Source organism: Acomys minous, assembly GCF_964271855.1.
Source record: "Acomys minous genome assembly, chromosome: 1".
Lineage (NCBI taxonomy): Eukaryota > Metazoa > Chordata > Mammalia > Rodentia > Muridae > Acomys > Acomys minous.
In genome coordinates this window covers 154,929,263-155,213,829 of record NC_140483.1, presented here as the reverse complement: position 1 = coordinate 155,213,829, position 284,567 = coordinate 154,929,263, and the positions used below count along the sequence as shown (strand labels likewise).

Below are 284,567 nucleotides of genomic sequence, written 5' to 3'. Positions count from 1 at the left end.
AGGACAGCTAAGGCTGTGTACAGAGAAACCCTGTCTAAAATAAATAAATAAATAATAAGTATACGTATGCATGTACACATATATGTGTTAGAATGCTTGCTGGAGAGTGTATGTATGTATTTTCTCTGTGTCTACATGTGTATGTGGGAGTCATGGATGTATGCATATGTACATCACTTGCTCAAGTGCATGTCATGTATCTCTATAGGTGTGTGTGTACAAGTGTGTTATGCATGAGTGTTTGTGTGTTAATGTGTCTATAGGTGTATGTGCACATGGGTACCTGTAATACATAGGTGTGTAGATAGCTATGTGTGTACACTGCTCTCTATGCCCTGCCACTCTGCCTTCCTGGTGTCTGTCTCAGGAGCTGTCATTCAAAAACGGGTAGGATACGGCCTAACAGCTGCTCAGCCGGTCCCTGGCATGCTAGTAAGACCTTGATCCTGAGCACTGAGTCTCACTGTGCCCTGAGCAACACACAAGGATAAACACAGAGGAGAAGCCTGGTGGATAGAGGAGAAGCCTGGTATGTGGAGGAGAAGCCTGGTGTGTGGAGGAGAAGCCTGGTGTGTGGAGAAGCCTGGTGTACAGAGGAGTAGCCTGGTGTGCAGAGGAGTAGCCTGGTGTGCAAAGGAGAAGCCTGGTGTGTGGAGGAGAAGCCTGGTGTGCGGAGGAGAAGCCTGGCGTGCAGAGAGCTAAGTTTGCTGCCTATTTTGTGCAGTGACAAGGGGCTTCTAGTGACCTTTGAGCAGGAATAGGAGGAAGGTGAATGTTGGAGGCAGGTGGAGGCAGAGGGATGACCTGGGCCATCCTTGAGACTTATGCTACAACTGTCAAGTCAAATGGAGAAGTAGAGAAAGTGGGGGGAGGGGCGAGCCAGAGTCAGAGAGCCGCCAGGCTGCACCTCTGACTCCTACTCAGTCTTCTTCTGTGCCCACTTCAACCTTACCTCCTCCGAAACCATCCTTCCCCATGGAGCCCACTGCCTCCCAGTCCCTAAGGGCTGATGCCCAAGCCTCTTGCATAGTTTAGAAAGAGGGAACTGGCCAGAATCATATGATGGTTAGCTGTAACTGTCAACCTGGGAGAATCTAGACTGGCCAGAAGAAGGCGCTGTGCATGCCCCTGAGGTGGGAAGACCCACCTACTGCAGGTTGCACCATCCCCCTGGTCCCCTGGGACCACGGACTGTATGTGTGCCAAGGGCACTGAGCAGGATTTACTGCTCTCCGTTCCCGCCTGTGGATGGGATCTGACCATCGGCTTCAAGCTCCTGCAGCCTTGACCTCCCCCATGGTGATGGACTCTTCCCTGGAGCTGTGGTCCAGAGCTAACCCTCCCTCCTTTGAGTTGCTTTTTGCCAGAATGCTTCATCACAGCAACAGGGCAAGGAGCCAGCACAAGTGGCTCTTCTGAGTCTTCCTGCTCGGATGGGAGGAGAGATGGACACTGAGTTTGTGGGCGCCATGCCTGCAGCCGTGAGGCTCCAAGCCTACAGCCTTCCAAATACAGGCCTTGTTGCTGAGCAGTCTTAGAGGAATATGCTAGTCTCCCTGAGTTTGTTTTCTGAGAAGTGTAGGAGCAGTGAAGTTTTTTTTTTGTTTTTTGTTTTGTTTTGTTTTGTTTTTTGTCATGAGGGTAAGAAACAGTGACTGGCTCTGAGTCGGGGCTTATGGAGTCAGTCGTTAGCCTTATTGCCACCAGTTCATCTAAGACAGAGATAACTGACCCACCAAAGCACAAGCTCGTGTCACTCTGGCATCCTATAAGTGTGTGTGTGTGTGTGTGTGTGTGTGTGTGTGTGTGTGTGTGTGTGTGTGTATTACACACAATCTGTTTGTACACTTCCTAGCCAGCCTGAATGTTAGCTCTATGAGTACTGTTTATTAAGAAAGTTCTAGATCCTTGTAAAATGCTTCCAAATCATGGCACTTGCTAGCTATTCACCAAGATCCGTTAACAAATATAAACTTTGTCAAACCGGCCACCATTCTTCACGTTAGGAAGGCAGCTCCATTGCATGTTATTTCATAACTGAACACCAGGGGGCAGCACAGGACCAATTCTGAACTGCTTAAACCCTGCTTTGGCTCCTAACCCCTCACAAGAGAGGGGCCCTCTGCAGCTGCGGGAAGGAGTGTGGTCTGGACACCTTTAAAAGCCCGGTCTACCAGAAGCAGAGAACTGGACTCTCTACAAGACAGATTCACACAGGTCATCCACCTCCCTGCCCTGTCCCTGCCCCCCCCCTTTTTTAAACCAATCCAGCCAAAGTTTCTCACAGCGTTCAGAACCCAGACAGTAAGTAATTGAGGAAGGCATTTGCTCCAAAAAAGGCATACAGTGCATCATTGGACCTGATGATTCTGTATTTAGACTGAGGTGGTGTGGCTGTACAAGAGTCACCAGGTGGAGAGAGAGGGACATGAACAAAGCCCAGCCCAGCTTATGCAAAAGCCCCGAAGGGGTGTGGGGGGGCACAGGGGGGGGCAGGGGGCAATGCAGAGCTCTTCCTCCAAAGCGCACACAAGAAGCAACGCTGAGGCCCACAGTCTCAGCTTTCTGGCTCCTGCCCAGGCCCTGTCCTTCATTCCTGGCTTCTTTTCCAACAGGCTGCTTTTCAGATGTCCCAGCAGCTGGGGCCGGAGGCAGAGGAATGTTGGCTGTGATAAAGCTGGACCTAACTCCCCCAGTATAAGAGCCAATAAGATGGTTTCATTTTTTAACGTCTGGACTAAAACAATGGCTGAGACCCTGGAGCAGAGGAGGCTGGCAAGAATCTCTCTTTGGAGAAATGAGATGGCCTCGCCTTAGCCTTTCAGGCTCCTGAGAAGGAGAAAGCATCCATTGGCTGGAGGCCAGAGACACTTACAAAGTGCTAACCCTCTTGTAAACAAACATTGCAGGGAGATTTCCCCCTGGATAGGGCAACCCTGACGTGAACACTTGCAAACATGCTGGCTCCTGTATCCACAAGGTTGTTGATGGCAGAGGTCAACCTCTCACTTAGTGCAGAGCCCCAGGGGGCTTGAGTGGAACCTATACACAACCCTGCCAACCGAATGGGGAGTGGAAGAAGAAGCAGCCGCTGCAGTTACATACCCACACCCTGCAACCACGGTGAGGTGAGGTGAGCCGCCACCCCACGCCCATGTTCTTGGCCATTGCTTGGTGCGATCCAGGAGGAGGAGACCTGGGAAAAGGAGGCGGCAGTGATGGCCATCTACCACCATGACAGGGCCTCCCAGAGATGTCTCAGCAGCTCCAGTTGGGGCTGGCTCTTGTACAGCTAAGTGTCCCCAAATGACTAAGCCTGGAACAATACGCTCAGTCAGCGTTTATTGAACACGGTACTCTCTGCCCAGAACTTCTCCGTGACATCTAATCCTCAAGACAACGCTGTGAGGAACATGCCATCGCTCCCCCTACTTTACAGACGAGGAAACTGAGGCAGAAAAAGGGTTGAGCAACTTGGCTGTGTAGATACACTACCTAAATGCTAATGAAATGTCATACCTGTACCTAACCCTGCAAACCTGTTTTCTGGATAGCAAACTGGAAGGAAAGAGATTGGCCACTGTCCAATACAGAGAAGCTCAGACAGAGGCGGTAAATCAGGGCTCAGGCAGGATGGGAGGACCGCAGTTCTAGCGGCAGGTACGGGGTCAGGTGGGGGTATCACAATAGTCAAGACTTGGGGATGAAGGCAGGGAGGAGACTCCTGTAAACATTTTTTTCCCTGCCATACAATTAATGTTGATCGTCAATATGACGGAACCTGGACTCCCAGGAGGCAAGCCTCCAGGCACGCCCATGGGGAGGGCTAAAATAGGTTAGCCTCTAAACGGGACCTTGCCAGACCATCTCAATTAGGTTAAGTGAGGTGGGAAGACATCCTAAGGGCGTGTGCCACCATTCCTTGGGCTTGGGTGCTGGACTGGATAAAAAAGAGGCAAGCAAGCCGAGCACCAGCAGCCATCACTCTCCCTGCCTGTGGAGGCAGTGGGACCAGCTGCTCAAGCTTCTGCCGTCTCGCCTTCTACACCATGGTGGGCTGAGCCCTCAGCCCGGACCTTTGAGCTCACATATCCCAGGAGCAGGGATATTCTCCTGCCCAGTCCCACAAGACCGTGCAGCAAACAGAACCAGCGTCCTTCTGTCAGTGTCGGTCCACAGAAGATTCAGGTTCACATTCTCCCATCTGCCCCCCACCCACCCACCCCCCACCCTGCATGCACCTTGTGCCCGTGCATTATTTTTCTTTCCCAACACAGGGTTTGATCAGACATCCTTCGTGTTGTATCTCTCCAACTCTGTTCCTGAGGGATTCAAATCCCTTGAAGAATCCAGGCCTGCAGAATATCCCACGGGACAGGCTCCCAGGTCAACTTCAAGCCCACATTTCCAGCAAGGGACAGCATAGGCGGTCAGCCTGCCCCTCCAGCAACAAGACCAAGCCTGAGGCGTGAGAAGATGCTGGCTGGCCAGACTCTCCAGGACCAGGGTACATTGCCCTTGTAGCGAGTGGAAAATCCTTGGGGTTATTTCCAAGTTAGTAAATACCCAGTTCACCAATACTATCCTCCCCATGGGCCTTACAGATGATTCCTCCTGAATGTAGCAAGCTACAAAAGGTTAGTGTTAGAATTCACCAGGCAGAGCAGGAAGATGTCTGCTTTTGTTGGGTATTCTACTGGACATGCGCTCTGGAAGATTGTCTTAGGTTGCTCACTGCCTTCCAAACCATGGTGGTCACAGGTAGAAGAGAATGATGCTGACCCTGCTCCATCATCACTCAGGGCCTGTGGGACCCAAGTGTGGTCTCAGAATCTACCCAGGACACTGGTCTGCGACATTTGTGACGCAGGCACCGTAAGATTCCCGTTACATCTCTGAAGTCTTCTAGGGCAGACAGAGACCTGGCTGCTGCTGCTGCTGCTGCTGCTGCCGCTGCTGTCCTAGGCTTTAAGGGCAGAGAGGAGCTCTGGTGCAGGATCCCAGGAGGGCTCTGTTCTCCCAGGGCCTCTCCTGGGTGAGATGCTGTGGCTAAGCTCGCTGAAGCTTATGCCAGCCCAGAGGTCCTGAGCAGCACTTGTCACGATTCTGAAGATGACAACCTGAGCCTCAGAGACACAAAGGACTCATCTGAGATACATACCGAGGCTTGGGGAGAAGCTTACTTACTTTTGGTTGCTGCCTTCCAGTCTGAACCAGAAATTTCTTCCCTTCCTGGGTGAGAAGGATGGCCCAGGAGCCTCTGTGGCTCGGCCAGGGTCAGAGAGGAGGGGCTGCCTGCTGCGGGCACTTCACAGCCTCTTGCGGCAGCACACTTGGGCTCTGGCCTCAGGGACCATGTGGGTGTCGGAGTGCGAGAGAGCCCTTCTGGGGTTCACTCTGCTCCTTCAGCTGAAGAGCAGCCTGGCACAAGCTGAGATGTGGAGGGACCGTGACAAGGAGTCAAGTGTGAGCTCAGGGTGAGCACTGACTAGGATGGGTCTTGCTGATGCGGTCAGGGAGGCCTCCAGACGAAGGCTAGCTAGCGGACAGCGATCTCCAGATTTCTGAAGAGGTCACAACTGCGACATTAAGCCCCAATAGCCCTTCTAACAGGAAGCAGAGGCAAACCGCAAAGCTTTGGCCCTTGCCTCTCTTTCCAGCTCTCCCAAGAGGCAACCCAGGGTTGGAGGCCATGCCCACAATCCCCATGCGGCTGGCAGGGGGCAGTGGGTCTCCCAAGGAGGAGCTAAGCAGTGAACTAAGAGTGGGGAAACTCTGCAGTGTTTTATACATAGCACGGCTTTGAGCACACTGTGCATCCCTAAGCAAGTCACTTCACCTCCCGGAGCTGTTCATTCCCTTCAGGCAGAGAAAGCATCATTCTTCCCACCTCAGAGGACTAGCTCTACATGTTGTCCCGAAATAGACGGGTGGAGGAGACACACCAAGGAGATTAACTCGGTAAAGTTTGCATGGATGCAAACACGAGGATCTGAGTTCCACACTCAACACCCACTCAAAAGCCGGGCACAGAGGTGGTGCACACTTGGAATCCCAGTGCGGAGGAGGAGAAGGCAGGGAGTTCCCGGGCTTGCTGGACAGGCAGTCTAAGCAATCGGTTGAACTCCAGATCCAGAGAGAGACTCTGTCTCAAAAAATAATGTGGCGAGAGATTGAAGAAGACACTCATTGTTGACTTCGGGCCTCTGTATACAAGCATATACAGGTGTGCACATACATGTGTGCATACGTGTGTACACAGAGAGAGAGACAGAGACAGAGACAGAGAGACAGAGAGACAGACAGAGAGACAGAGACAGAGAGACAGAGACAGAGAGAAACAGAGAGAGACAGACAGAGAGACAGAGAGACAGAGACAGACAGACAGACAGACAGACAGACAGACAGACAGACAGGCACAGAGGACAACAAAGGTGAACTGAAGAATACATGCTGTGATGTCTGTCCAGCACTTAGAAGGATGTCTTAGGCAGTAGCAAGACTGAAAGATCCCAGGAACACACTAGTGGGACAAAGAGGTTTCCATATGATCAGAAATGAATAGCAGCCATGTTGGATGGCCCTCAGCAGTGCTCTCTAAAACTAAAGCTGTGAGCAAGTTAACGTCAGCTGAGAAACAGTCCAGGCGTCATCCAGCGCACTCTCCTGCCTGTCATATCAACATTTTCTGAAACTTAGAATTTGAGATGTGGTCCTGTGTCACCTGACAAGGAAAATGGTTGGTATGCCCAAGATGGCTGCAGCCATGTCATGTTGAATGCTTCATGTCACCCCACTGGCTGTAGCAGGTCCTCATCCTTGCCTCTCCCTAGGCCTCAGTTTCCCCATGTGAAAACTGTAGACAAGGCTGGATGTTGATCTTTGTCCACTCTTGGCTTAGAACCAGTTTCAGTGTACACAAGAGGGAAAGGAAGCTATTTCTTTCAGAGGCCAAGAGCCCTGAAGCATCGTGGTCTGAGGGAGGGAGCGTGCCAGAGTCCCACCCACCGAGTCCCTCTCACCATCTGAACATCCCCCCATCCAAGCCCCCAGGGCTCCAGATGTGGGGCTCCTCTGGGCCCACAGCCAGACACGCCCGCACATCTGCTTCCACTCAGCACCCTCGGTAGGCCATCTGCCAAGGACTTGGCCCACAGCCTTGAAGGCTCTCAGGGGCCTGGAGGGGGGGCTGCAGGGTGCCAGTTACCAAGGAGATAGAGGCCAGGGTGGGGGTTGGGGGGAGCTCCACTTGGTCCTCCGTGTGGTTTTTGCCTAGCTCTCCAGAAGCCAGCTTTCCTCTTAGCCCAGACCCCAACAGGCCATTTGCTTCTTTGGCCCTATGAACTTTGTGGGTCTTTGTGGAGTGAAGAGGTATGAGGAAGGGCCCAGGAATAGACACAGAAGGTAGGAACCCAGAGGTGAAGGTGCCTACCCTTGAAGTCCAGAGGCAGGGAAGTTATTCAAACGTTACTCTGCCACCTCCTAGTGATATAACCTAGGCACACCCGTCCTGAATCTGGCTCCTCATCTTAACATCATGAGAACTACAAGCCAACCAGCGTGTGCCAAATTCCTTATACGCTGTTACATTCCAGCACACAGTAGGCACTGTTATTATCCCTTCATGGACATCAGAACTACAAGCCAACCAGCGTGTGCCAAATTCCTTATACACTGTTACATTCCAGCACATAGTAGGCACTGTTATTATCCCTCCATGGACATCAGTGTTGGTGAGAATAAAGGCAGTCCCCGCTACTCTCACTCAAAGGCTCCCCCTATAGCCAGCGAGCAGGTTTTGAGGTATCCCTACAGCCCCAAGAGTGAGCTGGAAGTCCTACTGGGGACTGAGCAGGTAGAGGCAAACCTGGAGACAGGTGGGGGAACGTGGGTCTGCTTTGCCAGCTCCAACCAGGAGCCTCAGTCCCTTGATTCCAAGGGCTCAGGACCCCATAGGCTAGAATATGTGTTTTGAGACTCCAGTAGCCATTTCCCTTAAGGGGCCATCTGGAAATCTATTTCAGGAGAGAAGACAGCAAAGGGAGGTCAGGGTGGCCCGGCGTCACTAGCAGGACACCGTGACTATCCAGCTGGCCAACTAGGTTAGCCAATTCTCAGCCATCCTTGTGAGCCTCATTCTAACAGTGAGGATAGCCTGAGGGTGCTGTGCTGTGCTAGTTAATTTGGAGGATTTTTCATTTCGTGGGGGGGAGGTGGTTGGGGGCTTTTTATTTTTTTATTTTTTGACAACTTGACACAATTAGTGTCATCTGGGGAAAAGAAATCTGAGGTATTGCCTCTATCAGATTGGCCTGCAACCCAGTCTGTGGCGGCATCTTCTTGATTTATGTAGATGTAGGAGGACCCAGGTCACCGTGGGTGGTGTCACTTATGCCCAGCTGGTAAAAGAAGGCAAGCTGAGCTAGCCAGTGGGTAGCCCTCCTCTGTAGCTCCTGCCTCTGCTCTTGCTGGTGTTCCTACCCTGGCTTCCCTTGATGACTGAATGTAGATTGGGACCTATAAGCCCAATGATGCCACTCTTCCACAGGTTGCTGTCGCTCAGTGTCTCTCTCACAGCATTTAGTATCAGAGCTGCTGTCTGTACCATAGCAACTCAAAGAGGAGAGACACTGGCCACACATCTCAGCCAGGTCCATCTTTCTCCATGGCTATAACAGACATAGCTGCCTGTTACACACAAACATTGCCTACTGTGTGCCTTGAGCTGGACACGAGGATTCCATGTGCACACAGATCTGGCCCAAGGAAGCAAACAGGACTGTGACAGAGAAAGCCCAGTGGTGACCAGTCCCAGGATGCAAGGAAAGAAGAGAGAGGCGGTCTCTACTTTCTCCTTGCTTTGGTCTGTGACCTTGCAACATTTTTTCCCACCTTGAATTTGTTCTTGGGCTATGGGAGTCTTGATCCTGACAAGAGCCAAAACATGGGGCCTTGCCTCATTGGAGAAGAGAGCAAGGTGTACAGAGAAATGGACTTGACAGTCGGACGGTGTAACTGGATTTTTAAAATTACTTTGTTACTTTGTGGGTTCCTTTTTTTCTCTTCCATGCATCTCCACCATCTTAACCCCCTAACACTAGATTGGGACATGTTTGATCTTCACTGTCAGGATATTTAAGTTCTTCTTGTTACTTCCTTGCATGCCAACTGCTTGACAAACACCGACCAATAGCATTCAACCAGCCAACAACAGCAACCTCTCCTCAAGAGCCCTAGCATTTATAAATCCCCTCAAGAGTCCCCAGAATTCCAAATGTCATACACTTGTAGAAACTATTTGCCGCTGGCAAAACCATGCCCCTGCCAGAGCACAAGGCAAATCATAGTCAGCTGCTCTATGGGGCTTGCTGAAGCAGCCCCATATCCCGTGCCTGAGATTAAAACAAAAACATATTCCCATAACATTTCTGTGTTTTTAAAGAAACCGAAAACTCTCACTTCGAGATGGTCTGGGATTCAGGTGCCAGTTCCAACGTGATTTTGTGATATGGGGCAATCCATTCATTCTCTTGGAACCCCGACTTGATGCTTACTAGCATAAATGTTATAAGAGGATACACCTCAACTAACTGGTGACAATTGACTCTCTTGCCTAGCCAGGCCCTGGCATGGAACCAGGCCTTGGTGAGTGGTTTTTCTATTGATGTTCCCCACATCCCCATGGGCTGTGTCCCTGTGCAAGGGAGGGAGTGATGAGAATTCTCTACCCCATGTGACAGCAGTTTCTGTTCCATGCCCAGGATCCCTATCATGTCCCTAAGGAGATGCTGAGCTCTTGCAGCGTCATGTCTCCTAGTGCAGCTATGAACACCATGGAGACGGTGAAGGCCAGGAACTCCTCCCTAGGAGACAGGAAGCCCAGACTTCCCAGGTTCATGAGTCATGCAGTTAGTATTTTATGGAAACACATATGGTGACCTACTAGTGGCCTGACCCACATCTAGTGAGGATGTGACCTGTTCACTCATCCTGTCTCAAGGCCTCCAAGGGCACCTGCCCAGTTGCCTTTCCATTGAGAGGGGTCATTTTTCTCCATTGGGCTCATGATCCTTGGTGGCTGAAACCTCCTTCTGCCCTCTGCAGAGGAGGTAGATGGCCTGACTAGTGGAGGGTCCTCTTGTAACAGTCTCCTCTACAGGTTGAGCAGCATAGGCAGAGACGCTTCTGCATACAGTTCTGCAGCCTCCAGGATCTCTGAGAGAATAGCTTCCAATGAGTATGCTGATAAAACAGGGGCTTTGGAGCTTCTCAGATAAGTGTCTGGTACCAAATGATACCATGCCTATAATCCAGAACAGCACCTTTTGTCACCCAGAACAGTACCTGTCATCATCCAGAACAGCACCTTCATCATCCAGAATAGCACCTGTCATCATCCAGAAAAGCACCTGTCATCATTCAGAACAGTACCTGCCATCCTGAAAAGCACCTGTTGTCACCCAGAATAGCACCTGTTGTCACCCAGAACAGCACCTGTCATCCTGAGAAGCACCTGTCGTCATCCAGAAAAGCACCTGTTGTCATCCAGAACAGCACCTGTCACCCAGAACAGCACCAGTTGTCACCCAGAACAGCACTTGTCATCATCCAGAAAAGCACCTGTCATCATCCGGAAAAGCACCTGTTGTCACCCAGAACAGCACCTGTCATCATCCAGAAAAGCACCTGTCATCATCCAGAACAGCACTTGTTGTCATCCAGAATAGCACCTGTCACCATCCAGAAAAGCACCTGTTGTCATCCAGAACAGTACCTCTCATGTTTTTTGATTTGAAGGAGAAAAGGGGTAGGGGAAGAGAAGACCTGTAATTGAAGCGTTCAGAGACCAAGGCAGAAAGATCAACAATTCAAGACCAGCCCAGACTTCATAGAAAGAGCCTATCTCAAGAACAAAGGGGCTGGGGAAGTGAGGCACTGCGCATGTAGAATTCCAGTGCTGGGAGGCAGAGATAGGAGAATCCCCTGGAATCTAGATTACCAATGAGCTCTGAGTTCAGTGAGAGATCCTGCCTGAAGACATTAGGTGGAGAACAATTGAGGAAGATTCCTATTATCAACACACACACACACACACACACACACACACACACACACACACACACACACACCAAAACAAAAACAAATACAGCAAAGAAAAAGAATAACAAAACTACCCAAGCCAGGCATGGTAGCACACACCTTTAATCACAGCACTTGGGAGGCAGGGACAGGCGGATCACTGTGAGTTCGAGGCCAGCCTGGTCTACAAAGTAAATTTAGGATGGCTAAGGCTTCACAGAGAAACTCTGTCTCGAAAAACCAAAACCAAAAACCGAAAAACACAGCTACCCAAATTTCAATAGGTTTTTTGTTTTGTTTGTTAGTTAGTTTGTTGTTTGCTTGTTTGTTTGAGACAAGGCCTTTCTGTGTAGCCCTGGCTGTGTTTGTAAATTGGACTGGTCTCAAACTCAAAGAGCTCCATCTGCCTCTGCCTCTGAGTGCTGGAATTAAAGGCGTGAGCCATCACAGTTGGCCCAAATCCCAATAGTTAATAACTTTCTCCCTTCTCAACTATCCTATGCTACCCAGCTCTTCTCATTATCCGTATCACATGCTGGCTGCACAGTGACAATGAAGGTGACAGGGAAAACCAGAAGAAACATGCAAGACTCAAGCCGTGCTACAGCCAACTGAGCTAAAATGACATTCAGAGGAAGCTCCCAGCAGCAGGATGCGCACGTCCCACTCACAGCATCCTCAAAGCATCCACTAAGATAGACCATGTGCTGGGACACAAAAAGACTAAGCAAATTTCAAAAGATGGCCACCACGCTGGGCAAGATTTCAGATGGCAATAGAGTAAAATCAGAAAGCAGTTACCAAGAAAGGATATTCTGAAAACTCTCTAAACATTTGGAAATTACATAAAATAATTCACAATGCATTTTTTAAAAAGAAGGGAGGGAGGAAGGAGATGCAGTATCAGGTCCCTCACATGTAAGCAAAAACCCTGTCTTAGTAAAGAGTACCTGTTAAGGTGTAAAATCCCTCACACGGATCCCAGGATGCAAAATGTGTCCAGAACTCGAAAGTTAATATCATTCACAATATTGAAAGAATATGGAGTAAAGAGGCTATTGTAACTAATTGGCAGGGGTGGGGGGGATTGAAAAATTTGACTTTTGGGCATGTTTAAAACTTCCAGTAAACAAACAAAAAATCAGTAGAAATTAAGCAGGACATGGTGATGCATACCTTTAATCCGAGTACTCAGAGAGGCAGATCTCTGTGAGTTCAAGGCCAGCCTGATCTACAGCCAAGACTATGTATAGACACCCTGTCTTGAAAAAAAGTAAACTAAACTAAAACAAAAAAGAAATTAATTGATCTGTCGAAAAGGGACCTGTAAAAATCCTATGCTTCGTATTTAACAGTGAACACTGCCTGCCTTTTCATTAGGCCGGGGACCAGATTGCTATCCCCTCTGTGATGCAGGAGTGTAAGGAAGGTCAGGCCACAGCAGTTAAGCAGAAAAAGGAAATAAATACGTAGTTATTGCGCTATAAAAAGCAAAATGATTTTAATCTGTTAAAACCTCTCCCAAACCAATAATCATAAACATAGAAAATGCAAGGTATCAATAAAGAGCTATTAGGACTAAGGTCAGCAGGGTCACACAATCAGAAATAAATATTTTTCAATGAATTGTGTTTCAATATATCAACAACAAACAGTTGGGAACTGAATTGATTAAAAATATCTCAATAGCCGGGCGTGGTGGCGCACGCCTTTAATCCCAGTACTTGGGAGGCAGAGGCAGGCGGATCGCTGTGAGTTCGAGGCCAGTCTGGTCTACAAAGTGAGTCCAGGACAGTCAAGGCTACACAGAGAGACCTTGTCTCGGAAAACCAAAAAAAAAAAAAAAAAAAAAAAAAAAAAAAAAAATCTCAATAACATGAGAATATTACAGCATATGTAATACAGATATAAGGAAAGGCTGTAAAGCATGACTAAGGAATGTCAAAGATATTCCGAAGGAATGCAGAGGCATGCCGTGTTCTGTGGCCAAAATCTCAGTATCACTAGTATTTGTCTGCCTGTCCAGTGCTGTCCTAGTCAAATCCAAGCACAATTTAAAAAATAAATGACCTGGTGATTATGAAAAATTTTGAAAAGATTATACTAACTAAAGTTACTTCAAAAATAATAACAAATTTTAAAGATTTAAACTAACTGATTTCTAGACAATAAAGATGTAATAATTCAGACAGGTTTGGGGCAAAAGGTTGCGCACCAGGATCAACAGAACAATCTGGAATCCTGAACTCCACCAAAGCAGATGTGCTAAACTGATGTTGGACCATACAGTCCCTAAAGTACCAAGGGAATTAAGCGGGGAAAGGACAGACTTCCAGCAAACACTTGATGTCTGTGTGACAAATAAGGAGCCTGCCCATTGTTCACATGAGGACACTGAAGACAAGTAGACGGTAGACCTGGACAAAATTGAGCTTACAGAAGGCACATGCCTGTCATCCCTGCAATCAGGAAATAGAGGCAGAAAAATCAGGAGTTCAGGGTCAACCTGGGCTACACAGTGAGTTTGAGGCCAGCCTGAGCTACATGAGACACTGTCTCAAACAAAGAAAAAAAATGCAGAAATTACAAAGGATAGTGAGAATTTTGCAATTTTGGTTTCTTTAAAAAAAAAACACAGAAAGATTATGGGAATATGTTTTTCTTTTAAACCCCAGGTGTGAGATAAGAGGCTGCTTCACAGCAAGTGACTATGATTTGCCTCATGCTCTAGCAGGAGCGTGGCTTTCCCAGCTGCAGATAGTTTTCTGTGAGTTGTGTGACCTTTGGAATTCTGGGAACTTTTCAGAGGATGTATAAATGCTAGCCCTCCCCCAGGGGGTGCTGTTGTTGGCTGGTTAGTGGTTGGAGGTTGTTGGTTGCAGTTTGACAAGTAGCCACGTGCAAAGAAACAGGCAGAAGCAGGTCACTGCCGACTGAGATATGGGTAGAGGTAACTAGCAGGTAAGCACTTTGTCCCAAACTGTAACAAATGTTGGGGACATAACTTACAAAGGTTTGTGTAGACTCATACTTCCAGAAGTTTCCATTTGTGATCAGCTAGCTCAGTAGCTTTAGGGCTTGTAGGGAGGCAGTGCATTAAGGAGGAACCACAGGGTGGATCAGAACCATTCATTTCACAGCTGGGGAGAGAAACAGGGAAAGAAAGAAAACCATCCCTTCAAGGACAGTATTCCAATTCCCCGAAGACCTCCTACTAGCTCCACCTCTTAAAGGGCAAGGATACCAATACCAGCATGCTGGGGACCGGGCTTTGGAAAGGGAATATCCCAGATCCCAACCACAGCAGTGACTCACAAAGGATTCTTGTAGATGACACTTGGTAAAGTGGTCCCATGGGTGACCTGGAGAAGATCTGTGTCTGTGGAAGCTAGGGCTCGTGTCGACACTTATATAGACTACTGGCTGACCTAAAACCATCCTAGAAAATCTTGCCTGATGGGACCCGGTTGAAGGTCACACTTTGTGACATCTTTCATAGCATTCCACATGGCCAGCCTTCCTCTTGCATGGAATTCTTTGGTTTGTCTGCTTGGTTTACACATGTGTCCACACACAAGCATGCTGTTTTAATTGGGAGATTTACACCCAGTCTGGGAAGTTGGTGTGTGAAAATTAACCACCAGGAAGATCCACACTCCCTGGTCCCCACTCCTATGCCAATATCGGGGCATGGACATCAGTCCATCAGACAGAACTCAGAGACAGACCAGGCAGAGAGATCACGGAGAGATGAGATGTGACAGGGGAAAGGACAGTGGTTCCTACAAATGAGGTCAGGTCTATTGGACATCCTTAGGGCAGGGAAAGTGAAACAAACCCCTCCATTGTAAGACATAGATCTAAAGATGAGAAGTAGTGATAAGACTTCAAAAGTTAGCCCGGAGCCAGGTGAGCAATCGTTCCTTAAAAGGCAGTAAGCAGGCTGGGGAGAGATGGTCCGTGATTAAAGAGCTTGTTGAAAAACATGAGGACACAAGTTCAAATCCTCAGCATCCGTGTAAAAAGTCAGGCTGGTCATGTGAACATCTGTAGCCCCCAGCACTGTGGAGTTGAAGACAGGAAGACTGCTGGGGCTTGCTGCTTCTGGCCAAGGTCTAGGTTCAGAAGGAGACTCTGTCTGGTGGCAGTAAGGTAGAACATGATAGACCAGGACACCAGATGTCCTCCTCTGGTTTCCCTGGGCAAGGGAGGGGGTTCTCACCTTCACACATGTGTGCACATACAGAACACAACCACATGTACACACACACATAACACACACACACATTCACACACAAACACACACATGAGCAAGCACTAAGCCTCTAGGAAACTCATGATACATTTTAAAACATGTTAAATGTCTGATTGTCATTTAAGCCATGAATAAACAATGCTTCGAGGTAAGAGATGTTTCCAAAATGCATGAGACAAAGGACTGAGATCCAGAATCCACCCAAAGAACTCGTAAGGGGAGAGGAGACAAATATTTCCCCACAAAAGGACATTCGGATATCCACTGAAGGCTGAAAAGATGCGCACACAGACACCAGACACAGAAATTCCAAGTAAAATTGCAATGCAAGAGATAATACACGGCAAGACCAGCAGAAATAAAGGCTCCAGACAGCGCAGACAGCATGCGATGCATGGAAGGTTGTGTTTTGTTTTGTTGTCTTGTTTTGTTCTGTGGTGTAGGGCAAGGACTGGCTCGGTTTCCCTTTGCCATCAGGACACTGAGAGGGCCATTCTTAGAAAGCATTGTGCTGTCCCTCCGGTGTCACATTTGCCCCAAAGCCAGTGTCTAGTGTTGATGACTATAGAGCAGTGAGAACTTTCCCTGGAATGGGAGGGAGTGAAAGTCAGTACAAACACTTCAGAAAACAGTTTGGCCTTAGTTACTCCAAGTGATGAAATGTGTCCCCCATGACCCCGGGGACATGAAGTAGATGCAGTAGAAGGAGAGTGCCCAAGGGCCCCCCCAGGAGAACAGAGGGCTTCGTGTGTGTGTGTGTGTGTGTGTGTGTGTGTGTGTGTGTGTGTGTGTGTGTGTGTAGTAGGTTAGAAGAGCACGTGACATTGTGTGCCAGGATGACTGACCTGTGAGGAAGGGAGAATGGAAGAGCTGTGTGAGGTGCATCAAGTTTCAGATGCCAAACATGTGGACGCTGTGAGGTGTGACACCCCGAAGAGCGGTCCAAAAATGAGTACAACTCAACCCTGTGTTTTCAGAATGCCACGTGGTCAGTGATACTATATGGTTTAAAAAAAAAAAGGCAGAAATCAAGGTCCTGCCTCGGTATAGGGAGAGGAAGGCATGCTGGGGCTCCAACTGCCGGTGACACTCACTCTAGAGGTTAAGGGCACTTGACTTACATCTGTTAAACAACGGGCATATTGGATATTTTCCTCTCTACATAAAACATCTAAAAAGTCAGCACCTGACAGGTAACACAGAGAAGAAAGATCCTGCTGGGTGGCTCCTGGGTGAGAGAAAGCAGAAAACCCTGGGGAAAGCCAGCGAGAGTGCAGGACAGGCGGGCACTTGCTTTAACAGAGGTGCTTTGGCCCACCGTCCTGCACTCACCAGACTTCTGAGGTCCCTACAGAGTTTACATTCCAGGTCAGGAGACCAGCAGGCGTCCAATAAAAACCAACTAAAGTCTGCAGTCCAGGGCGGGTGTGGGAGAACGGGGAGCTGGGGATAAGGGTGTGGTCTAGGCTCTTCCTCTGTGCAGAGAACTCCTGAGGGAGAGTAGCCTGAGGCAACTCATGGAAAGGGAAGAAAGGGTTATTTGAGCTGGGTGCTGGAGGGTTGATAGGAGTTCACCGGGCACAAATCATAAACTCATTGAGGATTTAGAATCCCACGTCTTGTTCATCTATACTAAAAACACGGTTGTGCCTGATAAATGCAGGCTGATTTGTTCCGGAAAGTTAAAAACAAAGAAGAGAAAAATGCAAACATTGTAAGGTGGAGGCTGTTGGCCTTGACAGTAGAGAAAGCTGAGATGCACAGTCGTGGGAGTGTTTTTGGAAGTCCTGGGGTCCATCACACAGATCCCAGTGGTGTCACCACCAGAGGGGAGAGGCAGCTGCACAAGGAAATTCCAGAAGGTGAGGCTTCTGGTAAAACAGCTGCCAAGGTTAGCCCCCTCCCTTCCACCACACCCCCCAGCCCAGGCCTCAGGGTCCCAGGAGGGTGGCAGCAGCAGGCCAGGGACACTGGAGCCAGGCACAATCACAGTGGGCAGCCGCGGCTGTGCGGCTTCGGAATCTGGTAGTTAGTGGGCGGCCTAAGGAGCCGTGCTGTCTCCCTTGTGTTTATCTGGCTCCGTGGAGTAGCTGGGAATTTGATCTCCATGGGGACCTGGCCTAGGTCACCCTACCCAAGGAAGCCCTGGCCTCCCAGAGGACCCCCGGAATTATCTGGGGAAAACAAGACCAGGAACACAGGGAGAAGGATGTACCCAGGCACGGGGTGGACCATAGCAGCTCCCCTTGCAGACAAGTCTGCTGACCATAGGCCAAATGCTTTGCATGTTACTTCTACGCAAGGAAAGTGGTATCACTCTTCTTGCCCAGCTGGGGAAACTGAGGCTCAGAGAAGGCAAGTAATTTGCTCAAAGTCACAGAAAGACGGAGCTGGATTGGATTCCAGATCCAGTTGGTTGCAAAGCCAGTGTTCCTAACTGTCTTAGTGCCCTGACTCTGAAGGGCCTCCAGCCACTGGGGACCTTCCTGTGGATAGAGCTAGGGACAAGTGTCCTCATTAGTCCGGCCACCTTCCCATAGAGAGCTGTGGCTGTCGTTGTCAGTCAGCCCTTCCTCTAGCCTCGGCAGCACTTATAAGATGCTGAGCTCCTATGGGTGTCTCCTTGGGAAAACAGGGTCTCTCCTCTTGTCTCTTGGCTCAGCCTGGATACCACGAGGATGAAGCCAAGTTGCCCACTGACTGCTTTGTGGCTCTGAGCAAGTGGCATAACCTCTCTGATCCCACAGCCCACTCCACATAGTCCTGTACCGGATCATAGTTCTTTCATGATATCACACACACACACACACACACACACACACACACACACACAGAGTGTTCAGTAGTGATTGCTTGATTTGAACTTTGATTTTTTTTTTTAATACTTTGACTTTTCAAACTCTCTCTCCCAGCATGTACTACATGTTTCCAGAAAACAGAAAGTCCACACCCACTGCCAAGATGCAAGAACAGTCCCAGGAAGGCGGGCAGCTCAGAACTCTGATGTTGATCTGAAACCTCCCCCTCCTCCTTGCTCATAGGCTTCTGGAAGTCTTAAACCTGTTTACAGCACCAGACCAAATTCTCCTGGGTGAGAAGCCTGATGTGGGTGAGCCAGGCACGATGGGTTCCTAACCCTGCTGTCTCCAGCTGTTTTCCCACGCTGGGGCTCCACTTGCGGGGCCTGGCTGCTCTGTCTCTGAGCCACCTCAGAGCCAGGAATGTCGCTGGTACCTTCCACCAGGAAACGCTGGCCAGATTGCTTCCGTCTTCTTTGATGGAATCTGGATTTCTCTGAGCCCAGCTGTCCCTGGCAGGCCTTTTAGGGGAATGCGCAGCCAGCGCCTTCCTGGCTGGGGGAATTCCGAGGAACCCTGGTGGTCAGGCCTCTGACTCCTCATAGAGATGCAAAGGCAGGTGGAGAGAGGAAAGGTTATCTAGAGAGCTGGTGGCCAAGACATTGCTGATTCCCAGTCTGTGGTTCCATGGCCCCTCCCCCAGCAGCTTTCTCATGGAATTTTGCACCTCAGTTCTGTGTCATGCAGTCTGTGACCTCCAGGGCACAGTGCCCCTTGTGGGTGGCCTCACCAGGAGATCCTTGAAGGAAAGAACGCATTGTGAGCTGGGTGCACATGTACGTGCACCTCTGTCCGCAACTGATAAGCCCTGCGCAAGGCCACACACATCTGCTGGTTTCCTTGCCATGGTTTGACTCTTAACTCCATGACCCAAGCCCAGATAGCAAACCAGCAACTCCCACAGCCCGCCCACCACAGGAGCTGACCTAGAGCTGGGACCTCAGGGCAGACGTTCTTTTCCTTGCCTGGTGGAGACCTCACTACCTGTCCGACAGCTCCTGTACTGCTGGAAGGAACCAGAGACTACGGCAGGGCACAGAGAGATGGTCAGAGATCCAATTTTATCTATCCCTTTGGAGCCCACACTGCACTATAACGTAGAAGTCGGCCTTAAGGAACTGGCCTGAGTAGTAAAGAAGAGACTGACACCAGCCCCAGCAAACCCACCATGGGGTCGTGCTCCTCCCCTCCTCCCCTCTGTGCTCCTCCCTATTTATCACCCAGGGACCCCTGCAGCATTGCACCACCCCTGCTCCTTGGTGTGTCTAACTGAGACAAACCTGTTAGCTTGTTCCTGGATCACCAAGAGAGACTGTCCCCTGGGAGATGTGGGGTACCTCAGACTCCAGGTGCTCGAGGAGAAGGGGTGTTTTGTTACCTGATGAGCTCCTGGCCATGTCCCACATGGAGTCACCCTTCAGTCTTACCTCTGCCCTACGAATCTCTGACCCCGTGAATATCCTATCCCACGGAGATCTAGCCCCTTCTCAGAAGATTTCTCTTAGGCATGTATTGACAGGACCACAGGACCTTGCTCGGAAACACGCTGTGTGCTGCAGATGTTGACCCTCCCAGAACTCAGCCAGCATCGAGCACTGGAGCTGAGCCAGCCCCAAGCCCAGGGAACAGAGGCCCCATGAACCTCTCCTCAGGGGGTTTCTCACCGGCCTCCCTCCCCTACTGTGTTTCCTGGTTCTAGGCCCCAAGGCATTCTCTGCTGTTTCCTCTGCCAAGTCTGCACCTCTGACCCAGGAGTCCACGCAAGCACGAGACCCATTGTCCACAGGCTCCATTGTCCAGCCAGGCAGCTGCTTTACCTCACACCCTTCGCCTCCACTGTGGCTAGAGGGGCCCCCATAGGGTCTGCAGAGGGGCCTCATTGGAAGAAAAGCAAAACACAGGTAGCAAGAAACAGGAGTTTAAGTATTTCTTTTGTTTGTTGGTTTGTTTTTGTTTTTGTTTTTGTTTTTGTTTTTCAAGACAGGGTGTCTCTGAGCAGCCTTGGCTGTCCTGGACTTGATTCGTAGACAAGGCCAGCCTCGAATTCACAGCCTGCCTCTGCTCCCCTCTGCCGCCACCATGGCTTAAATGCTATTTTTTTTTAATTTAAAATGTTTAATACAATATTTTGTTATCATGTTTTTCTCCTCCCCCACTCCTCTGAGGCCCTCCCCAGCTCCCTACCCACACCACTGCGTGTTCTCTCTCTATGTCTCACTTTCTGTCTTAGTGTGTGTGTGTGTGTGTGTGTGTGTGTGTGTGTGTGTGACAAAAACAAAAACAAACCAAACAAAAATAAGGCAAAAAAAGTGCCAAATAAATAAAAATAAAAGCCATGGAGTCCTTTGTGTCGGCCAACTACTCCTGAGCGTGGGGCCTGTCCTGGAATGTGGTTTAATATGCTCAAGAGACTCCACTGGAAAAACTGATTTTCCCTTTGCCAGCTGGCATCAATTTGAGATAGCTTCTTTGTTATGGGCAGGACTTGTGCCCACCCCCCCCTTCTCAGTGCTGGGGGCCTTTGTATGGTTTGAACCTGCCGGGGTCTTGTTCTGTCACAGTCTCTTCAAGGTCATATGTGTATCAGTCCCCTTGTATCTGGAAGGCACTGTTTCCCTGGAGCCCTCCCTTCCCTCTGGTCCTTACACTCTTGCTGACTCCTTTCCCACCTAGCTCCCTGAGCCCTGCGGGGAAGGTGTTTGATGAAGTCATCCCATTCAGGACCAGGTGCTCCAAGCCTCCCGCTAGCTGCACATTGTCCAGTGCTAGTTGCCATTTTCTGGCAGAGGAAGAAGTTTCTCTGATAAGTGTTAAGGGAGGAGCTGATCTGCGAGTCCAGCAGAGTGTACTCACAGTATGTAGGAGACATTTTATTGCTACGTTCCTTTAGCAGAATGGTAGTAGGGTTAAATGCTATTTCATTTATTCAATTTATCCAGAAGGCTGGGGATTAACCAAGACCTTTGAGCATGCTGCACACACACTTAGCCACTGAGGTACACCCCCAGCCACTAGATCCTGTTTTGTTCCATTTATTATTGATGAACTGATTGTGCTTTTGAGGCAGAATCTTGCTATCTTGACCTACTAAGACTAGTTCTCCTATGTAACCCAGGCTGGCCTCAAGCTCATGGCAATCCTCCTGTCTCAGCTTTCAGAACGCTGAGATGGCAGGTATACTTACTTCTATTCTTGTCTTCTGTAATGGTTTAAAGGAGAATGCCCCCGCCCCATAAACTCATATATTTGAATGTTTGTTTCACCAGGAGTAGAACTGTTGGGAAGAATTGGGAGGTGTGGCCTTGTTCAAGTGGATGGGGCCTTGTTTGAGTGGGTGGGGCCTTGTTTGAGTGGGTGAGGCCTTGTTGAAGAAGGTACATCTCAAAGGCCAGGCCAGGCCCAGTCTCTGTCTCTCTCTGTTTGTCTCTGTCTCTGTCTCTGTCTCTGTCTCTGTCCCTGTCCCTGTCCCTGTCCCTGTCTCCCTCTCTCTCTCTCTCTCTGTCTCTCTCTCTCTGTCTGTCGTTCTCCCTCCTCCATGTGGATCAGGATGTAAAGCTCTCAGCTACTGCTCCAGGCCACCCTGCCACCCTGTCTGCTTCCTGCCATGATGATCATGGACTCACCCTCTAAAACTGTCCGGCCTCCCCAACTAAGCACTTTCTTTTTAAGAGTTGCCTTGGTCATGGTGTCTCTTCACAGCAATAGAGCAGTAATTAATATACTTTCTAAATCGTATTTTTTATCAATAAAGGAGATGCAGTCATATAAAAAAATCTCAAAATAGAATGAAGGCTAAATAATGAAAATAACATATAATTCCACCTAGAGACAAGTCTGTAAGCATTTACCTTCTTGACATCTGTTACAAGCATGGTTTATAAGGACTGCTTGGCCCCTTCCCCAAGGCAGGATGGAGATGCCATCCCTGAGGCTTGAAAGTCACCCTCTGAAAGAGCACAGTCCAGCAGCTTTTTGTGTGTACATTGTATGTGACATTGTCCCTGCTGCCTGGTCCCAGAACACCACCATTCTCAAAAAAAAAAAAAAAAAAAAAAAAAAACCCAAACCATTATTTATTATCCACTAGTCTCAATATTGGAGCCCTCCCCCAATGTAGTGTTCTAGAAACCAAAGTCCACTTCCTGTCTCTCAGGATTTGTCTTTCTGGATAAGCTAGGTAAGTGGAACGATCACCTCAGCAGCCTGGCTGCCTTCTCAGAGCATACTGCTGTCAGTGCTCATCAAGTTACAATGACTCACCACCCATTCCTCTTTATGGCTGAATAATATTCCATTACACAGATGAGCCACGCTTTGTTCACTCATCACTGGGTCAGCATTGGAGTCATCTGCACATTTCACAAATGGCAAATGTCCCTCTCAGCCACACGGGAGGTTTTGTGTGCTGTTTTTCTTTTCTTCGATGCATACCTAGGAGTGGGATGGCTGGGATGATGGTAATTCTATGTTTAGCTTTCTGAGAGCCAGCTAGGTTCTTTGTCACAGTGGCTGCACGGTGCTACATTCCCACCAGCCTTGTTTAAGGGCTTTGGCTTCTCCACATCCTCACCAACACTGCTTATTTTCTTTCCTCTCTTAAAAAAAAAAATTATAGCCATCCCAGAGAGTGTGAAGAGGCACCTCACTGTGGTTTTGATTTTCACTTCCCTGATGACTAATTTGGCTTCTGAGCTCCAGTGTGCTTTCAGATTGACTTAAGGACCAGGAAACGCCATTGTAGATTACAACCATGTATTTTTAATTGACTGTTGCTAAATATTTAAATTATTCCTATTTTTCTAATCTTCCCTCTCCTTCCTCCCTGACTCTTCTCTTTCCTTCTCTCTCTCTCTCTCTCTCTCTCTCTCTCTCTCTCTCTCTCTTTTGTTTTGTTTGAGACAGGGTTTCTCTGTGTAGCCTTGACTGTCCTGGACTCGCTTTGTAGACTAGACTGGCCTTGAACTCACAGCGATCCATCTGTCTCTGCCTCCCAAGTGCTGGGATTAAAGGTGTGCACCACCACCGCCCAGTGATTCACTCTCTCTCTCTTTTTCCCTATCTCTCAACATAGTCTTGCTATATTACCTGGGCCACCTAGGCTGGAGCAGTCTTCCAGCCTCAGTCAGATGAATAGCTGGGCTCCAGACGTGAGCCACCACTCCTGGCTTACCTCACTGCCCTTGTGTGGTGTGACCAGCTGTGATTCTGGAGCACCACACTGAATACTTTCCAGCCCAGATAGGCACCCCCAGGTGCTCTGCATAGTGCTAAGCAAAAGAAGTGGTCAGGAACCCACCTCAGGAGCATGTGGCCTGCCCCCTGAGTTAGTTAACTTTGCAGTCTGAGGCCTCTGGGTCCTCAGAAAGGCAAGAGTAAGGAAGAGCACAAACTATAGACAAGGGTTTTGTGCAAAGCCCTAATCCATGTCATTTCCTCAGATATATAGATGGACCCTGCCTTGTGTTGGGTGCGGTGCAGACAGCCCCATGGAACTCAGCCATCAACCTGTGGGGTCTGAGCTAACTCCAGGAGGTGGCATCAGCCTTCAGTAGGACTGCAGGGACCCAGCTGTGGTTGGAGAATTAGGATTGAGGATGAGAGCACACTTAACTCAGGTTCTGTTTCGGTGAAGGTCTCCAACCAGCCAAGTCCTATCTTTGAGGAGCATGGAGTGCGTCAACCAGTTGTGACAGTGAGGCTGGGATTCTGGGACGGAAGCAGAGTGGTGGGCTGCAGAAGCTGTGAACTCACAGGAAACACAAGCTGGAGACAGATTGATGGGGGGAGGGGCAGGACACAGCAGCTGAGGACTGGGAGCACCTGCAGGGAGCACAGCGCTGGGCTACGGAGGACATCACCCTCTGGATGGGAGCCCTGGTGAGGTGAGAGGAGGCTTCAGTCCCCTATTCCCCAGTGGCTGAAAGAGACTCTACAGCACCCCTGCTCCTCAGCCATGTAGCAGGCATGTGGCCAGGCCTGACTCAAGGCCCCACTGCCTCACTGCAAAGGGCTGGAGTCTGAAAGTAAGGGGAGGCTTCAGGAACACAACGCTGGGGTCAATACTCAAGTGGAGGGACAAGAAGCCTAGATCCAACTCTGATCTATTTTACTCTGAACCAATGCTAGACTTTCTCTAGGTCTCAGTTTCCCCACTGGCAAAAGTAGGCAATTTACCTATCCTATGCTTAAGCAAATATTAGTATTTAGTGACTCTATCATACAAGAAACAAAAATTGGCTTTAAAAAAAGTTGAGGGCCAGGCAAGTTGGTTCACTGGGAAACACACACACACACACACACACACACACACACACACACACACACACACACACCTATCCAATCCCCAGGACCCACAGAGTAGAAGGAGAGAAACAGCTCCCTGAAGTTGTCCTCTGACCTCCACATAAACAGCATGGACCCTGCACAAATAAACTTTTTTTTTTAATTGAGAGAGAAGTCCCATAGGGCAACAAATATTGTCACCTGAGAGAAATAGCATTCAACAGTAAGCAATGGGATTTTGGTTCTTAAATCCCAAATAAAAACTACTTAAATTCCTGTAGGCAGAGGTGCTGACAAATGCCCACCAAGGGGACACCCGCTACTCTCAGACTCAAGGGCTCGCAAGCTTAAATCCCCCAACACTCCAAAATGTTGAAAGAGTCCAAGATCCCGACTTTACCAGGTTGTAAGATGCCAGGGGCTCTGAAGTTTCCAGGATATCTTGGTTTCTGAAGCTCTGATTTCCTGGATTTTTCTCACCACCAGCTTCTACCTCCCAGATCCCAGCAGCCCCTAGTGAGGCCAGTAAGGACCAGCTGAGCAAAGCAGTAAGGCCACTGGCTGGCCCCTTTTGGAATGGCTGTCCCTAAGAGCCTTGAGGGGCAGTAGTTCCCAAGTGCAACGGTCTCCAAAATGGAGTCCCTGAGAGAGTCAATTATATCTTAACCCTTTTCTGTAGCCCTCTGTGCCCCCTTTACTCTCCATGACCCTGAGGAGAGTCCCCAAGTCTTTTTCTATCTTGATTCATCTACTCCTCTTCCTCAGAGCTCTGTCGTCAGAGAGATTAAGGTCCAATGGACAAATCCTCCAGGAGAGGGACCCTGGTATAGGGCTTAGCAACAAATGGCATAACTGCACTGGCCCCTCTTTGAGATGGTGGTCTTCCCACCTGTCTGTTCACATCTCAATGATGTCAGCCGTTATCCCTTGCCACTAGAGGAAGAACCCAGAAGCTAATGGCTTGAAGTGACCCCAGGGTTTCCCCAGCTGAGTTTCAGCTCTGGATCTGATGCTCTGGGAACTTATCTCCCACTTCCCATCTCTGAAGCAGATGAGAAGAAGAGAGAAAAGACATTAGAGGCTCATCACCTGGCACTCCACTAACCCAGAAGCCATCTCCAGGGCAGGAAGTGAAGGGATGGAATTGATCGCTCCTCCCCCATGGCCTCGAACTCTGCAAACACAGATCTGTTTCCACCATATGGGGGAATTTACTCCATTTATATGATTATCATCACTCCTGCCCTGTCTCCATGAGAAGGCATACAGGCTCTGGACCTATCAAAAGACTGGTACCCCCTGCTGATTCCCAGCATTCCCTTAGCCTCCAAACCCAGGGCAGCTGATCAGATTGGCCCAGGAGGACTGAGCACCCTACCAGGGAGCAGAGAGTAGGTTTATGCCTGAGGCTAATTGTGGGGTCAGGAGAGGCTCCCTGGCTCCATTCATGATTTGGGTATTTTTAGCGCGGGCCTGGCCGCCTGTGGTCAGTGGGGGAGGCCAGGCAGTGCGTCAGGTCTCAGAGCTCATGGACTCACTCTGCCCAGGAAATGAGCCCACAGGGGCCAGCTGCTGGATCTCACGGCTGCGCTGCAGCTGTGGAGAAAACGACTACGTTCAGTGGGACAGGAGGCTCCAGCCACGCACCAGCCCTGGGAAGCTACAGGGCACAGGAACAGCGGGTGGCAGTGCTTAACCCCTCAATGCACCCGGGGCACTATGCCTGCTGTCTTCCTCACAGGATTCCTTAACATTCATGTGGAGACGCAGCTAGAACTGTCTCCACTTCACAGGTGTGGAAAGCAAAGATGGTGTGCAGTTTGTGTGACATGAGCAGAGGTGGGGGTTCTGAAGCAGTGGGTGACAGTCCTCCATTGACAAGAGGGAGGGTCTCCTGCCTCAGACCTGTGAGCCTGGGCCACTTTTAGCCCATAGAGTGCTTAGGGGTCACAGAGACCACCAGACCAACTCTGTGTTAGGAGGTGAGAGAGGGGCAGCCTGGGAAGGGCTTGCTGAGACCACAGTGCCTTTCAGCACTGGTTCCCAGGCCCTTCTCACTGTACGGTCCCTGGAGCAAACATATCTTGGTGCTTATGCTTGCCTCCCTGCTGAGCTTGCTTTTTGTTTTGTTTTGTTATGTTTTTGTTTGTTTGGTTGGTTGGTTTTCGAGACAGTCCTGGACTAGCTTTGTAGACCAGTCTGGCCCTGAACTCACAGCCATCCACCTGCCTCTGCCTCCCGAGTGCTGGGATTAAAGACGTGCACCACTGCACCCGGCTTGCTTCAGAGAAGCTATCCCAGGCTCTGGTGACGGGTTTTGAGGCCTGCTTCTGATTGCGCTGTCACTTGTCTTTCTCTGAGCCCATTGTCGCCTTGTCTAATGGACATGATTAAGCTGGCATCCTAGAGCAGGGTAGTAGTTATAAAGTGCCTGGAGATCCCATAAGTGTGGTTTCCTTGCCTCAGCTTCCTGCATCCATTTGTGAACCCCTGCCATGGTGGCTATACCCCCCAAAAGCTGCCAATATACAGGAGAGCTGGGGTGGAATGGCAGAGGGAGGGGACAGGCCTGTCAGCCTCATATTTGGGACAGCTGCCAAGAAAACAGAATCTGCATGCAGAGTTGAGGCTAGCTTATTCTTGTCCCCAGCATGACCTTGGATCAATCAGTCTCAGTCACACCCCAGGCTGGGCCACTCCCTCTATGAATTCACTGGGGGGGGGGGGGCAGCCCCACCTCTGAACTGCTGTTTCCTCACGAACACGGACTTGTCATGCACTTGGCCTCAGAGGTCACGTGGCCTGACTCCTGGCTAGACAGCCATGGCCCAGGAGGGGCAGCTCCTATGTGGCCTCAGCCTAAGACTCATCTGGCCTGCGCCTCAGCTCCCCGAGGTGCTTCTCCCCAGTTCCAAAATCCCAGTTCCAAGTTTCCTGATCAGAACACCTGAGTGGCCCAGGTGGCCTAAGGGTGACCTGTGGCTAGGTCACAGGTCACATGTCATGGGCTGGAGATGGAGCAGTTTCTCCAAACCGGGATGTGGAGGAAGAGAACACGAAGGCCTCAAACTTCAGAAGGCAAAAAACAAAACAAACAAACAAACAAAAACATTAACAATAAAAACAGTCCTCCCAAAGCATCAGTAAACCACAGGGGGAAAAAAAAAGCGGGTGTCTGTATTAGTTCTTCATTTGCTTGGGAAGCAACCAGGAGGCATCTGGAGTAGAATGAAAATTAAAAAAGAAAAACCTAATGCCAACTGCACAAACAGGCACCCAAGTGTGTGCCTTTGACTCATAGAGGATCTTCTCACTTGTCACGTATTAACTCTTATAATACACACAGTGGTAAAGGGAATGCTTATTGGTTGCTTTCAGGACTCTTGATGGCATCATGAGGATTAACTGTGTGAGAATCCAGGTGTGCTTCCTGTTATACATAAAAATTAAGGCGGATGATAGATAGAAGGTACCAGGTATATAATAAGGTACCAGACAACAGATGTTATGTTACACAAAGTTTATTAAATGAGCATGGGGGGGGGAGAAGGAAAAGGGGGAAGGGGTACCCCAGAGAGAGAGAGAGGAAGAGAGAGAGAGAGAGAGAGAGAGAGAGAGAGAGAGAGAGAGCGCACAAGAGCGAGCCATGCAAAGGTTTGTCCTTTATATGGCCTTGGGCAGGGCCACACCCCCCGTGGCAGATGAGCAGTGATGTCACAGGTAGGCAGACTGAAGCAGAATACTAACACTTCCTGCTACCCTAGCATAGGGAGATGGAGACAGGAGCCTCCCGGGGCCTGGCTGGCCGTCCACCTAGCCAGTTCACCAACCATAAGCAGCAGGAGACCTCTGGCCCCCACAGGCACAGGGACACAGTTGCACCTTTACATCCATGCACCATAAACACACACACACATGAACAGCAGGTATACACATTCGTTGTATGTGTACATATGTAACCGTGGATACACACTGTGAGGGAGAAATGTTTAAAATTAGCAAAACGATAGCAAAGCAAACTTTATAAATAAGCAGGCACAAAGATCTAGCCACTGGAAGGCCACTAGGGGTCCAAACACACTGACCTGCAAAGTTTAAGAACTGCTCATGTCATTAGCATGCACAACAGTTAAAGCTCACAATGATGTACCCTAAAGTCTACTAGGATGAAGAAGGTCAGGGGGAACTCAGAGGTAGAGCATTGGTGTGGTATGTGCAAAGGCCCTGGGTTCCATCCCTAGCAACATGCACATGAGTGCATGTGTGAGCACGCACGTGCACATGCACACACACACACACACACACACACACACACACGGGGGTGGGGGGGCAGAGAAAGAGAGGAAGGAAGGGAGGGAGGGAGAGAGCATAGCTGCATAACTTAAATGCCTTGTCATGAGAGGCCCTCATATTTACACAAGAAAGGCTTTAGGTATTGCAGCAGTGACCTGGAGTTCGCTGGGAAAGGTTTGTAAATAACTCTCTACCCCACGTGGGATTGTGCAAGAGACCACATGCATCTAAGAAGAAGAGTAAGTGACACACCTCTGGCAGCAGCGGTTGCTTTTCTGAGCATGGTAGCATGGTAGCAGCTGGCCTCCTTTTCAGCGGGGACTGCGCTTGATCAACCCACTCCTCCTCCACCAAGAGCCCAACAGGGACGCATGGTGACTCCATTCTCAAAGTCCCAGGGGGAAAAGGTCACTCCGCTGCCCTTTCTGTGCTCTACCCTAGGACTATAACTGCCTCTTCCTATTTTCTGCTTGCAAGGCTTCCCTGAACTACCGAGGGAAGGAGCCCCCACCCCCCGGCCTCTAGTCTCCCAGGCTCCCTCTGTTCATTGGATCTATTTATTTATGTTACATTTACTTATTTAGTACATGGGCACATACACGTGTATATGTGCAGACAACACACACATACACACACACAGGACCACTTGAAGGAGTCAGTTCTCTCCTTCCATTATGTAGCTCCTGGGGACCATCAGGCTAGTGGCAAGGTGCCTGGAGCTGATCTTTATGGTTCGCTCATTCTATGGGTTGGTAAACTGAGATGTTGACATCATGACAGCACCTTTTCACCCCCTCTGCACCCCCACTGAGGCAAGAACCATCATCATGCTGTCTGTTATCACTGCACAGAGTCAAGGAGCTCTCCCCAACTCCAGGACAAGAAGATGCTAGGTGGGTGAGTGGCCCACATGACAAGCCTCCAGGAGCCTGTGTCCAGTGTCCTCTGTGTCAGTCGGGGTGACCCCTTTCCTCTTTTCTCAGTCCCCACCTCCGGTTCTCAGGGCCTGGGGAGCCCACATGCAGACCCACGAGGGTGTTAGGCTGTCCAGTGAGAAAGTCTTCCTCTTGCGGAGTAGGGAGGACCCAAGTTCAGAGGAGATGGTAACTAGCTGAGGCCTGGGGTCTTCCTGAGATTGGTGAGGCTCTAGATATTGGAACCCTGCTGGCAGCCCGGACCTTTTTTTCTCAGCTACTTCCCTGGAGCGATGCTTGGCCCCGCCCCCCTGCAGTTTTGCTGAATGAGGTCATTGGCAGATATAGGTTTTTCCATTCCTGGTTGAGCAGGAGTTAGGATACTACGGTTGGGGGGAGGGACCCAAGCAATTGTTCACCCTTTAGGCACAGGAGCGGGTGGATCTCTCTCTTGTGCACTGCAGTGTCCAGAATGGCCCGCACGCCAGGGGCCCCAGAGACAAGACTCACTCTTAGCAGAGATCGTGGGGAGAGGCTCAGAAATGGAGGGGGTTACTGAAGCTCACACTGAAACATTGTAGAGGCAAAACCTTGATTCACATCTGGATTTGTAACATCCTGGCCAAAATGACCAGAGCTTAACGCTCAGGACATTTGGGGCAGAGAGGTTTTGTGCGAAGCATTGTGGGTCGAAACCACTTATTGGCCTAGCCTCAACTTCAGAAGCTAGAGATAAGGGGGTGACAGAGAAGGGTGCTGTGTCTGAGAATCCATGGCACACACCTTCAAGGTGCTGAGGGGACTCTGAGGCATATGAGGGGGGGGGCGGGGGGCTGAGGCCTCTCAGCACTTTGCTCACATCAGAACTGCTGACTTCGTTCTTGGAAAATAAAAGTAAATGCTCTGTTTGGTAATCCGGTCCCCCATCCTGCTCTGGAAAAAGCAGGCTCATGGAGTTTGGCTGCTTCCAGCATGAAGGCTGTGTGTGGTGAGCAGGGGCCGCTGACACTTCCTTTCCTGTTACACGGGTGCCTTGGAATGCTTGCGGAGGGCAGGCGGAATGCAGCGGGAAGGAAACCCGCCAGCCAGAGGCCAGCTCAGCTGCTGTCTTGCCTGGTGACCTTGAGCCATAGCTCTGCTCCTCTCCAGGCCTGGGTTTCCCCGTCTGTGAAGAGGGGTGGGGGTGGGGTGGGGTACGGGGGGGGGGGTGGAGTAGGGATGGGGTGTAAGGTGAGGAGTGGTATCTGTGAGCTCCAAGTACATCTCAGAGCCATATTCTTGGGTGCTCTCCCAGACCGCTTAAAGTTTCATGTGCCTCTGAGTAATTGTTAATGGGTCTGACTTTGGGGACCTTGAATGTGTTCCCCCATAGTGTCAGGCCGGAGCACTCCACAGCCCTACAGAGAACTCGTTTCCCTGCAGAGCACCCCCCCCCCCAGAAGAGAGTCTCTGCCAAGGAGAGAGGGTGAGGTGATGTTGGATTTGGGACGGGGCACTGCTCCTAAGAATTATCTGCTTTCAAGCTCTTGGCTGAGTCCCCGAGTTCCCCGCTCCAACTGAAGTCACTGCTAAAGCACTTTATTCTTCCACTGATGACATTCTGGCTGCTTGTCCCAGGTGGCCTCGCGGGTGGAGCCCTGAGCTGGCAGCCCCTGAACCAGAGCCTCGTCTTGGCCCAGTTGGTGCTTGTAAGCAGAAAATGTGGTCTTCGTGTTGTTAGTGGGCAACCTGATAAGCCACATCCCGCAGGTGCTCGGCTCAGGTACAGCTGGGTTCCCGACTCAACATCAAAGAAAAGAGTTTCACAAGTCAGGGTGAAGCAAAGTTTGTAGACGGAGCAGGAAGAGCAGACACATTTGAGGAGAATGGCGAGGTCGGGGGTTATCAGGAGTAGAACACACAACAACATAAGCACATAGGCCCATGCCACGTACACACACACACACACACACACACACACACACACACACATTCTATTTAGGGGCTTTGAAGTAACTTAATCTGCAACCAAGTTTAGGTATCAGGAGAAGGATGGGGCCCGGGTACTTCTAATCAACAGAATTCTGTCTTTGAGGAGACTTTTTAGAGATGAGCTGGGCAGGCTTGCTACGGGAGAAGAGGATGCTGGGAGAAGAGGACCACTCATCAGAGGATTCTGACTTAGTTGCAAGATCATGGAGCAGAAGGCATGGTTCATTGGCCATCTCTAATTGTCTTATTTTTTGAGACAAGTTCTCTCGCAAAACCTGGAGCTCGCAGTCGGTCTGTCTGGTCAGTTGTAGCAAATGCTTCAGGTGTTCACCGTTGAGGGGAGGAAGTCAGTCCCTTCTCATGCCCCTTTTATTTCCTACTACACAAACACTGCCCTGCAGAGCTAAGCTGCACTTTCCATTTTTTGATGGGGTGGGGTCAGGGAGATGGCCCCTGGAGGTGGGTAAAGTGCTTATTGTATCAGTTTGAGGGCCTTGGTTAGAATATTCAGCACACAAGTGTCTGCAACCCTGGTGTTGGGGAGACAGAGACAGGAGGCTCTAGCCCAAGTTGGCAAGCTTCAGGTTCAACGAGAGACCTTGTCTCAAAAGACATGTAGAAAAGTGATTGAAGACACCCAATGTCAACATCTGGTCCCCATTAACAAATGCATGCACACACACAAACATGCACACATGCATGCGCGCGCACACGCGCTCCCATACATGTGCCATACACACAAGTGAAATGAGCTATATAGCCATCTCTTGTGAGTTATTCTAGTGTCCCTCTGTGTCCCCAACATTTATTTCTGCCCTCTGCCCTACTGACCTCACCCAGCAGGAGACCAGAGGGCCCTATGTCCTGTACTCTCCCCTTGTTCCTTCAGATCTGAGGCTTTCTGATTCGGAGTCTGCGCTTCACTGAATAAAGGCCTTGAACCTCAAGGCTACACCTAGAAAAAAAAAAAAACTCCCTTCATTTCTCAAAAAAAAAAAAAAAAAAAAAAAGACAAGCATAAGAAAGATGCTAAACAATGCCAATCATTAGAGAGATGTAAATAAAAATCAGAGAGATAGCTCCTCCATCCCCAAAACAGAAAACAGTAAGTGTTGGCAAGGACCTAGAGAAACTGGACTGTGGGTGCGTCTCGAGTGGGACCGTACACGTGCATCCACTAGGGAAAGCAGTAGTCACTTCCTCAGAAAGCTAACAACATCAGTTCCAATGTCCAGCCATTCACTCCTAAGTCTAGACCCAAAAGAACTAAACGCCGGGTCTGGAAGAGAGGCAGTGCTCTGATGGTCATCTGAGCATGCAGTAACCCAGATGGCAGCAGGCAATGCCCACAGACGGGGACATGGGAGTGGGTAGAGAACAGGCGCTCACTCACACAAAGGCTTTATTCAGCTTTTAATGCCGTGACAAACATGATGGCATATGTATGCTGTACCCGTTCCACTTGAAGAAGTACCTGGCATATTCAGTCATGGAAAAAGCACTTGGGAGGCAGAGGCAGACAGATCTCTATGATTTCAAGGCCAGCATAGTCTACGTAAGGAGTTCCAAGCCAGGGAGACCCTGTCTCAAAAAAAAAAAAAAAAAAAGGAAAGAAGGAGAGAAAGAAGGAAGGAAAGGCTAGCTCTGGTAACATCTCAACTGCTCATCTCAACTGCTCAAAAAAAAGGCTAAGGGAATAGAATTGCAAACTCAAGGCCAGCTTGTTATACATAGTAAATTCAATTAAGGCCAACCTATTCAACATAGTGAGATCCTGTTTCAAAAACTAAACGTGGGATTGGGATGTAGTTCCGTAAACTTAATCTCTAGCACCACAAACACAGAAGCAGCCATGGGGAAAAAAAAAGCAATGTTCCCAAGACTCTAAAGGGCCCAGAGTCTCAGTGTTGCAAGATGAGAAAGTTCTAGAAATTGAGTTGCACAACAGCATGGCTATACTTAGAACTACTAAACTCAGTATTAAAATGGTTAGGACAGCTTTTCAGAAATTTATCAAATTTTATCTTTTGAGTGCGTGCAATTTATGGTATGCCAATTAAATCTCAATAAAATCTTTTGTTTGGGTTTTGTGATTCCTTTTATTAAAAAATTCTCCAGAAAAACGGTGGTTCCCAAACTTAAATTTTCTGGGAATCTTGTTTTGAAAATCCCCAAACCCAAGCCACACCCATTAAACCACTAACTGCAGGCAGAACACAGGCCAGGGGAGGTGACCAGGGCACATGTGTGACTCTAGTCCCCCATGAAATGATGGTCTACCTCATCTGGGTCTGCTGTTTCATGTCCAGAGTTGGCGTACATGGTGCTAAACAAAATGTACTGATGGTGCTACCGGCATCATTGCTGTTATTATTTATTTCTTGGGGACCCCAGGCTGTTCTGAGGTCTAGAGAGGTAGCAGAGGGGGGCATTCTGACACAGCCAGGTGAGGTAGGAAAGGTCCAGGGCTGAGGCAAGGGAAAATATAGATCTTGGCCTGGAGAGATGGCTCTGCGGTTAAGAGCACTGACTGTTCTTCCAGAGGTCCTGAGTTCAATTCCCAAAAACCACATGGTGGCTCACAACCATCTATCATGTGATCTGATGCCCTCTTCTGGCCTGCAGGTGCACATGCAGGCAGAGCACTGTACATGTAGTAATAAATAAATAAATCTTTTTAAAAAGAAAGGAAGGAAGGAAATGAAAATATAGAACTTTGTTTGAGGGCTTGAGGGTTGATTCAAGGTTGGAAGCAGACCACGACAATAACAAAGGGCCCTTGCTTCGGGGTCTGCCACCAGGCAGCTGGCATACTCAGAGGTACTGGCAAGCCCTGGGGTGGCACGCAGCAAGGTGAGGGAACCGTGAAGCAACATGGAAGTCAGCAAGCACACATTTCATGTGAGGGCTTAGGGCTGGCTTGATACCGGGATGGGGAACTTTTAGTTTTCCAGGGCTCCTCGATCTCCCCCTGCAAGCCCACCATCTCCTCTGGGCTCCCTGGTCTGAGGCCATGGCTGTCTGTTACCTGCATCTACCTCCAACCTCCAAGTATCACCCTAGTGCTCACTCCTGTGACTGGGGCGCTGGGCCCCCTATGGAGGAAGTCAGGCCAGATAGGAAGACCTATTGACAACACACCAAAGCCTTGCAAGAAGTGTGGCTCCTTTAAGAGATTCATATACCAAGCCAGGTCCTCTACTGCAGCAAGTCCCTTCCTCCAAAGAGTCTGTCTCTGTACAAACCACTCCACTGTTCAAGCGCCTTCCATGGCTCCCCGCCACCTCCCTAATGTACATCTCAGCCCATGTGCAGTCTCACTCTGTCTCCTGCGATGAGCTGTACGTCCCCTGATCTGCCCTCTGTTCTGCTCACCTCACAGTGCTTTCTGTCCCCGTCTCTGGGCCTCCTCCTTAAGGCCCATCTCAATGTCACTGGCTCCAGGAAACCCTCCAGCTCCCCACATCAGAAACAGCCTCCTCCTGGCCACCAAAGGACGCTGCTAAGTGGAGTTCAAGTCGTATCTACCTCATATTCAATGATAAGAATTAAGAGAGGAAGGAATGAGTGATTCCTATGCCCAGTGTCCACACTAGGACAAGCAAACAGGGACAGTTTGGTGTCCCTGGGGAACCACTCCAGGCCAGAGGCACCTCAGCCGAGCCAGCACTGGGACACGCGCCGATCTGCCTTCAGAGCCTGTTTTTGTTTTCCATCTCCCCAGGCGAAGGCTGCGGGGGTGTTTGGAGCCACAGCTGTTTTTTATTGCATGGAGGCTAAAAAAAAAAAAAAAAAGAAAGAAAAAGAAAAAAAAAAAAGCCCTGAGCATATTTTTAGAGAAAAGGGGGTGGGGGAGGAATATTTTCTTTCCTGACCCAAGAGGAGGGCTTGCTCCAATTTCCCGGGTGGAGCTGGCAGGAAAGTCTCCAAAGGGGACTCCTCCAGGAGATGACCAAGCCGATGAGCTCATGGGCAGGCCGTGCCTGCCTCCTCCAACATGCAGAGAGTTACTGTGCATGCACAGTGGAAGCAAAGGGGCCCCCGTGTGCTGGGTTAAAGACAGTGGAGGAGCTGAAAGAGTAGGGAACACAGGCGTCTCAAGCCCCAAGTGCCACCAGAAAAGGTGTCACTGAACAGGAGTGTGCTGGCTTTTTGTTATTTGTTGTTGTTGTTGTTGTTGCTGCTGCTGCTGCTGTGGTAAAAAATACTCTGACAAAAGCAACTTAAGGGAGAAAGGATTTGTTTACTTGTTTATTTTAGCTCACAGCCCACAGCAGGGAAGTCAGGGCAGCGGGAACATAGAGAGCAGGCCACATCCCATCCAGAATCAGAAGACAGAGGGCTACTCAGCTCACTGTCTGCATTTGCCAACCCACTAGGGAATGGGTCTGTCCACCATCAGGGTGAGCCTTTCTTTTTTAAGCCTTTCATTTTTATTATTTTTAAAATTATATCCACGGCCTGTGTGTGCATGTGCGCACAGGTGCCTGCAGAAGCCAGAGGGCACCAGATCCCATGGAGCTGTAGTTACAGACAGCTGTGAACCAGTAGACATGGGTGTGTGCTGTGAACCCAGCTCAGCTCCTCTCCAAGAGCAGTATGCACTCTTAACCACTGAGCCGTCATCTCTCCAGCCCCAAGACAGATCTTTCCACATTATTTAGTACAATCAAGACAATCCCCACAACCACGACCTAAATGGTTCTAGGTTCTGTCAAGTGGCAGTTAACTTCAGCCATTCCAGGAAGCCCCACTCTGTGTCTGCATGCAGGATCCCAGCTATCCCACTGGGTACCTGGATCCATCTGATCCATACAAGTTGGGATGAGAATAAAAGATGCACAGCAGGTTTTCCAACATCCCAAGAGTGCACAGCTCATCCAAAGATGCTACTGGGGCGAATGAAATCCCAGCTCCTTACACGATTCGCTGAACTCTGTGGAGTTTTTTTTGTTGTTGTTGAAACGTGATCACTTATTCAAAAGGAGCTAATTGCGTTGGTGGCCTGCAAGTGTGTGTGTGACGGGGGGGGGGGGGGTGCACACGCGTGCACACCTGCACGTGAGCACATGGTGTATGTGCAGTGGATTGTTTCTGCGGGTCCTGTGTGTGCATGTGGCATGTCTGGTGTTTGTGCATAGTTATGTCGTCCATGTATGTCATGTGGATCTGATGCTCATGCTCAGCATAGATGATGTAACGAGATTCCATTCTCAGTACCAGCCAGGGCTCAACTGTAACTGAGGCTACACTTCTCCCCAATCCATCTTTTCTGGATCTTCCCTAGATGGATAGCATGATGGGTAGAGGCTGCTGAAAGATAAGTCTCATTTCAAAACCCTGCTCCCCACCAGCCCTGAACCAAGTCAGGAGGCTCTGGTCTCTGGTGATAACCCAAAATCCCCCAGCTCAGACAGCAGCTGTCAAGACAGCTGATGCTCAGAGACATGCAGCGTCTCCACAGGAAGAACGTAGAGCCAGTGTCATCTCCTCTCTCCGGTTGGACTGGCCTTCAAAGCACTTCAGAGCCAAAAGGCCAGGCTGCAAGAAGAGCTGTGACAACAGAGATACCATGGCAAGTCCAGCAGCCACCACTGCAGCCCAGCGAAGGCTCCCAGAGCTGCCTCTGGAGGCCTTTATGAACATGGCCTAGTTCCCTCTCCTGCTGGTCCATCAGTGGCTATTACTGGCCTGCTTTGTTGGAGGAGAAAAGAGGCTCGGAGGGAGGAGAGAAAGAAAGCCAGGACCCACGGCAGCCACCAGGACCCAAGAGGGACAGCATGGAACCCAAAGAGACACTTCTGCATTTTGTGATTGAGTCGACGAAGAAGGTGGAGCCTAGGCAGATGTGTGGTGGTGTGGTTCCACCGAAGGGCATGGACTTTCTCTGCAGTGTGGCTGTGAACGGGGTGAGGAGGAGGTGGGCAGCGAGGCTGCCCATGCTGTCCCTTGTCCTTCCAGAGAGTCACCTCCAACCTCTTGGAAACGGATGCAGCTCATCTGGAGACCACCCGCCCTTCTTGGGAGCTGAGCTTTGGAGGTGAAAAGAAAAAGATCCTGATTGAGGCCTCTCCAGCGCTTCTCCCACCCAGAACCTCCATTCCCTCCTCTATAAAGCAGGCGGGGGGGGGGGGGACGTTTCAGCTGCTCCCTCTAGGCATGGGTAGAGGATTTTGTGTGGAGTATCTGGCACATGGGCCTGCACAAGAGAGGCACTTGATTGATGTGTGTTCTGTTCCTGTCCCCAGCTGCCCTGGGTAGCCACGAGTTATAGGCTAGGTTTGGCTAGTCCAAAGGTCAGGATTCTCTGGGTCCCAGCAGTAGCTAAGAGAGACAAACAGTGGTTCTTGGAAACTCTGTATCCAATGTTTCCACGAATAGGAGGCCACAAGGCCAGTGCCACGTGGCATCAGACCTCACTAGGACTATGGCAACCTTCCCTACCCTCTCACTGGCATCCTTGGCACTGTGGTCCAGCCCACGGTGGCATTGTAAACCCTTGCCCGCAGCCATGAGAACTCACCACACACTAGCTTCTTGGTCTCCCTCCCTGGAACCGTGTCACCTGGCCCTTTTTTTCTCACAGCCTCCAGGCTCCTCTCACGGGAGGAAAGCCCCTGATCCTCAGTCGGATATCCCAACCCTCTCTCCACGTGGCCAGCACCACCTTCCTCTATCCACATAGATCTTTACCACCTCACCCCGGACTCCGCATGCCTGCTACAGCCTGAAGAAAGAGATTCTTTAGTGTCTGGCACTGTGGGGGGATGGGGGGGGGTGGAGGTCAGTATAATGTCACCTGAAATCTACAGAAACACCAGAGTCTGTGGAATGCCATCCCACTCCGCTGGCAATGTGTAGTTGGCACCTCCTCCAGGAAGCCTTCCCTATTTCTTGACTCTCCAGGACAGTGTGGATTTCTTCTTCCATGGAAACTGCCCAGGGTTCCCAGTTCTTTCTGCCATTGCTGTCCTATGCAGAGACGATGGCTAGAGTCTCCACTGCCCACTGCCTTGGAACGGTCCCCCCCACCCCACCGCCACCCCAGTTTCTGTGCTCTTGAGTGTTCTGCTTTAGCCCTTCTTGCTCACAGTGTCCACTGCTGTTCTTTGCCCCAGGCCTGCTCTGGAGACACCCCCCGCCATGGCACACCACCCCAAAGGCACAGGCTTCGTTGGGGTGACACTGTTTTCTGAGGTTTGTGAGCTAATGAAATGCACCCCAACCTTGAGCACAAGATAACTGACATCCCAAGATCAGACATGGCCACTCTGAGGCATTTGTCAGCTGTCTCGACACACAGACCATCTCTAAGCAGCTGAGGAAAAGAACCTGGCTTTGAGGAAAGTTCTGGATGCTCTGCCTCGCCTCTCCTGTCTTAAGTGTCCCACAGTGTTCCTTCTGCTAAAACTCCCGGTGCTGTTGAGAGTGTTGGCTGAGGAGTTAAGAAGCCTGGGAGCCCCAGGGCCTGGAGAGATGGCTCAGAGGTTAAGAGCATTGTCTGCTCATCTGGAGGTCCTGAGTTCAATTCCCAGCCCCCACATGGTGGCTCATAACCATCTATAATGCGATCTGGTGCCTTCTTCTGGTCTGCAGGTGAACATGAAGACTCATATACATAAAATAAATAAATAATTTTTTTAAAAAATTTTTTAATTAAAAATAAAAAGAAGCCTGGGAGCGTCCTCTGTGCACCTTGCAGCAGGTGAGGCATGTTCCTGCTGCTGGCCTGCTCAGTGAACTCAAAGGGAAGATGCAGGCAAAAGGAGATGACAGGCACGGTGCTCCTCTGTTGTTGCTGTGCTCCAGCTGGTGACTGGCAACCCACCTCGCCTGTAGCTGCATGTAGCCTAACCAGAAAGCTCTGCCTTTCACAAGGCAGTAAACTGTGGCCAAAGGAAAAACAAGCAACTTGTCTGGGGCCATTCATAGAATCAGAACCATCATGGAGATACTGTGGTCCATGGGATCCCAGGGAAGCCTGGGAGGGAAGGCTCTAGGCTGTTCAGAGGAGTAAGGAAAGCCCGAGTTCAAATCCTGACTCTGCTCTTGTGTAGCACATGTTGCAGGTGTCTCTGTTCTAGGGCCTCAGTGCCACACCTGTGCTAGGTTGAGAGACACCTGAAGACTTGTAGGCTTAGCACAGACCCCAGAAAGGACTCTGGAAATGGTGGTAGGGCCGTAGCCCCTGCTGCAGCTCCGCCTTCTTGTATCACTGGTAGCCAACACCTGGCTCAGCAGGAAGCCTGCAGGAGCTGGGGTAAAGGCTCTTCCTGTGGGCAGGAACTGGGGGGCCTCTGGCCAGCATGTCCAGCCCTAGCCTTGCTCTCACAATTGCTGCCTTCCTCTCAGGCCTCGCTTAGACCCAGATAGGACTCAAAGGCTCATTGTTCTCCTCCCCCCACCCCCACCCCCAGACCCTAAACAGGCCAGGCCTTCCCTGCTGGGAATGAGTGAGCTAAAAATAGCCCAGGAGTGTTTGGGTCCAGCAACTTTATCTGGCTTCTGAGGTCAAGAGGTGCCAGTGCTCTTCCTGTCCGCCACTCTGGTGAAGCCTAGCTTGGCCAGCTTCCAGGTCAGCCTGACCTGGGAGCCCAAATCCACATCACAAATGCTCAACGGAAAATCTGAAGTTGGCTCTGATTGCTGAGGAGTAGAGCCTGGTAGCATGTCTAGAGCCTGGTGGAGTTCAAAGTTCAGAGTTCAGAGGTGACCTAGCTCATCTTGCCAAGGGTTGGGAGGAAGGGCCTGAAAAAAACAAAAAAACAAAAAAACAAAAAAAACAGGATGGTACAGTTGGGAAAGAAGGCATCTCAAGGGACAGGATGGCAGAAGCCATGGACTGAGGGGTAGGGACACATGCCTCAGGTCCATCTACAGCAGGAAGGGATTGGGGGAAATTTCAGGCTCCCTTTAAAGGGTCCTGAATACCAAGCAGGCTCTCCTGGGCACCTTTTCCTCCAGAGTCTTCCCTCTCACTCCTTTCTACCAAGTGCTCTTAGTCTTTGATGTGGAAGCTGAAATCTGGGGCGGATGAAGAAGCTCCACTGTGTGTCACTCCAGGCCTCCGGAGAGGCTAAAGCCCACTTATGGGGTGGGAATACCAAAGGCAGCAGTATAAGGAGAAAAAAAAAATACCCCTCAGAGTAGTATACAGTGTTAGTGAATGAAATTTATTCCTAGGATGTCAGGTTGTTTCCATAGGGAGACTCCATCAGTGGAAATGGTCACACAGGCTGAAGAAGAAAAATCATATGAGTGTATCGATTGTTGTTTAAAAAAAAAAAAAGCTTTCAGAGAGTCTGGAGTGGTTAAGAATGCTTGCTGCTCTTTCCAAAGCCCTGGGTTTGAATCCCAGCACCCAAATGATGGCTCAGAGCCATCTGTGACTCCAGTTCCAGGGGACTCGACACCCTCTCCTGGCCTCTGTTTGCACCAGGCACACATCATGGTGCTCAGACATACATGCAAGCAACACAGCCATACATCTTGTGGTGATTTGAATGAGGCTGGTCCCCATAGGCTCAGATATTTGAATACTTGGTCCCTGGTTTGGTAGAACTGTCTGGGAAGGATTAGAAAGTAGTCTTGTTGGAAGAGGTGTGCCATAGTGGAGAGGGATTTAAGATTTCAAAGGCCCGTGCCTCCCAGCTAGCTCTCCGCTTTGTGCCTCTAGACCAGGATGTCTGAGCTCTCAGCCACTGCTCCCATGCTATGCCTACCTGGTGCTGCCACACTCCTCACTGTGATGACCATGGGCTCTAACTCTTTGAAACCGTGAGCCCTAATCAGGTAGGCATCTCCTTTGATAAGTTACCTTGGTCATGGTGTCTCAACACAACAATAGAAGGTAAGAAAGACACATCTAAAAATAAAGTTAGGGAAAAAATGTAAAGCATGCGGGAGATTTCTTGGAGGGTAGAGTGCCTACCACACGCTGTGAGGACCCAGGTTTGAATCTCCAGAATTCAAGTAAAGGCCAGATACAGTGCTGTCCACCTAACACCCCAATAAAGTGTTATGCTGCTCATCTAGCATCTCAGGACAGTGTTGTGCACCTAGCATCTCCGTGCCTCTGTGCTGAGACACGGGGTGGAGACAGAAGGCTCCACCGAAACTCAAGGACCAGCCTGAAACATACAGTAGCAAACAAGGGACCTCGCCGCAAACAAGGTGGAAAGCGAGGACTGTCCTTTGGCTTCCAGGTGACCCTGTGCTCACACTCTCATACATACCGTCATATCAAACACACACAGGCTTGCACACACACACACACACACACACACACACACACACACACACTTATATACTCATTAACACATAGGTATGCACTCGTGTACTCATGCAGGGATGCACACATACATGTACACACACACACACATGCTTATGTACTCATTAACACATAGGTATGCACTCGTGTACTCATGCAGGGATGCACACATACATGTACACACACACACATGCTTATGTACTCATTAACACATAGGTATGCACTCGTGTACTCATGCAGGGATGCATACATACATGTACTTGTACACACACACACACACACACACACACACAGAAGCATGCACACATACACACTTTGTACGTGACTTTCCTAGCGCAACATACTCTCCAGTATAAATAAAGGTCATCTACAAAAGCTACCGTTGCTTTATTTAGTCGTGAAAGATTAGATAGAGCTTGTGTTAAAAAAAGACAGCCAGATCAGAAAGAAGAAAACTGAATTGTCTCTATTTTCATGACTGTTTAGAAAAACACAAAGCATCTGAATGCTGGAGGGCTTCTAAAATATTTTTGTGGGTTTTTTTTCCCCTTTGGGGTGGGCTGTATCCTAGTTATCTTCAGCTGTGGACTTGACATGGCCCAGAGTTATCTGTGAGATACAACTAGATTGGAGGATTGCCTTGGTCAGATTGGACTGAGGACTTGTCTGGGGGTGGGGAGGGCGTTTTCTTGATTGCTAATTGCTAAGCGGTAGGGCTCAGCCCACTCTGGGCGGTGGCATTCCTAGGCAGGTGGGCCTGGGCTGGATAAGAAAGGTAATTGAACCTGATCTAGAAAGCGCACCAGCGGACAGCCTGCCTCTACGGTCTTTGCTGGTTCCTGCTTCCATGTTCCTACCCTGAGTTCCTGTCCTGACGTCCTCAGATGTTGGACTACGAGCTGTGAGACGAAATAAACTGTTTTCTCCCTAAGTCGTGGTGTTATAGTCACAGAAAGAAAGAAAACCGGGAGAAGTACAAAACGCCACAGAATACACACAGGACTTGCATGTGGAAAAGTCCCAAATGCTGACAGAAATAGAAGGGGTCTGACTTAGTGAAGATACATACTGTGCTCACGGATTGGGAGGTCCACCGCAGCAGACAGAGCAAAACGTTGCAGAGGAAGTTTTGGTTCCTTTAAAAACTCAGTTATGTTGGGTAAACAGGTTTTTGTTTTACTCCTAAGTGTGGGATACGCGACGGCCTTAGTTTGCCCACAGATGATAATTGCCTCATGCGGCTAAAAGGGGCCTGGTCTTTGCCCACTGGAGTTAGTGGAATTCTGAGGACTCTAGGAGAGTATAAATATCAGAGCCCAGAGAGGGGCTTCGAGAGGACACGCTGAGATGCTCTGGGGAGGCTGCTTGTTTGTCGCTTGCTGTTGCTAGACTGCTAGATATCCTGAGAGCAGAAATCGGTATTTTCCCAAAGAACCCAATGACCCTGATCAGCCATATCTAAGTCTCCTTTCCCTTCTAACTTTCTTTCTCTCCTACCTCGGCCCAGGGGTTTAGAAGGAAGGTAGAGGCATAAGGAACCCCAAATAAAGTACAGTTTAAAAAATAGTACCTACAAAATGTAGTTCCCAAGTAGTTTCTATCAAGATCTCAAGAGAGTTTTGTATATTAGACAAAACTATCCGCCAGTTAACAGACTACTAAGGCAACCAGAATAGCTAAAATAATTTTACAAATGAAAATAATTACCTAGCATGCATGAAGGAGCCCTGGGCTTGATCCCCAGCACTGCATAAACACAACATAAGTGCATTCCTGTAGTCCCAGGACTCAGGAGATGGAGGCACAAGGCCAGAAATTCAAGGTTATCCTCAGGTACATAGTGAGTCCTAGGCCAGTCTGGGCTACATGAGACCTGGTCTCAAAATAATATATAAATAAATAAACAAACAAATAAATAGTTAGAAAATGCCTCTATCAGGAAAGGGCTCCATACACAAGCTTGAGGACTTGAATCTGATTGTCAGCTCCCATGTAAAACACTAGGCATAGCACCACGTGCCTGTCATCTCAGCATGGCGGTGGTGGAGACAGGAGGATCCCCGGGACTTGCTGGCTAGTCCGTCTAGCTGAATTAGTGAGCTCGAGGTTTAGTGAACATTTCTGTCTCAGAAAATAAGGTCAAGGCCAACATCAACCTGCGACCTCTGTATGAACTTGTTCACATGAGAGCGTACACACAAGAATACATACACACATACCTTAAATAAAGAGAAAAAAGAATCATTGCGCCTGATTCCTAAGGCTTCGTGGATGTGGCCCATCAGTCGAGGCTGCGTGCCATTGGCGGAAGGTGGAAACCCAGATCCACAGAACAGAGTGCTCAGAAGCAGGCCAATAGAATAGAGCTAGGACTTCCTGCTGGGGTACAAAAACACCCCGGTGGCCTGCTACACAGTCTCAAGGATGGCAGCAGAAAGAGGGTCATTAGGACAAGTGTAGGTGACGATGGGGAGAAACTGAAAAGCCACATGCTGAGGGTGGGAATAGAAGCTGCTGGTGTTTGACAGTGCCTCGGGAGAATAAATACAGAGCTCGCTCAGCCATCCCACAGCTAAGCATGTCCTCAAGAGAGCTGAAAGCACGACCACGCAAGACAATTGTACATGAATATTTATCATGGCATTGTTTTCAACTGGCAAAAAATAAAAGATACAACCGGCCCAGGAATTCCTGGAGGAACACGGGACCCCAGTGTGGTGTGTAAAGTGTGATTACAGACAATGGAGATTATTAGGGGTTGAAAAGAAATGTGGGTCTGACACGTCATAATACACTGAGCCTTTAAGCCATCAGGGTGTGTGGAGGAGGCCACAGAATGGGTGACTCCATCTGCATGAAATGTCCAGCGTAGGCAAATTGCAGAGACAGAGTAGATTAGGGGGTAGACTCAGGGAAGGAAATGGCTCCTAATGGGTAGGAAGGCATTCTTGGGAAATGATGAAACTGTTCTGAAGTTGATTGTACCAGTGCCTGTATGACTCTGAAAATACTAAAACAAAAGCAAACGCCTTCCCCCCAAAATTGTTGAACCATTCGTTGGTGGTGGACATCCCCATACAGCTGGGCTTGTTTCCTTAAGCAAGTCAATGGGATGGAGTCTTTTCAACCAACAGTCCTGGAGAGAGTGCATTAAAAAAAGATAATTAAGCTCAATTCAATATATAGCATCTAAGAGTAGCCCAAAATGGATTGTAGGTTTCAAAACAAACCTGAAACTTTAGCTGGGCAATGGTGGGGCACACCTTTAATCCCAGCACTTGGGAGGCAGAGGCAGGTGAATCTCTATGAGTTCGAGGCCAGCCTGGCCTACAAAGTGAGTTCCAGCACAACCAGGGCTATACACAGAGAAACCCTGTCTCAAACAAAACAAAATCAACAACAGCAACAAACAACTATGAAACTGTTAGATAGCTGGAAAGATGACTCAGTGGTTAAGAGCCTTGATGCTCTTCTGGAGGACCACAGTTTGGTTCCCAGCAATTACACCTTGGCTACAGCCACCTACTGCCTCAGCTCCAGAAGAGATCCAATACCCTCTTACCCTTCTCTGGCCTCTGCAAGCACCTGCATGCATAGGCACATACAGATTCACACACACACACACACACACGCACGCACACACACACACACACGCACGCACACACACACACGTCAAAAGTTTTAAAACATTAGAGAAAAATTTGGAGCTGTGCATCTCAGAGAAAAGTTCTTAGATATAATACGAGGATCACAATCCACTTTTTAAAAGGTGATAAATTGGGCCCCATCAAAATTAACAGCTTTTGCAGAAGAAAGGATTAGAAGAATGAACCAGCAAGCTATAAACTGAAATTATTTGCCCGTGACACATTCAACAAAGAACATGCACAGAATATGCAATGCACTCTCACAGAAAGGGGTACAAGAAAAGAGAGGTTGGAGCATGAACAAAATAGAACGACACATATTTATGACTATGTCATAATGAAAGCCATTATTGTGTGCTCTGCCTTTAAAAAGTAAGATAATAAAGCACAGTGAAAATTCAACAGCCCCAAAGTAAACAATCTAATTAGAAAATGAGCAAAAGGCATCTCACCAATGAGGCTGTGCAAGTGACAGGTGTGTGCGTGTGTGTGTGTGTGTGTGTGTGTGTGTGTGTGTGTGTGTGTGTGTGAAGCAATGCACAGCACTTCTGGTTCGTCCCTAGGAAAATGTGAATTGAGATTATGTCATATTACCACGCGTCTCCCAGAACAGCAAAGACAAAGATAGGATACAAAGGCAACACCATTTGCTGCCGAGGGCAGAGAAATGGTCTCACATGGTATGGGGCTGCCACTCTGGAAAATAGTTTGTCAGTCTTTTACAATTTAAACCTGCACTGACCACAGGATCCAGAAATTACATGTATGGTCAGCTACCCAGAGTAAGAGGAAGTGACAATCACGTATAGCTCCACATGACTTCTTGTCGTGGTTTTGAATGGAACAGCCAAACACCAAGAACAGTCTAAGTGTCCTTCAAAAGGTAACAAACTGTGGTACTTCCGCACTGGGAACTACTAGTGAGCAGTTATAAGACCTAACTCATTGATACATGCAATAACTTGGATACATCTCAAAGATGTTATACTGAGTGGGGGAAAAAAAAGGAACTTTAAATGTCACACACATTTATGTAACCTTAAAATGACAAAATTATAGAGACAGAACACAAATTAGTGGTTGCTAGTGAGATGGGGGGTGGCGGCTATAAAAGGCATTGAGGGAGCTCTTTGTGGTGACAGAATTGTTTTGTCATTGTGTCATTGTATCTTCGCTGTGGTGGTGGTTACACAAATCTACACTTGGGACAAACTGACATCAAACTCTACACACATACTATACAATGTCAGTTTCCATTTTTGATACTGGTCTATAATCATGTAAGATGTAGTTATCAGGGGAAGACTAGGTGAAGGGTACATGTGACTTCTCTGGGCTATTTTTGTAGTTTCCTGTGACTATATAATTATTTCAGAACCTCAAAATTTTAAAATAAAACCTTGCTATCCTTGTAGCCAGAGCTTTCCCAGGGAGATAGATGCTGGGTCTAATGCTGGTGGCCTGGGTCACAGCAACAGGTCTGGGTCCAGCCCTGGTGAGAAGCCAGCCCACCCAGCTCCTCTGGGATCAGCTATCAGCTACATGCAGAGCATGAGGGAGAAGAAATGGTAGCTTTGTAAAGCCCTGAGCTTAGGGCAGCTTGCTTTGCAGCACTGTTGTGTAGGTAGCTGACTGATAAACATCCACTTGCCTTCCACAGCCTGAAGCGAATAGGTGGCTCCCATTGGTGAGTGGCAGATAGCTGCTTGTCCCTCAGTATCTGTTCTACCCTTAGGTTACCTCAGAGTCCCAGAGGAATAAAGCATCTGCTTTTAAAAAAACAAAACAAAACAAAACAAACAAACAAAACCCGGCCATATTGCTATCTAGATGAAGTCCACATTTCTAGCCTCCCTTGTAACTTAAGTGTGGCCATGTGACCAAGGTGAGGAATGTCATGTGACGATCTGGGGCACCTTCTAAGAAATAATTGGCTCTTGCCCTTTGCTCATCTTCCTTAGGCCCCTCCCCTGCTCTGTGACAGGAGGAACTCTAGCAGACATTTTGGCTGCAGGGTGGAATCTGCAAAGCAGCAAACAGAAGGCACTTGGGCACATTGCTACTTACTCATGGAAACACCATGCTTTCGCTGGGCTGTGGGCATTGTCCACTTGCTTTCCGTGTGAGAGCTTCTTTTTGTCTTGCGTTCCCGTAACTCACAGCAGAACTCAAGCTTTATTTGCAGAGTGGTGGGTGTTCACAGTCAACCTCAGGTGCCGTTCCCTAAGTGTTGATCCCCTCTATTGTTTGAGATACTCTCTCTCTCTGATCTGGAACCGGCCAGCAATCCCCAGAGATCTGCCTGCCCCGGCCTCTCTTGTGCTGGGATTAGGGGCATGCACCAGTATACTGGACTTTTTACATGAGCTCTAAACTCAGGTTCCTACTATTTCAAGACAAATTGTCTCTGATGGTGGCTTCTTAGCTTATGTCCATTCTCAACCCACCTACTGGGCCATGCGCCCAACCATTGAATAGGCACCAACTAAGCACTGGGCACATGTCAGACACTGTGATAAGGCTGAGGGTACAGGGAGGCATGAGACAGATAGGGACTCTGTCCCCGAGGATTTTTACTGTTGAAAGGGATAGACAGTGACAAAGTGAACCCATAGGGACAGGCAGTTACAACCTATGACAGGTGAGGAAGGAAAGACACCAGGCGCTCTGTGAGCACACAGCAAGGCTTCCATTGTCATCTGGGAAGGCTTTCTGGGGAGGTGACAACTAAAGCAAGCTTCCAAAGAAGGGGTTGAGGCATAGAACACATACAGCCTTGTCCTCAGGGACATGGGTCCTGAGCCACCACACTTCACTCCTCTTTCTTGTGTCCCTAATGGCAAGGCAGACTCTGGTGTTGTTTGGTTTGGGGGTTTGGGGTTGGCTTTGGTTGGCTGGTTTTGAAAGGTAGTCCACTCTAGTCCTGGGATTGTTACATAGCTGAGGCTGGCCTTGAACTCCTGACACTCCCTGCCTCCACTTCCCAAGTGCCATGTGCACACTATGCCCGGCTTCTGTGCCCCTTTTTCCTACTGAGGAATTAGAGATACCATGAGCTTATAGACACTTGCCAGCACTTCCCTGGTGTGCACTCTTAACTTCAATGGCTGCCTTTTGATGCAGGCTCAGTGTCATGGCTGCTTTTTGATGCAGGCTCAGTGCCATCCCCACAGACTGAGGAGAAACCGAGCCTAGGAAAGGGAAACAACCTGTTCAAGTCTAGAAAACTAAGTGGGTGAGTTGCCAAGGCCTGATCCTGGGTCTGGCTCCATGACACCTTGCGGCAGCAACTACAATGATGGTTCTTGCTGAGCAGAGAAGTTGGGCAGGTTAACCCTCCGTCCGTATTAACTGCGCCATCGTCATTGCCACACTAAGGAGCAGAGGAGGCACATCCAGGCAGGAAAGCCATGGGTGCAAAGGCCCTGAGCGGAGGTTGACCCAAAGCATTCGGGATGGAAGGCAGGCAGCCGATCTGCACCCACTCTCATGTTCAGAGAGACAGATCTATTATCACTCTCTCTTCATAAATGAGGGAACAGGGGCATCTGAAGTGCATGAACACAGCTCAAGCCAGATCCACCAGCCTCCAAAGGGCCCGTTCCTAGCCACCTTGGTCCTCACCTGGGCTAGAAGAAACTCTTTGGATGGAACCAGCTGCTGGCTCAGGAGTTCATGGGAGGAAATGCAAACACACGACTCAGAGCTGGAGTCTTGGTGCCTCTGTGGCCCTGCTTCTCCATCTTCTCTGTGTCTTCTAGGAGGCTGCAGACAGAGCTGCCTCCCTTAGGGTCTTCTCTGCCCGCCTACCGTGCTCCATGTGGGATGGGGTTTGGGGATGGAGGCCTGAGGTCCCAACACCTGCCAGCAACAACATGATCGCCCATATTCGCCAGAACCTTCACTTTTCTTTTTTTGTGTGATAAAAGTAATCCTTAGTCCCTGCCTTGGGCTGCGGTGAGAATGAGTGGAGCCAGGGCAGGGACTGCGTCACATTCAGTGTGTGCCTTGCATAGTGGGAGTTAGTCGTCTCAGCTGCAACCTGGCCTACCACCCCTCACAGGCTACACCGTCTCTTTGAACTGGCCTGAAACAGGACCCACAGCTTTTCCTTGGGAGTTTTCCCACCCCGGGACACTAATATGGCAGGAGATAGGAGCACTTCTTCCTCCTGCCTAGCTCAACCAGGAAGAGGACAGGCAAAGCCAGATGTTGTAAAGATGTTGCCAACTATAAGCAATACAACAGCAAACCAGGTGTGTCCCAGGGTCTGTGGTTTAAGTAAGGGTCCAGAGCTCTAAAGCCGAAACAGGGTTTTGGAGCCTGAAATCTGGATGGGGGTAGGAGACAGAGAGGTACATCAGAGAAGCTTAGAATCACAGGGTCCATGGCTAGTACGTGACCAGAGTCCCTCACAGGCTGCCAGTGGGCTGCTTCGGGATCCAGACTTCAGAAATAGAGAAGTTGAGAGCCCTCAAAAAAGCTCCTAGGTCCTCATGCACACACACTCTCAGGAAATAACGAAGTCCCTGTCAGGGAAGGAATGCATGCAGAAAGCCAGGAAAGGACTAAAGACCGTATGGCAGCTTGAACCAGCTGGTTTCTTGTAGGCTGGAGAGGCTAGGGACCCTGAATTCCCCAGGCCAGGCCAGCCTCAGGAAAATAAGTTGCTTTCATTCCTGTGAGCAAGAGGGCTTTGACTCACCCACATGGAGCCCAACTGAGCTGGCAGAGACACCCAGTAGAGTGGCAACTGCTGTGCCCTCCCTACTCACCCTGCTAGCTGTCCCCAGGGGCTTCTAACCAGGCCAGTGCTGGGCAGCCATGCAAGGACAAGCTGCCTGCGACTTATCCCTGGGAACATATTGACCTTGTCTTGCAGTTAGCTACCCATCGACCAGGGGCCTGAGAAGAAAAGCCTCCCGGCTTCTCAGGTCTAGTTAGAGGCCAGGCACGGGGACCACTCACTTGCGATCCCAATTACTAATTTGTCAATAAAACAGCGTATGTTTAAGGAACCCGTAGCCATGCCAGGACCACCCCCTCTGTGACCATATGCACAGCCTTGCTTAGAGTCACAACTCTTGAATGGCGCAACTGCATACAACACAACCCAAGGCTGTGGGGCTAAGAGCCTGATTCATGGGTTCATAGAATGAAGTAAAACGGCGGGGGGGCGGGCAGAGGCAGGGGCTGACTCTCAACCCTCCCTGAGCCACAGCCTTGGCTTGCCTCAGTCTTCCTGGCTGCGTGAGAGGGTGTGCAGCAATGTCCTTCCCAGCATGAGGCCCACTCTACCCAGCCTAGACTGCTGCACAAGGAGTGGTCCCAAACAACCCTATACAGGTGAGGAGATGAAAGTCTCACAGGGTAGAAAGGTATGCTCAACACATGCAAACACCCACCACCACCACCACTAAGGAGTCCAGGTGAGGGCAGGACAAGAGAACCCAGCTGGGCCTTTCCACTCTGGCCTCCAGCTGTTCCACATGGCCAAAGGCACGCTGCAGCCAAAGGAGCCAGGGCATGCGTGAGTCACGGAAAGCAGGCAACGGGGGCCTTCTGAAATGGGAATTCCATCCGCCTGACTTTGTTCTCTTGGACTTTGGTTTCCACGGCAACTTGGGGTTTGGAAGGTGGAGGGTCTGGCTCGTGGCTCTATCCCTGGAACCCCAAGAAAGAAGACAGTGAGTCTTTGGGTGTAGCCAGGCACTTTTCCCAGCACACGATGCCACAAAGGAGCCAGGCCAGACAGGTCATGGGGTCCTAAGCTCTGATCCAGATCTGCTTTGAACCATCTGCAGAAACAAGTTGTAGCTTTGCAGTCCTCCCTAAACTCAGGTGTTGGGTCGTCCAACTCAGGTCTGGAAGAAGCCTGAGAAATATCCTTGCTCTCAATTAGGAACACAGCTCTGCTTCCCAAAGGTTCAGCCTTAATGAGACTCCATGCTGGGAAAGGCCTTTACTATTTACAAAGCCAAACAGGCTCACTGGCTAGGCCTCCTGCTAGGTTTCCAGAGCCCAGGGAAGGCAGACCCACCACTCCACTGGAGGAACAAAATGGCTTCCAACATATAAGGAGTCCCGCCTCCATGCCTGGCCCAGCACCAGTCCTTTGTGTGCACTGACTCACTGGGCCTTCACCCCAGAGCTAAGTCCATGGCATCTTTTCCTATCTCAAGGCTCAGAGCCCCATAGTTACAGGCCAACATTACAAGAGCGAGTCCATAGCAACACCCAGGACTGTATCATGGCACACCCATACAGTCTTTGGAGACAGAGCAGCACAACTGACTCCGATGGTGCTTGCCAGAGCTTGACTGACAAAGGGGAAACTAGCCTACTGTCCACCCAAGGTGGTGTTTCCAAGACAGGACCACGGTGCAGCATCCACAGAGGACCAGAAGCCAGGCGGTTAGCTCATCCTCTCCTGCCATGCGAAGCCCCAGGTCTGCAATGAGCTTAGGACCAAGGACCCTCCCAAACTCAGGCCCTGCTCAAGCATCCTGCACAGCTTAGGCCCCGAAACCTCCTGATGGAGATTACCAGCTCGGATCCTCTCCCTGTGTAGGGGCCAGACATAGCACGGCAGAGAAGAGAGGCTGCATTGCTGGTGGACAGACCTGTGCCCGGGACTCCAGGCAAGAAAAAAGATCTCGGGCAGTGGTTCCTAAAGCTGCAACTCTTTAACAGTTCCTCATGTTGTGGTGAACCCCCCACCCTGCCCCAACCATAAAATTATTTTTGTTGCTGCTTCATACCTGTAATATTGCTACTATTAAGAATTATAATGAAAAAAGAAAAAAAATTATAATGTAATAACTGTGTTTTCCAATAGACTTAGGCAACCCTTGTAAAAGAGTCATTAGACCCCAAGAGGTTGCGACCCACAGGTTGAGAAATGCTGATCTAGTAGTTTGTGTCTATCTCATGCACCAGCTCTATTAAAACTCATCTGCGTAGCCTAGAAGAGCTAGTCTCGCCCTGGACCATGCATGTGTTACGAGGCTGTATGTAAGGGCATCGCGGCCCTGGATCAACTTGGCTCTGGGTTCTAGTCCATCTTCTGCCCCCTGTAGGCAAGAGGTCCAGGTTCTTCCTTGGTACCAGGCTTTTCCTACATCTGTATCTTTTGCTACAGAGGAGGGGAAACAAAGCCACAAGCGAGAGAGATGGGCCAAGGCCTGAGAGGAGCTCTGTCTCCCTCCTGCTGCTTCTTCAGCTCTTCTTTCCAGCACCAGAGCCTTGTGATCCTGCTGTCACCCTGCCTGTGACTGGGGGAGGGGGGACACTCACCCCTCTTTCATCCACCTGGTGCACCCCTTGAACGACCCATTGGAAGTGCAGGGTGTATCAGGACAAAACAAGGGAACTGACAGGTTACTTAGGCAGCCAGCCACCCCACTGAGCAGCCACCCCACTGAGCTGTCAAGACCACAATGTTAGGGCCAATCAGGCTTCCGTAGTCTCCCGCTCTCTGCTGCTTGCTGCCCCGGGACCTTACCCTAGTCACCTAACTTGCTTCACTGTCCTCTTCTGAAAAATGAGGGCACAGGCCAAGATCCTCAGAAGCATGCAGGCTAGCAGAACCACCCCGCCCACATATAGCACTGTCCATGGCTCCAGGGTGGCCGGCAGGAAAGAAATGTATCCATTGGGATGACAGTACACCTCCCAGCCTAGAGACCAGGAACACTCGAAGACCAAGAATGAGAATAACACCGGCCTTTTTATTTGCTCCAGCGCTTGTTTCTGGGTGGCCGGAGGGCACTATGCTTTCCCAGTTCTCTTGGAGGGACACCCCACCCAGGGGGTGCCAGATTTCTGCAGCATCTCCCTAAGGCCTTGTCAGTACTAGAAGGTCCAGCTGCCACCACTGGTTCCTGGGACCAGTAAATGCCCTGAAACTGTAGGATGGCGGCCACCCCCTACAGGTGGCCTTCGCAAGGCATTGGTTAAGATATTGCACTTGTAAGTTAAGAAAACTGACAGGGTGAGGGTTTCCTATTACAGTTCATGTGCCAAGCGTCCAACTACTGTTTAAATAAATAAAACTCGACAGGGGAGGGTCTGAGCTGTGGGCCCCAACAAGCCCCCAGGACGGCCCCCCGGAGCCCAGGCCTGGGCCTCCTGTCACACTTCCAGCCAGTTCTCTAAGGAACTTGGTCAGCGGGAAGTCTCCGAATCTCCAAAGCAGGGGAGTCACAGCTCCCAATCTGGTTCCTCCAGGACCCTTGACCTGCCAGGGCCCTTGGTCCCCTCGTTCTGGGGCCTTGAGGACCTGATGCGCCCGGTCCTCTTACTCCTGTAGTGGCCTGGGCCTCTCTCAGTCCAGGCCTCGAATCCAAAAGTCCATCTGTCTGTCTGGAGACATAGCCTCTGGGGGCTCACTTGCCCCCTCCGTCACAGGGGAGGGAGGCGGGTGGGCAGGGAGCCCGCTCCGCTTGGTGTGAATGCTGAGCTGGAAACTGGTGGTCCCTAGAGCGGGGGACTCATCTTCTTCTGGTTAATGAGGTCCAGGTAGAGGTCAGAACGGAGGAAGCGAGGGTACGAGTCCTTTTCCATCAGCCCAAAGATACGTTTTTGTGCCAGGTCAAAGCAGCCTCGGGTGATGCTCTGAAGGTTTTCCTTGGTGTGTTCTCGTGTGTAGGAATCCAGGTTTACCTATGGAGTCATAGAAGGGCATGGTCAGGGCTGCCTGGCTGGAGACCAAGTACCAGGGAAACAGTGGGGCCACTCCGGCCTCTTCTGTACCACGTGACATTACAAGGGACCACAGGACCTGGTTTAGCGGAGTGCTATTGGGTGGCAGGATTTATGACATCTGAAAACTCCTAGGGTCAGGCTGCCGAGGGTCACGGGATAGCAGCCTTGAGATAGGTGCTTGGGGACACTGTCCCTCTGGTTTTCTATACACAGGTAAGAAGGTGCTTTCCTCAAAGCTGTAAGAACTATGCCTGAGTGCCCACTCACAGAGGACACCTGATGGGCATGCACTTCTCTGGTCAAGCTAAGACCCTCTTCATTTTGTGTGTGGCCCTGCGTATGCGTGTGCATGCTTGCACGTGGCGGCCAGACTATAAAGCATGGCTATGGTTTCTTCAGATACCATCTACCTTAACCTCAGGATCTCTCACTGACCTGGGGCTCACTGATTAAGATAGACTGGCTAGCCAGTGTGCCTGAGGGAGTGAGTCCTCCTGTCTGCCTCCCCAGAGGGGATTACGAGAATACACCACAAAATTTGGCTTTTTTGTTACATGCGTTCTGGGCCTCCAATTAGGGCCTTTACGCTTGCAAAGTAAGTACTTGGCCCCAACTGAACTAATGCCCCAGCCCAGACTTTTAGAGTGAGGATAATATCTGGAGTTGGTTGAGAGGTCATTGGTAAATTAAACACACGAGTTCATACATAAAGAACTCAACATGTGCCAGGCACATAGTAGGGCCTAGCCAGGCCATTTTTGTTCCGGGCCAGCATGCTGTTCACTGGCTCACCTGGCTGACTAGACATTAGTCCTCCCTTCTCAAGCTGCTGGCTGCCTCCTAGCAACAGAAAGGTTCCTGAGTCAGGGGCCTTACCTCCTTGCAAGCCTGGATGGCGATGAATTCGGCAAAGATCTTCTTGGCTTTTGCTGCCATCTTGGACTGTGATTTGACCTTCTTGAAGTCCTCGCAAGCCAGCCAGAACTCGAGGTTCTCCTCACTGAACTCGGTGCGAAGGAAGGCCTGGAACACTTCTAAGCCATCTGTGAGGGGAAGACCAGGCCAGGGTGAGAGGCGCAGTCAGCCTTGCCTGCCCTTAGAAACCTACAATGTACCTCCCTCCAAGAACCTTGACACGGTGCATGCTGGGAACTTAGCAAGAGTCCCCCTCGCGGACAGCAGTGGGGCACTTAGATGTGGTCCTCCCTGTGAGTGTGTTGCCTGGCTTTCCTCCTACCTATGCCTCAGTGTCCCCCTCTGTAAACTAAGGGTTATCCATCCAATCCCCCAGAATTCTGTGGAAGATCCAGTGTGTAGCAGGCACACTTGGCCCAGTGGGAGCCCTCAGTACGTGGACATGTTTGCCTTTATTCTAAGAATATGGTCTGAACACACAGGTCCCAACGGCTTCTGGCAGGCAAGGCCGGCTCCCATGGGCAGGGAGGGCCTGGCAGGAGCCAAGCCAAAGCCCAACTAAGGGCCCTAGTGTGCCCTGCTGTTTTCTAACAGGAGCGACACCACCCGTGGACCAGGAGAGACAGTAAAGGCACTTCTGGCGGACACTCTGCAGGTTGAGTTATGGAAAGAGGGGTGGAGTGGTGAGAAAGAAGTGGGGGGGGACAAGGTGGCTGGTCCCTACTCACATTTGTGAAGCAGCAGCTTTTCCAGGGACTCGCTCCACTTGAGGGCTTCCTCCGAGGTAGGCCTGAAGGGTGAGGGTAGGAATGCGTAAGGACCTCGGGCTGGGTAGCTAACTCTACCTCCAGCTTCCACCACCCTTGCCTGGCCTTCTCAAAACAACTACTTCTGGAAGGAGATGCTTGCTGGGCACCAGCCTCCCAGAAGCAACAGTTTGCACCGCCTCTGTATAGTAGGATCCAGTGGACAAGGCCCCTTCCCCAACCCCGCTGCCCCATCCTACTTTTCAAAAGTCAGTGGTCACCAGAGTCCTGGAATGGCAGAGGGGTACCTACTTGAAGGACTTGGTTGTCTTGTCTGTCTTGCTGGCTGGCTGGGCCCCCGGAGATTCATTCCGCCGCCTGAAGATAGCCAGCTTATTCTTCATGTCCTTAGCTCTGGGGGGGGGCAGAAGCAGAGAAGAGGGTTGATGAGCTTGTTCCACACAACCCGGCAAACTTGGGGTGCAGGAGGCCCGGTGGGCTGGAGCGAGGGGCACCTACTCCTTCATGGTGTGCCGCCTCTGTAGGTTCCCATTGCGTGTGAGGTACATGCCTCGGAGCATCTCGGGAGAGTCCCCCACCTTGAGACTCAGGATGCTGTGAAGTGAGCACCCTCTGGCTCCTGCCTCCCCACTGGGCTCCTAGGCTTCAGCAAAAAGTGCAGACTGCAGAGGGCTGGAGCTCGCACACTCGCTGTCTCTGGAATCCTGGCCGGGATGACTGGACTCCAGCACCAGCCCGGCTGGGACTCAGACAGGCGGAGCCAGGAAATGGGAGGGACCAGAGGGGGGGCGGGGGAGCAGAGAAAAACAGCCCTGCCGGCCAACCCTGAGAGGCAGCGTGAAAGGGGCATGTGTTTGCAAAGGACAGCCCCTGGGGCCAGCCTCCGGCAGAAAGCCAGACCCAGTTATTTGTGACCCACCTCTCTTGTTGCCATGGCTACGAGGGGGGCAAATTGCTGGGCAGGAAAAAGGGAGGGAAGGAGGCTCTGCCCACCAGGGTGGCAGGACTGGCTATTTTTAGCCAAAAACCATTTTTAGCCAGGCTGCTCCTCCCAGAGGCAGATTTTAGCTTTCAGGAAACTGCTGGTGAGAAAAGGGTTAAAGGCTCCTCAACTTCATAACCCTAGCCTGTGGTCTCCAGCCCCCTACTGCAAGCTTCTCACTGGTATTGGACAGGGCCATCCGTTAATATACAAGAGGCCCCAAAAGAGGCTCAGAATAACCTAAAGTGTAAATACTATAAACTTGGGGTGCCTAGGGGGAGGGCATTTGACTATTTACTTAATTTCTATACATATTTAGTTTTGTGATTGAATATTTTTCTCATTTTAACTTTGGTCTCTATCATTCTGAGATGTAAAAATGCTGGCTGGAATCAAAGATTCAAATTGAGAATTCACCAAAATCGCAAAGCCAAGAGGCTTAAATAATTAAACTTTCTAGATTGTTTGTGGCATTTCTCCAGAAGCTCTGCAAGCCTAAATGCCCCTGGACCCCTGAGACCCTGTGGGGCGCTATAGCTGGCGGAGGCTGGCAGCTCAGCTCTAGAGACCCACAGCCTTGAGGTCAAACCCATGTTCCCCACCCCATTCCTGCCTACTGTGACTAGCCCCCAAACTGCTCTGAGGGTCAAGCTCCCTGTTCATCTAACAAGGATGATACTCCTGCCACCGACTGGGGTGCTCAGGACTTGGGGTGAAGGGTGGGGGTGTAAGGATAAGGCAGCCTGTGTACAGTGACTGGAACAACGGTGTTCGAACCTAAGCAGCTGCAGTCACACCTGTCCTGGGGGTTAGGAACAGTTGGCCAGAGAAGGGCTCTGGCTGCAGTAGGTTCTAACCCAGTGAGAAAAGGCCAAGGAGTCCAGACACCACCCAACAGCAGGCTGGCCCTTCCACCCTGGTTCCCACTCCCTTCCTACAGGGCTTGGGTGAGTAACTAAGCTCTCCATAAGCTCTCCATTTCCTTTTTGTAAAGAGAGGAGCTGGCACATAAAAGGGGCGTGCAAAGTAAGACTAAACGGTAAAGCTTAAGTTGGATCATCTACGTAATGCATACAGGACCCAGCACAGTGAACACCGGCTATTGTGTTCATATCAGATGCTCAGAGTCCTGTCTAAGCCTTGAGGAATGCGAACGCCAGACGTTCAAAAGACCACGCCGACTTTTAAAGGCAGCTACGGTGTGTGGCTGTGGGGCAGTTCCGAAACTCTGGACGCCCCCTCCCCCCCCCCCCCCCCGCCGTCGTCATCTAATGCTCTCTCCTGGGTACCACCGGCAGCAGCTCTGCTATTGTATGGCTACCTCCCCCTTCCCCTCCCATCCGCCTAAACTGCAGCTAAACGGGGAGTGTCCGTGCGGAGGAGAGCTGCTGTTTGTGTGTTTCACTGTCTCTGGCTACAGACTGACAGAAGCCCACGGTTGTTGCTAAAAAAAACAGGAGAGGGCATGGAAGCTGACAACTTGGGGCTCACAGACCAGTGGACTCCTGCCAAGGGCTGTGCTAGGGAAGAGGGTCACTAAACGCATCCTGCCCCGGAAGACTGCTGTCCTCTTAGCTACTGAACAGAGGGGCAGCCTCCTTCTGGGTGAATGTGTTCCCACTGCAGGGGTGAGGGGGGGGGCTGCCTGTAACTCTGCCCTCCAGTCTCCAGGGACTTAAGCCTGAAGGTTTGAGGAAACCTAAGGAAAGTGAACCTCCCCCTCCCCCACCCCTACCCGCAATCCCTCACAACCCAGAGACCTTATTAACTGGCACCAGAAATAAACCTTCACAGGGGTGGGGAGCCTGGATTGGCTTGGCCAGGAAGGCTTGCAGAACATGATATGGTTAGTGTAGCTAGGCCAGCAGAGCCCCCTCCTGGCCATGCAGGAGACTGTTAGCTTTCGGGAACTCCAGAGAACGGTCAGTTTAGTTCAGCTCGTTATGCCAAGGACTTTTCTACATTGCTGCTTGGCTCAGAGGCCAGGCTGGGCCAGGTTTACGTGGTTCTTGCATAGCTCTGAGAAAATAAACGTTCGAGACCCTGATGATTTATCCTGGGTCTTCACTATCTCACTGTTCCTTAGTATCTGTTTGGGGGTGTGGGCGGGGCTGGAGTGTGCAATCCTTGCTTCTCCCCATGGGGTGGGGAGTGGGGGGGGGGAGGCCAGGCTGGGGCAGGAGAGAGGGATGCCAGGAGATCCCCTGAGCAGGGGAATGACAATCAGAGCCCTCCCAACCTACATGTTCTTGCTCTTTCTCTTCCGGGAGGCTTCGTCATCATCGCCGAGGTCAGGCCCACTCATCTGCAGAGAAAACAGAGATACAGCGCTGTCTGGGTATGCAGGGGCTGTGGCCCAAACCCAGGACATGGGCCTCCAGCAGCCCAATGAGCCCAGCGCTCCATGCCTGGTAGAGCTCCCAGATCAAGTGGTCAGGCTCTTTCCTGGTTTGCTGGGGGGCAGAAGCAGAGGGACAGTTGTCAGTAGGAACGGAGCATCACTTCCGATGTCCTGGCTGGCAGGTGGACAGGGGTCCAGACGAGCTTCTGCTGGATGGTTTTGCCAGCCACTGGCCCTTTCTGATCTTCCATTCCTCAGCTTCCACAAGCAAGACCCTGATGGCTATAGCTCAGGACCCAGGGTCTAAGGAACCTGAGAGCGTCCCCTCGCCCTGAAGCATTGCAGGGCTCACTAGTGCTCTTGGGACAGCATCCAAACTCCATCACACGCCAGAGTATTCATCACAGGACCTGGCACAAATTTCATGTTAACACTAGCTGTCACACCGTCAGTTGATCTCCAGGCCAGCGCCTGTTCTAAAAGCCTTCTCCTCTGTCCCAGCCCCATACAGTTTTTGCTCTGTTGTCTTCACTCTTGGGAATTCTCCTGGCTAGCCTTCCTCTGAGATCCAGCTTAAGGTAAGACGTAAATTGAGAGGCCTCAGCCAAGCAGTTTGGATGCCTCTGCACCCCAGGACACCTCCTGTGCCCTCTATATCTCTTTTAAGGTCCCCGCCACACCCGAAGGTCCCCTCTGCTTGACTCTTGAGTTTCCCACCGGAAGGCTCAACTAGCCTGGCCACCTTCGTACTGCCAGTGTAGTAGGAGCACATATTTGTCAGATGAATACATCCTAGGATGGGATGCAGCCTGGGAAAATACATCTAGGAGTCTTCTCTGCTGGATCCAGGACCTCCAATTTCATCCCTAGGTCCCACTGCAGCCTGCAGATCTCGAAGCCTGCAGATCTCACAGCCTCTGCACGGACTGTACCTCCTGCATGAGAGGCGCTCTCTCCGTGTACCCTCCACCTCCTCGTTGCCTCATACCCTTCATCTAGCTTCTGTCCCATTTATCCTCCTAGAAAGTCTATACGTAAACAGAGGCTCTCTGTCACTTGCCCAAAGAACACTAAACATTTAAGTGACAGAATCCGCCTGTGTAAATCAAGGCCCGACCAGCAGAGGGCGCAGCACTCAAGTGCCAAGATGGCACAAGGTGACGGGTTCCAGGGAAAGACTCAGGAAAGGCTGCCTCCTTCCTGGATCAGTTGCCACGCCAGTGCAGGAAACTCGTGTGTGTACGTGCACCCAAGGGTACACACACACACCACATGGTGTGGGGCCAGCCCCGAGCACATGTGCTGCTTCCACCAACTCAGAAGATGATTTGTGGTTGTTTTGGTGACAGCAGATCCCTAGGGTCAGCCACCGGCCAAAACAGGCAGAAGATTCACCAGTATGGAGTCCTCGGTCCCCAACCATGGACAGCCTTGGCACCCAAGGGTGCTCAGTGACCTGATGTCATTGCTGTTGTCCCACAGAGACATGGTCTGCAGCTGTGCTAGCCTAGCTCAGCAGTGCCTGGAGCCCCCACCCGTGGGAAAGGGCCACGGAGCTGGGTTTCCTCCGATTCTAACCTCAGCTTCCGCACTTTATCAGTCCCACACAATGGGCCTGGGGACCGCTCCCGCCAGCCACCACCCCCCAGTCTCTGCACTGCTGGGAAATGGGTTCTTCCTTCCACCGCTGGAAGTGGGGTGGGGTCATCTTCAATGGGGACCCAGCCTAGCCCAGAAGCTCTGAACGTGGGTCTCAGTTTTCAGGCAACTTAAGAAACCTCAGCACTAAAAGGAGCCAGGGGACTGCAATCAAGAAGACCAAAAAAACCAAAAAAACAAAAAAACCCGGAGATAGAAAGGCAGAATCAGGCTGGAGAGATGGCTCAGAGGTTAAGGGCACTGACTGCTGTTCCAGAGGTCCTGAGTTCAATTCCCAGCAACCACGTGGTGGCTCACAACCATCTACAATGTGATCTTCTGGCATGTAGGTGTACATGCATGCAGAACAATAAATAAATAATTCTTAAAAGAAAGGCAGGATTCTCCCGGACCCTAGTGCTTCTCAGATATCCTCATTGGCTGCAGCTTTGTGTTTTTGGAGGTACCAGCATGGTCCCCAAGATCCTCTTTTTCCAGTTGCAACAAAGATGGCCAGGGGCCAGCTTGCAAAGGGGCAGTTCCTCCTACCTGTCCCCTACCCATCCTCCATGACCCTGCCCTGATGAAAAGTGACAGAACTATGAGCCCAGCGTTCCTCCCTGAACTGTGGCGGGGGATCCCCAGGGCCTGCCTGGCCTCACCCTGTCACCTCTGGGACCGAGAGCTCACAGTCTCTTGGAATAATAACTATGATTCCTATTGCCATTACTGCTCTAATTGCTGCCATGATTAAGAGTGTAGCTTCTAAACAGCCTGGATTTGAGTTCTAGCTCAATCACATATTAGCTAATTGACCTTAGACGTGTTCGGTCTGCTTGCCATGTCTGCTTCCTTTATTGGTGAGATGAGGGTCACATCTGGATACACCTCATGGGGCTGCGGTGAGTCAGCAAAGGCATAGAGTGGGCACAGGGCGTGGCTGTCGATACACATCAGCCATTGCCAGTACTATGGACCAGGCACTGTGCTGAAGTCTATAGATCTATATGATCTCTTTGAATCTTCACAATTCCAAGGGCCATTTGCTATTATTTTTTCTCAGCTCCCAGATGAGGAAACTGGGGCTCAAAGCAGTATAGCTTGCCTGGGCTCTTTAAGAAGGCAAGATGCAGAGACGTTGCAGTCTGTCATCAAAGCCTGGTGGAGTCTGAGGGCTACTCTGTGAGCAGGGCCCCAGCTGACTTCCTCTCTTGGTCCTAGGTCTGACTCCTGGGGTCATGTGTGGCTGCCGAGCTGGGTCCTGTGTGACCATGTGGCAGCAGTAGCCTGGGCACTAAACATATTTAGACATAGGGGATTTAGACGTAGGAAATAGCTTTAGGATTTTTGAAAATAGAAGCCTAGAGAGTGTTATCCCACCCTGGAGACAAAGGAAATTTTAGCATCCTTTTGTCTGACCTGTGACCTTGGCCAGAGCTACCATGACAACCCTGAAAGGGGGCAGAAAGGAAGCATAGGCAGAAGAGGGCCATCGCTTCTGTTTTTCTCAGTGTCAAAGAATGGCTGACGTATCTAAGTCAGTGATAGCTCCTGGGCTCACACAGTTTACCTGGCCAGCCTTCCCTGGAAAGCAAGGAACAATACCAGAGGCCAACTGCAGCATCCACTGTGCTGGGCCTCCAGCAGGGGGCGCCATAAGCCAGCTTGGCTCCACACAAGCTAGGCCCAGTGAATGATCCAGTGGAAAGCCTCATGGTCCGCCCCCCCCCCCCCATCCGCCTTCTCTGGACCTCAGTGGGTGCCTGTGAAGTCGCCACAGCGGCCTGTGCTTAGAGTCACATGGCTTGGCCACACAGTAGCACATGTGACGAGCCTAGGACCATGGCAGCTCTGTCTGGCCTTCCTGGTTCTCGCATCATCACAAGCTCACTGTGCTGTGACTTCCAGTCCCATTTGACTGGTGCTCCAAGAAGTGGCTTGCCCTAGGTTTCAGAGCCAGGGGAGGAGACCAAACTGAGACTAGAATGGGTCCACTTGCCTCCACAGCTGACAACTTCACCCTCTTTTCACCTTGAGAGGGAGGCCCAAGCCATGAGGAGAACACGCTGTTGCCTCTCTCTGTCAGCCTCCTATCAGCACGGGATGTGGGGTGGCGGGGAGAGGGGGAGAGGGCAGGGGTAGAGCCATGTGACTCATTGTGTGCCTTGGGACAAAAGAGTTTCAGCCCCGCCCACTAAGAGGAGCACCAGCAGCAGGCATGGTAGCTCAGGCCTATAATCCTTGCACCTGAAAGGCCAAGGCAGGAGAACTGTCATGAGTTCAAGGCCAGCTTGGATCACACAATGAGTTATACGTTATGAAATATCACCTCGGAAAAGGAATTAGCAATCCAGTGGTGTTATGACAGTCAGAAAGGCCAGTGCGCTGCTTTGCACGTTGGGGTAAGACTGTGGTCATGCTTGCACTAGCTGTTTCCCCCTCTTCCACCAGCTCAGCAACATGGCTACCATTCACAGAGGACCCACCAGGAAGTGAGCGCCAGATCCTGCCCTAAGGCCCCGCATCAAGCTACTTGATCCTGCCGGCATGGCATGACGTTATTACCATGACTACCCCAGTGAGGAAACAGGCTCGGGGAAGGCAAGGGCTAGCCAAGGCCCTCGGCTAGCGAGGGATGGTGTGACACCAGGGGCTTGTTCAGTCTGAGCTTCAAGTCCTTCTTGCCCTGGGTGGGTTTCTGACTGACACTGGAGGCTGCAAGCATCAGGGATGAACTGTTCAGAGCCTGGAGAGTGGAAGTCACGGACTCTAGAGTGGCCCCCACAGGCTAGGAACAGCCCCCAACTCTAGCCTGAGAAAGGAAGTGATAAGGAGGAAGTGACGGTGGGGGTTGGGGGATGGGAAGACACCAGTGGGAACCTAAGCTGAGGCAAGAGAGAGCTGGTACAGACCTGCCGGATTCCCAGGTTGGGGGGGGGGGGGGCGGGGGCGTCTGTCCTTGGGAACTGGGGTCCCCTGAACTGAGGGGCAAGGTGGAATGCATTCACGAGTGTGTGTTCACTTCTCTGTAGGTGAATATTTGTGGTGGAGCAAGGATGGTGGAAGAGACAGTACAAAAAAGGAGGCAGTTAATGGTTTAAGGTAGGTGGGTGGGCCCTGGGTCCTCAGCTGCCCTCTAGAGAAGAGTGTGAGCCGGCCCTGTGTGAGCCTGAGCCCTGTATGAGCAGCCTCAGGGACTGGCCGTGGATGGCAATGGTGGCATTCAAGCTTAGGCCAATATCATAATCCCTGGAGCATTCGTCTAAAACGCAGGGTCTGGGTCCTAGGCCTGGAAATTCTGATGCCAGGGAGCTAGGCTAGGCATGAGACCACCTCCTGGAAGCTTACAGATGAGGAGACAGAACCATCCCAAAGCTGGGGGTGTTTATTCCTGGTGTCCGGGGGTGGGGTGGGGCCAAAGTCCACGGTTCTTATGGCCTTGACCACTTTCCTGCTGAAAGAGTCTTTTAAAATGCCAGGTCTGTAACCTTGTCAGTGGTTACAAAGCTGCAAAAGCTTTAAAAGGTCATGACCCAACTTGGCAGCAGAGTAAGCTGGAATCCATTGGTGATGTCTGCCATGGGTTTGGCTAGGGAGTGGCAGTAAGCATGTCGTGTGCCTGTGCTCTATTCCTTGATCTAGCCTTAACCTCAGTTTATCCTAAATGTATTTGACCTTCCAGGTCCTACTGGGGGCATCTTTTTCTAGGTTTTCTGGAAAGTCCCAGGCCCTGGGGTCTCTTCTAAACTTGTGGATCTCTGGGCATCAGCTGGGCTCCTCCCCCCTCCCTCCCCTAAGGCCTCTTACAGTTGTCATAGCAACAGTTTAGCATTACAGATGTACTTCCAATGAAGGAGCAGAAGCGGGGCTCCCTGAGGGCCTCTTCCAAAGTTGATGTCAATCAGGGCCCCAGGCCCCAGGCTCTTCCTGTTCACCCTCACCCACTCGGGGACACAGAGTGCTTTTATGCCCTTCTGTTCAGGGAGGGAAAGCAAGTCTCAGAGGAGCTGGTGACTCACTCAAGGCCACACAATAGGTAAGGAATAGAACTTAGGTTCAAACTGACTGCTGGATTTAAAGGCCGCGGTGTGGTTTGTTCCATTAGGCTAAGTCCCCGGGAGCCCTTTCTTTCCCCTCCTCAGCTGAGATCACTGCTCCTGCAGCCTCTGCCCTGGCATCGAGCACAGGTCCTGGCACAGAGCAGAAAACCATAAACATTGATGTGCTTGTTTATAAACATTTGCATGAGGCAAATAGCAGAGTCCTTAAGAGCGCTGGTCTCGAAGACAGACTCTATCTAATTCTGGTCCAGACACTTGTAAACTGTATGATCTGGATCGAGTTATGTAGAACCTCTCCGGGACTCAGATTTCTCATCTGTGAAATGGGCACAAATACTCTCTAGAGCACAGAGCTGCTGGCAGATGAATGTATCGGTGTGAATTGCTTAGAATAAACACAAAGATGTTGTCTTTGTTGTTAGCTAACAGATGTCTAGTCTGGCTAGGCCTGGACTGTTAGTTCATGAGGTATCCACTAGCCTGCCTCTAGGTTGCCTAGAAACCTCTGACATCATCACTTGCAGCCGCCAGGTGTGTGCCAGACTATAATAAGCCACCTCATATCTCTCTCTGTCTCTCCTCCCTAATACTCTCTCTGTCTGTCCCTCTAACTCTGCCTCTCTCATGACTCACTCTGACTACACCTTCTCTCCCCTGCCCTTCTCACAATAATATTCTTCCTTGTACCACACCTGTCACACAGCATGTAATTTATATATCATAACATGGACCAGATCTAAATTGTAATAATGTGTGCCTGTGTGTGTGTGTGTGTGTGTGTGTGTGTGTGTGTGTGTGTATGTGTGCATGTGTGTGTGCATGTGCCTGTGTGCGTGTGTGTGTGTGTGTATGCGTGTGTGTGTGCATGTGTCTGTGTGTGTGCATGTGTGTGTGTGTGTGTGTGTGTGTGTGTGTGTACACGCGCGTGCTGGGAGGGGGTATGTGTGTGATTAGAGGATAACCCTGGGTGTCAGGCCTCACCTTCTTCTTTGTCTGAGACAGGGTCTCTTTCATTGTTTGCTGCTGCTGCTATTGCTGCTGCTACCTGTGAGTGTCCAGGCACTCTCACACCTCTGCCTCCCATCTTGCCTTAGGAGACTGGGATTATAGGGGTGTATTACCTTATCTAGCTCTATGTGGGTTCTGGGGAATGGGCCTTTACATTTGCATGACAAGTGCTTTACGCCTCAGTCTGGCCAGGCTTTCTCCCCCTCCCAACCCCCCACTGTCTCCAAATGTATTCTGGGCTAAACCACACCTTCTCTGTCTTCAGCAGGGACCATAGGATGATGGAGCTGGGAGAGACAACACATTATCTGAGTGTATGGGTTCTCCTCCTTGGTACCTTGAGGCCTTAGTTTTGTCTTTCGTAAAATGAGCAGAAGGTTCACTGGGAAGGCTCTCAAGGAGCAGGAGTGGAACAGAATGGCGGCTCCTTTCCAAGGCGCTAGAACTGCCCTTCGCATCTCATGTACATGCCCTCCAACTACCCCCACCCCGGTCCCTCTCCTCACCTTCCTGTGTCCAGTGAAGAACAAAGAAAGGTGATGCATAGAGCCTCCATTACGACCCAGTTCCTTTTTGAGGGTGCGGGGTGAAGGGATGGCCCAGGACGATGTGGTGCCCTCGCCATCAGAGCAGTGTAAGGTGGTGTCAGAGGAGAAGCAGGGTCCACGGGCCTCCTGCAGCAGGCTGCCCTCGCTGTGCGTCCGGCGCCGCAGCGAGTTCTGCACACGCAACGAGAGGCCGCCCTCAGCGCCTTGGCCAGTCTCAATCAGGCTGCTGCGCTTGGCCTCACTGTGTTCCGCATAGTTGTCATCGCTGGTGTCATCCTCCTCGTCTTCCTCCCCCTCTTCCCCTTCCTCTCCATCTTCTGCATCCTCATCCTCACAAGAGCTGCCCCCATGGGCCCCATCCTGCTGACTGTAGGCACTATCTAGCCGGACCTCAGGGATCACAAAGTTAGGTCTGGAGGCTGGAGGGACAGCTACAGTGGCTGCTGGTAGCTCCCCAGAGCTGCTGGTCTGCTCAGCACTGGACTTCTCCGGCGGGGAGCCCTGGCTGGGAGGTGACTCCTGAGACGGTGGAAGGTTCTGGACAGTGGCAGATGGTTCTGGGGTGACGGGGAGCTCTTGACTGAGCAGAGGGTCCTGGCTAGGAGTAGCTTCTTGACCAGCAGGAAGGTCCTGACAAGATGGGAGTTCTGTGGTTGGAGGGGGTTCCTGGCCTGGTGGGGAGTCCTTGCCTGTTGAGGTTTCTGGGCTTTGAGGGGGCTCTTGGCAGGATGCTGCGTCTTCATTGGATGGTGACTCTGAGCCAAGAGCAGTTTCTTGCCCCAAATCTTTTTTGGGTGGGAGGTCTTGTCCTGCCGGAAGCTCTTGGGTGGGAGAAGGGTCCTTCCTGGGTGGGAGGTCTTCTCCTGGAGGAAGCTCCTGGCTGGGAGATGGGTCCTTCCTGGGTGGGAGGTCTTCTCCTGGAGGAAGCTCCTGGCTGGGAGAGGGGTCCTTCCTGGGTGGGAGGTCTTGTCCTGGGGGAAGCTCCTGGCTGGGAGAGGGGTCTTTGCTGGGTGTGGGTTCCTCAGCACCTGGCCCCTTCCCCTCGTCCAGGGGCATCTCCTTCTTCTCATCTGCCTCTGTCTCAAACATCTGCAGCACAGAAAGGAAGAAAGGATGCTCAGAGAAGGAGTCTTGGAGATGCCAGCACTACAGAGGCTGATACCAAAACCAGAACCCCATACTCAGTCTGAGAACCAGGCACGAGACTCCCTGGGCTGAGCTGTGAAATCTTCTGGCTTGCTACTTCTACTCTGTGTCCAGCGCACTGGCTACCTGAGGGGAAAGAGCCTCGTCCCTAGCTGTGCTGGTCTGTAGGGACTACGCCAGGCCAGACCCCCGCCCCCTCTCTGCATTAAAAGCATCACTGCCCCCACTTGCCTGTGTGTGAAAAGGGGACACCAGGCAGTCTCTGCCTTCATGAACCAGAAACGGACCCAAGCCACCACGCGGGAACTGTCAACACGTGGACTAATCTTGGATCTCATCAGAGGGTCACTTCACCAGAACCAGCAATTAAAACAAGAATCCAAGTGAATCATTCCAACAAGAATTTGCTCTAAATGCTAAGTATATATTTCAAACCACTCAACTGGATGAAAACCAGAGCTTTCAAACCTTGCCCAACACCTGGAATGACCAGATGTCACAGGCACATGGAACCTCCCTGAAGGGTTATCTACCTAGTGTGGAAGAACCTCAGATTTAAAAAAAATTTTTTTAAATAAATTAAAATATATATATATATATATGGAAAAAAAGCAAGAAAGGCATTACTTCCTGCCTTATACCCAATGGAAGGAGCCCTGGGGGTTCCTACTGGGTTCTGACAGTAGATTACATTTGCAAAGAAAAACACTAGCCATAATAGGAGTGTAAGATGTTGCTGTCTCAGAGGAAGTAATGTCCAGAGAAAATAGGAAATGGCGTGTCTGACTGTCCCCAGTGCTGCAGGCACACGCAGGAGGAAGCAGGCCTCAGGCCTGGGTGAGGTTGGGTTGTACTCAAGGCCTTGGAATGTAGCAGCTAGTCCTACTTTGAGCCCAGATTTCATTCTTCAAACAGCCATATCGGCATAAAACTAATGAAACAGGAAGCCACACACGTACATACCCCAGGAGCTTTAAGACATGGGAGTGGATGCTCTGAGCGCACTGGTGCAGAGCCCTGAACTGAAGGTTCTCAGCAGATGAGTTCTGACCGCTTGCTGTAGAGATCATGATAGCCATTTGATGGACAAGGAAACTAAGGCTCCACAGCAATGACCTAACCACTACTGTCCATTTTCCCAGAGACAAAAAGACCATGTGATGAGCACAGTGAAGCTCCAGCTAGGCCCTTTCTCTTCTCTCTCTCTCTCTCTCTCTCTCTCTCTCTCTCTCTCTCTCTCTCTCAACAATTGGGAGTGAAATGAGCCATGTGTGGTTTCAGACAGCTTCAGGGTGCTACACACGCAGGTCAGAGGTCACACTGACACCTGGAAGCATCAGAGCGGATGTAAAAGCAAACTGGACGAGACCTGTGTAGGTGCATGAAAATGCAAATGTCCCACCAGGTAGAGCAAACGGAAGCCTCAGAGGACTATGAGATGACCAGGCCTCTGGTCAGGGAGGATACCCCAGGCCAAAGACAGGCAGAGACTCCACAGAGCTTCCTGTCCTGGAGAATCCTGGAGCAAGCCAGGAGGTGGGCATTCAGAGACCCCTCAGAACCTAAATAAAGCATCAGTCATCCTAAACCTCCAGGAGCTTAGACTAGGGGGTCGCAACCCGTGAGTCACAACCCCCTTGGGGTCAAAAGAGCCTTTCACAGGGGTCGCGTAAGACCATTGGAAAACACATCTTTCCAGTGTTCTTTGTAACTGAGACACTACCCCTCGATTTGTCTCCTGGCAGGATGCCCGCAGCTGGGACTGCAGCATTAGGAAGCCACTGCCTTCGACAGAAAGGCTAAGTTCAGAGAGGGGCAGAGGTTTTCCTAAAATTATTTAACAGGGCAAGGTAGAGCCAGTCACTAGGCCTCCAAGTGCCCACTTTAGAAATGAAATGACCACTATGCACAAGTCACAAGCCAGGAGAAAATAGGACAGAGAAAGAACTGTATAGGACTGGAGCATGGTGATGGCAGGTGCGGTGTTAATGATGGATCTAGAAGGAAATCCTGAACTCAAAGCGTGTCTTCCCTACAGAAGCAAAAAAACCACCAAACACCCAGGATCAAAGTTTGCTTCTATGATACCAAGCCCTTCCTGCTCCAGTATGCCAAAACTAAGGTGCTGAGCTTCAGCCTCTCCAGGCTGTTCCCAAGCAGAAAGAGAGACCATCCAGGAGTAGACAGGGCTCCGAGGATGCTAAACAGTGTGCCTCAATGACAGCCCACAGCTCCTGTGTACAGTTCAGAGGCTAGGCCAGGGCCAGGGCCAGGGCCTAAATCTGGCTTCATTCTCTGCAGATCTGCTTCTGATCTTAACCTGAGAACCAAACCCATCACCAAGGCTCAGTCTGAGAACCAAACCCATCACCAAAGCTCAGCCTGGTACCAAACCCGTCACCAAAGCTCAGCCTGAGTACCAAACCTATCACCAAGGCTCAGCCTGAGTATCAAACCCATCACCAAAGCTCAGTCTGAGTACCAAACCCATCACCAAGGCTCAGCCTGAGTACCAAACCCATCACCAAGGCTCAGCCTGAGTACCAAACCCATCACCAAGACTCAACCTGAGTACCAAACCCATCACCAAAGCTCAGCCTGAGTCCTAAACTCATTACCAAGGCTCAGCCTGAGTACCAAACCCATCACCAAGGCTCAGCCTGAGTACCAAACCCATCACCAAGGCTCAACCTGAGTACCAAACCCATCACCAAAGCTCAGCTTGAGTCCTAAACTCATTACCAAGGCTCAGCCTGAGTACCAAACCCATCACCATCTTCCACACAGTATCTGCATCAGAAAAAGCAAATTCTCCTGCAGCAAGCTCATGGTACCCTGCATTTTCACAGGCACTCCCTTCTGCCATAAACAGACCTCCACCTGCCTCATAGTCCTGGGGAAGGAAACAGCTGCTGGGTGCCGTCAGGGCCTGGTACGGAATGACACTAACAGAAGAATCAAGTAAAGTTCCCCTGTCCTGGGGGCCTAGGCCTGCCCCACAGGTGCCTGTTGGCAGAGCCCACCCTGTCCTCTTAGGGAATGTGGGGCAACAAACCCCAAACCAGAAATGCAAGTCAGCCCGCCTCCGCCTCAACTCAGCCCTAGTCTGAAGCCAAACCAAACAAAACCAGGAGGGGAAGTGCTGCTAGGGCTGCTGCTGCTGCAGGGTTGCCTGTCCCCAGAGGGCCCTACCCTGAGGGATCAGCCAGGAAATCACCCGGAGCTGAAGGGCTTTTCAGAGAGCCTGGTGGTTATGCGCTCCAGTGCCCCCTCTGACTTTGGTACAATGGGGCCCACTTCATAGCTGTGCTACTCCGCTGAGCATCAACCTCTCCTTTTCTGGAGCTGAGCCTAGGGAGGTCACATGGGTCTCATTGGCTACAGTCAGCTTCTTCACAGAGCTGAGCCCGGGAGACATACTGATACAATGGAACTTATTAGTGGTCTCATTCTAGAGATGGTGAGCAGAGGCCTGAGGCCGGGAGAGAATTGCCTAAGAGAGTGGAGGCTCACTTAGGATTAGAGCTCCTGTCCCCTGTCCCAGGTCTCTCACACACACAGTGAGAGTCTAGAAGAAGAGGAAGCAGCTTGAGAGTGTGCCTGAGGCCCATCTACATAACGCTGATGCTTTGCTTGACAGGGCGCAGAACTCATCATCCTATGCCGAGCTCCCAGGCAGGATCTGTGCGTCCTGTGGCCACTGTGGGCAGGTTTGGTGAGGCCAATGTTCCTGGAAGAGCTAGCTGGGGTGGCAGTGGCTGGAGGGCATACTCCAGAGAAGCTTACAGGAAACCTGAGATCCTCAGAAGTGTGAAATGGCAGGAAGGGGGGGATACAAAAAGGGGGTCTCGGGGATTATGGCAGGTGTGGGTTGCCCTGGGAGAGAATAACATGGGCAGAGCTATCTCTGTAAAACTTGCTCAGGACGGCGCTGGGAGGACATGGAAGTGGGATACATGCACTCATTTATTCACAGGTATTGGAGGGCAACAGGGAGTAAGTCATATAGACTTCAAGGAAGAAATAAAGGCTAGACAAGGGGGCCAGGTGTGCAGTGCTCTAGTAAAGGAAGTACAGATAGCTGGGGACGCCTGATTTGGAAGGAGCTGCAGCAGACTGGGGTGACAAGAATCCAGCCAGGGTGATGGAGGGAAGCTACCCTGCCCTGACAGGGCATTAGATCTCAAGCACCATAGGCTGTTGCTACACCGCCCCACCCCCACCCCAGAGGGTGCGCATCCCTCCCTCCCGGTAGGTCCTGTATCCCTCCATCCATCATTTCTTTGGCAAGGCTGGAGCAGGGTTAATTCTGTCCCCGTCTCGCCTGCAAACAGCTACAGGAAATGAGCCAGGCCCTCTAAATGGAGCCATTGCCCAGGGCCTAATCAAATCCTCTCCCAAATGCGATCCAGAGCTGGGAGCAGGCTGAGGAAGGGTTGGCATCAGTGATGCCCAGAAGCTCCTGCTCATAGCAGCTGTGGCTGCTGACCTCAGACCCCCACCATCTACTAGGCTTACAGGGTAGTGGAGGGCTGCTGGAAGTGACCTGCCTAGTATCATACAGCTAATGTCACACATGGAGCTGTCTCTGTTGACCCCGGGCAACCTGGGGTACTCACGCTAATGATTCATCGGAGCCATCAGATGCCAGGCCTGGCAAATGCCCTCAAAAACCACGTCCCGCTCTGGGAGAGGGGATGCTAGTGTTTGCCTCGGGGTGGCCCTCACATAAGACAAAATGTTTCAGAGAGCACAGGTTGGAAAGCCAGGAGCCGTTTAGGCGTGAGATCTCTGGCTGCCTGTTTTTTCTCTGCCACGGCGCAGAGAGGCCAGGAAAGTGTTTGTGGAGCCGGAAACTTGTCCGAGACTAGGAGAGGTCCACGGAACTCTAGCCAGGCCGTGGGCCTGCAGACTTCACTCTTGCCCTGTGTTGTCTTTTCAAGGGCTTTGGGTCTTTCGGGTCTCCAGCTTCTGGATCTTTGGCTTACCCCGCCTTCTTCCATCTTTAGATACTCGGCCCACATCCAGCTTCTCCCATCCAGCCTCAGCCGGCTCCTCTAGGACCTGGCTTTTAGACCCGACTGCCACCAGTTCAGCCCTCCACATCATTGTCTTCCAGCGCTCCCCCCCACACCCCCACCCCCACCCCCCCACCCCCCCCTCCCCCCGGTTCATCAGCTTCATCTGAGAGGACAGTGACAAGCCAACCCTCACAGTGGTGACGGCTATGGATACTGAACCTGCTTCATTCTTTCTGGCTGGGGTGCCTTAGGCTTAGCCTCACTCTGCCTGTTTCCTCAGCTATAACACCGGGCTGCTGCTAGAAAGATAAATGAGCTCTCATGGATCCAGAGGGCAACACTGTGTGGCCATGTAAGTAGCCCGCGTAGATGGCCAACCCCAACGGGGCTGGGTTTGAAACTTGCCCTGCTCCACCATAGGCTACTCTGCTTGTCCATCAGGATCTGTTCCAGGCCCTTCATCTTAGCCCTGCATCTCCCTAATGTACCACCCTCTGCATCTTCAGCCCCACCCACCCCAAGGCTAGGTTCCATGGGTTGCTATTACCCAAAGCCCCTCAGAGCTCTGTGGACAAACACTGTCCCAGGCTCATTGTGCTTTCAGAGTGGGAGGGAAGGACAGACATTAGCCAGGTTGTCACTCGGAAAAGCCCAAGATCATCACCAGCCACAGCCTTCAGTGTAAAGGAGAGCTAGATCCTGCTGCAAGGAGAAGCAGGGTATTGCGAGGACCTTGTTGGTACCACAAAGGGCACAGCTCACAGGAGGAGTAACACCAAGCGACACGGGTGAAACGCGTCAGGGAAAGCAGGTGGCACACAGCTCACAGCCGGAGTTGGAGACCACTTTCCAGATCTCCATTACAGGGGGAGGAAGTCCCCGTCAATCACAGTCACAGGGGAAAATGGGAGGGAGGGAGGAATGGGAGGATACAAGGGATGAGATAACCATTGAGATGTAATATGAATAAATTAATAATAATAAAAAAGAAATTAAATAAAGAAATAAAAAAAGAATTATGTTAAACAACAACAACAACAAAAAAAAACCAACTCCACCAGCTTCGTGCATCCCAGATCAGACACATTCTGAGTGTATTCCACCTCTGGGCCCCTGTATGACGCCACAGCCAGTTACTCAAACAGACTCCTGTACAGCATTCTCTCATCTGGATCTTTCACTTCCATCCCACCCCAGGGCCAGTCGCCAAGTCCTCAGGGATGGTCCCTCAACAACCCTCAGGCAATCGTTAGGCAAGGGCAGGCTGAACACAGGGGACAGAGGGCAAAGCAGAACGCTCCGTGCTTTCTGCTCAATTCCCAAAACTGTGCTAGGAAACAAAACTTACTGATTTTTTTTTAAAGGATCCTTGCACTCTCTCTGCATCCGTGTAACATTCTTAAGCCCCCCCCCCCAATTCCAAATTGGGGGCGGAGCTCCCAGTGGCAGGCCAGATCCCTCTGGCCATTCTCTGTGCTATGCTGGTCCTTGTACAAGTCTGAGCTTACCACATCTCTGTTTAGAACTCTCACGTGACTCCCCAGTACCTCTTTAAGACCTCCATAGGCCTGGAAGAACCTATGAGCCTCCATTAGCTGCCCACTAGGCTTCCATGCAGGGGGCCTGGCCTATCCTTCCCTAGTGGTCAGGCAGTGCTTCTTTCATTTATCAGGACCAGGCCCTGGCTCACTCCGTGTCCCCAATCCCCTAGAGTAACTTGGAAAATGCTTACAGAGCCCAGCCATGTGCCAAGGCCTCTGCCAGGTACTGGAGCCAGGACTGGAGCAGCAAGATCCATCCCTGCCTTGGAGGTGCCAGCTCTGTGGAGAAGAGACCTGGACCAAGAACCAGGCCAGCCTCTCCCTGCCCTGACCCTGCCCCAGGGGCTGTGGGAGCTGAGGCAGTGAGACAGGTATGTGAGGCTTATGGAGGGGGAATTGGGGGAGGCAAAGGACTGGGGACTCCAAGACCCAGCTGGAGACAGTGTAGCCTCCTGGGGAAAGGTGCTGTGCTTGATGGCCCAGGGGGGTTGAGTGTGCCGAGGTACCCCAAGCTCACTCTGAAAGCAACATTGGGCTAGTGGGACCATATCCTGGCTTATCCACCCTCTTTCCTCAGATTCCTTCTAAGTATTTGCCTTTTAATCTTTTGTAAGTTACTTGACCTCCAGGAGCTGCTTGTTTTCAGAATGAGGCTAATGATCCTGACCTCCTGGGGTTGCTGGGAGCAAGTGAATACAAGCAAAGGTGGGGAGTGGTGGCCAGTGAGCAGCAGAGCTCAATTAACAGTCCCCAGCGCCCCGATCATCATCGAGATCCATTTCCACTATCTACAGACCCTGATCCCCACCCCCACCCCCACCAGACCCCGTCTGCTGCCATCACCACAGCCCCAGTAGATGCTGTTTTCAAGGTAAGGCTCTAGTTCCCGTACATACTCAGGCCCTGCCCTGTAGAGCCACCGCCAGTGCCCTGAGCTGTCTCCAACTGCACCTTGGGTCTCCTGACCCATGCCATGCCTTTATCGCTCCCTACCCTAAGAGCCCTGGCCACCTCTCTCATCTACCTCTGAGCTTCCACGGCTCCTGAGGCAGGGCTGGGTAGGGAGCGACTGACCTGATCCTTCACCTATGTCTCTCCCCCACAGACCTGGCACCTCCAGGGCGGGGATGGATCTTGTTGGTCTTTGGCACTAGTACCTGGCACAGGCCTTGGCATGTGATTGGGCTCTGTAGGCATTAGCTTGCGGAGTAACTCTGAGAAGTGAGGGTAGGAAGTGAGGGGGCTCCCGTGCTCATGATGCCAAAGCAGGGTCTGCCTGGACCACAAAGACAGCAGAGAGGGGAGGCCCCGGGAAGGGAGCCTAGAGCAGCCTAGAGCCCTTCAGCCAGAGGGAACAATCAGCTGGGGTTCATAAGGACACACAGGAGGAGGACCTGAGGCGGTAGAGCTATAAGCAAACACTCACAGATACACATGACACAGACACAGACACAGACACAGACACACAGACACACAGACACACACACACACACACACACACACACACCCTCCAATGCCTTCTCTTTCTGTTACCCCATCACGGTCTTTCCTGCCCTCTTTTGGTTTCTTTCTTCCTCCCAAAAATGCTTCCTGAGTGCAAGTGCCGGGCAATAGTGAGCAGTGTCACAGGCAGGGCCCGTTCCTGCTCCAGGTGACTGACTGGTCACAGAAGGGCAGACTCTGAGCCACGGACCTAGAGACTCTCCTAACCCAGCTCCTTTCCAGGATCCACTTCAAATAAGGTTTGCCTGTACCATCCTATTCCAGGTTCATCAACCAGGATTAAAAACAAAAAAGCTCTGCCATGTCAAGAAGACCCCAGGGAAGGGCACAAATAACACTGTGCTCACGAGGCTGGCAACTCAAGACTAGGTGGGGAAGCTGGGGCTGACGCCTATCACCTAACCATGCGCTGAGGCCAATGTGCTACAATGGGGTATTGTGGAGGTAGGGCCTGGTGCACGCAGTGAATGGTGCCCACTGCTCATAGGCGGGCAGCATGGGCCAACTCTAAACCGCGCTTCACTAAGCAATAGTTTATAGCGAACAGGGAGCACTCCAAATGCCAGGAACTTTGTGATGAAGAAGTGGGACAAAGCAGGGTTCAAATCCTCCCTCCCCCACCGCTAAGATCAGTGCACATGTGCAGCCTATTTGACTTCTTTAAAGGCTGGGGCTACCTTGTATGTCAACCGTAGTGACTCAAATGCCAAGGCCCCACATCCCAGCAGTGCTTGGAGACAATCCACACGAGGCGTGAGGCATAGGCTGGACTCAGTAAGCACCTACAAACCTTGCAATCATATTCTCAGTCCCATCAGCATCACCATCTCTGACACTGTCAGCTCACGCCCCAACACCCGGGACCACTTAGTACATTCTGATCCTTATAACAGCCTAGAATAGGAGGATTTGTAGCTAACTTAGCTGAAGTCAGGAAATCAAAGCCTGTGTGGAAGGTACCAGAATCAAAGGAGGGGGCTGGTCTATGTCCCTAGCCTTCTCCTTGGTGAGCCCAGTCATTCCTCTGCTAGGCTTCACTCTCCCAGGGTGTCTTCCCACTCAGAGGGGTCAGATCTCGGCCTAAGGCATGGCCAGGCCTCTGTGAGGACTAAAAGTAGGAAAAGCAGCTCCATCCTCTTTCCAAGACACCTGCCTTATCTGTCTGCGTTGCTCCTCCACCGTCAGGGCCTGCAGCGCTGGGAGCTCTGGTGAGAAATACTGGAGGCCTGGAGTGCACAACTGGACAGCAGCCTCAGCTGCAGCCTCCCCCCCCACACACACACACTCCACATCCTCCTCCCACCCCACCCCCACCCCCACAGCTGAAGGTCACCTTGACGGGCCCTCAGGCAGGAGCCTGCCTCACACCCTTGAGTCTCTGACAGATGCACCATGTCTGGGAGGGGGTGATGCTGGGCTGGGTTCGGGTTGAGTCTGCTCCAAACTCACTTTCCAGCTGTCTTCATGATGGGACTCCCACCCCTTTAGTCTCACACAAACCTGAACAAGTCATTCTCCCCTTCCAAAGTCTTCAGCCCCTGGAGGCAGCTAAACCCGCTGATGATCGAGTGCTCTGTATGAGATGGTGCATGCCTTGTCCCCTAGACATCACCACTAACACACTGCCCCTTCCCCCAGCACCACGCCCCCCCCCCCCAGTCCCATTTAGTTACAGTATCGCAGACGCACACTCTCTCTGGTACTCTACACCTGCGCTCGAGCTGTCACTCTTGTCACGAACACCCACCTCCTCCCCACCAACCTGAGCAGCCCCTAGCCATCTTTCCAAAGCTCGGTCTACCCGGCCACATGGCTGCATTTGATCCTCTTGACTTCTGACAGGGTGACAAACTCCCACAGTGAGAAAGGCCAGTCTCTTTGATAACTTGAGCATCTCCTCTGGGTAGATGAACCTGGACTTCTGCATCCATGCTGTGCAGAAAAATCTATTCCAGATGGGTTTCGGATTTAAAAAAAAAAAAAGAAACATAAAATGAAGACCCACCATATCGGTGGGGCTCATGTCTGCAGAGTCAGACAACCCACAGGTCAAAAATGCTTTTAAAAATATATATTTCACCTGTAGGGAAAACACATAGACTTTTCTTCTTTGTCATTAGTCCCAGAACAAAATTGCATAACAAGTCTGATAACCAAACCTACGGATGTCCACGCAGATGAGGATAACTTATGGCATCTGACCCTTACAGCAGCCCAGACTTCACGTTGTATTGGGTTTCAGTTATTTATACTTTTAAAATTGTTTTGAATGTGTATGTGTTTGTGGTGTGAGCACACATGAGTTCAGGTGAGCACTCGCGTGTAGATCTATGGAGGTATTGAAGTTGGCTTTGTTATGTCTCCTCAATCACTCTCCACTTTATTTATCAAGACAGGGTCTCTCTCTCTCTGAACTTGGAGCTTATTTTCAAAAGTTAACAGATTAGGTTGTATTACAAACAAAAACCTCTTTCCTTCAAATATTCCCTGACAAGAATAAAAAGATAAGCCCCAGACTTTCAGGGAGTGTTTAGCCAATAAGGAACACACATCCAGAATGTTCTTTTTAAACTCCCACAAACCTGAAGGGTGGGGAGAAAGACATGATCCAATAGGAAAGTGAGGAAAAGGCTTGAACAGGCGGCGCTTTGCCAGAGGGTTATCCAAATGAGCAATTAGCATATGTAAAGTCCCACCGCCTAATGAGTCATCAAGGAAATGTAAATTAAAAGCGCAATTAGATATCACTGTATCTGATACAAATAGTGTTGCTGAGCACAGGGGGCAACAGGCACTGTCATACATGGCAGGAAAGCGGATGCGCTGGCGTCATGCTTTGGGAAATTGTGATGGCATCTCCCCCAGGCTAATTATACACAGCTCTGTGAGTCAGTTATCCAACTGCAGGTGTATGTAAGAAAGATGGATGCACTTCAAAAGACGTGTTCAAAAAGGTCCTTGCCACACTATTGCCTGGAGCCTGGAACTATAAAGACCCAAACCACTGTCAAAGGTGGGATAATGGGTAAACTGAGGTATACGTATAGAGAGGCACACTAAACAGAAACAGTGAACTAAACGGACACTCTGAGGTGGCACGTTGATGAATCAGCATGAAAACACTGAGGGAAAGAAGTCAGCAAAAACGAACATCTATTCAAGGGTCCCATTTATACAAAGTCCAAGGTAGGCAAGCAATCAGGGAGAGAGATCAGGACCACAGTGACTGCAGGGCACACTGGGACATTCCCAGTGTACTGGATGGGATGTTTTCCTTATGGCCCCGAGTGGGTGGGCTCATTTGGTGAAAAGCCATCAGCTGCATTCTTGTCATCTTTCTCTAGTACATTTGGCTTCTATTTAAAAGTTCACTCTTTTTTCTTTTTTTTTTTCTTTTTTTTTTTTCCCCCTCCAAGACAGGGTTTCTCTGTGCAGTCTTGGCTGTCCTGGACTCGCTTTGTAGACCAGGCTGGCCTTGAACTCACAGCGACCCACCTGCCTCTGCCTCCCGTGTGCTGAGATTAAGGCATGTGCCACCACTACCCTGCTAAAAGTTCACTTTAAAGACAGAGGAGAACCCTCAACAGCGTCTTCTCTGCCAGAGACAGCAGGCCTTTCCTCCGTAGGCTTGCCACCTTGTGTGCACGTTTCAAACACAATCCAACTATCAGCCTCCAAACAGCTGTTGCCTGTGTGCCCCATGGCCTTCTGTGTCAGTCTCCTGTCCTAAGCAGCTCGCCTACATGGCTGCACTAGCAACAGCCGCCTATGAGATAAGACACCTGGTCCTCCGTGAGATGACCTGGAATCCGTGGGCATGATTCCTCCTCCTCTGAGAGTTTCACATTTGCAGCTCATTTGACCAGTGACGTTTACCACTGCCAGAGGGACCACAGGCAGGAGAGATACATGCTGTGAAGTGGGGTCACTGCCCTTAAGTCCAGAGTCCACACCCCCTACAGGACACCTTAGATGGCCTCAAGAGAAGAGGAGGAGCAGGTGGCTGGTGCTGGAGGGCAATGTGTACAATCCAGGCGGGAATCACATCTACATCGAAAAGAAGTAGAGAGACTAGGACGGACTGTTGCTCTCTGGACCTCTATGCATGTGCGTCGACAGCCTCCCCACTGTAGGAAGCTCTCCTGAGGCTCCTGAGGCTCCCAGGCTGTGCCAGGCATTGGCAGTGGGCCGCCACCACATTTGTCTCACTCTCCCTTCCTTACCTAGCCTGGGCGTGAGATCGCAGAATGAGCCTTTTTATGTTGACACCTCCGGGACTCAGAAAGGGTGTGTTACACAGAGGCTCTTAACAGGCAGGAGAGGAGAGGAGAGCGAAGGAAGGATTGAAAGAAGAGAGGGAGGTAGAGAAGGGGAGGATGGAAAGAGAGAGACAAAAAGAACAGAACTAAGATGCTACTTGGACCAACTATAAATTATAGTCCCTTCAGGAAGGTTTTCCTGTCCTGACCGGACGATGCACAGTGCCTTCCATTCTACGGCCCCTTCCCTAACCTCTTCCAGCCTTGTCTCAAGGTTCCTGCCAGCCATTTGCCACCACCACTCCCCACCCCCACCAAGAGGCTCCGCATAGCTTTTCCTTTATCCCTCTTCATGTCCCCTCACCATCTACCACCTGTCTCCAGGTGCTGCTGCTATCAGACCAAGGCTAAGCTACCAACAAGTGACAGGGCAGACGACCAATGCTCCACCTAGTCCCCTGTAACTCACCACACAGCCCATTTCCCTAAGATGACGGGCCTGGGTAGTTCTATGGCAGCAGTCTGGACCATTGTGCCCAGAAGGGAGAAACCCTGGGCCATCTGCACTAGAGGGGACAAGCTGGCAGCTCTACACACATCTACTGTTATGACCCGGACCATCAGAGAAAAAAAGGCTACCAGGGAGATTATAGTCCCATCCCTCAGTGCCTTGACCCTCAGATTTCCCAAGTGGCTGATGGTGCATTCTCCTTCCATCCCACTCGGCTCACAAGTGATTGTGTGGAGGGAGGATGGGGGCAGGGACGGGTGTCAGGCATCAGCTCCCTGGGCCTGAGCCCAGCTGGCCTGCTGTGAGTGGCTCCAGCCTCCCTGGGCTTTGAGGGCTGAGCCATAAGCAGTCTTGTTTATCCCTAGGAGGAATGATGGTTTTCCCTGAGCAATGACATCTTGGAAACGGACAGACTCCACAAACAACAACAAACCTCCCTGGGTTGCAGCTTGCATGAGAAGAAGGCTTCTACCCAGAGGCGCCTGAGTAAGAGGAAGGAAGGCCAGAGGCGGCTTCTCAGCTGAGCCTTGCCTTAACCCCCGACTCTTACACCTAGGTCTGTAGAGAACCAGAGAATCCAGTGGCTGGACCGTGCCTAGCATTATCTGATCCAGTTCCTGGTTGCTCCAAAGAGGAAACTGAGCTAGAAAAAAAAAAAAAAAATAGGTGAATCTGCCCAAGATTCACTGACCAGGTACGAAAAGCAATTGGGTCTCTTGGGCTTTCTCTACCACGCACATTGCTTTTCCAGAGATCAGTAAGCTCTATCAGTAATCCTAAGGGTGCAAAAGGAGTGTGCCACTGGGGACTTCAAAAGAGAGAGAGTGCTCCAAGGTGAAGCTCCTATGCCCTGAGATATGCAACGGGGAGAGGCACGGGCTGAGCATCCAGAGGCCTGGGTTCCATGTAACCTCCTGAGACTTTCCTTTCTCCCTCAATCCCAGCTCTATCCAGAAGGTAAACAGACTCCACCAGCTCCAGATGCCCAGAGACCAAATAGGAAGCAACATTTAAGCTCCCCAGGGATCTGACTGGGCATGGGCTCTCCCTCCCAGCTGTGCGTCTTTTGAGAGACCTGGGCAGACCCCTGGTAGAGAAGCAGTGTTCAAGATCTAGCCCAAGCAATGACCATTTCAAAGTGGTCCAAGAAGCTGAGCTCCAAGACCCAAAAGTCCGTGCAGAGGATCAGGAGTGTTACAATGGATCCATCCAGGGCTGTACCTTCCGCCACCCAGCACAATATGACCTGTGAATAGACTCTTTCTATGGATTTAAGTAAGCTAGAGTCAAAACTCCCCCTGCCTCACTTCCCACCAGAGCCAACCTTCAACTCCTTGGCCCTCTTAATATCCCACTGATATGTAGGGACTAGAGATCCTCCCAAGGGGCTTCTGGCCTGGTCCTCTCCTGGAAGCATCCACTCAGTTGCCAGGTACAGATCTAAAATGGACAGTCTGAGTTGACCTGGATATCGGAGCGTGACCTTCGGGGCGGAGGCGAGGTGGGGGAATGACCCCTAGCTCATCAGGGCATCTCAGCATCTCTCTCCAACCACACCCTGGGAGAAAGCTGGGCTTGTGGTGACTAAGGGATGAATAAACCCCACATCCCGCATAAATAGGACACAGGTAGCCACCAGAGAAGCCAGCAGCAGCAGATAGATGCAGTTACTGCAAGTGTGGAAGTTGGGTGAGTTTAAGACCTAGAGAGAACAGAAGAGCGGGGCTTTTTTGCCCGATAGAACAGTGTGCAAGAAAATTGGGGAGGAAGGCAAGCTGGGGAGTACGGTGCTTTCATTGATAACTAGTACTTACAATCAGGAGCCCAATGGACCATCCAAGCTCAGAGCCCTGGACAAGGAATCACTGTCTCAGTAGCCTCCATCCTCACTATGCTCCTGTTTCTCAGATGCTAGCCTGGGCCTGAGTGTGCCCCACTCTCCAGCTTGGCTCCCTAGAGGCTCCCCGCCCTGGGCTAAGCCATGCCACATGCTAGAGCCGAAGAAGAGGGGAGGTGGCCCTTGGCTGGGCACAGAGGACTCGGAGGGACTGAGTGGAAACTTTGACTCTGGCAGAGATCCTGCCGGCGTCGGAGGAGCAAGCCGCGGCAGCTCTCGCACCGGTGGGTGTGCAACCACTCCAGCCACAGCAAAGTGGCCACAGCACAAAGCCAGATAAGCAGCTGGGGTGGGAAGCAGTTCTCCAGACTCGCTAAGGGGCCTGGTGGCCATGCACTAAGTCAGGAGTCTTGAGCAAACAATGGCAGACTCGAAGTGGAAGCCTGTAGCTTGGGGCTGGGTACCGGCTTCCCATGTGTCCTGCCCTGCCCTGTCCTCACTGTTCTGGGAGGCAGAGGTCCTGAGCCCTAGTTTGGCTCAGTCGTAGAACTGCTGCTTCAACTTAGCCAGGGCTGTCCCCCTCTCTGGGCTCAGGGTGCCCTTCTAGCCCAGGACTTAGCGTTCTTCTGGGACAAGAGGAAAGACATGGACCCTCTGAGCTGAGGACAGAATTGATCTCTTCCTGCTTACTTACAGGGGCTACCTCTGCGGCTGAGTGTGTCTCAGCTGGAACCAAGGGAGCAGGTGCAGGCTCTTCCTTTGGCAGGCATTGGGGGGGGGGTGGCTTTGAGCTCATGGGGCACACAGCAAGCCTGCTTGTGTTTCCAGACCTCAGATACTAGTATTAACACCCCAAGGCCAACCAGCTTAGGACTCCAGCTCTTCCTCAGACAGGGGATCTACATAAGAACTGCCATCCCCAGTGCTTGGTGTGTGGTCAGCATCCCTGACACAATAGCTAATCCTGCTGGCTAAGCACTCCCTCCCCGTGTAGTGTCCCAACTGGTCACCAAACATTCCTTGTCTCTCCTAGAAAGAAAAGCTAGCTGGCTGGCTCTCAAATAGAGGACCAGTACACAGTGGAAGCCTGCCCCCTACCCTTGAGGGGCTACTGGCCCGAGACAGGCAGACAGACAGACAGATACACACACACACACACACACACACACACACACACACACACACACACACACTACACAGAACAGAACCGGTTTGGTTGCAAGATGTCTCTCAATGGCTGCCCTGGGGAAGAAACAATAGAAACAGGGACATAGGATGTCTTGAACAAGACAACCCTCCCACTGCCCACCACCACTACCACCACCACACACACACACACACCTTTGTCATCAAGGCACCTACCCAGCACACTCCCGGCAAGGACCCAGGCAACTCCTAGCTGCTGCAGCTTCTGCCGGCCACCCGCCCGGGGCTCCACCCCGCTCCTCCCGAGGGCGGGCGGGCAGCCGGCCGGCAGTGTCAAGCGGCAGCCTTCCCGAGACAGAGCTCCTTTGTGTCAGTAGAGCTATTTATGGACTTACCCAAGTTCCCCAGGGGAGCGGTACCTGCTGGGAAAAGCAGAACCAAATGACCAGGTTCTACCTCCCACATGGAGGTAGTGTGCTTTTTTTTTTTTTTCAAAATCCTTGCATCACCCGTCCCTCCTCCTCTTCCTCCTCCTACTTGTCCTCCTCCTCTTCCTCCTCCTCCTTCTGCAAGTGCCCTTCCCAAACACACAGCCGCTCAGCCGGCCGCCGCCACTCAGAAGAGAGGCTTGACTCTCGCTTCCATGCTTCCATCAGACAGAAAAGTCTGTGATTTTTCCCAAACCACTCCCCCCACTCCCCACCCTCCCCCACCCTCACCCCAAGGATATCACAAGGAAGAGAGCCCTCCTCTAGCCAATCCTTTGGCAGAAAGTATGCACTAGTTGGAGCCTGGCTTGTACTCTCAACTAAAATTGCCTCCCTGTGTCCCTTGCTGCCCATCCTCAGGTCCCCAGCTGATGCCTAAAGTACAAGTCTGGAGGAGGGGGGTCACTAATCCTTCTCAGGAGCACCCCCGACCCTGGGGTCCTCAGTGGACTCCACCCTGAGCCCCCCCCCCCACACACATCCTGGGGTCTCTCAGGGGTGGGGTAGTGCAAAGCTGAGCAATCATCAAGGCTCCCCTGCCGCACCCCCCACCCCTAAACTGCCCTGCCCCAGGGGAAAGCTGCAATTGAACTCAGGGTCTTCCAGGCAGCACAGCTGACCGACAGTACAGTTGCCCTCAGGGTCAGGGAGAGGTGGCTTTGGTCTTTCTAGCATCATTTTCGAGCACGGCTGGAAACACGTATTTTGATTAGGCACCTGATGCACCAAACTACTGGGAGTCTGAGATACACAGAGGCTCTGAGCTTTATCCCCGCAGCACAGTGGCCAAGAAGTGCCTGTTACAGCAGCCAAAAGAGGAGCACAATGGGGCTTCACGAGGAGACAACACTGGTCAATTCTAGCTCTAGCCCAAGCAGGTTAGGTCTCCCTGAGTAAGTCCCTGCCTCTCTCTGAGCCTTGGTTTCCTCATCTGTAAAATGGGACCGAAAGCTGCCCATCTTCAGAATCCAGAGTGTTCTAAGAGCTGACTCTGGGCTCCCCTCTTTTGAACACAGACTATGTGCCCAGGTTCCGTGCTTGTAGCTTTGCCTGCATTAGTTAATTTAATCTTCACCTGCATCTTGAACAGTGGGCTCTCTCTTACTCTCCTCACACAATGAAGAATCCTGGGTTCAGAGCTGCTCAGAGTTGACCAGCTCAGGGTTGAAGAGTCTAAGGTGCCCACTTTTCACCATGGTGCTTCCCCCACTACTACAAGTAGCAGCCTGGCCAGCACCGAGCTAGACCCTGAAGCTTGGCCATGCTGTCTTATGTGGGCAGTGCTCCCACAGTAAGGCTGGCAGCCCACACCATGCTGTCCCTACCTTAGCAGAAAGCTCCTAGGATGGCAGCTCAGAAAGAACTGGACAGAAGGAGCTCTACCCTCCTGTCTTCTCTCTGCCTTACTCCAGCACCTACAAAAGATCATGGTATGCTATCTCGGCCTCTCCCTCTCCCTGAAGGTGTCTCTGATTGTGGCCCTGCCTGTCCCAGCCCCTTTCTATCTCTGCCTGCCCATCTGTCTCTCTCACAGTCACAAGCACACACGAGCACGTGGTTATGAGAAAACCCTTAGCAGAGTCAATGCTGCCGAACATCTTTTGTGGGGACTGGTCACTTAAAAACTGTACACAGTGCTCATCTGATGGGGAGTAGAAGGAGCCAAGGCCATTCTTCCAGACAACATGGGTTGGGCTCTGCACTCACAAAGCCATCAGGTGAGTGAGGCCAGAATTGGACATCGTGCTGTGAGGGGCAGCCCAGCTCTTCCAACCCAGGACACTCAGGCCAGAACACATTCACTCATGGGCTGAACTGTGGCAAACAGAGGTAGGAGTGGAGCCCTGAGGAGCCAGCCAAGCCAGGCTGGGGAACATCTAGGACATGGGGAGCCTGGGGAAGTCGCTGCTCCTTGCCTCTTGCCTCTACATTACCCTGATAGCAACAACAGAGCCAATACCCTTCTCACAGTACAGCTAAACACAGAACTAGGGAGTCACTTCAGCCACGCTAACTTTCTTGGAGAGCCAGCCCTTGGGGATCCTTTGCCATGTCTTTCCCACTTACAGCCAGTGAAAAGTGGGTAGGAAGGAGGTAAGCGACTTTCCTTACAAAACAGAGCGACTTTGTAGCAGGGCTCGGAGAAGGGATTTCTGACTGTCTAGTGTTCCACCCACTGCACTGCACGGTAGGCATGAGGGCTCAGGGAGCAGTGACATCTAAGTGACCCAATGGCACAGGGACCAACGCCTAGACAGTCAGGGCCCAGCCCGGTCCCATTTGCTCAACATATTTTGTGTAATGACTATTCCTTTGACATTCTGTAAGCACCGTCACTGGTATGGGCCCTTCTGATGGATTCATTAAATCCTCAGGACCTTCTGAGATGTGATTCCTAATATCCCCATTTCACAGATGAGCGAGCAGAGATTAAGGAGTCTGTCAAGGGGGCTTGACAGCAGAAAGAGAGCAATGACCAGGCCCAGTTTGCTTTTCTACCATGTCCCACAGGCAAAATCTCTGAGAGCCTGCGAACAGGCCCACTCACAAGTACAACGAGAGGCAAAAGGCAGTGGTGCCCAGGGCTAGAACCATCGAGATTTAGCAAAGACTCACCTCCCATTTAGGAAAGGCAGGGCCCTCAAGCTCCAGAGAGGCCCTTAGGGGTATACAACAGGACCCTGAGGAGACACAGCATGCTGCCAAAGAAACTTCAGTGTGCTGTTTCAATCCTGCAGAGTCTCTCTGTTCCAGAGGCTACACCAGGAGCCTGAGCATACATGTTCTGTCTTCTTCCACCCCTTTGCCTGTGGCGTGTGTCCTCCAAACAAGGCACATGCTACCAGGAAGAGCAGGTAACAGGGCTTTGTAAGCAGTAGGAGAGGATGTGACCTGCTCTGCTGTTAGGGCCCTAGAGGCAAGCACATGGCAGGGCCAGCCCCAGCCTGTAACATCAGGGCCCATATGTGTCACACCCACTGCTCAGGCCTACGTGGAACAGGTTGTTTCTGTACCTACTCCTTGGGAAGGCTGGCGTCAACAGGAAATGCAAGGTGATCGTATCTGTTGAAGAGCAATGGGAGGGGCCTAATGCCGGAACGGCCACCATGCGGCATTTACAGAGAGCAGGCTGCGAACATTTAACGCTTCTGAGGGCTCAGGACAACCAGGCACAGAAAAGTGACATGGTCTGAACTGAAGTTCAATGAAAGAAAAACAAACAAACAAACAAAAACCTTATTTGTTTTAAAGATTCTACAAGGCTGATGACTGATTGGAACTGCCCTGGGTACGGAGATTTGAAACACTGTAGCTCTGGAGCCGAATTATCTTGGGTTCCTTCCCCAAACAGCCATTCATTGTCCGCTTCTATAGGGTCAAAGTTTCTGAACATCAGGTGAAACCTTTCTGAACTACTGCCTCCCACCAACTTAAAGGTTTTGCAGTAAGCTACCTGATATTTTACAAATTTCACAAATTTGAAATGCACTTTGATTTATAACTTTCTTTGGTCTTTTACTGGAGGAAAAAAAACAAAGCAAACAAACAAAAAACTACATGAAACTGTATTGGGGGCACTCTAAATCTGTTTTCCCAGACTCTGGCCATTCATTTTGGCTCCAGGATCAACCATCTCATGCCCCCTTTGAGTTGAAAGCTGGTTTTGTGTTGAGTCCAGACACAGTGGTTCTGAGACGCAGACTGACTGCATACACTGCCTTCTTCCTCTGCTTCCTGAATGCCTGCCTTGCCATCAGCTCTTCCTCAGCGACCTTGAACAGCATACCAGACTCTGCCTTGCTAATGATGCCAATGCTCCCAGCCACAGAAACAAGAAGCCCATGGGCTGCAAGTAGGAAGTCAAAGGTCACCCCTGGAGCATTGCCACCAGCCCCCGGGGCAAGCTTCTGCATCCTGCCTGGGACATGCTTTGCTGTCACATGCACAGTATGGGCCTGACCTTGGGTGGCTGTTATGGCTCAGTGTGACCAGGCACTGTGCCATCTCCCTCCCTGGCTCCACCCAGATTGTCCACATGCTGGCCCAAGCGTTCGGAGTTTTAGGAGCAATCCTTGACGCACTATGCTTCTGCCAGCTCCTGGGCCAGGTTGTGTCCTGATGGCCTGAATTCCTGGGAACCAATCAGCCACAGGCTGAGCAATGGGAAGACCCAGGCCTATGGCTGCCAGGAGCAGTTCATTCCTGCATTCCACCACCACTGGGGGGGTGGGGAGAGCCTGCCCACTATTTGGATGGTTGGGTTTGAGCTCAGGCCATCCAAACAGAAGGTCGGGGGAGGAGGGTCTGCAGTGACAAGATAACTTTTGCTGCTGCCTTCAAAAGTGAAAACCGTGGTCGTCCCCCCCCTGCCCCCCCCCCGCCCCCGTTCTCTGAGCCTCGGTGGTCCTGTCCCCAAGATGAGCATTGGGCTTGATCTAGGTCAGTCCTCACAAAACTTAGGCCGCACAAAGGCATGGCTTCTCACAGGTCTGCAGTGGGGTAAGCAGTAGAACTGAGAGGCTTTGCAGACTCCCAGGAAGACCTTTCATTGCCATGTCTGAGCATGAGCTCAAAGGGCACGTCCCACTGAATGGAGGCCAGGCCGGGCCAGGTGTAACAAATCAACGCTGGGGAAGCATTCTGTCGAAGCAAAGGGCCCTGCCTCAAATGGTCTAAGAAGGTCTGGTTTAAACCAGCCTTGATCTGGGAGAACTCACAAAGTGGCCCCCCACTACCTTTACAGTGGGTCCTGTAAGCTGGTTGGTCATTGGAACTCTTCCTTCCTCACCGCACTCAGGGCTCAGTGTGGCACCAGCATCCAGCTACGTGTCTAAGGCAGCCTAGAGCATTAGCCCTCTCCCAAGCCCCTCCATCCATCCATAAATCACCAAAGCACGTAGCTCTCACCTCATATCAATCTGAGACAGTGCCTCCTCTCTGGACTAAGCCAACATCACCTCTCTTTGGCAAGGTAAAAGGACAATAGCTCCAAAAGGGTGCCTGGTCCTTCATCAGGAGGCCACTGTGGTCTCCCTCCCACATGAACCCAGCCCCAGTAGCTCCCACTGCCCTTGGGACAAAGTTCAAAGTCCTCGTCACAGGGCTGGAAGGGGTGGCACCATTGGCCTCACCCCAAACCCTCCTTCAGCCTTATCTCATGATGCCTTCATCTTCCTCATTCCTGCACCAACAGAGGCCTGTTTTAAGGTCCACATCTAGAACAAGCCTTCCTACAGCCTGTGCCCCTGCCCCCTTTCCCAACATCCTTGACCAGCTGGCCAGATTCTCCTACAGAGCCCTCTGCCCCCAACCAATGCTGAGCCCTGGCATGCTTTTCATAATTGGCTGGAGTCTGTCTCTCCTCCAACTGTCCTTTCACCACACTTGACTAGTAGCTCTCCATGGTGATGAGGACTGTGCTAGCTGGTGGCCGAGAGCCTGCCTGACCAACTTTCATTCACCCTTCTTTGCCATCAAAGACCCTCCACTTTCTTCCTTCATACTCAACTCTGGCGGTTCAGGTGACTCCAGAGATGGGCCTGTGACCAGGCCTCAGCCAGTCTATTCACTCATCCTACGTTCTTCAGTGACTGAGGTGAGCATATGAGCCTACGTAGGCCTGTGGGACTTGGGCCTACCACTGTTGCTGAAGATCGTAACCTGGCTCTCCTAGAATCTTTACTGCTACCACCGAGGCAGTGAGGGAGTGAGCCAACACATAAGTAGGTAGAACCAAGCAGTGGAAAGGGGTGAAACTGGTTCTTGGTGACCCTGGTCAAGGTCCTAATTCCAACCAACCATACACAAAAGCTGCCCTCCAGAATCCAGTGGGTCCCATCTGTGGGCTGTAGCTTATTGGAGTGGCCTTGGATCACTTGCAGCAGGTGAATTCCTGGCTGATGTATCACCAGTCTGTAGCACACCACGCACTCTGAAAGTGTTTGCTCATTCATGCAGTCACTCAACAAACACTTAGCAACAAGAAAGTGACCAGATTCGCTCAACAGAAAGAATCATCTTGGCTGCTGTTTAGAGAGATGTCCAAGGGGGGCAGGAGTACAGAAGGGGAGATTTGCTGTAAGACCACACAGGAGTCCCAGGGACAGGGATGCTGCCTGAGAAGGGAGGCTGAGACAAGAAGAATGAATTTGTGAGCAAAACACATCTCTCCTCCCGGACATTGTTTCTCTCCGTTATCTGAACAGCAATAAGAATCCTAAGCCAGTGGGGATTCTGTGGGATGGGCACTGCCCAGATACTTTAACCTTTGACCCACTGAAGGGCATCTGGGCTGGTCCCAAGTTTGGGTTACTACCAATAAAACTTCTTTGAATTAAAAAAAAAATGTAATAAAGTTGGAATTTAAAAAAAAAAACCAGCATTGGACAGATAACATATTACGGCAGAAGGCAGGCACACTGTGTACTTAGTGTCACTATTATTAATTATTATTTGCAGTAGAGATTGAAGTAGAAATTGAACACAGGGCACAATTCCGAAAACATTTTATGGAAATGACTTTGAGCTGAGGGAGAGAAGTTGGGTGTCTAGACTGAAATGGCTTAAGGAGTTAGCATGAAGAACAAGTTACTGGATTCTGGGGACATTTTTCAGTTCCAAAGATTGGGAAGAGAAATGCTGGTTGTTTTCATGACGGGGATTGAGAAAGTCAAGTCAACAGAGTGCCCTTTGTAGAGTAGTTAAGACCTGGAGAGCAGGGAGCACACTCGGGCCTCTTAGAAGAATGGATTGTTGACCTAGAGTCCTTTTTTCAAGCAAGCTCTGACTCCAGCATAGGGCCGAACATTTCCAGTCTTATGAGAACTAAGAAAGCAACATACTCACTGACCCTGCTGGGAGAATGATTTAAGAAAGTTCTCTGCACAGTGACTGGAAGCCCGGAAGTCAAAGAAAATGGAGTGTCATTAGAAAGTAGTGAGCAAGGACGTCACCTGTGTGTGTAGAGATTTTCTGATCTAAGACATAATCAAGAGTTAAAGGCAGCTTAAAACTCAATGGAACTAAGTGTTTTTAAAACAGTGACAACGAGGAGCAGTGGATGCAAATGAGTTCAACATCACCTAGGGACTACAGAGAAAAACAAAAAGGAAACTGTGGGCCGGTTGACTGGCTTAGGATTGGTTGTAGGAGGGCAATCCTTTCAGCTCTGGTGCAGTGCCTGATACAGAAATATGTAAATGAAAACAGTGGGGCAAAATATTAGCGAACTAAAGTCACGGTATAGAACTTCAAAGAAAAGGCTAGTGTGCAAATATCCTTATTATATAAAGAGCTCTTTGTGAATAAACAGTTCAGCTATAAACAGTTCAATGCGGAAAAAAATGGACAAAAGACTTGAAGAGACTACTAACCAAAGAGGAGATTAAGTGACCAAAGGGCATGTAGATACATGTCCAGGAATGCCAGTAATCAAAGGGAGCCTTTTTTTTTTTTTTAATGGGATATAATAGAGGCTGGAGCGATGGCTCAGAAGGTAAAAGCACTTGTTGCTATTACAGGAGACTTAGGTTTGTTTCCTAGCACCCACATGGCAGCTCACAATAATCATCTGTAACTCTAGTCCCAGAAGGTCAGACACCCTCTTCTGCTCTCTGGGAGCATGAGGCATGCATGTGGGTACACATTCATACACACACACACACACATAAAATCAAATAAAACAAATCTAAAATTTAATATAATATGCAGTGCCACTGAGGGTGCATAAAAGTAGAAATTCTCTTCCTAAGATGTCTGTTTCCTGGGAAGTAGGAGGACTTCCCATATTAAAAATGGGAAATCTCACACTAGGGTGTGCCTAGTATACGCAAGGCCCTGGGTTTAATGCATGAGAGAGAGGGAGAGAGACAGACAGACAGACAGACAGACAGAGACGGAAGCCCAGCAAGATGAGCGGCTCCAATTCGGTGGCATTAGAAACGGGCACAGCCAATCTAAAGAGTGATTCAGCTACCAGAGCAAGGATCCACTTTACAGACGCACACAATTTGACCCAGAAATCCTACTGCCCCAAATTAATTCCAACAAAATCTTTGTCAACAAATCTTTATTTTTAGATTCAGACAATAAACTAGGCGTGAACTGGATGCTCGGAATACTCCTAAGGATTTTTATCTCAGGGCTTTGTAACCAGTACAAACTGGAAATGGCCGGAGCGACCAACTCTTGGAGATGATTCAAATACTGCAGGTTTCACCTACAAAATGAAGCCTCCGAAAAGCAGTGTTGTAGAATATCAGTCATTAGCAGGAAACATGGACACACTACACTGATAAATGGGAAAAGGCAGATTAAAAAACTGCACATCGCCTAACAGTGGCAACAGCAGTGTCTCTGACTCTTCTGCCTGCCTTTGGGACCCTTTTCTTCCTAGTGGGTTGCCTCATCCAGCCTTGATGTGAGAATATGTGCCCGCTCTTATTGTAGCTGGTTATATCATATTTGGTTGATGTCCTGGAAAGCCTGCTTTTTTTTTTTTTTTTTAGGAGAAGTGAATGTGGGGTGGATCTGGGGAAAAGGGAGGGAGGGCAAAACTGGGGGGAGGGGAAGGAGGGGAAACTGCAGTCACAATGTAATATATGAGAGGATAAAGAATTTTTTTTAAAAAACTGCACCCAGAATTAACCCTAACTTTCAAACAAGAAATAGGTGTGGGAAACAAATTTCTGACAGTATACACACCAAATGTTAATAATAGTTAACAGTGAGCATTGCAAAGGGTGAACATTGTCTTTTCCTGGCTCATCGGTAGTAAATGTTTTCTCCATAATAAACATCAATTACAGGAATTATAATTCTTTACAACAGTAACAAAATCAGCTACACTGCATCTATCGAAACCTGGCTATGCCCCTGCAGTAGAGGGTCATGAAGAGTCCGCCATGGATCAATACTGATTTTCTCTACATTTGCTTTCCTTACTGGAAACCTACTCCTTGTTGGGCTTGTTTGGTTGGGGGTTTGTTTGTTTGTTTGTTTGTTTAGTTGGTTTTGGCTTTTCTTTTCTTTTTTCTTTCTTTTCTATGTTTTTTTTTCTTTCTTTTTTTTTTTCTTTTGGTTTTTCGAGACAGGGTTTCTCTGTGTAACAGCCCTGGCCATCCTAGACTTGCTTTGTAGACCAGGCTGGAGTCAAACTCGGAGATCTGCCCATCTCTGCCTCCCGAGTGCTGGGAATTAAAGGCATGCACCCCCACACCCGGCTCGGTTTTGGTTTTTCAAGACAAGTTTTCTCTGTGTAGCCCTGGCTATCCTGGAGCTTACTCTGTAGACCAGGCTGGCCTCAAACTCAGAGATCCATCTGTTTCTGCCTCCTGAGTGCAGGGATTAAAAGCACACGCCGCCACCACCTGGCAGGCAACCTACTTCTTGTCAAGCTTTGTTAGAGATGCCCCTCCACCATCACAGGGCAGGGAAGATGCAGGCTGCATAGGATGTTGTCCCATTTTACCGCCCCTGCCTGTCTCTAGGAAGGGCAGGAAAAGTGCTAGAGCCATGAGGTCCTTTCTCCCTCAGGCTGGCTCTCTGCAGACAGTACAGGAAGTGACAAGAGGACAAGTCAGCAGGGAAGGGACACCAATAAAAGGAAGGTATGGTGCTAAAGGCCAGCTGGCTGAGGTTAGGGAGCAGGGCACACTAGCCAGGGAGCTGCTCCCCGCCTGAGAGGCGGCTCTCAGGAAGGCAGACCACATCCGGTCCCAGGAGTTCCAAGGCCCTGTGCACCCAAGGAAGCAAGAGAAGCCTCGTGAGATCTGAGGTGGCCCTCAGAAGGAACAGGAAGGAAAAGAGGCCACCTTGTGGAACCTCCTCCCCAGGCTTGGTGACTTGCAGAACAGTCTTTTTTCAGCTCTAGGCGTCTGGAGCCTGCTAGTGTGGGCAAGGACAGAGGTGAGGACAGAAGGCTCTGGGACCCTCCCAGATCTGAATTCAGTGAATCTGTGGGACTTCCTCACAAAGGGCCTGACAGGAAGAGGAAGGGGCGAGGCATCCCCCACCCAGCTCCCAAGGAGCCCCCTTCTCTTCCCCTCAGCAATGTTCCCACTGCTATTTTTAGAACAGTCCACAGGAAGCAGAGTGTCTCTGCCAACCACCCCCCCAACCCCCGCCCCACCACACTCCGCACACGGGCAGCCGGGCTCCAGGTAAAACACCCATTCATTCCCTTCCAGCCAGAACGTGCCCAGAATTTGTAGACATTCCTGACGACTAGATAAACGCCCTACATTATCAGCCCATCACCACGGGAGCTACCTGCTCAGTTTCCATTACGGCCCAGGATGGGGGTGGGGGTGGGGTGGGGTGGGGGACTTCCTAATGATAGCATGGTTGATGAGTGAAAAGAGTGCTGTCTTTCTAAGACCAGCCACATCCCCTCTGGCAGACCGTCGAGTCACCAATTATGTGCCCTTGGCCGAGTTCTAGCCTCTATCCTGGTCTCATTCTCCACAAATGAGCTTGCTGTTGATCTCCTTGGGAGACAAGGGAGGTTTTCAGTTCCACATGCAAGGGCTCTACAGTTTGGCCAAAATTCCAGTTACTTAGCATATATGCGCTATATTTTCCACATTAAAAGATAGGATAAATATTGAATCTCATTCGGAAATTTAGACCCAACAAGACAGGAAAAACACTTGCTTCAAACGAGACGAATGCAGATGGCCAAGTCACTATGAATGTAACATGTATAGAACTCATTATTCTCATGATTGTCACATGGTTCTCCCTGCTGTATGTAGTTTGTCTTATACATGTGTAATAAAATAAAAAAAAAATTTAAAAAAGATATATGTGTAGGGTTTATGCTCCCAAAGACTTCTGGGAGTAGAGCGAGAGTTTCCAAATACATTTACCATAGAAGACTGCCATAAGTGGTGGTCTACTGCCTAGGCCTACACAACCCATAATATTTTCCAGCCAGGGTTAAGCTGGACCACTAGAATACTGTTTTCTTGCATCGATAGCACTAAGCTCAAATGGGGAACCACTGATGTGTGAACCCTCTATAGAAAATTTATCTTGAGATGCTTTATCTGAGCAGTGAGTGACAGGTATCAACAACAATGGAAAGATGTCAGCAGCCTCTGAAAGGGTCTGCAGAAGACACTGGAAACTGAAAGAGGGCTGAGTGATCACCAACAGCTCTCTGGAAGATGACCCTGCTGGTTAAAGAATGTGTGTGCACACAAACATGCATGGAGTCAAGCAAGAGTCCAGGGTACACTGGGAACAGTGAAGGGGCAGAGGGTTAGCAAAAAAAACAAAAAACAAAAAAAACCGAGTGGGGAAATGCACGGAGCTGCTCCCCATGGCATGCTGGGAGAGCAGCCTTAGCATGGGGAGGAAGTAAGAAATGGTTTCTCACATAGGTCTCTGCAATTAAGACCCTTCTGGTCTGAGCCCCAAACCCAAGCTGCTTGCCTTCTTCCTTCCTTTAGCCTGTTCCCAGAGTCTGGAGGAGCTGACTCCTGTGCATCCTTCCCTCCAGAATCTCAGTGTCAGGTGTCTGGGTGTGGGTATCCCAGGGGCGGCAACCATGATAAGGAACCAGCGTGCGTCCCTGAAGGGTCTAACTGATCTATGCCAATCATTATGGTCATTTCCTAGTAGTCTGCACCCTGGTGGACCCTGGACACTTCCTATATCAGCTTCCCTTTCTTTTTTTTTCTTTTTGTAAGGAAACAGATGATTAGAGATATGATTTGTAAGTGCTAGAAAAGCCAGTGTTCAAGTCTGAGGCTTCTGAATCCCTGCTTTGGTTTTCTTGAAGGCAGGGAGCTTTTCGAGAGGCTTAGAGAACCAAGAAGTTACAATCAGGCTTTCTTTCCTGGGGGTGGGGGGCAGGGCAGCTGGGGGGGGGATGGCTGTGTGAGCCACAGGCAGAGGGTTTAACCCTGACCAGACTGCATTGTGGATGGAGTTAGGGGTGTGGGCCCTGCTGGTATCTGCAAAGCTGTGAGGCAAGAGCAGAACCTCTGGGTCAAAACCTCAGCTCTGGCCCCAGGGTTCTAACACCAGTTTGCTAATGACCTGGGCAAAAAGGCCACTTCCCTTTTTTTAATCTTGTTTCTCTATCTCCTCTCTGGAGCAGAAGGAAGGGTTCCGCTGACCAGATGGATTCAGTTCTATGCCGTCTATTGAGCATCTATCTCCTAAGGGCCAGCCAACAGCAGAACAGAAGATGAATTAAGCTAGGGCCCCCACTGGCTCTCAAGGAGCTTGCAGGCCTGTGGGTAAGGTAGAGCCTGATGCTCCATGCTATGTATGAACACACTCCTCTGACAAGCACAGTGTGGGAGGTGGGGGGAGGGACAGCAGCCTCAGAGGCACGCCTCAGAAAGAGGTGCTATGCTGTGATGGCCTCCCTGGGGACTGCAGCCATCAGGGACATTGAAGGTGGACAATGCTGTCCAGGAACAGCCCGCCCATGGAAAGTCGCAAGGACTTTTGGGAGGAAGGAACACCCACGTAGCCAGGAGAGCCTGGAGAGTCAAGCTGTGACCCGGGCTTTATGTTCAAGACTACCATGGGATTGTCTTTTTAACAAGACGGTGACAGGCCCAGCCTTTCCAGTCCTTCCCGACTGAAATGGTCTGTGGCTGGAAGAAAAGTGAAAGTCTTTGAACCGAAGACTTAGGAATGGCTGCCAGGGAAACTGGCTGGGTGACTAGCTTGGAGGAAAAAGAACAGGCATAGGGCATAGAAGCAGGTTGCTCCCTGTTCCTTAAGAGTTAAAAAATGAAGAGAAAGATGGCTGTGTCTGAGAGTCAGGCAGTGAAAAAGGCAGTGTGCTGTCAGCCAGGCCAGCAGTGGAGGGAGGAAGGGTAGGAGGTCTGTGGAAAATTGTGGAGCTGGAGAAAAGAATGCACGGCAGAGGAGGGGTGAAGCGGAGGAAGGCTGAAATCTGATCTCTTTGATTCCCAGTTACTTAGGGTTGACATCTTAAACCAGCAGATTAGGGAAAGCCAGGCCCAGGTTCTGGCAGCGGGGGGCCACTCCCTCCAACCCCGCCCTCCACTGGGCTTGGGTTAAAGTCTCAGATCTTCTGCACCCGTGCTCAGACTAACAGGATGCAGGCCTGGGCTACCCCTCCCTGTCTCAGGGCACCATTCCTTTAGTGTCAGGGTTCCCCACGATGGTGACAGTGACCTATGTTGCTGCTGAAAGCCAAGCCTGAGGAGGAAGGGTACATAGCTCGGAGCTCAGCTCTGTCTTTCACATCAGATTTTTGTCAAATCCTGTGGAAATAGATTTTTTTTTTTTAAATTTCCAACCTGGGCCACCACTTAAGGAAACCAATGCTCTACTGAGTGGTAAATAATACAGCTCACCTAATCTGTCCCCAAAGCACTCTGCCTCAGTGGGACGGGCCAAGATGTCTAAGACAGAAATAGCTGCCTCCTATCCTGCTGGAAGCTTATGAACGGCCTTTCCTAGTCTGTCCCTCAAAACACCTTTGCATCCACCTAGGACAGTGGGCTAGGCCTCTTATCAGCTGTGTGACACAGAAGCTCTCGTTTCATTCACAAACTTAGTCTGTTTAGGGGAGACAAAGCTCGGGACTCCACTGCTATCTCCAAAGTATATGCTCACTGTGTGTGTGTTGAGGGGGTGTCTCACTGTGGGGGGGACATGTCTCACTGTAGGTATGTACCCACATAGCAAAACTACCTGTGCTTCTACTCTGAAGATTCCTCTTGGTGCCTTGGAGTTGGTTGTGATTAGTAAAGGCTTGGATGGCAAAACTCAGAGGGGAAATTAATAATAATAATAATAATAATAATAATAATAATAATAATAATGATAAATGTACAAATAAGTATCATCATTCTCAAAAGGTCCATGTAGTTTGTAGTTCCAGCTCCCAAAGGGCTAAAAGACTCAGGCATGACAGCTTATATGAAAGATGAGCATCAAAGGACCCAGAGCCCGAGACAAGGACTGGGATCCAAGAACACATAGGAGACTAAAAGGGGCACTTTGTATTCAGATCTCACAGATGGCCTTTCAACAATAAAGCGGTTGTGCTCCCATCCACCCAGCTCCTGGGCCAAAGACGCCACCCAAGACAATCGGCCCATCAGGAAAGAGGTCATTCATTGTGTGCTTCTTAGCATGATTTATGTGGCAGGGAGGAGCTCGGCCATGTTTCCTGTGATCACGGCTCGCAGAGGCAATGTTGAGAGCTTGTTCGTTCTCTTGGACAGCCGGGACGGACTGAAGAGTGGTGGCCACCGGGTCATATTTCATCTTCTCGGGCCCGTGACACCAAATTAATTGTCACATTGATTCATGAGGCAAGGAGGCCATTGGTGCTGTGGCTCACCACAGTCACTGAGCAAGCTAGCCCAGGACCTGCCAGGAGTGCCTGTTCTCTTTTCCCGTCAGCTGGCAGGCCTGGGGGCTTGATGAAAAAATCTGCTCTCCTCGGGAGCTTATGGGGAGAACAGCCCAAACCCAGCCATGGGTGTTACGTTCAGATCCTCTGTTTTTCTGAGCCAAGAGCGCTTGTCTTCTGTACCTATCTGTTGGAAAGAGGTCAGTCCTCAGACCCAGGAGAGTCAAGATGGCGGATTTCCCAGACAGACGATTGTCCTGAGCCTCCTGGTCCCCTTAAGGTCATGATGTAAGAGAATCAAATGAAATCAAAGTGTAGTTTGCTGTCTGCTCAGCTTTACCCTGTGGGCTGATCACTGGCTGGCAGCGTGGTGCTGCACAGCCCTTGGACCAGGCCAAGCAGGACCTTTCCTCGCTGGGTTGGGCATTACCCCATACCTGCAGATCCACCCCATGCCCCATTAGACTGATGATGCAACATGCCTCATTTTTCCTATGTTGGAAGGAAGATACATGGAAAATAAAGGATGTACTCTCTCCTAAGTCAGCATCTAGGGGTTCAGGTGGCCCCGGCAGTTTAGCAAACTCACAAGAGCACAGGGCTCTCACCTAAGGGAAGGTTGGGCAGGCGAGGGGGCAGGGCTTCTCTGGCCTTGGCTGTCACTGTCACTGTAGCTTTCTGTCTCTGAGCCCCCAGTACCTGGACCTACAAATACTCTCTAGCACATGGCCTTTGTCCCTATAGCCTTGGGGTTATATCTAGCCCTGGCCCCTGGCCCCTGGCCCTTAGAAGCCCCACAGAAAGCAAAAACAGCAGTTCTCAGAATGCAAGGCCCAGGGTTCCTTCCAGACCCCTTGGCAGGAACAGTAACAAACACAGGGGATCTCTATAGAGCCTGGGACTGGGGAACTGTGAACTTTCCCGCCTTGGGGAAACAGCTTCACTGTTCCAGGGCCCACAGATACACCCCCAAAGCTCAGCACTGGCCCTAGCTCTAGCCTCACCAGAAGAGACTTTATGATGGAAGCCTCAAACCTCACACCACGGAGACAGGAAGACCCAGGGAGTATGAGGGCAGATGGAGGTGAGCGAATCACCATTCTTGTGAGAGCCTAGGGTTCCAATACCTACCATCCCAGCCCCTTCTAGAACAAGTCCCCTGACCAGTCTCACAGCCTCTTGGCCCCCTCCTCGCTGCAATCTGGTCCTGTAGACATGCACCCGAGGAGGTCTGTGACACCCTTCCTCAAGCCTTTCCATGCCCCCTCACGAAGCTGCGGCCACACCGGCCTCCCTCTAGTCCTCGGCATACCATGCTCATTCCTTCTCGTTGCTTCCTGTGCTGGTTCCACGGCCAGGGACATTCTCTCCGAAGTCCTTGGTCAGCTAGCTCCTTTCAGGGCCATAGGCCTCAGCTTAAGCTGTGTCTTTTCCTCATCGTGCCTCACACAGAGCAACTAGCTGGAATGCCCTATCTGAACACTTCTGAGATGTTGCTGTACAGACTCCCCCGGGGTGTGGCTGTGTATTGGTGCTGATTTATTTAGTGTTCTCTCCCTTATGAGGACGGGGAGGACTGGGATCTTGATGGGAGCACAGTATCCTCTAGCAGGGATGCTAGCACAAAGGAGATAAGCCCCTCCCCCTCCAGTATCCACTGAGTGAAGTAAATGTGTCCCGAGGAAACAGGAGAGGGAAGGGTGAGATATCTTCCGGCAGGAATGGGTCGCAGGCATTGTCCTCCATTAGAAGGACCTCTCCTTCCTTCCTGCTGTGCCCGGCAGGTGCCCAGGTGCCATTTAGCTTCCTTCTGCTTGAAGAGAGCTTGCTTCAGAGTCTTCTCCATCCAGACTTCCTGGTACCAATCTGCACAAACCCACAGGGTCTCTCACACCCACTGTTCCTCCTGTTGCCAGTCCACACACACACTTGGGACCACTCCCCTCCAGATGACCCTAGGCCCACCATCTTGGTCTTCTGGTTTGGTTTTTTGTTTTGTTTTGTTTTGTTTTGTTTTTGGGTCCAGTTGAGATGAGGTTACTGTGTAGTGGGGGAAGCCCCAAAAGGGTTAAGTTGCCAGAAGCATAGTCCCGCCCTTGGACTTGCTCAGCCAATCAGAGTCTGTCCTGATGAGGTAAAGCTTCTATCCTGGGTGGCAGTGATGGAGGTGACTGGCCCCATCTCCTGCTGGAGAGAGCCGTAAGGGTGAAGTTTCTGTGGAACCAGACAGAACTGGAATTAGCTCTCTGTCCACTCTGACATGACTGCCTGAGTCCACAACCTGTCTGTGTGCTTCTTTCTAAGACACTCAAAACAGTCCCTGGCATCTCGGAGACCCATCTCTAGCTGTCTCAGAAGAGATGACAAGGTGGCACACACCTCAGTGTCCACGTCTGGAAGTCACACCGCCAGAGAAAACCCAGGAGGTTTCAGTTTCCCTGCCAGGGCCCTGGAATCTGGCAGGTGGCTACCGGGAAGCGGCAGGAAACAGTTGTTAATATGAGCTCAAGCACCGGCGGCAACCGTAATAAATAGGGATTCCCAATAAATGCCCTACATAGTCACACTGACACACGGTGATGTCACCCGGGGCCCTCCTGCATGCTGCAGCACCCTGAACAGCCTCAGGCTGAGTCTTGCAGGAACTCTGCTACCACCACATCTATGTTGCCGATAAGAAGCCTTCTCTCAGGAAGGCTAAGTGCTTCTCCCACTACCATATGCCTATGCAGTCATTTTGATCTATCTGTTGCCATCTCTGCCTCCATCACCAGCCTGCAATCGCAAAGGAGAGACAGTGATGGATTCCTCCATAGAGCCCAAGATCCACCTGAGAACAGGGTTGGTTGGTCCACGCACCCTTCTCATCCTCAGGCCCCTGAGGACTGAAATGAGCCTACTCTGTTCAGAAGGTTCTGGAGCCCAGCCCAGAGGCACCTAGGTGGGTGATCAGTGGGAGGTAATGGGTAGTCAGCACCTACGATGGACAACTCTCAAATCTGCAGGCATGGCCTCCAATGCTTGGATCACCGCTCCAGTGCCCTCCCTATCCATCTCCAATTAGATGAGGCGTCAGTCATCTTTGTGACCCCAGAGAATCTAAAGCAGCCTCAGGCACAGAGGACACATCCATCATGTATATTTGACCAAATAACCAAAACCGTATAGATGAGCCAGACGCTGGCAGCTTTAAGCCTCACTGGCCACAGCAGGGACCAGCTCTGAGTGGATCTAATGAGAAGCATCACAGTAGAGCTGAGAGTTTAGCACAGAGGGCATGGACCATGTTCTCAAAGGCAGAAGAAAGGAGGATGCCCTCCAGGGACATGTAATGAAGCGAGAGAGGAGCAGAGTTCTAAAGAAGCACAGGTACTGAGCGGCAGGAGACAGAAGCTGGTGGGACAGGAGGCAGATCATTTATTCCTACAGAAGAAAGCCTCCCGAGGGCTGAGGATGGGACTCATTTGATAAGAGTACTTCCCTGGCCCTGGGTTCGATCCCTAGGACTGTATAAACTGAGTATAGTGGGTCACATTTGGAACTCTAGCACTTGGGAGGTTGAGGCGAGAGTGATTGAAAGTTCAAGGTCATCCTCAGGCACATACAGGGTTTGAGGCCAGCCTAGGCTACATGCAAGCCCTGTCTCAAAAGTATGAAGGTGGAGGCTGGAGAGATGGCCCAGTCAGCAGTGCTGCACAGGCATGAAGATCTGACTATGTGAAAAGCCAAGTATGGCGCTGTACTCCTGTAATCCTAGTGCTAGGCAGGCTGGAACAGGCAGATCCTTGGAGCTCGACAGCTGGCCAGCCCAGCCCAGTTAGAACTCCAGTTCCAATCTCTAAAAGTAAGGTTAAAAGGAACTGAAGCGGGCGCCTGACATAGAGCTCTGACCTGCTCACACAGACACAGACACAGACACAGACACAGACACAGACACAGACACACACACACACACACACACACACACACAGACACACACACACACACACAGTGTTAGGATCCCTACATTGCCAAAGCACAGACCTGTTCCTCCCCTTCCCACATATGTCACAGAAAGTTGGGCAGAACTCTCCAGAGTGTTTTCCTAAGAAAGGTGGCTAGCCCCAGTCCCTGTGCTCTTAGAATCACAAAGCAGAAGGGACCAAGGGGGTGACTGCCAGGAGTGGTTGCCATACGTTTTGCTGTAGGGAGTGCCACACACCTGACTGGTGTTCCTTACAGGCACCTTCTCCCCTGACCCCTCACCCCGACCCCGTGTCCTCCCAGTGAGTATCACCAGTCCTCAGGACAAACTGTCAAGGGTCAGCATTGTGATGGAGAGGAGCACGGGCTGGGGTAAGAAGCAGTTGGGGAGGGAGTGTAACTGCAGCTCAATGACCACCTCTCTCCCTGGAGAGGCCCCTGGAATGGGGCAGGTTGCCTAGGCACCGTGTCCTCAGTTCCATGGGAGGCAGTGTTCACAGAGAGAACAGAGACAGAAAGGCATGGCAGCCAGCATTGGTCCGGCAGAACCTTCCTGCCTAGAAACAGAAGTTGACTTGCTTGCCTTTATTTTTAATTTTTACTTATTTTATTTATTTATTTATTTATTTATTTATTTATTTATTTCGAGACAGGGTTTCCCAGTGTAGCCTTGGCTGTCCTGGACTCGCTTTGTAGACCAGGCTGGCCTCCAACTTACAGTGATCCACCTATATCTGCCTCCCAAGTGCTGGGATTAAAGGCATACACCGCCATGCCCGGCCTGCTTGCCTTTCTTGCTCCTCCCATGACAGACAGTGTCCTTCATGGCCAGGCATGGGGGAGGCCATCCCTCTGAAAGGTCAGAAAGGATGTTTGCAGTCACCCTGGGGCTGAGTACAGGTGGAGGAGAGTCATTAAAGCTGCTGAAGCATGCCTGGACTGATAAAGGACTGGATGGGGTCGGATTTACCAGAACTTCTTTCAAGAAGCATTCTATAAGTGACTCATGAAATTCATTGTTAAAATTCCTTAAGAGGGTATGGAGGAGGTGTGGCTGGGTAGGGTTGAGCAGCGAGCAGCAAGATACACTTCCCCCTCCCAGGAGAGGGATTGCCTCACAAAAGCCAAGTGGTCCAGTAACTGCCTCCTCTGGAGAGTAAAGATGCGTAAGTCTGGGCAGGGCCCAGGTCTCAGCCACATAACACCCTTCCAAAGCTGTTGTAGCTACAAGGCCCTCCTCTTGCTCCCCCGACAGCCACGCCTCTAACAGCACACTCACAGAGCTGGTGTGACAAGATGTCCAGACCGTTGCCTTCTCAGGATGTCCATGTATTAGGGGTGAGTCAGGGGTTGGCACCTTTTCAGGGTCCCAGTCAAATAAACCCAGAGCCTCTCTAAAGCTAAGCCTGCCTTAAGGCATTCCTGCATTCCCCGGGTGAACCTTCCTTGGAAAGTCTCCAAGGCAAGCATTGAGAGGCTGTGGCCAATGCTCTCCAGAGCCAGAAAATTCTGGGGTCAAAGCACAAAGCATTCTTCGCCCCAGAGGAGAGGAATGAAGCCTATGGAAAGGAAACAGAAGCATGGGTGCTGGCCCTGGGTGCCGGGGCTGGGGGTGGGGGGCTGTCCCACTGAAGAGGAAGAGACCCTCGCTGTGACTGCACCCAGGGCAGATCCATGGGTTAAGGTAGCCGATTTATAGTCATTGTGACGATGTGGACCAGGCAGTGTTACCTGAGATGGGGTTGGGGAAACAGCGTACTCCATTTAGTGTTTGTTAAATGAACACCTACTACACAGTTGGTGCTACACCGTGAACTGTACGTGCTCTCCCATTTAATGCTTACAGTAATTCTTAAGGGAGGAACTACTGATGGAGCCATCAAAGCATGGGGCAATACAGGGGGCTCGTCCGCAGTTACACCAACCAGCAGGACACCTTTCAAAGTCTAGGATGGCGCCGTTCTCGGACCCTTGCTTCCCTTGCCAGTTTGCTGGAGGGAGGCTGTCCACCACTGAAGGCGGCTGCCAGCAGCACTTCCATGTGCCCACTGCCTGCCCCCTCTGCAAGGCAGGGGCACATGGCTCGGTAGCCCAAACGTGCCAAATAGCAACAAGGCCCACAGGTTGGCAAACCCCAGGCCCCTCTCATTTCCTCTTCCCCAAGAGCTGGGGAGCTTGGCAGCTTTTGTAGCCTCCACCCCAATTTCCAAATGTCCAGCACTTACAGTAAGAAAAGATACCCGAGTGATTCACAACAGGCAAACCACTGTGCCTTGTGGTGGGCATCTCAGTATCAAAGAAGAAGGCTGTTGTCCGGCTCCCATCTCATCTGCTCCCCTGGTACACAGCTGCATTGGTCCAGCTCAGCCTTCTCTGGACATCTCCAATCCCCCTGATGTTCCAGCTGGCCATCACCAGGCTTCTGCAATCCAAAGTCAGTCCCCCCTGGCTCTGGCAAGCGTCAAACTATAACGTTCTACCGCATACGTCCCCTGGATTATGTTTACCATAGGCTAGCGTTCACATCAGTGTGTTGCCTCTGGATACAGCCTATCCAACAGCAGAGGGGGCAGTTAAACCTTGCCATCAGCAAACCAAAGAGTGAAACTGAAAACTGATGGGCCGTGCTCAGTTTGGCTGCGGCTCCCATGGCACGCAGCACCAAACCCATTCCATAGACCCATAGCAAACTGTGAGGAGAGGCATTCAAACACTGACCTTCCGCCAAGCCCACTGCCCAGGTCCAGGGGCTAAACTTAGCATGGCTCCCAGCTCAGATCCAAGGCTTTTAAGCAGAGAAGGAAAGGTGGCAGCTGGGGCTGCAGCCTCCAGTGGAGTCCTTACCTTCCTCTCTGTGGGCGACGCTGCGGCCAGCTGTTGCTGCTTGGCGATGTTCTCGGACAGGCACCAGCACACTCTCTTCTTCTGCTCCTGCGAGTGAGCCTCCAAAGTGAATAAGCACTCTGCCTTCTGACGTCAGGGAGAACAGAGAAAGGAATGGGTGGTCAGGGCTGCTCCCTGACTCAAGGGGCTCCAGGGCCCCAGCCCATCCCCTAGGCTCCAGAGGGCGAGGCTACAGCAGGGAAGGGAGGATTGCTAAGAACAGCAAAAGCACACCAATCTCCGGTGACACTGAGGTGGTCAGAGGAGCAAGGAAGCGGGGCCCATTTGGGAGCCATGAGGCCACGGTTTGGATAAGGGAGAGAGGTGGGGGCTCTCTACACAGTGGAAGTCTGTGGAAAGCTACAGGCCAGAGGGTGTGAGGTCACCCTTGGAGCGGACAGCACAAGACAGTAGCTGGGGATCACGTGGGGACGCTAAAGGACTAAGCCCTTGAGCCGATGCTCCCCTCCCAGTGGATACAGAACTCTCCCTCAGGACCACAGACTCCCCCACCCCAGCCCCGCCCCTTTCTCACGGCACCCTCTTCAGATCACAGGCCAAGGTTAGCTGGGTCAGATGGGCATAGAAAGAGACCTGGAGTCCCTTCCCAAGGTGGAGGACTGCCAGTCACGGGCCCTGCTACAGCCCTAACACTATCCAGCACCTAGGCGGGGGTGGGGGTGGGGTGTCTCTCATCAACTGCTGGACCATATCAGTCTGTCACTTGAATCTTGCTAATGACAAAGGTCTAGAAGGCCCTCTAGCGCTGGGCCAGGTTAAGTATTAGCCTTGGTGAGCTCTGGCTGCCTAGAACAACTTTCACACTAACAATAGACCCAGGGCAGCTTTGATACAACACCAGACAGTCAGCCCCTGAAGGGTTCAGGACATTCATGGGGTCGGGGGTGGGGGGATAGATCCAAGAGTGCAGGGTCTTCAGAAACCTGTTGTCACTGTCCCCTTCCCACTAGCAGGTACTGGGATCAGAAGACAAGTTCTTCTTCACTCTGCCGGTAAGGATATCAGCTGAGGTGCTAAGAAGCATGAGCTGGGGAGAAAGAGTGTGCATTGGCCCAGTCTCTCCACATTGCAGACCTGATTTGAATGCCAGCTTTGCCACGTCCTAGCTGCCAACCCCTAGAAAGTCAGAAGCTTTCTATAAAATAATGGCGCTGTATCCACACTAGAGCTATGCAGCAACAAGGACTGTCATATGCCCCAGCACACAGTAGGGCTGTTACTCCTCAGCATCCAAACCTCAGAGATGCCACCCTGCATGCACACTAGAGCTATGCAGCAACAAGGACTGGCATGCGCCTCAGCACACAGTAGGGCTGTTACTCCTCAGCATCCGACCCTCAGAGATGCCGCCCTTTAGGGCAGGGACACCGCCCACACTGTGTCCCTAGGGTGCTTGCCAGCCTCCTCATGCTGCAAAAATACTGAGAAGCTTTTTTCCTAAAAGCTGAGAGCATGAGCTGTGGCAAGCCCACGCTTGCACTTAAAAGTCAGCTCGCTCCACTCCTGCCTGATACAGGGCAAACAGAGCCTCAAGATTCCCCAGGGGGAAGCCCAGGGAGCAGTGAGCCCTCAGCTTCCTGTTTTACCCCGTTTCCCTGAGGGGGCAGGGGTCCTTTCCAGCTTGGAAATGCCATTGCTCTACAAACATGGCTGCACCTGAGCCTCCCAGCCCTGCTCTTACCTCCCTGTGTGGGCTTCTGAGTATCCTCCACCTAATTTATTGGCTTTATAATATATTCCATTGTCTATGATCTCATTTTGATCTGGGAAATTTCATGAAGAAGTGGAGAGGGTGTGGATTCTTTGTTCTTATTTTATTTTATTTTTGTGGTGCTGGGGATCCAATCCAAGTTCATGTACGTACATGCTAGGCAAGCTCTCTACAGGATCTCATGACCCTTTAGCCCAGGCTAGCCTGGAACTCACTGTGTAGTCCAGGCTGCCCAGGAAGACGTGATCCTCCTACCACCTCTGGACTATAGACATGTACTACCATGCCTAGTTGGGGTGTGGGTTGTTAGCCCCCTTTATGGAAGGGGAAAACCAAGGTTTAGAGTGGCCAAGGAGTTCTCGGAGTCTGCAATCAACAAATGTGAGAGAGAGAGAGAGAGAGAGAGAGAGAGAGAGAGAGAGACTGAACTAGGAAGAGGCACCTGCTGCGATTTCCTCTCCAAGCTCTGGGAGATGTCATCCTGGTGAGGCTTCTACACCCCGGCGCTGGCAGAACTGCTCTATCTCACGGCCTGGAGGCAGCAGGAATGCCATGCCATAAGGAGGAGCCATACTTAGGTCAGGGGGGCTCTCTGGCTGTGGTGGTCACTAGCAGCTTTTTGTACAACTACTTACTGGGCCAGCATGGCAATTCTGTCCCTGGAAAGGCACAGGAAAGCCTCTCGGGGAAGCCAGCCTCTCTACCCCTAATTCTCAGTTGACCTCCACAGCATCATGTTCTTCATCAGCCATGCTTTGGTATCCCTTCCAACAGCCTTATAAGGGAGCAGCTGTGGTCACTCTAGTTCACTGACACCCTTAAAGGGCCACTCCCTAGGAAGGCCGTGAGGCTCTTCTTACCCGAGAGGACCACCAGGTCATTTGTAACAATGACATAGGATTCATACTGCAGCCAGCAGCTGAGCCCAGAGCCTTCCATGGAATCTCCTTTCAAAGAATGGTGGCCCCAGATCAGGAACAAGTGACCTTATTGTCAGTCTCAGCAGCAGAGGGCAGGACTGGATTTGACAGCTTGAAACTAAAACCTGCTACAATGCCTCCGACCCTAGAAGACGTCCTTGGCACCTGGGACCTAACCCTGGGTGGGGTTCTGTATGTGAGAGAGAGAGAGAGAGAGAGAGAGAGAGAGAGAGAGAGAGAGAGAGAGAGGAAGCCAGCTCCCTGAAGAGAGACTAAATCCTCACCTGCCCAAATCTGTCCAAACTGTGAGCCTCATTGCCTGCCCAGCTGGCCCCACATGTGAACCATCTGTCATAATTCCGTGTGCGCTCCAAATGACCCAGTTAGTCAGTTCCAATTCTGACTTGCTCAGTGGCGTCAAGAGCAGACGCCAGGGTCAAATCTGTAAGCCATCCTAAAGGGACCTTCATGCCGTCCCCTCAGAGGCATGGCCTTCTGACTGTGGGGTGCTTGGCCACACACAGGCTTCTCAGTTACATAAACTTGAGCCCACAACACTAGGTGGGGGACCCCTGGACTTGACCGTGACCTCAAATCCAAGCAGACTCCCCGCTCCTCTTAGCCTCTTTAAAATCCCCATCTTTCCTTAACCTCCTTGCTCCTGAAGTAATGTTATCTTTGTAAAAACCCAAAAAGCTTCAGCAAAAACTGAAGCCTGTTCACTCGCCATGGCAAACATGTTCCATCTCATTCTCTCCCAGTGAACCGAGGAGGCAAGTGGGCAAGGAAGATCCTGCTGCCACTCTGAGCAGTCCCATCGTAAGGAGACCCCAGCTGACTCCAGAACCTGGGATCTGGCTGGGTCTGCATGATCACACAGGTGTGCTACTTGGGAAGAGAGCTAGTCCACCAGGCTGGCCTTTTAAAAGCTCAGCGAGTCAATTGTGAAACCTCTAATGGGAGGTAAATGAATGTGAATGCGAGAAGCCCTTCCTCAGCTCTAATCTAATTACCAGTTAACCGCTCACTGAGCACGCTGGGTGCCAGGGGCTCAGGGCTTGTTTTAGAGGCATTGTCTTATTGAATCTCATTTAAACATTACAACCCTTCAAGTGAGACCTTACTGTCTTGTGTCAGGAATAAATAGCCTGCTCCCAGATCACTCAAGGAATGGCAGAGCCAAGATGCAAATCCAGCTCCTCCGAACTAGCTTCTTCAATGAATGGAGTCAGCCCCACCTCACAAAGGAGAGAGCAGCGTGGCTCCTGAGGACAATCTGGCCTAGGCTCTGAAGCCAGCGGTGGGCTGCATCTGTTCCAGATTTGCAAGGACTTGGGAAATACCTGTCCTTGGGATTAAGCCTGTTTAGAGCAGCCAGGAGTTGTGGTGGTGGTGCACACTTTTAATCCCAGCACTCAGGGAGGCAGAGGTGGGCGGATTTACGAGTTCGAGGCTAGCCTGGTCTACAGAGAGAGTTCCAGGACAGCCAAGCCTACACAGAGAAAACCTATCTCAAAAAAATCAAAATCAAAACCAAAAACCTGCTTAGGGTAACCCTACTCAGGACCGAGCCGCATTGCTCCCCAGGGCAGTTGCGGTTTTCTGAAGGCAAAGGGGGAACCCTTCTCCAAACCTCATATCCTCCCCAGGTTTCTTATGGGGGTGCCATTTGCATATCAGGCAATGAAGACTAAACTATTCCGTAGATATTCTAACTAAGATTTGCTTGGGGTTGCAGGGGACAGGATCTCTATGGGGCCCAGCACCAACTGTGTCAAGAACGCTCAGGGCTATGAACAAGCAAGCAGTGTGGTCCTCCCGGCATCACAGGCTTGCCCCTCATTAATAGCAGCCCATTAAGAGGAGAGGCTCCCAGCTGCCCAAGAGATGCACTCTCCTGGTCTCTCGGGGTCAGATCACCTGGTGCTTTCCGGAAATTCAAGGCCTCAGATCAATAGTCTTTCCACAGTCTTTAGAGAACGAGAAAGGAGGCCTCAGGCGCCACTGGCAGGAAAACAAAACACCAGTCTGGCAGGAAGCTCTCTTGCTGTTAAAGAGAACCTGGAGCTGCATTTCAGAAGCTGGTGGAGCAGACGGGAAGCCAGAGGGACCAGAGGGGCCACAGGGGCCATAGGGGCACAGCTCTGTCACCGTTTCTCCCGTTTCCACTTCACTCACTTGGCTCTGTTAGAACCGAAACCCCTCCAGAGCTGAAAGGGTTTTTACCAGCCACCCCTGAGCCTGAGCTGAGACCCCCACAGCCCTACGGGTCTCCTTTCAGGCATCTGAGTTCCCTAGTTCTACTATGACACCTTCTACTGCCTCTTGGCCACTCTTAGCACCCCTAAAACGAAGTTGTCAGCAAACTTTCTTGTCTCTGGGCTCTGAAAGATATTTACCTCACACCTTAGCCAGGAACTGAAGGATTGCTTTCAATCCCAAACGGCACAGATTCCTTCTCAGAAAGGTGTATTCCCCTAGGCCAGCCCTTTGGGTCGTTCCCCATCTATATAGACAGGCTCCCAGGACAGTTGGCAAGACACAAGACAGCAAAGGGCAGGGATGGGCCTTGTTTGGACAGATGCCACATGTCAGTTGAACAAGGCTAGGGACAGAAAATGACCCTGGAAATTGAAAAGAACTTGGACGGCTTGGTGGCTCGCAAGTTTTTCATCGCCCTACCAAACCGCGCCGCTGAAGCAGAAAAGCTGTTTGCTCAGTGTTGCTCCTGAAAGGTACAGTTGTCTGAGCCTGCGTGAGCTTCTAGTCAGAGATCATCAAGAGCGTCAGTCCCCCTCATGGGCATCGCTCGGAGCCAAGCACAGCCACGTGGTGGTGTGGTGTTTGCATTAGCTTGCATTGTCTGGCCCAGGTGAAGGAACAATTACCGCACGGGGCCTTTGAAACACTGACAAGCCTTGGTAGGAGGGGTGGTGGGTGGTACTTCCTGGAAAAAGAGGGTGAAAGAGGCAGGCGTGGGAGCTGGGTGATCTCCAGAAGATCGGGCTACTAAATAAATAAGTAGGGCAGTGTGCAGCTGTCGGGCCACGCCCTCAGGCCGCCTACAGGTGCAGGGACACCGGAGGTCCCAAGTAGGGCTTCTCAGGGGCCATCCCAGATACCATCTGTTTAGCTGTCCTTTTACAGAGATAAGAGCAGGGCGGGCTGAGTTCTACAGAGCAGGAAACAACCCCTGACTTTGCCTTGGGACACTGCAAGATTATAAGGAGGCCAACCTCAAGCCCGATTTCCTCAAGTACCAGGTCACGCTCTACTCTCCACCAGTTCAGAGAGAGAGAGAGGTGGGGCGGGGGTAGGGGGTGGGAAGAGGGGGACTCACCTCTGCCAAGTACAGCACGCAGAATTTCAAGTCTTCCGAAGAGCCTTTGAAGGGAAAAGAAAAGAAGACCCACATTAGGACTGGCTACAGAATCAAAGCCACTCTGGGCACAGCCAGCTGTCTCACCGAGGAGGCTGCCTGAGGGAGGAGAGGGCAGGCGGCGTGGGGAGCAGAACATTCTCTAGAATGGAGCTCACTGGCTCACCGGTTCAGGTGATGGACAGTTGAAAGGCTTTTGCCTGCAAGTCAGCCTGACCCAGGTAATGCTGGAACCCCATGCCCAGAAAGAGACCCTCTGACCGCTAACGGTCAGGTGCAGGGAGCTGTCTGCACCCCAGGAGGCCTTCTGTGGCCCAGACTTGTTGCAAAAATGGGCATAGAGGCAGCACATTTGAGGGGAGGGGGAGCGGTTCTCTTAAACAATCCACCGCCTTTGCCATTTTGAAATTGAACAGGGAGCTATTTGATTCTTGAGTAGTCCTTGTTTTCATTAAGGAAAGCACTGGTCAGGGAGGTCCAGTCTCCAATCCCATCGTCATGCATGCTGGGAGATGGCTTTTTCAACATGGCCACGCTCTCTAAGGGTTTCACCCTTGGTCTAGGATTGCAAACTCAACCAGTTATAACTGGAAAGAAGAAGGGGGGGACAGTGAGTTGTTCCCTTCCCTTCTTGGGACAACTCTTACCGAGAGAGAACTCAAGGTGGGAAGGAAGGGAACTCTGGGATGTGGAGACAGCGTGGCCAAGCGTGTGGAGACAGAGATGTGCCAGTGGGCCCTGAAAAGCACAAGCTGCCAACTGGGACACCTGCCCTGCTCACTTCTGCCTCTCCTCAGGCCTTGGTCACACTCCATGAAACACTCATCTGGACACAGGCCTAGGAAGGGTGGAAATGCCCTGCACACCCAGCTGTTGGCCTAACCAAGCAGAGTGTCGTTTGTGAGGACGATAGCCATCCAACATATGTAACAGCAAGCACTTGGAGTGTCAGGGACCCTGGAAGTACCACAGTGACTTGAGCCAATTGCTGCACCAAATGCTTCCACCAGTCGGCTCAAGAGCTAAGAGTAGCTCCCTGGGAGAGTGCTTGCCTCTGTATTCCTCCTGACAACCATCAGGTAGGCATGGCTACCAGCATCCATGGCTCACATGAGAGCATAGGACTCAGGGGTGGAGTCACTCAGCGGTAAAGAGGAAGTGTAGCCCAGGCCTCTAGGCCACACTCCATCACTGAACGACTTGCCTCTTGAATGCCAAGCGCCAGCAGGGCCCCCTTCAAAGGCAAATGAACTGTCAAACTAAGCAGGGTCTGTCACAAAGAGAAACCTACAAGGTAAAACCACAGACTGCACATCAAGCCGAGCTCTAAAAGTGCAGGCAGTAGAGATCTAGCCATGGGAAGCCAGACCTCTTCAAGCAAAGGAGACACTTCCTGAGAGGCAAGCACCACCAGGCAGAACCAGAACAAAATGTCCCTTAATAAATGGGGGTCCACTCTGGACTAAATCTTCTCCCCACCTGGAGATGGGTTGAAGAGGGAGAGAGCCCTGCCTCAGAAATCTGCAGTGTTTAAGAAAATGGATCCCCAGGGGCTAGAGAGCTGGCTCAGAGGTTGAGAGCCCTGTCTGCTCTTCCAAAGGTCCTGAGTTCAGTTCCCAGCAACCACATGGTGGCTCACAACCATCTATAATGAGATCTGGTGCCCTCTTCTGTCCTTCAGTATACATAATAATAAATAAGTATACATAATAATAAATAAATATAGGTCTTTTTTAAAAAGGAAGGAAGGAAGGAAGGAAGAAAAGAAAATGGATCCCCAATGTCTCTGTGGATTCCTTGTGTTAGTGAGATGGAGAGACCAGGGAAGGGATTCATTTTGCTTAAGAAAACATACTGAGGGGTTGGAGAGATAGCTCAGCAGTTAAGAGCACCAGCCGCTCTTCCAGAGGATCTGGGTTCAATTCCCAGCACCCACTTGTCAACTCACAACTGTCTCTAACTCCAGTTCCAGAGGATCCAACAGCCTCACACAGACATACACACAGGCCAAACATTAATGCACATGAAATAAAAATAAATAAACCATTTTTAAAAAAAAAAGAAAGGAAAACATACTGAGATATTTCCTAGCAGACCCTAGTCTATGGGAGAGCCACTGCAATCCACATAAGAAAGTAACAGAAACCTGGGTTTGGGGAGCAGGCAATGAGGGGAGCAGAGGTTCCAAATGTATAGAGTAGGACAGAGAGAGGAAAACTTGCAGAGATGGGAACGGGAGCTGAGGTTGGGGAAGCGCACTGTCAGACGGTCCTTGGTCAAGAAGCCATTGATGAATGACAACTCCTCTGTGCTTTGACACCAGCCCTGCCCTTGCGCCTCGCTGCAATGCTGCAAACTCTCTCCTGCATCTGTTCCATGTCCCGGCCTTGTGCTGGCAGCAGTGTGACAGACAGCAGGATGGAATGAGACCTGTGCTAAGTATGATTCAGAGCCTCATAAACAAATGACAACCCGAGGGAGCTGAGGTGCCAGGGAGGACTGTCCACAGCTCTGGAAAACATGGTGGAAAGAACGTCCACCCCGCTGGAAGAGAGGGACACTGAGGCAACAACACCGCGGTTTGCCTGGAACCACACAAACTGCCTCTGCTATTTTGTAATTCATCAGGGAGTTTTCGGTCCCAAAGTGGGCCATACTTCCCGCCATGTAATGCATAGACCATGTAGGAGGCTCCCTAATTGTGGGCTAGGTGGAGTCCAGAAAAGGCTCCCCAGCCCATGTCTGCCCATCTATCCTTTACCCAGAGAGTATCTTGCTGCTGGTTTGAGATTCACCAAACCTCTACTAGTGGAAGCAGGCCAAGAGAACTCTTGTCATCAGTCTCCACATACAAAGGCAGAGCTGGGGGTGGGGGGGGGTAGCGGGGGGCATGGGGGGGACGGACAACAAACTACATGAGCAGTAGTAAGTGGCAGAGCTGAGATTTAAACTCAGGAAGAAAGCTACTCCCAAAACCTGGGTTCCTAATCCTTTATCATACTTCTGCCCTGCCACAGGCTTTCTGCAGTTCCACCCAGTTGGGAGCTCCAGAGTGGAGAGGCCTGTCCCTCAGCACTCACTGCAGTGGCCATCACGGAGACGGACATGGAGGACAGCTTAGAAAATGTCCAGTAAGCATTCCAGCAGCTGGGGCCAAAGCAGCTGAGTTTCCAAGCTGGCAGCCTGGCTCCCCAGTGTGCCTGGAGAGCCCGTGAGTCAGATAGACATTTCCAGGTCATGTCTAAGAACAGGCCAAGCCAGAAAGATACACTGTGGGCGTGATGCTGGCTGCCTAGGAGGCAGAAACACAAAGCGTAGCAAAACCAGCAGGCAGTGGTGGCAGGAAGAGACCACAATGGGCTCTCCCCCCCCTCCCCCCACTGACCGGAGATGTCCCAATTGTTAGCACCAGCTCTCCCGCCTGTCCCCATCGCATCTCCATTCGGTCCTGATGAACACTGGGAGAAGCTGGCAGGACCACTAGTCTGGAGCTTTGGGGGTGTGGGGAGACACCCCAGCTCCAAGCTAAGACAGCACTCCTGGTCTCCTTTTAGCCATTCTGTTTACAAGAACAAGCATCCGCTGGTCCCCTGATATTTGGCATGCTCCCTACTGAATCCTGGGCAGATCTGGGCCCTAGCAAACAGGTCACAAGAGAGTCAGTCCTTGGTCACATAAGTAGGGTAGCTTCTGCCCTGCCAGGGAGCAGCACTTGTCAGCCCCAGCTTGGCCAGGAAGGCTGGATGCCTTCTTTGTCTAGTGCCTTTATGGCCCTCTAAATTGAACTCTGCATATATATGACCTGATATCAAGAAGAAACCTAGGAGCCTTGTGCCATGGTTAATCGAAGACCATTCTGCCACCAGGCACTTTCTCTCTCTCTCTCTCTCTCTCTCTCTCTCTCTCTCTCTCTCTCTCTCTCTCTCTCCAGGGTTTCTCTGTGTAGCCTTGGCTGTCCTGGACTCACTTTGTAGATCAAGCTGGCCTTGAACTCACAAAGATCTGCCTGCTTCTGCCTCACAAGTGCTGGGATTTTTAAAGCATGCGCCACCACGCCCTGCTCCAAATGTATCTCTTAAAGGCCTCCCTTGTAGTAGTGGGCCTCTTTGGAGCATACGAGAGGAGCCAGGAGATGGGTCCCACAGGTGCCTCTGGCTGCTGCTCAAGGGGCACTGGACTTTGGTAGAACATGAAACCTATCTCAGGAAAGCAGGAGTGGTGAGGGTCATGAGGGAGAGTGGCACAAACACTCCATTTGGTGTCTGGAAAGAAATCTAAGCCCTGGACCATGTGGCCAGAGTGCTCCTGTCACTTAGCCATTTCCTTCCAGCTCAGCAGCTCTAGGATCCCCAGAGGTCACTCTCAAACCCTCTTAAGTCTGTGGTCTACAAAGGAAATCCCATACAGGTACATATCTTTCATGGCAACCAAGTCCATAGACTCTCTCACATTCATAGTCACTTTGTCTGGGATGTGCTGCCTGGGCCACCCACCCTTAGCTCTCATGTAGCTGTCCCATTAACTACAGGCAGACACTGTCCCAGCCCCAGGACACCACATCTGCATGCCCCTCGGTCTCCTGGGAGATCCTTTCCACCCTGTCCCTCATACCACCCACCCAGAACATCACCACCTGGTAGAGGAGAGAGGTCTAAACCCTTCAAGCTTCAAATTCAGGCTCTGAGGGACCCATGAGGGGGAAACCCAGCCAGCCCCAGCCCAATCTGGAAGCCGGGTAATACGAATACTAGCCAACTTCTCCTAGGAGCCCCACGGGTTCCCCCTGAGGGGTGTCAGAGATGGGGAGGGAACTCAAAGGGCTAACTGAAGCCTTCCTTCACAGAGAAACTATGAGGGGGAAAAAAGGAAAAGACCCACAGAGGTTACAAACATACTTTTACAGTAGTGAAGCTAAGTCTGGGCTCCCAATCCTGAGACCACTGTTCTCTCTACCCTCCAACCCCAGATCCACCCGAAAGGCAGCCAGCTAGAACAGCCCACACCCCGCCCCCAACCCCACGCCCCAATTCTTTTCCCTCCTCCCATTTAGCAGGAAGCTGAGTCAGTGAGGATCTTGGCTTGTGGCCCTGGACCTTCAGTGAGGGCTCAGGTCCCCGTGGACCTAGTGCGCAGTACTGCACACTGCTCTGCTCTAGATGCACATTTAGTTTAACCAGGTGCCAGGTCAGCTGAGCTGGGGGCATGGCAGGGAAGCCAGGATGAATATGCTCGGCATCCACGTGTGATTATGTGAGCACAGGGGAAGGTGGGAGGGTAGCAGGAAGCCAGGACTTCCCATGGGGAGGCCGGCTCTGAGGAGGGAAGACCAGCATAGCGTGGCCAGGGCGCCAAGCACATGGGATGGCTTTGCAAGCAGTCAGGAAGTTGTCCTGGAGCAAAACCCGCCAAAACAGAATTCTTTCACCGCTAATATTTTCCTCCTGTGCCCCTACTGCCCAGAGCTCACACAGGTCTGTTGTTGTTTGCATAATCTGGGAGAGGAAACCGAGCCCCTTTCGGCTGAGACCTCAGGCGCCAAAGCCCACAAGCTCGACAGATACTCCCAGCTGGCTTTCCGTTCCCTGGTTCCCAGTGGAAAGTTTGGGGTTAGAAATTCCCAACTTGCTGCTGCTGCTGCTGCTGCTGCTGCTGCTCACCAGGCCCAACCAGGCATGCTCCAGCTTCCTGGGGGTTCTGGCCAGGCCCACACAGTCCATAGATAATTGTCAAGAAGCCCCTACTGGGGACCTGTTTGGAACCAGGCACTTCACATAAATTACCTAACTTAACCCCACAGCCTTCACAAGTGCTATTATTTTCCTACTTAAGAGAGAGGAAATGGGCTCAGAAGTTACCTAACTTCCCAAGGCCACACCAGAACTGAGGGGCTTAAACACAGGTCCAAGAGTCCAAAGCTCCCCCTACTCTCCTCCTTGGATGCTCCGGAGGATAAGGCACCGCCCACAGAGATCGAGTTATAGCGATGGCGGCTCACCATCCTAGGGTGCAACACACGACAGCACGTTCTCAGGCGCCCCGCCCCACTGAGCCAGGCAGCCAGCTCTCTAGAAACTCCCTAGCTGGACTTCATGCGGCCCTCGGGGTGGCCAGCATCTTCTTACCCTCCTGTAGCTTCACGCTCTGGAGGTAGAGGGGGTTTCTCAGGACGTCGCAGCGGCCAGGCTCGTCCTCCTTAGTGAAGAGCAGCAGGTCCGAGTAGGCAAACAGTGTCACCTGTTCAGGGAGAGAGCAAACACAACTGTCTGCTTTGCTGTCCCCAAGGATGCAGGGAGCCACAAGGCCCGCTGGAGGTCCAGGAAATACCCATGCCGTGTCAGGCAGACCCAGAAGGGACTCTAAGTGTGACCCTGCTAGTGACAGAGGCCTGCTCTGCTGTGGGGGCAGCTGGCTTTATCCCTTCCTTTTTCTATACTTCCCCTGTTCAAAGTAGAAAAAAAATTACAAATAACCCAAAAGAAACAATGGCTCTTGCCCTCATAGCTCTGTTGGTTTCTCTATGGCCATAGTCACCCCAGGCTCGCCTCACTTGAAGGAGCCCTACTCAGGACCTGGGGTGTCCCCAGACCACACCCCACATCTGGCTCTCTCAAGCTCCTTCTATAAACTCTCCGTAGTGTGAAGGGAAGGATCATGAGGTACTATTACCAAATTTCTTGCAGCTATTTTTGTAGTGCACCAATGAGAAATCAGTTCAAGAAAACGGTGGTTACTAACATTCCGATACAGGCTTGCACATAACTGCTAGTCTCCTTTCTGCTCCAAAAACAAAATAAAGGCTATTTTTAGGCATTATAGGTAAACTGACAGATGTGCTGCACGTATTTTTAGGCTAAAAAACAAATCCACTTGGCTCTGTATATCCACTAAGGTTTACACTGTTCTTTTCTTTGTCCTGCAGTAGCCTTTCCTTAAGGCATAAAATCCTGCTTCAGTTTCAATAAAATAATAATAATAATTATGATTATTATTATTACTATTATTATCATTATTATTAATGATAGTAAATTAGTAAGAGTTCCTCTTCAAGGGGCCAAGTCTGACCATCTCTTCTGAAGCTAGAAGAGCCCACCAGAAGGCCTTGTCTCACCCAGAAGGCCACAGTGAGTGTATGATTTGTTAAGCATGTTTGAAAAGCCAGTGGGCTGATATTTAGCTAGCAAGCTGTCAAAGGAGATCCCACAGCCCCACCTCCGAGGCTCTTCTACAAAAATGCATGACTATATAAATATGAACATAGGATATTCCTAGCAGCACTTCTTTAGTTAAAAAAAATAAAAGCCTCGCATGGTTGTATATATCTAAAACATGCTGATAGGCTGGTAGCCAAGCAAGAAAACTGGGCTATGTGCATATATATATATATACGTGTGTGTGTGTGTGTGTGTGTGTGTGTGTGTGTGTGTGTGTGTGTGTAGATATGTAGCTATAGATATATTCAAAGGCCCACTTGCCATCATGAGTGTCACACAAACAGAGAAGCTGGATCTTAGGGCACACATCCCCTTCCAATAGGTCCCAAGCACAAAAGCTCTAGGATCTTTGCCAGAAGGGATCTTTATAGTGAGCCCTGCCCAGCCCAGCTCCCAGCTGCTGAGCACCTATTCCTGCACTGTTATGTCCCCTCCTAAACACCGTCCATCACTGCCCCTTACTGCTCAGACAGGCTAAGTGACTTCCCCATGGCCACACAGCGAGCGTTCCTTCCCCTGCCTGCTCCTAATGTTCACTTTAGACAGAGAGCTGGTATTGTGAGTACAGCAGAGGAGACAGTACAGTCAGTGAGTGTGGGAAGGAAAATGGTGGAGTGTTTCAGAGACTCAGTGGCAATGTGTTGTCTGAGGAGGGTCTGCAAAGCCCAGCAGCTGCTATTCTAGGCAAACCCTCATGTTCCCACAAAAACATGTCCCCCAGTCAGGGAAGGTCTGGCTGTCACCTCCAGACCCAATGGGAAGCTGCCAGAGGAAAGGTTAAAAGAGGCCTCTGTGAGATGAGAAAATTTTTTTTAAAAAAAGGAAAAAAAAAGAAAGAAAGAAAGAAAAGAAAAGCCTAGGGCTGTGTTAAGACTTGTGGGAGGAGCCACAATAAGGTGAGAAAAGCCACAGGCCTCTGCCCCAGCCTGGTTCCCAGAGCTGAGAATATGGTCTAGACAGGAAGTGATTAAGGCATGAGAGAAAATTTCCCCCACAGGTCGGTCAGGCAGAGGCCAGGCCTGGCACAGGGCTGGCAGCAAGGCAGATGGCGGACATGCCAGGGCAGAGCATGTGGACCCTGCTCTCCAGGAGTCCCACAGTCCGTGAAATAGTGACTCCCTCCCATCTCCACAGTCCAGTTACCTGCTGCCTTCTGCCACACTGAGGCCTTGGCGAGGCTTCCACACACTTCTAGAATACATATAAGTTCCAAGACTTAGTTCCAGAGTCCTTACAACACTTCTCCCAAGTGGGCCTAACTAAAGCCTTCTCCTGGGCACCCGGCCATGGCGCTGGGGCTATAGACAACACCTTGACGCTTTAGTTAATGGTAAACCTGATGAGTCAGTGTGAAAGTGAGGGTGTGGCATGAAGGACTTCATCGTACTCCGGGAACCTAGCAAAGGTCCGGCTGAATCTCCGTGACCAGAACTATTGTCAGGATGTGTGGATAAGAGACTGTCACGACTGACTTTGTGGTGCATGCCTTTAATCCCAAGACTCAGGAGGCAGAGGCAGGCAGTACTCTGAGTTCAAGGCTAGCCTTTATGGAGGCCAGTCTACAAATCAAGTTCCAAGTCAGATATACAGATAAAGCCTGTCTAAAAAAAAGAAAGAAAGAAAGAAAAAAGAAAAAGGCTGCCACAAAAGTTACTTCTGGATGGGAGAGGGCAAGGCAGTTTGTGCTGTGGGACTGCAGCAGCTCCCTAGCCAGAGAGAACATTCAAGAAATACAGAGCTTCCAGCTACTTAGCATGTTCCTGCTCACGGATTTGCTTCATGGAGAGGCCACGCACATCCATTCAGAAACCCCTCTGGGAAAAGCTATTCCCTGGAGAATGACCCAGAACTAACTAGAATCTGTGACTTCCGGGGACCAAAGGGTTCTAAGAGTCTCAGAAGCTGGCCAGATGTACAATGGTAGCTGCTTTCCATTTTCAGTGTGAGGAACAGGAGATGGTACCCGGGCAGCTGCTACCCTACTCGAGGAGAAGGGAGGCAGTTACTTTTCTTGTGATCAAACTATTTCCTTCAGTGGTAAAGGGGGGATTCTCTTGTAGTTCTCAGCTTCCAAGACCCAGGAGGCAAGGGTGTGTGTGTGTGTGTGTGTGTGTGTGTGTGTGTGTATGTGCGTGTGCATGTGTGTGTGTGTGTGTGTGTCTGTGTGTCTGTGTCTGTGTGTATGTGTGTATGTGCGTGTGTGTGTGTGTATGTGTGTATGTGCGTGCATGTGTGTATGCACGCGCGTGCATGTGCTGTGTGTGTGTGTGTGTGTGTGTTGGGAGGGGGTGAGGGGAGGTGGGGTGAACTGTGATGGCAGCTATAGTTTGGTTTAACAAACATACCCAAAGCGTCAGGGATCACAGAACACATTACCCAGCCAGAGAACTAAGTGCTAATCCTGGCTCTGTTCCCTACCAACCTTGGGATTCTTGGGTCCTGGCTCATGGCACAATCCCTCCTCAGTTTCCTCATTGTGCCTGCTTTTCATCTCCTGGTATGAGGATGCTGCAGGGATAATTGGGATTGTGCATGTAGCATGCATGGGCAGCGAGGATATACAGTCAACGCCTAATGTTTGTGTGTTTAATAGTGAGCAAGACAGGAGAGAGTAAGTTAGACATACGAGTATATTCCAGGTGGCTGATGCCTCTGATTGACTTCTTCCAGGCACATTAAGTATACAGTTGCACCTCTCCAGCTCTGACCCTGCACACCCTACCTGCAGCCACACGCTTAGGCACCAAACCCAGCACCAAGAGACTTCTCACTCTTACAACCGAGATCCCGTCTCCCATTGAGATTTCTCTCCATTGAAGCAACTGGGAGGTAGATAAACTGACGTCCAGTAAGAAAGCTCTCCAAAGAGAGGTCCAGAGTGACATGAGCAGTCCCAGAAGTGTAGGAGCTGAGCTCCATGCAGTTGTAAGAGGAAAGGGCCCTGGCAAAGGCCGCAAGGTGCTCACATGTGCTGCAGTGAGAACAGAGCCTGGGGTTGCAAGGAAGGTTACAAGTTAAACTAGCAGTCAGGGCTTATAGTTGGGCATGAGACAGCCAAGATGGTCAGGGAAGAGGAAGGACAGGGCTCTGGGCCACTGACAGCAGGCCAAGGGTCCAGGGACCCCTTAAAGCATGTATAAAATGCCATTGTTTTTCATATACCATTGATTCTAACAGACTAAATTGTAAGCAAAGATGGCTTCTAACAAGAAGCTTCGACACTCTAGGCCACTCCACAGACAAGGAGGTAACCAAAAAAAAAAAAAAAAAAAAGACTCTAACATGGTGGCTGGGGTGGAGTTAACTCCCTCTGCCATGGTAAAGCTGCAAGCTGATCCTGCAAATGAGAGAACAATCTTAGCATAATTAACAGTCCTTGAGACACAGGCAAGGTTGGAGGGTAGGCGGCCAAGTCAAGTGACTAAGAACTAGCAGAGTCAAGGTCAAAGCTAAAGGCGGAGATGAACACAGCAAGGATTCAACCACCCGTAACTGGGTGGGCAGCATATGAGCAGTCTCCCTGGTAGGCGTAAAGAATGGGGCCTCTGGTTGGCTTGTCCCATGACAGCCCAGAGAATTAACCAACCTCAACAGAGACTGTGTTGGCTTCTAATTTCTGCCATTGCTTCATAAAACCTAAACAAAGGAAAGACGATGGAGTTTTTCCTCCATGGGACACATACATACACACACACACACACACACACACACACACTCGGGAGATTAGCTTCTTTTTCCTCAATTTTTCACCATTCTGAGACCTTTCTTAATAAAGCTTACATTCTGCTTTCCACGCTTTTAAGAGGCCTCATCCATTAATCTTCTTTGGCCTAAGATAACAAACACAGAGCTACTGTCCCAGGCTGATCTTTGCTGATTGACTGCTCCAGCATCTCATGCCCCTGAGTCATGCACAAGACTGTGAAAAGTCCCATACCACTAAAACAATCACCAGTCATCAGCATGAGAGGCACGCACACAGGCTCCCCAGGGAGCCCACGTAAAAGGGAAGGTACTCACGTGGAACACAGGTGTTCCGCTCGCTTACAACAAAACAAAAGCAAAGTCAACTTCCTGTGCTAGCGCTTGTCATACTGAGGGCCCAGGATGCTGCTGCTGCTGCGAGGGGCTAGCCTCAGACCCTGCCCTCTGCCTCAGACACGCACAGACCCGGCTGCTCTGACGGAAAGACTGATAAGGAAGACAGAAGTCACCAGAAGCCAGTGACAGAGCTTCCTGTTTCCAAGCTTCCTGATCCTTCCAGGGATCCGAGTGGCCATTCATCCTGGCGGAGCCACTCCACCTGAGCTGCAGCGAGCCCTGTGCCCTCACTCTAGGGCCTTCTGGTTAGCACAGCCAGATGCCAGGGCTCCAACTTCCACTAAACTGTATCCATCTCAGGACAGAGCTGGGACCTGGCCAGTTGTCGGGATTGTGTGGGTGAGAAAAGTTCCCCCCTTGAGATAAGCTGGCTCCCAAGAAGAATGACAGAAGGCCTACCCCTGACCCCTGACAGGGCTAGGGCTGGGGGCAGGGGGAGGTATGGAGGGTGACCACACACGGAGCCCTCAGAGAGGGGTCTAGATAGAGAAAGACTCTAACATTCCTCTAACAATTCTCTTTGGCTAGACTTTCGTCTTTGGGGGAAACTTCTCTCAGCTGGGATAAGCTGTTATTTTCTCTCCTCCTGAGAGGAACTCAGGATAAACAATATGTCTTTTTAGGGACTAGAGGTATGTTTTGACCATACCAATGATCACAGGCAGTGCGAGTGCCATTTTAACTAGTAGGCAAGCAAAAAAGCCAGGTGACCACTCGGTAAGGCTTTTGGAAGAGTTTCCGGTTTCCACCCGCAAGGCTGTCCAGCTCACCATGAATAAGAGAGAAACTGAGGGCAAGAGAATCCAGGAAGAAAGCCAGCCGGGCTGCGCGGGCCTTACCTGGGAAGCCTTGTTCCTCCCCTCATAGAGCAGCAGTTCTTCCGACAACAGGAGGGTCCGGGCAGGGTTACAGAGATCTAGGGGCTGAAAGCCAATCACGCTGAGTGGGAGTGCAAAGGGCAGCTTGCCAAAGCCAGATCAGAGGGAGAAGACAAGGCTGCCCACCGCCCCCCTCCTACCCGGGACCCCACGCACCCCTCACACGTGCTCTGGAAACAGAAAGACTCTACCCCAGCTCTGCACAGCCAGGCCTGCCAAACGCGCTGCTTCTCTCTACAGGAAGTTCAGGCACACACTCAAGGCCTTTGCAGCCCTCTGGTGCCCGCCCCCACACCAAGCTCCTGGGCCCTCCCAGCTTTCCTCTGTCCTGTGTATGCCTCAGAGGAAGGTCTCTGCTGTCAGGCCCAGGAGGCATCTTGAGGGCCTTGGGCCAAGAGATTTATTTGGCCACTCAAGTCTCTTCAAGGCCAGGTGGGTTCTCTGCCTCGCTCAGGTCCCAGGCTGAACAAACTGACTCCTTCCCCTCTTCTGTTTCCCCAGCAACCCAATTCCCACGCAAACGTCTCATCTCACCACTCTGGCCCGTCCAGCTCCCAGAGTACACCCAAACTCTATCTGACCCACCCAGAAGCACCTGTGCTTGGGGAACGTATATTTATCATGTGGCCCCCAAGTCCCCGACCTCAAGCAAAGGGCTGGAGAAAGATAATGAAACAAGCATCAGCTGCACACCACGGAGGGGGTGGAGCTTCAAATGGAGGCAGCCAACCTCTTAGGGAATGTGTAAACAGACTGATGGGAAGCAAAGCATGTTTAGTCATCAAGCCAGGTTGGGTGGTCTCTGGTGGAAAGGGAGGGCCACCACAATGAGGAAGACGTGGGACAGCAGCCATGTGGAGAGTACAGGCCACTGCTTCATCTTGGTGGGTACTGACTCTAATTCTTTGTTCTGTACATTGTTATGTCATTTTTTTATCTTGAGTCTCTCTGTCTCTGTCTCTGTCTCTGTCTCTGTCTCTGTCTCTGTCTCTCTCTCTCTCTCTCTCTCTTTCAAGGCAGGGTTTCTCTGTGTAGCCCCAGCTGTCCTGGAACTCACTCTGTAGACCAGCTGCCCTCACACCCAGAGATCTGCCTGCCTCTGCCTCCCAAGCCATGCACCACCATCTCCTGGCTTGATTATTTCATAATTTAAAATTATTTCATTTTTATACTTTTAAAAACTAATTTAAGCTGGGTGTGGTGGCACACACCTTTAATCCCAGCACTCAGAAGGCAGAGACAAGCAGATCTTTGTGAATTCAAGGCCAGCTTGGTATGCATAGTGAGGTCTAGGACAGCCAGGGTTATATAGAGACTCCTCTCTCCAAAATAAATAAATAAATAAATAAATAAATCACAAAACCTAATTTAAAATATTTTTAAAATTGTGCTATATTTATGTATGCACACAAATACACGTGTGTGTATATATGTGGAATAGGCATGTGCATGGCATGGATATGCAGGTCAGGGGACAACTTGCAGAACCTTATGGGTCCCAGGGATCAGACTCAGGTTGTCACCTTCCCCCCCCTGGGGCCAGCATGCCAGCCTTAATTTGTAATAAAAATTAAAAGACAAGACCAAAATTAACCAGGCAGGGAATATGCATCTATAATCCTGTCCTTAGGATACTGAGGAAGGAGAACGGTGAGTTGGGTCATCCTGAGATGCACAGTGAAAGCCTTGTCTAGAAAGCCAAGGGCTGTGGGGATGGCTTAGTGCTAGTGTGCGCACGGCAGGGGCAAAGCCTTGAGTTGGGTCCCCAGCCCTACATGGAAAGGAAGGTGGGGGGGGCATGGTAGAAAATAAGAGCTTTTTACATATAAAAATGTGTAAACAACCTAAATGTTCATATAAGTGACATCTGAGTAGCAGAAATAATAAAGATTTGGAGGAAAGAAATGTAGAGCCTTTTTACTACCCACTCACCGTCTAATGGCTGTCTAAGCTAAGATCCTTAGTATTGTGACTACAGCAGCAATGGAAATACATGTGCAAGGATCTCTGTCTAGGGTATAGAGTCGTTGGGACACGTGCTCAGAAGCAGTATAGCTGGCTCACGTGATAATTACATACTAATTTTTTAAAACCCTCATATTGAAAATGTGGTACATATATGGAATGGAATTCTATTCAACCATGAAAATTAATTATAGCATTTGCATAAAAATGGGCAGGTCGGTAACCTAAACCGAGAAGTCAAATCAATATAATACGTGCTTTCTCATATGCAGAATCTAACTTTACATGCTTTTGTGTGCGTGTGTGTGTGTGTGCGTGTGCGTGTGCGTGTGCGTGTGTGTGTGTGTGTGTGTGTGTGTATAGGTATAACCAGAAAAGGAACCACAAGGAGAAGAGAGTTGTTGAGGAAAGAAGGGGATAGAACATAGATGACGGGAAGGTAGAAAAGAGGCTTCGGTGGCAGACAACCACGGGAGGCAGGGGTGCAGGAGACGAGGATGGGGAGAAGGATAAAACAATAACAACAAATTATGTTTGAAAATGCTGGACCAGAACCGAAGACTTTGTATGCTGATGCAACTATTGACAGGAACAGGGGAAGAAGTGAAGATCTGAGAGAGCTGAGGGAAGATGTGTGTGACGCCTATGTGGTGATTGCTGGCCAGATGCATTCGCCTGAGTAAACGGTATAGCCACACAAGCTCTCCCTCGGTCAGCTTCAAACATAAACTACCTCTGGATGAGGCAGCCCCCATCACTGTCAGTGCCAGACTTTGAGGTGCACCTGTCCCAGGCCCAGATAATGAGGTGGCTGGGAAGGAAAGCTAAGGACCCTCTCATGGCTCCACATTTTTCTGTACAGCCTTCTGGAAACTTCTGCTTCCCTTCTAATCTTCAGAATATGGAGCCATTTTTCTGCCTCCGAAGGAGGCCCTGGATCCTGGATGAAGGTACACCCCCAAGTCCTGGTACCAAAGCCCCTGACTAGCCTCACTTCCTCCTGGGAAGCCCTTGGGCGTGCCACAGGCTCACCTGCACAAAGACGGGGAACACCAGGACTTTGGGGGCCAGGGTGACATAGGTGCCGTAGCTTGAATGCGGAACGTGAGGTCTCAGAGCTGAGCGATCTTGGTAGCTGCTGTGGCCCTTCATTGTCTGCACTGTCTTCATCAGCCGAGACTTCTTGCCCAGGCCAGTGTACGACTTCCCTTTAGTGGTAGTCTCTGGTTCTGTGGAACAGGCAAGGGACGGTGAGGCACATTCACTATCCCTCAGAGGATGCCCCTCCGTAAGAACAGAGAACAACATCCATTCAGTGAACCCCACTCCAGCCAGGCTCAGCCTCAGCCTGAAGGAATCCCGAGGCAGGAAGGGAGAGAGAAACAAGCAACCCTAGAGCTAGGATGGAGCCACTAGCCCACACCTGGGACAGGGGAAGTTACTCCCACCTCACACACACACACACCCTCCCCCCCCCCCCCACCTCGTGACCCAGGCACCACAACAAGGTTATCTACTTATCAGCCTTGACAACCAAGAAACTGTCTGGGCACGGTGGCACATGCCAAGAATCCCAGACTTCAGAAACCTGACACAGAAGGACCTGAAGCCAGGGTCACCTAGGCTATAGGACATGATCCCATCTCAAAACAACAACAATCACAATGCAACAAAAACTCCTGTCTAAAACTTCAGCTCTGACCTCACTGAGCCAGCAGTCTCACATGGAGCAGAGGTGGCGCCGCAAATGACAGGGCACACGCTCATCCGTCTCTTGCCATAGCACCCCAGATTGCCCACTCGTCGCCTCCTAAGCCTTATGGACAAAGGTCTGTTTCCTGCAGTGGCAGAGACAGTGTGTTTTGCCTGTGTACATCAGGGTCCACAGCTTCCACTAACCAAGGCGGCAGGAGCCACCTGGCCACCACCATCAATTTGTCGAGAATAACAAATGGCACTTGCTGTGGGTGCTCTGGGTGCAAGAAGTGGGAGTGAGCGCTGGTGATGGGGCTCACACACACACACACACACACACACACACACACACACACACGTGGACTCCTTCCTAGGGTTTCTGCTGCCGGGGAAAACCCTAAGGAGCTGAGCCTGGGTCTCAGAACCCAGGCTTCCTCTAGCTTTCTGTAACCAGTGAGCAGGTGGCCTGACCCAGCTACCTCTTGGGGAAGCTCCCCACCAACGCAAGGCCACTGTGCAGAGGAAACAGCCTGGAGGGTTTCACACTTGCTTCCTCTCCTCCCCCCCCCCCGCCCCCCCATCCCACCCACCCCTCATACCCCACAATGCCCCCTCTCACAGAGAGGTGAGAAAAACAAGTCGACTCTCTCATCCCCCAGAAGTGACCAGCATCACAGTCTGGCTGCGGCACTCAAACCACTTCCTGCCTCTTCAAGGGTCCCTTAGATGCTACAAAGGACAAGAACCGAGATGGGGACAGGGGGCACAGATGCAGGAAAGACGTCCCACAGCTTTTCCTGTGATCCGGCCCTGGGCACGGGGGGGGGGGGGGGGGGGGGGGGGGAGGCGGGGGTTTGACGGGTTGTCTGTGCAGCAGCCTGGCCTTCCACTGGGATAAAATCCAACCTGTGTCTCAAGATCGACACGAGATTTAAGTGGGACAAGACACCTTGAACGTGAGCGATGACTTTCTAACTCAGAAGCCGACTGTGGGGCTCCTAAACGCTGTGCAGCTGGGCAACACAGAGCATGACTCTTCCCTATCTGAGGCAATTTGCTCTGCTCAGAAGCAGAAGCCAGAGACCTTGCTGTCTCACTTGGTCCAGGCAAAAGTCAGATAGAAACTCACAAAAAGGTCCCATGAGAAATGGGGACTGGAGGGCCAGGCTGGTATGTGATCGCAGGATGTGTTATCTCAGACACTAAGCCAGCCATCTGTGGTAGCATAACAGAGAAGGCCACTGGGCCTAGAAGCATACTGTGAGTGAGGTCACAGGACAGTCACGGCACAAGCCTGGACCAGAGATGGTAAAACCATGCAGGACTGACAGAGTCTGAGGCTGTTTGGACCAAAATGAAAGAAGGACACGGTCCACAGTGGGAAAAAAAAATCTAGGTGCAGGCTCTAAGTCTAAGGGATTTCTTTTCTTGCCTAGGCCCAGCTGCCCAGCTGCCCAGTGCCATCAGAGAATCCTCACCTCAGACATCAAGAGTCACAAAGCAGCCATCTGACCCATCTCTGTGCTTCCAGAGAGGAGAGGACTGATTGGACCCAATTTCCAGAGAAGCAAACAGAAGCCTACCTAGAGTGCTTGGGCAAGTTGCCCAAGGTCATTCCAGCTGGTAAACGATGCCAGGCAGGACCAGTGCAATCTAGGTGACAGACACTCCCTAAAGCTACACTGCCACACACCCCTGGGGATATGGGGCAAGGGGTGTGGCTCTCCGGAACTGATTTTTCCAAGTTATTCTTTTTTAGAACGACCCAGATTGCAGCCCGGTTGCTGAGCCCCATGAAGGCAAACTTCCACCTGTCACCTCTTGTGATGACGGCTGGCCTAACCCCGTATCAGCCCCATTTCCTCTAGCACCTGCTTCGCTGACCAGACATAGTAATTACATGGTTCCGCTCCGAGCTTCCGAGGCGAGCCCTGGCAGCCCTCTGGCTCTGGCAGTGGTGAGTCTGAGGCTGTTCTGCCTTCACAGGACAGCGGCCCTGGGGCATACATATGCCAGCTACAGCCAGACAGACACTCCAGGCTCTAGAAAGGCCTCAGACCCCTGTTTGGTGCAAGATGGCTAAACTGTCCCTGTTCCTGATATTCAAAGCAGGATGGCTGAGGACTCCATCCTGAAAGGCTGCCTCCTGGCAGACTAGAGGAATCAGACGCCAGCACCCTGGTGGCAGCCCTAGCCTCCGGACAGCCCCGTGTATGTGTGGGAAAGCATGTACCTGGAATTTCACTCTTTCTGAACTCAGAACTTGGGGCTGCAAAGAATTAATCCATGGGAATGGAAAAAGATATCCTTTGATACCAAAAGGATGACCGGGATGAAATATAAGTGATACAGGGACAAGGGAGATGGCTCAGTTGCTGAAGTCCTTGCTGCACTAACCGTGTGGAACCCAATCTAATGCCCAAAACCCAGGTAAAAAGCTAGGCATGGAGGCAAATCCTTGTAATCCTAACACTGAGGAGGCTGAGACCTATAGATCCCTAGGGCTCACTGGCTGGCCAGCCCTGCTTAATCAGCAAGTCTCAGGTCCCATTGAGAGTCTGTCTCAATAAAATAAGGTGAATGGCTCCTGGGTTTTGACCTCTGGTCTCTATATGCATGCGCATACACACACACACACACACACACACACACACACACACACACACCCCACAGATCTGGACAGAAGGAATTCAAAACACTGCCACTGTTATTAACTCCAGCTGTTATTAACCTAGTAAGTCTCTTCCTTACTTGTCCCTTCCCCTGAGGCTTAGGTGACTGTGCCATTCTTGGCACTGCATTTTCAGAGAGGAATAAAAGTACAGACACAGTTTGGAACAGGCCACACAGGCTTTTGGGGAAAAGGATCCCAGCCCACAGGTATATGCCTACACAGGTGACACATCTCTCCAGGTCCCTTCCTCAGTGACTTGGCTTTAAAACCATACCGATAACCGGAGTCATTCTCCTTAGCCACTCTGCCAAAGTTCCACCAAGTGTCTGTTGCCTGACAGGCCCTGGGTCTGATGCTGGGCCTGAAGAAATACTTCAAGCCCAGCCCTGCCCCTAATAAAGTCACCATCTAGCAGTGACATATTTACTCCACCCTAATGTGCCCATTAAAAGCTTTTAGACACTTACTGTTTGATCGCTTTCAGGCTCTTCCCCAGAAGGAGCACAGCTTCTATTCTGGCAGGCTAGGCCTAACTACCCACAGGAGCCAGCAGGGAGTGAAAGGTGGTGCCTTCCATCAGCAATCCTGAGCCTGTTGGGAGGCCCCTCTCCCCAAAGGCCCAAGGACCCACTTGACAAATCATATCACTAATGGAGTGAAAGAGCATAGAAACAAATCTGAGAGAGGATGGGAAAGGCCACTCTCCAGGAAGGAAGCCAAGGGTGTTCTGTAGACACAGAGGGTTCGTCACAGCCAAGGTGGGCCTCACAGGCCACACGGCTTCCAAGACCAGCTGGACTTTTGGGTCAGAGCTCTGTGGCAGGTGTGTGAGGGCCTAAGGGCCGGCCCTGCCAACTCCTGAACCCATCTCCCAGGCTTCCTGGAGAAGTGGTTACTTTATGCCAGCTTCCATTTCTGGCCAGAATGTGCAGGCCAAAGGAGAAGAGTTGGTTAAACAGCAGTGACATCTGTGTGGCTCAGAGACATCTCTCCTGTACCACCTTTCAGCATGCAGGCACCCTCACACAACTCTTTTCCCCTATACTCCTCCAGTCCCCCGGCCACAACCCCCCTGCCCCTACCCCCAAGCAGAAACAACTGATCTTATTTTATATGTTAAGTGAGGAGGTGGTAACTTGCTCCAACCCCAAGGCCTCACAGCTCAACGTTCCACGACTGCATCCCATGCAGCTTCAAGCATGGTGTCTAGAGCCCCTTATGGTTGCTTAGCAACACTGGGTAACAGCCAAAATAAATGCCAAGCACCTGTCTCTTGGATGGGTCTCACCATACCCCTCTACCACCTCGGTTTGGACTTGAAGAACATACGCACTCCTTCAGGGAGCGGGAGAGGGTACCAGGAAGGATAAGGGATCTGTATCAATATGCTAGGAAACCCCAACTCCATCAGAAAAGGCCTCTGAACTCAGACAGGAAGTCAGGTCGACCTCAGCTATCTCTCCAGGCTGAGAAGGCTTAGCCTCATAGACATCTCACCTTCAGGGATGGCATCCTCCTGGTACATAGGCCGCAGCAACTGCAAGGGAAAGACAAGAGACCCAGCTCAGTCCCAGGGATGGGACAGAACGGACCTATAGCTAGCTGCACACAGGCCTGGGGGACAGGAAGTAGAGTGTCTCAGGGCATGAGGGAAGCATGGCAGTTCCCTTAAGGGGAAGAGGTGGAATAGAGCTGAAAGAGGCTTCCTGCTCCATGAAGCTGTGGCTCTTTGAAAGACCTCAACTTCCTCCATGGCAGCTTGTTCCAACATGTAATCCATGATCACAGGACTGTGATCCGTGTGTTAGGTTGGATGCTAGCAGCCATACCATAGAGGGTCTCCTCACAACCCAATTTTCTGCTTTGGAGACGTCCTAGCCTACCACAGGGGCCACAGTGCCCTTCCACATCCAGCTGTTCCTACCTGGCTTCCAGGATTCAGTGGGGCCAAGATAATGTAGTTGGGGTCAGTGGGCGTGGTGGCCCGGGACAGCGCAGGCAGGGTGTGCTGGCCACTGAGTTTGCCGATCTCAGTGTAGCGCTCCCAGCCACCAAGCAGTAGCCCGTCAGAGTTGTCGCACACCAGGTGGCAGCTGTGGCGCTGCTCGGGTCGTGCTGGGGCCCCATGAGTACAGTTCTTCTCCCTCTTGTTAGGGGGTGACAGGAGGTCGTGTGTGGACTTGCAGGAGGCCCGCCGCAAGACTCCACCATCTGGCCCTGGCTTGATCTGGGGGACCACACGCCACACGAGCAGGATGATCTCACTAGGGCAGCTCCTAGAAATTCCACAGAGAAGTTCAGACTTGAGGAGACCAGAGTCAGTCAGGGTAGGAAGCCTGCAGGGCAGAGGACAAGCGGAAGAAGCCAAGGAGGGGCCAAGCGAAATGCAATTCTCATGCCATTCCAGAAGCAGACTCAAATGGACCATTATGGTGTCACCCCACAGAGTCAAGGAGCTCAGACATCTTACAGAATAAACGTGGAATTGCGCAATTGCATCTGCACCATTTATACACCCTTAAGCAAAGGGTTTAGCCATTCAGTAGCAGGGATAATTAGCTGAAGTGGGACCGGATGCCCGGAACCATGGAAGGAACCGAGGGGTCTGTTCAGAGCATCTTTCCTGCTGTTTGCTATGGGATCAAAATTCATCTGAGCCTGAACCTTCCATTTCCAGGCCAAGAAACGGATTCCCCAAGGAGCGATTGTAAATTGCTCACAGCTGGTCAGAGAGCAGAGGAGAGCAAGGCAAGGCGGTGTGCCCAGGCCTGGGTGGGGAAGATAAGCCACCAGCTGAGGTTTCTGCCGCCCACTGCCCCCTGTCACCGGATCTCGTGTGCCAGCTCCACACATTTCCAGTGCTCCACGGGCCTCTCGTTCAGTTGTAGCACTGTGTCCAGCTGCTGCAGCCCTGCCCTCTCCGCTGGGCCCCCTGCAAGGACAAAGAAAAGCCACACAGGGACCACTGAGGTCTAAGACTTCCTCAAAGAACCTGGAGTCCTTTGCTTTCCTGGTGACACTGGACAATCATTGTCCTTTTCCTCTCTATTGCTCCATCTGAGAAAAGAGGTGCTGAACTAGATAGATCCCAAAGGCAGCGCCCTTTGCTTTCTCCTCTCACTGTACTTGCACCCCTACCCCCACCACTGTCCCTCTCCAAGGGTCCCCTGGAACAGTAAGGAAGTAATATCTTTCTTGGCAGGGGAGGTGGCTGGGGAGAGGCCTGGAGGGAGAAGGAACATATATGCATATGAATATAGAAGCCAGAGGACAACCTTTGTACAATTGTCTTTCCTAGGGCACTGTCTTGTCCTGTCCTGTCTTGTTTTGTTTAAACACAAGGCTTCTCACCGGCCTGGGAACTCTTCAAGTGGACTACTCTGGTTAGTGAGTAAGTCCAGTGATCAATGATTCCTCTTTCTCTGCCTCCCCAGTAGTGTAATTACAAACACAAACCACAATGTCCATAATGCCTTTTTTTTTTTTTTTTTTTTTTTTTTGGTATGGAGGACCAAATTCAAGTCCTCGTTCTTATTTTGTTGTTGCTTTTTGTTTTTGTTTGAAGGTTTTTCTTTTGCTTTGATTTGGTTTTTGGTGGTGTGTGTCTTGTCTGTCTATGCGTGCGTGTGTGCGTGCGTGCGTGTGTGTGTGTGTGTGTGTGTGTGTGTGTGTGTGTGTGTGTGTGGTGTTGGGGAGGGACAGAGTCTCATGGGGTAGGCCAGGCTAGCTTTGAACTCCCAGCAATCCTCCTGCCTCTGCCTCCTGAGCACAGGGGTTACAGGTATGAGCCACCACACCCAGCTAGGAATGTTCACTTCTAAGTGTTAAGTGGGCTTGCAGATGGCATGGAAGCTCACGAATGGCTTTCACCTCCCTGGCAGCCATCACAACTCAAGTTTAGTTCCTCATCAGGAACGATCAGGAACCAAAATACAAAACCTATTTTCATTTTGATAAAACAACCCCCCCTAAAGGCTCTGTTTTCATAAACTTCAAATTCATCTGTAGGTCATTTAAAAATATTATTCTTTTCTTTTTGAAAGCCCAGACTCTGATCCAGTGTGAGCCTCCCTGCCCCCTCCTCCCCCCTCCCCCGCCCTCCAGCTTCAAACAGTCTGCAAAGTCCAGCTGCCCAGTGGGAGGGCAGGGCTGGCATCCTGTGCCGTTCACTTACCAGAATCCACAGCCTGCACTCGGACCGGAGAGTCACAGCAGATGGTGAAGCCAAAGCCATCTTTGCCCCTCGGGATGGCGATCTAGGACACAGCCCTGTCCAGTTACTCCAGGGTTTCAAAGACGAGATGCCTATAAACCCCACCCTGAGCCACCTTCCTCTCCGTGAGAACCAGAGCTGAGGAGGAACGGCCAGCCTCTTTCCATTCCTCCTTAAGACCCGGCATCTTAAAAATGACTTACAGGCCAAACAAACACAGCGCCAAGAGCTCAAGCAGAGGGCAGAAGGGACGGAATCTGGGAAAAGGATAAACCTTTCCTGTCTTGCTTCTAACAGCCCCAGCTCTTTAGCCGTCTGGAGTTGTATCTCCCCTCCCCACTGAAGACCAGCTGCCTGCCTCACGCTCCCAGCTTCCTTTCCCACGGAGGTCTTGGGATCTTAGCCCAGGGTTTGCCTTGTTCTACAGATCCAGAAATAAAGCCACGCCGGGTGGCTGCCCTCCCTGAGCACCAGGAAGGGAAAACTAGCACATACTCTCTCAGCCGATGGCCGAGTGTCAACGGAAGAGCACTGGGGTTCGCCGACACATGGAGGTTTGATCAGCGTCTCCAGAAAGCCAGAAAGAGAGTTTGCAGGAGAGGAGGTAGTCACAGGCAGAGCCAAGGCCTCCTGGATTAACCTGCACTAGTCACAGCTTCAATCTGCCACAATGGGCCACTGCCCCAGTCAGAAGTTCCACCGAAGGACCCTGCGGCCTGGGCGCTCTTTGCAGATGAACACTCTACAATCCGGCTCCTGCTGTGTGCCGTGTGCTGCTGAGGTACATGGGACAGGGGCCCCTAGGGGGAGTGGCACTTGGTCTCTGGCTCCTAGAGGCGACAAGCCCACACCAATCTCTTCAAAGAAAAGAAGCCCGTGGCGAGCAACAGAGAAAGTAGGGCTGTACAACAGTCAGGCCTGTGTGACCCAGACCTCATGCCTGTGCGTGACACGAGTTTAGCAAAGGCGTTGTCAGTTACGGCGGTGACGGCATCTCACCTAAAGAACGTTTCCAACTTGGGGCTTTGAAGATGGCTTAGCGCACTGATTCTCAAACCTTCCTAATGCTTCGGCCCTTTAACACAGTTCCTCGTGCTGTGGTGACTCCAACCATAAAATTCCGTTGCTATTTCATAGCTGTAATTTCGCTACTTTTGTGAATCGTAAGTATCTGCTATGCAGGATATCTGATATGTGACCCCTGTGAGAGGGTCCCTGTGCAAGGACCCCCCCCCAAAGGGGTTTGTGACGCACAGGTTGAGAACCACTGGCTTAGCAGTTACGCGCACAACCACTGCTCTTGTCTTGTTAGCACTATTCCCAGTTCTATTCCCAGCATCCACGTCACGTGACTCACAGTCACCTGTCACTCCAGCTCCAGGGGGACCCAACACCTCTGTCCTTCAGGTGCCCATACCCATACACACATAGAAACATAACTTTAAAAAAAAAAAAACAACTTTTGAAACAAAATCTTCAAAGAAACAAGAAGAATGATTCTCTGTGAAGCGCGGCCCATCGGCTCATTCGGATTGCTAGGTCAGAAAGCAGCTTCGGAGAGACATCCCTAGGGGAGAGATAGATCAGGGTGGGTCCCAACCAGGCTCAAAGAAAAGGTGCCCTGGCCAGGGAGAGAAAGAAAACAGCTCAGCAAGCCTGGGATAGGTCAAGGGCACCAGCCAGCCCTGTGCTGAGTCAGCTGTCTCTTAGAACTGAGCACCTATATTCACCTGCTAGCACCCCAAGGCCAGGCAGGGGAGCAGGCAGGAGCCCAGGGTGGACCAAAGGTGCCTGAGGCTCTGGTTCCCACCAGGCCTGGGCCTGGATTCAAAGCAAGTTTGTAAAACAGGAAATCTGACAGACAAGGGGGAGGGAGAGGGGAGGGCAGGAAAATACCCTGTTCCCATAAGAATTCTGGGAAAACACATAGCTAAGACAGGAAGAGAAGGAAAAAAGTGGAAAGAAAGCAAAACAAAGCGAGGAGTGAATGTGGAAAGCTGGAGGGACAAGAGACCACGCACAGCTAGGCTAACAGAGGCCCAGAGAAGACAGCAAGAGCCACCGTGTGGCACTAACGGGGGCAGTGCGGGGGGGGGGGGCAGCTTGCTACCCACCCTCCATGCCACACAGAAACCTTTCTAGCCCTGAGTCAATCCTACACACCACGGGGAGCTGAGGGTGACTCCTGCTGCCTGGAGGGTGAGCCCAGCTCCCAGGTCTGAAGAGGAGTGCTCTGGTCCAGACAGGGCCAGGAGCTTCTTCACCCCCCAACCCTTAGTGCGACCCCAGAGAACAATCCCAGCCTACCGGCAAGCACAGCAGTGGCAGAAGGGATATTAAAAAAAAACAAACCAAAAACAATAACAAGAGCAGTTCCTGCCTTACTCTGGGCATCACGACTTCTGAGCACACAAGAGGGTAATATCCAAACAGTCTGCCCATCACTACACCCCAAGGAATACAGTTTCAGAAAACCCATTTTACAGAGGAGGTAATCAATGTCCAAAGTGAGGGAAGGCTCCCCAGGCCTCCTCTCTGACCTTGGGTTTGAGGAGGGGACAGTCCCCTCCTGGCTCTGGGACTTCAGCCGTCCTGGCAGGGGATCCTTTCACTTGCCTGTCAAGGGCAAGCTCTGCCACTGCTCCTGTGTCTCAGCCATACCAGCCGCTGCCGAGTGGACGCCTGTCCCTAACTGGCAGCGTTTATTGGCCGCTCCCTAGAGGTGGACAGCAGACACAAGCCAAGCACTTCATGGGATCATCCTTTTACTTCCACAGCCTTGTTTCTGTTTCGCTACTCCTGCTTTAGGGACAGAGCACTGTGATTTTTCTCAAGGGGACCAAGATGGACTAGAGCTCTGGTCCCATAGGAGGTTTAGCGCACTCAGCTCTGCCCCAGCTCCTGGTGTAGGAGCCATCTTACTCTAAGCCCAGACCTGCGGGACAGCCCATGTGTGCACCAGGTCCCATTCTGACCACCAGCACATCCCAATCTTCTGGCCTCTTGGCTCAAGGATACCTGGGATTTCGTTACATTCTATCTAGTGCTCACCCTGCCTCACTGCCTACAGGGACTGCTCTGTCCAACTGCAGCAAGGCAAGGAGCACACGTTAGAGCCAGGAGGGCAAGACCTGAGAGCAGGGGATGTTGAAAGGAACATCTGGATACCCGTGCAATTGGGGGGTGGGGTGCAGGGGACCCCCGTGGGCTTCTCCCCGGGACCTACACACTAAAGAGTTAGAACCCAGATTCTAATGAGGGCCTTCTCTGTATTTTAAATGCTCCCTCCAGCTTGGACGCTACCCAAATCTGGGTATCTTTTAGCTTTATCCCTACCCCTGACCCCTATTCCTATTTTATAAGAAAGAAACGCCTAGTTCCAGAAGAGTCTCAGGGACAAACGTGACCATCACTCCCGGCTCTGCCCTGCCTCCCAGCCCAGGAGCTAAGAGACAGACTCAGTGAAGTCGGACTCCAAAGCCACAAGAGTAGGGAGTCACTTCAAGGCGTCATGGCAGCAGGGAAGAAGACATATGCATATTCACATATCATATCTCACACAGTAGCACACGCCAATGCACACAAAGGGCATAATGGCTATGGCTGCCTCCCCCCCCAGAAGTAGGAACATCAGCAGTACACAGTTCGTGGAGTTACTTAGCTCCCCAGCCCCAAACCACCGGCAATCTCAGACCTGATATGCCCTTAAAAAACAAAACAAGCAAATAAAAACCTCCTCCCAGAAGATAAAAGGGGGGAAAAAATCAACTAAATCATTTCATCAAGGATCCTGCAGTGTGTAGGACTACACTCAGAACCGGCCCCAGCTGCCTGTAACACAGTAAGTAGCATACTGGGTCATGGGCGTCTAGCCCCTGCCTCTAACTCCCCACATCATCAAAATGTGCCTACAAGGAACAGGGTGGGAGGCATAGAAGGCCTTGTGGAGAGAGAAAGAAAACAATTCTATATGGACGAGCCCCGCCCCTGACTCCCAACATCACACAGTACCCCAGGGGATCAAGCACCCACCTGCCGGTAGCGGCGTTCTGAGCACACCTTGCAGAGCCCATTGAAGCGGTTCATGGCTGTGGGTCCTGCCTCGGCTGCCTCCCCATGAAAACCCAGCTCTCCCTCCCCCCCAGCAGTGGGAGCCCACACTGCGCCCCGTCAGCCTGGCATGACCGCCCTGGGAAGCCCGCCCCTCAGAAGAATGGCAGGAAGTCACCTCTCACCTCCCCAAGCCCTGTCTGCGCTGTGTGCCTCTGCAGATAAGCCCGAAGGCTTCCTGAAACCTCAGAATGACAAGGAAGAGGGAGAGTTTTATATTAAAATTCCTGTCAACTAGTTAGTATTCCTCAGGCCTGGCGGGGAGAGGGCGCCTTTGTTCTGGCTGCATTCTCTGCCCTGGGCCACTCTGTGAGTCCAGTGTTCTCACAAACACCCCTCACTGCCTCCTAGAAGGAAACTCAAGCAGAAAACACACCCTGTTCTGTAGCAGCATGCCTCGCAGCAAATCCCAGGGTCCCCAGGAGCAAATCCAGGAGACTAACCCGGTGGGGACAACCTGGGATGTCCTGGCCACTGCTCTCATAAACAAGCCATCTTAAGCCAAGGGATACCAAACATCTAGAGGCAGATGGGCCCTCAGGAGCTACTTAAAAGTCAGCCTCTTCATTTACAAAAGTGGGCTGTGTGGCAGGGCTGGTGGCACACAGACCATATATGGTCCAGTGTGCAAATGGGCTCACGGCCATGTGGGTACCTGCATCAACATCGTAACAACAAAGAAGTGGAGGCCAAAGGGCGTTATAGCGGAATGCCAGGTTAGAAGCCAGGCCCTGCACTCTGTACCTTGCAGTCCCAGGATCAGGTCTCCTGAGTAGCACAGCCTGAACCAGCCCCCTCGGCCCTCCTAGGTACTCCTGAAGAAGCCCAGATGCTCACTCATGTCGTTAGAACAGAGGCCGTCCCTTGACTTGGCTGCTAAGTGACCATGGGCAGGTGACCTACACCTCTAGGTCTTTCAAATAAAGGATCTGAATAGGGGGCCTCTTATTCCCCCACACCTCTCCCAGTCCACTGTCTCTGCTGGGCACCGTGGACATCTTCAGATATACAAGTCCCCAAAGCCAGTTCACCTCAGAACAGTGTCCTTAGGGACCTGGGACAGTACGCAACATCTAGCAAAAAGCAGGTCTTTCACAGGCCACCTAGAGACCTGCAATGTTGATATCTGGGTAATTCCCAAATGTGACAAGGATGGCTCTACTGTCGCTCCCTACTCACAGAGAGTGGGGAGATCTTTGGAACTATCCCTGAGGCTAGAGGACGCTTCTAAACCCCCCAGTGAAACCAAAGAAAACCGCATCTGGCAAGTTACTATGGCACTATAATGGGAGCTGGGTGTTTGTACGGGACACACTGAAATTACCGAAAATGAAATAAAAGTTGCAGCTCAGTTCCTTGGTCTCAATTTCTACAGCCAGGTGCACAGAAGCAGCTGGCAGCAAGAAGCTCCTATGGTGAGTCATGATATTCTGAATGAGATGTTCCACAAGGGACTGACCCATGGCTCTGCCCCAGAACCAGGCTGGGGTCCACAAAGGTGTACCCGCCCCATACTGTATGAGGGAACAGATGAGTGTACAACAGCACCCACGGGGCTACATGCAATACAAGAGGCCAAGGAGCATGCCAGCACCAGCATCACGTCTTCTCAGGGAGGACACAGTGTGGCATGGTGCCCAGAAAGGAGAAAAACACACTCTTTTCAGAGGCTCTGCCTACCTCTTGTTGGCTGTGTGGCCACACTGACATCACAGCCTTGGATCTATATGTCCCCTTATCTGTAAGGTGGGATGGTGACAACCACCTCACAGGAGGTGAGTGTTAGATCACAATGGCACCTGAGGGGCTAATTGTTCCCCGTGAGTTTGATTTTCCTTCTCCTAGATAAAGAAAACCGTGAGTCACCATGGCAGGCTCTCCAAAGAGATTGAATGAACTTTGGACAGTTCTTCCAAATCCCATATGACATTCCTCCCTAGATGCAAAGCTGGTAGGAAGACAGAAAGCCATCAATTTCAGGTTCAGGGGCCATGACTGCTTCCCACCCTTAGCAGGCTTAACCTGCAAAGATGACTTGGCCATGGTTCTAGGAGAAAAAGAGATTCTGGGGACCTGGAGGAGGGAGGATTCTCTTTCTAGAAGGAAAAAAACCCAGAAGGATCTAGTCACATGCATTTCCTGGCTCTCTCCTACCCCTGCAAAGTCATGAATAACCAAGACCCCCATATACAGGGCAATTTCCAATGACACTTCTTAGAAAGGTTACACTCCTCTTTCCCAAGGGATGACTTGCTGAGTTCCAAACACCAAACACCACTTGCCCTCTTTCACAATCACTTCCTGAGCTCAGAGGCTGACAAAGTGGGGACCGGAGACCCTAGAGCCATGCTCAGATTCCACCAGTCCCAGCCAGGAGTGTCCCCCACCACCTACCTGGAGTTTCTCCCCATCCTCAGGGTCCCCGCCTCCTGGAATTCTCAGCAGCACATCTGGAAGGTGAAAGACCTGGGTCAGAAAGCTCCTACTGGCATGAGGGTCCATGGTGCCAATTCTGGCTTCCAGGATAGGAGGAGGCCATGGTTCAGAGCAAGCAGAGGCCTGGTAGCCAGGTAAGCAAGGTATCACGGGGTGGGTGGGTGGGGCATGTTCTGAGACATAAAGCCCAGGGAGGAGACTCTTGGGAAGTCAATGAAGCTTCTGTGAGTGAGGCAGAGAAGTGTGATCTGTGTAAATCCACGTGGCACAAACTCTGAGGGAAGCCCACCATACGCCATTGATGTCCTGGGCAGAAGCAGCCTGCAATCCTATAGGCACTAGCAAGAAGCACGACGGAGGCAGAGGCTGAGGCGTCATTCAGTAAGGGTCAAGGAGCTTCACAGGGCTTGTACACACACCTCTCAGAGGCTGGAGCCGCCGCCTCGCCACCTTGAGGTGCTTGGTCCGGCCCAGGTCTTCCCCTAGCAGATAGTACCAGCCACTGATCTCCTGTCGTGAGAGAAGGAATGATACAATCAGACCAAAGAGGCAGAGGGCACAGGTCAAGGTACCACTAAGCCCTCAAAAGAGCTGCAGCTGGACATCATTCCTCAGAGGCAGGTGGTCCAGCCTCATTGCCCCCAAGGTTGTCACCTGCACCTCCAGGAAGCCTTCCCAGATGCTCTCTGGACAGAAGTGATTGTCCCTCAGCCACTTAGGTCTAGAGGACAGCTATGAACCTCCCTGCTTCCTGACTCCTGCTTACTGAGCCTGGTAAACAGTAGGTGCTCACTAAGTATTTGTTTCCAGAACAAAAAGGAAACAGTAAACAGCAGTAGAGAGGCCACAAAAGACCCTGTGCGGTCTCCGTAAGAAGCACCTTTCTGAGGGGCACTGGAGCCAAGGCTGCAGCCAGGAGATCAAAGGAACCTCCACAAAACCATCTCTTGACTTTGTTCCAGGACACAAAGCTGGGTGGCAGGGCTTCAAACCAGGCCACGAGGACACTTTTCAAGATGTGTGAAAGAAGTGCGTGCACCCCTCTTTATTAGGAGCTTCCGGGTTGGGGCTACAGTGCCAAGTAAGGCAACTGAGGGGAATGTCATCACTGTCAGTGCTGCCCACTCCATCTGAGCATTTCTTGCACCCAGAAGATAGATCAAGAGGACTCTTGTAGAGGGGTACCAGAGGTGCCTGCTCCCCTCATCCAGAGCAGGTTGGGAGTACCCTACATGCCACATGAATTGCCATGGCATCCTGGCATCCACCAGACTCAGCACTTCCTAGGGGACCAAAGGGCTGCCAAACTTCTCTCTGGAAGAGGACTCAAACTCTTAGCCAGGCCACCAACAACAGTAGCTGATAATTTAGGCTACCAACACCTGCCTCAATGGGACACCATGTCACAGAGATCAGCTCAACCCAAACATTTCCAAGTTCAGCATGGCTGTACCAGCCAGGGCCTAGGCGGGCTATTGTTCCAGCAACTTCCTGTGAGCTCACCTTATCTGGAGTCAAGAGAGACCTCACCCCAAAGCTCATGCAGCCGATGAGGGCACGTTGCCTAGGAAAAGAGCAGAGAGTGAGTCTCCCGCTGTCTGTTCAAGGTAGTCCTCTGTCAAATGTTCTACAGTCTACGCGTAGCTTCCTGAAGATCACTTCCACCTGTTTGTGTTCCTTTGCTCTTCCTACTTTGTGAGGTAGGCAGAGGAGGTCTACCCAGTTTCCAGAGGAAAATACCAAGCTCAGCTGGTCCCCTTCCCAAGGACACAGAATACTTAGTTGTCAGGGCTGAGGAAACCCAAGCATCCTAGGTCTGGGCAGATGCTGCACTCTCTGATGCCACAGGAGCTTAGGCTACTATGAATGTTTTAGCTGCTCTAGTACTGACTAGGTAAGAGGGGGCTGTCCCCATCAGAGACCTCTCAGCCACCACCTCAGCTGGGGGTATATAGCAAGAAGAAAGTTATGGGACCTCAGCTCACATAGCTTTGCCCCACATCCAAGCAGGGCCTTAGCGGTTCTCACATGGCTGGAGACCAAGTTCCAAACAAAACCAACACACAAAAGTCACAATGACTGGACTGTCAACGTGGCAGGCAGGCATGAACCAAGGTCAGGCTTCATACATTACCAGACTAGGGTGAGGGTTAAAGTTCAAGCTGGGCCTCTTGAGTAACAGAAATTCAAAGAGCCCAGAGAATATCCAACCATCAGGAACAGATTAACAGCTTTTAATGACGGCATCAATTAATGCTAATGAAATGGCAGCACTTGCTATTGTCAGAGAAAAGGGTGCATCCAAAGCTACAGTTTCATGGGAAACAGCCACAAATGACCAACAACCTCTGTGTCTGGTAGATGGGATTGTTAGTAATTTTTGTTTTCAAATCTTCAACAGGGAAACAGTCACCGCTTTTGCAATGGTGGTGGGGAGGGACATAAACATATGTCTAAGTACCTCTATTGTACAGCATTGTACTCGACTCTGACACTTGAGCTTTTTTTTTTTTTTTTTTTAGTTTTTGGTTTGGTTTTTATTCCTCTCCTTTCTTTCTGCAGCTCCCAACTCCAATTCCTTTGTAGGTTGGTTTAATTATTATTTACAAACACAATGCATATTTAGGCTGGAGCTTAACTCTGACAACCCAACCCTCACTATCTGCAGGGCCTGCATAGGTGGAGGAGTTGGCCTGTCTTGGGAGGCACAGTGTTAAAGTCAAAGACGCAAGTAGTAAACTCCCTGCAGATGCACCTCCCAGGAGGCTGGCCTACCGGGCCAATCCTCAGCAGCATCCTAGTGCCGCCTACAAAATCTGCCTGAGGTTTTGAGCTGTAAAGCTCATGCCTAGATCCAAATCCAGTTGGTTCAAGGCAGCGTCTGGGCACCGGAGTCCTGAGAAAGTTCTCCAGGGGTTTTTCAAGGCATCCACCCACGGTCAAGCAGAGGTCAAGAAGCCTCCATAAATACATATTGTTTGGATTCTCCGGAAAGGTGGCAGCTTGCCACCTGATAGTTGTAAGCACAACAAAACTAGCTTCTCCCAGGCGCCCAAGCCAAGTGAGGCGCAGGGACACAGAGCACTGCGGACTGGTCCCCAACACTGGCCATCTGCCGGCCAACCCATGTTCTGTACCACAGCCACAGGACTGGGACCTCAGAGTTTAGCCAGCTTATCTCTCTCCATTGGCATCACTTGGTGACTTCTCCAGCTGTGGCTCATGGCTCCTCCTCCCTGTCCCCATCATACAAGGCCTCGTTAATAACTTGCTCAAGGCGTGTAATGCAGTCACCCTAATTAAACACCCCCACTCTCACCTTCCTACCCCACCATTCTGAACAAATACTCGTCCCTCTTAGAAAGGGGCCAGAGTGGCACTAGTAGGCTAGACTGCCACAGCAGCAGACACTCAGACGGCTGCCACTGGAGGACCAGCCTTTATAGGCTCTACTAACGTGCTCCCGGCAAGTTTGTTCTTCTCCTCAGCACATTTGGGAGAGCCTTGGCCGGAAGCGGGGTGATGTACACTCTGCTTTCATGCTGTACATTTCCTGTCTCCAGGCTGGGGCTTTCATTGTAATAAACACTACCTCGCCCTTCACTGCTGTAAGCGGAATTTTTATTCCCTGGTGCTTAGAGAATGCTAAATGGTTAATAGCCTCCCTTGAGCTTTGCTTCCTGCTAAGGGGCCTTCAGTGATTTCATGATCATTCAGGCAAAGCAAATTGTCACAATTAATGTCCACAAGCAGGAACCTTTCTCTGAGTGTTCTTCAATTAGCTGCTTCTGAAGGCTGCTTTCGCAAAGCCTTCGGAGGAAGAGCTGCTTGTATAAGCAGGCTGAGCACACAGCAAGGTACCAGCCAGCTTACCACCTTGGGCTGGTGCAGGAGAGGCTGGCACTTTCCCTCTGTCAAGAGGCTCTGGAACCACGCCTTGGTCACTGCTGACTGCCAAGGTTTCAGCTCCAGGCTTCTGCACTCTGCTAAGGCTTGACAAATGGGGGGCATCCATCATGCCCATGGCTGGCAGGCACTGGGCAAGGAGCCCCAGTGTTAAGGAAACAAGACAAATAGGCAGGAGTTTGAATAGCAGTTCAAGACAGCAATACGGGGCCTGGCACAAGACTGAGTGAGATTGACAGATGAACAGTGCGGGCAACAAATTGTGAAGGCGCAGGAGGCAGTTGGGCTGGGAAGCTTGCAGGAGGTCTAATGAGCTGGGCCAGAAAGACTGAGAGGGAGGGCATTTCAGAGAGACGGGACAACCAGTACAAAGGACCAGCATAACTTTGCGGAGTGCACGGCAGAACAGTGCTCAGCTTACCGCAAAAGGTGAAACTCATTACGTTTTCTGGAGGAAGGCACACTAATTTACTCATTCGAGAACCTTAAACTATTTTGTATCATAGGGTTATATAATTTAATTTTTTTTTTTTTTTGGTTTTTCGAGACAGGGTTTCTCTGTGTAGCCTTGGCCATCCTGGACTCACTTTGTAGACCAGGCTGGCCTCGAACTCACAGCGATCCTCCTGCCTCAGCCTCTCGAGTGCTGGGATTAAAGGTGTGTGCCACCACTGCCCGGTTATAATTTAATCTTTATTTCTAGTCCAATGCCTTAAGCTGAGTACATGTCTTTCTGTTCACTTTTTCCTTTGTGCTACATACACGACCCATCGTTGGTTAGAAGTTTTCTGATGTTAGGACACACTGAGGCCCTGTTTGTAAAAAGGTTAAAAGAGAGGTTACCCCTAGAGTATTGAGGGTGGTGCCTACCACAGGGCAAAGAAGACCTTCCATACATACTGTATTCTTTAATTTTATATATATAGATAATTATATGTGCTTTCCACTTCTTTCTTTTCTTTCTTTCTTTCTTTCTTTTTTTTTTTTCCCCCGGTATTTTTGAGACAGGCTGTCCTGGAACTCTCTCTCTGTAAATCAGGCTGGCCTCGAACTCACAGTGATCCACCTGCCTCTGCCTCCCGAGTGCTAGGATTAAAGGTGTATGCCTGGCTCATACGTGCTTTTCTTAAATCTATTCACTTCCTTCTATAATGGTCCTCTACACTGACGAGTCAAATGTCTGTCTTTCAGAGGAACAATTGCACTTCTCTTCTCTGGCTACAAGTTCAGAAAGTGCTATAAACGATATCAGACCTTTCAGTTTGGCTTCTGCTTATTATCCAACAGGAATTCCAAACAGCTCAGCTCCACGTTCAACAGCACCGGAGGCACTAGATGGATTGCTGCTGTCTGAGTGTGATTACGTCTTTATGGTTCTGTTTCCTTACAAGTTGTTACATATATAATATATATTATACTGATGAAGCGTGAAAACGTGGCATTTGCTTGAAAACGAGCCACTGGAGGAGGAGGAAGTGGGTGGAGCAGGGAGAAAGAAGATTGAGCACATTTTGATAACAGATGAATGGGGGCTATGCATCTCTGGGGGTTGACAGCTGCCTTCTATCTTTGCTTCTCTTTGAAGAGGTCTATAGTTTAGTTTTGTTTTTTAAGTTTATCAGGCCACTTTATTAAAGTGGCTGTAATTTTTTTTTAATACTCACAGAACTTTGAAATTGGAAAAAAAAAAAAAAGGCCCTAGAGATGGCTGAATCTTACAGAGAAGGAAACTGAGGCATAGAGTTGGGAAAGGCTGGTCCACAATCTCTCATAACCAATGAGAGTGGCTCTCCATCAATGGCTCCCCTTCCAGGATTCCGTGTGTCTGTGATGGGTGGTGTATGCACACAGATGTGTAATGTCAGGTATCCTGCTCTGCACCTTATTCCCTCAGGACAGACTCTCTCACGGAAGCTAGTGCTGGGCAGGCAGCTAGAAAACCCCAGTCATCTTCCCATCTCCCACCCCGCACACTGCTGGGAGATTATAAGCTTGTATGCGGCTGGCTTGGCTTGCATGACTTTTCACATGGGTGCTAGAGATTCAAATTCAGGTCCGCATGGTTGCACAGCAAGTGCTCTTGCCCACTGAGCCATCCCCCAGTGCCATCAGGACTTCCTGGCACACCCTGTCTCTAGTAGGCATCTATAGGCACCACTGGGAGGACCTCTCTCCCTCTTGTTGCCTCCAGGTTTCAGGATGCATCCACTGCACACTTGACTAGATTGTTTATAGAAAGCTACACTACCTGTGTTGAAGAAACATTCAAGGTTGGAGGAGCAAGCCACTGACAGGGAAGGAGAGTGGCTTTGTGGTCATTTGTCATGTGCAGGAGGCAGGGCCACTGCACTGGGATGTGACTACAAGTACAAAGATTTGGCTGCTGACTGCCTGGATTTGCAGCTGACTTTTTTCCCCCCCGCCCCTGCATTCCAGCTGTGTTACTCTGGACAAGTTACATAACCTTTCTGTGCCTGTTTTCTCTCCCATAAAAGAGCAGAGAGGGGATTAAATTAGATGAGGCATGCCATGGGCTTACTGTTCACATAGACTAAATTCATTAACTACCAGCTGTTATATAACCTCAAGGTATTAATGCCTTCATGGGTGTTTGAGAGAATAAATCAGAATCTTCACCCCTCAAAACCTGCATTAAATGAGATAATGTATAGAAAATGTTTGACATGGAGAACAGCTCAGTAAACGTTTGTCCCCACCACCACCACCACCACCTCCCCTAATGGCCTTTCACCTTGAGAAGTCAAATGTCTGTCCTTCAAGGAAGGACAATTTGATTTGGGAGTGTTCGCCAGAGCCAGGGTTCCCTGCAGCTGCTGTCTGTCTGCTCCAGCTCAGAGCATTTCAGAACACTGATAAAGAAGAGTCTGCTTTAGGACGTCGCCACCACTGGGAGGCTAAAAACAACCAGCCTGATGCTTACAGCCTTGGTGGAGCCATGTGCTCCACAGGCAAGCCTGTCTGAGCCTGCCCCGGCCCTCTTGAGCTTAGGGCTGGGACTCTGACCATGAGTCCGGCTGTGTTTTATTTAATAAAGAATCTCACTTTCCCAAAATAGGCAACTAGCGGAGACAGTGTCCTGATCAGGCGGCCTCGCTGGGGGCTGACTCATTTTCCCCAGCCTCACTTTCTCTTCCAAAAATGTGACCCGTATTGCTGGCTCTTCCAGAAGCTCTGCCTTGCCTGCTTCCCACAGAAGGCTCAGCTCCAGCCTTCACCTCCACGAAGAGCTTGCTGAGCATCCCTCTGCTTCTCTGACATTCCTCTGGGCATCCTTCAGGACCCCCGATGCAGCTTACTGACCCTCCAAATACAGGGCCTGACACTCAGTGCATCCTGGTGGTGTGTCTCATTCTTTGCTGGACTCAGCCTAGCACCTAGTAAGTAAAATACCTGTTACCAGGGTGATAGCCCCACATCCATCCATATCCACACTCTCAAGTCTCTTTCACTGCTCCTCCAGAGAGATATATGAATGCTCAGTATCTAGAATGTTGGTTGCCAGGCAGTGGCAGACGGATGGATGGGTGGGTGAGTGGATGGATGGACGGATGGATGGGTAGATAGTACCCTGAGCATCACTCTGTGATGAAAAGTAGATTCCATCAAAACAAATATTCTTGATTCTCAAAGTTAAATGGGACCCCCCTATAAAAGCATGTTAGCTAAATGGGATTTATGTTTCCAGAAGGAACGCATGAGTCAGGGTGGAGTTCAGTGGCAGAACATTTGCCTGGTGTGTCCAAGGCCCTGGGTTGGGTTCAATCTCCAACATGGTGCATCTACAAAAAGCATTCAACACCGCGCCCCCCACCCCCTGCTCCCATTGTCCAGGCCTAGGCTGGGGAGCTGAGCTGATTTTCATTCACGTGGTCCCCTTTTAAATACATTCAGCTCTACTCTGTGCTTGCTGGACAAGGGTTGCTGGCCACCACGTCTCCCAGATTGTTCTACTGCACGAGCGCACGTTGCTCCTGGTCCAGTGGGCCTCAGCAGGCAGTGCTTTCCTTCGCAGCCAATCCCCAGGCTGCTCGCCTACTGCATCCCTGACCCACACCGCCGTGACACCTGCCTCTCATTATTCACAACCACAACTGCCTCCTTTGTCCCCCACTGCCTGCAAGATCAACCTGCCACACACACACAAACACACATCCTCGTCACACCTAAACCATGAGGCCTCCTCACGGCAGCCTGAAGCTACCACAACTGCCGCTGCAACCTCAGTACTTCCCGCTTACTCATGCATGCCTGGCCCAGAATGTTCCTTCCTTCTTTCTTTGTCTAATTCTTTTTTTTTTTTAAGATTTCTTTATTATTATGTATACAGTATTCTGCTTGCCTGCACACCCACAGGCCAGAAGAGGGAATCATATCACATTACAGATGGTTGTGAACCAAGATGTGGTTGCTGGGAATTGAACTCAGGACCTTTGGAAGAGCAGGTGGCGCTCTTAACCACTGAGCCATCTCTCCAGCCCCTCTTTGTCTAATTCTTATTCTCTTATTGAAATGGGTTCAAAATCCCATTTATCCCATGAAACCCTCCAAGTCACCTTCCCACACTTACTCTCTTTTTCATTCATCCTGTTCTATTTGTGAGGTTAGTATGTATTAGGCATGCATGTGCTGGGTACTAAGGACAGTAGTAACTCAGAGCAAAGTAGGCCCAGTGATAGCAGTGCACAGTGCCCTATGGAACTGGGTTACATGCACGCTGTTGCTGTAATTTATCTCCAGACACTGCCTAGGGTCCCTTCCTAGACAGTGGGCACCTTCAGAGCAGAGTCTCTGTGTGTGCTAATTGGCATTGCTTGGGGGGGGGGGGGAGAGAGAGTTAAGCCCTGCCCTGTTGATACCAAGAGTTCAGCAAATGTTCATTGACAAGGGTGTCTTGGCCTCCCCTTTGTCATCACCTCCATGTGATAGAGACTCAATGTGCCAGCCTCTACAACTCATTTATCCTGAAGGCACAAAGTAAGTCCCTACTGCATGCTGGCACCTCTAACCCAGAGAAGCTTCTCGGTCCAGCTCAGCAGGTGTCCTCACCTGGTCTCTCCAGCCCTGTTCCACACGGTCACCAGAAGACGCTTCTGATCTCCCTCCTCCGGGACAGGACTAGGACATAAAGCAGAGCACCAGAGCGTTAGGAGGGCCCAGGTCTAGGCCAGGCTCACAGAGCTGGCTGTGGTTACAACACAGCTGAGAAGCAATCGACACAATTGGCTAGATACAGTGCCACGGGATGGGAGATGCAGCCTCACGTGCGTAATAGCGTTTCGACTACATCGTTAAGGACCGAAAGGAGGCTAGGACACACCATTATAAAACATCCCTGTGTTGTAAACACACGAGGAGGTGCACGCCCACATGAATGGAGGGATCTCACAAGAACTGCACCAAGGCATCTCTGTGTGAGTAGGAAGGCTCTGAATACTTTCTGCTTCCTTCTTTTTATTCACCCATGTTGTCCAATTTTGCATAATATGCAAAATTACCTTGTGAAGTGAGGAGAAAAGGCAAAATATTATGATTCATTCTCACTCACAGGAAAAGACTGAATGCCCATGACCTTCTCATTGGCCCCAGAGTATCCAGCGATGGGGAATAGAAATAACAGTAACAGCAACAACAGCAGCTCCCCCTCTGATGGGCTCTGCCCCACGTCCCACTTAAGAGTCCCCAGCTCCCCGGGCAGGAACTATTATTAACTCCATTCTACACATGAGGAAGCTGGGGCTCAGAAAGGTTAATGAGTTTAACTAAAGGGGGGGGGGGGAACGGTGAGCAGGTAACACCGCCCTCAGCTTGGAAAATTCCTTCTATTGAAGGTGAAAACTTGGCCAGAGGCAATGGGAAACTGGCTACACATTTCGGGGGGCCTGCCAGCCCTAAATCTAGTTACCGTAGTTAGGAGAGCCAGCCAAGAGACACGTTATCACTGTGGGCCTCACTGCTGGGTCCAGGCCAGGCATACAAGGACACGGGGGGATGAGAAAACAAAGGCATCCTTCAGAAGTCACTGGTTGTTCTGTTTTAGATCTGTGTCTAGATCTGGCAAACAGAGATCTTTCCAGACAGACCCTCCCTGCCTCTCCTTCTCAAGGGCCTAGCTGTTCCCGACTCTTACATGAAGAAGTGCTCGCGGAAGGCTGGGTCTCTGCAGCCTGGGATGGTCTGTGTCTTCTGGCAGCATAGCTGGTTGTCTTCAGGGATCAAGGAAATCTTGAGCGGAGAAAGTAAAAGCGTTAGGTGAGCTCGGAGCCACACAGTCACCCAAGCCCCACAGCTAGCTCTGAACAGCTCCAACCTAAAACCTTCCCAGAGTTCTTCAAACCGGCCTGGGAGGGGGCAGAGTGCAGCGCTCTTGTATCACAAACATGGAGCCTGTGGCCAGTGGGATGGACACCAGGGCAGGGAGTCATGGCGCTGGTATCAAGAAGGCAGCGACAAGGGGGGCCGGGGGCACAAGTTCATCATCTTTACCATTCTCTCAACCAGGAAGGTCTTGCCAAAGTCAAAGGCCTCCTCCCTTCTAAGACCCCAGGAGCTCCTTGGCATCTGTTCCCTCCCACAAGGGGCCCAAGGCCATGCTTTCACTACCCGTACTGTCTTCCCCAGGCCCAGGCATCCACCCTGGTTCCCAGCTCTTGGAAGGAAGGGCTTCAGGAAGTAGAGGGAAGAGAGTGTCAGGCCTGCACTGGGCATCTTGGTTGCTGCACTCTGAGATGTCCTTGGTCTTTGGCTTCCTTCCTGTCTCCTTCACCCCTGTGGTCCACTGCATTCACTGCCAGGGTCTAAGCCAGAAAGACCTCCCAGCCCTCAGAGAAACCCGCTCTCCTGCCCAAGCCTAAAGGTTCTGCCTCTAGTTCAGTGGGGAACGGGATGAAGGTGCTACCCTCCATAAGAATGCTTGTAACCAGCATGGTCACAGGGGCCACTGTGTGGATTGCCAAGAGCACCTTTAAGAGTGTAGCTCTTGCCCAAAGCCCTAGAGAACATGCCAGTCAAAACAAAAAACAAACAAACAAAACAAAAGTCTAGGCCAGCACTTAGCCTCGTAAATGCCCAGAGACCCAGTGAATGAGGTGGTGGTCACTACTTCAAGCCCCAAACCCACAGGTGTGCTTGGACCTTGAGACTGCACCCCAGGACATGGCTCCCCAGCACCCCACACCTGCCTATAGTCCCATCACATACCTTCACATAGGGATCACAGATGCCAGGCTCTTTGCTCATCAGGCCTTTGCCTTCTATGACTAAAAGAGAATGGAAAAGTTGGTGGGGGGGGTGAGTAGGGGTGGGGAATATATACACATATGTCAGCACAGGCATGCTCTTACTAATGGAAAGATATGAAAATATAAGGCAGATCTGTGGGCAGTGGGATTCTGACCCCTACCCCTGGTCTCTCAGTTGACGTGCTAACTAATGGTTGTTACCTTTTCTCTGCCTGGTGTCTGCCACTCCCCACCACCCCCATGTTCTCACAGCACCCTCACTGTGGTAAAGAATGGAGTGTATCTCACTCCCCAAGGCTTATAGCTGGAAGGGAACTTACAACGTATTCGGTCTAAACCATCACTGAGTGAGGGAAGAGTGATTGCCAGGAAGACCCAGAACTATAAGAAACTTGTGTAGAAAAACAGAGCAATGGAAATGGCAGTTAGATTAGACCCCATGTCTCCTGACTCCCAGTCCAGCGCTCTCTCTACCTTCCAGGACGGCCTCCAGGGACGGGAGCCCAAGCCGCATGGAGCACCGTGCTGTGCAGTGAACAATGTCACAGAATGGTCACAAGCTCAGAGTCCAGAGGCAGGCAGACCATACGTGAAGCCAGCCTCACCATTCACTCTAGCACCGTGTGTGCTAGAGTGAGTAACTCCGGCTTCGTCAGACTGAACGCTCTGTGTCCCCAAGAGTTTGTGATGATATTCACCCCCCTTGACACTTACGCTTTTAAAATAAAGAATGTTTCTAAAGTGCCCACTACACTACCTGGCCAATAAGTGACCATTCCACAAAATGTTTGCTAAGTAGAAAGAAGGAATAAGGGGCTGCGGTATGGGTCAGTTAATAGAGTGTTTGCCTAGCATGCAGGAGGCCCCTGGTTTGATACACAGCACTACCAACAAAACAGAGGAGGAGGAGAAGAAAAAGAAGAGTAATTATGATAGAAAATAGATAAATAGATAGACAGACAGACAGACAGACAGGAAGGAGGGAAGGAAGGAAGAAATGGGACAAGTGCTTGCCATAAAGGTAAGAATGGCTCTCCTACCTGATGTCCTCGGGAATCAGGTGATAGGTCTTACAGAACCCAGATCTCTTGTTTTCCTTTGTGTTTTGTTTGGTTGGACCCTGGGGTTTGGCTCACATACAGCCCCAGCAGTCTCGGGCACGAGGCCTGGGAAGCCAGGCTGGAAGGGATGAAGGGCTGAGGCTGGGGAAAAGCCAAAGCAAACTACACAGGACAAATGGTGTGGCGGGGGCCAAGATGCATTTTGCAAAAAACTGTTTGCACAGCTGGGGAGAGACCCTGGCAGAAACGGAACACCCCTCTTTTGGTCCTTGGGAACTTCACATTGGGCCCCTTAAGGCCAGGAGCAAAGGACCCGGGCGCCTGCTGTTCTCTGTTCTGTATCCTAGCTACTGTTCTCTGAGAGTCTATCCCTCCTATCTAGGGCGTGGCTTTCCTGGACAGGAGCCAGGCCTGGTGACCTCCTCAGGGTCTTCCTGACTATCCACGGCAGTAAGGTAGCCCCGCCCACACCCTCACTGCACTCTTGTCATGGTGGGGAAAGCAAACCTCGGGCCATGATAAGGACCCCAAACTGGGAGCAACAAGCAGCCCCTGGGGCTGGGTTAAGGACAAGGAGTGACTCCTGGGCAGGAGCGGGGTGAGCAAAGCCAGCCTTTCTTCCTGAGGCCCACTGACGTCCTGGTTAGGTACAGCGCTTGCAAAATCAGAGGGAGGAAAGGCTCATTTTAGGAGGGAGTTGAACAAAAGAGGAAGGTTATTGCAGACACGGAGCAGCAGTTCCTGTGCAAAGGCACAGAGGTACCAGCAAAGAGGCTACATGCCTAAGGAGCAGACATTGCTGAGGAGTGTGGCACGTGGTGGGTAGAATGGGGAGGAGGAGGAGCCTAGAGAGACAGGTGGGGCCTCCCAAGCTAAGCTGTAGAGTCCAGACGCCAAGAGCTACAACAAAAGCATGGCGATACTCCTATGCTTGGTGGAAGGACAGAGGGATTACGTGGGCAAATCAAGTCCTCCCTGGCAACCCATAACACCACTTAGACACAGGGAAGTACTTCTCCTTGGTGTTCGCAGGCCCTGGCACAGCACCAATGCTCCACCACTAACTGCAATTCATGGCTTTCCGCTTTATCTTACTAGGCGTCTCCACTGTGTGCTGGACGCTTTACCAAATCCAACTCAGCTAAACATGAAACGACCCATGAGACGGTGGCTATTACCGTGTGAGGAGAAAACTGAGCTTGCTTGAGTTTACTTAGTGAGCAAAGCCTGCGAGCCACGACTCAGATTCTAGTGGCCTGTCTCCAAAAGCTAGGGCTTTAACCATAACACTGCCCATCACTGTGTGAGTAAACCAAATAATGAGTCGGGGGCGGGGGGGGGGGGGGGGGAGGGGAAGCCAGCAGGGAAGCTAGGAAGGCTTTTCCGTGGCCCTGCTTTGCTTGGCCCGAGTGTAACTTGGAGATGTTTAGAGGCAACTCCAGCCTGCTGAGGATACAGGTCCAGTAGCCAGACTCAAGACGCTTCAGGGTGAGGACAAAAAGATCCCCCACTTTGTCAGTGGACGAATGGCAGAAACAATGCCATAGTGACACAGTGCCCTGTCCAGCTCCAGGCAGGAGGGGACCGTCCCTCTCCTCCCTTGCTGATGCTGGACATAGCCATACTTACTGTGCAGCAGCAGAACCCGGTCCTGGGCATCAATGGACAGCTTCAGCTGACCTAAGGAGACAATGAAAGAGACACCTTTACCTCGGCTCCATGTTGGGGAAACTGAACATCAGTGATAAGGGAGCTCTCCTGTTCATGTGACGCTGTCCAAAGACGTGCATTATCTCTGATTTAAGGGTCTGTGTCCTCTCCCCATCAGGAGTGCCTTCCTTCTACAGTGGTCCCAGCCTGACGGATGCCATTCTGGTGACAGGGAGCTCACCCCTGCATGAGGCAGCCAAGACAGTGGACAGTGTCCATATTAGCAAAGGAGTAGGATGCAGGAAACTGCCACAGTCTGCCACAAGGAGGACCAGTTGCCATTGCTGGTATTATCCACTGGCATTTGTATGTGTGTATCCTTCAAGTAGGTTCGTACTAGAGACAAACTACCCACATATGCACACAGGCTGCTGAGAGAAAGGAACCATGGAAACTCCTGGGGTGCTGCCTGTAAAACCATCTATAGCCAGGCATGGTGGGGCACGCCTTTAATCCTAGCACTAGTGAGGCAGAAGTAAGTGGAGCTCTATGAGTTCGAGGCCAGCCTAAACTACAAAGTGAGTCCAGAACAGCCAGGGCTACACAGAGAGACCCTGTCTCAAAAAGAAGACAAATAATAAATAAATAAATAGATAGCTGTGCTGGGGGATGGTATGATCTGGTTCTATGTGGTCTGGTGTGGGGATATCATTGACAAGTTGATGTTTGGTTGGTTTTAGATTGTTATGTGTGTTCTTGTTTTGTCTGCGTGTGTGTATGTGCTTGTTTTGTCTGTATGTTTGTCTGTGCTTCTTGTGGCACCAAAGGTCAGAAAAAGGCTTGTGATCCCATGGAACTGGAGTTATGGATGGTTATGAGACACCATGTGAATACTGGGAACTGAAAGAACAACAAGTGTTCTTTTAAAAATATATATATTTATTTATTATTTATACAATATTCAGCCTGCATGTGAGCTAGCAGGCCAGAAGAGGGCACCAGATCTCATTATAGATGGTTTTGAGACACCTTGTGGTTGCTGGGAATTGAACTCAAGATCTTTGGAAGAAAAACCAATGCTCTTAACCTCTGAGCCATCTCTCCAGCCCACAAGTGTTCTTAACCACTGAACCATCCCAACAAGTTTTTAAAAGGGACAAATTGCAGCGCAAAACACCTGTTGTGTGCACATGCATGTTTAAAAAAAAAAAAAAAGGCAAAAGACACCAAATTAAACACAGAATTGCCTGGAGGAAAGAGAATGGGAAGTAGTTAAGAATTCCAATTTATGTTGTTTTCCAATCTTGTTGTTTTAACAATATAAACGCATCATAAGCAACACTTTTATAACTGAAAATGCAACACTCAGGAGATAAAGGCAAGAGGATCTCCAGTTCAAGGCCAGCCATGGCTATATAGCAAGAGCCTGTCAAAAAAGACCCTGATGTAGCTCAGTGCTAGAGTGCTTGCCTCGAATACATGCAAGGTCCTGGGTTCAACTCCCAGCACCACAAAGATGGATGGATGGGTGGATGGGTGGATGAATAGATGGACGGATAGATGGATGGGTGGGTGGGTGGATGAATGGATGGATCGATGGGTGGATAGGTGTCTAGATGGATGATGGGTGGATGGATGAGTGTCTGGGTGGATGGATGGGTTGGTGGGTAGATGGATGTATGGGTGGATGGGTGTCTGGGTGGATGGACGTCTGGATGGGTGTCTGGATGAGTGGATGGATGATGGATGGGTGGATGGATGGATGGGTGGATGAGTAGATGATGGATGGATGGGTAGATGGGTAGATGATGGATGGATGATGGGTGGGTGGATGGATGGGTGTCTGGGTAGATGGGTGGATGGACAGATGATAGGGGAGATGAAAAGAATGGAGGATAGGAGGAAATCAATTAGGGGAAGAGAAAGATGATGGTTGACCTGTTCTGGGAAGCAGATGATGATTGGAGACCTGAGTGGAGTGGCTGTTTGTTTCTGACTTCTCCTGTTTTTATTTAAATAAAAGAAAAATAAACTGAGGCTTCAGCTTAAGATAAAGAAATGGCTCACTGGGTAAAGCACTTATATGCAAGTGTGAGAACTTGAGTTCAGACCCCAGAACCCACTTAAAGACTGGCACAGTAGTGCATCAGTAATCCCCGTGATCCTGTGAGAGAGAGGAGGTGGAGACAGAGTCCCAAGAAGCCTGAGGACCAACTAATTTGGTGTATGCATTGGAAGACAACAACTGTCTTACTAGGGTTACTGATGCTGTGGTAAAACACCATGAGCAAAGCAATCTGAGGAGGAAAGGCTTTATTGATCGTACTTCCACATTGCAATCCATCATGAGTCAGTGCAGGAATCTGTAGTCAATTGGATACAGTGGCCATGGAGGGGTGCTGCTTATTTGCTTACTGACTCGCTTGCTCCTCATGGCTTGCTCAGTCTGCTTTCTTATAGAACCCAAGACCATCAGCCCACGGATGGCCCCACCCACAATGGGATAGTCCCTTCCCCATCAATTACTAAGTAAGAAAATGCCCTACAAGTTTGCCTGAAGCCCAATCTTATGAAGGCAGTTTCACAATTGAGGTTCCCTCCTCTCAGATAACTACAGCTTGTGTCAAGGTAACATAAAACTAGCCAGGCCAGTAAGGGCGCATGCTTCAAACAAAATGGAATCAAGGACCAACATTCAAGGTTGTCTTCTGACCTCTACACATGTGTCTTGGCACGTTTACTCCCACACTTGTGATATACATGTATGTATATACATATATACATGTATGTATATACAAAGAGACAGAGACAGAGAGAGACAGAGAGAGACAGAGATTAAAAACAAAACAAAAACCCCTCAAGTCCTGCTCACAGAGCCACACCCATCACACCCCAGACACATCAAAATTTCTGAGTCTAGCAGTGTCCTTGAAACCTCAGACACCCACAGGACTCCATCCACTCAGGGACATCAGCTAAGAGGCCAAGAGCAGGGCCTCTCCACATATGACCCCTGCCTCGCAGTCCCCTCCCTCTGCTATGCCACCTCCAGTGAGGGAAGTTAGCTTCCTGTAGTGAGAATCTTTTCTCTTTGATGCTCTGTCTAAATAGTCTGTCGGTAACTCACTAACCTGATTTGGTCCTACCAGCTGTGGGCTGTCTCCTCAAGACCCAGAGTCCTCCAGCCATTCCTCTGCCACAGTGAGACACCCTGTTACTATCCTAGCTGTTTGTCTCTTTGTGTGGCCTCTAAAACTGTGATGGTTCCGAGGCTTGGGCCTCATTACTGGCTAGAAGACAAGCAGGCAGCCTTTGGAGAACAAAAAGAAGGGAGTCCTGTGCCTTGAAATTTTGTATGAGGCTCCCAAGCACAGTAATCTGGAATGCCTCGATCCTCACACTGGTAGAATGCACAAGCCATTCAGACTCTAGCCTCTGCCCATCTTACTGTTCTCCTGACCAGGTTGCAGGCCTCAGAATCCCAGGAGGCCCAGTCTAGTTCAAACCCAGCTGCCTACTTCTCTCCCAGGACAATGTCCATGGCTGGGAGGCAGGGCTAATGATGGGGTTACTGCACTCCAGGCTGTGATGAGTTGATACTGGAGGGTGATGTGGCCCTGGGATGAAAGGCTGCGTGGGAACCCACAGGATGGTTATCTCAGGGTCCCTAAAATTGCTACTCTCAGGCTCCATAGTGCCTCGAAGTCTGCTGCAGATCCCGTGCCTGCTCCATGGCGGGGTTGGGAGAGGAAGGTTTGAAACAGACACGGCCAGCAATCATGCGGCAGATCTCACCAACCCAATGGCATCTAGGTCTAGCATGAAATGTTATTTGTTTGTTTCTGAAACCACGGCCAGCGCAAAGTCAGCTCTGGCCCAAACATGCTCCACTTCACAAAGCAAGCCCTTAGATCTGCTACACTGTACAGCACCAACAGTAGCCCTTCCTAGAAATGGAGACATATCCCCCCACACAAATGATCATCAGTTCCACTGGGCAAACCTGTGAGAGACAGGGGTGATCTGAACACACAGATTTCTGTCTGTAGCAGGCTCACAGCCTGGTAGATTAGACAGGGTTATGGACCAGGCCAAAGCTGGAGCTGAAGAAGAGAATGGTCCTAGGTCACCTTCCTAATGCTGCAGCCTGTTAATACAGTTCCTCACATTGTGGTGACCCCTGAACCATAGAATTATTTTCACTGCTACTTCATAACTGTAATCTTGCTACTCTTATGAACAGTAATGTAAATAATTTTGGAGCTAGATATTTGCCAAAGGGGTTGTGACCCACCAGTTGAGGAACACAGTCTAGGTCAAAGAGTGACCCCAAGGTTCTGATGAGTCTACAAGATCTGCCAAGGAGGTCCACTCAAAGAGAACTCGAGGACCCTTTCCCATGTAGTAGCAGAGACCAAGGCAGGCAGCCAAGCTCCAGGCTCCTGGCCAGGGCCCCTAGGCTCACACATGAGTGTTAGATCACGAATGAACCTTACCTTCTCCCCTGTCTTCCTTCCCAGTCTCCTCTATCAAATGTTCAACACTCAGGGACCCGGAAGCTATATTGCCCAAGCTCTTCATTGGTGGCTAGTCATACCTGACTTAGTCAGCGACTTAGACCCCGAGTATCCAGGGTATCCCCAGAGCCAGGACTGGAGACCAAAACTCTACCCAGTTCAACACGAGAACACACAGTTCCCCGGCAGGCACCTCCTCCACCATTACAGGACATGTGTCTCACACCTTCACTCCGAAGCCCAGAGAAGGGCAACAGGCATCGTGCCACACGATTTTAATCCCAGCACTTGGGAGGCCGAGGCAGGTGGATCTCTGATTTCAAGGCCAGCCTGGACTACATAGTGAGTTCCAGGACAGGCACGGATACATAGAGAGACCCTCTCTAAAACAAAGCAGAACAAGAAGCCAGGCGAAGACTGGCTGGCCGGGTCAGCAGTCACTGTCTAACCCGACAACCTGAGTCTGACACACAGAGCCCGTGGGAGAAGGAAAGAACCGAGTCCCCTCAAGTTGTCCTCTGATTGCCACACCCATGCCATGGCACCCACGCACCCACACTCACATGCACACATCACACAATAACAACAACAACAACACATTAAAATTAATTTAAAATGAAGGAAGCCAAGAAGAGTGCCAAAGAGATGGCAGGTTTCAAAAAGCATCTAGTCTAAAGAAATGAACCACTGGGGAAAGAGAAGACAGGATGAACCCCAAGTCTTCAGATGATCTGAGGAAAAAAAACAAGCAAGCTATGCCCTCCCCCCCCCACTTCATTTTTGTCCTTTGCAATAGTCCTATTTCCTCCTCACACTCAGGATACGGCCTGAGAGAGTGCCTTGGAGGCTTGAGGCTAAGAGCCTGAAGTCATCACCTCAGGATTGTGGAAGGAGAGGGAGGGGGACCTGGAAAGGACAGTTGCCAGAGGACCATAGCTGGATACCTTTTCTATCTGCAGAGGATCCTGGCAGTGGGTGCTAAAAGAGCCTATAAGGATAAACCAGGGACCCAGGGCCCAGAGCCAAAGCAAGAGCAGATAGAGCCCCATAGGCCAGGGATGATGCTGAAGGAGTACGCTTAAAAAGTTCAAAGAGGGCAAACCCCAATTCTGCTAAGCACCGGACTGAGGGGTACAGGCTTGCTGTACACTGCACAAAGAAAGCCGGCCAAAGAGATTCTGTATTGCATGCCTTACTCAGCAGGGGACCACAGGAAGACAAATTTTCTCAGGATATAGTTCAGAGAGACTGACTCAGAAAAGAGCAAGATGTGGGCTGCACCCCATTGCTGGGCTCCAGAAGTCAGCAGACGCACATCCACAAGAGAGTCCACGTCACTCTGGGTTATGGGGTCAAGAGTAAAGCTATACAGTTCATGTAAAGCAACAATCATCCTCAACATTTCGCTCTGCTCACTTAAGAACTGGTCATGCAGCCCAGAGTGGTGGTGCATGCCTTTAATCCCAGCACTGGGGAGGCAGAGGCAGGCGGATTGCTGTGAGTTCGAGGCCAGCTTAGTCTACAAAGCGAGTCCAGGATGGCCAGGGCTACACAGAGAAACCCTGTCTCAGGGGAGAAAAAAAAGAAAAAGAACTGTCATGCAGAACTGGAGAGGTGGGTCAGTTGGTAAAGTGTTTGTCCCTCAAGCATGAGAACTTGAGTTTTACCCAGGAGGTTAAAGGCCCTAGGTTCAGTCCTCAGCTTCTAGGATGGGGAGTGGGGCCATTTAGAGGGTGCCTAACAGGTGGGGCATGGCTGTAGGTGTCTGCAACCCCAGTACTGGGGAGGCAGACTGGGTGGATTCTCTGGTGCTTGCTGGCTAGCCTAGACAAATCATTGAGCTTCAAGTTTAGTGGAAGACCTGAGTCAAAATAACAGCAACTACAATGGTAACAGCAACGTGGAAAACAATAGGGGAAGATGCCTGACATGCTGGACTCAGAGACTTCTGGTCTCTATGTGCGCATGCACTTGACTACACAAGTGCACACACACAGGTAGATACATACACACAGAGAGAGACAGAAACAGAGACACAGAGACACAGACAGAGACAGAGAGAGAGGAGACAGAGAGGGAGAGAGAGAGAGAGAGAGAGAGAGAGAGAGAGAGAGAGAGAGAGAGAGAGACTGAACTATCACATGTTAAAAGCCACAGGAAGAAAGATGGCTGGGTGTACATAGAACGCAGCCAACCAGCCGGGCATGGTGGCACACGCCTTTAATCCCAGCACTCAGGAAGCAGAGGCAGGAGGATCGCTGTGAGTTTGAGGCCAGCCTGGTCTACAAAGGGAGTCCAGGACAGCCAAGGCTACACAGAGAAATCCTGTCTTGAAAAACAAAAACAAGACAAAACAAAATTTTCAGATTCACCCTCTAGGTGTGAGGACTGTCTGTACACAAAAAGATGGTTGGAAGGCGCCAAGCCAGCTCCTAGTCCCCTGCCTGTGCCAGCTACCTGATCTACACAGCAGCCCTGGTCCAGACTCAGAGAGGACCAGGGATGCCAGGCAGCTGTACTTTCTGTCCTCTGATAAACAATGGGCAGGTGTCAGGGCCTGGGAGCCACACAGAGCTTGGTCCTCAGCCCTGGAGAAGTCCAGCGTCTGCTGGATTGGAGGGGAAGACGCGAGTTCCCTTCAAGTTCATCCACTTCCTTTCTGAAGAGGACCAGTGCGCCAGCCAAAGAGCCTAAGTCACAAGCAGCAGGCCTACTGAGCAGAGATAAAAACGCCGATGGGTCCCACCGCTTTGCATGATTCCACGCTTCCTGTGACATGTGATGCTGACATGCTGTACCAGCTGTTTCTCCTTCCAGAGACGCCACTCGAGCCAAAGTCATCTCCCAGTCTACTCAGCACAAACTCATCAACTGGCTTTCAGGGCTTCCGCTGAGTTCAGTTCCTGCTGGGCGTTCTGAAGGGAATCTCAGCTCTTCTAGGAAAGCCAGGGGAATTACACTCTCTGATCAACCACCACCGTCATCCAACCTGGGCTGAGCCACACTGCTCACAAAGCCATCAACTCTGCAGGGCTCAGAGCCGACATCCCACGGGGCCACAGCATGACACCTCAGTGTCAGAGCCACAGGGGAGAAGGCAGGCAACACTGCTGGATGTTCACAAGGTACTCAGAACGCCACTAAATGCTTCTGGTTGCTTTTACTCCTCATGGCAACGTCATAGAATAGCTACTATGTTGAATCCTCACTAGGCAAGCTAAGTGAAGGCTAAAAGTTGAACATCCAGGCTACACAAGCAGTTAAGTGGTTGACGTTTGGGCAATCAGACCCAGGGCATCCACTGTGGCTGGCTCAACATTTATCTACAAGGTCTTTGATGCTCCCTCCTGTCAAGAAGTAGAGCCTAGAACTGTAGCAATGGTTGGGCAATTGATTGTAAGCACATACTGCTCTCACAGAGAGCTCCGTTTCCAGGACCCACTTCAGGCAGCTCAAATTTCAAGTAACTCCAAGGGGATCTGCCACCTTCTTCAGGCTTCTGCAGGCACTGGCTTTCGTGTGCACATGTCCACATACATTTTTAAAAGTAGAGAACTAGGGCTGGAGAGATGGCTTAGAGGTTAAGAACACTGGCTGCTCTTCCAAAGGTCCTGAGTTCAATTCCCAGCAACTACATGGTAGTTCACAGCCATCTATAATGAGATCTGGTGCCCTCTTCTGACACACTATATACATAATAAATAAATAATCTTTTTAAAAAATGAAAAAGTAGAAACTGGTTCATCCTTCCACTGTGGAGTGGACTTAGTTACTTCTAATTGAGTGTGGTAGAAGTAACAGTGGGTGACTTGTAAGAATAGGCTATACCAGGCATTAAGGGTCTTTTTTCTTTCCTTTTTTTTTTTTTAACAGCTAAGTTGGTTCTTTAGCGTATTTCATGGAATTGTGTGGAATTGTATTTCATGGAATCAGGTAGCCAAACACTACTACCCCTCTCCTGGAAGAAATTTCAAACTCAATAGCAACCACTCCCAATTGCCTTCTTCCCCCAGGCCCTGTCTATCCATCATCATTCTCTTTCTGTTCCAATGGATTCATATATTCTGATCGTTGATATAAAGAAAATCATACAGTATATGTGCTTTTATGACTGGTTTCTTTTCACTGACCATAATGTTCCCAATATTTATTTATGTTGTAATATCTATCAGTACTTTGTTCCTTTTTATGGCCCAATAATATTCCACAATATGGATACACCATATTTTCTTTATCCTTTCATTTTACAATAAGTATTTGGGTTATTTCCATTTTGAAGCTACTCTAAGTGTAGCTACTGTGAGCATTTATGTACTGGTTGTTTTGTGCCCAACATATAAGCCCCCACACATATTTGTAAGCACATTTTCATTCCTTTTAGATATAAGCCTAGGAGAGAAATTGCTAGGTCAAATATTAACTCCGTCTTAACTTTTAACAAAACTACCAGAGTCTCTTCCTGTGGCAGTGCCTTTTACATTCCTACACCCATGTACAGGTATTCAAATTTCTCCTCATTTGAATGTCTCAACATTTATTATTTATCTTTTTATTTATAGGTCAATTGTGCCTTCTTTGTGGGGGTCTGTTCATTTGTTTGTTCCTTATGTTGTTCTATTGTTTTTGTTTATTTGTTTGTTTACCTATTTTGACTTGTTTGGCTTTGAGGGGATTGATTGATTGATTGATTGATTGATTGTACTAGAGATCAAACCCTGGGACTCACACATGCTAGGCAAATGCTTTTTTTTTCAACAGGGTTTCTCTGTGTAGCCCTGACTGTCCCGGACTCACTTTGTAGACCAGGCTGGCCTTGAACTCACAGAGTCTCACCTGCCTCTGCCTCCTGAGTGTTGTGATTAAAGGTGTGTGCCACCACACCTGGCTATTAGGCAAATGCTTTACTACTCAGGGGCATTTCAAATGTTCTTCTGCTTTTCATTTGGGGACAAGGTCTCATTGACATGCCCTTGCTAGGTCTGAACTCATTATGCAGCTCAGATGGGTCTTGAGCTTGTGGTCCTCGTAGGGATCCAGGCTGTACCACCAGGTCCAGCTCTTGCCGTGTTTCGATGGGCACTTCTCTAAAAGCTAACATCACTGGACACTTTTTCCAGGCTAGTCACTGTTAGTATATTGTCTTTGGAAAAATGTTTATTCAAATCCTTTGTTCATGGCAGTTAATATCTAGAATATACAAAGAATTGCAAAAATTAAATAACGAAAAAGCCCCAACCCTGATAGTTAATAAGTAGGCTAATGAAATAAACTGAGAGCTCTCAAAGGGAGAAACACAAATGGCCCATAAATACATTTTGAAAGTGTTCAACATCCCTAGCCATCAGAGATAAGCACATTGAACTACTTTGAGATTCCACTTTACTCCAGACATAATGGCTATCAAGAAAACAAAGGACGAGTCTTGAACAAGACCTTTTCTATGGCTCACAGGACACTATGGAAGAGAGGGCGGAAAGAAAATAAGAGCCAGAAGACAGGAAGGAGGTCTGTGAAATGCCATCTTCTGGGCAATACACAATCATTGCAATCCTAGACACACAGTAGCTTTGGATGTTTAAACCAGATCTATACAAAGCGGGCCCCTCAGCAGACAGGCATGAGTGGAAGGGGGCTCAGGGAACCCTAACCTTCACTGCAGAACGCCTCGCTACTGATAGATTCAGGGAAAGGGGATGTCACTGCCTTCGGTTGTGCCCATTGGTGACCCCCACCAGGTTCCAGTGGACAGGTCCTACCCGATGGGCACACGGATGGCCCTGGTTAAACTAGGTGAGTCTCAAAACCAAAAAGTTCTGAACCTAGGAGAAGAGCAGGGATGGTAGAGATGCACTGATAGAGCGGAACGAAGATTTTAAAAGGTTGGAACAGAGACTAGTCAGAATATATCATAACATGTATGGAGTTGGCCAGTAAGAAAATTAATCAGGGGGCTGGAGAGAAGGCTCAGTGGTTAAGAGCACTGTCTGCTCTCCCAAAGGACCTGGGTCCAATTCCCAGCACTCACAACGCAGCTCACAACTGTCTGTAACTTCAGTTCCAGGGATTCTGACACCTTCATACCAATAAAATAAAAGAAATAAAAAATAATAATCAGAATAAAGGAGAAAAACTAAAGTAAGGGAAAAAAAGAAAACAAATGCTGGCAGAACTGTAGGGGAAGAGGGACCTTTATTCGCTCCTGGTGGGAGTGTAAAGTAGCACGTCTGTTACGGAAACCAACATGGTGGCTTCTGACAAAATTAAAAATAGACCTTCCAGATGACCAGTGGGCCACTTCTAGGCGTGCACCCAAAGGACTCTACTTCCTACCACAGAGACCCTTGCATATCTGTTTCTGTTGCTCTGCTCACAATAGCAAGGAAATGAAATCAGCCCTAGATGCCCACCAAGAGAGGGGCCGATAATGGAAACAGGGTGCGTGTACACAATACAATTGTACTCAACTAGAAAGAGAAATTATGAAAACTGCAAGAAAATAGGATGATCGGGAAATCATTTTACGGAGTGCTGTAACGAAGGGTCAGAAAGACTTATTCCTTCTCCTCCGCATGTCCTGGCTTTCAGTGTGTGAGTGTGTGTGTGTGTGTGTGTGTGTGTGTGTGTGTGTGTGTGTGTATGTGTGTGCATGTGTGTGTGTGCATGCACGCGCGCATGCCTGTATATGAATATATATGTGAGCATGTGTATGGATATAGGTCATGAAACGAGAGTAATAACCATAAGAAAGGCAAGACGTGGTAGCGCACGCCTGTAATCCCAGCACTCAGGAGGCAGAGGCAGGTGGATCGCTGTGAGTTCGAGGCCAGCCTGGTCTACAAAGCGAGTCCAGGACAGCTAAGGCTACACAGAGAAACCCTGTCTTGAAAAACCAAAAAGAAAAAAGAAAAAAAAAAAGCCATAATAAAGGAAAGAAGATGAGGGGCGGGGCAGGTGGTAGAATACGTGTGACTATGGATGGAAGGACGCAGGGCAAGAGGGGAGGAGCAGGGAGAGAGGAGGAGCAGGGAGAGGGGAGGAGCAGGGAGAGGGGAGGAGCAGGGAGAGGGGAGGAGCAGGGAGGGGGGAGGAGCAGGGAGAGGGGAGGAGCAGGGAAAGGGGAGGAGCAGGGAGAGAGGAGGAGCAGGGAGGGGGGAGGAGCAGGGAGAGGGGAGGAGCAGGGAGAGGGGAGGAGCAGGGAGGGGGGAGGAGCAGGGAGAGGGGAGGAGCAGGGAGAGGGGAGGAGCAGGGAGAGAGGAGGAGCAGGGAGGGGGGAGGAGCAGGGAGAGGGGAGGAGCAGGGAGAGGGGAGGAGCAGGGAGGGGGGAGGAGCAGGGAGAGGGGAGGAGCAGGGAGGGGGGAGGAGCAGGGAGAGGGGAGGAGCAGGGAGAGAGGAGGAGCAGGGAGGGGGGAGGAGCAGGGAGAGGGGAGGAGCAGGGAGAGGGGAGGAGCAGGGAGGGGGGAGGAGCAGGGAGAGGGGAGGAGCAGGGAGAGAGGAGGAGCAGGGAGGGGGGAGGAGCAGGGAGAGGGGAGGAGCAGGGAGGGGGGAGGAGCAGGGAGAGGGGAGGAGCAGGGAGAGGGGAGGAGCAGGGAGGGGGGAGGAGCAGGGAGAGAGGAGGAGCAGGGAGAGGGGAGGAGCAGGGAGAGGGGAGGAGCAGGGAGAGGGGAGAAGCAGGGAGAGGGGAGGAGCAGGGAGGGGGGAGGAGCAGGGAGAGGGGAGGAGCAGGGAGGGGGGAGGAGCAGGGAGAGGGGAGGAGCAGGGAGAGGGGAGGAGCAGGGAGGGGGGAGGAGCAGGGAGAGGGGAGGAGCAGGGAGGGGGAGGAGCAGGGAGAGGGGAGGAGCAGGGAGGGGGAGGAGCAAGGAGGGGGGAGGAGCAGGGAGGGGGGAGGAGCAGGGAGAGGGGAGGAGCAGGGAGGGGGGAGGAGCAGGGGGGGGAGGAGCAGGGAGGGGGAGGAGCAGGGAGGGGGAGGAGCAGGGAGAGGGGAGGAGCAGGGAGAGGGGAGGAGCAGGGAGAGGGGAGGAGCAGGGAGAGGGGAGGAGCAGGGAGGGGGGAGGAGCAGGGAGAGGGGAGGAGCAGGGAGAGGGGAGGAGCAGGGAGGGGGGAGGAGCAGGGAGAGGGGAGGAGCAGGGAGGGGGGAGGAGCAGGGAGAGGGGAGGAGCAGGGAGAGGGGAGGAGCAGGGAGAGGGGAGGAGCAGGGAGAGGGGAGGAGCAGGGAGGGGGGAGGAGCAGGGGGGGGAGGAGCAGGGAGGGGGGAGGAGCAGGGGGGGGAGGAGCAGGGAGGGGGAGGAGCAGGGAGGGGGAGGAGCAGGGAGAGGGGAGGAGCAGGGAGAGGGGAGGAGCAGGGAGAGGGGAGGAGCAGGGAGAGGGGAGGAGCAGGGAGGGGGGAGGAGCAGGGAGAGGGGAGGAGCAGGGAGAGGGGAGGAGCAGGGAGAGGGGAGGAGTAGGGAGAGGGGAGGAGCAGGGAGGGGGGAGGAGCAGGGAGAGGGGAGGAGCAGGGAGAGGGGAGGAGTAGGGAGAGGGGAGAAGCAGGGAGGGGGGAGGAGCAGGGAGAGGGGAGGAGCAGGGAGAGGGGAGGAGCAGGGAGGGGGAGGAGCAGGGAGGGGGAGGAGCAGGGAGGGGGAGGAGCAGGGAGAGGGGAGGAGCAGGGAGAGGGAGGAGCAGGAAAAGAGGAAGAAGGGAGCAGGAGGGTCAACAAAATGAAATCATGTTCAGAATATCATAATGAACCTAACACTTTACACATGATTTGGTGGTGGTGCTGCTGCTGTTGAGTTGTTTGGTTTGGTTTGGTTTGGTTTGGTTTGGGTTTTTTGAGACAGGGTCTCTTTGTGTAGCCTTAGTTGTTCTGAACTCACTGTGTAGACCAGGCTAGCCTCAAATTCACAAAGAACCGCCTGCCTCTGCCTCCCAGAGTGCTGGGATTACAGGTGCACACCACTATGCCTGGCTTATGTGTGGTTATAAAAATAAAAACATTTTAGAAAAAAACATACAAGTAAGTAAATAAATAATAACTATGCCTGCCAGATGGCCACCAGCATGGTTCAGTGAGTAAAAGCACTTGCCAAGCAAGACTGACAACCTGAGTTCAATGCCCAGAACCCACAGTGACAGCAGAAAATAGTCCTCAGACCTCTATACCTGCACCGTGGTGTACATAAAATCATTCTTTCTCTCCCTCTCCCTCCCCGCCTCTCCTCTCTCTCTCTCTCTCTCTCTCTCTCTCTCTCTCTCTCTCTCTCTCTCTCTCTCACACACACACACACACACACATACACACACACACACACACACTTCATACACGATAATAATAAAATTGTAAAACTTTTTTCAAACTACCAGAAAATCCTGTGTCCATTTTAAATTGGTTCTTTCTCACTTTCACATTGGCTTGCTCAGGAGGAAGCCAGCTGCCTGTGGCCTGTGCAAACTCAAACAGCCCTCTGAAGAGGACAAAGTGATGAAAGACAGAAGCCTCCTAACAATGAGTAGCCGGGAAGGAGGCTGCCTGCCAGGAGTCACGTGGACAAGCCCTCTCTTGAGAGGGACCTCCAGTCCCACAATACCTTCAGATAACAGAGTCCCTGGCTAACATCTTGGCTTGGGGCCCTGTGAGAAACCCTGAGAAAAACCATTCCTCTCAGCCACTTCCAAACTCCCGACTCACACACAGTGAGATAGAAATTGTCCAGTTTAGCTAATAAACACTGGGATAAATTGCCTCCATAATTAGGGCGATTAAGTCTGATCTCAATTCTGAGGTCATTTTTTCAGTTTTCAGAATTGAAAAAATCCAAAACACAGTATTAAGAAATACTATTAAAACTAAGAATGGAAGACTTTTTGTAATTTGAGGTCTAATTTCCATTTGGGGGGGGTGCTTTTCAAGACAGGGTTTCTTTGTGTAGCAGCCCTGACTGTCCCAGACTCATTTTGTAGACCAGGCTGGCCTTGAACTCATGAAGAGCCGCCTGCCTCTGCCTCCCGAGTGCTGGGATTAGGGCATGCCCTGCTCCTGATTTTCTTAGTTAAATGCTTATAGAGAGGCTGAAGAGATGGCTCTGCAGATAAAGCACTAAATTGCCCAAGCCCAAGGATAAGGTTTGGCGTCCCAGAGCCTGCATAAAAAGCCAGGCAGGCAGAGCAGCTGCTTGTAATCCCAGCACTTGGGAGGCAGAGACAGAATTTCCCCTGGCATGCTAGCTACCTAGACTAGCCAGATTCTGTGAGCATTCAGTCTGGCCAAAGATTTGCTTCAGTTAAGTAGAGAGCACCTGAGGAAGACAACCAATGTCAAATTTGGCCCTACATACATGTACATGCATACACATGTACACATACACATGTACACACTACATGTGTGTATGCACAGTATACACATACCTGTGTATACAAAGTATACACACATGCACACACCACATACATGTGTACACACATGTACACACACACTACACACATGAAAAAAAAACCTGATTTGTAACTATTCCTGGTTACACTCGAATGCAGAGTTGTCCACACTAACCCCAGGACAATCAACACATTTGTTTAATGTTTCATACGCAGACCAAATGGTTTTCCATTGTGCTCATGTGCACACACTGCTAATGTATGTAGAAATTCACGATATTCTGTCTTGTAATGTTTTTCCTTTCATCTTACTAAAACTTGTTTGTTCTGTTTTTCTTAAGACAGGGTTTCTCTGTGTAGTTCTATACTTCCATGGCCAGCTTATAATAATTTTTAATCATATAAAAGTCATATAATTTTCATCTGAAAATGTCTACCTTACAAACTTTTTTAAATTAACTATAGTATCCTTATCTGTTTCATACTACAACTTTTTAAAGATTTATTTATTTTTATTTTATGTGCATTGGTGTTTTGTCTGCATATGTGTCTATGCACAGGAGCCAGATCCTCTGGAACTGGTGTTATAGACAGCTGTGAGCTGCCACGTGGGTGCTGGGAATTAAACTGGGGTCCTCTCAAAGAAGAGCCATTATTCTTCTGATGCTGAGCCATCTCCTTGCCCCTACACTACAACATTTTATCTGTAGCAATTCTATAATGATGATATCTCTTAAATATACATATATATATACATGTGTATATATGTGTGTGTGTACAACTTTATGCCACAAAATAGGATTTATAACTTTTGTGTTTTAAGTTTCACATTTGTGGTACTTTCTTAAGTGATTAGAAAACATTTTCCAGAAGAACACATTTAGTGCAGAAAACACAGATAGAAAGCATGGAATCGTGAACAAAGCATGCGTTTCCATCAGTCTACAGTAGGAATTGTCATAGTAACACATTTCCAATTCACATGTAAAGTGCCCAGTATATTCACTGTATACCCAGAATACGATGGCACTCCCGCTGAAATGACAAGGGAAGAAGGGAAGCAGGAAAAGGCATATAGAAAACACCTTGAGGGTGGAGACAGCACAGTCCCTGAGACTGCTCACTGCTTTCAGAGCTCCCAGGTCCAGTTTCCAGCACCCATCAGGCAGATCACCACTTCCTGTAACTCCAATTCCAAGGGACCCCACACCCTCTTCTGGCCTCCACAAGCACATACACACACAGTACACATAAACTCATATAGGCATACACATGTATTTAAAATAAATAAACAACAATTAATCTACGAGGCCAGAAAGATGACTCAGTGGGTGAGGGATTTGCTGCCAAGAATGAGGACCCGAGTCTGACATGTGAGACCCACATGGTGGAAGGAGAGAACTGACTCCCAGAAGTCACCCTCTGGCCTCCTCATGCACACTGTAGATATACATACATGTACACACACACACACACACACACACACACACACACACACACAAATGTAGAAGTTTTTAATATATCAGAAGAATGAGAAAACATCCACCAGAACTTCAGCCTTGGGGATGACAGACTCACCAAGGGGCTCACTAAGGAGATCCAGAAGAGCTAGGCAAAAATATTTAAAATCATCCTCTCGGAGCTGAAACAAGATGCACAGAAGACAGCAGGACGTAGGGTAGTGAATGCAGGTCTGTGGAAGCCTGGCATTTTTCCCAGGTTGCTTTTCTACTTGAGTGTCTCTGAATCCTGGTGATGAGGAGACCAGGATCCCTGACTAAAAGATGAGGTTCTTTTGAACCTTTGCTTTCTGCACTGGGACCCTAAAGGCTCCCTTGGAACAGGGTGAATGACAGCCAGACACAGATCCTCCAAGAACAGCAGTTCGATTTCAAATGGTCTCAGTTCCTAACATTGAATCAAGATGATCCCAAGAGCCAGGCATGAGACACACACCTGTCATAAGTTCAAGCTCAGCCCAGGCTGTGTAGCAATTGACACCCAATTTGGGCAACATAGTGAGACACTGTCTGTAAAATGAAAGGCTGGCCTGGGCTGCTAGTGACCCTGGCACCTGATGGGGAAAAAAAAAACATTGTTGTAAGGCCTGATTGATGAGAAAAGATGACACTGCCATGCCTGCCTTTTGCAGCAAACTCTGAACACCTAAAGAATGAAGGCACAGTACAGAAAGACAACGGATGGGAAAAGACAGGCCAGGCAAAGGCTGGATCTGGGGAGCTATGTCAGTCCAGAAAATGTGGTCTGTATCTCTACTAGAAATAAAGAGAAGGCTTGCAACAGCCAAAGAGTTCATAATGAAAGGTACTACTCTCCAGAAAAATAATAACCATAAATCTGTGTATTCTTAACAGGACTTCAAAATATACAAAGGAAAGGCTGACAATGACGATGACAAGAGAGTGACAAGTCCATAACTACAGTAGGAATGCAGCATCCTTCTCTCGGTAACTGATAGAATAAACAGAGAAAATAACAAAGATGCAAACTACTGGGACAGCACAATGGGCAAGCCTGGCCAGAGCTGACACACTAGGGAAACGTTACACCCACCAACTATAAGATTCTCTTCAAGGACACGGGATGCTCTTATAATACATGATGGTCTGCTGGGCCAGCAAGCAACTCTCAATGAACTGCAAAGAACTGAGGAGTATGGTCCAGGCCAAAGCACAGAATAAACTATGAAAACATTGCCAAAGCTGGGGGCTCAGTGGCACCTGCCTGTAATCTCAGTACTCAAGAGGCAGAGGAAGGAGAATTTCAAACTTGAGGCCTGCCTGAGAAATATAATGTAGTAATATCTCAGTAAAAATAGGATCAGAGACATGTGCTGGTGTTGAATAATTATTAATAGTTAATATTTAATTATTACTGTAATAAATCAGCAGTTACTTCTTCACCAGTTATATACCCATATAACCACAAAGAGAGACTAGGAACTATTTAAGAAGCCTATAGTGCAATACCATGCAACAATTACTCCATCCTAATCCTCCACGTTAGTATAGTCTCCTCCCATTCAGATTTCTCACACTATGTTTGCTTCTTACTCATCTCCTAGGTCTGGCTCATTCCTCCTGGTCCTCCCCTCTTCCTGCTCTTTCTCCTCCCCTCACTGGACCAGATGTCCCACCCTATTCTCTGTTATTGCTCAGCACTGGCTAGTTGGTTTTTATTGGCAATGCAGAGAACAAATGGTGACATGTTTATACAAACTTGAGACAGGAGATATTTAGACTAAACATCACAGTGCAATGTCCAGATTGAAACCAGAGCGTGGGGTAGAGAGATCAGCATTTGAATGAATAAGGGTGAACTGTACACCATCCACAAGAACAGTATGCCAACAGGACGGCCATGTGAGAGGACCAAAGTGAAAGCCAGGTGCTTACCTGAGCGTGTGTGTGTGTGTGTGTGTGTGTGTGTGTGTCTGTGTGTCTGTGCCTGTGTGTGTCTGTGTGTGTCCATATATATTATATATAAATATGGGGATATATCTATGCATGTGTGCCATACACGATAGTTTTTTTTTTAAAGGCTGAAAAAGGACATACATAGAAGAACTGAAAAAGAAAAAGGATCTCGCAACAGACAGAAACACTGAGGAATTTCTCAATACGCCCAAGCAGATGGACTACAAATGACAGTAAAACAAATCAATGCTGAGGACTCTGCCCAGCAAATTATGAGCTCTGGAGAAATGGATGGGTTTCTTGAGCCAAGTCTAATGAGTCTGCCAGGCTCAGGGCAACAGGGCTGGAAACAAGGGCCGATGGCAGTTGGCAGGGACATGTCAAAGGCCTCAAGTTCAGAGCCTGACCTTGTTCTGCCCAACACAGGGAGCAGCTGGTAGGCATCTGTGCCCAGCTTCGTTCTCAGAACAAAAATGGATTCATTTTCTCTGAGGTTTCAAAGAAAGGGGGAAAAAAAAGCAAGGGAGCATGGCCCTAGTTAATACTGCTACCACAACAAACGTGGGAAAAGAAAGAAGAGGCCAGCAAATGTGTGCCATCCCTCATGTTCCTCTCTGCCCTCAGAAGAATGCTTCCCTCTGATGAGCCAGGCTCAGGCATGCCTCTAGATTGAGCCTACCTTGGGGCTGTTCCCATAGCTGTCAGCTCTCAGGCTCAATGGGAGTGACATTTCTAAAGAGAGATGTGTGGTATCACCCATGACCATAACTACCTTTAGCCTTCAGAACACATGCACGGCTGCTCATCACCTCCCAGCCCAGACATCCTGGAGGAAAGGCAACCTGTGTTCTCTCCTGACTGCTTGCCATTTCCAGGATGCTAGAGGCCCCAGGGAGGGCAATACCTTGCTCAGAGACAACCCAGGCAGGTCTGTGATGCAGCTTACTGGGAAAGCTAAAAACTTGGTATCCTTTCAACATTTTCTCTAAGTATCCAACAGTTTTGTGAATTGGATTTTTCGATATAAAAATAACTGTACCTAAAATTCACATAGAAATTCAATTAACCCAGGACAACCAAAATAGTATTGAAGAAGAATAAAAGTAAGGGATTTGTACTTTGGGATTTCAAAACTTACTACAAAGCTTCAGTAATCAAGTCCGTGTGCTACATAGATGATAACAAAACAGCAGACCATGAAGCAAGCCAGAAGGTTCAGAAATAAAACCACATTTCTATGGTTGCTTCCTTTTTAAAAAAAAAAAAAGCCATTATTTGTTTGTTGTAACTATGTGTGTGTGGTATATACATGTGTGTGCACATGCAGAGGACAAAGGAGGATGTAAGGTGCACTTTTTTTTATTGCTCCCTGCCTTGTTCCCTTGAGACAGAGACTCTCTCTGAACCCGGAGCTTACCATTTTTGTAGTGGTTCTTTGTTTTGTTGTGTTGTATTGTGTTTGTTTAGGACAGGGTCTATATGTATAGTCCTGGCTGTCCCGGAACTTGCTATGGAGACCAGGCTGGCCTCAAATTCACAGAAATCTGCCTGCCTCTGCCTTCCAAGTGCTGGGATTAAAGGTGTGCAGACCATGCCTGCAGTAAGAATTTTGGTTTCTTTTAAAACTCAGTTATGTTGCGTGATTATGGTTTTGTTTGAATCTCAGGTGTGGGATGTGGGGCTGCTTCAGATAGTCCACAGATGCTAACTGTGGTTTGCCCCATGCTCTGACAGGGGCGTGGGTTTTTTTGCTAGCTGCAGATAGTTTACATTTGGAATTCTGGGGACTCTTGAGAAAGGGTACAGGTATAAATTCCAGAGCCCAGAGAAGGACAGAGGATCTCCAAAGAAAGGCTGCTACTGATGCAGTTTGATGAGAAAAAGAAGTTGAAGATATCCTGAAGATTAAGATTTGACTTGCAAGCCAGGCGGGGTGGCGGCGCACACCTGTAATCCCAGCACTCGGGAGGCAGAGGCAGGCGATTGATGTGAGTTCAAGGCCAGCCTGATCTACAAAGCGGGTCCAGAACTGTCAAGGATACACAAAAGAAACCCTGTCTCATAAAACCAAAAATAAATAAATAAATAAAGATTTGACTTGCCCCCAAGGAACCCAACACCCCTAATCAGCAGTAGTCTAAAGAGGTCTATGTCCTTTTTCCCTTCTTTCTCTCCTACCTAGTGTTAAAGGGTTGGAAGAGATTGGGGTGGAATAAGGATTGGAAGGGAGGAAGATAGAGCAACCCAAATAAAATAGCTTTTTAAAAATACACCTACACATGCCAGTTTTATTGAGATTTTTTTTTTTTTTTTTTTTTTTTTTTTTTTTTACTAAGCTGGCAGCCAACAAGGGCAGTGGTCTTCTTGCCTCTGTGTCACACCCCCATCCTCCAGTGCTGGGGTCATGTGCATGTCCAAGACACATGTGAGGAAACAGGGAACCAACTACAAGTTTCCTCAGACTTCCACACTTGTGCTACGACATATGTGTACACACACAATAAATAAATGTAAAAAAAAAAAAATTTTTTTTTTTTTTTGGTTTTTCGAGACAGGATCTTTCTGTGTTATCCTTAGCTGTCCTGGACTCACTCTGTAGACCTGGCTGGCCTCGAACTCACAGCGATCCACCTGTCTCTGCCTCCCAAGTGCTCGGATTAAAGGTGTGCACCACCACGCCTGACCTATAAAAAAATATTTTTAAATGGAGTACTGCTATGTGCTACAACATGAGTATACCTTGAAAGCACAAGTGAAAAAGGTTATTTATAAAAGAGCACATATGCTTACATTTACATAAAATCCCCTCAACAAGACTTACGTATTGAGGCAGAAAACATAGTAGTGATTGGTTGGGGTTGAGGATTAGGAAAAGTAAGCTAAAAGGTACAGTGTTTCGAGGGTGACGAAAATATTCTAAACCCAATCACAGTAATAGTTGAGTAACTCTACATATATACTCAAAACCATGAAGTTGTACATTTCCAATGAGTGAACTGTGCACGTATGTGTTATATCTCAACAGAGCTCTTACCCAAGTATTAACAAATACCCTAATCAAAATAGGACGTATGACCCTGGAAGGTACAACCACGAACACCGGCTATGACTTCTTCAAATTACACCAAATTACACCAAAGAAGGAATAGCTAGGTCCTGGCTTCAGCTTGTATATACCTTCCCTTGAAGTCAGCTAAGTCCCTCAGAAGCAATGAGGGAGTCAATGAATAAACAAAGTTATGCTCATTACCCCCACTATGTGTGTGTGTGTGTGTGTATGTGTGTGAGAGAGACAGACAGACAGACAGACAGACAGACAGACAGATTCTTCCTATAGGGAATGCTGATGGAAATAGTGTTTTGTTTTCCCAGAGATGCCTCCACCTCCTTTAAACGTTTGCAGCAGGGTCACCGGGTTCCTCCAAGGTAAAGCCCACTGTCGAAGGCCAGGGGCCACCTGGTGTGCTGGGGAGAGGCCAAAGAACTAAGAAACTTAAGCAAAGATATTTGCATCAAATGGTACCCACACTGGCTACAAAAACTGACCTGGAAACCATAGCTTCCAAGTCTGGGTCACATTGAAAATACCTCTAGGATGAAGTCTTTAAAGGTTAGAGTCTCAGGGTCCGTTCAGAGTTGTTGAGTCATAGTCTCTGGGAGAGGCCCTGGGACCCTGTGTGCTTTCAGGGGTGGAACATAACCCGATGGGGTAGAACATCTGCCTGGTGTTGGAGCCCTGAGTCCAATCTCCACCACCACGACAACAGCTACACATCCAGAAATGCTTCTGGTCTGGTTTGGTAAGCACTAACAGGAATGGCTACGGACCCACGAGCAAAGAGCATTCAGTGCCCAGTGACAGACAAGTAACAGCCAAGAATAAGGCCACCAAGGTAAATGGCACCCCAGGAGACAGAAGTATTGCAGGAAACATTTCTCAAGCATTCAGATTACTGTTAAAAAAAAAAATCCAAGAAGAAACTGCATAAAAAGAACAGACTTTGGCTCCCCTCTCTCCCCAGTTCCTGCCTGCCTCTGGCACACTCAGGTGACAGCCATGGGCCCATTTGATAGACATCATTCCCAACCCCGGAAGCTAGGACAGGCTGGAGGAGGAGCCACGCCCTGCTGGGGCTGGACCCTCCCCTGCCCCAGTCTGGAAGAGAGTTTAGTTGAACAGAAGGACACAGAGGGGATGCAAAGAAATATTCCCTTTACACCAGTGGTGGAAGGGCTGCTTCACACAGCTGTACACACGGACTGACGTAAATTTTGTTAAAGTTAGGAAGGAGCAGGTGAAGATACCTAGAGCAGTGTAAACTAAAATGGCTTTATTAACTTTTGAATTGGGACCTGGAAACGGTGATAGCTCCCTTGTCTCAGAGAACCCTGTGTCCCACTAGAATCAATAGGTTTGGGGACGTTAAGTGCAGCAATACAGGTGGCACACTGGGCCACAAGTCGTACACCTAGCGAGTGTTCAACAAGCGCACAGCAGTGAATGTGTCTTTTCATCCCCCCCAGCACAGGGCCAATGAAGCCCACAGCCCATCTCTAGGAATCACCCCCGCTGCTTTTCCATAATGACTCCTTCTGCCCCTGGGGACAAGAGGGGTGCAAGCTTGTGAGGTGTCAAATGTGCTATGCTGGGACACGCTGGGGGACACGCTGGAGGACAGGGAAACTAAGAGCCCTTCTTGAGGGGCTAATTCCTTGTGTGCTCTGCCTTTGAAATCTGGGTGAAGTCTGGTTCTATTGCAGTTACGACTCCAACTCCATAAAGAAAGCGAACGCAAGTTAAAACAGCAGCGGCAGGCAGGTCTCAAGCCCACCGAGGGCTAGAGAAAGAGCCTCCTCTCAGCTGTTGTCATTTTGCAGAGGAGGAACAAGTCCCTTCTGACATGGCAGAGAAGAGCTGTGCAGGGCTGTGATCTGGGGAAGGCGTGCAAGGCCAAGTTTGCACAGGCTTTTGGGAGAGCTGCAGTATGGCTGGCATTTGGGGCTAATAGGGCCTACTGTCCCTTTCTGTTACCCTCAGCCCTGAAACTCTCCTAAAGTCTGTCTTGGATTAGAGACTGCTCTCACCCCCACCCCACCCCCCCACTGACTGTGGGTTAGATATCCAACGGGAAGAAGTTTGATTTACAGCCTCCAAAGGGGATCCTCAGGAAGGCAAGCCCGGGCTAACCCTTCCATCTAGTCCTTGAGCCAAAAGGAGCAGGTGATAGAGCTGACACAGTAAACCAGACCCTGATTTAACCTGAGCGCTAGCTAATGGGGAGCTCCGTGGTTACAAGGCAGACCTCTGAAAGATGAACTGGGCCATGATTATTGCAGCCAAGTGAGGCAGAACCAACTGCAGCTGGCAGCAGGCAGCAGGTGGTGTCCATTGACTTGCTGTGCCTGGAGGAAGCGCGCAGAGAAGGTGTCCGAAACAAACGGGAAGCACCTGCTCTTGCAGCCTCCCTGCTACGGCGGGGGGGGGGGGGGGGACGGGGGGGGGGCGGCGTCCCTTTCAGACTCGGATTGCCATGAAAGCGGTCTATTGGTAGCTTGTCCCGTAGGCACTTACCAAAGGTGGTGAGATAGAAGGACAAGCTCGGGTGGGCGCGCCGGCTCCCAAGGGAGACGCGGTGCAAGGAATGCTCCATAGCGTCCCTGTTGCGGCCCGGACAGGAGGGCCTGTCCCAAGCGGTGGTTGTGTGGGTGCACCGTAACCCAGGCAGCAGACTCAGCCGTTCCCCCACCGCACTAGTGTCTCCCGGGTAGGCGGGATCCCGGGCCCAGCTATACAGCGCGTTGGAACGGCAGGGCGCGCCAGCCCCTGATTGGCCCGCGCTGGTTTGAATGGGGAGATTTCCACCTGACCTAGCTGACGCGGGCCAGATCCGGGGGAGGCGTGGGCTCCTGGAACAGGGAAGACTGCCACCAGCCACCAGAGGTAGCTCCTTCCTGGGTGATCCCGCAGGAACTCCACCTCCAGCAGCCGCACCTCAAGCTGCAAGTACCAATTCTACTATGGCCCCGCCGACCGACTTGCCCACTTGAGCAAGCCTGGCCTGCTCTCCCAGCTCCCCCAGGCTGCAATTAGTTAAGTTCGCAACCGGCTTTGAAGTTCAGACCTGTAATCGCCAAACGAACCTAGAGCGAAAGATGTCCGCCCTATGGAGTGGCCCATGAGGGGATGGGAACGTGAAACTGCACATAAGACAGGCCGCCCAGCACCAGCCTGGCTTTCCGAGCCTCTTTTTGCATGAGAGCAGCTGGCGCAGGTCCAGAGAGGAGCAGCTTGCTCCGTTCAGGCTCGGGCCTTCCCATCTGCAGCCTGGCGCCATCCGACAGAAGAAGAGCAAGGCTCACCATCTGCAGACACAGTACAGGGTAGGGCCTTTCAATCTTCCCAACCTGGCGCAGGAAAGGCAGATAGAAGAAAGGTCAACCCTTGCATGGATTTGTCGGCAAACATTCATGAGACACCTCGAGGGAGCGGTTTCGCACCAAGACATCTGCTCTGCAAATCCTACTGCCACTGTGGGAAAAGAAAGCTGTTGGTCTCGTGCAAACCTAAAAATGGGAAGTGTTATAGTCTGTTGCTGGTCCCCTGACTTCATTGCCAGTGGATTATTCGTGGCTCTGTGAGCTGCTCAAGACAAGATCCGAGGAATGTGTCTGTAGTGCCAGGAGCGGAGCTGAGCAATTCACACACATGTCTAGACGTCACAGTAAGTCGAAAAAGTATTAGGTCCAATTGGCCAGTGATAAATCTGAACGTCAGGCAGAAAGGGAAGGCACCTCGCCGGGAAGAGCTAGAAACAGGCAGAGCCGAAATTTGAACTCAAGCCTGTCTGCCCCCCAAAGACCATTACCCTTTATTCCTCCGTGGCCTCCACACACTCCCCATGGCCAAGAGCAAGTATGGGCAGCAGACCTGCCTTTATGAGGACAAGAAATTAGAAGCCCTAAGCTATGGGGAGAGGGGTAGGGTGGGGAGAGTGGAGCATAAGTCTACCTGAGATTAGCAAATGCATGGTCAAGTGCAGATGAGCCCCACACCATAAAGACCACTAGGTTATTTGAATCCTGGTATTTTGCAAAGCTCTGCCTTACTCTCCACCCACATCCCATCCCGAGCCATGAACACTACCACCCTTAGCAACACCGGCCCGCCATCCTAGCCCTGACCGACCGGCAGACCGACTTACCTGCACCCTGCACTTGGGCACGCCTGATCCTCCTCCTCGGTGGATAAGTCTGGGTGCAGGCGTCTTTTCTGGACAGGGAAGTATCCTGGTGTGGCCACTCCATCTGGCCAGAGAAAACGGGCAATTCTAGCTTCAAACAGTGGATGCAAACAGGGGACTGAGCTCCAAAGTGCTACAGATCTGTGGAAGCAGGAGCAGAGCAGAGGTTAGCTATGCCCCCTGCAAGGAGTGCTCAGTCCCAGGGAGAACTATACACAATAGTGCATGCTGAGCACACATGCCTCGTACAAATATGCATACTCCACATGTGTGAGCATACCTGTGAGCATGCGTACCACACACATACTATATGTGCTCCTGATGCACAAGAACACATATATATATATAACATACATGTGTATATAAGACACACTCCAATATACCAACTGCATATACCCTATCCATAGGAACATATTGGTTATAGCCCTGCTTTTTAAGAATAAGAAATATTTGAGTGCCAAGCGGTGGTGGTGCGCGCACACCTTTAATCCCAGCACTCAGGAGGCAGAGGCAGTGAGTTCAAGGCCAGCCTGGTCTACAAAGTAAGTCCAGGACAGCCAAGGCTGCACAGAGAAAACCTGTCTTGAAAAAAAAGGGGGGGGGGGCGCTACAAAGCAAGTCCAGGCAGTCAAGGCTATACAGAAAAACCCTGGGGGAGGGCGGCTAAAAAGGCTTTTGGGGGGACATTTTCACACTGGCTAACAGAGTAACATAACTTCTTGCCCAATAACCAAAGTACTTTTGAAAAATAATAATAAAAGATGCCTGGACTACTATGATAGTCAGTTTTAGTTGTAAACTTGGTTAGATTTGGAATCACCTGGGACAGGAGTCTCAGTGAGGAACTGTCTAGAGGGATTTTCCTGGTTGGGGTAACCGAGGTGAGGAGACCCACTCTGAAAGTGAGCAGCACTGCTGGCCAGGTCCTGGACTGGGTGAAAAGGAGAGGGACCAAGCCTTGTCAATCCTTGCTCTCTGCTTGTTGACTGTAGAAGCCACGTGATCCGCTATCTCTGCCCCTGCCCTGTGGCTTCCCTGCAGTGACAGACTGCAGCCTGGAACTGTAAGTAAAAGAAACCCTTTCTCCCCTAGCACGACTGTGCCTGGTATTTTAATCAAGGTAAACGCATAAAGAAACTAAGACAGACTACCCAATGTTAAATAATATTTTAATAAAGCCATGTCAGGAGGGAAAACAGATAACCAATGGATTAGAATAAAAATTCCAAGCAAACATACTTTATTTAGAAAACAACAAAGCAGATTCATTTTTTAAAAATGTAGAAGGGTAAGTCTAGATCACATGAAATTTTTCAAAGGAAGTAACAGAGTTCAAGGGGGGAAAAATAGACTCAAACAATAAAACCAATGTCTGGTTTTTGAGAAGGCCAATAAACAGAAACCCCTGTAAATAAACAAGAAAAGAAGGGAAAAAAGATAGTTTGATATGAAGGTAACTTCTTAATTATTTTATTTTTAAAAAAAACCGGGCTAGAGAGATGGCTCAGCTGTTAAAGGCTAGGCTCACAGCCAAAAATTAATAATAGTAATAATAACAACAACAACTGTCAGTAGCCCAGCTAGTGGAGCACTTGCCTAGCATTCACAAAGCCCTGGGCTCAATCCTCAGCACCAGAGAAACTGGGTATTGTGCTGATCATTTGTAATCCCAGCATCTGGAAGACAATAATAACTTTTTTTTTAAGATTTATTTATTGCCAGACACAGTGGTGCACACCTGTAATCCCAGCACTCAGGGGAGGCAAAAGCAGGTGGATCTCTCTGAGTTTGAGGCCTGTCTGGTCTACAAAGTGAGTTCAGGACAGCCAAGGCTACACAAGTGAAACTCTGTCTCAAAAAGTTTTATTCTTTTTTTTTTTTAATTTTATGTGGATGTATTTTTGCCTGCATGAGTGTATGTGCACCATTTGAGTGCCTCATGCCCACGGAACCAGGAAGAAGGCATTGGATCCCCTAGGGCAGTGGTTCTCAACCTTCCTAATGCTTCTCCCTCCTTCAATACAATATGGTTGTGGTGACCCCCCCAACCATAAAATTATTTTGTTGCTTCTTCCTAACTGTGAACGTCTGTGTTTCCCGATAGTCTTAGAAGACCCCTGTGAATGGGTCCTTTCACCCCCAAAGGGCTCTCCACCCAGAGGTTGAGAACCACTGCCTAGAGCTAGTGTTACTGAGGGTTGTGATCCACAGAACCTGGCTCCTCAGTCAGAGCAGCAAGTGTTCTCAACCACTGAGCCATCTCTCCAGGCCCCAGGATAACCTTTTATATCAGTTTATAAGTTCAAAAGTCTGGGGGAAATGGGTGATTTTTAGGAAAGAAAACTTGAGGAATGTCCAGGTTGGGGGGGGGAGGAGAGGGGGGAGGAGATAAGAGGGGGGTTAGTGTTCTGCTCACCTAGAGGTCTGTAGTATTTACTAGGTCATCAGCCAGAGGGAAAAAGAAAACAGGAAACAAAAACAAACTTCTATGTGCAAAATTCTAGAAAGCCTAAATAGTTTTACAGGCCCATTCTCTAAGACCTTCAAGAAACAGAAGATTCCAATGCAATTTAAACTGTTTCAGAACAAAAACAAAAACAAAAACCTGGAAGATCTGTCAAATAAAAATAAGGACAGGGGCCTGGAGAGATGGCTCAATGTTTAAGAACACTGGCTGCTCTTCCAAAGGATCTGCGTTCGATTCCCAGCACCCACATAGTGGATCGCACCTTGCTATAACTCCAGTCTCAGGAGATCTGATGTTCTCTTCTGACCTCTATGTGAACATACATGGTACACTGACATGCATGCAGTGAAAACACTTCTACACATAAAATAAATAAATCTAAAAAATAAAGACAGACATTAATGAAATGGAAAACACACCATAGAGAAAAATCTATAAAAGGGGGTAAAACTGGGCCAAAATGCTCCCAGTTTTGCTACATCCCTTAGAAAGAAAGCCCATTTTAATGTACAGTTTCTCGCTGTCTTAATACTGGAAACTCCTTTGAATAGGCTATAGGCCAAATAGAATACATCTGTGCCACACCACTGGTTTGAAATCTCTGCACAGATCAACCTGACTCACAAATACGTAAATGCAAAAATCCTAAATATGCACAAGCCAAAGCCAACAGTTTATTCATGGTCAAGTGGTATTTCTCCCAGGAATGCAAAGATGGTTCAAATTTAGTGAATATATTACTTGGGGTTTGGCAACGTACAGCTTAACAAGCCAATACAGCTGTTTTTCAGTCTGTGTATACCAGGTAAGTGAAGAGTGGATACGGATGTTTACATTTGTAAACGGATGGGGGAAGAATAAAAGCAAATGAGTAGCTTCCCTGGACATCATGGTAACATGCCTGGGACCCCCAGCACTCAGGAGGCTGAGGCAGGGGAGCTGCAGTTTGAGGCCAGCCTGGAGCTATATAGTATGATAGGCTACTTCAGGCAAATAAATACTTTTCTATTGTCACTGAGAACAGAACAAACATTTATAACTGAAAAATAGTTAAGGACTAGTGATGTAGCTCAGTGGCAGAGCACTTGCCTAGCATGTGTCAACCCAGGCTCAGTTCTGAATGAAGAGGAAAAAAGTTTATATATATATATTATGAACAACAACAAAAACTTACAAACAAATAAAAGCAAATACACCAAAGAATGTGAATTGCCACTTTATAAGAAGTATAACTTATACATAAAATACTAGGTTCTAAAAGAATGAAAGAAATCATTCTGTTTGCCTTTAGGAAGCCCAAGCATTTGTATTGATGTGTGAAGCAATAAAGGTGCAAAGTTGTCACCTGAATCAGGTTGCTAAACCAGTAAACGAACAGTGGAAAAATAAGAAGGTAGCTTCCAGCTAGAGATCCACTCCAAAGGGCCTTCTTTTCACACTAACCTCCAATGCTCAACCAAAATAAACTAGTACGACTGTGGCCACCATGGTACTAGCACAGGACGACTCATTTCAAGGAGATAGAAGCAGAAAGATTCGGATTTCAAAGTTATCCTGGGCTACATAGTGAGTTCCAGACCACCTACAGCTTCTGGGATACGGAAGACTATCTGAACAAACAAGCAAACAATTTTCAGTGCAGCAGCTAGGTGTGGCAGCACAGACTTGTAATCCCAGCACTCTGGAGGCTAAAGCAGGAAGTTTGCACGTTCAAGGGCAGCCTGGCCTGCATAGTGAAAATGTATCTTTTAAAAAACAAACAAACAGGTTAAACAAGTATTTAAAGATTTGATGCAACCAGTATTTGCTGCTCATCATTAAGATTGAGCCTTACACTGGACACTGGGAATATAGAAATGACAGGATATCAGATGAGTGCTGCAACAGAGAAAACAAGAGTGGCATTTGGAAGCACACAATAATAGCTCACTTAATCTTGGCAGACCAAGGTGATAAAAGAAATCAGAGAAGAATTTCCAAAGGAAGTGACCTGGAAGGTGACTGACTGAGTCCAGCAAAAGTGGTCATGAAGTGGTCACAGGCAAAAAAGAACAAAACTTACAAAGGCCGTAAAATAGCAGAAGCATCATAGATCGGAAAGCAAACAATAGGGCACATAGGTGGTTAGAGTGGGAGGGGAGGAGGGAGGACATTTAGCAGGCTAAACAGAGATCGTACGGGACCTCACACTTTAAGGAACACAGGGACCTGGGCTCAGTGTCAGAGCCCTTGCCTAGCATACATGCAGCCTTGGGTTCATTTCCAGCTCAATGAAACAAAACAAATAGGAACGAGCTTCCGGCCCTGAGAGCACAGGGTGGTCCCTGACAGACTCAAGCAGGACCCGGCAGACTTTCCATCATCTTTTATAAAGGCCTTTCTGGCTAGAGTTGGCAGAAGGGAACCGTGAGAGAGGACGGTATGAGGGATGGAAACAGAACGCGCTCTAACAAGGTCCTTACCAGACTAACACACAGGAGTGCTCCCAAAAGAATGCAAGGCGTGTCACTTGCAAAGCTTGGTGACCAACAGGAAGATTGAATTCAAGAAATTCCGGCCTCAGAAACAAAATCACAGAGATGTAGTGACCTGGCAGGAAGACCTGAACCAAGGGAAGCGAGCTTCTGTGAGGCGTGTCCTACTTAGGGTTTCTTTTCCTGTGAGGAAACACCATGGCCAAAGAAACTTGGGGAGGAAAGGGTTCGTTTGGCTTTACACTTCCACATCATAGTCCGTCACTGAAGGAAGTCAGGGCAAGAACCTGGAGGCAGGAGCTGATGCAGAGGCCATAGAAGAGTGCTGCTTACTGGCCTGCTAATCACAGCCTCCTTAGCCCACTTTGTTATAGAACCCAGGACCAACCAGCCCAAGGATGACACCACCCACAAGGGGCTGAGTCATCAGCCATCCATCAGCAATTAAGAAAATGCCCCCCAGGATCCTACGGAAGCATTTCCTCGCTTGAGCTTCCTTCCTTTCAGATGACCCTAGCATATGCCAAGTTGACATAAAACTAGCCAGGACTAGTGCCAAGGGTGACTTAGTGCTCTGGGACCTAAGTGAAAGTGGCAAGTGAGCAACTGGACATTCTGGGCCCAGAAGATATACTTAGGCTAGAAGTATTGCTTTAGGAATTCCCAGGAAAGCCACAGGCATGGATTAAAAAGGCCAGAGATAATGTTCCATGTGAGAGGAAGTCTCAGGGTCTAACCACGCAATGTACCAACTGAAAGGACAAAAATAGAAAGACCAGAAAAGGGAGACGAAAGAGCTGCCATTGAGAGGTCAAGTAGGTTAATAACTGAGAAGCACCCATCGGATTTAGCAACAAGGCAGTCACCGTTGACCTTCCATCCCAGAATATAATCCTGAGAGGCAACAGGTCAACATGAATGAAAATGTGCCCAAGTCACTCTAAAAGGAAAAATACTCTGGGCTCAGTGCCAAAGAATATTCTGGACTCTTTCCCCCGACCCCCACCCCCCACCCCACCCCCTGACCATCTTATTCTAAATTTAACTAGCTGGAATGCTTGGCTAAGTGGTGTTTTGTTCACCCTTGAAATGGAGGACCTGCTTTTTAAGAGTGTGTCTGCACTTCATCTTCAAAGTGGAACACAGTGTCTTTGTGGCAGGCTGTCTACAGGAGCAAATGCTAGGTGCTCTAAGTGCGATGGAGCTTCTCCAGTAGAGAAGTGTTTGTGACCTAAGTATGCAAACAACACCTAAGTGAAAACTGAGACCCTTCTCCACCCCACCCCACCCCACCCCCGCAAAAAAAGTGATTTCAAGTGTGAGCCGAGAGGTACAGCTTCACTGTGAAAAATACTAAAGCACCACTGACCAATAGTGAAACAGGTAACTTGAGGTCAAAGCCTTGGTAAGATCCAGGAAGCCCCGGCAGTGCCCTCAAACTGCTCTCTCCTTGGACCTGCATTGCAAGCCCTTTTAGCCCTTGGAGGCGCACCCCTTTTCCTGCCCTGATTAAGAGCACCTGGCTTGCCATAGTCTTGCATTCCAGAGTGTTCCAAACTTAAAGAATAGTGTAGATGGCTGCGTCCAGCCGAACTGCAATATCAGGGACTAGGTTTTCCCTTTCATTTGAAGTAACTAAATGACCTGGGGGGGGGGGGGGAAGGAATGAAACAATAGTTTCCAAGATACCTGATAAAAGGCTTTATGAGTCCCAAGAAACTGAGGATAGGGGGAGCCCTATGATTAGCCTTCTGCCACAGGAGATTTTCCAGAAGAGAGAGAGGGCTAAGGGCAACTCCAACCCCTGAGTTAAAGTCTTTGAGAGGCCAAAGTAGCTAGAGTCCATGGGTAATAGAGAGGAGCTGGCCACACACAAAGAGAAAGAGCCCTCCAGAGATCTGCCAGGGGTCCTATCCCAACCTTCTGCTAATACCAATGACGCCTGGGTATGAAGAAAGTACCCCCTGGATGACAAAGAACTACCTAAAAGGATCGGAGAGAACAGTCTTTGAAGCATGCACAGAGCCACCAATAGCTTTTCTTCTCCTCAGGCCAGAATGGGAAGACTTACCCCCACCCCCACCTTCACCCCCCAACCCCCAACCCCACCCCACCCCACCCCCCACAGCTCATGAGGCCCTGGGTAGCATACCCAGAGGGGCCTTGCTGCATTTGTGCCCTAGAGTCAATGCAATTCTGGCCCCATCTTAAAAAGCTTAGCAGCAAGACCCAAAAAGATCAAACTGTTTCTTTGTAACTTAACAGCATCCCAGAACAAGCTCAAGGTTATTTATAGGAATACAAAAATATCCAGCACCCAGCCAGGTACTAGTCGCGTCTGAAATCCAATGAAAAGCTGCCAGGCATGCAAAGAAGCAGGAAATATGACCCATGGCGAGGAGGAGCATCAATCAATAGAAATGAACCTGAGGACGAACAAAGCTGGTCCACTTTGTAGACAAAGACACTAAAATAATCAGTGTAACTGTATTTTATATGCCCCAGAAGCACTTTAACAATGTTATTGTTAGGATATAAACAGGCCCCAAAGGCTTATGTGTTGAAGGCAGGGTGCCCAGCTAGTGGTGCTGTTGGAGGTGACTCCATCATGAAGTCTAACCCCATCCGTGGGTTGGTCCGCTGATGAGTGCATTCTGAATGCGTTATTGGGAGGCGGGGCCTGCTTGGAGGAAGTAGGCCACTGGTGCATGCCTTTGCCTTTGCAAGGTATATCTTACTGTTGGCTACCTCCCTCCTCTCCCATCCCCCCATCTCTCTCCTCCCCCTCCCTTTGGCTGCTGTAAAATGGCCTCCTTTCCTCTGCCCCTCCCTTCCACCATCACATACATTACCTCACCACACAGGCCCCAAAACACAGACCAAGTAGGCCCGGACAAAAACTCTGAACTCGTGAGTCAAATAAATCTTTTGTTCCTTATAAGTTATTTCCTCAGGTATTTTGTCTCATCACCAAGAAACAGGTAAGTGAAATACTGATTAGCTGACTTGGGGAAGCACAATGTCTGAGATAAAAATGATTGTGCAGGATTAGTAGTGTATTAGGCAGTGCAGAATAGTGAACCTGGAGATTAAAACATAAACTCAAGGGCTAGGCGGGATAGCTCAGTCAGTAACGTGCTTGCTGTGTAATTACACATGAGGACTGAGTTCGATCCCAGAACCCTGTATAAAACTGGGCAGGGTACATACAATACACATGTAATCCCGGCATGGGGGATGGGGCATGGAGACTGGTGAATGCTGGAGCTCTTGGAAAAGCCAGCATAGCCTACTGGGTCAGCTCCAAGCAAACCGAGAGACCCTGCCTCAGAAACCAAGGTGTCAGCACCTGAGAAACTGCATTGGAGGTTGATTTGTGGCCTCCACAAAGAAGGCACACATACTACCCAGATCTAGCCAATGGACAGAGCATTCTCCACAGTTGAGTAGAGAGTGGGGACTGACTTTCACACGAACTCTGGTGCCCCATATTTGACCACGTCCCCTGGATAGAGAGGCCTGGTGGCACTCAGAGGAAGGATAGTAGGCTACCAAGAAGAGACTTGATACCCTATGAGCATATACAGGAGGAGGTCCCCCTCAGTCACAGTCATAGGGGAGGGCAGTAGGGGGAAAGCGGGAGGGAGGGGGGAATGGGAGAATACAAGGGATGGGATAACAATTGAGATGTAATATGAATAAATTAATAATATGTAAATATATTTTTAAAAAAGAAGGCACACATATATACAGCCCCATGTGCACATGAACATGTGATCATACACACACACACACACACACACACACACACACACACACATTTCAAAAAAAAAAAGATGGTTCATCAGGAAGCTTCAGGGCAGTTTCAAACCCCCTGATGTCTGTCACAGGAACCATGAAGGAAGTAGGGGGCAGTGGATTGTATTTTTCCAAATTTGAAGAAGCTATAAGACCACAAATCCAAATATCTCAATGAACCCTGAACAAAAAATATGAAGATGAAGAGGTCTATGCAGGAGCATTATGATGAGATGCCTCAAGCTGGTGAATTGGGAGGGAGGGTCTCAGAAGCAGCTCTCCAACAGCCCATGAGTAGAGAAGCAGAGCTGAGAATGGGGTGGGGGGCTCCAGTTTTTGTTGTTATTGTTCTTTGGGGCTTGGGGGTTGTTTGTTTTGTGTTGTTGTTGTTGTTGTTGTTGTTGTTGTTGTTTGAGACAACGGAGTCTCACTATAGGGCCCTGGCTGGCCTGGAACTCACTATGTAGACTAAGCTGGCCTTGAACTCACAGACATCTACCTATCTCTGCCTCCAGAACGCTAGGAAAAGAAACAAAATGTCAACTAGAAATTTCCACTCAGCAGAAACACCTTTCAAAAAAAAAATGAAGATGAAGTCCTTTCCTCAGATTTGTAAAAGTTGAATGAATGCAACTTCTACATACACACTTAAGAGACTATTAAGGGTCTTTCAGGCTAAGAAAAAAATGACATACTTCAGTCTGCATCTACTCAAAAGACTGCAGAAAACATTGGAAATGCTAAGTGTGCTTGTATAAAAGAGAGTTTTCGTATTATTTAAATCTTTAAAAAAAAAAAAAAAGAACAATGAAACCAGGATAAGGAACTGTTGGCTGAAAACACCCAGGGCCCCCAGCCTCCCGGAACAACTGCTGAACTGTTGCCTTATCCAGATTGCGATGAGGTCACCACAAGGGGCAAACTCCAGGGGAACCCTTAGCAAGTTAGTGTTTACAGCCATGAGGGAATCTGGCCCTACCTATGGGAGGAAATACTGCAGCCCTGACTAGTAGAAAGCACAACCACCACTACTTCTATCTGTGGCTCAGCTGGACCCCACAAGCTGGACCGTGGGCTGCGATGGTAGAGCCTACCTCTGCATCAGTGCGAGAAGAAACCGAGGCACAGTTCACAAAGGGCGGCCCCAGATCACAAAGGGCAAAGGCCATGGTACCCACGGAGCGCATCCTTCGGGAACCTGGTTTTGCTGGAGCTGTAACAGAGAAGTGACATGGATCCCCTTGCTCCCAGATTGCCAGCCCGCCACTTTTCCTGCCACCGTGTCTCAAGTGAAAGCTGTGCATCGGTTGGGCTGTGACGAAACACCATAACCGCAACACAAATTGGGTAGGAAAGGGTTTATTGGGCTTACACTCCCACACTATAGTCCATGACTGAGGAAGCCAAGACGGGAGCCTGGCGGCAGGACTGATGCAGAAGCCAGAAGGGGTCGGGGTGCTACTTACTGGCTTGCTCCCTGTGGCTTCCTCAGCCATCTCTCTTATAGAACCGCCAGCCCAGGGATAGCACCACTCACAATGGGCCATCCCTCCTCCATCGCTTGCTAATTAAGAAAATGCCTTACAGGCTGGCTACAGCCTGATCTTATGGATCAAGGTTCTCTCCTCTCCGATGACTACAGTTTGTGTCAGGTTGACATAATTCTAGCCTGTCCACCATCTTTCCACTCAGGAGCGTGAACTCCTCCAGTCCAGCGACTGCCTGCTGCCTATTCAGCACCTGCCACGGATTTGGGTGGGGTCGGGTGAGTGGGTGGGTAAATCCTGCCAGGAAATTTCAATTCTATAATCGGCAGGTAAGACATAGATTGTGAATAGCCACCGTTGCCCTCAAATAATCCCTTACGTCGCTCATAAAACCATGTGGTTTTACAAACAGAAGGGCAACATTCTCCCTGTTGCCGCCTCCTCCTCCCACTCGTGTTTTGTGTTTAACCCCACACATTGACTGAATCCCCACGAGTGAAATGCAGCCTTTACTCCGCCACGTAAAGGTCTGATGAATGAATTCTTCTTTCCCTTGTCTGGCTCTTCCCCCTGAACTTTGCCTTTGCTGGTGACAGCACCTGGTGGGATCAGGGCTGAAAACAATGACTCTTCCGCCTCCTCCCTTGCTCAATGGTCACTCTTCTGCCCTTTGTACTCCTACGGTCAACGACCACCTACTACTCCAGGCCCTCACCACCTCCCATCTTGACATCTAGGAAAAGCCCCCTAACCAGCATCACTGGTCCCTCTGCGGTTCATGGTTCAGGTGGCCACCGGATCAACATTTCCTGAAACAGCAATCAGTCTTATCACAGCCAACATCAAGAGCCATCTCGGCTTCTCCGTTGGCTAGCTGCTAGTGTCCAGGTCCTGCGTAAACTATCTTCAGCCCTGCCTCCTACTCTTCCCAGAAGAATTTCGCTCCTTATCTATTGCCCAGATTTGTCCTACTTACATCACTCTCCTACTGCTCAAATGCCACCCACCACAAAGCCAGAAACTGAGTCTCAAATGATGACATCCCGACTGACCCCTTCTTCTCACCACTGGCTCTCCTTTTGTGTGTCGTATCTCACACTGCTAGCTTGGCAGTATGCTGCAGAACATGTGGGGACTGGAGAGCTAGCTTAGCAGTTAAGAGCACTGGCTGCTCTTCCAGAGTCCCAGCACCCACAGGGTGGCAGAACCATCTGTCACTCCAGTCCCAGTGCCTCTTCTGCCCTCCTTGGGCACCAGGAATTCATGTGGCACACAGATATGCATGCACACAAAGCACCCAAATATATTAATTTTTTATTTAAGAAAGAAAGAAAGAAAGAAAAAGAAAGGGCCAGGTGTGGTGGTGCATGCCTGTAATTGCAGCACGCAGGGAGGTGGAGGCAGAGGCATGTTGATGTCTGTAAGCTTGAGGCTACCCTGCTCTACAAAGTGAGCCCAGGACAGCCAAGGCTACACAGAGAAACCCTGACTCAAAAGGCCAAAAAAGAAAAAGGAGGAGGAAGAGGAGGACAGGCAGAGAGAGATAGAGACATTGAGAGAGAAATGCTGGACACGGAGGCACATGCCTTTAATCTCAGAGAGGGGAAACAGAGGGATGCAGGTCTCTGTGAGTTTGAGGCCAGCCTGGTCAATATTGTGAGTTCCAGAACAACCAGAGCTACATAGTGAGACCCTGTTTCATAAAAGCAATATAATAATAATAATAATAATAATAATAATAATAATAATAACAACAGCAGCAGCAGCAGCAACAACAGAAATAAAGGAAGAGGAAAGAAAGAAAGAAAGAAAGAAAGAAAGAAAGAAAGAAAGAAAGGGGACATATTAGACATGTGTTTCATTCATTCACTCCAGCATGTATTATTGGGCATGTATAATGTGCCAAGCACTCAACCAAGTATGTGGACAGGCAGTGACACCCTGGGAACTCATAGCCTGGTAGTAGAGTGTGGCAACAGACAAGCTATGATGCTCACACCCCATAGAGACCATGTGAAGAGAAGTAAAAGAGGAATTTCATTTTCCCCCCAATGTTCAGGTGGGGAAACAGCTCATTTCCAAATTGAGGAACATGTAAGCTGAGACCTAAAAATGAATAGAAAATAGCCAAACGGGAAGGAAAAAAGAATGTTCCAGGTTGAATGGAAAGTACCAAAAAAATTCTAAGTCTGGAAATAGCACAGGACATGGCTCATTAGAAGAACTCAAAATAAAAACAGTGGAGCCGGGCCCGGTGGCACACGCCTGTAATCCCAGCACTCTGGGAGGTAGAGGCAGGTGGATCTCTGTGAGTTTGAGGCCAGCCTGGTCTACAGAGTGAGTCCAGGACAGCCAAAGCTACACAGAGAAACCCTATCTCAAAAAACAAACAACAAAAACAAAACCAAAAAAACAAAAAAGAAAGAAAGAACATGGTTGGAGCACACAGAATACGGCAGGCAAATAGGATAAGGCCTAGCCAGGTGATGGCTCTGCCCTGTGAAGCTGTAAACCCAGTGAGAAAGAGTGCATTAATCTCCAGTCACAGGAGGATTTTAGGTGTAATACAGCATGCTCACATGTCAGAAGATGAGAGAATAGGAGGCAGCAGCATAGAGCAGGGCTGAGGCACTAACCAGGGCACACAAGGCTGGGCCAAAGGGACACGGTGGAGTGGGAGGGTTCAGACGCTACAACTAATGTGATTTGGCGGCTGGCTGAACTGGGAGGGACTAAGACAAGAAAGGACAAGATCAGAGATGCTCACATAAATGGGACCAGTGCTTTACCCATAGCAGCTGCTCAGCTAACAATTTGCGGTCAGGGCTGGTGAGATAGCTCAGTGATGGAGAGCACCTGCTGCACAATTGTGAGCACTGGAGCTCAGAACCCAGCACCTACAGAACACGCCGGCGCCAGGCTTCCTGCAGATGCCTGTAACTCCACCTTCAAGGGGTCTAATGCCCTCCACACGTGCAACAGTGCACACACATGTGCGTACACTCATCCAAACAGACAAACAAACACAAAATAAATCTTTTTTTTTAAATAGGTCTTTTTTAAAATTTTAATTCATGTGCATTGGTGTGAGGGTGCCAGATCTTAGAGTTACAGACAGTTGTGAGCTGCCATGTGGGTGCTGGGAATTGAACCCAGGTCCTTTGTAAGAGCAGGCAGTGCTCTTAACCACTGAGCCATCTCTCCAACCCAACAAAATAAATCTTTAAAGGAGACTTTACAACAAATCAGTGAGTGAGAGGCAGAGAAAACGAATAGATAACTTTTAGTAATCCCCTCCAAGGCAGAAATACCTCGTTGTTGCTGCTGTTGTTGTTTTGATTTGGTTTGGGGTTTGGGTTTGGTGTTTTGGATTTTAGTTTTTCGAGACAGGGTTTCTCTGTGTAGCCTTGCCTGTCCTGGACTCACTTTGTAAACCAGGCTGGCCTCAAACTCACATAGATCCATCTGCCTCCGCCTCCCTGAGTGCTGGGATTACAAGCGTGCCGCACCACGCCCAGCAGAAATCCCTCTATACACAGTACAGACTAAAGAAAAAGTCAGGGTACTTTGAGACAGGATTTTGTTATGTAGCCCAGTCTGGCCTCAAACTAGCATTTCTCCTGTCTCCAACTTCCGAGTGCTGGGATTACAGGTGTGTGCTACCAAACTTCACCCTCTGTATTTATGTTTTAGATGTATTTTATGTCCTGCGCATAAGTGTTTTGTCTGCATGTGTGTCCATGCATGCAGTGCACCAGAAGAGGGCGACAAATCCGCTGTAACTGGAGTGACAGAGTCGTGAGCCCTATGTAGGTTTTGGAAGACTAGCAGGTGCTCTTAACCTGCCATCTCTCCAGCCCCCTCTCTCGGTGTTTCTTTTTTAGTCTCTGTGTAGGTACGCACTTACTACAGTATGCGTGTGTTTGTGTGTTTGTCGTGGGGCTGGGGGAAAGGGTCAGAGTATAATCCACAGAAATTAATTCTCTACTTTCATCATGTGGGTCCAGGAGATTAAACATCAGTATCAAGCTTGGTGGCAAGTTCCCTTATTACCCACTGAGCCGTCTCACCAGCCCGTTCCCTGTCAGTTTAAACAGGTGAGACCTAGTCAGGATACACGTCAGCCCCCTGATGGTTCTACACACCTGTAAGTCTCGCCCTTGGGAAGCAGAGATGAAAGGAATCTCCAACCAGAGGCTGGACTAGGCTATATGCAAGACTGTTTCACACGTTACACACACACACACACACACACACACACACACAGAGAGAGAGAGAGAGAGAGAGAGAGAGAGAGAGAGAGAGAGAGAGAGAACCCTGGGCTTCATAATTGTGAGGCAGACAACAACCCCGGCCTATACACTCACACCTGGCTGGTTGTTGGGGGGAGGGAGAGTTAGTACCTTGGGTTGCCTTTGGTATTTTCATCCCCCTAAGTCTGTTCTGATGATGTCAGAATCATTGCTAGCTTCCCCAAATCCAAGGCCTCTGGATTCCAGAACTCCCGTACATTCTTGAAATGGTCCTTTTGGTGGGAATCTATATCATTGAGATATGTCCATTCATTTGTCCGCTATGTATTCACTGCCTCCCGTTTGTCATTTGTAACCTGGGGTTGTAACCATGACAACAGGCACAGCATCAAGGAGCCACCAGTCCCCTCACGCATTTAAATTGGACCCCATATATAAATTAGAAAATGTATCTCTTCCTTCATTTACTCTTGAAAACATATCTTTGTTGTACAGACACTGGCTACAAACGGTATCATTTTCATAATGTAATACCACCACCTAGTGGTCCCAACTGTTGAGACAAAGCGACCAGGGGAATTTTCCCTGAAGAGCTCTTATTTCCAGGAAATGACTTCCTGCCACTTGAACCCTTCCTTTCTTTTTCTAGATAATAAGAAAGATGGTGTTGTGTTGGTTAATTTTTTGTCAATTTGACATAAGCTAGAGTTATTTGGGAAGAGGAATCTCAATTGAAAAAAATGCCTCCATCAGATTCAAGCCTGGAGGGCATTTTCTTGATTAATGACTGATGTGTAAGGCCCCAACTCACAGGGGAGTGAGTCATCCTGTGCTGTATAAGAAAGTAGGCTGAGCAAGCACTCCGTAGCACTCCCTAACAGTCTTTGCTTCAGCTTCCTGCCTTTAGGTTCCTGCCTTGAGTTCCTGCTGACTTCCTTCAGTGATGGACAGCTGCCGGCAAGTGTCTGTAATCCCAGCCCTTAAGAGGCTGACGCAGGAGACTTACTATGATTTTTGAAGCCATGCAGCGCTGGGGAGAGAGACCCTGCTTCAAATCAACAACAGAAGGAGTTCATTATTCGGAGTTATTCCTCCAACACAGTGCTTCTCAACCTTCCTAACGCTGAGACCCTTTCATACAGTTCCTCATGAGGGTCTCAACTCACATTTTGAGAACCACTGCTGCTGTAACACCTAACAGGTACTTGGGTGTTAAATAAGCATTTGTTAATTCGTAACAGGACACATTAGTTTCATAATCCGATACTTTATGGCAACAGAAAGAAGGGGGAAAAAAAGCAAAGCACAAATTCTTTTAGATTCCTCTTGGCTCCAAAAGGCCTCTAATCATTTCCATCTAAAGGCCAGGGATATTTCTGTCCCTAATCTAGCAAGAAATTCTTGTAGGCATATTTGAATAAACTGACTTTTTTTTTTCAAGGGTCACTGGTGAAACCCTGACCCCTTCCCACCAAACCCAGCGAGTTTTCTATAATCCAAAAATGAAGACCAGACTCTGTGGCCCCTGTGGCCAGGACAACACCCAAACTGGACTCTGCCTCCAAGAGACAGTGTGGGCCTAGCCTGTCTGAGGGTACTTACAATGACCGCTCCTATGTACAGATAAGCCTGGGCCACGTGTCACCAGGAAGGGTGCTCAAAAAATAAAGCGAACCAACTCACAGCGGCCTGTTTCTAGCAGGCATCATAAAGTGACAACTGAAAAGAGGACTGATGACTACTCTCTTAGAAAATTTAGCCTCCCACAACAATGTTTCAACAGACCAAACTTCCAGTTGCCCTGTCAAATATGGAAAACAAAGCCCAAGCCTTCCTTCTGCTTGCCAGAAGCCCCTGTGACAGTAAGTGGCAGTTAGCAACAGTTACCTGGATCATCCTGGCTTAGAACACTGCCATGGGGAGGCAAGAGGATCTAAGAGGGTGCTGCCCCCTTGTCGCTCCTGTTTATTTATCCTTCCTTTTTGCTTTATGGTCTCTATCTCAGTTTATATTAAAGAGCCAGAGAGAAGCCATGGGGGGGGGGCCTCTATTACTGCTGTCTCTCAGAATGGACATATAGTTAACTGCCTCTGCTTACACATGTTTATACCCAAGACTAGTGAAGTTCTCAGCCTTGGTCAAAGAACCTTCTTCAGTTGTGGGTGATGGTCGAAGTGTGGCCTCATAATGGTCACAGCACTGAGAGAAGACTACTGAGTGCTTGGTCCCAAACGGGACATCTATGACACTCCCTCCAAGGCCCGGGGAAATCATGGAAGAAGGAGTGGACGGACTGTGAGAATCAAAGGATAAGGGAGAGGAGACCACTGCCTTCTTGATAAGATGTGGCCGTCGCAATGGTGAACAAACAGCAGCTGTGATGCCTGCATGGGACATGAGTGACGTCATGCAATGTTGCTGGAAAGTAGAGGAGGCAGCCGGTTTGGCCTTCTAATTTGGTCTGTTGTGAGACCATGTTTAAGCTGCTCTTCCAATCAAACTATACCTAGGATAATGGAATAATTGATGAGGAAAAGTTTCCATTCAAAGACCTCTCAGGCCCAGTCCAGAGTTTGACTATAGCATGATGAGAGAAGAGGTCCACCATGGATGATGAGAGAGGAAGTGAGGGAGGTTGGGAAGAGCCCAGTTTGTCACAGTGTGTTATATGCAAATATGTTGTCAATTTTGAAAAAGAAAACTAAAAGGGGGAGCTGGAGAGATGGCTCAGTGGTTAAGAACACTTGCTGCTCTTCCAGAGGGCCCGGGTTCAGTTCCCAGCACCCATATGGTGGCTCACAATCTGTGTGACACCAGTTCCAGGAAATTTAATGCCCTCTTCTGGCCTCCATTGGCACCAGACATGATCGTGAGATACACAATGCACACAAACATCCATGCCTAAAATTAAATAAATCTTTTTAAATACATATTTTTTTAAGAGAGAAGAAAACAGATACAAAGGACTTTGCTTTGATTTTTATCAAATCCCTTCATCTCCCTCTCACCAGTCCTGTATTCTGGGCCTTGTCTATAAAATGAAGACAACCCACACCTATCTATAGAATTGGCCAAAGAACCACCCAAAATAGTGCGCAAGGTGTTTACCCACCACTAAAGCAAGCATGCTATGTGGGTTGTATTTTCAAGATTCCCTTTGTGACTATCCATTGATAATGAAAGGAATGAAACAAGTTCCAGCCTCCCAACAGGCTTCCCTTTTGAAAAGAGAAGGCCAGTGCTCAGACAGTAAGCATTTTCTTGTTCAAAATGTCATGACTCAAAAGGTGACTTTGCCCTCATCAGCAGGACTTAAAGGAATCCTCTAGGGGCCAGGAGATGCTCAGCAGATAAAAACCACTTGACACACAAGTGATGATCTGAGTTCATCCCCCAGAACTCATGTACAAAGCACGTGATGTGCATCTGTGGTCCAGGCATGCTTACTGTGAGCTAGGAGGAGGCAGGAGAGCCTGAAATCTCAAGGGCCAGCTTGTCTGAAGCTCTCAGAAACAAGAGAGACCATAACTCCATAAGATAGAAAGCAAGAACCAACTCCCACTGGTTGTCCTTTGACCTCCAGATGTCCACAGTGGCTTATAGGTGTCTGCATTCATACACACACACACACACACACAGAGAGAGAGAGAGAGAGAGAGAGAGAGAGAGAGAGAGAGAGAGAGAGGGAGAGGGAGAGGGAGAGGGAGAGGGAGAGGGAGAGGGAGAGGGAGAGGGAGAGGGAGAGGGACTCACAAAACATACACAATTTTTTTTAAGAATATAAAGACAATTGTAGTTTCTGTGGGTTGTTTCATCAAGTAGTTAGATTAGTTATAAAATAATTAGACCCTCTAAGCCAGGCAGTACTGGCACACGCCTTTAATCCCAGCATTCAGGAGGCAGAGGCAGGTGGCTCTCTTGAGTTCAAAACCAGCCTGGTCTACAGAGTGAGTTCTGGGACAGCCAGGACTACACAGAGAAAGCCTGTCTCAGAAAACAAAACAAACAGAAAACACAAAAATGAGGCCTCCTTCTCTTGTAGGTCTGAATCTTCAGCAAAATAAAGTGAGCCACCCCTGGAAATTGGGTTATGCCTGAAGATAGGTCTTGAGGTAGGCTAAGATATGAAACAGTTATAAAATCCAGCCCACAAAACACTCTACAATATACATGTAGAACTAGCTGTTTTCAGGAAAGCAGCCCCGTAGCACCTCCTCGATTTCTCCTGCTGTGAAACTTGGCTAAATATAGCTCAGGCTGGTAATACAAGTGACATCATGCAATGTTGATGGAAAAAAGGAGAGGGGCTGGTTTGGCCTTCTACTTTGGTCTGTTCTTCCAATCAAACTATACGTAGGATAACGAAATAATTGATGAGGCAAAGTTTCTCTTCAAAGATCTCAGACTTGGCCCAGAGTTTCTCCATAACACAGGATAAAAAGAGCTCCACTGTTCTCTGATGAATAACACTTCAAATAAGAAAACACTTAAACTCAGGTCTTTGAGAATAGTCATAAAGGCACACAGCAAAAAAACATTTGCTCAACACACTAGGAGATGGATCAATAGTTAAGAGCACTTTTTGCTCTTATTTAAAAAAAAAACAAAAAAACAAAAACTCTAGTTTGCCACTTTTGTGGTGGCTCCATTTCCACAGGACCTGATTCCCTCTTCTGACCTCAGTGGGCACCAGGCATGCACATGGTACAAATCACATTTGTAGGCAAAACAGTCATAGACGTGGGATAAATTAAATAAATATTTTAGAAAAAGAAGAGGAAAAAACTTTTTTCAAGAAAATATCCAAAAGCAGGCAGGCAAGATTGCTCAGTGGGCATAGGCATTTGTTGCTGAGTCTGACAACCACATTTGATCCCATGGTGAAGGAGAGAACCAAATCCTCCAAGCAATCTTGACCTATACACAAGTGCCATGGCATGTGTGTGGTGTACACACACACACACACACACACACACACACACACACACACAATTGTATTTTTTAAAAGATTTATTATTTATACAGTATTCCGCCCACACGTGGGCCTGCCCACCACAAGAAGGCGCCAAATCACATTATAGATGGTTGTGAGCCACCATGTGGTTGCTGGGAATTGAACTTGGGACCTTCGGAAGAGCAGACGGTGCTCTGAACCTCTGAGCCATTTCTCCAGCCCCACAATTGTATTTTTAAAACTTATCTCTTTAAAAAAAATTTTTTTTTATTCTATGTGCATTGGTGTTCTGACCACATGTATGTCTGTATGAGGGTGTTGGATCCCCTGGAATTGGAGTTACAGACAGTAGTGGGCTACCATGTAAGTGCTGGGACTTGAACCCAGGTTTTCTGAAAATGCAGCCAGTACCATTAACCACTGACTTACTCATCTCTCTAACCCATTTGTTTGTTTGTAGCATGTATGTATGTATGTATGTATGTATGTATGCTCTCACTGTGTGTGTGCCTGCATGCCAGAAGAGGGAATCAGATCCCATTCTGGATGGTTATGAGTCACCATGTGAACTCAGCTCCCCTGGAAGAGTAGCTAGCGTTCTTCATCACTGAGCCATCCACAAAATCTTGGAACTCTCGGGTTTTATGATACATGACCAAGAACATGTGCATCTGGTTGCCTAAGAGACAAAAACTATACTCCACTGTACTGAAGCCAAAAATGCATGCCTGCCTCACCTGCAGCGACAAGTCAGAGGGCTATTTCCCAGGAGGGACCGGCTATCAGTTCCCTGCTACCTGTTTCCAAGACTAAATTCCAGATTAGTGCAGCTTACTGAAGTGGACTCACTTTGTCTATTCCGGCCATGGTTCCACTAAGAACACTGGCGGGGCCCTGGGTGACCTTGTCATAGCTATGGAGTGGGGTTCCATGGCAACAGAGGTAGACAAAATCTTGAAGACCTGCAACTCGTGTGCCCAGTCACATCTACCAATCCCTCAGCTCGTGACACAGAGAAGTTCATCACTGTCCCTGCCTCACCACCATTCAGGCTCAGAAACTTCCCCAAATACATGCATGTACAGGTGGCCAATGAAAATCTGGGACGGTCACAAATATGTAGAAGTCAAACAACATGGACCCTTAAGTAGCTGATGAGTAAAAGAAATTACCAGAAAGATAGCAATATACTTGAGATCAATGAAAATTAAGACACATAAATGTGGGGGCCTGGAGAGATGGCTCAGCGGTTAAGAGCACTGACTGCTCTTCCAGAGGTCCTGAGTTCGATTCCCAGCAACCACATGGTGGCTCACAGCCATCTATAACGTGATCTGATGCATACTGTATACATAATAAATAAATCTTTAAAAAAAAAAGACACATAAATGTATAGGTTGTTCTTAAAACGTATAGCCCTGGACCTATATTTTAAAAGAAGCCCACCAGGCCAGGGGACACACAGTCTATAATAGATAGATAGATAGATAGATAGATAGATAGATAGATGTGAAGGGAGGGGTAGAGAGAAAGAGACACAGAGAGAGAGAGAGAGAGAGAGAGAGATTATATAGCTACAAGGAAGTTGCCCAGGATTCTAGGTTCAAAACCAGCCTTAGCTACAAGAATATGAGTTCTAGATCAACATGGGAAACTTTTTATCTTTTTTTTTTTTTTAAGACAGGATTTCTCTATGAGGTCCCAGCTGACCTGGAACTTGTTCTGTAGACCAATCTGGCCTGGCACTCAGAGATCTGCCTGCCCCAACCTCCCCCATGCTGGGATTAAGGGCCTGTGCCATCACCTGCCTAGAACCTATCTTAACCAAAAGAAAGGCAGGGGTGGAGGATAGGGTGGGGTGGGAAGAACGGGGAGACATTACTGCCAACCTTACAGAAATAAAAGGGATCATAAGAAATGACTATATAGCCGGGCGGTGGTGGCGCACGCCTTTAATCCCAGCACTTGGGAGGCAGAGGCAGGCAGATTGCTGTGAGTTCGAGGCCAGCCTGGTCTACAAAGTGGGTCTAGGACAGCCAAGGCTACAAAGAGAAACCCTGGCTTGAAAAACCAAAACCAAAACCAAACCAAACAAACAAAAACAACCTACTCCAAAAGAAAAGCCTAGCCCCATGTTGCTGCATTGGCACACTCTACAAAAGTTAAAGAATTAAATGCTGGTGAGATGGCTCAGCAGTTAAGAGCACTGACTGCTCTTCTTAGAGGTCCTGAGTTCAAGTCTCAGCAACCACATGGCAGCTCATAACCATCTATAATGGAATCTGGCATGCATGTGTATATGCAGACAGAGTACGCATACACTAAAAATAGATTAGATAGATAGAGAGAGAGAGATGATAGATAGATTTAAATAAATTTAAATGCCTTCTCTTCACCAACTCTTCCCCCTCCAAAACAAAAACAAAAACCAATATCACTAAATAATTAAATAAACTTTCCAACTTAATATGAATCTTTACTACCCAAACCAGAGACATCACAAGAAAGTTACAGCCAGTAGGGCTGTAAAACATGGTGGCTCGAGCCTGTAATATAACTTCTCAGTAGGCAGAGGCAGGAGGATTGTAAATTTGAGGCCGGCCTCAGCTACATAGTAATTGCCTCACCAGCCCAAACTGCACAGCATGATCCTATCTTTTAAAACAAAACTAGAGCCAGGGGGGTTGTCACACACCTGTAATCCCAGCACTCTGGGAGGCAGGCAGATCACTGTGAGTTCAAGGCCAGCCTGGTCTACAATGCAAGTCCAAGACAGTCAAGGCTACACAGAGAAACACTGTCATGAATAAAAAACAAAACAAAACAAAAACACTAGAAAATTGAATCTAATGACATATAAAAGTAGCCATATATCACAACCAAGTATAATTTATCCCAGGAATGCAAGTTCGTTTAATATTTTTAAAAATAAATTAATATAATATACTAATAAACAACCAAAAATATATAATCATTACAATAGAAAAACAATAAGACTTGCAAACTCCAATGTCTTTTCACAGTTAAAGAACAAAATAATTCTCAACAAGCTAAGGGCAGAAGAAAAATTAACTAATAAAGACTACTATAAAAGAAACCTGTAGCTAACAATATACTTTGTGATCAAAGACTACATCTTTTTCCTCCTAAGGTCAGTACCCAGACAAGGCTGTCTGCTCTCGTCACTTCTGCTAACACTGTGCTAGCTGTACAGCTGAGGCAGTTAGACAAGAAAACTAAAGGAGGCGAGATGGCTCAGTGGTTAGGGATGCACACTGCTGAGACCCAAGCTAGTTTCTAGCACCCAGACCAGACAGCTCCTGACTTCATAGCAGCTGAGGTTCCCTGAACAAGACGTGCCCAAGCTCATCCCAACGTTTTCTCAAATTTTACTTTATTTATTACTATTGTGTATGTGTGGCAGGGATGAGATATCTCACACCTTATCTTTATTTCATGTGTGTTGGTGTTTTGTCTGCACGTGTGTCTGTGTGAGAGTGTCCAGTCCTCTGGAACTGGACTTACACACAGTTGTGAGCTACCATGTGGGTGCTGCAACTTGAACCCAGGTCCTCTGGAAGAGCAGTCAGTGCTATTAAGTGCTAAGCCACCGCTCCAGCCCACCTTGTTTGAATTCTATTGTGAAGGTACCAACTGGAAAAACAACAACAGGAAAAAAAATACTAAGTTTGGAAATATACATATACTTAATATTTGGTATTAAGCAATCAGTGTTAATTTTTGTACAATGAAATAATTTTTTGGATTTTTAATTTTTTTTCTTTTAGAGATATATATTGAAGTATTTGTGAATAAAATGAACCTTTCTTCAATAATCTAGAGAAAGGTGGGAATATAAGTAAGATTGGTCCTAAATGGGGGCTGCCAACCCTGGGACCTACTGTGATCACAGAGGAAGACAGGTAGCCTACCAGCGGGGGGACAAGTCAGACTCTGTTGAACATGGGGGTGAACAGTTGAACCCAGGCTGGAGACTGGAGGGAGACAAGCAAAGTTGAAAAGACCCAACCTTGCACTAGATGCCCCAGAGTCTCTGCCCAGCTCTCCCACCCCCAGCTGACAATCTCATTCAAGGCACATCCACTCTTCGGACTCCAAGGTCCTCATCTTTTAAGTGCAGTACAAACAAATGATCACTAAGCTACAGGGTTAAATTCTCCTTCCTTAAAATTACCACCAGACAGTAGGTATGTACAATCTAAGCCCCGCTTTTCCTTACATTTTATTTGTTATGTGCCTGTGGTCTGTAGAAATGCGTGCGGGCAGGCATGAGCCACGGCCTACATGGGGAGGCCAGAGGACGACATTCCAAAGTCTGTTCTCTCCTTCCACTACGGGTTCTGAGGATTCTTCAGTCTCGTACTGTCACACACTGAGCCACTCCCCGCCTGCCCCCAGTCCTAACTATTATAGGATCCAGGAGAAGAGCACAAAACCAGGTCTATGAAGCACGTTTGAGCTTTTTTTTTTTTGGTTTTTCAAGACAGGGTCTCTCTGTGTAGCCTTGGCCATCCTGGACTCACTTTGTAGACCAGGCTGGCCTCGAACACACAGTGATCCGCCTACCTCTGCCTCCTGAGTGCTGGGATTAAAGGTGTGCGCCACCACGCCCAGAATTATAAATCAAGCTACCACAGACTCTTCTGCTTGACCAGTTGTGCTGGATTGAATGAGGGCGGCCTTCTAGCCCACACATCTCAACACTCTGTCCCCAGTTGGTGGGACTGTCTGGGTATGATCAGGAAGTGTGGCCTTGTTGGAGGAGGTATGTCACTGGGGACTGGCTTTGAGGCTTCAAAGAACTTTCAGGATTTCCAGTGCTCTCTCCCTCTTGCTCGTACTCTCAGATCCAAATATAAGCTCTCAGCAGTTCCTGCTACCATGCCTTCATGCCATCATCATAGGCCCCTGAAACCAGCAGAGGTTGGGGTGAGGTTCACTCAGAGCCCTGGATCAGGGCCCACTCCCTTGCCCTCAGGGCAGGGCCCACTCTCTAGCTCAGGTGCCATCGTGGCAGGGCCAGCTATCCTCCCCCCCCAACCCCCGCCGTGTCCTCAGGGCAGGGCCCGCTCTCCTGCTCCCATGTCATCGTGGCAGGGCCAGCTGTTATCATGGCAGGGCTGGCCCACCTGCTCCTGCATCCTCAGAGCAGGGCCCACTCTCCCACCAGCGACTAAAAGTTTTTTAAGGACTAAAACATAATGGGAAAAAGTCCATCTAAAAACCAAGTTAGGATGCTCTGGAGAGTCTAGAGTTCTGGGTCTTCATGAACATTAAAATCTCCCTGCAGACTAGATCTCTTAGAAAGTGGAAAGCAGGCAGGGCATAGTGGCGCACACCTGTAAGCCCAGCACTCGGGAGGCAGAGGCAGGCGGATCTCTGTGAGTTCGAGGCCAGCCTGGTCTACAAAGTGAGTCCAGGACAGCCAGAGCTGTTACACAAAGAAACCCTGACTCAGGGAGGAAAAGTAGAATGCTAAGCTCTTCAGAGTTGATGTGAATTCTAGTAAAAGAGAAAGAAAGAAGAAGAGGTGTACAAACTAAGAGAGACCAGAGCATACCAAGCAAATGCAACTTAGGGACCTTGTTTAAATGCTAATATGGATATGTCACCTGTAAACAAACAAAAACGCTTAGCAAGACATGGAGATCTGAATGTGCTCAGATATCTGATATCAAGCAGTCAGTGTTAGTTCTGTGGAATAAAATAGCTTTTAGATTTTTAGTACTCTTAGAGATACATATTGAATTATTTGTAGATAAGTTGAACTTTTCTTCAAATAATGTACGTTTAGGTGGGAGTTCTATACGGTGACCATCACTTTATGATGGTTAAGGCCCCATTGCCAAAGGCAACCATCTCCAGGGAATGAAAGGAGCATTTAGCATCTTGGAGAGGTTCCCGTAAGCCAAACCTAGCTTCCCACCACTGCAAACACCTCCGAAAAGAGATAAAGGGGACTCAAAAAGCAGACACAAGCAAGTGTTTCCCGGAAACAGAGAATGTGTCTTTTGATAAAAAAAAGATTGTGTTTATTCCTGGAAACACTCTACCATGGAAAAGTTGCCTCCGTTGCATGAGACTCGGCCTTTCTTCTCATTCATTTTAAAGGTAAGAAGTAAATGAAGAAAGCAGGGAGTCCTGCTGGAAGATGCAGAGAACGGAGTCTCTGTTTTTCTCCTGTGTCCAAGGTTGACGTCCTTAGAACACCAAGCACTGTTCTGGCTAAGGCTGCCCCAAGTGACGGCTCCAGCCTATGCCTCTAGAGACGCCTCACTCTGCACCCTGGAGAGATGGCTCTCGTCCTCATCCTCCATACTGGCCTGAAGAATCCTCAGCAGTTTGAGCTCGGGGTTCCAGTGGGCTTTGTCTGTACTTCCAGAAGGGCTCGTGGGGCTATCATCTTGGCTGGAAGGCAGGTTTGCCACCATAGTGTCCGCCAGGTCATTAATGTCCTCATAAACTGGTTCATACATTACACTACCTAAAAACAAACAAAGAAACAAAGAAAAACCCCAACCATTAATTGTATGACAGATTTAGGAAATCCTTGGCTTTCTTTAGGACTGCTCCAAAGAATAAGTGCTGTGCTCACACACACATCCTGGCTAGCACAGGGTCCGCCCTCCCCATCCTCAGGCACTGGCTGTGATTGCTCCACTTACCTTCTGGACTGGTGGAATAGTATGTGTAGTCACTGCTTAAGTCGTGCTCCAGCGAGTCATCTACCGGAGCCTAAAATTCATTGGGATAAGCAGAAGAAATGTGAGTTTAGACCTTAGCAAACTGAAAGAGCTTGCCAAAACACACGTTTTCTGGGGAAAGGAATATCCTCGGCAGAATGCAGACCCACCTCCTGGAACTGAAAGCAAGGCTATCACATATGTTCTTTGCTTTCCAGGCCACCCAGATGAAGCCAGGGCCCACTTCTCCTCATTTCTAGAAGTCAACCAAGGCAAGCCTGCCTCCAGAGATGGCTGCCGGAACTTGCCACTGCTCTCACCAAGAGATGTGCTCTATTTTCATGCCTGGGAATGTGAGTGAAATGGCAGCTTCTTCAACCTACCTGAAAGCTTTTTCCTCTTAAGGTCAGTAACTAGACAAAGCTTTTTCCTCCTAAGGTCAGTAACCAGACAAGGCTGTCTGCTTTCGTCACTTCTGCTAACACTGTGCTAGCTGTACAGCTGAGGCAGTTAGACAAGAAAACTAAAGGCGGCGAGATGGCTCAGTGGTTAGGGATGCACACTGCTGAGACCCAAGCTAGTTTCTAGCACCCAGACCAGACAGCTCCTGACTTCATAGCAGCTGAGGTTCCCTGAACAAGACGTGCCCAATCTCACCCCAACGTTTTCTCAAATTTTACTTTATTTATTATTATTGTGTATGTGTGGTCTGGTGCAAGGTAGGATCTTTTTTTTTTCTACTCTGCTTTTCTCCCTCCAGTCTCCAGCCCGGGTTCAACTGTTCACCCCCATGTTCAACAGAGTCTGACCTGTCCCCATGCCAGTGGGCTACCTGTCTTCCTCTGTGATCAATCAGAGTAGGTCCCAGGGTTGGCAGCCCCCATTTAGGGTCAATCTTATTTATATTCCTACCTTTCACTAGGTTATTGAAGAAAGGTTCATTTTATTCACACTGGTGCAAGAAGTAACACTGTTTTAGTTCTAAGTGTATCACTTAAGGAGTAAATAGGGAAAAAACTAATAATTAAAGAAAAAGGCTGGAGAGATGGCTCAGCAGTCAAGAGCAACAATTGCTCTTGCAAAGTTTAGATTCCAGCAACCACATCAGAGAGCAAGCGTCTACCCACAACACCAATTCCAGTTCCAGGTGAACTGGTGCCTTCTTGTGGCCTCTGTGGGCACTGCACATCCATGGTACACTGTCTCTGCCTCTGTGTCTATCTCTCAATACACATACATATAAAATAAAATAAATGTTTTTTACATATAAAATTACTAGTCTGTCATTAAGCATCAATAGTCACACAGAAATCATAGAGGAGAACACAGGCAATTTGGCTAATCGTCACCTCCCAGTGGCGCTGAATGACTGTGACTGTCCAGCCAACCACAGACTTATTAGAAACACCACATCATGACTAAGCACAATGGCACGCATCAGCTGTGACAACAGGCCTCAGGAGGCCATGGCAGGAAGACCAAGTCTGAAATTGTCCTGGGCTACTTAGCAAGTTCTAGGCTAGCCTGGGCTCCGTAATGAGATCCTGTCTCAAGAAAAAACTAAGTACATCATTTCTGCTTGTACTTCGGTGTAGGTTGCTGCACAGTAAGAGGTCATCAACACTAGACCCCAACAGAGGCCTTGGTGCATACTCACATCTCTTGTGCTGCTTTTTGTCTCTTCCTCTTCCTGTTCCACCTCACTTTCGTCACTTTCCTGTGCTGGTGAAATGCTGGGACCTAGTAACACAAAGTCAGTCCAAGCCTCATCTTACTGGCACTTCATGACCCAGTGCTAGAATTCTAGTGGACCCCTAGAACAACTCAATATTTGGGACAGGATAGAACCTTGGTGGCAGATGAAAAGGAGTGAGGTTTTCTGGATATCTTTTTTGTCAAGGAGTATATGTATGCATTATATATATATGTATATGCATATGTGTATATATATAATGCATAAAAATGCCTATTTATGAGTTTCCATGTGGTGTTTCAAAATATGCACACCCCATGTAAAGCCTTCTGAGCTTTATTTGTGATCCTATTTACCTAGGCTGTAATTGCATCTGCTAGAGACTGAAAATGGAAATAAAATATATACTAAGAGACCCAGTGGCAGTGTACACAGCACTCAGGAGGCAGAGGCAGGTGGACGTCTGTGAGTTCCAGCCCAGCCTGGTCTACATAGTGAGTTCTAGGCCAGCTGGGATTATATAGTGAGACCCTCCTTCAAAAAAAAGGGGGGGCCATGGAGGACTAGAGAGATGGCTCAGTATTTAAGAGGGCTGGCTGCTCTTACAGGGGACCCAGGGTTCCCATCCCAGAATACACACTGCAGCTCACAACCATCTGCAACTCTAGTCCCGGGGGGTTCAATGCCCCTTCTTCTGCCCTCCTTGGGCACTGTGTGCACATGGTCCATATGCATGCGAAACACCCATAAACATAAAATAAAAGTTGAGAGAGAGAGAGAGAGAGAGAGAGAGAGAGAGAGAGAGAGAGAGAGACCCTGGCCGTTTTGTGGGCATTGATGGAGTGCCAGGAACCAGATGAAACCCAATCCCTTCGTGAATTCTGACTGAAGCAAGGCATTTCAATGCACCTCCGCACAGTCAGGCGCCTTCCCTGCTTTCAAAGGACTGTGGCAGGAGTCCAGTGCTCCATCTATGCCCATCTGAAAGGATAAGGAAGCTCATGGTGTACCAGAACACCTCAAAGTCATCAACGCAACGCAGTCCAGGTTGTCAGGAAGAAGTGTGTCATCTACACCGAGCAGGTAGAGACGATAAAAGCTAATGGCACAAGTGGCCATGCGGGTGCTCGCCCCACAACGTACCATCACCAGGCTAAAGCCGGACAAAGAGCGCAAACGGATTCCGAAATGAAAGGCCTCAGCTCACCATGTCGGAAAGCAAAGCGCAAATGCAAAGGAGGAGCAATCGAAAATGCAGGAAGATAGAAATATTTTTTCTAACTTGCACTCAAAACTGGTCAATAAAAGACACAGACAGACAGAAACAGATAGGCCTAGGATCCCTCAAAGAGGTACAAAGTGGATGCCTGCAATTAGCAGCAGCAAAGGAAACTAGAGCTGTACACGGGCCTGGGAGTGCACCCCTGTCACCCCAGGGCTTAGAAGCAAGGGAGAGAAGGATCAGGAGTTCGAGGTCAACCTGATCCCTGTTGTGAATGCCAAGCAAGCGTGGGCTACATGCTAAGAACCTGTCTCAAAAAGGCAGCTTTCCACCTACTATCACCCGTCTTTCGAGAATGTCACTTGCCCTCCTCTGGTGACATCCCCAGCAGACCCTGTTAGCCTCTGACTGCAATACAGGGCCTATGTGGCTTCTTTTCCACACACCATTTTCCCAACCACAGCCTGAATGCACCCAGCATCTCGTTTCTCGGTCTTTCTGTAGGCAGACAGCCTGGAAGGACTTAGTTGGCTTCGGCGTGCAGTCGGGGTGGACCCACTGACGTGGGAGTAGAGGCCAACCACGTGTGCAGCCAGCCACGCAGGCCTCTCTGCACCATCTCCTCTTAGTCCCCACAGCCATGCTGAGCAGCCACACTTCTCCGAGAAGCCTCTTCACAACCCACTCTCAGTTTTAGCAAGTCTTTTCCTGTATCAGGAAGCCACGCATGTTCAAGATCCGACTCATAAATCGTCTCCTCTGTAAAGCCCCTCCCAACTCAGCGAGGGCAAGCCACTGCGCTAAGACCATAACTCCAAGAGGCACTCCAGTCACCCAAGCAAAACAGCTCTTGCTTTTCAGGAAGTAGCATGAAGGTACCAGAATAGAATTATGGGAGTTGTAGTGATCACCCTAGACATGAAAAAACAGCTCTTGTTGGGAGCATCAGGAAGTAGCATGAAGGTACCAGAATAGAATTATGGGAGTTGTAGTGATCACCCTAGACATGAACTCACCTCAGACAAATCCCCTACCCTGTGCCTCAGCCTCCTCCCACTTCCTACAAGAAGGGCAGGGCATTTTGTAGATCTTCAGGCTAATGGATGTTGCTGAAACCAGAGACAACAGTGGGATGTGAAGGAGAACAAGAAGATGGTGGCTTTCTCAGGGACATCTCACCTGATTCCTCTCAGAACCCAGATTCCAGAGGAAAATCTGGGAATTCAGTCGTTTGCTGGATAAAGCCAGCAACACAGTCTGAACAAGGCAGAACAACCATACAAGAGCAGGGAGAGTCTTCCTCGGCCCTTCCTACTCTGCATCCAAGCTGAGCGATGTCAGCCAGGCAGCGCTACATGTATCCCTCAGCCATATGAGATTGACCTCCAAAAAGAGAGGTACTGTTCTGGGTTGCAGCATGAATACCAGCCCAAAAAAAAAAAAAAAGGCTGCCTGTTAAGTACTGGCTACTATTGGTACACAGTGTTGACTGCCAGCTGAGCCTCAGAACCCTTCTGCTTTCAGTGGGGAAGCCAGAGGGCTCTTGAGAGACGGAGTCCAGCCACATAACCCTCTGACTCCCAACCCCCACCCTCCTCCTGCAGCCTGTGACATACTGGTATAGGCATGGGTCACGACAGTGGGTTCTCACTCTGTGCTTTTTTGTTTGTTTGTTTGGTTTGGTTTGGTTTGGTTTTTCGAGACAGGGTTTCTCTGTGTAGCCTTGGCTGTCCTGGACCCACTTTGTAGACCAGGCTGGCCTCGAACTCACAGCGATCTACCTGCCTCTGCCTCCCGAGTGATAATGTGCTCTCTAAAGGAAGATCGGAAGAAAATACAAGCATGAGTCAGTCATCTCACAAATGCCCATGTGAAGCCGACAGATTGCCTATGCTGCTTGTTTAGTAACTAGACCAGCCAGCCGGATTGAGTTTTTCCAGGACAATTCAGAACGCCTGGCAAAGGCAAGATCCTAAGCGGGCAAAAGCATGTTTGACTGCTGCCCTTAGCTGTATCCCAGGAGTCTGTCATTTGACTGAGCAAGGGGAAGGTTATAAATATTGACTTACATATACTGAACTGTCTCTCGGCATCACTCGCGTCTGTCTGAGCCTTCTGAAACCAACATAAGGAGAAACTGGATTAGGACTTTGAAAGAAAAAAAAACAAATACAACAACAACAACAACAAAATAAACCTTTTGCAAAAAGAAAGAACTGAAAAAGACTGTCAGATAGTAATGTTACACCCTCAACCAACAGCCCATGCTGTGGCCACACCCCGCTCTACCTGTGTCATAGTCGGGGTTCCCTCTTCGCTCTTCTGCTCCTGATTCCTGGAACCTGGTAACCAGAGAAGCTGGCTCAGCCCTCTTCCCGCTGACAGCCCACCCCTTCTGCTCGGCTGCCTACTGTGACCGGGCCCCACTAGACTCTCCTTCCCTGGCCAGGACCAACCAAGAAACTGGAGTCCCCTGAGGTCTCCATGTGACCCTGTGTGACTGTGGCAAGAAACACAACGAAACAGGGACCAGATGGCATGAGAGGACTAGGCTGTGATCGTGGGGACCTGAAGGATCAGGCCCAGCAGACCCCTCACCTCTCTTCAGGTTGTACTGCAGTTTCCTCAGATGGTCAGGGTACCGCAACGATGGTCTCTAATGGGGGGAATTACAAAAGGCCTTAGCCCGGAGGTGGTGGCGCACGCCTTTAATCCCAGCACTTGGGAGGCAGAGGCAGGCAGATCGCTGTGAGTTCAAGGCCAGCCTGGTCTACAAAGTGAGTCCAGGGCAGCCAAGACCACACAGAGAAACCCTGTCTCGGGAAAAAACAAAACAAAACAAAAACAAAAAGCCTTTCTGTGGGTCTGTCTTTGCCCCAAGGACACCCATCCACCTAGTCTATAAACACATTTTTGAGAAACCAGTGTTTGGCAGCAGCGTTGTAGCAAGGTTCGAGGAAGAAGGGAAAGGAGCCTGAAGCAGAGCCCGGAAGACCCGGAGGCTTTGCTCCCCTTGGCCCTCCCACTCTACTGGCTTTCACTTCTACACAATCCAGTCCTCTACTCTACAAGGCACAGGTCCAGAGTGGCAGGGCAAAAGGAACCGTGAACAGAAAACCAGTTCTTCCTGTCTTGAAGACAGCTGGGCTTGATCTCGCAGGCCTCTTACTTGCAGAGTGAGGCGGTGAATACTTAGGTACATCTTAGAAGAGAGAGCACTGTCAGGTCGTTTCTTTTCCTGGGGAGGAGACTTCTTCTTCTTGGACAACTTGATGTTCACCTCAGGGAAAGCTATGGCTTTCTCATGTGCCAACATGCTAAAGGGGACAGAGACACCCAGACAGTGAGCAGCAGCTCTTTCCACGGAGTGGAGCTAAAGAGAGAGATGAAAAGGGCTCAGAAATGCCAGGTGTGGTGGCGCATGCCTTAATCCCACACTCAGGAGGCAGAGGCTGGGAGATCTTTGTGAGTTCAAGGCCAGCCTCATCTACAAAGAGAGTTCCAGGACAGCCAGGGATATTACCCTGTCTTGAAAAACCAAACCAAACCAAACAAACAAAAAAAACAAAAACAAAAGAAAAGAACTCAGAATTAAAGAGACTGTCACTTAGGCTCTAGAAAGGCCTGCATAGGCCTCCCTCAGCAATACTTTTCACACTCAACCAGCAGGACCACAGCTGAGTCTGCTCAGGGCTTACTCTATGCCGGGCTCCTGTGCTTTCTACCACTAGGCCCTTACAGCGCCCCAAGGGCGCATTTGTTATCCTCCTCATTTTGCAGATGAGGAAAGCAAAGCAGAAATGAGCTAAAAAGCCGGGCAGTGGTGGTGCACACCTTTAAGCCCAGCACTCAGGAGGCAGAGGCAGGCGGATCGCTGTGAGTTCAAGGCCAGCCTGGTCTACAAAGTGAGTCCAGGCCAGCCAAGGCTACACAGAGAAACCCTGTCTCAAAAAATCAGAAAAAGAAAAGAAAGGAAAGGAAAGGAAAGAAAGAAAGAAAGAAAGAAAGAAAGAAAGAAAGAAAGAAAGAAAGAAAGAAAAGAGCTTAAGAAGTTACCAATATTCAGAAAGCCAGTTAAGCATCAATATGCCATCCAGAGGTTGTCACCCTCCAAACCACATACACCATTCTGCCTCCCAAATGGACAGATATCCATAGCTAGTCTATGGGGGGGTACGGGATTCAAATGCGGATCCACTAAGGAGCTTAGCCCCGAGCCCAGCAGATGGTCAGTACTTGATGAACAGTGGCAGTGGCGACCCCCGCCCTGCCTGTGAGTAGATCCAAACGTGAAGGGTGGCTCCCTGTTCTCCTTAGAGCACATGGTCTTGCTGTTTCTTGGCTTCAGTGAAAAGCAGGGGTCTGGCTCTCCCCGTGACGCCATGACACTCACCACTCCTCCAGTAGATTCTGGGGAAGCAAGTCGAGTTGGGCCCATAGTGGTAAGGCTTCCGAACTTAACTGGTCAAGTAAGTGCACTGGGGAGGGAGGAGGTACAATCATCCCCGGACTTCTGGAGTGAGCTGACACATACTGCTTTCCAGAGAAATACAGGGAGGACTTGGCTTTCTGGAGGAGACAAAAGGTGAGGAACCCTCTGGAGCATCCTTCTCAAGCCCGTTTCTACCTATCAGTACCCCACCCTGGCAAGGAACTCCTTGTTTTACCCTTTTGAGTTCATGCAGATAAGAGGGGTGAGTAGGGACGGGGGAAACCTAAAAGGAAAGACCATCCAGCCTTCATAAGGGACGAGCGCGGAACTCACATCTCCCCGTTTCTTTCTCCTCTTCTTCCCAGGCAAGCTGGAAAAAGTCGACTTTCCAACTGATCTTGAAATAAGGAAAACCAGAACTCATTCCCAGATATTTGAAATAGCAGCACTGAAGATATTTGTAAATGACAAGCAAGGAAATGGCAGGAATTTCTCAGTTTTTTTTCAACACATCCACAATTCTAGCCCTGGCCCATCTGCTCCACACTGCCTCCACATGAAAGAAAACGAGCTTCTATGGCTCTTGTTGGTGACAGCACACACACACACACACACACATGCAGCACACACAGCCCACATGCACACATGCAGCACACACAGCCCACATGCACACATGCAGCCCCCACACACAAACATATATAAAATAGGAGTATTTGTGCATAATGAGAAAATGGAAAAGAAATCCTGAAGGTTGCTATAAATGAGAAGGGTGCTTTGATGGTGTTGTTTTTATTCAGTCCCTTTACAAGAATTGAAAACACCAGTGTTTGCTAAATAAAGGCCAAACACCTTTCCTACAGTTGTCAGTGCTAGCAAGCCTCTGGGCCTTCCCTCTGCTTATACACAAGCCTTACACATTATTCCTTCTATGGCGATACCCTAGGCCTCAGGGTTGAGATCAGACTTTCAGACACTTTACTGGGGGCTCTTTTCCTCCTTTTTGAGGGGAAGCAAAAAAAGTGTTTCTTTTTAAGTGGAAGGTTTTGTTGTGTGTTTACATGTATTTATTTAGGGGGCTGAGGCTACACATGGCACTGTGCAGTGTGGAGATCAGAGGGCAACTGGCAGGACTCAATTCTCTCATTTGACCAAGTGTGTTCCAGGGATCAGACACAGGTCATTGGGCATGGTGGAAAGTGTCCCTACTTGCTAAGTCATCTCATGGTGCAACACTTAATTCCTTTTTTTTAAAACTTATTTATTTATTGTATATGAGTGCTTTATCTGCAGAAGAGGGCATCAGATCACATTACAGATGGTTGTGAGCCACCATGTGGTTGCTGGGAATTGAACTCAGGACCTCTGGAAGAGCAGGCAGAACTCTTAACCACTGAGCCATCTCTCCAGCCCCCAACACTTAATTCTTAAACCTCACAAACAAATTCAGCTTTGGGAGGGAGGACAGCGAGATGGCTCAGCAGGTAATAGCACCTATCACCAAGCCTGATGACCTGAGTGTGATCCCTGGACCCCACGTGGTGAAAACAAAGGAGAGAACCAACTACTACAAATCTTCTGACTTTCACATGGGCACCTTAGTAAATAAATGTGTAAAAAAAAAAAAAAAAGTATAAATTCATTCCCCACACCCCCAAGCCCAACCATCTGAGTTTGATCTCTGGGTTCCATCCCATTCAGTAGAAGGAGAACCAAGTTCAGCAAGTTGACTACACCTGTACTATGGCACACAAACGTGCATGCTCATATATACACAACAAATAACTGTAGTAAGTACATTGGACCGCCCTGTCTATGTGCTATTTACTCCCATTTAGAATATGAAGTAGAGGGTCCCCACAGCTTGCATCTCACAGTACATTACAACAGAACTCCAGTGCAGAGGTGAGTCCTGGTTGCTTTCTATGTTTGGCCTGCTGCTGCTCACAATGAGGCAGCTAGAAGGGAGGTGACAATAGGGCGTGTGTGCGCAGAAGACTGCAGGGAACTTAAAGAGTATGCGTCCTAGAGAAGATGCTCACCTCATATTCTTCTCTGTTTTTTCTGGAACCCAAGTCACAACCATATTTCTGACATCTTCAGGGAAGGGAAGTTCTGCATCATTCAGATTCAACACTGAAAGCTGGGAAAAGACGTGCAATGGGACAGTCTGAGGCCCCAGCCCCCTGCTGGTACTCACTGGCAGGCCAAACACTGTGATGCTATGGTCACCAAATTTGGGGATTCACAAAATGATTTCTTACGACATTTCTGGCACTGCAGAGATGGCTCAGTGGGTAAGAGCACTCACTGCTCAGGCAGGGGGTCTGGGCTTGGTTCCCAGCACCTACATGGTGGTTCATAAGCATCCACAACTCCTGTTCCCGGGAGCTGATGCCTTCTTCTGACCTCCACAGGCACCAGGCATGAACACAGTGCACATCCAGACACGCAGGCAACACACTCATACATGTAAAATAATAAGTAGATCTAAAAAAAAATTAAGTAGGAAAAAAAGACATTTCTAACCTGCAAAATCATCTTCACGGTATTCTTTAAAACAAAACAAAACAAAAAACAAAAAAAACCTCCTGTACCAGATACCAACACAAGTACTTCTCAAGGGGAAGAATTTTTAAATAGCCTTCCCTGCTTATCTATGACATTAGGGTAGAAATTTAGAAGAACCCAACCCACCTAACATGAGGCTGTCCAGAGGCAAGCCTATGGGAACAATACTGATTCTACCACTGCGCTGCAAAGACTTAGACCCACGTGGGAAAATGCAGCCTGGGTTTTGGAAGCACAGACACACTGAGTTCAGGTGACCATGGTTCCTTCCTTTGGTTCGCCCTGTCTGTAATTGTAGACATCCGTGTGCGTTCACGTGTTCATTTCTCTCACCCCTGGGATTGATCACACAGCAGTAGCTTCAGAAAATCCCACAGCCCTATCTAGCCCATATTTCCTTTAAGATTTTTTTCCAAAGTTATAAAAAAAAAAAAGTTTTGCCTGCTGATCAGATCTGACTGACTTTGGAAGACAGAGGCAGGTAGATCTCTGTGAGTTCTAGGCCAGCCTGATCTACATAGTAAGTTCCAAGCCAGCCAGGGCTACATAGTGACACCCTGTCTCAAAAAAAAAAAAAAAAAAAGAAAAGAAAAGAAAAAGAAAAAGAGAAGGGAAAAACAGGACTGAAAATATCAGAATACTTCCCCTATGGTGGAAGTAAAGATTACTCTATGCTCTTTTTGACTGTAAAATCTAACTTTTTTTTTTTTTAGTTTTTCAAGTAAGGCCTCCTCATTCACACCATCCTGATCACGAGGAATGATGTCGGGGCTGGGGAGGTAGCCGGGGGAGAAGACCCAGGGTCGATTCCCAACACCCACATGATGGCCCACAAGCATCTAACTCCAGGGAATCCAATGCCCTCTTCTGGCTTTGGAAGACACCAGGCACACACGTGGTGCACAGGCACACATGCAGGCAAAATGATCATACACAGAAAAAAAGAATGTTAAAGAAACAATAATGCCAAAGGCAAAATATCCCCACTAATCAAGAGAAAATGTAGCAGAAGCAACTTTGACTTACTTTGGGAAGTTTAGTAGAGTGGCAGGGCACACCTTTGCCAAGTAAAGCCTTCCGGGACCTGGAAAATATGAGTTCCAAGCATGAAACAGAGACAAAGGGATGAAAAGTCCACGGAGTAATGAAGCTCATGCTCTGAAGAAAACCTATCTACACTTACTATGGCAGCCCTGCATTTAACTGATCAATCACAGGTACTCCTACACGGCTGTCATACACTGCACTTTCTAACTAGCTCATCGACCTCAAGCCATAACCTACGCCTCTTTCTAGCCATAAAGAATAGGCACAGACCCCTAAACAATAGCAGCGTACTAAGGACCAACAAGATGGCTCTAGGTAAGGTCCCCCTGTACCAGCCTGACAACCTAACCTTGGTCCCAGACACCCACACTGCAGACACAGAACTGACTCCCAAAAGCTGTCCTCTGGCCAGTGGTGGTGGCACACACCTTTAATCCCAGCACTCGGGAGGCAGAGGCAAGTGGATCACTGTGAGTTCGAGGCCAGCCTGGTCTACAAAGTGAGTCCAGCCTAGCCAAGGCTACACAGACAAACCCTGTCTCAAAAAACCGAAAACAAACAAACAAAAATATGCAGTGTCATGCCTGTATGTATACACACACACACACACACACACAGAGAGAGAGAGAGAGAGAGAGAGAGAGAGAGAGAGAGAGAGAGAGAAAGAGAGAGAGAAAGAAAGGAGAGAGATCCTGTTATGTTTCATATCATTTGCTCATTTTTAAGACATCTTAAATTTATAAATAAAAGTAATATGGAGGTGATGCAAAATAAAAAAAAAAAGATCCCACGCATTCTGCTCTATGAAGTGTCCTGTGATATAGAGACCTCAGTTTCCACTGTTACTGTCCACAGCTAGGCCTTACCTCTGAGCCCACGTCCTTCGTGCTCTGTGTTCCAAACGCCCCAGCAATGTCCTCTCCCCTGCAGGCCTGCACGTGTCATCCCTACCGCTGGGGTTTTTCTCCCTGCTGGAATCCTCCTTCACCATGCTCCTCTAATCTCAGGGCTGGGGACCGACGCCCCCTGTGCAGAGGGCAGTGCCCTAGGTTGGGAACCCTTTCCTGTGCTGCGCTCCGCCCTGACTGATGGCATCTTTGCCTCCCCAGCTAGGCTGAAGGGCCCTGAGCTCAGGCACCATCTTGTTTCCACTGGATAAACAAAACCTTGTTGTATCCCCAGCATCCATCCTGGTGACTCCCACTGAAAAGACATCTCTGAGCTGCATATGTGACTAAACAGATGATGCTGTGACTCCTGCTGTCAAAGGGGCTTAAGATAGGACAGAGGGCTGGAACACATGCATAAGCATGGCAGAAATAAATGGTCACTACTGGAAAAATTCAGAAGATGAAGGAGACCGGTAAGAGGTGAACCCCAGGCTTTGAGAGCGGCCAAGGGCATATTCCCTCATTCAACAGAACCCTCTGTGCCAGGCACTGTTGGAGACACGAGGAGAGTAGGATGCTAGGAATCTACCCTGGGCCCTCTGGAAAAGCAACCAGTGCTCTTAACCATAAAGCCATCTCTCCAGTCCCCAGCGCTGACAATTTAATGAAAGAACGCAATGTACTGACATCCCCACCGCCACTCCCAAAGCCGCAGCCACAGTACCGCATCTGTAACGTTGAATGGCTGACTCGGTGACTATGGAGAGGTAGGGACGCTGCAGGTGCAGAGCCGAACGCCCCTGCGCCAGCTTTCGTTCCCTTTAGAACCATTTGCTGTCCAGCTCTGTGTCTGACTTGATGCATTTGTAACCAGCAGGTGAAACCTTAGAGATGCTTTAGCAGACCTGGCCAGGAGCTAAGAGAGAATATCATCGGACCGCATCCGAGACCTACCAAGGAGATCGCTCCTGCTTTGTTGTAACCTCTGTGTTTCACTCATATTTGGCTCAAAAATGAACACTCTATATTCATTGTTGTTGTTGTTGTTGTTGTTGTTGTTGTTGTTGTTGATTGAGACAAGGCTACTCTCCACAGCTCTGGTTGTCCTGGAACTTGTTATGTAGACCAGGCTGACTTCAAACTCACAGAGCTCTGCCCGCTCTACTTCCCGAATGCTGAGATTAAAAGTTTGTGCCACTACTCCCAGCTTGTATTTCCTTAGAAATGAGAGGTGTGTTTTGTGGAAACACAGCAACCAGATTAAAAAAAAAAAAAACACTTCTTCTCAGAGCAGCATGCAAGGCAAAAAAGGCCAAGCCAAATGATGGTTAAGGTGTATATGGAGAAATTTAAATAGGGTGCTCACCTCTGTGACAAAGCAGTTCTTGGGCTGGAGAGATAGCTCAGAGGTTAGGAGCACTGACTGCTCTTCCAAAGGTCCTGAGATCAATTCCCAGCAACCACATGGTGGCTCACAACCATCTGTAATGAGATCTGGTGCCCTTTCTGGTGTGCAGGTATACATGTAGGCAGAACATTGTATAAATAATAAATAAATAAATTAAAAAAAAAAAAAGAAAAGAAAAAGCAGTTCTTAAATTCAAACTGGGTGACCCAGAAGAAATAGCTGCAAGAAGGATGTATGGCAATTTTTTAAAAGGGCAATTCTATCCCCAAGGGACACTGGCAATGCATGGATGTGTTTAGATTGTCACAGCTGCAGGTGAGATAGTACTGGCCTGCAGTGGGTAGAGACAAGAATGAAGACCAATATCCAATGACACACAGCACAGACCCCAAATAATAACTATCTGACCCAGTCATGGTGCATGCAAAACACCAGGCTAGGGAGCAAACTGTAGGCGCATGAGCTGTGGCATGGAAACTGTGGCCTATGTGATAGGCAGAAAAGACAACGTGGCTGAAACCTGCTGAACAAGGAAGCAAGTCACACCAGATGAGGTCCACAGGAATTGAAGGCTCTCCTGCGGCAGAGCAAGCCACTCCAAGGACTTAACGAAGCAGAACCCAGGGAAGGGAGCCCTTGAGGTTGGGAGGACTGCGTGGGCAAAGTGTCAGAGGCATCAAGGCACCATCAGAAAAGCCAGTTTGACTCCGAGAAAAAGTTGAAATCAGAGAGTGAGGACCTGAGCAGAGAAGAGGCCAGCAATCAAAACTGAAAGGACTGGCATCCCACCGGACCCCAAGACCAGCGTCTCAGCACAAATGAGATGTATTTGCCTCAGAGGGCCAAATAATTATTAGGCAATTATATTCCCTAATAAGAGACAGACAGGAGATAGGGAACAAGGGAGAAAGAGAAGGGGACAGGGGTATTTGTCACAAAGGACTGCCTCTTGATAGAGGAGACAGATGTGATCCATAGGAAAACGGTGGTTTATACTGGTAAAATGGGGAAACCCTGAATTAGGAAGAGGTGTTTAATTTTGATTAGGCATGTTAATTCTGTGAGCCAAAGGGGGCTTTTGATTGCTGGGCCTCAATACTTCAATAGCAGGACCTTGGTAGTCAGCCTCAGGAGAAGGAAGTGGCCAAATAAGGGACTAGACCATGGTGGCTAGCTCTAGGAAGGTAAGTTGATGGTTTTTAGTAAGACAGAGGGAATGGGGAGGAAGGCCAAGGCCTGCAGAGCCTTGTGTGGGAGCTAGCTCGAGTCCCTTCGATAGGCTACCACTCTAGAACGAGCAGACTAGAAGGAATGAATTAGTGAGGAGATGGGCAAAGCAGTATTCCTAGAAGTTTATTCTATTGGTCGTAATGTAAAAGTGTGAGAAAAGAGGCAGGAAGCCAGGAGGAAACCCCTAGATTGCTTACATGAACTAGAGAAAAGAGAGCACTTCAAAGGTGGCCACTAGGGCTTGGACTCAGGCAGCAAGGTCTTTGAATTTTATCTACCTATCATCTATCTATCCATCCAGCTATCTATTTCATTTCTTAAAACAGGGTTTCTCTCGGGGGCTAGAGAGATGGCTCAACAGTTAAGAGCACTGGCTGCTCTTCCAGAGGTCCTGAGTTCAATTCCCAGAAACCACATGGTGGCTCACAACCATCAATAATGTGATCTAATGCCCTCTTCTGGCTGCAGACTTATATGCAAGCAGAACACTGTATATGTAATAAATAAATCTTTAAACAAACAAACAGAGTTTCACACTGCAATTTCATGGTTCAACAAAACTGAATGCCTATACTGTGCAAGCAATTAAACAAAAAAGCCACTAGGAGTTTACAAGTAGTTTCATATGTAAAACTAAAAAAAGAAAAAGAAAAAGAAAGAAAGCACGAGCCAGGCATTGTGGTCCATGCCTTTAATCCTAGCACTTAGGAGGCAAAGATGAGTAGACCTCTGAGTTCAAGACCAGTCTGGTCTACTTAGTGAGTTCCTGGACAGCCAGGACTATGAAGAGGAAAGAAAAATAAAAAGAAAGGAAGGAAGGAAGGAGAAAAGGGAAAGAAAAAATAAAGAGAGAGAGAGAGAGAGAGAGAGTCAAGCATGGTGGTGCAGGCCTGTAATCCCAACACTCAGGGAGGTAGAAGCAGGTGGATCTCTGAGTTCGAGGCTAGCCTAGTCTATAGAGTCCAGGACAACCAAGACCACACAGAGAAAAATGTTGTCTTGAAAAACCAAAGGCAAGAGAAGAGGAAGGGAGGCAGGTGTGTGGACACTGTTCTCTGATGACCTTCAAAAGCTGACAAGGTTGCCCCTAGTTAGCAGCTAAGTTATGCCCTGACACCTAAAATTCATTTACTGGGTTCCCAAGCTAGTACTACTACAGAATGCGACTATATTTGGAGACAGAATCTTTAAAGAGATAACCATGGTGAGATGAGGTCCTGTGGGTGGGCCCTTATCCAACAGGACTAGTATATTTATAAAATGAGATTACAGTTAAAACACACAAAGAGCAAAGGTCACAAGAAGCCTGAGGGACAAGCTGCCAACCCCCAGGAGAGGGGCCCAGGAAGAAATAACCCTGACCCCTGGTCTCAGATTCCAAACCTCCAGAATTCCCTGACAATGAATTGCACTAGTTATTATCACCCAGGCCATGGTACCTCACAATGCCAAAGCAATGCACCCCCAAATGCCCCTGGAAGACACGTTGGACGGTTCCTCTGGGTTCCCCTCTCCCCATTTACTGCCTACTTAACCTTGGCTAGGTCTCATTTTGCTGTTTTGTTTTTGGTACCACGCCTCACACAGGCTGAGCTGTTCTCTCTCCACTCTTTAGTGTTTTACCAGTGAGCTCCATCCCCAGCCTTTGTGTTTTCTTTTAAATCCAACCTTATTGCCGGGCGTGGTGGCGCACGCCTTTAATCCCAGCACTGGGGAGGCAGAGGCAGGCGGATCGCTGTGAGTTCGAGGCCAGCCTGGTCTACAAATCGAGTCCAGGACAGCCAAGGCTAACACAGAGAGACTCTGTCTCGAAAAACAAAATCAAAATAAAAATAATAAATAAATAAATAAATAAATATAACCTTATCAGAGTCATCTGTGTGGATAAGAGAAATGCAGACCTGGGGTTTGGGGACACGGTTAAGTAAAGATTCCATGACAATTTACCTGCCGTGACGCTTGGAGGCTGGTTTCAACGATAAAGAACATTCCTTGGGGAAGTTACTTTCTGATGGTGTTTGCTGAACCACACCCTTCTTGGCCCATAAGCAAGTATCTGTGATATTTATAATGGTGAGAGTCGGGAGTTTATCTGAGAAAGCAGACCAGAGCAAAATGTATCACCTATTGCGTGGAGAAAGAGAACCAAACAGAAACAGAGCGTAGGGACTTTGTGACAAAGACAACAGAGGCTAGCTAAAGCACCTTCAGTTTCTGGAGGAGATTTGCTGGATGTCTCCAGGATCCTAGGATGGCCCCTTTCAATCCGTCGGAGAGATGCCCAGCATTGTGGATGCTGACAAACTGGTGCTCTGCAGGTGGTCTCGTCCCATCGGGCCTCATCTGGCAAGTTCATAGCTATAAACAGGTTAAGACAAAACCCAATCTTGCAGTGTTTTAGCCCTCTGGAGAATTAGCAGCCACACACTTAGGGTTTTGGGGTTTTTGTTTTGGTTTGGTTTGGTTTGGTTTGGTTTGGTTTTCTGTTTGTTTGTTTGGTTTCGTTTTTTGGTTTTGTTTTGTTTTGTTTTAATTTTTTGTTTAAAAAAACTTTTTTTTTGTTTTACATATGTGAGTGCTCTGCCTGCATGTACACCTTCATGCCAGAAGAGGGCACCAGATCTCATTATAGACAGTTGTGAGTCACAGTGTAGTTGCTGAGAATTGAACTCAGGACCTCTGGAAGAGCAGCCAGTGCTCTTAACCTCTGAGCCATCTCTCCAGCCTCCAGGGATCATTATTTTTATACACTGGACAGCCATACAGTCCAGATTTCAATTTAAACTGAAATCATATACTTTCTATTGGAAGCTGGCCTCAGTAGTGCATGCCTATAATCCGAGCTCTCCAGGAGGCAGAGACAGATGAATCTCTGAGTTTGAGGCCAGCCTGGTCTACAAAGGAAGTCCAGGCCAGCTAAGGCTACACAGAGAAACCCTGTCTCAAAGGGGGAAAATGTTTTAATTATTTTTGTAAAACTTGTAGAAGCATCAAATAAGATATAAATGTTTATGTATGACATATAACAAGTGCCCAGTACATATTATCAGGCTGGGGAAGATGGATGCCTAAGTAGCTAACGCACCTAGGGGACAAAGCACGGACAAGGACCCGAGTTCCAATGCCCAGACCCACATAAAGCTGGGCCCAGCAGCACATCTGTCACCCACTGCTCCTTACTATAAACAGTAAAGCAGAGTCCTCAAAGGCTGGAGAATCCCTCGAAGCTTATGGGCTAACTAGCCTGGCATATGCCAGTGTGAACAGCAGAAAGAGACCCTGCCTCAAGGTAGAGGGCAAAGACCAACATCCAGGTTGTCCTCTGACTTCCACACCAGCTCCACAGCGCAGCCCGTGGCTAGCCATACTCGTGCACATACAAGTACATACATTAGACATACACGCAGATCAATTAAATTATACTAAAAAGAAGTACTGTCAATCCTCTTTTTTGTTTGTTTGTTTGTTTGATTTTGGTTTCTTGAGACAGGGTTCTGTTGTAACCTGATTAACCTACTTAAACTCTACAGCCTCTCCATTGAGACCTATTTAGTTCCTCCTGAGGCCCCTGCACTAACACCTGCCATCGCCTTTAACCTGTCAGAAGCTACTTTGCCTCCAAGTCTCCATTTTGATCATAAGGTGAAATTCGGTTCAAGTTCTCAGGCCCTACATGCCTGAGACCAGGATGGGTCAATACTTGCTGCTTAGAATAAGACATTAGATGACAAATATATGTTCCACCAGAGTTAAGGCCACAACATCCTGCGATGTTCCTTTCTCCTGGAACTGTGGGGAGCTGCAAAGTCCCCAAGCTTATAGCCCAGTCAATCAGCTTAAGAACACTTTGTCTAGTTACCTAGACTTGGAACAAAATCAATTTTTGTTTAGCTCATCAAAATGATGTAATGCTGCCCCGCCCCCACCCCCTCACTTCCTACACCTGGTTACCTGGTTATGGTTTTTCTGGATAAAAAGCCTGCCTTAGAAACAGACCGGTGTTACAGTCTGGTTCCAAAATCCAAGCCTACTTTAGTTCTGTGGCCCTGACTGGTTTCCATCGATTTGAGTCTGGTGTTTGAGTGGTCAGTGTGCAGCTATTCCTGAACACATAACAGGTTCCTTCATGTAGCACTGACTGTCCTGGAACTCTCTTTGTAGACCAGGCTGCCCTTGAACTCACAGAGATCCGCTACCTTACTCCTTTTAACATATTACATTTTATTCATGGCATGTACCATGCCATGTACCATGGCAACCATGCCCCACACATGAAGGCCAGCAGGAAGCTCATTCTCATAAACCCAAAGACTGAACAGGTTCTCAGCCTAAAAGTGTCTTTACCCAGCCAGGCATGGTGGCACACACGCGTAATCCCAGCACTGGGGAAGCAGAGGCAGGCGGATCTCTTGTGAGTTCGAGCCTAGCCTGGTCTATGGAATGAGTTCTGGACAGTGAAGGCGACACAGAGAAATCCTATCTCAAAAAACCAAGAAAAAGAAAATGTGTCTTTACTCACTCCGTCCCCTTTTGACTTTTTGGGGTGGGGGTGGGGCTTTTGGTTTTGGTTTTTGGAAACAGGGTTTCTCTGTGGAGCCCTGGCTATTCTGGAATTGTCTTTGTAGACCAGGCTGGCTTCAAACTCACAGAGATCCATCTGCCTCTGCCTCCCAGGTGCTAAGATGAAAGGCGTGCGCCATCAGCGGCCCAGTTCCCTTTTTAGCTTTTTAAGGACATTTTCCATTTCCACATTTACTGATTGCCAAATACATGAGAGGACCTGACTGGGGTAATAACAAACTCCCTGTTCTAAACAGCTTATAATTTAAATCAGAGATAAGAAACTACTGGCCCGGGTTGCGCCTGGCCTATAAATAATTTAGCTTGGCATGCACTTTGAGCCAGTATCATAAAGCTGAAATGGTCCATAATGCTAGATTTCTGGCTTCTCTCCAAGATCAAAATGCCTGACAGTACCAGACCCAGCTAACCAGTGGCCGGAGCGAAGGCTTGCGGTAGTTAAACCAGGCCTGTGCTAACTGCAGAGTTCTTCCCCCAACAAACCCTCTGCACCGTTCACTCTATGTCCCCTGTTGGGTTTTGTTTTCTTTTTCTTTTTCTTTTTCTCCCAATAGGGAAAATGACGTCTCCATCAAAAATGAGAAAATAAGTCTTGGAACAATATGTTTTAAGGAAAAAAAAAAAAAAGAATACAGCATTAGTTCTCAGTAGGAGTATTTTTTCTGTACTTGATACCAAAATTACACAACTTAAAACGCTATTGGAAATATAAAATCAGGTAATGATCTTGATAGGAAATATGCACAATGAATCAGTTAATGAATTTTAAAAATACAACTTTAACTCCGGTTTTTGAATAGGAATTTGATTCATTACTCTTACAACCGGATGCTTTTTGCCCTTTCAGTACCGGACCAGACCAAACTGAGCTCCGAAGTTTCATCAGGCGTCTCTGGATACCACCGTCTTTACAGTTGTCCTAGTAAAGTAGCATTTTTTTTAAAAAGCATACATTTAGATAACACTTATCCTTAATACATTATCACAAAGCTGTGAGGGGAATACGATTCGAGATGGGCATCGGTGCAGTAGAATTGAAAAAAATCTATACTGAGTTCCGAGCCAAAAGAAATTTTTAAAAAGCGGGTGACTCAAGTGTCAATAGTAGGCAATTCCTCTGGATCAAAGCAGATTCCAAAGAGCTCAGTTCTGCGCCTCTAGGTACAAGGCTGAAACTGCGAAAGCGCTCCAGGCTTTGACCCCGCCCATCTCTCCCAAGAAGCCCCTCCCACCTCTCACGGAGAGGCCTCGCCCATCTTGTCCGTCGGAGTTCCGCCCCTAAGGCTCAGGCTACGCCTTCCCTTTCCGCGCTAGGCACCAGGTTGTCCCGTTGCCTAGACGCGGCGCAGGGCACGATGGGAGAAAATACGGACACCGCAGAGAGTCAAATTTAGTTTGGCGCGAAAGCTTTCCGCGATAATGGCAGTGTGCGGTAAAGAAAACGAGCCTGGGTAGGAACGTCAGAGATACGGTGGAGGCGGACAGAAACCTCAGCGGTCCGAAACCACTGCGACACGAAAAGCTTGGCTACACCGGCGACTTGAGGCTGGGCTGAAGTACAAGGGCGGCTGTGATGCGCGAAGCACTGTGGGACGCTGGCAACGTGGGGTGGGACGGAAGCCTCCGAGGGTCAGATCTTAGCGACGCGGGAAGTCCAGACGCCAGAACTGTCTGAAAAAGAGGCCTGAGGGCAGAGGAGGCTCGGGCCGCAGCGAAGGCAATGGCGGAGAGGCCCGAGGACCTAAATCTGCCCAACGCCGTCATTACCAGGATCATCAAGGAGGCGGTGAGCTACTCGGGCTGGCGAATGAGTCGAGGGCAGACGTGGGGGTGGGGGGCGGCGGGGGGGCAGGTTAAACAGAATCCGCGTGTGTGTTCATCTCCGCTCCCCTCGCAGCTCCCGGACGGCGTCAACATCTCCAAGGAGGCCCGGAGCGCCATCTCCCGCGCCGCCAGTGTCTTCGTTCTGTATGCCACATCCTGGTGAGCAAAGGCGGAAGGCGGCACGGCGGGGGTGGGGGGTGGGGGATCCTGGCCGCGAGTTCGTGGCCCGGAACCTACAGGCTCCAGTAATTGTTCCCTTCCTCCGTTGAGAGAGCGACTCCCAGCTCTCTTCCCAGCTCCCCCAGATCCCGAAGCAGGTTAAACAAGAAGGCGCTGTAGCCCTCTATACGGGGAAGGGATGAGCTGAGTTGGGTCACCCCAAAACCCATGCATATAAGATAAATGTGAGTTTTCGCCCACCCCACCTCTGGGTGTCTCATGCCCCCACTCACTCTGACAGCTTCTGAACAGCTTTGCTTTTTCTTCCAGTGCGAATAACTTCGCAATGAAAGGGAAGCGCAAGACTCTCAATGCCAGCGATGTGCTGTCGGCCATGGAGGAGATGGAGTTCCAGCGGTTCGTTACACCATTGAAAGAAGCGCTGGAAGGTACCCAGGTCTCTTTCTTTCTTTTTCTTTTCTTTTTTTGAAGATTTATTTATTTATTGTGTATAATACAGCATTCTGCCTGCAGGCCAGAAGAGATGGTTGTGAGCCGCCATGTGGTTGCTGGGAATTGAACTCAGGACCTTTGGAAGAACAGGCAGTGCTCTTAACCTCTGCGCCATCTCTCCAGCCCCCCACCATGTCTGTTTCTTAAAACTGCGTGAAAGGTGCTCATCCTTTCGTTCCGTGATCACCTGATTGCAATATTGGGACCATGAGGTCCAGTTCAGTAGTTCAATACTGGTCGTGTTTCTGCTCTATTTAGTTGGTACTATCTCAGCTGTGGAATGTGCCTGGTTAATTCCTGTGTTGCTCAGTTTGGTTTACTTACGCAGTGATCTCCTGCTTCCTTACTACAGCGTACAGGCGGGAGCAGAAAGGCAAGAAGGAAGCTTCCGAGCAGAAGAAGAAAGACAAGGACAAAAAACCAGATTCAGAAGAGCAGGACAAAAGCAGGGAGGAAGACGATGACGATGAGGAAAGGCTAGATGAGGAAGAACAGAATGAAGAGGAGGAAGTAGACAACTGAACGGGAGAGAGTGGGCAGACTGTGGCACGGTGGAAGGGACCACCCTGCGGTGTGTTGACGGGAAGCCTCTCCCTGTCCGGCAGAGCCAGCCTCTGCACAGGTGCCTGAGACCCAAAGCCTGCTCTTCCCAGACCCAGCACCTGCGTTCCAGAAACCTGTTTTGCCTCAGCAGTCTGAGGGGTCTGACTTTTTAGTGTAAGGGATTCTGAATGACAACGTAGTTTTGATATTGCTTGTTTACTGAAGTCCATGGCTGGCTAGCTAGCTTTTTCCCTGCCCCTCCTAAAAAAAAAAAAAGAAAAATACTAACTTCCATGTTGCCTGCTGTGTTCTAAGTCACAGAGGCACTAAAGACTCAGGGGGAAAAAATGGGGCTTTGATCATGGTCACCCTGTTTGATTGTACGGTATTGGGCAACAGGCATTAGTGGTCAGGATGGTTGCTTTTTAAGAAATGACCAAAAAGCTATGGGAGAATACAGAAATCTCTTCACTTGATGGGGTAGCATTACTCACTTGGTTTCTTGGTTTCTAGACTTAATTAGCTTGTAGTCTTTCTTTATTGACTGCAGATGTTCAGTCTGCTGGGGTGGCCACACCCCTGGGACATACACTCAGTTTCTCAATATGAATTGGAATCTGTCAAAAAGAAAAAAAAAAACAAAAAACAAAAGGAGGGGAGAGGGGGAGGGGTTGCCAATTCTTAAAAACTGGTGGCTTAATCTTAGAGGTCCCCAGTGCCTGCCGCTGTGGGGCTCACTGCCTCCTCCGGGAAGGTGTGTAATTCCAGAGTCTCTCCAGGCATTCTTCCAGACTTGTGGCTGCTGCTTTTCACCCCCTGAAGTCACAAGTGCCAGAGAGTTTTCTTCCTCCAGGTCCAGCCTTCCCTCTCTCCATCTCTCCGGCCTCTGCTTCCCAGCGCCACTTCCTCCTCCTGTTACTTATTTCATCTTCCAGTCTAGGAACTTGGATAACCTATGTAATATCCCAAAGTGCAAGTTCCTCAGAGTCCTTAGTCCTAATCTCCTGTCTTGTAAAGGGAATTGTGAAACACCTCTGAACCTTAAGGTGAGCGTCACGGTGCTCAGGAACCTAGCACCACTGCTGTAGCTCTGGAAGTGTCTGTTGGCCTTTCCTTTTCCCTGTTTAGTGCTCCAAGCACTTTCTTTGTCTTAGTTGAGCACTTGAAGTTGACAGGTAATATAATATATATAATTGGACACTGTTAACTAGTCAAGTGAATACAGTGAAGAGTTTTGTTGAAAGTGACTGGAGACTGTTGAGAAGATTTTAATGCTTTATATAAATAAAGAACATTCTTGTTTGAAATGATGACTCATCCAGTGTGCTTTTGGAAAGGACTCACGAAGGTGTCTCTCTCTCTCTCTCTCTCTCTCTCTCTCTCTCTCTCTCTCAGACACACACACTGAATCCTGCATCTCCTTGGATCACCAACTAAGGACACTGCTCTTAACCACAGCCAACATTTTCCATGATTCTCCTGGTCACTGTGTCTAGCATGGTTCTAAGGGCTTTCAGATATTAATTTTTAACTCCTATCAAGCAGTATTGCTATTACCTCTATTAGCGCGTAACCATAGCTTTATATTAATTCTCCAATATACATAGTTGTTAAGCCATGAGTCAAATTGATAAATCAGATTTCACAAAACCCCAGTGGTCATTTGGCTTATCAGCTTTTTCCTTCAGGGCAGAAGCATCTTTTTTCTTTGTTTTTCAAGACAGGGTTTCTCTGTGTAGCCTTGGCTGTCCAGGACTCGCTTTGTAGACCAGGCTGGCCTCAAACTCAAACAATCCACCTGCCTCTGCCTCCCAAGTGCTGGGATTAAAGGCGTGCGCCACCATGCCCAACGAAACATCCTTTCTTAATTCCCATGAGCACCTAGCCATTAAATCCACTTTGGAATCCTGGGACTTCCTTTGAGCTCAATTTCACATGTATACTACTTACCAAGTAGATCTCCCTAGAATCTAGCTGTGCTTGCTATGAGATCAGATCCATAGTTAAATTCAAGGCCTATGTAAGAAGGGCTCACCTACTATCTAACTACCATACGGCTGTTCATGTGCCCATCAAGAATGGAAAGGGATCAGGCACAGAGCACTATGCCTAGCATGTCCAAACAATAACCAAACTCTTCCATGTGTTCCTAGTTCATCCTGCCCAATTGTAGATGAATGTTAATTCAGTACATGGCTGCTCTGGCAAGATATCACATCCCAAGACCTAGGTCTGTGTGATCCAGCTGGAATACAGACAAGACTTTAATACCATGAGACCGAGGCAAGCATATCTCGGGGCTCAAGGCCAGTTTCCGGAAAAGAAAGCTTAGGTCCAGGTGTGGCAGTACATGCCTTTTATCCCAGCACTTGGGAGACAGGCATAGAGATCTTTGAGTTCTGGTCAGTTCTATTTGTGTAGTTCGAGTCACTGAGTTGAGAGGCAGTGCAGTGGAGTTGAGTTTGTGGTGGTTTAGCTGGTAGAATTCAGAGGCAATTTTACCAGGACAGATACACAGAGACAGGTTGAAGTAAGAACATAAGACACAGGTGAAGACAGATTAGAACATACTGACAGAATTAGTATGGGGCCAAGCACAGCTATTTAGTCAGAAGCCGAGAGAGAAATCAGATTGAGTCAGTTCGCTTAGTTTGAGCCAGAATAGCTGAGTTGAAGCAGCCAGCCAGAGTTCAGAAATGGCTAAAAAAAAAAAAAAAAAAGGGTATGTTTATTCAGCAGTAAATTTCAGATCTTGAAATCATTCTTGGACTAGATTAGATTGTACAGGGGCCAGAAGCTTCCAAGACTAGGCCTAGGTTAGCAGATAGAGGCACTAAATCTCTAAGATGACAGTTAAATCAGGTGGGTAAAAGTTACTTTTGCACCCAATCCCTTCACTAAACTTTAATTTTCTAAGAAACTTTTTCTGAGAATGGAGATTTGGATTTCAACATCTGGAAAGAATCTTTGAGATTATCATTTTTCCCCCCAATCACACCTTACATCATCCCATAATGGCATCTGGATTTTAGTTTTGTTTTGTTTGTTTTTCAAGACAGGGTGTATCTGTGTAGCCTTGGCTGTCCTGGACTCACTTTGTAGACCAGGCTGGCCTTGAACTCACATTGATCTGCCTGCCTCTGCCTCCTGAGTGCTGGGATTAAAGGCTTGCACCACCAAGCCCCACTGGCATCTGGATTTTGAAGGTTTTCCAGTAAACAAATAAAAGTTTTTCATCTTTTTAGCCAGAGTGCTTCATTAAAAACTAAAAAAAAAAAAAAACCTAGCCTGGAGAAGGGCAGTGAAAGAGTTCTTGTTCTAATCCATCCAAAACTACTTTGAGGGTCTGAAGAGATGGCTCAGCAGTTAAGAGCAATGGTTGCTCCTCCAGAGGACTCGGGTTTGGTTCCCAGCACCCATGCTAGCAGCTAATAACTTCTGTAGCTAGTTTGAGAGGATCTTAGGACCTTTTCTGACCTCCTGTCACTCCAGGAAGGTGGTGCGTAACCACACATGCAGGCAAAACATCTACACACATAAAAATACATATTTTTTAAAAGATTTTTGTGTCCTAGTCTCCCCTATAACCCCACCCTACCCCCCCTTTTTTTTTTTACCTTAGGGTCTTGGAGCTAATTTATAATTACTGAGATCACGATCCAGTGCCTTTTGGCTGTCGGGTTTTGTTTTAGTAAACTTTGTAAATGGTTGGGATGAGTTTAGATTTCCATAAAAAATTATAAGGCCTACAGTTCTCATATGCCCCGACCTGACTTCTCGCATTACAACTTGAGTCCAAACTGTCTAGCAAATTTTTAAAAACCAAAATGAGATTCACAGATCACAAGCATTTTAAAGTGAAGATGTGGTGGCACTTAGGACATTTACAGTATTATACAACTATCCACTTCTACTTTCAAAATAATTTCATCACCTCCTCCTCGGGAAGCAGTTGCGCCGCCCTGCACTCCAGCCCTTAGCACCCACCATCGTTCATCACTGAAGTCCCATAAACCTCTTCAGACCCCAAGCTCTGACCCTACACAGACCTTTGGTCAGATTTTTTTTTTTTTAATTAATTGTGTTGTTTTTTGTTTGGTAAGACAACGTATCACTGTGTAGTAGCACTGGCTGTCCTGGAACTCACTTTGTAGACCAAGTTAACCTCAAATTTACCTGTCTCAGCCTCCTAGTGCTGGGATTAAAGGCGTATACCACCAAGTCCACTCCCTTTGGTCAGATTTTACTGTACTCATTGTAGATAACCCTAATACCCCTATCACACTTGGATAATTAGTTTTCTTTCTTTCTTTCGTTATTTATTTCGTTTTTTATGTCTACATGTTTTACATCTCTCAACCCATGACAGATTAGGGGCTGGACAATTAATTATGCTGGAATAAATTGGTCTGAAATGGGCAGTCAGCGGCTGAACTCAACTTTAAAGCGCTCAGTCTGCCAAAATGGATTTATCCGCTGTGTTGTCAGGCTCTACCGTGGTGTTTTACTGTCCTTGACACCCAATTGTTCTTTCACCAATGAGCAACACAGCCAGTTTTTGCTCGAGGCTGAGAAAAGACCGTCAAGTGAACTCTGGGATGAGTTCGGGATTGCAAGCCAGGGCCCCTCCCAGAGGCTCCAGACTGCCCACGTGTACCGCCTCGGGCCTTCCCACCTTAAGTGAGGCCGGAGCTGGGTGGGGGTGATGGGCCGGCTCTCGAGCTCCCAGGAAACTCGGGATTGGCCAAAGAATCCAGCCCGCCAAGCTTGGGCGGGACCTGGGACCCAGGCACTGTCCCCGTTGTAGCGTAGGCTGCATTCCCGTAGGGGCGGGCGGTGGGAGAGCCGCTTCCGGGTGAGTCGCCCCGCCCCCACGTGGGCTTGCTCTTTGAGAGCGGGAGAGCTCAGTGTCAAGGGAGCAGCGGCTCGGAGCGGCGGCGAGCTTCGTCCCTGGTAGGTGAGCGGGTGCCGGCCTCTGGGAAGTGGCAGGTTGGGAGGATGACCCCCACGACAAGGAGAGGTGCATCTCGGATGACGCTGTGCTCCCGTAGCTCTGACGCTGCAACGGGGAGACGCGGTCCCGGTGTAGCCTTTTTCGAGCGACCTGGAATCTTGCCGCGACAAGGGTCTTGCCGCGTCCAGGCTTGGGGACTCAAAGCTGGGTTCCACCCCCCCCCCTTTCTCGGGGGCCCCAGGGGTAGTCTCGGTTTCTGCCGAGCGCGAGATGTCTGGCAGGACCGAGAACGTGGGGGCAAACAATGAGAGGCGCTTGTGCTAGGTGTCGACTGCCTCTACTCATTCAGTCACTACAAAAGCCCGTTTAGGTCAGCTCAACCCCAGTTTACCACTTGAGAAGACAAGACGTCACGGAGCTGGAAACAAGAGTTTGCCCCCATGCTCTTTAGATCCCAAAGAGCTGCGACCAGCAGTGGACGGGTCTAGGTTAAACCTCTTCCCTCCCCTAAGCTCACCTGGAGCTCTCTGTTGGCTCATCTTTGCTGGGAATATAATGCGTGAACTCTGTCTTTCTAGTGTCAAAGGTCATGGTGAGAACTGAGGGCTGCTGAACTCTAAGAATTTTAGACCAGATTTACAGCTGACCTGCTGTATGAGTCCCTAGCCAGCCAGCTCCCCCCCCCCTTCTAGCTCAGTTTGACCGTTGTTCGATGTAGCTCTCTGCCAGATTTTTTTCTTTGCAGTCTGTAGAAAGGTAACTCCTAGCATGAAATGGCTAAACCCAGACAGAGGAGGTTAAAACCAGCACACCAGACAAGCTCCGCTTCTTTTCTTTAATCCCTTTTTTTTCTAGCTCTGTGGCAGGTGACAGCATTTGGGAAATGCGGAGGGCCACAGGGCAATCCCTTTTTTAGAACTGCCTCACAGCTGCTTGTCCTGGGCCTTTTGGGGGCCTCAGACTTCCCAGCTTTGGACCTTCTACCGAGCTGGCCCTGCTGACTTGTCTCATCATCCCCAGCCAGTGCAGAGCCTGCCAGAGCTGGCACCAGCTCACTACGATCTGTGCCAAGATCACAGCCTCTGGAATGCTCCCGGGGGGCACAACCTGGGGAGCCCAGGCCCTGAAGCTCTTTCTCAGCCGCTCCTGGTGGCAGTCTCACTCCCAGGTTGGAGGGTGTTGCCTCATAAAGAAGGGGAGACCTTTACAGTCTTTCAGAAACGCTGTCCTGCAATGTCTGTCTCTCTCTCTCTCTCTCTCTCTCTCTCTCTCTCTCTCTCTCTCTCTCTCTCTCTCTCTCTCTCTCTCTGAACTACCCTTGACTCTCTTCAGTGGTTCTTGGCCTTGTCTAGTGCATGCTGCTGGAGGGCCTCTGTCACCTCTCACCTCAGACACAAGATGGAACAGATGCAGTTCCTTGGGTGTGGTGTGGGGGTCACACAGCACTGTGTACTCATCCAGCTGAGCCTTAGACTACCCGCAGTGTAAGACATGCCTCATCGTTATCTGATCTTCTCTCCGGCTTACAGGCTTGATAATATCAGCACATTTTAGATTTTTGAAAAAAAAAAAAGAGAGAGAGAGAGATCTGAAGGGCCTTGCCCAAAGTTATAGAGTCGACTCTGGAGTTGCGTGACCCAGAAACAGTTCTCTCTGCACCACCTGGTGCAGCTTGCCAGCAGAGAACCTGTTTTAAAGTGGGGGAAAGGGTGGGCTGTGCCCCTAGGTATTGGCCTTGTGTATGAGACTCGGATTTGAGCCCAAGTTTTGCAAAGCCCCTTAATTTGGGAGATGTGTCCTGCTCATCTTTGGACTTCTCTCCAAGCAGAACCCTGATCTAGAATTGGTCCCATAAAACAGAAGCAACTCCGGGTGCCTTTCCACTGTGGACGTTCATTAAACACCTGCTGTAATAGACCGTGTAGAACAGGCCGCTGTAGTGGAAGTCAGGATCCACGGTCAGTCCGTCTCTGCCTCACTCACTGTGTGAGCTCACGTCCTGCAGCCTCCCATCCCTTCCTTTCTATCAAAATGTGAAGGATTGAATAGATTTTTTTTTTTTAATTGCACTGACATCTCTCTCTGTTTTGTCTGGTGACCAAAATAAAAGGCCCAGGTCCAGGCAGGATCTGTGTCAGTGATGGAGAGCACTTGCTGCTCTCACAGAGGCCCTGCGTTCAGCTGCCTCGGCAGCCGTAAGTTAACCCCACTTCCCAGGGGATCATGCAACCTCTTCGGACTCTGGCACTGCACACATGTGATGCGTATACATTCATGTAAGCAAAACATGCCCAGCCATAAAACTAAGTCTTTAAAAGTTAAAGGGGGGGTGGGAGCACAAAACCCTAAGTCAAAAGTTCAACTGTTCTGGCTGGGGTATTTGTGGCTCAGTGATGGAACACGAGGTCTAGGAGTTCAGTCCCTCAAGAAGAAAACAGAGCCGGGCGTGGTGGCGCACATCTTTAATCCTAGCACTTGGGAGGCAGAGGCAGGCAGATCTCTGTGAGTTCGAGGACAGCCAGGGCTACACAAACCCTGTCTTGGAAAACCAAAGAAGAAAAGAAAACAGGAAGTGCCAGAGTGCCCTCTCACACATCTCTCTACTCTTCCCCACCTGCCTCTCCCAACAACCTTGAAGCAGAATTCCTACCTCACAGCTCCAAGGTGGCCCTCCCAAGTTTCGCTTTTAGGCAGATGGCCTATCAGTTGCTCCCTTAAGCTCTTAAAAGGAGATGAGCGAAAGCCCCTAGGGAATGCAGGTGTGGATTCCAGAAGCTAGTCCTGCTACAGCGATGGATCTTGGGCAGATGATTCCAAATACGCACCTGGTTTCAAAATCTGACTCCAATCCAGAATAGCATTGAGCAAGCTCCCTCACCTCCCAGCCACTATTTCCTAATCGCTGAAAGTTACATCCATGTTTGCAATTAAATGAGATAAAAGTGCTTGCTACCTCCAGTGCCCTGCACCTGGTAGACTCAGTATATCAAAACCAGCCTAGGTAGAGGGAGACCAAGTGGAGTCCAGAACAAATTCAAATTCTGGCGTTATCAGTAGCCAGCTATGGGCAGATAGCCTTACATCCCTGGGCTAGCTTCTGTCAGATGTGAGAGCCAAACTGTGCACAAAGTGCATCGATAAACCCTCATGTGTGCTGAGTGTGTTGTTTAGGGAGTTGAAACCTGTCCAAGGAGGCCTGGCCTCCCTGTGTGTGCTGTGATGAGGCTGGCCCACCCAGAGGTGTGGTGGTAGGCTTGGTCCTCGTGTGGCTTCTGATAACCTCAACCCTGGCAAGAAGGGAGCTGGGATAAGATGGGCCCCTAAGCTGGATCGGGGGAAGCTGAAGAGGACTGAGAAACAGCAGCTGCACAGCCAGGCACACTGGAGGATCCAGGGTTCTGGGCTTGTTTTCACTTTTAATTTGCTGTAGGACTTTGGGTAAGTACTTGCCCCTTCTGGTCTTTGACATCCCGTTTGTTCGAGGAGCAGAAATTCAAGCCTTCAAGCCTCCACTGTCTGTGGCTTTTTTTCCCCTCCTTCTTCTTCTTCCTCTTCTTTTTTTTTCCTACTTGGCTGCTAAGTAGCTAAAAGGTATCCAAAAGGAAATGTCTAAAATGGAGCTGGCTGTCCAACTCTGCTGTCCCCACCACCCTCTTCCTGCCCCCCCCCCCATCCCTGTCTCTGCTGCCCCCTGGGTCTGAGCATCCGCTCTAAGAGACAGCCTCTTGGCTTCCTCCAGATGGCCCTTCCTTCTCCGCCTCGGGGCCTCCCACTGCTCCTCTGCTCCTAGGCTTCCTGTCTGCTCTCCTCAGCTACAGAGTTCTCTTAAAGCCAGGCTCTCCCCAGGCAGTGCCTTAATTGCTGCCCAGATCTCTCGCCGTCACATCCCCTCATCCCTCCCACATGGCCCCTGAAACATCCTTCAGGACAGTCACCATAACCCTCGTTCACTTTCTTTTTTTCTTTGTTTTTTGTTTTTCTGAGAGGGAGTTTTTCTGTGTTAACAGCGTTGCCTGCCCTGGACTCACTTTGTAGACCAGGCTGGCCTCAAACTCAACAGAGTTCACCTGCCTCTGTCTCTGCCTCCTGAGTGCCTCATTCAACTTTTCTTGAGGGAACACTGTCTCTCCACCTCTGCCAGATTCAGACATCCTACAGGGCAGAGCCCAGGCTCTGTCTTTTGCAAGCTCCTCTGCCTTCCTCTCTGGGCCCATAGATTATGTAGGCCTGGCCTGCCAGGTTTCGGCAGTCCACTTACCGGTGCTGCCATGGCTGGTACGCAGTAGGTACTCCTGAAACAATGTGGCACCCAGACTTCCTTCAGTCTTCTGTCACTTCCTTGACGTGCAGTTACTGCCTTGTGGTCACTGTGATGAGATACTTGCTCTATGCTAGAGTCTGTGTGTGGGAAAAGCTGGTGTGGGAGGCAGAGAGGAATTCACCACAGCCCCTGCCCAGCAGAAGCTCTGTCACCTAGCTCAAGATAAGCCAGGGCCACAAAGAACTGTTACATAAGAGGGATTGTGAAGTGGGCAAGGAGGAAAGCCACAGTGGGAAGAGGGAGACGTTGGTGGCACGCTTACCTGATGGAGGGCTGTGTAGGGAAAGGGGACAGTGTGCCAGCACAAAACAAGTGTTTGCCTAGCATGCACAAAAGCCTGGGGCTCCAGCCTCAGTATCACAGAATCCCAGCCCTTGGGAGGTAGATGCAAGAGGATCCAGAACCATGGTCATCCTTAGCGACATAGGAAGTGCAGGACCAACCCTGTCTCAAAACCGACAAAGTTGGGGGTGGGAGTAAGTGTGGTGTGTGGCCAGCATGGAAGGCTTGTTAGTTCCAAGAGCTCTTTAGAGCCAGGTGTGGTGGCGCGCGCCTTTAATCTTGGGAAGTCAGAGGCAGGTGGATCGCTGTAAGTTCCAGGCCAGCCTGGTCTACAGTGAGTCCAGAACAGCCAGGATAACACAGAGAAACCTAGTCTCAAAAAAGCAAAGCAAAACAAAACAAAAAAACAAAAACAAAAAAAAGCTCTTTAGAGGCCACTGTAGGGGGGGGCAAGGTACATGTATGTGTCCCTCTGTCAGTCATGCATGCAGTACTTGATTTTCTTGGTACCCATTGTGCCTACTGTCACAGCCCACATACCAAGGTATTAGCAGGTACTAGAAGCAGAATTCCAGGGCATTTTCCTTTCTGCTTATCTAAAATTCTCGCCAAGCAAGTTTGAGGCCAGCTTGAATTACACAGTGATATCCTGTCTCAAAACCAAAACAAGACCAAGGTTGGAGCTGGAACTCAATGTTGAATGTTTGCCTGACATGTGCAATTTATTCCCAGAACCATAAAAAAAAATTGTAACATCTAAATCATGGACATTTTTCATGGAATAAACAAATGTTGCAGCAAACAGTGTTTCTCAAAGTAAAGGAAAAATTGGTTGTTTCTCTTTTGTTCCTAATCTTCTGGTTCTTTGCTAAGATACTTTTTTGGTTTTTGGTTTTTTGAGACAGGGTTTCTTTCCTGGACTCGCTTTGTAGACGAGGCTGGCCTTGAACTTACAGATCCGCCTGCCTCTGCGTCTCTAGTACTGGGATTAAAGGTGTGCACCACCAGTCCCGGCTGCTAAGATACAATTTAAAGTCACTAGAAAGCCAGTTTTTTGTTTTTGTTTTTGTTTTTGTTTTTTTAAACTGGCAGCCCTGTGAACTACAGGCCAGATGCTATCATTAGCTTGAAATTGCTCTGAAGCTTCTACAGTTATCTTTATCTCTGCTTTCCCTTGCCCTGGAGCAGTAGCAGTTGGCTCACACCATGAGTAGCCAAGGCTGGAGAGAAAGGAGACGGGAGCCTGGAAGAGCTGTCTTCCAGTTGTGACCCTGGGCACCGGAGCCGTGTCTGATGTTTCCTGATGCCCCTACAGAGCTGAGCCTGCGGCAGACACCCCAGGAGACCAGATTCCAGCGAGCAGACCGCCCTGCGCTTCACTGGCCCACACCATGCATCACCAATCTGTTCTGCACAGTGGCTACTTCCACCCACTGCTTCGGTCCTGGCAGACCGCTGCCTCCACCGTCAGCGCCTCCAACCTCATCTATCCCATCTTTGTCACGTGAGTCCCCAGAAACGGGCCAATCCTTAGGTCAGCCTAGGGTCGGAGGGCATGTGTGACTGGAGCAGGCGTTGGAATTAGGAGGAGGAGGGAGCCTTAAAGTGGGGCTGTCAGCTGAAAAAAAGAAAGGTTTTTGCAAGTGGCCCATGAGGCTAAGGACGGTAGTCTTTGGAACCTGAGAGGAACTCAACCACCCTGTTTATAAGGTCAACACTACTCTTGGCATTCTGAGCTTTGGTGGTTAAAACTAGAGGAGGAAGTAGCTGGGCCAAGCGCTGCGTCTGCCTAAGAAGTGTTCGCTAAAGACAGTCACGCAGTTGTAATTGGTAGCAACCACAGAAGCTATTTGTGGAGTGCTTACTGCGCACCGGGTACTACGCTAAGCACCTGCACGGTGTCTCATTCAGAAGAAATAGACGCCCTCGAGTGTCTCAGCTCCCAAGGGCAAGGATGGGTACCGGTTTAGCTTCACTGTTCTTGACGTGTTCAGTAAATATTCACTGGGTGAAGAAATCCATCTACGCAGGATCCTGATGAAAGGCCCGAGGCTGACGGAAATGCTACATTCTTGGCCAAGGTCACTTAGTCAGAATGTACCTGGGCTGGGATACAAGGACCGTCTGACTTCAGAGTCCAAGTCCTTCCTGTGATTGCGGTTCTATTAGTAGTACACTTGCTCTTGGTGTCGCGCTGGCCCTGGCCAGGCAGGGGAGCCAAACGTGGGATCCTACCCACTCCCTCCATCTCTACTCCCATGTCCCTTCCCAGCTTCCCATCCATCCTTCCCAGTCGCTCTCACCACTGGCCCTGCCACAGACACCAATCCGTGGCCCTTCCCCGCTCTTGCAGGGATGTTCCTGATGATGTCCAGCCTATCGCCAGCCTCCCGGGAGTGGCCAGGTAGGAGGCATGGTGGGTGGCAGGGGTGTGGTAGAAGGAAAGATCTCATGGGGGAAAGTGCCAGGAGACAGAAGCACATCCCCAGCAGGTAGCAGATCGCGAAAGGCGCTGTGGCTAACTAAGCTGTTAGCCAGTATGGGAGGCAACCTCATAAAGTGACAATCATCCCATCATGGGGACGTTATGGCAGAGGCTGCTGCAGGCAAGAGCAGAGCTTGAGTAAAAGCCATGGAGGAGTCAGCCACGGCTAATTCCATAGCTCTGCTGTTTGTGACGAGGTCTGCCTACCTCTGGGGGGGGGGGTGGGGGGGGTTGTTAACGACTTGGCCCTGGGCTGTGAGTCTTGCACCCTCCTGGCACCTACACAGCTGGGCTCTTTTGCACGGAGGACTGCTCACATGCTAGCAGGCGTGTTACCACAGAACTATAGCCCCAGCCTGCAGCTTGGCTTTTAACCGAAGCACTGTTTGAAGGGGCCGAGGCCTTGACAGGGGACCTCTTACCTCAGCGCTTCACACATCCTTGGCCTCCCCCAGGTATGGCGTAAACCAGCTAGAGGAGATGCTGAGACCCCTGGTGGAAGCAGGCCTGCGCTGTGTCCTGATCTTCGGCGTCCCCAGCAGAGTTCCCAAGGTGAAAAATGGAAGGAGTTCTGAAGGAAAGATGAGGACTGAGCCGATGGCTCAATTGCTTGCTGCTCCAGTCCCATGGTGAAAAGCTAAGCAGAGGGGTGCACGCCTGTAATCCAGTGCTGACGAGGCAGAAACCCGGGGACCCCTTGGGTTTGCTGAACAGCCAGTCTGCCTGAATTGGGGTGCTCTGTGTTCAGTGAGGACCTGTGGCATAGTGGTACATAACATAACCCCAGCATAGGGTCGTGGGGGGGGGTGCAGGGATATCTCTCTTAAGTTCAAAGCCAGTATGGTCTGTATAGCTAGTTCTAGGCCAGCCTGAGCTACACAGGAGGTTCTCCAAAGCAATAAGGTGGGGAATGACTGAGGAATACACTGAGTTTTGACCTGTGGTCTTCGTGCGCACGCACGCATGTATACATACATACATACATACATACGAACACACGCATACACATTAAGAAGGAAGGAAGAAGCCAAGCAAGATGGCACAGGCCTATAATCCCAGCACTCGGGAGGAAGAGGCAGGCAGATCACTGTGAGTTCAAGACCAGCCTGGTCTACAAAGCGAGTCCTGGACAGCCAAGGCTACACAGAGAAACCCTGACTCAGGAAGAAAAAAAGAATAAGGGAAAAAAAAAAAGGAAGGCAAGGTGAGAAAGGGCTGAAGTGCCACACTTAATTGTGTCCTTGCTCTGCCCTATGCAGGCTTTGGGGACCATAGTTGGGTTGCTGTTTTGGGGTTTGCTCTGCCTTTTGACTCGAGGTCAGGAAGTTCATAAGTAGGACTGTGATACCCTAACTGGGTGAGTCGAGCCCCACCACCACCACCACCACCACCACCACCAGGCTTCTGCTGTCCTCTGCAAATGGGGCCAGCCCAGTACATCCTCATCCAGAGTCTGCAATGGGATGAAAGGAGAGAGCGGGGCTGTGGTCTTCAGTGGTGACTGCCGTGCCTTCTTAAAAAGCATCTGTAGTAGATATAACACCCTGTCCTTCCCCTGCCTCTAGGATGAACAGGGCTCTGCAGCCGACTCGGAGGACTCCCCCACTATTGAGGCTGTCCGTCTGCTGAGGAAGACCTTCCCTACCCTTCTAGTGGCCTGTGATGTCTGCTTGTGCCCCTATACCTCCCATGGTCACTGTGGTGAGCTCCTGTGAAACCTCATATCCAAGCCCAGCTTACTCCCCCAGGGGGGCCACAGGCAAGAACCCCAGGGGCACTCCCAAATCCATCCATCTTGTCCCCTAGGCCTCCTGAGTGAGAACGGAGCCTTCCTAGCCGAGGAAAGCCGACAGCGGTTGGCAGAGGTGGCACTGGCCTATGCCAAGGCAGGTGAGTGAGCCCTTTAGTAGCCAGGACAGGGGTGGGGGTGGCATAATGGGCAAGATCCAGAATTCTGAAGGCAACCCTTCGTTTTTCAGGATGTCAGGTTGTAGCTCCGTCGGACATGATGGATGGACGTGTTGAGGCCATCAAGACTGCCTTGCTAAAACATGGACTTGGCAACAGGGTATGGACTGGGGGACTGAGGGGCTGAGGGGTGGGAGGGATGGATGGGAGGAGAGGACCTGTGCCAGCCCTAGGAATAGAACTCAAGTCGGTTAAGCACTTGTTTGCCAAGGGTGAGGACCTGAGTTTGGGTCCCCCAAGCCAAGTAAAAAAGCAGGCATGGTGGTATATGCTCGTAATCCCAGTGATGTGAGGTGGAGCTTGCTGGCCAGCTAGCCTACCCTTGGTAAGTAACCTATCTCAAACCAAAGGTAGGGATGGTACCCACGAGATGATGCTGACGTTGTTCTCTTGAGCTCCACGTACATCCGCACACACCTGCATCCACACAGGAACCCATCCAGACAGTGAATCCCAAAATTGAGAGCAGTGCTGAATGAGGCCTTGGGGAAACCATCTCAACCTCTGAGAAATTCAGGCCTAGTGTTGGATGAGACTGGATGATCAGCCCTTTACTTCCTGCCTGAGGACCTTTCCCTGACTTCACCCCTGGGACTTGGGAAGGGCTGACTTAGCCTAGCCCCCATTGTCTTCCCGATAGGTCTCCGTGATGAGCTATAGTGCCAAGTTTGCCTCCTGTTTCTATGGGCCTTTCCGGTGAGTGTCGCCAGCAGTGGTCTGTTGAATTCCTGGCCCGGTTCTCTTGAAGCTGCCCCCCACACACACACACACACAGCACTGCGATACTGTTTTTGCAGGGACGCAGCACAGTCAAGCCCAGCTTTTGGAGACCGCCGCTGTTACCAGCTGCCTCCTGGAGCCCGTGGCCTGGCCCTCCGCGCAGTGGTGAGCAATCGGGAACCTAAGTCCCATAACCACACTCCCTGCGCTGGCCTGTCCCTGTCTCGGGCACTGCCTCACACTTCACCCTCATCTGTAGGCCCGGGACATTAAGGAAGGAGCCGACGTGCTCATGGTGAAGCCGGGATTGCCCTACCTGGACTTGGTGCGGGAGGTGAAGGACAAGGTGAGCACAGAGTGGAGGGTGGGAGAGTCTGTCCCCTACGGTGGACCCTAAATGGAGGAGCCAGAAACAGTATGCCCCTGAACAGGTGCCTCCCCCGTCCCCCATCCCTGCCTAGGTACTGGCTTATCTCTTCTGCCATGGCTCACAGGAGCCTTTGGACAGCTCTGGCTGGACAGTTTCTGAGTGAGCTGGGCCCTCAGCAGCAGTGACTCAGAATGGGGCCCAGACTATTCAGACTGGGCAGGGAGGAAGGGATGGTCACTTGAACACATGTGCCATTCTCTGCAGCACCCCGAGCTCCCCCTCGCAGTATACCAGGTGTCAGGAGAGTTTGCCATGTTGTGGCATGGAGCCCAGGCCGGGGCCTTTGATCTCAGGACTGCTGTACTGGAGGCCATGACAGCCTTCCGCAGAGCCGGTAAGCAGGGGTGGGGTTCGTGCCCTGGGCCACAGGGACTGGTGGGCACTCCGCCCAAGCAGGAAAGCAAAGGTCGGAGAAGCCTGGATTCTTTGCCAGGCACGGGTAGAAAAAAAGAGTATGCAGAAGGGCAGGACAAATGTGCAGCGATGACAAAAACAGGACCTTCCCCCACTCCCCAATATAGCTTTTTGGTTGTGAGAAGTTGGGCAGGCCACTTCTGATCTCAGCAACCCTGTCCAGAAACTGGGATAAGATACTCGGTACATATTTGTCCTGAGATAATTAATAATGCAGTGTGTGCTTATTAGCCTATAGATAGGAGCAGGTTTTGTTAATATCACTCAAACCATCCTGGTCATTGGAGTGGGTTCAGGCCCCAGGGCCAGGGATTTAACAGCACATTCCTGAAAGTCCATAGAAGCAAGCAAATTGGGCACTGTAGCTGTCACTGAAACCTGCGAGGAGATGGGATCTAAGTTACGTCAGTGCTGGCTGGATCTCTAGGGTGACATGGCAGAAGGGGAAAAGGACCTCAGCTAAGAAGTCGAGTCTGTAGTGTGCTCTTAGTGCTGCCCTGCGCCTTGGTGTCCCGAGACCAGCAGGACATTCAGGCTTGCGCTTACCTGCTTCTTCCTCTGCGCATGTCACACATCAGAACAAGAGAATGACTTGCTCAGTGTGTGGAGCTAGCTACGGTCTGGAGCTAGCTCTCATAGGCTGTGACACCCAGGCTGTGCCTCTCCACGGTGGTCTCTCCCTGGCTGGCAGTCATCTTCCAACTGTGCCGGTAGCTGATGTCACGTTTCCTCCTGTTTCTGTTTCCCATACAGGTGCTGACATCATCATCACCTACTTTGCACCCCAGCTGTTGAAGTGGCTGAAGGAAGAGTGATGGGAAAGTTGTGTAGGACTTAATCTTGACAAAGCTCCCTGGGCCTTGGAGAAGTGAAAACCAAAGTAAATGCTGCTGTTAGAACTGTGCCCTGTGCCCTCTTCCTGCCCGTGTCGCTGGCAGGGTGCAGCGCCCTGGGTGGTTTCTGCCAGCATATTAACTAAACTCCCACTCGCAGCTGCATCCTCCCAGGGCCAGCCCAGACCACCTCCCCGTTCTTCTGAGGTGTGCCCTCAGCTTGGTGGGAGCCAAGAGCCCTAAGCACAACACAAGCTTAGGTCTTTGGGAGAAGAGGAGAGCAATTGGATCTTGAATCCCAAAGAAGACTTACTCATTAATGAAGATCGAAGCCCAGAAGCAGCAGGAATTCCTGGCTGCAGGAGATGCCAGCATCAAAAAGTCTATGCACAAGACAGTTCTGAGAACCTCTGTCCAGGGCGGTCTGGACACAGCAGCACATGCAGCAGCTTGTCTCTATAGAACTTAGACAGGCCAGGGGTGGGGTGGGGGTGGGGGGAGTTGCACACGCCTTTAATCCCAGCACTCGGGAGGCAGAGGCAGGCAGATCGCTGTGAGTTCGAGGCTAGCCTGGTCTACAAAGCGAGTCCAGGACAGCCAAGGCTACACAGGTTCCCCTGTCTGGAGGAGGAAAAAAAAGAAAAAGAAAAAAGAATTTATACAGAGAAAAGGGAGTCAGATGGGACGTATCAAAACAGTTGAAGTGATATGTGCTCAGAAGGAAAGATGGAGAAGTGGCCCCTGACTTTGAGACTTCAAAGGGACAGAGAGGACCAGGAGCTTAGTCAGGGGCCCCTTTGTCATGAGGAGCCTGGCAGGGCTGAAGGGCAGTCAAGAGGAAGGTGGTAACAGTCTGGAGGTTGGAATGGCTAGTTCCTCCACCTGACAGGGACACGAAGGGTTTTTTTGCATCTGAGTTAAAGATTTTGGATTGTTTTGTATTCTCCAGTAAGTACTAAACCCCCAGCCTCACCGTCTAGGCCAGCTCTCTGCCACTGAACTATCCCTCTATGTCTTCTGGAGACAAGACTAGAGGTTTAGCTGGAGGGGAGTGAGGGAACAGGAGGGAGTAAGGTTGTCTGTGGGTTTCTGAAGCTGCCCAGCTGGTGTCAGTCCATTTCTCTGACATTCGACCCCCACACGGCCACTAATGACAATTAGGGCCAGTTTGCAAGCCCACGTGACTTCAGAGGCAGACTATCTACACTAGCCCCAAAGCAAGTTTAGCTCAGACCCTAAAGCGGAATCTTTTTGTTGGTGTTGTTTTGTTGAGACAAGGTTTCCCTGTGTAGCACTGGCCGTCCTAGACTCGCTTTGTAGACCAGAATGGCCTCGAACGCAGAGATCCGCATGCCCCTGCCTCCCTGAGTGCTGGGATTACAGGTGTGCGCCACCACACCCAGCTATGATATCACTTTTTAAATCAAGTGTTTTAATTTTAATTTATTATAATTTATTCAGATTACATCTGGATTGTTATCCCCTTGCTTGTATCTTCCCTTTTCCACCCTCCCTCCCTCTTATAATATCTTTTTATTTTTAATGCGGAATGAATTAAGAGTTATTAGCTGGCAGCTCCTGAAATCAGACTAGTCGCAACTCTTGGTGGCTTTTATTTAGAGCTGTGAGTATCTCACCCTAAGAGCTGATCTTCCTGTTTCTCAGCCTTCTGGAAGGTAGTTACCAAAATGAAATCAGTCCTTACCTGTCCCTTTCTGGAGTCTGAGCTCCCAGATCTACCATCAACAGCCATCATCAGTCTAGAAAGGAACTGTCTTGCCTTCCAGACCTGTTCCACAGCCTCTGAGCTCTCTCCAATTGAAATGGTTCGTGTGTTAGGGAAGGCTTTCCTAGGCCATACCAGAGCCAGCATCACTAAGCCGGTTCAGAGAGCCAGGAGACATACTGTCTGCAGGTACAATAGTCCAAGCGTGTTCAGGAACAAATGGTAGGCACTGAACAGATAGACACAATGACAAATGTAAGGGTCACCAGGTCCTGGCCTTTGAAGGATCACAAAACAATTCCCTGAGGGACCATTGGATAAGCAACTAAACTGAGACATAATTGGCCAAAAGCATCCCAGAGAAAGCGCCATTGTGCAAATGGCTCCTAGGGCCAAAAAGGAGCTACATGAGCACAGGGAAAGGTAGACGAACAGGTGGCCTGAGGACTGGAGGTCCAGGCCAAACCACACCAGAGCTTTGATGCCAAATTTCTCTAGCTTTATTTTAGGATCAAAGGGCACTTCAAGGGTGTCCGCAGGGGAATGGCCATGTTGTATGTTTCTCCTAGTAACACCATGGCATAGTGCAGATGAGCTGTTTGAATTGCATGGGCTAGAGTATCCATAGGGACGCAGAAAAGGAGATGTATTGATGATATGATTAGGTAAATTAGACATGAGAGATGAACCTGTCTGGGTGGCAGGAGAAACTTGTAGTAGGGAAAGCAGATTCAAGGTAGACCAGAGTGCTGTCCAGCTTAGGGTCCTAGACAGTGAGGAAGATCTGCCTAGAGGTTTAATGGCATTCCTCCCACTCTCCAAGGAACTGTGTTAAACCACAGCTACAAAAAAAAAAAAAAAGCCAGATGTGGCATTCTAACCCAACTCCAAAGCCCCTGCCTTTAACTACTCAGTAAGCAGCAAGCAGCGAGCGTGTGGCTGGCCCCTCCTGTGTGATTAACTTTGGTATGGGAAGAAGGCCCTGGAGCCCGCTGTCCTAAAGCAGGATTTTCAGGACTAACTTGAGCTGCAGAAGATCTTTTTTAAAAGCAGGAAGTCACTGAGAGTCATCTGGAAGAGCTAAGGTCAGCTCTGTGCCCCATGGATCTGGATAAACACCTAGACTTTCATAGTCTGGAGAGGCCTATCAGACACCTGAGCTGGGTGTGGGCGTCCAGGAACTCTAATGAGCACGACTTGGTTTTTTCATTCCTTCTCAAGTGTGCCGGGTTAGGCTGTAGCTTGTCCCTTTGACAGCCATCTTAATTGGTCAGTAACTCCTTAGGAGTGGAAAATACCAATTTCCAGCTCCTTGACCCATATAGACTGCCAGTTCTGTACAGGAAGGGCCTGTGATTTGTGGCAAGCCTGATTCTGGGTGCTCTTGCAGGGGCTGAAACCCAGTTCAGTAGAAAAAAAAAAAAAAACAACTGATTTTCACGCTAAAATCTTGGTAATGTTCAATGTGTGTGTTCCCTGGTCAAAGGCTTTTATCTCTTGGCCTTGGGTAGATGTTATTGTTAGATAAGCCTTCCCAGTCAACATGATCCCCATAACCGCTGAAATGACCCCTAACATCTGCAAGAATGACCCATCCCTGCCAAAACAACTCTGGAGACCTGTGGTTACTCTGTGTAGGTCACATGCCTGCCATTTGGCTCACTCACTATGAACTGGACAGAGATGGGTGTCACGGTTGACCTGCCCCATTACATAAAAGGCTGACAAGGCCTTGGCTCTAGTACCAATGGTCCTTTTTGCCTGGAATGCTTTCCCCTTAAATCTGTGTGTCTCTCCTTTTATCTTCTGATCTTAGCTGACCTGTCACTTCCTCAAGCCTGACCCAACAATCTTTCTAAACTTGGATTAGTGAATATAACGTGCCAAAATAACAGTAGTTTTAAAGATTTACTTCTTGGGGCTGGTGAGGTGACTCAGCTCGTATAAGTGCTTGCTTTGCAAGCCTGACCTGAATTCAACCCCTAGAACCCACTGTGGGAAGAAAAAATCAACTTCTAAAACTGTCTTGACCACACACAAGTCTGCTCTGGTACCCGTGTGTGTGTGTGTGTGTGTGTGTGTGTGTGTGTGTGTGTGTGTGTGTGTGTACACACACATATATATCATTTGCTTTTGTAAGCAACCTGGGGCTGGTTTGACTGTGCAGGCAGAGGGGGTCGGTCTCAGTGCTTCTGTCTTACTGTTACATCTCAGTTTTATCTCATAAACAAAGATGGTAGTTTTCGCTTAGTGTGGTGACATATTCATGTAATTCCAGCACTGGACGAACAGGAACAGGAGGATCATGAGTTCAGTACCATCCTAAGCAACATACAACTCTGACAAAAGAAATCACATGCATCAGCACCAATGGGGTGAGAAACATTAAGATCACATAAGTCCATCCGCGTTCTAACATTGAAAGGAGTATGATGCCTGTTGGAGAACGGGGAACATGAGAACTCTGGTTACCAGGACACCCACTTCAGAAAACTGACTCTTATCTACTGAAATGAAACATACTGATAGCATCCTGATCTCCACACCTAGTTATTTATCAATAATGCATACTGAGGTACTCTGGGACACATTCAGAAGGTTTGTACATGCCTGCTGTCCTCAACTACTTAGATGGAAGGATCACAAGCCCAGAGGTTGGAAACGAACCCAAGAGAAAATTGATCGTAATGCTTTCAGATGTGTGTGACCATTCCAAGCTGGAACTAACCCAAATGTCCATCAGCAGTGAGGTGGGCTCCATTCAGATTCTGGAATGTTACAATTCTGAGAACGAACGAACAAGACAGCCCCACAGTGAGGTGTGGGTCAACCTTAACAAAATGTAGACGCAAAGGAAGATACAAGGACATGTTGTAATGCCCAGATTGAGAGACCCTCTGAGAGACTACCAGGACCATGGATCTGATGCAAACACACAGGGTATTTATTACAAGCTTGAGCTCAGGTCACAAACGGTCCCTGACACAGCAGGTTAGGAGAGTGGCCCCGGGGTGCAGGGTCTAGGGATTTTTAAAGGAAAAAAAAAAATAAGGGGACGTGTCATGTGTCCAAGTCTTGGCATTTCATGATTGAGTGAGAGAGTTGGTAGCAGCATAACCTTTATGCTGGCTGGTTGGTCCAGGCATGCCAGCCTGGCCACAAAGAGGTATTTTTATCTTGCACACTGGTTCTTAACCTAGAGGCAGTCTTCAGGCATTCTGTGAGCCATCTTCTTGACTTCCTTCAGCCTGAGTTGCCTTCTTCTGTCACCTGGTTCGGCTGTGGCGGCTAGCAGTACCCTAGCCAAGTCCCAAATATTGTCTCTTTTCTGCCTTTATCTGTTTTTGCTCCGGGCTATCTCTATTGTTATATATACCATTTCTACTACCTCGGCCAAATCTCTTGATAGTTTTCTCACCTAACCTCTCCTGTGGCTGTAACTTCTTTCTAATATCTGGTGCTGACTGTGGATCAGTGGTCCGAGTGTTTGGGATCATACAGAATGTACTGTGGGAAAGCTTCCATATCCCTTTAAGGAATGTCAGTGGACTTTCACTAGCCTCCTGTCTTTTTGTTTTGTTTTTTTAAGCCTCCTGTCTTAAATCTTAGAATTTGGTCAAATTAGTGGGCCTCCTCACAGCTGCTCTGAGACCTGCCAACAGACCTGGCAGTAGACCTTGAGGTGCTCCCTACCTGACCTGTGTTGTAATCTCAGGCAGGTCTGACAAGCGGAAAACTAGCTTGGGGACCCCAGTAGGTCCAGGGACCTGCTTCTGGGCCAACAGAATCACACAGCTTTCCTCCTCAGTGGTGACTAGAACCTCTAAAAGTTGTTGACAATTGTCCCAAGTGGGCTGATGGGTCAAAAGCACAGTCTCCGATAGATTAATTAATTCTTCAGGATTTTCAGAGAAAGGGGCATTCTGGGTTCTCCAATTGAACAGTTCTGAGGTTGCAAACAGCCAATAATGATGAGGCTGATTCCTCACTTCACCCACTAGCCCTGCAGCTCGTAAGGGCAAAACAGTGGAGTCAGCTTCTGGGGTCATGGCCCACTGGCTGTGGGGTGCCCTGTGCTGGTCCCTCAGCTCTGCTCGCTCGGAGGTAGGGGAGGCAGCAAAGGCCGAAACGATTCTGGCTCCAGGGGCGGGAGAGCCTGAAGTTCTGGCCTGCAGGAAGGAGGTGGGGGTGGAAAGAGACGGTTTTCTTACATCCCCCTTGAAGGACAGGGTAGAGGGGCTCCTATGGTTTCTTTGGCCAAAGATCCTTTGCCCTGGTAACTAGTGCCTGTGTAGGTTCTGAAAGGGGGATTATGGGTCTTGGGGTGGAGGGGGGGGGTGGTAAGAGACAGGTTAGTTGCTGGGGGTGGGGGTGGAGGAAAGGTTTAACCCAGGCAGGCGGGGATTATGTATGGGACTTGGTCAGGGTCTCCATGCGCCTTCTGGAAGATCTTAGCCTCCACTGCCTCGATGAGGGGAAGGTGGGAGGTCCCCTCTGGTGGCCACCCAACGTCAAAGGTTGGCCATTCTGAACTGCAGTAAGTCATTATCATTCCCTTGCCAATGTCCACAGATAAGTTGTGAACCCTCACCCTAACTTCCTTGAGATTAGTCAAGACCAAGTCCAGGGGGCTTGAAGGCACTTGTCCCATCTCCTCAGTCACAGTGAACCAAAAAAAAATGACACCTAGGACACACACTGAGAGAACCCAAAGACAAAGCCACCCGAGCTGCGGGAAGACAGAAACGAAAGTAAGTGCTCGGTAGGTCTCAGGGGCCTTGAAAACTTAGTGGCCGCAGCAAGAAGAAAAGACCTAATGTGAGGCTCTCCACCTTCACTTGGGGGCACTCCATCCCCACCCTCACGGTCTGGAGTACCTCCCAGAGTCTCATGACCCTGATGCTCCAGCACATCACTTTGGTTGCACCACAGACGCCTCAAGGCTCAGAAACAAAAGTACAAACAAAAGACAAATACAGACAAAGAACATTTACCAATCGGTGTCGGACCCTCCGGATAAGGGTCCTGGGGGCTCTGGAGGATCCAGGATGAGCCCCCAAATGTAAAGGCCAGATAGTGATACCCCTGAGAGACCACCAGGACCACAGATCTGATGCAAACACACAGAGTATTTATTACAAGCCTGAGCTTGGGTTGCAAACCGTCCCTACCATAGCAGTGGCCTCAAGGTGCAGGGTCTAGGGGTTTTTCCTAAGCCTTGGCGTTTCATGATTGGGTCAGAGGGCAGCATGACCTTTACGCTGATTGGTCCAGGCATGGAGGCCGAACAACAAAGAGCTATTTTTATCTTGCAAACACATCTAAAGTAGCTGTTCAAGCCCTGGAACTCTGAGGCGGGTGAAGGTTACTCTGCGGACATGAGTTTCTCACGGTGGAGCCTTAGATAAGATGGGGGGTCTACCTTGTGTTTTCACATTCTCACAAGGTCTGATGTATTGTTACATTTACAGAGCTCACACACAAGTGAAACTACGGTTAAAAACCACAAAAAGGCTGGGGTATAACTCAGTAGTACAAAGGGTACTTGCCCAGTCCTGGCTCAATTCCAGCAACACACACACGAAGTGGGCCATGGTGGCTCATGCTTGTATCTTAGAAATTAAAGAGGCTGAGGCAGAAGAATTGCTGTGAATGAAATAGAGCTACTTCATCATTCAGGGCTACCATTTGAGATCCTATGTCAAAAAGAAGGGGCAAGGTAGGGGTTCTTGTTACCATTTGGGGGAAAGCAGCCATGCTCTAGTCATCTAGACCGGGGAGGGGTGGTCTAGGAAGCTGTTGCAAGGGTATACATATTGTTAAAATTCAAAATCGTACTTTTGAAAATATGGGCTTACTATGTAGCCCTGTGGGGCCCGGGAGCCATGGAACTGGGGAAAGCTGGCTTGGAACCAGAGTGGGGTCCATTCTGAGATCGACAGGAGTAGAATCTCCCCCTCATGTCCCTGAGCATACACCCTCTTGCCCCTCCCCAGGAGGTCACATAACAGGGTAAGTTAAACTTCCTCTCCCCTTTTATAAGGTCATGGCAGGCATCACCTGGATTTCCTCCTTATGCAAATCAGGTATCCCCACAGTGCCCCAGCCCCTATGAAGCTGCCTCACAGCCTTTTTTTTTCTTTTATTTTGGAGACAGGGTTTCTCTGTGTAGCCTTGGCTGTCCTGGACTCACTTTGTAGACCAGGCTGGCCTCGAACTCACAGCAATCTGCCTGCCTCTGCCCTCTGAGTGCTGGGATTAAAAGCGTGCGCCACCATGCTCGGCTGGAGCTCACAGTCTCTTAAGGTCTCTTCCACTCCTGGCAGTTTCTGCTTCAGTTTCCCTCTCATGATCCACTGGCTTCACAGGCCGATTGTGCTGTGACAGGCAGGGAAATGGAGCTTGAACAGCATACCCCTGGCTGGGCTGGAACTTGCTAGGTAGACCAGGTTGGCCTCAAACTCAAAGATATCTGCCTGCCCTCTGCCTATTGAGTGCTAGGATTAAAGACATGTACCACTACACCTAGTATGTACACTTTTTAAAAATATTTTTAAGAGTATTTTTTGTATGAGTGCTCTATCTGCATGTATACCTGCATGCCAGAAGAGGGCATCGGATCTCAGTATAAATGCTTGTGAGCCACCATGTGGTTGTTGGGGATTGAACTCAGGACCTCTGGGAGAGCAGACAGCGCTCTTAACTGCTGAGCCATCTCTCCAGCACCATATGTACATCCTTTTCTGTGTATTTTAACTGAAAAGAATTTTAAATAAAAAAACTCAAAGTAATAAGAGATGTGTGGCTGGCAGGTTTGCCCCTGCCTGGATTTCCTTCCTTCCTTCAGGAAACTCAAGGAGGGAAAATGCTTCATAGAAGAGACTTGATTTCCCAGCTGTATGGTGATGGCGCATGCCTTTTCTCCCAGCACTCAGAAAGTCTGTCTTAAAAAAATGAAAGAGAAAGGGGGGGGGAGGGGAAGAGATATGACTTTCCAAAGAGAAAACACCCCAAGCTAGCATCTGAATAGGAGGGAGCCAGGGACACAGGATGGACCAAGGGATGAAACTGTCAGAGGACTTTTGTAATTTTGTATGGGATGAAAACATAGCCATTAAATCCTACCTGTGCGCTGTTTGTCTATTTAAAACAGGATCATGCTGCATAGCCAAGGCTGGCCTGAAACTTAGAGTGACCCTTCTGCCTTAGCTTCCTAATTGGGTTTGCAGGTGTATACCACCCTGCCTGGTTAAGTGTACCCAGCTTGGAATTACAAGTCAAAAAGAAGCCAGATTCAGAGACCGGCAGTGGTGGCGCAGACCTGTAATCCCAACACTGAGGAGGCAGAGGCAGGCAGATCTCTATGAGTTTGAGGCCAGCCTGGTCCACAAAGTGAGTCTAGGACAGCTAGGGCTCAGTTGTACAGAGAAACCCTATCTTGAAAAACAAAACCAAAAACAAAACAAAAAAAAAGAAAAGAAAAGAAAGAAAAGAGCTAGATTCATTTTATCAAAGACCACCACCATCTTTCCTGTGAATCCCAGGCTGATGATGATGATGATGATGATGATGATTATGATGGTTATTATTATTATTATTATTATTAACGAGGCACATTTAAGTCAAGGTCATGACCCCAGGTGAGCAGACCCTCTCTAGAGATGAGCAGTGTGGTGACACTGTGCTGTGTGGTGTGTGACCCAAAACAAAACTCTTAAGCACTTAGCACTCTATTTTCTCATCTGAAAAGAAATCTCCTTAAATCCTCAAAGAGGTTTCCTATGTGGTCTGTCTTGATACCAGCCGTCGCTGCCAATGGAGAGACAGAATGGCAGGTGACATTATCTTGGAAACCCCCGTAAAGCTAGCCCGGGTTCTGTTAGGAGTTACTTAGGAATGTCTAGTCTCCAGGGTGGCAGAGAGGGATCAGAACCTAAGTGGTTAGATTTGCTGTGACCCTGAAAAGAGACACAGTCAGGGATCCTAGGAATCTGTGAACACTAGGTGGGCCTCTGATGTCCTGGCTGCCCTTCCCACCTCTGGTTCTGAGAATCAAGCCTGGAATACAAAACCAGTCCGGCAGGTGAGCCTTGGCTTTGCACTTTGTTTCCTGAGGCCCACTGATAGGGAGCTGAGCCCTTCTAAAGTCCACAGTGAGCTTCCAGAAGATAACAGAGGATGTGTTTAAGAGGGTGCTGGCGGGGGGAGGGGAAGCAGTGGGAAGCGCTCCAGCCCCACCCTCCCTCCGCCTCCCAGCCAATTCCTTGGCCGAGCTTCCAGGCTATTTCATTTATTTATTTGGTTTTCTCCCGTCCCTCCCATGTTCCTGTAGGCAGGAAACTGCCATTTTCCTGAGTTATCCTCAGCGGAGACTGGCTTAGGCACAGAGCACAGGTGGCTGGTAATTTAGCACTTGGCGAATCTAACAGGTCGAGGGTGCAGCTTTGTTTGCTTTGGGCAGTATTTTTGAAGATAAACGTGTATTTCAGTTACAAAAACATGACTCTTCCTACCCCTTAAACAAGTTTTTGTTGTTGTTGTTGTTTTTGTTTGTTTTTTGGTTTTTTTCGAGACAGGGTTTCTCTGTGTAGCCTTGGCTGTCCTGGACTCACTTTGTAGACCAGACTGGCCTCAAACTCACAGTGATCCAGCCGCCTCTGCCTCCCGAGTGCTAGGATTAAAGGCGTGCGCTTTTACAAAGTACCTAGGGTAGACAAACACGGTGGTGGCACTACTATAATCCCAGCACTTGGGAGGCTGAGGCAGGAAGCTGTTCGCGGCCAGCTTGACTTGTCCTATGGAACCCTATCTTTAAAAACAAAAAGGTGTCTAGGTTACTGCAGAGGACAAACTGTGTGGGTGTGACAAGGAATCCCCTTCTAGAACCAGTTGGGATCTCTCTCAGAACAGAGAGGGACAGCGCCTTGTTGGGAGTCTTCCCTGCACTAGGGGAGCTAGGCTGAGCCCCAAATCCCTCCATTTTCAAGTCAGTCTCCATAATTCCGCGGGCGTCCCGATCCCAGGGAGCTGGGGGGTGGGAGAGGGGAGGGGCCGCGGCTAGAGATGAGAAGAGGAGATAAACACTGGAGATGTGATACTGAGGACAAGGGAGGCGGAGGAGGGGAATGGTGAAGGGTGAGTCAGTGACCTTGAGAAACACGACGGCGGTGGGTGAGCGTGAGAAAGGTAGGCAGCAGGGAGGCCACCCGGCTAACAGAACAGAGAAGCGGGCCTTAGAGGCGCGGCGTCGGCGGGTGACCGGCGCGAGGGAGGAGCTTGGTGACGCCTAGAGCAGGGCGGGGCGAGAAGCAATGTCAGGTCCCCGTGTGGCGAGCTTCGGCGCGCCTTTGCGGAGCCGGTGGAGCAGCCGCTGCCTCTCTGGTCGCTTTCCCCGAGCCAGGTGGGTGCAGGGTCCCGAGGTTGGGTGGGTGGCGTTGAGCACCGTGGTGGTGCGGTGCAGCCGAGCGGGGGTTGGGGGCGGGGGGACACACTGGAGTCCGGCCGGCGGCTCGAGTCACACTGCTCTTAGCGTGGTCAGACCTGCAGCAAGCGCTCCAACCCGGCTACGACTTTGGTCCTGAGACGTAGCTGAGCCTGAGACGTCCCATGGACTTTCAGATACAGTGGGTTCCTGGTCTGGGCCTCAGCTTACCCACCTGCGCAGTGAGAGCCCATTTAACGTTTTCTCCCTATTTCAAGATGACTTAAATCTTCCCTCTTAGCCACATTTTCCTAAGCGCCCCGTCCCCACACCCCTCCTCACCTGTCTGCACTTCTTTGGCTGCATTCTGAATGAAGCCTGGCTCCACAGATGTAAAGACACAGCTTTGCAGGCGGCCCTGTCCGAGAAGAAACCTGCAATTGGTCTCTGACTCCAGGCTTCTGGGCATTGGTTTGGTCACCCTCCCTGGTCGGCCTTCTTGACAGTTGTTATTACTAACTCAGTCAAGGAAAGATGGAGAAATTGCAGCTCAGAGCCATGTACGAATAGACTATTCATTTTCTGTTCCACTCTATACGGGCTTAACGTACATAATCCATTTTTTGAAAGTAGGTAAGCGAAGTCCAGTGGAAGGGAGCCCTGTCCAGAGTCTGGACATTTGGCTGTAAGCCAGGCTGTGTTTGCAAGGCTTACTGTGACCCTAGGCATGTAACTGCCCTTCGCTGGCTCCACCGTCCCCTGACCAGCCATGTTGTTGGTCAGTTTGCAGAGACCTTTCTCTTGTGACATTACTGGTAATGATTACTAGTAACCTTTTTTCAATTTTTCTTTCGAGGCAGGGTTTTTCTATGTTGCTCTGGCTGTCCTGGCACTTGATCTGTAAGCCCAGGCTGGCCTTGAACTCATAGATCCACCTGCCTCTGCCTCCTGAGTGCTGGATTTAAAGGCGTGCGCCACCACCGCTCTGGCTGTAATTGTTGTTTTTTGTTTGTTTGTTTGTTTGTTTTTAATGAAGCCAAGCTGGAGACTTTGCCAGTGATAAGCATGAGGTTAGGAGGAAAAGGAGCACTCTGGAGGTGAGGCAAACTCATGTGTGGAGATGGGTTCCTCAAAGAAGGGGCACTATTTTCTAATACTTGCCCATAGGGTCATGGGCTGGAGAGATGATGGCTCAGAGGTGAAGAGCACTGGCTGCTTTTCCAGAGGACCTGGGTTCAGTTCCCAGCACCCACATGACAGCTTACAACTGTCTATAACTCCAGTTACTGGGCATTGGACACTTTTTTCTGGCTCCACGGGCACCAGACATGCCTGAGGTGTGCTTACATACATGTAGGCAAAAACAGATAATAGATATAGTCATAACTGTTTCCTGACTTTGACCTACAAGGCTGTGTCCCTCAGCTCAGCGCTATCCTGAGCACTAGACTTTGCCCAGCCTCAAGGCAGTTATATTTCTGGCATGTTCTTTTCTTTGGTCTCCCCAAGAACTGCACCTGCTCAGGAACTTCCCTGAGTTCAAAGGCTAACTTGGGCTCCAGATTTATAGCCTTGCGTTGCGTACTGACTTCAGTGTGCTTGTTTTGTAGTTTTTCTCTACAAAGAAACCCTTATCAATACCTAGACATGTCACAGGGGATGGACACCTGCCTTTTTCCGCTATCACCTGGCTTATAAAATGCCCAGAAATGTGTTTTTGAAATGAATGCACAAATGCTTTCATTCAGTCCAGAAATCATTGCTGGGTTTTCTTTTTTGAGACAGATTCAGCCCAGGCTTATCTGAGACTTGGTATATAGCCGAGGATGACTTTTGAACTTCTCCTTCTCCTGCCCCCCTCTTTCAGGTACTGGGATTATAGGTGTGTACCACTCTGCTTAGTTTATTCAGTGCTGGAGAACAAACCTAGCTTCATGTATGTGAGGCAAGCACGCTAACAGATTGAGCCACAACTCTAGCTCCAGTGCCAAGAGCTTGTGAGGTTGTCACCTCTGTGCTTCTCTTCCACACAAGGTTCCCAGGTGCTCAGAGAGTAACTCCTCAGGTGCTCGGTACATCAGGATGTAGACCCAGTCTCTGACCCCAGGCCCTCAGCGTCCGTCTCATCTGCTGATTTTCATTCTAGGATCTTGTGCTAAAAGACATTTCTAAAGTGCCCTTTGTCAGCTCCAACTCTGACCTACGCAGCCTGGGAGGGGAGCCACTGTTGGCTTGTGGAAGGTGGCCTGAACCAGCTCAGGTGTTCCTTTGATTCTGGGGCCTGCGGTGAACTTGATTCCATGGCGCACCGGCTGCAGCTGCGTCTACTGACGTGGGATGTGATGGATACCCTGATCAAGCTCCGCTGCTCTGTTGGGGAGGAATATGCCAGCAAGGCCCGGGCCCATGGGCTGGTGGTGGAAGCCACGGCCCTGGAACAAGCCTTCAGGCAGGTATACAGGGCTCAGAACCACAGATTTCCCAACTATGGCCTGAGCCATGGCCTTACCTCCCGTCAATGGTGGATGGACTTGGTCCTACACACCTTCCACCTAGCAGGCGTCCCAGATGCCCAGGCCATAGCTCCGGTGGCTCACCAGCTATACGAAGACTACAGCAGTCCTTGCACCTGGAAGGTTTTGGAAGGGGCTGAGACTACCCTGAAGGGGTGCCGTAAGCGGGGTCTGATGCTGGCAGTGGTCTCCAACTTTGACCGACGGCTGGAGGATATTCTAGCAGGCCTTGGCCTGCGAGAGCATTTTGATCTTATTTTGACTTCTGAGGCTGTGGGCTGTCCTAAACCAGACCCACGGATTTTCCGTGAGGTCTTGCGGCGCACTCGTGTAGAGCCTGCGACGGCAGTTCACGTTGGGGATAGTTATCTCTGTGATTACCAGGGGGCTAAGGCTGTGGGCATGCACAGCTTCCTGGTGGTAGGCCCCGAGCCTCTGGACCCCTCGCTCAGAGATTCTGTACCTAAAGAACATACTCTGCCCTCCCTATCCCATCTCCTGCCTGCCCTTGACCTTCTGGAGGCCTCAAGCCCTACATCATGAGTTGGGTGAGGGAAGTAGCTGGGACCGGATAAACGTTGGAGGCAGGGAGTCCCCTCTTCCTCCCCTCTCCCGTGGCGGCAGGTGTCTTGGGCCCTCCCTCTGCAGCCTCCCTAACCTATTCTGATCATAGAACAGCGAGGGCTTGGCAGTAGCCTGGTCTCTGAGCTCACGCATTCATTCATACATGTGTCTCTTTTTATTTATTATTATTATATGGTATGTGTGTGTGTGTGTGATGTGTATCATGGTGTGTGTGTGTGTGTGATGTGTATCATGGTATGTGTGGGTGTGTGTGATGTGTATCATGGTGTGTGTGTGTGTGTGATGTGTATCATGGTATGTGTGGGTGTGTGTGATGTATATCATGGTGTGTGTCTGTGTGTCTGTGTGTGATGTGTATCATGGTATGTGTGGGTGTGTGTGATGTATATCATTGTGTGTGTGTGATATGTAAGATGATGTGTGTGAATGTGTGATGTGTATCATGGTGTGTGATTGTGTGTGATGTGTATGATGGTGTGTGTGAACGTGTGATGTGTATCGTGTGTGTGAATGTGTGTGATGTGTATCGTGGTGTGTGTGGGTGTGTGTGATGTATATCATGGTGCATGTGATATATATCATGGTGTATATGAATGTGTGTGATGTATATCATGGTGCATGTATGTTTGTAATGTATATCATGGTGTGTGTGTATGTGGAGGTCAGAGGATAATGTTGTAGACTGGTCTTTCATTTTTACATGGGTTCTGGGGATCAAACTCAGACTACAGTTTAGGCAGCAAGTGCTGTAACACACTCAGCTATCTCGCCACCTCCCTCTGTCCCCTTTCTACCTCATCCCCCAACTCCATATCCATGGAGGGCCCATCTATCACAACCAGGTACTTTTTTGGCTTTTAAGATGGGTTCTCACATTAGCAAACATTGATGTCAACCTACTCTAGTCCACGCTGACCTGGGAACTCATTACGACCTTCCTACGTCAGCCTTCTGAATGTTCGGATTGCAGGTGTGAGCCACTTTCAAGAGCTAGGGATGTAGATCACTTGCCTAACTCGTGAGGCCCTGGGTTCACACTGTAGACAGATTCAGACTTTCAAATGCTGTTGTTAACAGCAAGGGCTTTTTGCCACTAGAGATCTGAAACCCTACTATGCAAAACGCAATATCAAAAAAGCCCAGAGAAGCTGAAATAGAAATCCCCTCCCCTACCTTGGAACCTCAAGGTCGGATGAATTTGAAAGTCAGGGCGCGCCGAGTGTGGTGGCACACACTTTTAATCCCAGCACTAGGGAGCAGAGGCAGGCAGATCACTGTGAGTTCGAGGCCAGCCTGGTCTACAAAGTGAGTCCAGGACAGTCAAGGCTACACAGAGAAACCCTGTCTCGGAAAAAATAAAAAGAAAGAAAGTCAGGTGCTAGGCAAAACAGTAGAGCTGCTGCACCCTTGAGTGAAGGATAGCGTAACTGGTCCTAAAAAAGAACACTGTTGACTTGTGCCTGCTGTACATCACATACAGTGCTGAATTCTTTACCTCAAAGCTATCCAGCAGGCAGAGGTGGCATTCCCCCCACCTCACCCGCACCCCCACCATTTTCCATATGGGCATGGTTGCACATGTCTGTAACCCCAGCATTCTAGAGGTAGATGATACATAGTGAGTTCAGGACTAGAATGGGCTATGTAAAACAATGTCTTTCAAAAACTAAAAACAGCCAGGCGGTGGTAGCACACGCCTTTAATCCCAGCACTTGGGAGGCAGAGGCAGGCAGATCCCCATGAGTTCGAGGCCAGCCTGGGCTACAGAACAAGTTCCAGGTCAGCCAGAGCTATTACACAGAGAAACCCTGTCTCCAAAAACAAAAACAAACAAACACCAAAAAACAAACAAACAAAAAAACCCTAAAAGCAGCGTCGGGCATGGTAATGCACCCCTCTAATTCCAGCACTCAGGAGGCAGAGGCAGGCAGATCGCTGTGAGTTCAAGGCCAGCCTGGTCTACAAAGTGAGTCCAGGACAGCCAAGGCTATACAAAGAAACTCTGTCTCAAAACAAAACAACAAAAACTCAAACAAAAACCCAAAAAGTAAAAAAAAACAAAAAACGGGCCTGGTAAGATGGCTCAGTGAGGGGTACAGGGAGGCACGCTGGAGAGATGCCTCAATGGCTAAGAGCAGCAGATGCATTTCCAGAGTACCTGCTTTGATTCTCAGCACCCACATGGCAGCTCACTACTGCGGTTTCGGGGACTGGTGCCCTCTTCAGCCTCTGTAGGCAGCAGGCACACACAAGGAGCACAGACACACATGCAGACAGAAGCCCATACATAGAAAACAAAAAGCACTTAAATTTTTTTTCTCTTGTTCATTGCAAAGCCTGACAGCTCAGGTTCTACCTCTAGGACCTAGACGATGGAGGGAGAGCAAGATAACGCCTATAAGCAGTCCTCTCATCTTCACACTGCTGCAATGTGTGCGCCCACAGATTCGTAATACATGTAATTGGGTGCAACTTTTTAAAAAAATGAAAATGCCAGCCAGGTGTGTGGGCACATGCCTTTAATCTCAGTACTTGGGAGGCAGAGGCAGGAGGATCTCTGTGGGTTTGAGGTCACCTGGTCTACCAAGTGAGTCCAAGACAGCCAGGGCTACACAGAGAAATGCTGTCTTGAAAAAGAAAGAGAGGGGCTGGAGAGAGAGATGGCTCAGAGGTTAAGAGCACTGCCTGCTCTTCCAAAGGTCCTGAGTTCAATTCCCAGCAACCACAGGGTGGCTCACAACCATCTATAATGAGATCTGGTGCCCTCTTCTAATGCATGTGGTGGACATGCAGAGGGAAAACTGTATACATAATAATAAATAAACAAATATTTAAAGAGAGAGAAAGAAAATGCCGTAACAGTCACACACTAAGGAACATTAAAAACCAAACAAACAAACTCAAAAAGGTGGGGAGGGCAGTGAGATGGCTCAGCAGGTAAAAAGCACTTGTCAAAACTCATGACTTGGGTTTGACCCGGGTCCCCACAGACTTGGAAGGAAAGAACTGACTCCACCGAGCTGTCCTTTGCTCTCTCCTGTGCACCATGGCCCGCAGTACCTCCCATATTAGACAAACACAGTAAACTGAAAAGCAACTGAAAGGGACTAAGGAAATAGCTCAATTGGTAAAATGCTTGCTCGTTGCAAACATGAACCCAAATTTGATCCCCAAAACCCACATACACTTACCAGGTGTGATGATCGATGCTTGGAATCCCAGACCTGGAGAGACTAAGACAGACAGTTCCTTAGGCTCACTGGCCAGCCTAGCCTACTGGATGAGCTCCAGGCCAAGGGAGACTGTCTCAAAGGGGGTGATGGCACTTCTGAAGATGACATCCAAGGCTGTCCTCTGTCCTCCCACATGCATGTATGTACATACATGCATACTCAAACACACACACACACACATATGAACACACACTGTTCTCCAAAGATCTCTCTTCCCATTCATCCTGGGACCACATTCTACATGGCAATAAGGGGCCAAAGCAAAGCAACGCTGTCCGCCAGCCAGACTTAGTGACCACCCGATCGGTTTTCACACTCTTCTGTTTGCAGGACTGGGAATTCAACTCAGGTTCCAATAACGTCTCCAGGCTCTTTCTGCTAGGTGGAGACGTGATTCAACTGTTTTCTAGCATATACCTGAGGCTACCACTCAGCACGGAGCCAGTTACTAGCAAAGACACCAGTGCGTCTTTAGAAACCTTTAATAATGCTCAATTCATTCATTAGGGCTAGCCCTCCCTTCCCCTCAGCTCTTCTGGTTTGAAGCTCTCAACCCAGGTCTCCACGTAAGGAAAGAGTCAGGGTGGGTGGTGCTCAGCACGGTGAGGGGGGCGGTTTGTCACCCTTATCACAGGTACAGGTCTATGTTGGAGCTCAGCCTCAGGGCCTGGGGCAGATGCCAACAACTGTGCTGCAAGCAGGTTTCCCAGAGATAGGATCCCAGGGCCACAGCAGAACATGGGAGGAGGGCAGGACACTCCCAGGCCAGTTTTCCAGCCAAAAGCAGCCTGGAAGGTTGTCCTTTGTGTGTTAGAAAAATATTCTTTCCACATGGTGTGTCATGAAACAGACTAAGAAATACTGAACTGAGGGTCTCGGAAACCTTCACCTCAGGCTTCTCTGCAGTGAGGCACTTCTACCAGCTGCAGTGCCTCTCTAGAAACTGCCACACCACTGGTCACCTGCCTGCCCAGCCATCTGCTCCCTCACTGTACCTTGCTGCACACCAGCCACACACCAGGCACCATGCTGGATGCCAGAGACACAGGTTAGTGAGACCCTGGCAGCACCGTGGGCTTGGGAGAATAAGGCCAAGAGAGAATCTGGATCGCCTCAGATGACCAACATCGAACCAGTTCGTCTGAGTCTGAGGCACATCCCCGTCTCTCCAAACGTTGCTGCGCACATTATGAGGAAGCTGGAAGCACATTAGCTGGAAGCACGGCCTGACCTGCAAGGGTGATGGGGACATGGACCTGGTCTCACCGTGGCCGGAGGTCAGCGAACGATGGAAATGACCTGGTCAGCTACAGCGAAGACTGGGAAGAGTGGCTGAGGGAAGGATGTGCGGTGGACGTGAAGCACAGTCCCCGAGGTAGGCTCGAAGAAGACCAGCTCTCCCGCTTGCAGGTCCAGCAGCATGGCCAGCTGTGCCGGGCACCGAAGCAGCCCCAGAGGCTCGTGCTGCCCATTGTGTGAGAAACGGAACTCTTGATCATAACGGGAGAAGACCCAGGAGAAGGCATTGTGGCCGAGGCGGCAGTCACTGCCAGAACCCTTCCGGGGCAGCTGGGCTGAGGCCACGCCTACTTTATAAGCACAACTGTGCTGAACGTTCACCATCCAGGCATGGAGGCCAGCCTGGAAGGCGGTGGCAGCCAAGGCATTGGGCCAGTGGTCAAAGCGCGCTGGGTCATCCGAGCAGGCTTTGGACTTCTTGGCATTGAAGGTCAGGGTCCTTCGATCTTCAGACAAATGCAGTAAGGGGCTGACAGTCCTTTCGTCGATAAGCACCTCTTCCATGCCTGCCAGAAAGAGTTGTCAAGGTTGTACCGGGTCCTTTCCCCACCCTATTCCTAATCTCTGACTACCAGGTAGTTAAAGGCTTTCTTGCCCTCACTGAGACCTCAGACACGCCATGCTTACTCTCTGAGCCTCCATTTCTTCATCTTTAAAGTGGGGACCAAAGAGGACTTTTCGCTTATAGGACTTAAAGGGTAGTCATGGGGACTAGATAAAACAATATGTTTTAAGCACCTCATGTATAATACTTGCTAAGTAACTGTAGCCAGGAGGACAGTACTTATTGATCTAAAAGCTTCATCTGCACACTCTGATAGCAGTAAGGGCCAGAAAGAAGTCAGCTGCCCAAATCTCCATGCCCAGTTGGTGGTAGGGTCAAAGGAAGACCCAGTATTTTAGTATTCCCCTATCATACTGCGTACTAGCTGATCCTGTCTGCGTCTTCCAGAGCTGATATCCTGAGGGCAGAGCCTGGAAACTAGGAAACAGGATACCAGCAGTCCGCAGGGGAAGAATTAAAATTGAGAAAGCTTCGATCTATCACTACTAGCCATATGAGCTTCCATCCAACCGGGGAGAATTCTGAGAGAGAGAGAGAGAGACAGGTTCATCTCTGACACCCAGTTTACAGAACAGGAGCAGGCCCATGTTCACCACCAGTGGATGTTTTATTGTTTTCTTGTTCCTGAGATGGTCTCAGGACTATAGTTAGTCAGACTGTCCATGAACTCAGAATCTGCCTGCCTCAGCCACCCAAGTGCACATCTGGGCTTACATATGTGCATCGCTTCACTCAACCATTTAAGCTGATGTTTGTTAAATAAATGAGCGAGGCAAATCCAGGCGGCTTCATGGTGGACCCAGATGCCCTCCAGGTGAATGTCATTCTACTTTTAAAAAGAACCCTGAGGTTTCCAATAAGTGGTAAAGAGCTGCCCCAGCAAGGTGAGCTATAAGGAGGGCACAGCTTAAAGGAACACGGTTAACTCCGTACTAACCACAGAGAAGTGGGAATGGCCTGGACATGGAAAGCATCTGGTCCATGTGCTCAGCCCCACCCACAGCCCTGGCCCTACTGAACAGCCTGCTTCCAACATCAGCGGCTACCAAAGCTGCCATCACAGACCCACTGATGCCCGGTAGCACCCCCACCCCCAACACCCAGGCAGGCAGGCAATGCTGGATGCTTGCAGCTCCTGACCTGAGAGAGACCCGAGAACTGATGTTGCCCAGAGTTGAGTCAGTAGTGGGCTCCAAGCGCACTTCTCATTAAAGCTTAATTTGTCCGACTCCTGGGGATCCAAAATGCCCTCTGCTTCCTCGGCCCTTATGCATGGGGGAAAAAGAGAGAGAGAGAATCAGGAAGGTTATGGAAAATACATCTGGACTTACAGGTGAGGGGAGGAAGATAGAAGTAAAAGCCTTCCTTTAGTCAGGTGACACCATAATTGTATTAGCCAGAAGGGAAAGGGGCTAATTGCCCCCAGGGGCCTTCATTCCAGCAAAGTAGACAGTCTGTAGGCAAATATATTCTTGGGGCTGGTATTACAAGTTGGGGCAGGGACTGGAGAGAGCTCAGCACCAATTCAACCACCTGTGACTCCAGTTCCAGAGGGTCAGAGAACCTCTGTGATGTAGGAAAGAAAACATGTTTTTGTGTTGAGTGTGGGATGGGGAACAGACTTGTGAGAGAGCAGGATGTTTTTACACTTAGAATTAGAGCCACTTCTTGGGGGAGCTTGGATGTTGCCAGCTGAAAACATCCTCGTAGAGACTCTGAGAGGAGACACACACACACACACACACACACACACACACACACACACACACACACACACACACACACACACACACACGCCCCAAACAAGAGGCCAGTACCTATAGTCCCCGTGCTTCTGGGGGAGGTGGGAGGTGGAGACAGGAAGCTCAACGACCAACCAGCCTGGTGCAGGCATGGCTAACAACAAGGAGCGCCTGTCTCAAACAAGATGGAAGGCAAGAGACAGCATCTGAGAGCATCTCTGACCTCCATATGCACACCATGGCACATGCACAATGGCATTTACACACACACACACACACACACACACACACACACACACACACACACACACACACGAAAAACCCAACTTGGGCTGGAGAGATGGTTCAGCAGTTATGAGGACTTGTTGCTCCTGTAGAAGACTCTGGTTCAATTCCCAGCACCTACATGGCAGCTCACAAACTATCTGTAACTTCAATCCCAGGGAATCCAATGCCCTCTTCTGATATCTTCAGTCCCCTGCACAGATGTGGTACACATACATATACACAGGTGCACACACATATACAAAACTGACATAAATAAATGTTAAAAACAAACGAAAATTTAAAGGAGGAAATGCCTTGGGGGCAAGTTTCCATTTATCCAGCTGTTTGGCCTCTGTGTTTACTGTTTCTATACATGATTACTTAAACTTCACTCATAGGAAGGCCCATCTGACATGAGAACAGAGCTTTATGGCAGGAAAAATGAGAGCTGGATTCAAGTCCTGCTTCCTTGTACAAACAAACAAATAAACAAACTCAGGATGAAGCCCAGGCACCATTCAACACTTTTTTTCCTTCCTTGACATGAAATGAAATCTCCAAAGGGGACCAAAAAATGAAGTGGGAATTTACCCAACGCTTTACAGTCCTCTGACCTGGCTTCTCAGAAAGAGCTTTCCTACCACCTGTCACTCTGGGGATGGCTGGAGGCCATTCAGCATTGCTTCTCTGATGCTTGCAAGGTCGCTGAGAGACTGTCACTGACTGGCCTGGCCTGGGATGAGCAGAGCCTCAGAAATGGCGAAGTGTACATGCTGACAGCAGGCCTGGTAACAAAGGCTCTTTGAGGCCAGAACAAGAGAAAGCCTGTGCTCTCAAAGCATGGCCGCTCTATGCGGAGAAGCCCCGGCGAACAGGTGGAGACGGGGAGGAGGCAGTGCCAGCAACTAAGCTGCCACTCCAGGACAGACACGAGCCCACACGTGGATGGAAGTCAACAAAGAGCCATGTGGTCCAGCTACTGCGTGGTTTAGAACACAAAAGTCATAGCCCCAAGGTAGAGAGTGGGACTTGAAATCAGCAGCACCTAGCTGGAAGCAGAGCATTCCATCTTTGCAGTAGGGACCTGCTGCCACTCTTAGGCCAAGAGCTGAGCCCAGCCACCACGACTGTGGAAACATCAGAGCCAGCAAACGCATTTCTCAGCAGATAAGTGAGATTCCACCGAGACGGGCCTGACAACAGCCCTTGAGAGAAAATAGCTTCAGCCGGAGCACGAGGCACCACACACAAGTCTTCAATTCTACTAGTGGGTTTGTCAGTGAGAGAAATATGGACTCAGCAATTCAATGATGTGTGTACAGAGGGACTGAGCAAATGAACAAAGCTATTGGCCATGCTGGGAGCTGGGGTTCTTTTTATTTTAAATAATTCATTAATTGGTTTTTTTGAGACAGGATTTCTCTGTGTTGCCTTGGCTGTGCTGGAATCACTTTATAGACCACGCTGGCATCAAACTCACAAAGATCCACCTGTCTCTGCCTCCCCAAGTACTGGGATTACAGATATGCACCACCTCACCTGGCTTTTTATTTTATTTTTATTTATCATTGTTGTCGGGTTTTTGAGACATGGCAGCTCACAACTGTCTGTAACTCCAAGATCTGACACCCTCACACACATACATGCAGACAAAATACCAATGCATATAAAATAAAAATAAATAAATTTTAGGCTGGGCGTGGTGGCGCATGTCTGTAATCCCAGCACACAGGAAGCAGAGGCAGGCAGATCACTGTGAATTTGAGGCCAGCCTGGTCTACAAAGAAAGTCTAGGACAGCCAAGGCTACACAGAGAAACCCTGTCTCGAAAAAATATATATAAAATAATTTTTTTTAATTTAAAGAATACTTTTTAGATTTATCTTATGTATATAAGTATTTGGCTTGTTTTTATGTATATGTGTATGTATGTGTACCACATGTGTATCTGGTGCCCAGGGAAGTCAGAAAAGGACATCAGATTATGGTTATTAGCCACAATGTGGGTGCTGGGAACCAAACACAGGTGCTCCTCAAGAAGAGAAACATCTCTTAGCTGCTGAGCCAGCTCACCAGCCCTCCCACATCTTTTTGTGCCACAGTAAGAAAGTGCTCAAAGAAGATGTGGACCTTCTTGTCTACTGTGTGCAGTAGACAAGCCCATTTCTACTGGTCAAAGGCGGGGCAATCTGAATATCAAAATCACCACGATGGCAGTGATGGTTACCATGTGTCAGATAAAACCAGAATCTGTGACCAGCATTGAGTGGGAATAAGTAAGCAAATAAATAAATAACTCAAGCAGAAAATTAACAATGGATGCAAGACTCTTGGTTTAAAAGTCTGGAAGGCAAGAGAGAACATACACAGAGAATCACTCATTAATTATGAAGAGAAAATACAACCTCATAATGAAGAGCCTGGCTGATGAGACCTGAAATACCTAGCACTTCATTCAGTGCTCAAACTCAATATTCCTGATAATGCAACAGTGACAGCAGCACCCACAACATGATGAGTTGAGAACTCGACACTTACGATGTGCACCCCAGCCCCAGGAACAGATAAGCTAAATCTAGTCCTATAGGAATATTATTCTTTCAAACTGAATGATATTCCCTAAGGGGTCTGAACTCTTGAAGACTAAGGGACAGTTTCAAATTGAAGAAGACCATGTGAATCAGGAGAAAACAAAACAAAATCCCCATTTTAAGAATGTTTTGGCACTGGGCAGTGGTGGTACACACCTCTAATGCCAGCACGTGGGAAGCAGAGGCAGGCGGATCGCTGTGAGTTCGAGGCCAGCCTGCTCTACAAAGTGAGTCCAGGATAGTCAAAAGAAACAACAAAAAAAGAATGTTTGGATCAGCTGGCAACCTTTGAATATGGACTATATGTACCGTGTATGAGAAAATAGTGTTAAGCCAATGATTTAACTCCCTAAATTTTATCCTGGGATTATATAGGAAAACATCTTTGCTCTCAGGAGCTATATTGAAGTATTTAGAAACAAAATTCATGTTATCTGCAACATATCCTAAGATGGTCCAGAAAACAAGGTTATCTATACGCACTGCACACAGGAGATGACAGGGACAGTAGACAAGAGCCACACAGATGGGAGCAGAAGTGCGAGAGCTACTGTGGCAGGACATGGCCTCTAGTAAAGCTCACTATGCCATGTTTGCAACTCCACACAAGCTTGATGTACAACAAAATTCACCAAATTAGAGATGGGGTTCTATCAGCTTGCTTCATGATAAGGATAGAGAGTGTAGGGGAAGATGACAGTAGTGCTGAACTAAACGAGGAGACTGCCAGAGTGTGGCAGCGCACATGAGGAGCAGGTCAAACCTGCACTAAATGACGGAGTAGCTTGAGCCTGGAGTCCCAGCACTAGAGAGACAGAGGGAGAAGAATCCAGAGTTCTAGGCTAGTCTGGGCTACAAGAGATTGTGTCTCAAAACCAAAAGACAAAACTCTTGCCTAGCATGCACAAGGCTCTGAGTTGGGTCCCCAGCACCATAAACAAAATAGAAGTTAGAGAAAGTGAGCTAGAGAGATGGCTCAGCGGTTAGGAGTACCTCTTGCTCTTGCAGAGGATGCACACTGGATTCTCAGAACTCATATGGTGGTTCACAAGAATCTATAATTCTAGCCAGAGGCTCTGATGCCCTCTTCCGACCTACACAGGCACCAGGCACACACACATGGGGTGCACAGAGAGCAAAGCGTTCATAGACATAAAACAAAACAACTAAATCTAATAGAATCTATTTTTATCAGAGAGCGGCGAGTATGGTGTTGGGACTGACATCCTTACTGTGGAATACTTCACAGACTTTCAAGAGAGTCAGGTAACTCGAATGTGGCGGTGCACGCTCCTAATCTCAGCACTCAGCAGGCAGAAGCAGAGGAACTGTGTGAGTCTGCGGTCAGTCTGCTCTACACAGGGAGTTCAAGGTCAGCCAGTACTAAATAGTGAGACCCTTCTTAAAAATGAAAGGAAGGAAGGAAGGAAGGGAGGGAGGGAGGGAGGGAGGGAGGGAGGGAGGGAAATAAATCTAAATGCACTGATGTATAATTTTTTCCATAGTAGGCACTAACAAGTAAGATAAGAGGTATAAAATGATCCCATCTGTATTTGTTTAAATACATATTGTTAAAAGGAGGCAAAAAAGAAACACACACACACCACCACTGTTGCCGCCGCCGCCACCACCACCACCACCAGGGCTGAGAGGATGGCTCAGTGGGTAGAGTGCTTGCTGTGCAAGCACGAGGAGCCAGGTTTGAATCCCCAGCACTCATGTAAACGTTTGGGATGGCAGCGCATATCTGTAACCCCAGCACTGGGGAGGTGGAGACAAGTGGATCCTGGGGGCCTGTTGGCCAATGTACCAAAGTGGTAAGGTCAGGTTAAGCAAGAGAGTTTGTCTCAAAAATTAATGTAGAGAGAGATAGAGGAAGATTCTCAAAGTCTCAAAGTCAACCTCTGGCCTCCACATGTGCACACACTCAGGCAAACATTCCCCCCCCACACACACACAGCCACATTTGAAATTCCACATCTAAGACGGGTGAGCTGACTCAATGGATAAAAGTGCTTGCCATAAGACTTGTCAAGTTGAGCTCAGTGCCCAGTACCATGGAGGAGAGAATCCAACCGTATTTCTAGGGAAATGAGATTGGGAGAGTTGATGAAGACTTGCTATTAACTTTCAATTTCTTTTTCTTTTTAGAGGGCTGGGAATTGAATCCAGGACCTTGTACAAGCTAGGCAAAAGTGCTATACCACCAGGCAACAATCCTAGCAGCACGGCTAATCACCTTGCCTGGCAAGTTCTAGCCACTTGGTCATTTCCTCAGGCACTGGCCTCTCAACATTTTAGCACTCAGGAAGGACCTGTTGAAACTCTTTAAGTACTGAAGAATTAAGAAGGGAAATCTGAGTGGCGATGCAGACTTAAGTCTTGAAGATTCTTTCACTGCGGAAAGGAAGAGGAGACAAGAAAGGGACAGTGAATCCAGGCCTCAGCATCCTAACCCAGGGAACCATAGTTGAAATAAGGAAAAGTTTAGGAAAGCCCAGGGCAAGACCCTGGCTAATAAATATTGGTTTCACTGCCTTTCTGTATAGATTAAAGAGGCCATGGCGGGGTTGGGGGTCGGGGATGATCTCTGGCCTTGGAGCCAGGCTCTAGGAAGTTGCTCAGCTCCATGCCTGGAATGCAATGGCCTGGGCAGAAAGACTGGGGGTCTTGGTGACTGCCGGAGCGAATCACAGAACCACACTCACCTCTCAAAAATCTCCTGCTCTTTCTGCTGCAAGAGAAGAAAACAAGGTCAGACCAGCAGCAGAAACCCAGCAAGTGGACCTGAGCGCACTTCACTGTGTACAACTGTGTGTAGATGCAGACTCCATAGAAAAGATCAAGGCAAAGCTTTCCGGGTTGCTGTCTCTCACGGACCCACAGGCTCCCCTACCCCCCCAACACATGCAAAGAACGGATCACCGTTGCCTCCTACCCTGAGGCATCCCAGGCTCCCCTTCCCTTCCCTTCCCTTCCCTTCCCTTCCCTTCCCTTCCCTTCCCTTCCCTTCCCTTCCCTTCCCTTCCCTTCCCTTCCCTTCCCTTCCCTTCCCTTCCCTTCCCTTCCCTTCCCTTCCCTTCAGGACCATCCTCCCCACCGCCACCCACCACGCAGACTACCAGCTCCTAGATGGCTGCTGCCTTTCTGAGTCCTTTCTTGTGACTGTCCCAGCAGCTAGGACAGAATGTGCCCTTGCCTGGAAGCTGATGCTGAACAAATGCACAATCTAGGGCAGTCTCCATGGCTGCCCTACTTGGAAGGCAGGGGGCTGACCTGGTTGTTCAGCACTCTTCTCTGCTCTACAGTTTTGCTCAGATGTCTTACCGTCGTCCCCTCAAAACTGGAGGAAGCTGCATATCTATAAAGTACTTTGAAAAGCAACAGTCTGAATAGTAATTGTGCTTATGTCGGATAATACCAAGAATGTACTTTTTGTATCAGTGCCCTTGTCTGGACCAAGCACAGCCTTTCCCTTGTGTACTTCTGAACTTTCTCCACCTCCCCAGTTCCCTGTACCTGGGTACTTTTCTTTTTACTTCTAAGTTACTTCATCCAGGAAGCTGTCTATGATCCACTCCAACTGCTTTGGGAGTGTCCTGGCCTCCACAGGATTCCTCTGCTGCAGTGACACATCTTACTTGTCACTGTATGTACTCATCTCTTGGGTGAGGCTGGGAGCATTTGTAGCCGTGTTTTATAACCCCGCCCCATTAGAGAGCACTTAGGCACTCAATAAGCATTTGCTTGACATTGAAAGTATATGGTTATAAGGTGCCAAAATCCTCAGATAATTTTATTCCTGTTTCATATTAAAAATCTAATGAGTCGATGATATTTACTTAAACATAGTAAAAAGATAGATATAGGGGCCATTGCAAGGGCATCTTCCAGTCCATGAGAGAAAGACTGGATTCAACTCTGTATACACCATGGGAACTGAAGGCCATGGATCAGGATGAGATCGGTGGGTGGAAAGCCACTAAGTGGACATGTTGAGGGGAAGGGGGATCCAGGCAAAACCCACCTAACAGGATTCCTGCTAAAGACAGGCCAGAGTGATCAGACATCACTCAGGAGAGTGGAGATACGGAGTCTGATAAATGCCAAGGACTATCAGATGGCCGTGGTGGGGGCTTTTGGCCAAGCAAATTTAGCTGGGTTCTTTGCTGAGGAAGTGCACAGATGGGCCCACATACAAGAAGCTTCACAGACTGGTAAAAAAAATTACTGTCACTCATTCCTGTCCCAAAGGCTCACTGCCATCCACCACAGGCACTCTCAAGGGCTTCAGGTCTGGGGAAACCTGGCCAAACTCTCGTGCCCTCACCCTCTCCTGACTTACAATCAGCTGGAGGTCATCTAGGTGGGTAAGCATGCCCACCAGGCTGGTGCGGAGGGTGTCCAGCTTCTGCACGGCCTCAGCCCAGTGTGCCTGCTGAGTCAGGATGCTCTGGTGGGCCCGCTCCTCTTCGCCGTGCACCTGCTCTAATAACCGCTGTTCCTCGCTCTCACACAGGCTCCGCACCAGACTCAACCTCTGGATGACCAGTTCCCTCGCTGCACTAGCCATGCTCTGGCAAGAGATAAAACGCGAGGAGTTAGGTCCTGGCAAAGCCCCAGTCACAAGCAGGAGAGTCCGGGCTTGGCGGAAACGATGCCAACATCGATTGACAATGTCTGCCATGGACAGAGTAAGGAGAATAAAGGTACATGCGCCATTTACTTTGACATCCCAGCATTTAGATTTTCCAAATGTCTAAGAGAGAGAAACTTGAGACCCAACATCCAAGCCATGTCTCAGAAGGTCATGGCTACAGTATAGAAGGCGGACAGAGCTTAGAGATCAATTAGAATTGCCTGCTCATTTCACAGTTGGAAACATGGTGGCCATGAGACTAAGGGAGGGGATCATAGTGATCACAGGGCAGAAGGGCCTTAACGAGCCATCTTCGTCTAGACCAATCCCAACGCGGCTCTAGTTGAACTTTCACTCTGCTTGAGGTCGAAACCCTATCACCTCCCAAGGCTTGTTCATTCCAGCTGGTTCCAAAGCAAGAGTTTGTATGTTCCTTAGAGGAGCTCTGAAGAAAATTCTCAGCTAAAGACAGCCAAGGGCATCATCTTCTAGCTCCCAGTAGCCAGTGTCTGACATGCAGCATGTACCTGCAAATGTGGCCTCAGTGACTGAGTGGGGGACTCCTGCTGCCGTAGGGAAAACCTCCTGCTAGCTCTGGCACAGCGAGCCGGTGGCCGAGGTGGAACCAGATGCCCGTTTTCCCAGTTGTCAGTCTAGCACTATTTCCCCTGTGCCAGGCGATCAATCCTCCATTTGCTGCATAACACACCTGCACTTGGACTCCTTCCAGATGAGTCAGAGTAGAGCTGCCTTCTTCATGTCAGAAGGCCAAGGACAGCCAGAATGGCTTACTGACGATCAAGGAAACCTACTTGAGTCTGGGCCACATTCACTTCTCTTGTATTATTGTAACTGTTCCCATATGGATTACTGGTCTTCACTTTTGCTGCGCATGGTCACTTCCTACTATAATTGTATAAGGGGGCTCCTTTTAAAACTGAAGTGTCAATCTTTCTGCCCCTAACCTGTATATGTGTGTGTGTGTGTGTGTGTGTGTGTGTGTGTGTGTGTGTGTGTCTGTGTGTGCACGCGCCACATGCATATTGGATCTCCGGGAGCCCAAAGTGCTAGCAACCAAATTCAAACTCTGGTTCTCTGGAAGAGTAGAAAGTGCTCTTAACCACTGAGCCCAGCCCCTCTAAACTTGTTTTTCACTTTATTTTACTCTGCTTTTAAAAAAAAAAAAGGCTTTTCAGTGGCTTCTCTTTATATCTGAAATGGAGGTGAACTCCTCTGTGACCAAGAGGATGAGGCCCAGCTTCTCCCTGAACCTCTTGCTTCTCTGATTTTACCCCTTTCTCATGTCTTTCTTGCTCAAATGCTTCAGCCTAGTGTGGCTCTACTGCTCCAGCTGGTCAGGCGCCCTGCTGCCCAGGGCTTTTGCACTCGCTAGCCTCTCTGCGGTCCATTACCACACTTTTTAGGTTTCTGAGCAAATAGAAACTTTCTTGTCTTCCAACGTATGGGATTAGTTCTCTCCTCTCTTTATGTGGGTTCCAGGCAACAAATGCAGGTCATCAGGCTTCCGCAGCAAGGAGCTTACCTGCTACGCCATCTTGCCAGCTCTCTTCATGAGAGCATTCCTTATCACAGCATAAGTAACTGAACCCCTGTCCTCAGACATGTTGTCCCCCTTTCCTATTTACATCTCCTTCAAAGAACTGATTACCTTCTGACATTCTTTATTGTCCATCTCTTCTGACAGAAATGTAGCATTCGTGAAAACAGACATTTTCGTCTTTCGTTCACTGTAAAATGCCTAGCACACAGGCCAATGGTGCCTGCTATATGAAAGCACTCAGTAAGGATCTGTTAAATAAGCAGTGGGATGTTGGAAGCTTAAAGCCAGGATCTGCCGCTGTAGCTTCTAGTCTACAACATCGCCAGTGCAATAGGACAAGAAAATAAAAACATCGAGAGAGCAAAAGTCAGGCTGAGGTAGAGAGATCAATATCATCCTGCAAACCGAAGTGGAGACAACACACACTAGTTGGGACTCCTTGCTGGTGTTGGTCCCTGTAGCTTCTGAGAGATGGCCCCCCTCCCCCCCTTCCCCCCCCCTCCACGCCCTGCCAGGAAGGTCCCTATTTGTTTATGGCAGTTCAGCTTCTGCAACTGAAAGAAACTTAAAGAAGGCTGTGCCAAAGTTATTCTGTATGTTATGTGGATGTGTGGGAGTGGGTTAGGAGAGATATAAAAAGAAACTCATGGGGCCTTGCCCTGAGGGAGCTGCTTGAGAGAGAAGGCATAACAATGGCGCTGAATGAAGGATCAGCAGGGCAATGTAGCAGCAGCAGCAGCAGCAGCAGCAGCAGCAGCAGCAGCAGCAGCAGCAGCGGCTGAGAGCCAGAGGATCCAGGACATAGAACTGACTCTGCAGAGAAGCAGTAGGGCCTCAGGAAGGTCAACTGACATCTTCTGCAAGACTTATTTCCCCATCTTCAAATAGGGATGCTTTCTGCCACCTGCTGAATAAAACTGTCATAAGAGTACTTCAAAGAGTCCTGGCATAGAGGCACTTGCCTGTAATCTCTGCACTCCAGAGACAGAGGCAGGAAGATCAGTAATTCTTGGCTAACTAGCAAGTTTGAGGCCAGCCTAGGCTACATGAAACATGGTTTCAATAAAGAAAACAAAACAAACAAAAGAATATCTCCAAAGGGCTGGAGAAATGCATCAATGGTGAGCATTTGCCTAACACGTACATAACCCTGGGTTCAATGCTTCAGACTGGCTTTAAAAAAAAAATGAGTAAACCATGTAAGAGTACCTAAGGAATTTCATAATCCTACAGATGTGAACAAAATAATTCCATAGTAAAAGATATAAGTCTTGAGGCTAGAGAGATGGCTCAATGGTTAAGAACACTATTTGCTCTTGCAAAGGATCTGGGTTCATTTCCCAGTACCCACACGGTGGCTCACAACCATCTATAACTCGAGTTCTAAGTGACCTAATGTCCCCTTCTGATCTCTGCAGGTGCCAGGCATACACAGGGCACACATACATACATGCAAGCAAAACAATCATACACATAAAATAAAATAAAATAAATCTAAAATGTTTGTGAAAAGAAAGGTACTAGTGTTTCTAAGTTTCTAACCCGAAGTTAGCAAGAGCGACGCCTTCTAGTCTGTATCTGTGCAGTAAAAGAGACAGCCAGCTCCTCCAGCCGCACAATGAGGCTGAGGGTTAGGGAAGGGATCTTAGACTGTCCTAGAGCTGGGCTAGGCTCTTATCCTAGGAGGAGGCACAGTGTGGAGAGGAGCGAGGGACAATTACCACTGCTTCCTGGCTCTTCCCTTGCAGGACGTCCGCCACATACTTGGTGATGCCAGCACTCTGCAACTGCAGCCTCTCACACTGGTCTACAATCTTGTTCTGCAACACAAATGGCGTTTATCACGTCTTTATTCACGTACATGAGCCACTCAGGCATTGAGTGACTCGTCCTTTGTATGCCACCCTCAATTACCCACCCCTATGGTGCAAACCCAGATATCATCATTATAAAAAAAAACCAATACTACCCCAAAACTTTATGTCAAGGATCCCACATATGCCCACCATATCTTTCCTTCTGGCTCACTAACACTGGATCACCCCCCCCACCCCCCACCCCCCATTCCAGTAACTCATTTGGGGCCATCAAGATACTTGGGCCTTAGCCAGGCGGTGGTGGCACGGACCTGGTCTGAGGAGTGGGTTTCAGGACAGCCAGGGCTACACAGAGAAACCCTGTCTCAATGCCTCTCCATTCCCCAAAAAAACCCTCCCCAAAAGACACTTGGGTCTTAATAGGTCTGTCTCAACATCCCTCCTCTCTCCTCTCCTCACCACTGACTTCTTCCACTTCCGTTATTCGGTGTAGTTGGCCGTCACCTCAGAGGGAGCCTGTGAGAACTCCGAAGTTGGACCTCCTTTGTCAACCTTCATGCTTCTCCATTACCACAGCCATTTCCCCTGAGGCAACCAGTGCAGGCCAAGTCCGGCTCAAAACCTCCCAATGGTTTTTCAATATTGTCACAGTGAGAACAGTCTCTTAGCCAAGAGGCCCTACTTGGCACAACTCTTCGTCTCTTAAGCCACCTCCTACCTCACACTAACCTTGCCATTCCTCAACAACACCGGGTTTACCCAGCCTTGAGGCCTCTGGACTTTTCTTTCTGCCTCCAGCTAGTCTCTGAGTGTCTTGCTCCCTCAATCCACCTGTACGTCACCTCCTCACAGAGGTTCTCCCCGACTTACCCCTGTCTTAGTCCTGCTTTATTTCTCTTACTTATAAGTCCTGACTACCTACCTATGGTATGTATGTGTATGTATGTGTATGTATGTATGTATGTATGTATGTATGTATATATATATTTTTTCCCTGTGTCACTGGAAATTGTCTGGAGCAAAACTGTCACTCTCTGACCCCTGCCCTACCAACTAGAATGGAGTTCCTACATATAAAGGCCTTAAATAAACATTTATTGGCGATGAGCCCTCATTTCCTTGACCACCAGCAAGTCAGCAGTTCTCAGTTCCCAAAGTCACTCATATCAACCATAAAGGAGCGGGGAAAGGCTTAGAAATGGGGAAGCTGAGGCGGGTGGTGGGTGGAGAGGCTCGCTCTAGGAGGCATGGGAAGAGCTGGACTTTCCCACTCCTTTCCAGCAGGTTCCAGCTGGAGCTCGTCCAAGCAGCAGCCCATCTATTACAGCCCCTAAGAACGCCAATGCCACCTGCCGCCAGGCAGACCAGCTGCCTCTTCCGGGAACCCTGCCTCCCAGCATTGAAAGCTGCGGCACTGCAATCATCCTGTACTCAGGGACTACAAGAACTGGGCTTAGCTTAAAGTTTTATTGGTATATACTAATTATATAGAATGTTCCACTGTGACTCTTGTATCACATCTATCCTTCACTCACTATTCTCCCTCCCTCCGCCCTAATCCTCTCTTCTTTAATGCTCCCTAAGTTGCATGTCTCTCTTTCTCTTTTTATTACTTAAAAAAAAATTTTTTTTCTGAGACAAGGTTTCTCTGTGTAACCATGGCTGTCTTAGAATTCACTTTGTAGACCAGGTTGGCCTTGAACTCACAGAACTCCCACTGCCTCTACCTTCCCAGTGCTCAGATTAGAGCTATCACAGTTAGTTTGGGTTTTGCTGTTGTTTTTAAGACAAAGCTTCATTGCGAAATCCAAACTGGCCTCAAACCCAACACTCTTTGCAGTGCAGGGGTGTGCCACCACACCCAGCTCAGATTGTCTTTTTATGGCTTGTGTGAAAAAAAAATGTGTGACAGTTGTCTTCTGAATCAGGCTTGTTTCACTTAACATGGTTGTCTCCAATCCATCTTCCTGCCAATCACATAATTTTATTCTGTATTATGGAATAATACTCCAGTGTGTGTGCATGCATGTGAATAGGTCTGAATTTCTCTTATCCCTTCATCCAATAATGGGCACCTTGGCTGGTCCTAACCTGAGCCTACCTTTGTTTGTTTGTTTGGAGACAGGGTTTCGCTGTGTAGCCTTGGCTGTCCTGGATTCACTTTGTAGACTAGGTTGGCCTCAAACTCACAGCGATCTGCCTGCCTCTGCCTCCCAAGTGGTGGGATTATAGGCCTGTGTCACCACGCCCTGCAAGCCTGCCTTCTAACTAGTTCAAGGCATGAATCCAGAAGCTAAGTGTTGAACTAGTCCTATTTTGTCCAGGTCAGTGGTGACTGCGCTCCAGATGCAGGGATAGGAAGACTGTGCTAAAGGCACTGTGTGCTCTAGGGTTGGGGGTGTAGCTCAGGGGTCTAAAATGCATGAGGCTCTCCTTAAAACCTGGGATGGGGAGGGGCTGGAGAGATGGCTCAGTGGTTAAGAGTACTGCTTGCTTTTCCAAAGGACCCGGGTTCAATTCCCAGAACCCACATGGCAGCTCACAACTGTCTGTAACTCTAAGATCTGACACCCTCACACCAAGGCACATAAATTAAAATTTAAATAAAATATTAAAAAGAAAAACTGGGGTGGGGAACCCAGTCTCCAAAGTAGAAGGCTGAAAGAGAGCAAGACTCACTTCCCTTAAGCCAAGGCCAGACATAAGTGTAAGTAGGTCTTAGGGTGGCCCAGAGAAGGCACCTGGCACAGAGTACCAAGCCCGCCATCCTGCCCCAGCCTTCACCCCTCCCACCACTCCGCTAGGCATGATGGCTACTTTTCAAGGTTTTCCATTAGGTCACTTCCTCTTCCTAACCACTGAGGTTAAAAAGTGGTTTCCTCTTGCCCAGTCAATGAAATCTCCCCTGGTAAGCCCTGAACATTAAGAGTCTGGGAGGAGTTACCATCCTGCTGTGGGCCTCCTTTTCCTCATCTGAAAAACCTGAGTTAGAACCCACACTTCAGAAGCCCAGCCTGGATGGAATAAGATGGGATTTGTAAAATCCGCAAGCTGATTTTTATCAACTTTACTCAAGTTTATTTTCATCATCACTGAGTAACTGAAACCAGCTGGCTCCAGTCTCCGGGTAAGGTGTGTTTATTACAATCTGGTTTGAGTAGGGTGGATGTCCTGATGCACAGTTCTCAGCGCACAGCAGGGCTCAATGCCAGGGTGGGGTTAGGAGAATTAAGCCATTTAATCAAATTGCAAGGAGTTCCCCAGGGGCCACAACTAGGATGAAAGGAAGACGGCAGCACCAAGGTGACTTGGCCTCCAATCTCTGCAGCTCAGGGAAGAGGGTGGGGGTGGGGTGTAACAGGAAGATGGCCAGCCTAGAGCCACACTAAACCAGGAGATGAGGAGGCCTTAGGAGATAGATAGCGTCCTGTCATTCTCCCTACCCCATCCACCAACCTCAATTACAGTCAAGGCCAGGTTGGCAGGGAACTGAATCCCTCACCAGGAAACCTGAGGGGAGAGGAAGAGACTCTGAGTGGAGTGAGTAGGGAACTTAAGTTTTTCCAAGGTTAGCTATAACAATCATGTGATATTATGAGTGCCTCGAAACTACTGATGAAAGACACCAAGCTAGGTTCCGTGACTCACAGGGAGGGGATAGGATTCGAACTTGGATCCAGTTTACTCCAGAGGTCACACCTTTAACCACCTCATTCTGCAAGGGAAGCAACAGAAGAGCCACCCTTCCCCAGCCCGGGTCCCTGATCCCTGGTCCCTGCCAGTTTCCCCCACGACGAGAGAGCCACCCAGTTCCCGGCCCCAAGCCCGCTCACTCTCAGCTCCTCGGCGTGCTCCTCCGCCCGGCGGATGCGGTGCCTGTGACAGCGGCCGCCCAGCCCGGAGCAGGCGGCGCACACCGGCCGTCGTTCCGAGAGGCAGAACCAGCTCAGAGGCTCGCCATGCTCGGGGCACAGTTGGCCCGGTTCGGACCCCAGCCTGGGTTCCCGCACCAGCCCCGGCCCCGACCCCGGCCCGGGCCCTGGGCCGGTCTCCGGCCTGGAGGCGTCCGCGGACATGGCCGAGTGCCCGTCGTCGCGCGCTCCACCTGTCGCAGGTACAGGGGGCGTGGCTTCTCTTGTCCACGCCCTTCCAGGCCCCGCCTTCTCCGCTCCTGTTCCGCCCAGGCTGCGCCCGCGCGCTGGACGGTGCTACGTTGGTTCTTCCTGCACTAACAAGCTTTGGTCTTTGTACAATTAAGTTGTGTTGTGCCCAAGTTTTTAAAACAAACAACTAACAAACAACAGTCTAGTGTCTGTAAAAAAAAAAAAAAAAGGCCTTACTAAGCACTTACGAAGAGTCAGGTTTTTGCTAAGTGCATTTTTTAACAGCCACTTCGAGAGGCAGTTTTAGGCAAGTGTCTTAAATCCAGGCTCACCTCTCAGGCCCTCAGTGGTCTTGACTATTAAACGGGGTTGAGAAGATCTCTATCACATGATTTGGATTGAGGAGTAGATAAATTAAAGCACATGAAATGAGTCAGGTGTGGTGGCACAAATTTGTAATCTTAGCAATTTTGAGATAGAGGTTGAAAGATCAGAAACTCAGTCATCCTTGAACATACAAAGTTGAGGCCAGCCTGGGCTACATAAGACTCTGTCTCAAAGACACCCAAAATAAAAACACAAGCTGTAAATGGTGGCACACGCCTTTAGTCTGAGTGCTCAAGAGGCAGACACTGGAGGGTTTCTGTGAGATAAGTTAGCCTGGTTTATTAGCTCCAAGCCAGCCGGAGCTACAGAGTGAGACATTGTCTTAAAACAGACAAAAGACTTTAAAAAAAAATAAAAAAAGTATGAGCAATGTTGAGCACGCAGCAGCTTAACACTGCTAGCAGTGGAGAAAAACCACTTTTATGACACCTTTTAAAATCATATTTGTTCAGTGTGTGTGTGTGTGTGTGTGTGTGTGTGTGTGTAAATATGTAGAAGTGCATGTACCACAGTGCATTTGTACGCAGAGAAGAACTGGCAGGAGCGGAATCCCTCTCTACACACTGCGGGTCCTAGAAACTGGACCTAGGTCACCAGACTTGGCAGCAAGTGCCTTCCCCCTCTGGCCTATCCCATCCCTGATTACTGTTTTATGGAAATTAAGTAACTTGTGGCCTCACAGTTCCTGATTGGTAGCAATGATAGCAAACCCAAGCAGTTTAACTTCACATTACCTGGATGAGTAGGTTTTTGTTTTTCAAGACAGGGTTTCTCTGTGTAGCCTTGGCTGTCCTGGACTCACTCTGTAGACCAGGCTGGCCTCGAACTCACAGAGATCTGCCTGCCTCCCCCAGTGCTTGAGATTATGGGCGTGCGCCACTGCACCTGGCTGGAATGAGTAATTTTTAAGTTACCACATATCAAGACCTATTGAAAAGGCTGCTTTTCCAAGTAGTGTATTTGCATTCACATTTTCTGAATTTGATCATTTGAGATTTGTGTTTTTTAAGTTAACACTGAGAAGAAAGCAATGTACATCCATTTTGAAGAAAACACGACGTGCAAAGAAGCATGTAAGGGATTAAACAACCAAAACCCCCATTCCAAGAACAACAAACCACTGACGCATGCCTGAGGTTCCCTCTGCCTCTCATTGGACTGAGCCTAGAGGGAGCCCTCTGCTGGGCGTGCAGCCCAGTGCTCCTGCCATGTGGGGAAAACTGCTCCTAGTCCAAAGCTGGCGTCTTGGGGCCTTGGGCATCTCTACTCTGAAACCCTCTGAGCCCTCTACATAAACAGGATAAAACCTTTCCTTTGCAGGCCTGGCTGAGACCCTAGATTTGAGTGCCGCTAAAAGGCCTGAGGCCACTCAAAGTAGTCCTGAGTAGAGCTATCCTTTCAGTATGGACAGAGGCCACTCGAATATGCAAATATGTGCCAAGTGATGTGGTGAGAACGTGGTAATATAGGGTTATTGGTCATAACAGCCTGCTGCTGTACGTCCTTCGTCAGGTAGCCTGCTTCTTCTAGACCCCTTATCTTTATTGATACAGTGGAGTACTAGTGTATCTCGCTCAGAGGCCTGCCTCATGAATTAAATGCAATCTTATCTGTGAAGTGCTTGGTTTGGGAGTTTAACATGTACCAGGCATGAGAAACCAGGCACAAGAAATGCCTTCATTATACACATGAGGACCTGGAATGTACTTGCAGCAAGTTTCAAAATGCAAATTATATGAGGTTCTTGGTGGGGCTGGGGCTGTGGTCCTGGCATTTAAAAAAAAAAAAAAGTGGTCTGGCAGGTTGAAGAAATGGTTCAGTGGTTAAAAGTGAATTGTGCTCTTGCAGAGAATCTGAATTCTGTTCCTACCACACAACCACCTGTAACTCTAGCTCTAGGGGATCCAGTGACCCCCACAATCACCTGTACTCATCTGCACACAACCCCCCATGGAAACACATAATTAGAAAATAAATATTAAAAGTAAAAAAAATAAAAGTTCTTTTTTTTTTTTTAAGTGGTCCTGTGGGTTGGGGGGATGGGAGTAGGGTACCTCAAAGCAGCGTTCATCCTCCTCTGAAGTAGAGATGGAGACAGGTCATGGTCAATAGGACTTGTATTAGGTTTTGTTGTTGTTGCTGTTGTCCAAAAGAAGAATCTGTGTGGGGACAGAGAAAGATACTCTGTGAGGTCCTTGGGGGAAGCTGGACACCTTCACTGGGAGGGCCCTTGTGAGGTGCTCTGTGAAGCTGCAGCCAAGTCACCAGACACGATTCCAGGCAGAGGGCCTAGCTCATGCGGAGTGCTCAGTGGCGAGTGGATTTCTGTTTAGAAATCTGGGTTCATCTGTCCCACTGCCAGCCATAAGGGAAGAGCACACAAAGCTTCTGAGGTCATGTTTCGCACATTACACTCTGGATGATGGTAGCCTGAACTAAAGTGGTGGCTGGAGAGTAATTGACAGGCTTCTGTTTTTAGGATAAACGGGAGGCAGAACTGAGAAACCCTGGGTGATTGTTCTTGAACAAAGAGGAAAGGGAGAAGTTACAAATCCTCCTCCCCTCCTCCCCCACCCCCTCCCCACCCCCCACCCTCACCCCCACCCCGGGAAAGCATAGCAGGCCTTGCAGGACGCCAGGCCTGCCACACTCAGAAATTCCTAGGCGGTGGCTTTGACACTTTGGGCAGTTTCTGAATCACGGTGAGTGGGGGGAGAAGGTAAGAAATAGGGGTGGTAAAAACAAAAAAGAAAGAAAGAAATAGGGGTGGCGAGAAATAGATGTTTTAGTAAGAAATGATTTACTAAGTCTGCGGCAGGACCAAGAGTCTGCGCTTTTTAGCAGTTAGCCCGTGATTAGGACACAAATGAGCCCGCTGAACTAAAGGGTGCGCTGTGAAGTGGCACCTCTTTTATTAGGCAGGGCTATCACGTCCAGGAAGGAGGAGGGAGAAAGGGAAAGGATGTGAACATAGTAGGGTTTGCTCTTTCTCAGCTGTGTAGTGTGAGAGACTGGTACTCTGGCCTAGGTCCCACGCGGGCCCCAATAGACCCTAATGGAAAAGAAAATGGAGTCACCTGAACTCAAGTTCACTCTGAAACCAAAACCAGCTCATCACAACTTGCTTGTCTGGAACTTCCCAGAAAACAAGAGACAAGAGGGCAAAAAGGCAATTAGGTGACAGAAAGAAAGGGATTTTAAAAAAGATTTATTTATTATATATACAGTATTTTGCCTGCATGTACTCCTGCATGGCAGAAGAGGGCACCAGATCACATTAGAGATGGTTGTGAGCCACCATGTGGTTGCTGGGAATCAAACTCAGGACCTTTGGAAGAGCAGTCAGTGCTCTTAACTGCAGAGCCATCTCTCCAGCCCAAGAAAGGGATTGTTAACCCAAACAAACCAGATGTAGCTCAGTTAGTTAGGAATTCCCCTCTGTTTTGACTCTACAAGGAAAGAAAACTCTGAAATGATTTAATTTCCACTTTCTGGAATCCTCAAACTTCATCCACTTAGTTCATCCATCTTATAGAATGGATTTGTTAG

The 284,567-nt window shown here is 49.5% G+C and overlaps 6 protein-coding genes across 20 annotated transcripts; 3 read left to right on the top strand and 3 right to left on the bottom strand.

Moving 5' to 3' along the window:
* Positions 1 to 53,279: 53,279 nt before the first annotated feature.
* RGS3 (regulator of G protein signaling 3) lies at positions 53,280 to 196,257 on the bottom strand. Of its 14 annotated transcripts, none has more exons than XM_084747955.1 (25): positions 195,401 to 196,250; positions 189,749 to 189,867; positions 179,877 to 180,056; positions 154,356 to 154,406; positions 151,625 to 151,683; positions 150,555 to 150,649; positions 149,474 to 149,542; positions 142,004 to 142,064; positions 140,920 to 141,010; positions 140,459 to 140,514; positions 133,916 to 133,997; positions 132,568 to 132,673; positions 131,666 to 132,017; positions 131,239 to 131,278; positions 126,405 to 126,601; positions 123,369 to 123,452; positions 117,340 to 117,451; positions 111,179 to 111,222; positions 105,148 to 105,273; positions 66,494 to 67,624; positions 59,183 to 59,244; positions 56,249 to 56,350; positions 55,919 to 55,980; positions 55,152 to 55,318; positions 53,280 to 54,233 (listed from the first exon to the last, which is right to left on the bottom strand). In XM_084747955.1, exons 3-25 carry the CDS (start codon positions 179,977 to 179,979, stop codon positions 54,048 to 54,050), a joined length of 3,438 nt encoding a protein of 1,145 aa, XP_084604081.1. In that variant the 5' UTR covers positions 179,980 to 180,056; positions 189,749 to 189,867; positions 195,401 to 196,250; the 3' UTR covers positions 53,280 to 54,047. The 14 variants fall into 14 exon arrangements, with proteins under 14 accessions (XP_084604081.1, XP_084604075.1, XP_084604082.1 ...); XM_084747949.1 differs by lacking the exon at positions 195,401 to 196,250 and adding an exon at positions 194,545 to 194,680; XM_084747956.1 differs by lacking the exons at positions 179,877 to 180,056; positions 189,749 to 189,867; positions 195,401 to 196,250 and adding an exon at positions 178,247 to 178,439.
* Positions 196,258 to 205,216: 8,959 nt separating this feature from the next.
* LOC311580142 (uncharacterized protein C9orf43 homolog) lies at positions 205,217 to 226,491 on the bottom strand. Its single transcript, XM_084751432.1, has 14 exons — positions 226,356 to 226,491; positions 222,748 to 222,900; positions 222,490 to 222,634; positions 216,994 to 217,051; positions 215,439 to 215,539; positions 213,733 to 213,796; positions 213,361 to 213,536; positions 212,137 to 212,284; positions 211,566 to 211,623; positions 211,257 to 211,309; positions 211,037 to 211,082; positions 207,710 to 207,792; positions 206,035 to 206,104; positions 205,217 to 205,853 (listed from the first exon to the last, which is right to left on the bottom strand). Exons 2-14 carry the CDS (start codon positions 222,896 to 222,898, stop codon positions 205,624 to 205,626), a joined length of 1,383 nt encoding a protein of 460 aa, XP_084607558.1. The 5' UTR covers positions 222,899 to 222,900; positions 226,356 to 226,491; the 3' UTR covers positions 205,217 to 205,623.
* A 276-nt stretch (positions 226,492 to 226,767) lies between these two features.
* On the top strand, positions 226,768 to 229,469 carry POLE3 (DNA polymerase epsilon 3, accessory subunit). The gene is made up of 4 exons (XM_084752359.1): positions 226,768 to 226,909; positions 227,021 to 227,106; positions 227,437 to 227,555; positions 227,972 to 229,469. Exons 1-4 carry the CDS (start codon positions 226,844 to 226,846, stop codon positions 228,139 to 228,141), a joined length of 441 nt encoding a protein of 146 aa, XP_084608485.1. The 5' UTR covers positions 226,768 to 226,843; the 3' UTR covers positions 228,142 to 229,469.
* A 3,494-nt stretch (positions 229,470 to 232,963) lies between these two features.
* Positions 232,964 to 244,640, top strand: ALAD (aminolevulinate dehydratase). The gene is made up of 12 exons (XM_084777728.1): positions 232,964 to 233,115; positions 239,035 to 239,223; positions 240,073 to 240,123; positions 240,660 to 240,756; positions 241,770 to 241,905; positions 242,011 to 242,094; positions 242,184 to 242,272; positions 242,813 to 242,868; positions 242,970 to 243,057; positions 243,152 to 243,238; positions 243,527 to 243,656; positions 244,490 to 244,640. Exons 2-12 carry the CDS (start codon positions 239,111 to 239,113, stop codon positions 244,549 to 244,551), a joined length of 993 nt encoding a protein of 330 aa, XP_084633854.1. The 5' UTR covers positions 232,964 to 233,115; positions 239,035 to 239,110; the 3' UTR covers positions 244,552 to 244,640.
* A 10,931-nt stretch (positions 244,641 to 255,571) lies between these two features.
* Positions 255,572 to 258,955, top strand: HDHD3 (haloacid dehalogenase like hydrolase domain containing 3). The gene is made up of 2 exons (XM_084792958.1): positions 255,572 to 255,695; positions 257,863 to 258,955. The coding sequence occupies exon 2, from the start codon at positions 258,017 to 258,019 to the stop codon at positions 258,770 to 258,772; it is 756 nt and encodes a 251-aa protein (XP_084649084.1). The 5' UTR covers positions 255,572 to 255,695; positions 257,863 to 258,016; the 3' UTR covers positions 258,773 to 258,955.
* Positions 258,956 to 262,514: 3,559 nt separating this feature from the next.
* BSPRY (B-box and SPRY domain containing) lies at positions 262,515 to 280,637 on the bottom strand. 2 transcript variants are annotated; one of them, XM_084792762.1, is made up of 6 exons: positions 280,362 to 280,637; positions 276,433 to 276,531; positions 272,857 to 273,087; positions 271,220 to 271,245; positions 265,052 to 265,176; positions 262,515 to 263,852 (listed from the first exon to the last, which is right to left on the bottom strand). In XM_084792762.1, exons 1-6 carry the CDS (start codon positions 280,602 to 280,604, stop codon positions 263,326 to 263,328), a joined length of 1,251 nt encoding a protein of 416 aa, XP_084648888.1. In that variant the 5' UTR covers positions 280,605 to 280,637; the 3' UTR covers positions 262,515 to 263,325. The 2 variants fall into 2 exon arrangements, with proteins under 2 accessions (XP_084648888.1, XP_084648889.1); XM_084792763.1 differs by having other exon boundaries at positions 271,220 to 271,242.
* Positions 280,638 to 284,567: the final 3,930 nt, after the last annotated feature.

Excerpts from the sequence above, each read along its gene's own strand:
- RGS3 (XM_084747955.1), bottom strand. The coding sequence starts at position 179,979 with ATGGAGTGGCCACACCAGGATACTTCCCTGTCCAGAAAAGACGCCTGC. Across the intron at positions 140,515-140,919 it reads GCGGCTCCAGCCTCTGAGAG|ATGTGCTGCTGAGAATTCCA; the intron begins GTGTGTGTACAA and ends TTCACCTTCCAG. Across the intron at positions 111,223-117,339 it reads GAGCGTGAAGCTACAGGAGG|GCTCTTCGGAAGACTTGAAA; the intron begins GTAAGAAGATGC and ends TTCCCTTCAAAG.
- LOC311580142 (XM_084751432.1), bottom strand. The coding sequence starts at position 222,898 with ATGAACTTGCCAGATGAGGCCCGATGGGACGAGACCACCTGCAGAGCA. Across the intron at positions 217,052-222,489 it reads GCCTCCAAGCGTCACGGCAG|GTCCCGGAAGGCTTTACTTG; the intron begins GTAAATTGTCAT and ends CATATTTTCCAG. Across the intron at positions 211,310-211,565 it reads GCAGTACAACCTGAAGAGAG|GTTCCAGGAATCAGGAGCAG; the intron begins GTGAGGGGTCTG and ends TCTGGTTACCAG.
- POLE3 (XM_084752359.1), top strand. The coding sequence starts at position 226,844 with ATGGCGGAGAGGCCCGAGGACCTAAATCTGCCCAACGCCGTCATTACC. Across the intron at positions 226,910-227,020 it reads CCAGGATCATCAAGGAGGCG|CTCCCGGACGGCGTCAACAT; the intron begins GTGAGCTACTCG and ends CTCCCCTCGCAG. Across the intron at positions 227,556-227,971 it reads ATTGAAAGAAGCGCTGGAAG|CGTACAGGCGGGAGCAGAAA; the intron begins GTACCCAGGTCT and ends TCCTTACTACAG.
- ALAD (XM_084777728.1), top strand. The coding sequence starts at position 239,111 with ATGCATCACCAATCTGTTCTGCACAGTGGCTACTTCCACCCACTGCTT. Across the intron at positions 239,224-240,072 it reads ATCTATCCCATCTTTGTCAC|GGATGTTCCTGATGATGTCC; the intron begins GTGAGTCCCCAG and ends CCGCTCTTGCAG. Across the intron at positions 243,239-243,526 it reads TGCGGGAGGTGAAGGACAAG|CACCCCGAGCTCCCCCTCGC; the intron begins GTGAGCACAGAG and ends CATTCTCTGCAG.
- HDHD3 (XM_084792958.1), top strand. The coding sequence starts at position 258,017 with ATGGCGCACCGGCTGCAGCTGCGTCTACTGACGTGGGATGTGATGGAT.
- BSPRY (XM_084792762.1), bottom strand. The coding sequence starts at position 280,604 with ATGTCCGCGGACGCCTCCAGGCCGGAGACCGGCCCAGGGCCCGGGCCG. Across the intron at positions 273,088-276,432 it reads GGAAGAGCCAGGAAGCAGTG|AGCATGGCTAGTGCAGCGAG; the intron begins GTAATTGTCCCT and ends ATCTCTTGCCAG. Across the intron at positions 271,246-272,856 it reads TAGATGACCTCCAGCTGATT|CAGAAAGAGCAGGAGATTTT; the intron begins GTAAGTCAGGAG and ends CTTCTCTTGCAG.